Raw genomic sequence first — 288,358 nt, forward strand, 5'->3', positions numbered from 1 at the left:
GAATCATGCAGGGCCTGAGGTTCTGCTCGGCATCCTGTATTTATAGTCAGAGCCAAGCTTCGAACAAGGAGATGGATTACTCTGAACAAGTTAATGTCCATGAGTTCCTAAAACTGTAAATCTTTAAAGTAAACACAAGGTGCATTGCTTTAGGTCCTGTCAAGCTCATGCACCCTGAGGAGACGGCAGAGTGCGGATTTACCTAATGGCATGTTTGCTTACACACGCACACAAAGAGGGGAGGGAGAATGTATTTGGTTTCTTTTTAGTTACCACAAGTTGTATTCTTTGTGTGTGTGAGTGAGCATGTGTTATGTGTGTGAGTGACCATGTGTGCGAGTGAGCACATGTATGTGTGTATGAGTGAGCATTGTGTGAGTGAGCATGTGTTTGTGTGTGGTGTGTGAATGAGAATGTGTATGTTGTGAATGAGCATTGTATGTGTGTGTGTGAGAGCATGTCGTGTATGTGTGTGTGTGTGAGAGCATGTCGTGTATGTGTGTGTGTGAGCATGTGTATGTATGTGTGAGTGAGCACTGCGTGTGTATGTGAGAACAAGTATATGTGTGTGTGAGTGAGCATGTGTATGTGTGTGTGAGGAGTGTAGGTGTAAGTATGTGCATGAGTGTAAGTGAGCACGTGTATGTGTGTGAGCATTGTATGTGTGTGAGTATGTGTATTGTATGTAAGCATGTGTGTGTGAGTGAGCATGTGTATGTGTGTGTGAGTGAGCATTGTATGTATGTGTGAGTGAGCACGTGTATGTGTGTGAGAGTGTGAGCATGGTGTGGTGTATGTGTGTGGTGCATGTGAAGAGCCCAGAGGTAGGCACTGGGAATCCTCTACTCTCCACTTTATTCTTTTGAGGCTGGGTCTCTCCCTGCACTGCAGCCCATGGAGCTCAGGAGGATTTTGTTTCCTTGTTGAACAGGCTGCAGTCAGTAAAGTTCCAGTCATCCCTCTGCTTCCAGCAGTGCTGGGTTACAGGCACAGGTGAAACCACAGCCATCCATGACGAGTGCTAGGATCTGAACTCAGCTCCTCATGTTGATGCACCAAGCACTCTGCTTTTTTGTTTGTTTGTTCTTTTGAGACAGGATCTACATAGCCCAGGTTGGCTTTGAATTCACTGGCCCCAAATTCATAGAGGTTGTCCTGACTCAGCTTCCTGAGTGCGGGGATGATGAACGGAAGGCAACATGCCAGATTTCCCAAACTTCTCCCATTACTGAGCACACGAGCTCTATATACTGAGGGACACCCTTGGGTTCACATTGTGTTTTCTCCTTACGGAGAGTTAAATCTCAGCAGGTTAGCATATGTCTAGCACACACAAGCGCCAAAGTACAACTTCTAAGTCACTAAAAAGTCAGCTTCTCTCTCTCTCTCTCTGTATGTGTGTATAAAACTGAAACAATCCTTATTTGTGTTGTCTTCCTTGGATCCAACATAAAGCCAATCAGTCACACTTCATAGGTTCTTAAAATTAATAATGGCTTTTACTTTTATGAATGAATAAACTGGTTTAAAATTAAAAACAAGTATATAGGGCTAGTGCCAAGTCTTGGCTTTACTGACAGCTGCAAACACAGTGACATTCATTCACCGGACTCCCGCATCCACGCTGGTGTGAAGGCAGCATGAAGGCAGCTTTCCCAGCTCTGGAATTGCCCAGCTTCTTCCCCCACAAACATGCCTGCATCTGGAGGAGACACTCAAGCAAGCTCAGACAGGGTGGCACCCAGGATGCAGCTGATCCAACCAAACCCTGTCCTTGATGCTACATCACACTCCACTGACAAAATAAACTCAAGCCTCAGTAAGTGGCTTGCTCGGGGTCACATGGCTGGTCACAGGCAAGATCCAGTTTTTGTATCTGCCTGGAAATCCTTTACTCTCTCTTTAAGACCACGGTGGCCTCGGGGGCTGTGCTCTGCCGGTTGAGTGTCTTGGGAGTCACAACATCCATGTGTCACTTATTTTCCACTGCGAAAGATGCCTGGGGGCCTCCTGTGCCCCAGAAGGACACAACCAGCCCTGCCGGCACTGACAGCCTTTAGGTATCTTATCCTCGAGCCCAATCCTGTTTCAGTCAAATGTCTGGGGGCTAAGGGCTGCTCCTGTGCAGGCTCTGTCCTTTATCCCATTTCAGCAGCGCGTGTTCCTTGGTGAGACAGATCCTTCCTTCCGGCTTCCTCAGCCTTCTCTGAGGCACGGTGATGGTGTGCATGGCTGTGAGGAGTATTGCCCACACTGGCAGCCACAAAGTGAAGTCCTTCCTGAAGACTGGTGGAAAACTCAGCAGACCCCTACAGAGATCAATCTTTGACACTCTGAAAAGCTGACCCTCTGGAGTCTGAGTTCTTTGCCTTCCATCCATCCCATTTCCTCCCCTCTGGTCCTCTCTGATTCTTGTTTCTGCAGACAGGCAAATGATCAGAAGCCAAGCACTGTAGAATCACGCGGTGGGCACAAAAGACTTAATAATTTTCTTTCTTGTTTTGAGGTAGGGTCTTGCTATGTAGTCCAGGCCACCCTGCAACTTGTGATTTTCCTGTCTCTGCCTCCAGAGTGCTGGCACGGGCCACTGGGACGGAATAAGGCCTGGAAGTTTTGTGTCCTTTACGTGTACAGTGAAGTGATTTGACATTATCTTCTGTGACAAGAACTTCAAGGTCCTTGAAAGGACTGGGCTGAGACTTCAGAAAGGGAACAGATGCCAAGACACGCAAAAACACTTTAGAAATACAGGAAAACCCTTTCATTTCCCAACTACCAAAACCAAGGATAGGGGGTGGAGGGCTGGGATCCTCCTGAGTTAACCCCTGGGTCAGCACCTCAGTGGGGCCTAATACAGGTTCCCTTCCCTGGCTGAGTGCTTTTTCCATTATACCGGCTGCGCCTCAGTAACCCCACCTCCGAAAGTGCTAAGGCAGTTCCCTCCCAGTGCCCAGGCGGGGTGGGGCCCCTCCGTGGCATGGAACAAACCGGGAAAACCACATATTCCAACTCCCAGCACACAAAGGCTGGTTGGCCGTGGGGGCGGGGTGGGAGGACCGGTACTAAGTCTAGCTCACTACTTGGAGATCCTGGGATTCTGAGCAGGGCTCCGAAATTGCCTGTTCAAGGAGGCCACCCTACTTTGTCCTGTCCTGTGTCCCCTGGGCGGTGGCGGCAAGACCTCCCCCAAATAAATGGCCTGTTCTAGCTCCAGCGTCCCACCCCCTAGCTGCCTACGGAAATCTAGGAGGGACGGTCCTTTCCTTTCCGCTTTCCCATCCACCCCCGGAGCGTCGTCGCACAGCTGGGTTGACTTGGGTCGCCTCCCCCTCTCCACTTCTAGTCTATCTTTCTCCAGGCACTTTGCTTCCGTCCACAGCCCCCCACCTTGGAGGGAAGACACGCTCCAAAGCTAGCCCATTAAAAGTGCACGACTTCTGCCCGGTCAGCCGAAGGAGCTCCCGCAGCCCGGCATTCCTCGGATTCCAGCGCTGTGACGTCCCTGGGGACCGTGCGCCCGCAGCGGGGGAGCCCGGGATCCACTTTTCAGCGCTGGTGCGCGTCCCCGAGGCTGGCGCGCGCCCTCCCCTGCCGCCGCATTCCTAGCCCGCCCAGTGAGCACCCGGCGCTCTCCCCGCCTCCAGGCCCCCAGAGCAGCGGAGCCCAGCCCGGGGCGGGGGAGCGCGGCCAGCGGCGCCTGCTCGTCCCCTCCCACCCGGCCCCTTCCTCCGCCCTCCCGGCCGCTCGCGCTTCCTGGCACTCGGGTTCTCCCGGCGGCTCAAGTTCTGCACAACTTCTCCTGGCTGCCCAGTGTCGCGGCCGCGGGTCCGGGCCAGCTCGCTGCGCTCTGCGGCTCAGCCATCTCGTCCCCAGGGCAGGTCCTCGTGGAGCGTCTGGCGCCACTTGGCCGCTGGCGGTCCCTTTCGGCGCCCCACCTCTCTGATCGCCCCGGCCCCCTCGCGCGGGACGGCGGTGCTCAGGTTCTTGGCCCTTTCTCCCCCCCCCCCCCCGGTTCTCCCGGCGCGGCGGAACCCTCCCCGTGCCCTTCCTCTGCCAGCTCCTGGAAGCCAGTGGTGAGGACCTAGGCTCCCCGATGGTCACGGCGCGACACCCGGGGCACTCCTGGGCCATGTAAGCAGGTAAGTCAGCCGGGCGGGAGCAGATGCTGGGGCTGCGCCAACTTGGGCTCGAGGCTGGGGACGCCGAGGTGCGCGGTGGGGGCGCCAGGTGGCCAGCCGCCGGGCTTCTCTTCGAGTGTGGCGCTCGCTCGTCCGGGAGTGGGCTGGAAGGGGAGATCGGTCTTCGACTCTGGTTCAGCCAAGACATTGCCTCTAACTCGCGGTTCTTTTCTGTGTGTGGAGAGGGAGAGAGTCCCGGGAAGAGCAGGCAGAGGGCAGCTGGAGGTCTCCAGACCTCCCGGGCACTGGGGAGCGGACGTTGCTGTAGCGCTTTCGAGCAGGGGAACGTAGCGCAGCGCCCTAACCTTGCCTCTGTGCCTCCTGTGGGGACTGGGTTTGCGAGGGGGTCCTTGTGCTCTTTCCCCTTTCCCCAGCCGTGTTGCCAAACTCTCGAATCCCTTGGCTCCTGCTTGAGTCGGACAGACAGACGCGCCAGGAAAACTTGCGGCCCCATCACCGCAGACCAGATTTCCACCTCGAACTTTGCGGGTTCCGAGAGTAAATAGCTCATTTTCCCTCGTGACCTCACTCTAGTTTTCGATCTTTGCAAATGGGTTCCCTACTTTTTCTGGTGGAATCGATGAGGTGCGCTGTCACTACCTCCCTTTGCCTCAGTTCTTGCCCCTCAGATCTTGTCGCCCCATCCCCATCTACAACTAGGGGAGATTTGGGGGGCTTTGACTTTAGTAGGTCCAGGGATTGGCTGTAACAGGGTCCTGCTGGAGGCGAGTTATGCTCAAACCGCTGGATGAATGGATGGTCTGAAGTTTACAAAATACACTGATTTCTTGAAATGGATTCCCTCCCTCATTCATTCAACAAACTCTCAGTGTTGAGGCTTCCCCTCTGCTAGGAGATCACACTGCCAGAGTCTGCAACGCCCTGCAGGCAGCTCGTGGGCGGATGGGACCGTGTGCCGCGAGAGAAGAGTTCTGCTAGAGTCGGGGAAGGCCAGGACCTGGAGGAAAGCGGTTACCTGCATCGAGGGAATGATGCTCAACAGAGGAGTGGTTGGGGCACTGACTCCAGAAGGCGGAACAGCTTGGGCAAAGTGAGGGGCGCGGAAGGGGGGTGCAGAAAGTCTTGGATAAGGACCTGGTGGCTAGAGGGGCATGTATGGGCAAGTTGGTACAGTGTTGTTGGCATAGTTCGCCCCCACCCCAGCAGAAACGAAACCGGAAGTTTGTTCCCCACTTCCCGTGACCACAAGTAGCTTCCAGGGATCAAAAGCTTCCCCCTTGGACTTACTCCTTCTCCTTGATGTCTCCCCTAGGCGGTTCTGTGGGGTGACAGGTATGCTCGTTGTTAATTGACGCCCCCTGGATCTCAGTATCCCAATGAGGACCGTCCCACGCCACTACAGAACCTTGTCCAGAGAGAGCTTTGGGCGTGGGCAGAACAGCTTGGCTCTTAGAAGTGACAGCTTGCTTTGTTTCCTCTTTGGTGCTGGGAACCGAACCCAGGCAGGGCCTTATGCTCGCCAGGCAAGTGCTTCGCACATCCCTGCCCTCAGTCTCTTGAGCTGACCCTGGATAATATGATGTCCTCTTATCCGGTCTGGGTGCGTGGCTGGCACGCGTGTACGTGGCCGAATCCGTTCAAGGAAGTGGCTCTGTGTCTTTTTAAGTCATTGATTTTTTTCTTTCGTGGAGTTGCCTTTCCTTTTTCTGAACCCATGGAAACTGAAATCTTCCGTCGTTGTGAGCAGGTCCGGCACATCCTGCCTGCAAAAGCTCCTCACTGCAGGAGAGGCTGTCCACAATCACCTTTCTGTGGGACCTTTCCCTGGACTGAAGTGCTCTCCCAATTCCTAGGGACTGCTCCTGGCCAAGATGCCAGATCCCCAGCCTTCAGGTACTTCAGGCTGGTGCATGGGAATGGCTCCCTACAACTTGGGGGGTGTTTATCCAAGATCCTCTCCCAGCCTTTCTGTGATCAAGCAGTTCTTTGATGGAAAGTCTGGAAGCTGGAAGGTGGGGAGGAGGGTGGGCCTGAGGGAAGTGTGCACCAAGAGGCCCTACCCTGCCTGTCTCAGGGCTCTGTGCAAGTTCCCTTGGTTGGTATGCACATACTCATAGTACCGCAGTTATTCATGTTTGTGTGTGTTATGTTGCATGGTCCCCTGGGAGAGAAACACCAGTTAGGGAGACTGTCTTCATATTGGAACACAACGAAGAATTCAGAGTTTTCAGGGAAATTCTTCCTTGCCCGTGGACCAGCAGAAGTCTGGACCTGAGGAATTCCCTAGCACACATGCTTTCTACTGGATTAAACCCCAGCAGGGATGCAAGTATCAGACCCTTCCTAGCAAATTGAGCTCACCTGGGTTCCAGAGCCATGCATCGTGTCCGTTTTTGAAGAAGCATTTGGTCACATTCTTGCATTTGAACTACTCATTGCTTGGTTACCTAGTGCTGTGTGTGGTTTTCAAGTCCATCCTGGGCCTTGGAACACTGCTAGGCACTTGGTTGGAGGTAAGGCAGGAGAAAAGATAAGATGAAATACTTAATTAGCCAATTAAGGAAGGAGGGAAACAGACACCAACGCTTCAGTAGAGAGGAAGCGTGTCTGAGATGAGCTTTCTGATCTCTGAGACTGAGTAAATGGATTTAATTTGCCCTCCTCCTCCTCAGAAAGGCTGATTGAATGGTCCCAGGAATGGGCGGGGCCAATAGCTGCAACCGCTTGTGGAGTGTGTGTGTGTGTGTGTGTGTGTGTGTGATTGAAATACAGCTAGACTTGAATTCCAACTCTGCCATCTAAAATGTCCTTCACCTCTATTTACATTGCGTGTACGTGTGTGGGCATGCCTGTGGAAGTCTGGGTTGGGTCTTTTTTCACTGTTTGGGTCCCAGGGATCAAACTTTGTCAAGGTTGGCGGCCAGCATCCTCCCACTGAACCATCCCGCCAGCCAGCAAGGCTCTACTGTCAGCTTCTTCATCTGCAAGGGGCAGCTCGCTAGGGCATCTCTCCGACTTCCGTGTGATGCTGTATAGTGTACAGTCTGAAAGACCAAGGCAGGATGGTGTCTGTGTGTTGGCGGCCTCGTATGTGGCCGTGAATGTGTTCTTTGTTAACTCAGCAGCCTGAATTCACATGTGTGCCAACATACACATAAGCTTTGTTCTTGACTTTGCTTTAGACTATTGGCTCACAGCAAACATGCGGGCTGGCAGCTGCATGTAGTCCTTCACGCTGAAGGAGGTCCACAGTACCCCAGGCGGTAGGAAGTACCCCAGGAAGAAGGCAGGGAAAAGACCTCGTTTGTCTGCTCTTCTCCGTGACAAGGGCCTAGTGTGTTGAGCAGGGTCTTTGCATTTCGAATGCCGAGATCCGGTTAATTAAAGGATGTCAGGATCACTGCCTGTGTTTAGCAAGGGTGCAGAAACTAGCTGCTCACAAAGGCGTTCCTCGGCAGCCTTCAGCTCCGTCTTTGAAGCCCCAACACAGAGTCAGTTTATGCTAGAACAAGGCCGGCCACAGGTGGCTTGAATTTTGATGTTGCCTTTCATCCAAGAACCCTGAAGTATTTGGCAAACATGAACTCATTGATCTTCCTATCAACTTCCTGGGAGGAAGCCCGTGAAGAAAGGGACTCAGGCATCATCAGGAGGACAGGTGTGTCCTTAGTGCAGTATGGATTGTGACCACAAAGATCTGGGTAAATTCCTCACCTGCGGAATTGTGTGCAGGCTGGGAAGGGTCAGGAGGACAAAGCCCAGAAAAATGTTTCACCAAGATTTTTACGGTTGGGAGGAGAAAGGAAATTTATTCTTCTTAGACTTACAGTGCCTTTTTGCATGTACACATGAAAATATGTTATTCACAGTTCTGAATTAAAGGATGTTATGAGAAGCTTGTGTATGCATGGTGAGGTTGGCTGAGTCTGAGGTGGGTTATAAATGGGGTATTGATTTCGCAGCCCTGCCCTGCTCTTCCCTTCCCTTCTCTTCCCTTCCTTTCCCTTCCCTGCATTTCTTACTTTCCCTATCTGCCATGCGTTTGTTTGTGGTGGTCATTAGTACGTCAGCCTTACATATGAAGTTTGATATGTGATAGTTTAGGTTCATCCTCAGGCAGTTAAATTAGGCCCAGGTCAAGATTGCTTTCTGAGCCTAGTCCTTCAGCCTGACCCAGGGGACCTCTGTAGTCAGAGATCCTGTATTGTAGCTGGCCGCCCCACCAATGCTTGCTGTCTTCCAACAGGGAGAAAGGATGCTGGTGAGGAGGAAAGCAGAAAGGGGTAGTGCCTGTGGCACAGCCTCTTACAGTTAGTAAATTACCATTTTGGGTAGCTAGGGGGGTGGCTCAGTGGTTACCAACACTTGCCGCTCTTGCAGAAGACCTGGGTTTTTAGCACTCTGTGAATGTCAGCTTCCAGGGATAAGACACCCTCTTCTGACTTATGTGGCACGCCCATACAGATGAGCGTATACACACATGTACATAGAAGTAAAATAAATCTTAAAATACCTTCTTCACTTTTGTAACGTTTGCGCTCTTAGTGTGTAGCTGCAGTCCTGACTTCGAAAGCCTTTTCGGGGACCACTGCCTGTCTACTTTGCCTTACAGCAGATTCCACCTGTGGGTCTTGACCCCTTTGGGGATCAAATGACCTTTTCACAGGGGTCGCCTAAGACCATCAGAAAACACAGATATTTACATTACTATTCAAAAGAGTAGCAAAATTACAGTTATGAAGTAGCAATGAAATTAAATTTTGGTTGGTTGGGGGTCACCACCACATGAGGAATTGTGTTAAAGGGTCGTAGTATTGGGATGGCAGAGAAGCTCTGACTTATAGGGATTTTAGCTCAGAGAAATGTTATTCATTGTTGAAAATTATTGGGAGCTCCTCAGCTCTATGGTCTGTGTGAAGATGTTTTGCGTCTACACAGTATATTTTAACTTACGTATTCTAAATTTCCACTTTAGAAGTTCCTTTCTTTCTCTCTTTTTTTCCATACAACTTTCCTCCGTTAGCTGAGACAATAAATCTGAAACCCTAGAGGGTACTAATCAGCTGGGGGCTTCTGAAAACATGGAAATTCCTGCACCATCCCCCTTGCTCTCCTCGGCTTTGGGGTAAGCTTGAGAATTTCCTTTTCCGGGAGCTCCTGTGTGTTGCTGCTGCCTCCCGTTTCCTGAATAACTGCACTCTGAGAATGACTGAGCAAAGATCTAACCTGCCCTGGTCCTCAGGCTTGCTGTGGTAGTCTCTCACTTGTTCACTCGTGTGTGCGTGTGTGTGCGCGCGCTTGTGTATGTGTGTGTGCACACATATGTATACATACATATATGTATATATAATCTATATGTATGTAAAATATTATATATGTCATACTTTATGCTTGCTTGTCTCCTGACATGCCATTCTTAGCACTGAAATTAACCCTTTCCCTTTCCTGTTACAAGCCACAGTCACTAGTTGTGGCCTTCAAGCTGGCCTCTTTAGCGTATTTCCAGCTTGCTCTTCGCTTTGTCCCTACGCGGTAGTGTGTCCCAAGACTGTTAAGAGCTGTATCTCACATGTTCTCCAACTACTGTTTCAGGACTGGGGGAAGCATAATAAAAAGTTTTTATTTAGGTACTAAAGCCGTTGGCATCTCATTGCTCTTGTGGCTGGCAAAGCTTCTCTCTCAGGGCTGCCTTCCCACCTCATCCGCTGCTTTGCCCTCTTTCCACACTGGCACTCCCGCCCTCCTCTGCGCTGGGCTTACTTCCCATCCTTTCCCAGAGGGCCCTGTTCCCTGTCTGCCTGCCTAGCCTGTCGGCTAAGCCCACCTTCCCTGCTGCTGGTCCTCTCCTCTCTGGGGACCAGGCGTGTGGAGTAGGTATATCCCAGGTTGTAGCTCAGACTGACGGCAAACACACAGCCCTTGGGCCTCAGCCTCTCCAGTACTAGGGATGTTTTTCTTTGTGGGCCCCTAACACCTTGACTCTGTGCTCTGGCAAGTTCCATCCTATGTACACTCAGTTTACTTTTTTGTCAGCCCTCCCAGGCCTATCCCTCCTGGACCCTCTCAGAAGGGATTGATCTCTGTGTGGAGACTTCCGAGGAGCAGCTGGAGCAATGCTGCTGTTAGTGCCGGTTTGCAGACAAGGAATTAGATTAATTTCTAAAAAGGTATTATACACTTGGTGAATGAACGCCTTTTTGAGATGCAGACCTGAGGGTTAGAAGTACATTCTGCTTTGGAATTTATTGCTTATTCTCTAATGAGCAGTCATAGTCCTAGGACAAATACATCTTGTTAATGACTGTAGATGATTAGAATTTAATTTTTGAAAAGCTTATTTATATTATTTTATATGTCTCAGTGTTTTGACTGCATGTTTGTATGTATACCACATGCATGCCAGGTGCCCACGGAGATCAGAAGAGGGCATCAGATCCCCAGAAACTGGAGTTACTGATGGCCTTTAGCCACTATGTGGGTGCTGGGAATCGAACCCAGGTTCTCTACTAGAGCAATCATTGCTCTAAACCATTGAGCTATCTTTTTTTAACCCCCAATTTAAAAGATTAAGCATATCTGTGTTCCTATACACATTTTTGATGTGGGAGGGTCTTCTGTTTTGTGTTGATTTCATTGGTTAATAAAGAAACTGCCTTGGCCATTTGATAGGCCAGCCCTTAGGTGGGTGGAGTAGACAGAACAGAATGCTGGGAAGAAGGGAAGTTAGGCAGATGCCATGCCTCTCCTCTTCAGGGCAGATGTGATGGAGCCAGCCGCCAGGTCAAACATGCTGAATCTTTCCCTGTAAGCCACCACCTTGTGGTGCTACACAGATTATTAAAAATGGGTTAATCAAGATGTGAGAACTAGACAATAAGAGGCTAGAGATAATGGGCCAAACAGTGTTTAAATGAATACAATTTGTGTGTTGTTATTTTGGTGCATAAGCTAGCCAGGCGGCCGGGAGCTGGGTGGCAGGAAGCGGCCCGCTGCTCCTTCTACACATTTTATTTATTCATTTATGGAAATAAATCACACCTGTAAGATACCATCCAAAGTTGGTATCTTATATTATTTATATTATAATATTTTTTCTTTGCATGTTAGTGTGTATGTATTCTGTGTATGTGTATGTTTGTGTGTGTGTGTGCAGGGGCAGGTGTGTGTATGTTTCTGAGAGGCTCAACTTTATGTGGGAAGGTTTCCTCAATAGCATGGAAGCTGAAACATTCAGCTGAAACCAGAACTCAACAGTCTGCCAATCTAGCAAATCATCTTGCTCCAGGGATCCTTGTCTGTCTGTGGCATGCTGGGATTGGATGGGCTGACACGCCCACCGGGCATAGACTGGGTGCTAAAGATCTGAACTCAGGGCCTCAGACTTGCTGGATGATGCTTTATGCGCCTCCAGCCCTAAGGGTTGTGTCCTTAAGGTTCTACCTTGCCCAGATTCTTCAGAAGCATGACTGTGTTTGCTCTCCTTTTCAGCCCTTGCAGATGCGGTGACTGGGAATGCTGCAGACAAGTTACAGTTTAGGAGCGCTAGAGAATTGAGGCCAGCTAAGTGGTTTTTGCAGGTTATCTCTGAGAACTCTGTATCCCTCCTGTTCATTGTTGTTCTGCACCTCATGCAAGGAGGACAGGCCACTAGCATCCTTCAGCGCTCAGCTCTAGATTTCTGGTGTGTATGTGTGTGTGTGTGCGCGCGCGCGCATGCGCGCGCGCATACACACACACATGCAGAACTCAGAGGAACATCTGGACTTCCATCCTTTGGGCGCCTTCTGCACTTTGTTTGAGGCAGGGTTTCTTACTGGCCTGAAACTTGACCAAGTAGACTACCCTGGCCGTGAAGTTCTGTGGATCCTTTCATCTCCTCTTACCACCCCACCATCTATGGGACACACTTGGCTTTTTATGTAGGCTCAAGGGTTCAAATCTAGCTCCTCATGCTTTAGTGGCAAGTACTTACCAAGTGGTCTGTTTTCCCTACCTTAGCTATTAGTTTGATTTTACTTGCTTATTATTGAGACAGGCTCTCTCTATGTAGTGCTGGCTGGCCTGGAACTAGCCATATAGGCCAGGCTGACTTCAAATAACAGAGATCTGCTAGCCTCTGCCTATTGAGTGCTGGGCTCAGGTGTCTGCCACTGCATGGACTATTAGTTATTAGCTTTAATTAAAGGGTGACGGGCTTGCCTTCCTGCTTATGACCAAAGCAGCTTGCTTTCCTTACAGGACTGAGATAGGTGGTGACGACAGCTGGGCATGTCCCCAGGTCATAAGATCGGCTCTTGCCGTTATTTCTGTTCCCAGAAAGAAAGGGGTTAAAGGAAAGTCATGAGTCACCTATAGATGGTGTTTGCTCCTCTGAATCCAACCTCAGACAGACACCTCCCTCCAGTGCTTCAGATTTATAGCCCACTGGGCCTGGGCCTCTGTCAGGCAGCAGGTGTTTCCTGAACTGACTCAATATTTCCCACTGACGGCCATGCTGTTTCCTTGCTTCTGCATCCTAACCCATTCTGTGCCTGCCCAAGCGGTCTCCTGGGGCCCTCAAACACCACTTTCCCTGTGCCGGGTCAGGCCTCCCTGCCCTTGTGTTCTTGGCTGTGACTTTTACCCCCTGATGTTCGGGTCTCCCTTGTCAGGCTCTCCACCCCATCAGCCAGCTCTCAGCTGCATGGGAACTGTGCCTGCCTGTCCCTCACAGGATGGCCTTTCTCCTGCTGTTGACACCTGCAGCCAGCTGCTCACCAGACCTGCCTGTACCAGCCCTTGTGTTATTGTAGCCCTTCGGTGAGGGCGGCCATCAGAGCATCCTGTTGTGTCCGGGAAATTCTGCTGTGGCCGCTCATGATCTGCAGAGCCCTTCTAAGACAGTTCTGACCGTCCCACTCTCCCACTTAAACCTTTCTTGCTGGGTTGTGGGTCGTGGGCATCCAGATGTGGAGAAGGGTTTAAAGAGTCACACAAGGGTGAGCATCAGGCATGGACATCGGCACAGAAATGTGCTATTGTTTCCCAAGTAAATAGTTACTTTAAACATCCCAGGAGCTGAGGGGATGGCTCAATGAGTAAAAGGTTTGCAGCCCAAACATGCGTTTGAATCCTCAGCACCCACATAGAAAGCCAGACTTGATAGTGTGCACACTTGTAACTAATGCTGGGGCTGGAGCGTGGAGACAGGAGGATTACTCCGACTCTGAACAGCCAGTCTAGATTCCGACTAAACATAAGGTGGAAGAAGAGAAGGGATGCCAACCTCAGTCCTCCGCAGGCAAGGGTACATACATGTGTATGTACTTGGGTACCTGCGTGCACATGAACACACACACACACAGACATGTGCTTACACCATATGTTTACACACACACACACACACACCCATCAGTTGGCAGAATGATCCAAGCTGTCTAGCAATTGATCTTTCCCAGCTGGTTCGGCTGGCCTCAGCCTCCTGGCTCCCTGTCACCCTCCTCCAGATATTTCCCTTGGCTGAAAGGCTGTTGATTTGACTGATGATTTTACTGTGACTTTTCCTTTGAATCTCTTCTCATTCGTATATATCATATATATAGAGAGAATATATATGAATATATGAGTATATATGATATATATATATATTCACATTTTTTCCTTTTATCAGATCATGTAGTAAGTTACTTGGAAATAGGTGTTTTTCTAATGTTGACAATCTTCCTGGAATGAACTTAACTTTATACACACATACACACACACACGCACACAAGATTTGTTAGGGTGACATGTAGGCTTGGTCTAGCTAGTTGAACAATGACTGTCTACCAATGGGAGGTTCGAGAATCTACTAGTTCAGTCCACAAGGCTGGATGTCTCAGCAGGTCTTCAGTGTATGCTAGAAACCCAAAGAAGGAGGCTGAAATGCTGATGAGGACTGAGAGCAAGCCAGCAGAGAGCTTCCTCCACGTCTCTTATGTAGACTTCCAGCATAAGAGGTGGTCCAGATTTAAGGTAGATCTTCCCACCTCAGAAGACCTGGATTAAAAGTGAGCCTTCCCATTTCAGAGGATTTACCCAATAAAAACGTCCTCACAGGTGTATTCAGATGCTTGGGTTTTAGATAATTTTAGATGTAGTCAAGTTGACAACCAAGAATTGCATCACACCCATTAACCCAAGGGAATCTTAAGGAGATGGAATGGCTATTGTCCTTTTGCTTCCTTGCCTTGTCCCTTAATGCTGGGGAGTATATTCTGGTCTCTGTGGAAGGATCTGTGAGCGTGGAGTAGTACACCTGGTTGAGGAGCATCCTGAACTGCGCAGTGACTTCTGCCACCCATCTCTCTGCTCTGGGATGGAGAGGTGGGAGGTCCTTCACAGCAGTGACTTCTGCCACCTCTCTCTCTGCTCTGGGACGGAGAGGTGGGAGGTTCTTCACAGCACTTCTAGGCTTCAGTTTGCTTGGGTCCGATAGTCTCCCCAGGACTACTAGTAGTCAGAACGAAGGATGATGATGCAATAGGTTTATGAAGGGTGGACTTGCCTGACAGTGGGGTCAATGGGGACAGTTCAAGCAAAGAGATTTCACTGAAGACTCTGGGAGACAACATTGTCGCTGACATGGGAAGATGGGAATCCTTGGGGTATATTTGCCCTCAGTGTTCTCTTTGTAACGTCATGGAGGTCACATTCCTAGCAGCCCTGTCCTGCGTCGGAGCTTCAGAGGGTGAGGGGGGACAGATGCACAAATTGAAAGCGGGTGTAGATAACGACAAGCAGCCGGTCTGATGGCACTTGAGACACCCTGCAGAGCCACATGCAAGGACTCTCTAGCACTCTGAGTGGCTTGTTTCCCTGATCTTGACATTGCCCTGTGAACTAAGGATGTCACCGGGCTGTTACAGAACGACTCAGAGAGGCTAAGTGGCTTGTGGCAGAGGCTGCAAACACCATCCAAACACTGGTTCTGCACAACACCACTCGGCGCGGGGTGACTAGGTGGAGAGCTGGGTGGGAATCTGGGCATGAATCCAGAACTTGAGTTTGTAGACTCTGAGATGGCTCAGGTTTCTGAGTATCGTGTTACGGGGAATGATATCACAGTAGGTAGAGTTAGTCCTAGTGTAAAAGGTTAAGATTTTGGAAACACTAGGGTATGTATCGAATAGTGTAACAAGTAATGGTAGACGGACAGCTGCTTGGAAGGGTGTGGATGCTCAGGTACTAATAGGTATTGTGAGTGATAGCCTATGTTTAAAATGACTAAGGAAAGGAAAGGGAACAATTGTACCTAATGGCTCTTAAGGACCAAAGAGAAACACTACCTAGAACCATCCATCACAGCTGTTTCGGTCACTAAGGGACTGCCAGGGACTAGTGCTCTCGACAGCATGATTAGATTCCATCTTGGGTTAAGGGAAGGCAGTGTAGTAAGGAGCCATCATTTCCATCAGATTAGTTGTGCCGACTTGTAAGTGCTCCCTGAGGTTTGCCTGTTGATGTCCCCTCCAGGAGGGGTAGGAAGGGTCACTGGACCCTCAGCTGGGATTCCAGCTGCTCCCTCCGGCACCTCCCAGGCTGCTGTCTGCGGTTCTGCCCTAAGAGCATGTGGAAGTGGTAGAGTGTACAAATCTCTGGACCGTTACACTCGAGGAGGACTCCCATGTGTGCTGCCATGGAGACGTTGTTATCCACCCCAGGTAAGACTTTCCAGGCTGCAGTTGCTTTGGGGCTACCCATGCTCTGAAAGTAAGCCCAGGGCTCCCCAGATTGAATCCTAGTGGAGTTATTTTCGGGTTTCTCACTGGTGCCCCTTTGAAGGGAAAAGTAGACATTTATTTGAGTCTCCCCAGGAAACGAGTTCTTGGCATAGCCAGCAGGATTATGGCAAAGTCAAGGATGAGACTGACAACTGAAGCTGGATTGACGTGCGTGAATTCCAGTGTGTTCTCCTTCCCCACGTGGCATCATGGCGGTAGTTGTTTGCATCCTACCTGGGTCATGAGACGTGTAACTGAGGCTGAACCATTGGGATGTGGAGTGACTTAGAGGTGGATGGGAGATCCCAGGGTGGCCATTTTCTTCCCCCTGTATGGAGTGACATTCCTGCTCAATGATGGGGTTCACTGCATTAGGTGGAAACCCCTAAGAGTGGTTGATGGTTTAGAACAAATATTATGGTCCCTGAAAGCAGAACATAAGGATGAGAGTGTCGGCAAGCTGCCGTGGAGGCTGCCTGGCCGCTGCTAACGTGTAATGAGATGTGTAACTCAGCCAGAGATGGCTGCTGAGGGGCATTGCAACAATAAAGGGACATTCTGGACATGCGACTGGTGGCCTCCAACACAGCTTCCGACTTGAGAAGGAAAGGAGATAACAGGCAGATGAGATGGAGAAGTTGGCTTGCCCCTTCTTCCAGTTGGAGATGCCCCACTTTGTGCCTCTGAAAGAAGGGCCAGTGCAGATGCCAGAGGCTGTTCCGCTGCGGTAGACCTGGGTACCATGTTTCTTCAGTGTTGTCTCTGTTGCTGAGTTCCGAGGCCTGGGATCCTTGCTTGGAATGTGAGGGAACCGGCTTTGAGATCACTTTCTCAAGGTTGCTGTTACAGCTGCACTGCTTGTCGTGAGACGGTGGCCTGAGACCTTGTTATCTTGCTTGTCTTCTGTTTAAAAAGAATGTTTCACTAGATAGATGTATAATGCTACCTCTGAGCGTTTTACGGATTTGGAAGCCAGTTTGAGAGATGTACAGATGCATCTAAAGGAATGAGCATGGTTACGGAGCTGGGTGCAGCTGTGGAATTCTTGGCAGCATTGTGATTGGATAGAGCACAGATAATATTCCTCAAGGTGACTGGGAATATTCTGAAGTTGCATCTGGCTGTAAATGAGAACCCGGTACCCAGGAGAGGATTGCCGCCCTGTAAGGTGTTGGCCAGGGAGGCCATGAAAGACACTACAATGATGAAGGCTGTTGATGTCTTGGTTGTGTGCCAGGACTAGATGCTAAGACATAGCATGCTTTGGTCTGGCTACTGCTCACCCATGCTCCGTAAGCAAGCCCAGTATATTTATTGGTTCCCTGGTTTGTCTGGGTACTTGATTTGTCTCCTAGGTGATTTTTTTTAAGATCCTGTCACGTGGGTAATGATTGTCGACCATCACACTCATCCCTTAAAGCATGGCAGTGAGGACTGTTCACACATGTTTCCCTAGTTTGTTGTAGGAGGCCACTTGTTCGTTTCCTGACTGCCCAGACTGCCGGAATAACCACCCAGAAACTTTATTAATTACAAGACTACTTGGCCTATTAGCTTATGCATATTTCTAGCTCACTCTTATCTCTGAAATTAACCCATTTCTATTATTTTATATTTTACCACGAGGTTTCTGGCCTACCCGGCAAGGTTCCAGCTGATCTGTCCCCAGTGACTACATGGCATCTCCTAACTCTGCCTTCTTTTTTTTTTTTTTTTTTTTTTTTTTTGTTTTCGAGACAGGGTTTCTCTGTAGCTTTGGAGCCTATCCTGGAACTAGCTCTTGTAGCCTAGACTGGTGTCAAACTTACAGAGATCCATCTACATCTGCCTCCTTAGTGCTGGGATTAAAGGCATGTGCAACCACTGCCCGGCATGACTATGCCTTCTTTCTTCCAGCATTCAGTTTAGTTTTCCCGCCAAACTCTATTTCTGCTAAGTCACTGACCAAAACAGATTTATTCATTAACCAACAAAAGCATCACACAGACAGAAGGACTTCCCACATCACTAGTTCTTGTTGAATTATCTTTAGGGTAAATGTCCATGAGCAAGATTGGTTTGAGTGTCTAAGCGAGCCCTGAGTCTTACAGACGGAATGGGGTTCAGTCTCTGTCTGTGAAGATGAAGGTGCCTCCCACCGTTTGAGATCACTGATGATCTGTCTGGTTATTTTTTGATGACCCAACAGCACTTGATGATATAGACGTAGTCTGTCCCAGCCCGTAGTTCCTCTGACTCCTTGCTTTCACGTTTGCAGGTAGTGAGTGGGTTGTTTGCTCCTAGGGTGGGGTTTGAATGAAGAATGTTTCCGTGTGAGGGAAGCGCTCACCACTGAGCTTCAACTGCCTTTGTGGTCTGTTGCAGAACCCTCTGCCAGATACTCAAAGGCAGAATGGGTCATTCGCTAGCTTGACCTTTTCCCTAGCCTCGCCCTTTCCCTGTGCCCACCACTCTTTCCATCATTTGAAGCAGAAAAATCTGAGAACAGATTTTACTGTGTCGTCCATGCTGGTCTCAGACTCCTGGGCTGGAGCCGTTTTCTCACCTCAGCCTCCTCAGTATCCGGGAATAAGTTTATACTGCTACACCTAGAAATGTCTGTCCTATTTGTATAGTATATATGTAAAATTGCTAAAAAACATATTCACAGCCAGGCTGTGATGGCACACACCTTTAATCCCAGTGCTTGAGAGGCAGAGGCAGGAAGATCTCGGTGCGTTCAAGGCCAATCTGGTCTGTATATCGAGTTCCAGGACAGCCAGGACTGTAACACAGAGAAACCCTGTCTCAGAAAAACACAAAACAAAATAAAAACAAAAAACAAACAAACCCATATTTTCAAATGATGGTGTTCAGTGGGGATTAAAAGGTATATATATGCACACGTACATATATACACATGCACATACACACATACTGTATATGTGTATTGTATACATTTTGTTGATGGAAAAAAACGCATAAGACATCAAATCATACTCAATTTCTGGTGCCTGCTGACTCGCCGTACATAGATACCACTGATATTTTCTGATTTTTGTCTTTCTACAATTTCTTTTTCTATAAAAAAAAAAATACCGGCTAGTCTATAGCTTGACACATTTCAGTGACAAGTTACCGTCATCAAAACTGTTTTTGTTTGTTTGTTTGGTTTTGTTTTTTTTTTTGTCCTGGTAACAAAATGAGTTCCAGCATCTGGTGACTGACATTTATTTATTCTCTGTGCTCCGTGAGTGCTGTAGGTAGGCTGCAGCCCTGGACTTGGTGCTTAGCTCTGTAGAGAAGTTTTAAACAGAGCCATGTAGGACGGCACCTGCCTGGGCTGTATCTTTTCCTCGCCTCACCCACCCAACAGTGTGGTGTGAATCATGTCTTTTCTTTGTGTGTTCTGAGATGGATCTTGACTAGCCCAGGCTGGCCTCCTACTTGCTATGTCATAGATGACTTTGAACTTCTGATCTTCCTTCTTCCACCTCTGGCGGTCTGGGAGTGCAGGCCGGGTTTACACAGTACTGGGGATTGCACCTAGAGAGCTTCCTGCACGAGACAAAGCACTCTGGCAGCTGAGCCACCTCTCGGTCAGGAATCACGTGATTTGTGTAGAGCCGCTGTGCGGAGTGCAAGTGTCCTGCCCGCTCACATCTCATCAGGCAGACTATATCACATGCTAACATTCCAGATTATTGGCTGGAGGACCCATGCCGTCCCTTCGGTCTTTCCAGACAAGGCACAGGGAATGTAGGATGGGCAGGGTGGAAACAAGCATGGGTATCAGTGACTCTATCTTGTATTTTACTGTAATTGAACTATTCTCTCGGAGCCCAGTGTTGGGACTTGGTCGAGGTTCGACAGTTGTAAATAGGGTAGCTTGCAAACACCACGGAGCAAATGACATTTACTTTACTTGGAGTATGTTCTCCTAGGGTACGGCTTCCAAAGAAGACTCTGGGTCAGAGGACAAGCCTTGTGGATCTTGTTACATGGACAGACGGCTCCCTGGGGCTCTGCCAGCTTAAGGTGCCACTATTAATATTTGAACGTGTAGCCTTCCCAGTTCTTGTTGGCCCTGGGTTTTGCAATCACTAATTGCTTGTGAGATTTTTAGAAAGGTTGATATGTTTTTGTTAAGTTGAACAAAATGATGATTTAACTTTGCTTCCTGGTTTCTGAAAGTCTTTATAAACACTTCTCATTCTTTTTCTTTCTCTCCTTGGCGTCATACATTTTTCTCAGTAACTATTTTTTTTTTTTTTAGTAGTTAATTTTTCTGGGTCTTTGAGATAGTGTTTAATGTATCTCAGGCTGACAGAAACTTTATTTGTAGCCCAAGATGACCTTGAACTGTTGACCCGCCAGTGTCCACCTCTGGAGTGCTGGGATTACAAGAGCGCACCACACATCTGGCTTTGGTAACTGTTCCTTGAAACACATCTAGTTTTTGTTTGTTTGTTTTGTGTTTTGTTTTTTCAAGACAGGGTCTTTCTGCGTAGCCCTGACTGTCCTGGAACTCTCTTTGGAGAACAGGCTGAGCTCAAACTCACAGAAATCCACCAACCTTTGTTTCCCAAGTGCTGGGATTAAAGGCGCGCACCACCATTGCCCAGCCTAGTCCTTATTCATATATAAAAATAGAGCAGTGGAAAAACAAAACTGAGAGTTTTTTGACTGAGAAAGTTTTGTAATCTCACGGAACAGGGTAAAGGGCACACACACTTTCAGCGCTCGGAATGTGTTGCATGGTTGCATTCTGAGAGAGAAGGTTGGTTGCTCTCTGGGCTGGCGTTTGATTCCAGGGCTTCGGGATTTGCCTGTTGCTTTGTGGATTACACACGGCCAAAAATACTATGTACAAATCAAGAGTGGCCTTCCTACAGTGTTTGTCCAAACTGTAAGTGACCTCATTTTATTACCGACTGTGTCCTCTCTCTTGGTTTATTTTGCAAGTGTCACATTCCTGTCACTGTCCTTGTCTTTCACTTAGGAACAGTGGTGTCTAGACGAATCTGTAAATTCCAAGACTCTGCCAAGGAGGCAAGAACACTTTCAGGGCAGACCACGCCTTTGTGGTGATTGGCAGAACTGACTCTGTGTGTGCGCGTGTGAGTGTTCATCTGTCCATCCATCTCTACATGTGTGGGCATGTGCTTGCACATGCCTGTGTTCATGTGGAGGTGAGGTGAACATGGAGTCTGGAACTCATGCAGATCTTTCACCTATAACAGAACTACAAACATCTCCTGCCTCATTTCACAAAGGAATGCCAAACATCCTCAGAACTCAGGAATCCATTCTCTTTTGTGAGACGCGGCCTAGGGAAAGCTTGGAGCTGTGTTCCATCCCTGTGGGAAGTGACTTGGGTTTATTTGAGTGGTCGTCGTTGCTGCCTGTTGGATGGTAGCTGTGACCATCAAGAGTGTAAATGTTAGAACATGGATAAGGGCTGAAGAAAAGGTTCGGGTGTCTTGCTGTGAGACCTTTGGAGTTCAGTTTCTGCTGTGGGTTTTAATTTAATTTCATTTTGGGTAAGTCTTCCTGAGATTCCCGTTGTTTTGTGTTTTGTTTTTCATAACCTACAACATATCGACTGACACTGTTGTGTCTGGACGTGTGTGTGAGTGTGTGTGTGGAAGTGCACACTTGTGTGTTCCTGAAGATTATTAAACCCAATGCGTCACACACTGTACCACTGAGCTATATCCCCAGTCATAAAACATGTTGGAAGAATTTTCTTTGTCCTATTACCCCCTTCCCAATACCTTTGTTTGAATTAGATTTATAAGTTTTATTTTTGAGATGATAATAGAATTACATTCTCCCTTCTCTTTCCTCCTCCCAACCCTCTCATACACCCTTCTGTGTGTCTGTGTATGTTGTGTACTGAACCCAAGGTTTTCAGTCCCAAGCATGTGCTCTGTTAAATTAGGCTAAGATGAATCCAGCTAGTTTGGACATGTGCCTGCAGGAGCGGGTTGAGTTTTTGTGAGACCTAGCCATGCCCATTGTTGCCCCACAGTGTGGGAACGAGCTGTCTTCTGTCCCACAGAGCACAAGCCCTGCTCCTGACACCCAGAAGCTATTTTGTTTCAGCATATGATTGAGGTCGTGACTCAGTTTCCTTTGGCTGAGGTAGTTAATCTTGTAGAATGGGATTCCTGGCTGCGTATTTCTGTGAAAATTGACTTGAATTTCATTCTTGAAATTTGCGAACTCTGCAGTTGAATTAGTGGTCAGAGCAAAGGAGACACTTCTTGAATTTCTCTTAGAAAAAAAAAAGAAAACTGGTTCTTGGATTGTTTTTCTTTTTCTTTTTTTCTTGTTCGAGGAACAGTTCGAGCAGGAAACCTAAACAGGAGATTGAAATTTGGTTTTTGGACTGCTCTAGGTGGCACACGCCTTTGATCTCAGCACTTGGGAGGCAGAGGCATGTGGATCTCTATGAGTTTGAAGTCAGTCTGATATACAGAATGAGTTTCAGGACAGCCAGGGCTACACAGAGGAACCTTGTCTCAAAATCCATGTGAGTCCCCAAATTGTATTGTGTTAGTAGTTTCCTGTGACCTCTGACCCTTATGAAAAATGAGACTATCATAACGTTATACTTATGGCGGCATTAACACTGGGCAGGAGGCTCTGAAGTCAGTCCTCCACAGCACACGTGCTGAACATGGTGGCAGTCTCTGCCCTTGGGAGGCTGAAGCAGGAGGCTCAGAAGTTCAAGGTCCTCCTCCCTTATGAGCTGCTGTGGGACAATCTTTTGGTGCACTGTGAAGATGTGTCTTTGCCTTAGCTGTTGTCTGTTGATATAATAAAGAGCTGAACGGCCAATAGTTAGGCAGGAGAGAGTAGGTGGGACTTCCCGGGAAAGAGAGGAACTCTGGGAAGAAGAGAGGTGAGAGACCACAGTGAGACATGGAGAAATGGAAAAAAGGTAACAAGCCACGTGGTAAAACGTAGATTAATAGGAGCAGGTTAATTAAGTTGTAAGAGCCAGTTGGAAACAAGCCCAAGCTAAAGGCCAAGCTGTCGTAGTTAATAATAAGTCATTATTTGGGGGCTGCAGGCCAAGGACGTCTGACACAGTTAGCTACATGAATTCCTGTCCCCTCTGCCCCAGTAAACCCTGCAAATCTTGCGGGGGGGATTTTTAGTTTACCCTTGCTTTTTTAGTCTTGTAATGGGCAGCACCGATACTGTAGAGCTCAGTACGCATTCTTGGGCTGCACGCACGACCTCTGTGCCTCTCTGAAGGGTCCTTTGTCTCCTTGGGGAATTGCAATGTCTTCAGGGTTTTCGATTTCCTGACACCCACAGGGGCAGACTTCTTACAGTACACATCTTACATTAATTTGTTTTGAGAATTCCATAACTTACTTTGAAATAAGTTGAGGTGTGTGTGTGTGTGTGTTTATGTAGTTCTGGACTAGAGGTTTCCAGTGTGAAGACAGAGCCATTGACAGAGCAGAGAGAGCAAAGAAGGAAGAAGCTTGGGAGAGAAGTGAATGACTTCCCGGAGGAGCTTCCACTGAAATGGGGGTGTCTGTTGGCGGGACGTGTGTCTGGGAAGAGCAATTTCCCAAGACACCTGTTATCTGTCTTTTGACCCCAGGATAGAGGTAGTATATCCTTACCCAGAATGCTAGGTTCAGGAAGGGTTTCCAATTGGAGGGTTTCTTGATTGTGGAGTGCTTGCACAGACTATCAGTTGAACGTCCCTAATGTAAAAATCTAAATTAAAAAAAAAATATTCCAGTGGCTTTGCCTTTGGCAGCTCTATTCTTCCCATCATCATATCCTGAGGGCCAGGCTGGGGAGCTCTCTGCTTGTGTCCAGTGTTAGGAAGGCTGTGCGGCGATAGGACGTGCACCTCCGTTTTCAAGACGTCGTCCAGCTGAAGACGATGTCAGTTGCATTCAAAAGTCTGTCAAGCCAAGACTGAGAGGCCAAGGAAACAGCGGGAGGGATGCGGAAGCTGAGACAGCACTGGGATCTTTAGGAGACTAGATAGTGGCACGGATTGCACGCCAAGGATGTACGAAAAAGCATAAGATGAGAGAAGGGAGACCTCCAGATGCTGGTCCAAGGACCCGGCCTGTGACAGTTTCTTCTCTTTGTCCTCTTGACACAGCATTGTTGCCTGGAAAGGATTGTCTATGAGGGATTGTCTAGATCGGGTTGGCCTGTGGATGTGTCTGGGCAGGGGCAGGGTGGAGACCTCACCTTGATTTATTATGCTAGGTAATGTGGGCGTCACCATTCCCTAGGCTTTGGTCTCAATTTGTGTAAGTGCAGGAACTGAGCTGAGTGGCAGATCTCATGGATGCGTGGATTCTCTCCTGACCTTGGCTGTGGATGCAAATGCATCCAGGTCCACCAAGATGGAGCACACCCAAGAACCAAGAGCTAGTTAAGCCTTACTTCTCTGCTGGGACAGGCCTGTGTGTAGCAATGGCATTGTTGCCCAGATACAGCTTCTCAGGCTCCCGTCCTTGGGGTTCCTATCTCAGTCTGAAGTCAGTGCCTGGCCAGGGGTGCATTTTGCAGATCTCCTTTGCATCTACAGCTGCTGGCCCTCCTTGCCCCACCCAGTCTCAGCTTACTGGCCTTTGTAGGTGTAATTTCAGTGTGTTCAGCTCTAGGAGCTACCGAGAATGAGGTTGCAGGTTAGGTCATTAGAAATACCTTGGTGTTTATCTTCACACATGGTTGCTGTTGCTCACAGCAAAACTTTCACTGTTTTGCTTTCCGCTGCTTCTCCTCTCTCATCTTCAGTTTTCCCTGTCCAGTGTTTAAAATAGCTGAGAGCCCACTGCGTGCATCTAAGCAACCTTACCTTCCCACCCGCAGGCGCAGGCTCAAGGAATGTGGGCATTTATTTATTTATTTATTTATTTATTTATTTATTTAATGCTGGTTTAAGCTAAACGTAATTAGGAGGGCATTTGCTTCAAAACTTGTCGTAATGGACTACTTGGATATATGTCCCTTAGTCCTGACCTCCGAGCCTACATACGCGTCACTTTGAGAACACAGGTGCTTGCTTGAATTAGCAGTTTGTTAAATGAGCTGTTTTCCAGTATATTTTTGAAACACGAGCGCGGTGTAGATGCTTCTTACTGCAGATGAGACCTGTTTCAGATTTTGGATTTATAAATATGTACACAGACTGATTGTCAACAAAGCACCCCTAACCCAAGCATTCAAAATCCAGACTGAAACCAGCCCTGGTGTGCTGCAGGTTTCCAGAGTACTGGAACTACTTTTTGAATCTTTAGGGTAACAGATGAATGACAGGAAACAGTTTCCTCTTGTGAGGAGATGATCTAAGCATCTTGCAGGTTAAAGAGAAATAGAAAGCATGTCTTGCATCATGATTTTGTGTGGATTTAGTGAGCAATGGGCTTCTGCCGTGGCTGGTTCGACCCACTGCTGACCTGCCTGCCCGGTGCGGTGGGATGAGGAGGAAGCTTTTCTCACCCTTTAAAGCATTTACCGTGTGTATGTGTGTGTATATGTGTGTAGTCCTGTGGCCACTGTGGATTGATTTTATTTATAAAAAGCTATGAAGGGATTGGGGGGGGTGTAGTGGTGCGCACCTTTAATCCCAGCAGTCGGGAAGCAGAGGCAGGTGGATCTCTCTGAGTTTCTCCGAGTTTGAGGCCAGCTTGGTCTACAGAGCTATCAAAAAAAGAAAGAAAGAAAGAAAGAAAGAAAGAAAGAAAGAAAGAAAGAAAGAAAGAAAGAAAGAAAGAAAGAAAGAAAAAAGAAAACAGTAAAAGAAGCCAGTAAGTGGAGTGGTGGCATCGTAACGCTAGTATGGAGGGAGGTGGAGGGAGGTGGAGGTAGGAGAATCAGAAATTCAAGGTCATCCTTGACCTCAAAGTGAGTTTGGGGCCAGCCTGGGCTACATAACACCTTATTTAAAAAATAAAAGCAAGAAAGGTGTTCTGTCCTTTTAAAGAGACGCTGGACTGGGACTTTCTGCAGACTGTTTGTGACATTCTTGCTCTCAGCCTGTGTAACCTGCAGGCAGAGGGCAGACGCTGTGTCATTCCAGGGACCTGATGAAGTGTTCAGGGCGGCGTGCGAGGCATGCTCCACAGTCAAGTGTGGACCCAGAGAGCTGCAGACTCATGGCACCTGCCAGAAGCCTGCCGCGGAGTGCAGGTTGTCAGCCGTGGAGGTTGAGGTGGATTTGATGGAAAATGCCATGGAACCCATTCTGTTCTCGCCTGGGGTGGAACCTTTTGCACAGTGGTTCTCAGCCTTCCTAATGCTGCGACCCTTTAATAAGTCCCTCATGTTGTGGGGACCCCCAGCCATAAAGTGATTTCATCAGTATTTTATAACTATAATTTTATACTGTTATGAACTGTAATGTAGATATCTGATAAGCGATCCCTGAAGGAGTCATGACCCACAGGTTGAGAACCACTGCTTTTCCACTGAACTCTGTATTTTTTTAAAGTTAGTGTATAAAATGATGGGTTTCCTTGTGATGGTTCATATCTAGATAGCCGCATAGCTGTTCACGCTCACACTCCCATTCATGAGTCCCTTCCCTCTCTCCCTTTCTCCCCTCCCTCCCTCCCTCCCTCCCTCCCTCCCTCCCTCCCTCCCTCCCAATACTTTGTTTTCAACACACACACACACACACACATACACACACACACACACACACACGGTTAAATCTATGTTCTGCGCGTGAGATAAAGCGTGCAATGTTTCCTTTCTCTTCCCTTCCTCTTTCTGTCCAGGCCCTGTTCTCCGTTCATGTGTGGACTCAGAACTTCTTTCTGCCCTTAAGGTCTACGTAGCGTTTTCTGTTGTGCAGGAGCCGAGTTCATGAATTGCCACAGTCTGGAAAGCCACGGAAGACGTCTGAGACTTGTGTTGTTCGTTGCTATTGCATTTTTTTTTTATTGTTTTAGATGTAATTTCTAGAGAGTCAACAACAAAACAAACTGGTGTCTGTAGAAGGAAGTAGGTAGTCAGAGGTGTTCCTGAAGGCCTGTTCTAGCTCAGCTGGGGTCTGTGGAGCTCCCTATGGTGCTCTGTGGGGTGCTCCCTGTGGTACTCTGTGGAGTGCTCCCTGTGGAGGTCCCTGTGGTGCTCCCTGTCCGAGGTGTTCCCAGTGGTGCTCTCTGTGGTGCTCCATCCAGGCCTGGCTCCATTCAGCCTCTCACCCCCTCCCCAGGGGAGGGGCAGGCTGGTTTTCAGTCCTCCCTCATTTTCTTTTCTCCCAAGTGCTGGTGGTAGAACTCAAGGCTGTGCTAGGCGATTCTTCAGCTGCCGAGCTATCCCACAGGAGTTTTGTTCCTACTTGGTGACATAGCTTTTTAAAGTTATTTTTATCCTATCCGTGTGTGTGTGTGTGTGTGTGTCAGAAGTCAATGTCAGGTTTTTTCTGTCATCTTCTACTTATTCATCTATCTATCTATCTATCTATCTATCTATCTATCTATCTATCTATCTATCTATCTATCATCTGTCTGTCTGTCTGTCTATCTATTGAGGCAGGGTGTCTCTGAAAATTTGTTGTTTCAGCCAGGCTGGCCAATGAGCCCTGGATCTTCCTGCCTCTGCTTTCCCCACCCCCGTCCCTCTGCTGTCCACACTGGGGTCACAGAGGTCCAGACTCAGGTCTTCCTGCTTGCACAGCAAGCACCTCACCTGTGCTGAGCCATCTCCCCAGCTTCTTCTTGTTTTGTATTTTGAATGAAAGATTTCCTGGAGTAGGAGAGCTAAGACTCCTTGGGGACGTTCGCCGTCTGGGTAGATTTGAAGACTTCCATTTGCTATCAGACTAGGAGAGTTCGTACAAGTCACGGCCTCTGGAGCCGAGCGGATCCCTAGGCACGAAGAGCTGAGCGCATGAGCAGCGTGGTTATACAGAGCATGCCTGGGCAGGAGAGGTGAGGTCGCCCTGGCTTGTGCATTTCTTCCTCCAAGCCCTGTCTGGAATGTGTCTGTGTAAACGCGGGAGACTTCAGTGTGTTATCAGTTGTCCTGCATGACACACCACGCTGCAGGCATGGAATGGGGCTGGGGGGATGAAGAAGGCCTGCCTGGGTGGAGATGGGGGGGCTATGGCTGCAGGGTCAGATCCTTGGGGTGGGAGGGATGGGCAATGGGATAGTAGATGAGGTATTGCACATGCAGGTCTCTTTCTTCCTTCTTGAGGTAATTTTTGTTTTGTTTTGTTTGAAAAGAGAAAGAATCAAGGCCGACCCTAGCCATTTCCTTTGCTGTCTGAAGGGAATGCTTTATGCAGCCATTTCTTCATTTCGCCTTTCTAGTTCTGGTTCAGCTGAATGGAACTTTACTTTTTTTTTTTTTTTTTAAATCTAAAAGGTGGGTATGGTAGGGCAGGCTTCCCAGCGCTTGGGATTCAGGTGGGAGGATCGCTGAGTTCGAGGCCAGCCTGGACCGTGTCTTCAGAAGTTAAGCAGGAGAGCTACTGCAGCTGTCCTCGTCCCTGACTTTCCCAGCTGCCCCACACCATGCTAAATTTAGAATAGTGCTTCTATGCTGGAGTCATCCGTAGAAAACGATGCTTCCCATACCCCCCACTCAGACTCCCGGACAGTGACTTCCATAGTTTGGTTCTGAGGAAAGCATGCTGCTCCCCATGCATACCAGGCAAGCAGTCTACCTCCGGGGTACATTTCACCCCTGTGACTTCTTGCTTGGGAAGAGCCTTTCCAACTTGTATTTTCAGTTATAAAGACACACTAAGAGAGAAGATGAGGAAGAGGGGAGAGGGAAGACGGAGGAGAGGAGGAGGGAGGGGAAGAAGAAGAGGGGAGGGAAGAGAGAGAAGAGACAGTATCAGCCCACTCCTCTGCATGGGGAGGCTAGAGCTCTTTGTCCTCAGACTTATTTTTTGAGACCCTGGAGTTTGCCACTTGTCTTTCTTTGCCCGTTCCTGCCCAGCTCTGCCATTGTAGACACTTGCTGCCAGGCTCTGGTGGGTGCTGCGAATTGAGCTCAGTCCCTCATGCCAAAAGGATGACTCTCTGGAGAGGACTTGAAAGGTGTCTCCAGGAAGGGGAGGCTGTGGGAGCCAGAAACACAGGCAGAAGGCATGCCTTAAAGTTCGGGGCATGTTCTAGAAGATAAGGACAAACTAATGTGTCTGGTGCTTCGTGTGGGTGGAGTGGAGATAGGATGGGAATTCCCTTCCAGCTGAGATTTGAGGGCAACAAAAGAAACGTGTCGGACTCTGGAAATATGAGGATTTTCCTAGATGAGCCATCCAGTGCTTCCTGTCTTCCCAAGGTTTTTTCTTTGCCCCCCCCTTTCTTTTACCGAAGTTAATCCAGTGTTTTCAAAGATCAGTCATTTTTCTATCCCCTTGATTCTGTTCCCAAGGAAAGTAAATACTCACAGCTCTGGTGCTGAGGTGTGCACTTGGGCAAGCGCTCAGGAGTAGGCAGCTTCACACGCAGGTTAGCAAGCCGCAGGTTAGCAAGCCGCACTGGGTTTGCTCTGCTCCACTGCTGATCAGGCCAGAATGATTTCAGCAGGAAGGTCGGTATCTTAACCAACCATCTGGCCCAGGAATGCAGTGTCTGGCAGCTGGCAGCAGCCTGCTACCCACCCTCACCCGTGTTCCAGTGGGGAAAACAGTGCATTTTTGCTGCCCACTGCCTTCCTTGCAAAGGACTGTCTAAAGGGATTGGGTGCGTTCCCCTTTGTTTTCAGCCTCTTAACCGAAGGCCTTGGAGACAAAAGCCAAAGACCTGGTACAGCAAGCCCTATCCAGGTTGGCCTTGGGTTATAAAAGGGGGTGTGTGAAGAAATTAGGGAGCAAGTGATTTACTGCCGTGCTGGGCCTTGCCCACTGTGCACAGTGTGGGACAGGGGGCTTCCCATGAGCATCTGGGTGTGGTGGGTGGCTGCTGTGCCATTGTGCTTTGGAAAGGGTTCAGGAGAGCCTTTTTAAGGGACTTCGTGCTGAGCTCTTGGTGGGGGCCTCCGGTTTCACATTCTTCTCAGCTTAGCCAGGAAAAGTTGAGTTTTGGCAAATGTCATTCCTAGCCATAGTGAGATGTCACCGTGTCTCACGAGAGGAGGAGGAAAAGGCTTTTTATGAGGTTAGTGATGGACTGAACACAGTTTTAAACTTCAGTAACTCGTGTGGATGGTCTTACCCCTGAAGCAGCCTTGTACCACAGGAGGTGCTTGAGCAGTCAGAGGGTCCTTGAGGGACCAGCCTGGGTCATTAGGATGCGAAGAAGTTGCTTCCTCTTTATTCACTGCTGGAGATGCTGGAGGAGGTGGGCGACCTGCTGACTGGAGAGACCCAGGACCGGGCAGACTTTGGGGATGGGGTGACTTACCATACCACCTGTGCACACTCCTCAGGTACCTGAGTTAGGTAAGGCCAGTTTCAGGGCTCCCAGTGCCTGTGTCTTACTCTGTGTTTTCCTCAGTTGTGTTCTGACAAATACAGCAAAGCCCCTGGCGCCTTCAGTTATGTGGCTGTATAGAAATGAATTATGGGGTAAAGGCTTGGTCTAGTGATAGAGGACTTGGTACATATAGGTCTTATTTTCAGGTTTGTTTGGGGACCGTGAGTCAGACCCTAGCCCTGCCCCCAAAAGGCATCATAGACAAGGCTCCATGGGTTAGGGTGCAGCTCAGTTGGTGGGGTGCTTGCCAGCTCTTGTGAGGCTATATGGCTTCTGTCTTCAACATTACAAAAATTGGGACTTGTGCCTCACATCTGTAACCTCAGGACTTGGAAGGAGACAAGAATTCAAGGCCAGCCTACACCTCATGAAACCCTACCTCAAAAACACTAGTTACCCCTCTAAAATTAAATGTAAACTTATTTTGAGGGACCTCAGATTCACGGAATCAGATGCCATTAATATAGTCAGTCTTCAAATCTACATTTTATCAAGCACCCACCAAATTGTAAACACCAGAGATGACAACTCAGTCCATTTGGTATTGAAAGTCTTCCTCACATGATCCATCAGTGGGTTATTGGCCCAGGGTAGTTCCTGTGACCTACAGGGCTCCTTTATACTGTACCTTAAAATTAAGACCTCCAAGAGCTCGAGGGTGTAAAGTTCTCCAGTTTAGTGCCTTTGAAAAGGGGTGCGTTATCTGGATCAGACAACCTCAGGCTAGTTCTGCCCCCTGGGGCTGGAGACTGACTATTCTTTTTAAATTTTATTTATTTTTATTTTATATGCGTCGGTGTTTTTCCTGCATGTATGAGGATGTATGAGGATAGACAGTTGTGACCTGCCACGGGGGTGGTGGGAATTGAACCCAGGTCCTCTGGAAGAACAGCCAGCACTCTTAACCACTGAGCCATCTGAGACGGACTATTCTTGATACTCCAGAATTTTCAGCCTGGGAGTCTCAGGGCCCCCAGGGTCCCTTTTCTGAGTCACCCTGGGCTAAAGGAAGAGAAGGACAAACAAGGAGCGCTGGGGAGACGGCTCAAGGAGGAGACTTCCAAGGCTGGGTGACCGTGAAGATGATACTGGTGATAGTTAGTGGGATAACAACAATAACAGCAAAGCCAGCGAGCGACAAAGGAGCCCTGCTCTCGCCTGCTCTAAATATTTTGAACATGTTATAACAACCCTGTGAAATAAGTACTGCTGCTGTCACCCCCAGTTCACCAATGGGGAAACTGAGGCAGAGTGCCATTAGCTAAGGTCAAGATAGTGGTGGCAGATGGGGGATTCTGATGCTCAGATCCCGGTGGCACAGGCAAAGAGTTCAGGTTGACCGCTCAGATATCTGTACCCCTCCCTGCCCCCATCTCCACAAAAAAGATGGCAAAGCAGAGAGTGGGGCGGCTCTGCCACTCCTACCCCCACCCCGACATCACTTGGGCCCCAGCTAACTGTCGGGAGGCTGAAAGTCAGCTCAGTGCTGTGAGATTTAGTTTTATAGAACTAATAGGAATCAGTATTTGTGTGTGTGTGTGTGTGTGTGTGAAATAGTCTAAGTGGTGGGATGACGTTCAAACCTTAGTGTAAGATTTACTATTTTTATAAGAGTGTGTTTGCATGTGTGTCTGTTCACCATATGTGTGCCTGGTGCCCATGGATGCCAGAAGAGGGTATCAGACCCCCTGGACCTGGAGTCCTAGTTGTAAGCCTCTGGTAGGTGCTGGAAATTGAACCCAGGTCCTCTCTGAGAGCAGAGTGCTCTTAACTGCCGAGCTATCCCTCTCGCCCCAGGCCTTCAGCTTTTTAGGCGGAAATGGGCCAAGGGAATAAGTTGTGGGGCTTTTAATTCCGTTGGGTTTGCAGCTATTTGCATAGCATCTGGATCAGAGGTGGCGCTAAATGTGTGGTGAACAGAATCACGCCTGCCGTCTTGTGCTCCGGGCTGTGCTCTGTGCTGTGCTCCAGGCTGTGTTCTAGGAAGTGTTCTGGGCTGTGCTCCAGGCAGTGCTCCAGGCTCTGCTCTGGGCTGTGTTCTGAGCTGTGCTCCAGGCATTGCTTCATGCAGTGTTCTGGGTAGTGCTCCAAGCTGTACTCTGGACTGTGTTCCAGGCATTGTTTCAGGCAATGCTCCAGGCAGTGCTGTGGATTGTGCTCCAGGCTCTGCTCTGGGCTGTTCTGAGCTGTGCTCCAGGCATTGCTTCATGCAGTGTTCTGAGTAGTGCTCCTGGCTATGCTCTGGGCATCAGTTTAAAGCAGTTGCCTTCAACTACCCCTTAGCCTTTTCTGCTTTGCTGCCATTCAGCCAAGTATGGAGGTCAGATACACTTCAAAGCTTAAATTGCTTTAGTTTGTTTTGATGTTGACTAGGCCTCCGGTGGGGGTGTTTTTGCTTTTAGATGTTCTTTCTGTAGGAGTTTTAAAAGTTGAAGTTCAGAAAAACATACCCCATAAAATTTACTGTCTTCTGGGGCCTGGAGAGATAGTTCAGTGGTTAAGTGCATTTGCTGCTTTTTCAGAGGGCTGGAGCTTGGTTCTCAGAACCCACACCATACTGTTCTCAGCCACTTGTAACTTCAGTTCCTGATGATCCCACACCTTCTGTCTCCGGTAGGCACTGCCGCACAATGTGCTTGCTAACGTGGACATGCATGCCTGCATGCATGTGTATGCATACCACACATGCATACTCGTGTACTTGCACATACATTGTTCTTTAATGATACCACCTCTGCCTTGTGTATGTATGTATGTGCATGTTCATACATGTTCATATGTGTGCAGAGCAGTGCACATGGAGGCCAGAGGACAACCTCAGGTTCTGCCCACCTTGGTTTGAAGCAAGCTCATTTGCCAGTACCTGAGGCTTGTAGGTTAGGCAAGACTGACTGGCTGCTAAGCCCAGAGATCTGCCTTTCTCCACTCCTACAGGTCACGGCTCCCAGCCCAAGTTTTCGAGGCTTGTGAACTAGACATACTACTCTTACCTCTGTGCAGGAAGGGAATCACTCCAATTGATTCTTCTTCTCAGAGTTGGAAGAACCCACCCAACAAACCTCAACTCAAGAATCACTAACCCAAAGTGAGGCCAAAGCTGGGAACCCACATCTTTGGTCTCTGTGCTTGGAGAAATCTCTCGTGTTCCTTGAGCATGCTGGCCGTGGCATAGATCCACCCAATCCAGAAGGCCTCTAGCTGTTTATCCGGCCTGACAGAGGGGCTGCTCCGTGTCCTAGGGTATGTTCCCACGGCCTCGGAGAGAGCCTTTTGAGGTGAGGTTCTGAGGACAGGAGAAAGGAAGGAGCTAAAGGGTTCTGCTAGAGGCAGAGCCATCATGGGGGCTGACTTTAGTGTACCGAGGCTTACAGCTGCATAAGAACGGCAAGAAAACATTTCCAAAAGTTTTATTTATGTTTTATTACTATCTCCTATTGGTATTATGTGAACAAATATTGGTGAAACCTTGTAAAAAGCAGTAAGATCCCTAATATTCTCAAATGTCACTGAGGAGCTGAGGGTGTAGGCAGCGGTGTAGGGTTTGGCAGTCCTGTGTCAGGCCCTGGATCTGGTCCTCAGCAAACAAATTAACAAACAACACCTCCATTGCGGGAGGAGCGTTCATTTATACCTGGAGACGTGTCTCGAAGTTCAAAGGTAATGTACACATAGTTTTTAGGATTTAATAATCTAGACTAAATCTCTGGTGAATCAAGATGAATGAAACTCCTTAAAGTTTAGCACTGGCTGCCCTGCTGCCCCTGACTGGTAGAGGGCTGAGGTGGGGTTCGCCTTACCTGCAGCTTTATAGACTGATAGGGCTCTGAGGTGGGGTTCTTATCTGCAGCCTTAAACAGGTCACGTTCTTGCCTTCCCCGCTATGCAGTGTGGGGGGTTGGGAGGGCAGGGTAGGCATGCGGGGCATTGTTAGGCAGCTGGTTAATGGTTAACCCCTGCAGTATGCCACACACACACCTAATCTTCATTGAGACCTACGACTCAGAGTGAATAATGGCTAGCCCTTCCTCCTTTGACTGAGACTGTTTGACCTTGCATGGCTTATTCTGTGAAGGTTGTTTTTCTTCTTTTGCAAATAGAATTTACATAGCTCAGAGGTTTTTATGACTCACGCCTTGCAAAGAAACCAGGTGGTATCCATGAATAGTGTGCTGTCCTTTAGAGACCTGCAGGATGATTGCCACGGACTCCGTTAGTAAACACGAACACAGCAGCATAGTTAGAGACCAACATAAAGGGATCTTTTCCTCCTCAGTAGGAAACGTGAGAAAAGCACCGCTCTTGCTCGCAGACACAGCATGGAACTGTTTATGGGGACTCTGGAAGGGAGAGAGATAAAAAGGAGCAGGGGCTAGAGAGATGGCTCAGAAGTCAACAGCACTGGCAGCACTCAGGCTCAGTTTCTAGCACACTTATGATGACTCCTGACCATCTACAGTTGCTGATCTAGGCATCCGACCCCTTCTTCTGGCCTCACGGACTCATGTACATGGAGTGCACATAGATTCACTCGTGCACATGCATGCATGTGCACACGCATGTACGCACACACATCCGAAGGCACTGCAGCATGTGCTAGCCTTGGAGCGCTGCTTGCTGCATGTATCCTTGCTGAAAATGCTGGTTGGTCACTACCCTATCAGGAAGAAACAGTTTCAAGCTGACCATCGGTTGTCCCAACTAAAGCCTTTGCCCTGCTTAAACTACTGCAAAAACATTCTATAAACATGAACAATCTTAATAATAGACAAGCTTGGCCTAAAACCGATTCTTAACAGCTTAGTGATGGTGGCAGCGGAGGTGGTGGTGGCATGTGTGCAGTGCTCATGTGGAGGGCAATGGCCAGCGTTGTTCTTTGGAGCCATCTACCTGGTTTGGTTTGGTTTTCTCTCCCTAGCCTAGAACTCACTGAGTAGGCTGGTCTGGCTGGCCAGCGAGTCCCACAGAACCGTCTCGTTCTTTCTCCCCACCTCTGAGCTGACATGTGGGCTCTGGAGATCAAGCTAAAGCCCTTATTCTTGGATGGCAAGCACATCCACAGCTAGGCTGCGTTCCTCAGCTCCCTAGTTATGTGTTTTTAAGAGAGAGCCTTGATCTATAGCTCACATTGACCTGGAACTCAATATGGCCCAGGCTGGACTCAAACTCCACAGCAGTCTTTCCTAGCTCAGCCTCTTGAGTGCTGTGGAGTTTGAGTCCAACCTGGGCCTTGACACTCCACAGACCTCGCCCTTGTTGAGAGGGAGCAGCCATGCACCACCTGCAGAGGTGTGTGTGTCTCTGCCCTCATGAGTTTCCTTTGGAGTTTACCGTCAGCCGCGCTGCCTCTCCTTAAGCTCGGCCTTCCTGAGCCTTCTTGACATGGCTCCCGGTTCCCTGGGTGTTCCCAGTCACCATCTGTCTTAATCACTTCTCCCTGCTGTGGTAGCATTCTCTGAGGAAAGTGACTTAAGAGAGAAAGGCTTTACTTTGACTTCAAGTTCTACAAAGAAGGGTTTCAGTCCATCCTAGCGGGGAAGATAGGCTGGGAACAGAGAGCAGGAGACTGGCTGCTGTGTTGCATCCACGCTCAGGAAGCAGAGAGCAAGCAAAATACACTACTGCATGGCTGGGGTCCCAGCCAGGGAACGATGCCACCCACAGTGAGTGGGTCTTCCCACCTCAATTGAATATAATCAGGAGAATTGTCATAGGTGAGTCCAGAGGCCTGTCTCCCAGGAGATTGTAGATACTGTCAAGCCGTCACTGCCCTTTGAGTATTCCCCTGCTGCTGGTCCCCTGGTGAATACAGATGCTCTGAGTGTCTTCAGGTCCGTAACCACATCACCTGCAATTCTTCTCTTCTTAGGGTTCCCCGTTCTAAAAGCATCTTTTCACGTGATTGACTGCGTGTCTCATGACTTTTCCTGGAGAGACATCTATCTATTCACCGACAGATATAAGCTACCAGTGGTAAGGGAACTATTCTGTCTAAGTCCATCCTGGTGAACCCCTGAGCTAACTGGGGTTGTGTGTAGGAGCATAGGTGCTTCGGGAAGCTATGGTGTTGGAAAGCCCACATCGCTGGACCTGTCTGGACCACTTCAAGGGCTCCCCATAAAAGAGTTTTTTCCCCTTGAGATTGTTCACTGCTCACATGACCTGGGGATGGGGCCTGGCCTTGTGAGTCTTGTAAGTTTAGTGAGCTTACTGATTCTTTAGGTTTTTTGTGAGGTTCTTGAGCCTTTGCTCCCCACTCTCTGGGCTAGATAATGTTTCAGTGTGGAGGAGAGAACTGTACACAGTACAGTACACACATGCGTGTATAGTACACATGTGTAGTAAACTCAGGTCACAGTTAAACTATTGGCTTTTCCCTTTAAACATGGCCCTAGCTCTGTAAGGGTGTCACGTAGAATCCAACTTAAAAAAAAAGTTGTTTTTGTGTGTGTGTGTGTAAAGCGACAAGTCACTTCCTTTCTGCTAGACTAGGGCAGGTCCTTTATGCGAGGGCAGTTAGTCCAGTCCAGTCCTGCTTGATTTCCAGCTGAAATGTTCTCCAGACAGAGTTCCAGGCCCAGTCTTACCCCGGAGGTAGGCTCTCCCCTCGAGGGAGCCCTCCTGTGCTGTGTCTCATTCAACACAACTTCCCCAGGGCTGAGCTGGTGCTCTCTGAGCTGTCTCACGGAAGCATCCGAGCACATGTTTGTGGCCCTTAGAGGTGGGACCAGGATGCTATTCTGTCCTGAGACTCTTTCTCCTGCCTCCAGGTGTGGGAGGATGAATGGGGGGAGAGGACGGTTTGGGGACAGCTGGAAGACAGCCCTTCTGAGACTTTGCTGTACCATCTGGGTCTAGAAGCATCTGTTGGCCGTGGAGCTGGTTCTCAGGAATGTGTTTGGACAGTCAGGGCCAGGCCCAGGCCCAGGGCTCTGATGCAAACATGACCAAAATATTCCCCGTTAGCACAGAAGGTAATGGGTGATGGCCACCTTCCTGATATTCCTGCCTTCCTGAGTGTCACATAAAGGGACACTCTTTGCAGAGATAGGACTGAAGTGGGCAATGGCCATTCCTTTGTGTTCTGTGATGTGGCCCAGAAACCTTGACTTTTCCTCCTTTCCCAGACCACTGTTGGACGGACAGGGAAGTGGAGATGTCCCTGGCTGGGTCCTAGCAGCCATTTCACAATCTACAGGGCAGGAGCATTTGAGGAAGGTTCCAGGGTTTTAGGTTGTTTCTCACCGTCTTCCATAACAAGAAAGAGCCAAGTGGTGTGATACCGTAAACATTTCCGGTACCCTCATCTGCTCTGTGTTTGTCCTTGCCAAAGAGGCTCACACAGACAGACAGACGTATGCAAGCCCTCCTGAGATTGATGATGCGAGCTGCATTTTGAACACACGGGAGTTTTTTATATGTACGCAGAAAAGAGAGTCCCACACTTCTGGGGCGTCCAGTCTCCGCTCTTCCCTCTGCCGAGTTCGTCGTGTGCTCTGTTCCACTCTTGCTGGCTGCCGACTCACTGTAACCAGCTACGAGCCCCGGGGTGTCAATATGTCACAGCACATGCAAAGTGAGGCTGCTTTTGGCTTTTCTTTCTTTTCCGGTCTTAAAGCTTATTTTATTATAGATACACACGTTGGCAACAGTTGATGTTAGATGAATGCCCTGCCCCCATCCTGCATTTAATATGATCTTGGTCTTCTGATTACTCAGAATGATCTCTGACGTCATGCTGTAGTGGGATGGATCTTAAGTGTCGTCCAGAGGCCCATGTGTCACAGGCCATCTCCTCAGCCATTGGCGGTATTTCGCCACGGCTGTGTTTAATTTCCTCTGTAGCCAAGACCTGGATCCTATTGCTTCTGCCTTCCCCATGCTCTGATTACTAGGACGTGCCACCATGCCTAGTTTGTGAGGTACTGGGGACAACCCAGGGCTTGGTGCAGGGCAAGCGAGCAGTCTATCCACCTGGCTGTATTTCCAGCTCCACTTCAGATGTTCTTAAAGCCTTTTCTCCCATGCTCACCACCATCCTTCTGAATTATATTATATAGGATCCACAGACATGGAGTCCTTTCTCTGCCTGGGAAGGGGAAGAATTTCTCTGCTCAGAACAACATTTGGCTGAAGTCTGAGAGGCGATGCTCCAAGTCTGAGATGCTCCTTTGTACATTCGAGTTTATTGTCCCCTAATGTTTTCTTGGATTGATGCAGTGATATTTCTGTTTCTTCTGTCTTTATAAACAAAACCCTCTTTTAAAAAATGATTCTGGGGGCCGGGCGGTGGTGGCGCACGCCTTTAATCCCAGCACTCGGGAGGCAGAGGCAGGCGGATCTCTGTGAGTTCGAGACCAGCCTGGTCTACAGAGCTAGTTCCAGGACAGGCTCCAAAAAACCACAGAGAAACCCTGTCTCGAAAAACCAAAAAAAAAAAAAAAAAAAAAAAATGATTCTGGGGACTGGAGAGGTGGCTCAGAGGTTAAGAGCACTGACTCCTCTTGCAGACGTCCTGAGTTCAAGTCCCAGCACCCACATGGTGCCTCACAACCATCTGTAATGAGATCTGGTTCCCTCTTTTGGCATTCAGACATGCAGACAGAACACTGTGTACATAATAAATAAGTAAATATTTAAAAAATGTTTCTGAGCATCAAATATCTAGCAATGCTAGGTTTGCACACTGGTGTTGGGACATTTGTTTTTGGCTGTTGTTGAACACACCGTCAGCTCTGTCAGTAGGATTCTGTAAGTAGTTAAACATCCAGCTGCTTTCCCTTTCTGTGTCACGAGAAGCAACACCTGGGAGAATTTTGTTCTTAAGTGGTGCACCTCCTCCTCCCCAACTATGAATTCTACCCCAACGACTGGCACACATTGCAGACAGAGCCACCCATCAATGACTTAACACCCTCGTGTGATAGAGGCAAGGTTTTCCTGATCTTCCACTTTACTCCGTTCACCTTTGTTTTTGTGCCACTGTGTAAGTGTCAACAAGTGTGCCTCATTTTTAAAAAGGAGAGTCTGAGGCTGTAGCTCAGTTGGTAGAGAGCGCTTGCCCAGCACGCGTGACTCCCTGGTTCTATTCCTCGGCACACATGACCCCATGACTGCACATGGCAATGCTTGCTCGTGATCCCTGCAATCAGGAGGTGGAGGCAGGAGGACCAGGACACCCTCAGCTGCTCAGGGAGTTTGAGGCCAACCTGACTGATACGAGAATCCCTCTCAAGGAAAGAAAAGGGCTAGTTTGTAAGCCGTGAGACACACTGATGTTTGTGGAGATGGTGAAGGCTTGCTTGCTCTCCAGCTATGGTTCACATGGTCACACTTGAAAGGGTGAGTTTTGCAGGCGGCGTGGGAGCAGCTTCCCAGTCCTGCACAGTCCTGCGATGCTGGAGGCAGGCTGCAGCATCTGTAGGAAAGCTGTCCTTTAAGACCTTTGCCTTATCTTCTGTGAGGTGCAGCTCTTCACGTTGCCACTGACCCAGCCATCTGTACTGTCGGCATCTGCCTCCTCCCAAGGACCTCAGAAAGCTGCTCCTCCCAGTCAAGCTGCTGTTAGCTTCTGAGCCACTGCTCAACATGCCTCGTCTCCACAAAGTGCTTTCAAATTCTTGTCTTACTTTAGATGCCAACTCTAAGCCAACGAGGTTTTCCCTGTTGCTCTTCCACATGGCTCTTAGTCTTTAATTCATCTTCTCTAATGCCAGTCTGGAAGCTTTGGAGACCTGTCATAATATGATCCTCTTTTTCACTATTCTCTCCTCATCTTTCTTCCTCTCGTCCGTGAAGCCATATGTGAATGCCTCATGAATCAGTGTTGTAATGACTTACCTTGAAAAGCAGACAAAATTAATGGATTTTGCTGCAATACTGTAGTTGACTCATGGAGAACCGAGACAGTGAGCCTGTGGTCACTTCTGCATCTGTACACGAAGCTATGGAAGTTCATAGACTTAGTGGTACTATATTTTGGCGGTAGACAATGAGGTGGCCATCGCAGGCAGTCTCCTGTCTCCAAGTAGCTCATGTGCCCCCTCCTCTAAAAGTGGAGTGGGCCCACAACAAAGCATAGGAGCAAGAGATACTTGATGGCCCATTTGGGATTAACCACCTGAAACAGTGTCAAACAGCTTGAAACACTGCCATGCGGGATTTAAACGGACAGGTTTGGACTCTCAGTACAGCAGGATGCTAGCCAATGTGGTTCTGAGCAGTGGTGCAGCTCTCCGTGAGTGTTAAGGTTCATAAAAGCACCCCCTCACCCAGAGGGCTGTGGAGTGTCAACCAAGCGCAGTCCCTTGCAGAGCAAGCCTGCAGGTCACCGGCAGGTGTAGCAGGCCTTGAGGCTGGAAGGCAGCTGGGAATTAATTCTGGTTTGCAGCAGATGTGCAGATTCTTGGGCTGAGGCAGAGGAACAAATCTCCTCTGTCTACAGATTGAGTCCTGGAGGCTGGCCGAGAGAGCTCGCAGCCACAGATGCCTCCAGTGCAGGGAGATTCTTCCTTCAAGTCCTGTGGAGGACCTGAGGGCACTTCTTTCTAGTGATAATTTCATTGGGAGCCCAACACTGAAGTCTGTGTGTGTGCACATGTGTGTGCGCATACATATATGTGAGTTGTACATTCATGCATGCATGCATGTGTGCACGCTTGTGTGTGAGTGCACATGTGTGTGCGTATGTTTGAGTGTGTGTGTTTCTTTCAGACTGCTGCTGCTGCTAACAATGGTCAGCCTTCTGTTGCTTCTTTGTCTGTAGGGCTTGAGCCTGCTGACTTTCAGGTGGCTTCATATTAGGGGGACAGAACTCGCCCTAAAGTAGAATTGAAGAGGAAAAGATGCTATGGAGAATCTAAGCAAAGGGCAGAAGTTAGCGCGAACAGGAAGGAGCTCAGTGGACCCAGCGGATCAGCTGGGTCAGCATTTCACATAGATGGTGAGGTGCCAGGCTTAGAGCTTGGCATTCCAGCGTGTAAGCTCCTGGAACATGAACGTGTTTTGGTTTATTCTTCACCACGGAGTCTAAAGATTGACATGTGCTCACTGCTGGGGGAGAGGGAGGGTTCTGGAAGGTTTCAGTTGTGTGAAGAGGAGAGGAAGAATGCCAGTGAATGCCATGGGGTTGTGCCCAGGGAAATGCCAAGCACAAATGTTATGTAAGGGTGTGGATTATTTGTAGCCGCCACTGACTCTCGGCTCAGCTCTTTTTCTCCATCCTGCCCTGGGCCTCCGAGCTGTCTAGCAACTTGGATCCCGTTGTTCCGATCTTAGGACCTTTGAAGAGTCCGTTTCTCTGAAGTGGCAACTCATCTCATCCAACACTGCCCATGGGCCTCGCGCTCTCAGCTGAGCTGTGTTTTCATTGGCGGAGAAGCCAGCTTTCATGCTGGCTTTGTGCTGACATGCACTTTGTGATGGGTTTGTCACCTCTGAGCAAATCACTGTGCGATGTGAAGGAGAATGGCGGCCACACAGGTTCCTGCAGACAGCTGGAGCCCTGTCACTAGCTAGAGTGTTAGGTCAGGAAGGGCCTCAGACTCTTTGCCTGGCAGTGTGCTTGTCTGGGAAGTGAGGCTGCTGCTGTGACAGGGCTGAGGTATTAGAATAACAAGGGAAGAGTCTAGAGCTGGGGAAGGGTTGCAGAAAATTGTGACCGTGACCGCTGATAAAGTTAGGGTGTGACCCAAGCATTTGCTAATTATAACTTCCCTGTCCACCACTGTATGGACCACAATGGCACCTGTACCTAAGGAGTCTGTAGCCCAGGACTGGCCACTTACAAAGCATGGAAGACATCCGTCTTCAGCCTGGTGATCAACCCCGTTTGTGAGGCCTGCCTGTTTGCAGCTACACCAACCTTCACTGTGAACGTCTTCATGTTTGTGGGCATGCTCACTTTCTCTGTTATCTGTGATGAAAGTCGGGAGTGGAAAGCCTAAATCAGCTGCATTCTGGACTTCGCTCCTGGTCCGCTTCTCCCAGCTCAGTGCCCACTGGCTCATCTTTTCTTCACATAGCCTCTATGATTCCACGAAGAGTTTAACCCCTTTTCCCACGAGGCCTGGATGCTGCAGGTTACCCCAGATGTACTCAGCTAGAATATGACATCTTCATAGATTCCACGGGTGTTCAGTGCAGCAAAGGGACCTTTCTTGAGAAGCTGCCTGGCTGCTGAGTCTCCAGGGAAATGGCCTCCTGCCTCCCGTGAGCAAGAGAGTGAGATTCTCTCGGGCACTCAGACTAAAAGCATAGCACATGCTCAGCCCTCTTTCATAGATGTGGGGGCTGGAGGGATGTGTGTGCCTTTTCTCCTCCCTCCCATCATCCTTTAGGTTAGATCCACTGCTCTGCTCTGTTTGTGAGCGCACGGGTCCCGTTCACTCCTAAACCGCGTGGCGCTCAGACCGTGGTTTCCTTTTTGGACAGGCTTTTGCTTCTCTTTCCTTCTCACTTGCTTGATTGTTTTCCTTGAGCAGCACCATGCCCACCCATCTCCCCTTCAGCTCCTATGAGTGCCACGTGACTCTCCTCACCTTTGTTGGCCCTGAGCACTGCCCTTTTGGAGCCCCTGGCTTCCTGTTCCCGTCTGCACTGGGAGGGGTAACACTTCCCCATAAAGTTATCCAAACAATTTTCCTATTCTCAAGGCCTTCCCTGCCCACCACCTACTCACTTTCCCCCCCCAAACCAAACAATATCTGCCTGCCCAGCTCCGAAAGCCAAGCTTCCAGAAGGCCCATTCCTCTGAACTCTGTAGTGTGGGCCTGCTGACATGAAATTTATAGTGTTTGCGTCTTGTTCCTCTCCTCTGATTTGAAATGAATTTTCAAAGATTTAAAGGGTGGAATCATCTTCATTTTTGTTGCCTAAGCCTAGCCATCTCCCAGCTCCTAACTACTGACTTGAAGAAAGAGAATCGGGCGTGACCAGCCCTAGCTGGAAATCCTGCATGTTGGCTGTGTTTCCTTCAGCTAAGAAGGTTATGCAGGTAACTGGTCCCGTAGTCATAGGCAATCCAGGAGATACTTAAGACAGAAGATGCAGAGCCTAAAAAGAGAAATGAGCCAGGGAGCAGGGTGTTTCCATAGACCATATGGCTTTCACGTGAGACTCTTAGCTTATGAACGGCGTCAGCAGCGATAGCCTTCCAGGTTTGCCCTTTTTGTTTATTTCTGAATGTGTGAAGGCGGCGGTGCTTGTGTGCCTGAAGGGCAAAAGTCAACCTTGGGTCCCCTTCAGAAACCATCGCCCTTGCTAGGATTTGAGGCTCCCTGATAAGGCTTGCCGAGTTAGTGAGCTCCAGGGACCCTCCTGTCTCTGTTGCTTCCCGCTCTCCTCTCTCTCTCTCTCTCTCTCTCTCTCTCTCTCTCTCTCTCTCTCTCCCTCTCCCTCTCCCTCTCCCTCTCCCTCTCCCTCTTCCTCTCCCTCTCTCCCTTTCCTTCTCACATGCACGCACACATACACCAGAATCGAAGCCAGCTCTGTGCTCGTGTGGCAATCATTCTACTGCCTGAACAGACTCCCCCCCGCCCCCACTGGTTCCCCGGGTGCCTTTTGGAAATGAGAAACTTAGAGAACATACATGAACATGAGCGGCAGCAGATAGAGTGTAAGGACAGCAGTAGACAGCGCATACCTGTTTTACTAGGCATTTTAACACTGTGACGGTCGTCACAGGGACAGGCTGTCCAGCTGGGGTCACCTTGGATCCTTTTTCTTTGTGTCCAGCCCCCATCTAGCAAGCAGCTCTACGCTGGAGAGGCAAACTAAGGACTACTGTAGTTTCCGAATCGCTTCATTCACCTTGAGTGTGGAGGGGCAGGTAACAGGGTGACATCCGTGCCCCACACAGATGGTCTGCTTTAAATGCTGACTCAGAATCCTCTTTCCAACTCAAGATTATTGTACTCTAGGAACTTGATGACTCTGGCAAGTCCCCAGCGCTGCGCTAAATGGAGCAGTTTCTACAATCACTTGCAATAGTGGGGTAACAGATGCGCCCCATCTTTGTTCCTGTGCTGTACTGTTTGGGCCTGCCGTTGCTTCTGTGTCATGTGTGTTACCCTGATGGAGAAGTAAAAATAATTTTGGATATGGTCTTTTATTCAGACCTCTCCATACTGGAAACTTCATTTCCTTTGTGAGCCACCGTCTTCGTCATCTTTGTCTCCTTTTTACCTTGCCCCTTTGTAGTGTGTCTGAACTTCTTTGGTCTTTACTTAATCCTGAACTTCTTTGGTCTTTACTTAATCCTTGCCTCTGAGTGGGCCAAGCCCTTCCCTGCCAACCAATGGACCCACCCTGCCTCGCTTTTTCTCCTTCCTAGCACTTCATTCAACCCGCTAGGGAGAGGAAGATTGCTTTTCCTGTTCTTTGGCAAAGCCCAGGCTCCTAGGCCTCGTGCACAAATAGATTTTGAGGCAGTTCAGCCATGTGATGTTCCCGTGGGTATCAGTGTGGAGTCAGTGTCTAACCTTCTCAGAAGCTCCCTGGAGGGCTGGATGGCTCACCACACCTAGACTACAGCTCTGAAGTCACACTCGTGTTTATTCAAGTGTTTTTTGCACTTTGGAAGCTGTTTGTGACTATTACAGAGGGTGTGAAGACTTAGGTACCCTCCTCTCAGGGCTGAGAATTTACCTCATTGAAGCTTTCCTGATGTGCTACGGAGTCACACCTCAGCCTGGGATGAGAAAGAAAAGATCAGAATCTGAGCTGAGTTCTTTCAGCTCTGTGTTTTCCCTTCCTTTTCTGCTCACTCAAGTGCCTGAGAAACGTGATGGATCCTTCAGTCATTTTCACAGTGAAGAAATGGAAGCCATGGCATCTTTATGTTTGAAACGAGGTCTCATTTATCCAGGACCATTCTCGAATTCACTATGTAACTGAGGATGATCTTGGAATTCGGATCCTCCTGCCTCTGCTGTCGTTCCAGTGCTGGGACCACAGGCAGGCCGCACACTTTATACAGAGACCTGTGGGTCCATGGTCTGACATGTGTGTCTCTGCTAGGTGTGAACACACAGAACCAGAAGGCAAAGGTCAACAGCTTTGATTGTATCCAGGGCTGGTGAATGCTACACACGCAATCACGGGCAGTAGCAGATTCAGTATGAAAACAGCAGCAGTCAGACATGTCTGCTTTACAAAAAGTCTGACACAATGAAGATCCTCACAGGAACGAGCTGTCCAGCTGGGCTCACCTGAGCTGGAGTCTTTGCATTTGATAGATTTGGGGGCAGTTTAGGAATGTGTACTAAGGAGCTTGTGGACACCCACCTTTGACCTGATAAACTCTCAGAGAGCCAGGGAGGCGGGGTAGATAAAGAACAGAGAATGGAATTCCTCAAGCGCTAGTGGTTTTAATCAGCGCGGACTGTGAAAAGGAGCACGTGCTGGTTGGTTTCAACTATCAGCCGGACACAGTCCACAATCACCTAAGAAGAGTTTCACAGAGGATTGTCTAGATACTCCATTGGTGCGTTATCTGGGGCATTGTCTGTGTGTGTGCTGGGGATTGGACTCAGGTTCTCGAGTTTGTGCAGCAAGCCCCTTACTGAGTGGCCCGCCCCGCTCAGAAGTTTCCCCGTATCTAAGTGTTCAGGATTAAACAGCTCTACTTCAGAACTCAAGCAGTTGACCTTTGCCCTCTGGTTCTATGTGCCCACACCCAGCAATGACAGAGATGTCAGACCAGTGGGCCCACACAGCTTCTGCTCTGCAGTGGTCCAGGCGACTGAGCAGCCTCCCTTTCGAGGTCATCCATGGTACCAGAAGTGAGATGCTCACAGATACCCTGGTCCAGGTGACTGAGCATCTTCCTTTCGAGGTCATCCATGGTACCAGAAGTGAGATGCTCACAGATACACTGGTCCAGGCGACTGAGCATCTTCCTTCCGAGGTCATCCGTGGTACCAGAAGTGAGATGCTCATGGGTCCTTTACATCCTTTATGGCATTACAGCTTCCGCCCTAGAAGGCAGCAGTGCTGCAGCTAACAAAGGCATCACGTGACGCAGGTTGTCCCGTGTTCCTACTGCAGCAGTGAGGGGTGGGGAGAAAGGTGGGCAGTTGTGGCAGGGCCACAGTGTATGCATGCACAGCAGCTGTTTCGGACCTCTTTTTATCCTGTTATTGAGTGCCTGGCAGTGCTTCCATCAGTGGGCACTGCACAGCCCTCTTACAGGGGACACTGCTTCATACCCCCTGTGGCTCAGCCTCTTCCCTCTGGGGTGGGGACTGTGGGTAATATTTCAGAACTCACTTGATGCCTCATCCTGGCTCAGCCGAGTGATCCCAGATCTGAAACCCACCCTGTCACCACCACGGCTCCTCAGGCTCTGTATTTGTTGTTTTTGCTCCCTTCTGATAAATATGCTAGTGTAAGAACTGTTTCTGTTCTGTAATTGGTGGCTTGTCGAAGGTGCTTGGTTCTTCTGAGCAGTCTGTGTGCTTCCTGCTGTACTCAGTGAAATAATAACAATAACCATGGGTTATAGATGCCAGTCGTGTTTATGGTGTGCTGGGATAGGCAAGCTCGATGTTTCTAGTCTGAAATTGGGAGTGTCTCCAGTGTCCAAAACTTCCTAAGTTATATAATTAGTGGCAGTTCATACGTAAAACTTGGTTGCATGCACAGAATGTGTGTCCATTTTCACATGTGTGTGTGTATATGTATGTGTGTGTTCACATGACATCTAAGTGTGTGGGGGCCAGCAGGCTTCAGATGTCTTCCCTTGGGAGCCATCCACCTTGTTTTTGAGACAGGGTCTCTTACTGGGACCCAGGACCTGTCAGTTAGGCTGGCCAGTGAGCCCCAGGGATCCTCCTGTCCTTGCCACTCCGGTGCCAAGTACAGCATGTGAACACACCACCTAACTTTTGGGGGGGTTGTGGGAATCAGCTTCAGGTCTCCAGGCTACCCCAGTAATTCTTTACCTGCTAAACTGTTTCCTTAGCCTCTTGTGCACAGAATTATTAAATATTGTACTTTAGTTTTAGGCTATATGTGTAGAAGGTGTATTTGAAACACAAGTGAATTTTGTGTCTGGGCTTGGGTCCCATCCCACGATATTTAATTCTGTAAATGCAAATATTTTTTACAAATCTGGAGATCCATACTCTGAATAAGTAGTCCGTGGCCTGTGTTACTATGCTGTGATTGTGCTGAGAGTTCTGTGTGGCTGGTGCCAGCATCCCCTGTGAGGAATGGAGCGGGAGCTCCTAAGTAGCTTTTGTGTGCAAATGACTACTTTAAGTTCAGGCTCCCTGGCTGGGCTGCAGGAGCCAGTGAGCCAGGCGACGGTCCTGGGCACTCAGACCCAGAGAGAGAAAGCTGGTGAACTGCTCGGCCACCGATTGATGTTTGGATAGGAGGTAAGGACATCACTAGAATAAAATCGGTATCTTCTACCATTACTACCTACAGCATAATGAAAAGCTGGCTCTAACTTTGAAAAAGAGACAATGAAGGTCCTGAGATCAGAGTGAGATAACTTGATTGGCCATAAGGGAAGTTACAAGGAAAAAAGGAAAGGACAGCATCCACAAACCTAGGTACGATGCTTTGGAAATTTTTGTTTGGTTTGGTTTTTCGAGACAGGGATTCTCTGTAGCTTTGGAGCCTGTCCTAGAAGTAGCTCTTGTAGACCAGGCTGGTCTTAAACTCACAGAAATTGCTGCCTCTGCCTCCCAAGTGCTGGGATTAAAGATGTGTACCACCACTGCCTGGCTGGTGCAATCTTTTTTTAACTTTGTCAAAAATAAGCCCAACTGGAAAATGCTGAAACATCTTATGGATGCGTCCTCCTGTCTGTGAGCTCTAGGCCCTGGGGAGAGTTGAGCAGATGCGCTCAGGCCCAGGGCAGGAAGGAAACGGGAAAGGGAGGTGTGGAATACTGCTGAGGGAGGTCAGGGGCACCACCTCTCACCAAGAACCCGGCCACCCAGTTCTGTCTTTTTAGAGCCTGTCTCCAGAGTCTGGAGAGATGCGTCTGCCTTCAGTGAAGTTCTCTTGCTTTCTGGGTGGTGCCTGGGCTGCCAAACCTCTCCAGTTGCTTTTGTGATTGTGTTTTTGAAGTCACTTTGGAAGCAGTGCTAATGGCATGCTTGAATTCTCCCACACTCCAGCAGAGTGGTGCAGTGGACGGAAAGCCGTCCAGGTAAGATGCCACACTCGGGAAGGGACCCCATTCTCTCAGGTGTTCCTGATAGCATCCCAGGGCTATCCTGGGGCCCATCCCCAGGGCTCTCTCCACTGTGTCTCGTTAGCCTGCACTGTTTCCTGTGAATGAGCAAGACTAGGCTGTAGGTGGTGTCGTGGGTTCCCCTGGAATGTGGTTGCTTGCTCTTGTTACTACGTCATGTCCTAGATTCAGACCTTCCTCTAAAAAACCCATGGTGTAAGAACACAGGGCCAGATACAGCTCTGGGTCAGAGCTTGTGGGTACTGAGTCCCTGTGTGACTGCGGGGAGAAGCTTGTGCCTCTCTGTCGTCCTTGCTAAGTCTGTAAGTTGCACCCCTTTTATCTGCTTGGTAAATAGGTGCTCATTGTTGCCTTCTGAGCTTTCTGATACTTCTGGGGCTTGCCTCGTCTGGTTCCCAGCTGTGATTAGCTGGGACATCCCAGGACTCACACTGGAGTTGTTGGCACAGGCAGCAGTCAGGACTAGAGTGGGAGAATTGCAGATCCTCCTCTCTAAACAAGGATGCCAGGGTCTTAGGATGCGATATCTCGGCATGAATAGAGAGATGCATCTTCTGAGAGACGGAAGAGGATCCGGTGCCCTCACCACTGTGAAACCAACCGCATCCTCTACTTTATGGGCTGGTGACTGCCCTTTACCTTTTAAACATGCACCCCCTTACAGACTGTTTCCCCACTATAGTTTAGATTTTATTCTCCCTTGTGTAGGGGAGATGGGGAGGTCAGAGGACAGCTTGGTGGGAGTCAGGTCCTGTGGGTCTATGGGAACTCAGATCATCCATGGGGTTGTCAGCAAGCGTCTTGACCCACTTCACCTTCTTGTCATCCCTTGAAACTGGGTTTTAAAATGAAATTAAAAGCCAATGCTGTCAGTGTGACCTATCTAAATGCAGAGGTTGTTGCTGGCTTGATTTTTGAGACAAAGGCATTCATTGTGGTTCCGACTGGCCTTGAGCTCACAATCCTCCTGCCTCAGCCTCTGGAGTACTGGGATTACAAATGTGTGTCACCACCTAACTACCTGACTGACTTTTGGAGACAGGGTTTCACCATGCACCTTAGGCTGGTCTTGAACTCACACCCTTCTGTCTCAGCACAGGCTGGTCTTGAACTCACACCCTTCTGCCTCAGCACAGGGTGCTGGTGCAGGCATGTAAGACCTGGGTTTACCCTGTGATTTTGATTTTTTTAAACCAAATGTTAAACAACATACTTTATTCAGAGTGTACTTTGGATGCCCTAAGAATTTGGGTAAGGTAAGGAGTAAAGTTCCGTAGTCAGCCATCTGAAGGCAGAGTGTCAGAGAGGAGTCTTTTTATGGTTACCTGGAGGGCTTTGTAAACCATGCTCTCCCATGGGCCTCCCTTCTGCTGTCCTTCTGCCTCCTCCAAGTTAGAAAGTGCACTTTTCCAACATTTCCAGAGCTGCCTTTCTTCTAGATGTGAGAGGAATATAAAGCAGAGCCACCCCAAAAGGAAGAGGCTCTAGATAATGGGGGTTCTGCATCTTGGAGCCTTTGGATATTACTTTACACACTGAGGGTAGGACGTCTGTGAAACATGTTTGTTTCCTGCCTTCTCTCACAGTCTGTGCTGGATATCATAGTTGTTAGTGTTTTTGAGACAAGGTCTTCCTGTGTACCCCAAGCTGGCCTTGAACCTCTGGTCCCCATGCCTTGGCTAGCCCAGTGAGGAGGTCACAGTGTGTGCCACCCTGCCTGACCATGCTGGATGATGCTTGGTGGGGCAGTTTTGGAGGCCACTTTCTGCACCATAGAGTAGAGTGTTTCCACGATTGATCGATCACCTTCACCCAGGTTTGGATCCTTTTGGTGAATGTGTCTGTAATAGTTCGTGAGAAGCCACTGGAACCTTGCGGGGCAAGGTCGACAGCGGCTTGAGCTGTGTAAAGCTAGGAAGTGAAGCGAGGGCCGAGATTTATTTCCCTGGACTCAAGGGTTTTATGGTACATGTCTGTGCAGGAGGCCTTGTGACTCCCCGTCGTGGTCTCTGGCTTTATCTGTCTAAGGAAGCTGCTGTTTAGCCCACTCGTCACACAGGCGTCCCTCCACTGCGTCCCTCCCGCCATGATGTCCCCCGCAGCTGTGTCCCCCCTCCACTGCACCCCTTCTCTGCACCCCTCCCCTGAGGTGATGCACAGTACAGCATTTGCCTTTCATTTTAAACGTGGCTCAAGAAGAGTTTTGAAAGGTCATTTATGTGACTCTGTGCACAGGGAAGTTGGAAAATGTGTTTGCGGATAAATTTCATCTTCCCGCTGAGTGTTTGGAAGGGGTCGGTATTTGAAAATGTGCTTTTAAATGCTTTGAAGTCATGGGTGTTTTCTTCAGCAACTGAAGGACTTGAACTTTAGACCTTACAGAGAAGTTTTATGTTTTTAAAAGTGGCTTGGCCTGTGATTGTGATGCGAGTTCCGTGAAGCTCAAACATTTGTAATCCCAGCTCCTCAGGAACCCAAGGAAACATAACGAGACCTTGTCCCAAAACTATTAAAACAGACCGAAGAAATTAACAGTTACATTTTTATCAAACAAAGCCCACTTCCCTCCTGATGTTCTTTCAGGGGAGTTGAGAGAAAATAATTTAAATCTCCCTCTCAAGGCTCCATTCATTTCATATAGCATCTTCTTGGGGACACGACAGCCAATGCGTGAAAGTCAAACTGTGCCCCATGGTTTGTGCACAGGATGAACTAGTTCTGTCAGTTTGTCCGTCCTCACACCCAGATCGGGGTTGCATAGTTCTGTGAGGTGTGCTTGGGAGTCTAAGACTATGGAATGCTGGAGAAATTCCAGAGGCTATTGGTAAATACGGCGCTGGCGGTTAGCTTCTCTTAGCGATTTCAGAGCTCAGATTTAAGTGGGGGAAGTAAACACGCGTCACACAGTATGGGAAATAAAAAGAAGCTGCTCACGGGTAAGGCTTGGATTTTACTTTTCTTCTGCCCAAAGACTCTGCAGGTAATTCATCAAAGAGTAGCTGATTAGACTGTGTCTGGTTGACACTCTGGAACCCTCTCTACTTATGCCCTGTAAGAATTTATTTGATCAACCAAGTGTAGGATCAGAAACCTGGTTTTGTTGTGTGTTGTACACGGATTTTTCTTTGGGCCAGCAGCTCGCAAAGAAATGACATGGAGACTTAATAGTAGTCATGGGAGCTCAGCCTTAGCTTAGGCTTGTTCTTAACTAGTTCTTATAACTTAAATTAACCCGTACCTTTTAATCTATGCTCTTTCATGTGGCTCAGTTACTTTACTCTGTACTGCCTATCCTGCTTCCTCTCCATCTGTCTGGTGACTCCGCCTTCTTCTTCCCAGTGTTCCCTCTCTCTGCCCTGAAGTTCGCCTATCTCCCCTGCCTACCTATTGGCCATTTAGCTTTTTATTACACCAATCACAGCAATATATTTTGATAGTGTATAAGTATCCCACAACAGTGTGTGTGTGTGTGTGTGTCTGTAGCTCTGAAGGGCTTTTTGTTGACAGCTTTATTATTGTTAAAAACAAGACTATAACATACTAGAACCCATAGTTTACAGTTAGTGATCTTCGAGTTTTCAGGAGGGTAATAGGCCCCTGGGGGAGAGGACTGTGGAGTTAAGACTCTGAAGTTTCTGTTTTCCCTCTGTATCCTCTGCTCTAAAAGGCTTTAAAATGTGGTGTTTGCAGAACAACGCCCTGACATATTGTTGTGGGCCCACTAAAGTGCTCTAGCAAATCAGTTTGCAGCATCCTTGTGTGAGGGGTGCCATCTCTGTGAGGTCTTTACCCACAGTAGAAGGACCCCACAAAGGCTGGAGAAGAAGGCATGAGTGGTGGGGAGTTCCTTTTGGAAATAGGAATCCAATCTTTTTTGCCAAAGCACCAATGACCCAAGTAAGCCCTTTCTGCTCTTCACAACAGGGCCCTCTCTTACAGCCCAGAACCAGACCCATAAGGTTCCAAATCCTCCTGTGGGCAGGCCACAGAACCACAGTTGAGGCTCCTGGGTCTGAGTGTGCAATTCTCTGTGCCCTGGGTTCCTGCTGTGAGCAAAAGACCCCAACCCCAAATCCCACCCACAGCTTCTCCTTCAGGGACCTAAGGGTGGGGTGGAGTGAAGACTGCATTGTGTTGGGAGCTTAGAAGCTCAAAGTAATTGCTGATCGGAACCTCCTGGAATGTAAGGCCAACTGGAGACTCTAGATTCTGAGCAGTGCTCCTGACTAAGATAAGGGAATCCCAGGGTCATCTAACCCCTCCCCCATCCCCCCAGGATGGCTGTTAAAGCTATTTATGCTTCAGGTGTCAGAATCAGGGGTTAACCAGCTAGATGCTGGGCTGGGAGAGCCCAGGGCTCAACCGGATTTCCTGTTACACGTTAACACTTTCCATGTGAAAGGGCTTTCTCCACAGGGCTGATGAGGTAGTAAAGTGCTTGTTTGTAAACTCTTGCGGCTGTTTTATGCTGTTGCACAAGCCTAGCGTGCTGTGAGAAGAACCAAGAGGGAACTTGACTGGATGGGCATAGTGGAGAGGGTGTGACTTGACATTCATCCTTATCTCAGGCCTGAGGTCTGAGGCAAGCCTTGACTCAAGACTCAAGTCTGACCAGCAGTCTCTCACTCCAGCACCCACTGTGAACTGTCCTGTTCCTTTCTCCCTCCCCTTCCTTCTCTTTCTTCCTGGATTCTTTGAGATAAGACCTAGTTATTAGTCTGTGCTGGCTATGAACTCACTGTGTGCACCAGGCTGACCCCCAATTCTGTGATTCTTCTATCTCAGCCTCCCGAGTGTTGTGGTTGCAGGCTTTCAGCTCCACTGCAGGCTCAGCCTCCCAAGTGTTGACTTGCAGCTCCACTGCAGGCTCAGCCCGCAGTATCTTCACAGACGCACAGACACATTCCCACTTTGGTCAGGGCTGCCTTTTCTAGGATGCACCGAGGAATGGAAAAGGTTAGCAGCTGAATGAGACGACGTCAGTTTCTCTTGGAAGAAATTCGAGTCGGCCCCATTACTTGTACTGTTATTATTAAGTAAAAAAGTTGCCTTGAGGCCGGGCGATGGTGGCGCACGCCTTTAATCCCAGCACTCGGGAGGCAGAGGCAGGCGGATCTCTGTGAGTTCGAGATCAGCCTGGTCTACAAGAGCTAGTTCCAGGACAGGCTCCAAAACCATAGAGAAACCCTGTCTCAACCCCCCCCCCCAAAAAAAAGGTTGCCTTGACGTCATTGAGCAGGCCTCTGCAGCCTGCAGCAGGGTGCTAAATAATCTGAGAGCTAGCTAACTAAAGCGATATTTTTTTTTTTATCTTTCAGTTTTATTTTTAAAACGATTTGTTTTGCTTCAGTTTTAGTTTTAGGGTGTTGCTAGTTTTTCAAGACGGGATCTCACCGTGTAAGCCTGACTGGCCTGAACGTTGCTGTGCACACCAGGCCGACCCCAAACCTGCCACCTGCCTCTGCCTCCTGAACGCTGAGATCAAAGGCCCAGCCTATTTTACTAAGTATTGCATATGTGAATGGATTTGTGCCTCTGAGCACAGTGTGTGCCCATGGAGGGCAGGAGAAAGCATCGGATCCCCTGGAGACCAGTTACCATGAGCAGTTAGCTGCCTAGTGTGAGTGCTGGGAAATGAACTCTGGTCCTCTGCAAGAGCAGGGTGTCCTCTTAAGTGCTGAGCCATCTCACCAACACCCATGAAACTTCCATTTTTAAAAGGACTTTAATTTTTAGAATCATTTTTAGCTCACAGCAAAATGGAGCCAAAAGTGCAGCTCTCCTCCGGCATAGCCCCCGGCTCCCCGGCCCCACAGTGATGTCCCCCACCAGAGTGGCGCACGTTTTAATAACGGATGAGCTTGGCATTGACAGGTCATTATTCACTTGAACCCGTAGTTTACCTTGGGGTTCACTCTGATTTGTGTGCATGCGCACAGGTGTGATGTGTGTGTCCATGTACACTTGATGGTTTGCACATGCCACATGCCAGTGTGAAGAAGACAGCCTCAGCTATCGACTCTCCCCTGTCACCTCATCTGGGGACAAGGCCTCTTTGCTGTTCACCACAGCACATGCCAGCTGCCTGAGAGCATCTGGTGTGTTCTTGTCCCAACTTCTGTCTCAGCGAGAACCCTGACATGGCGGGTGTGCACGGCTGTGCCTGGCTTTACATGGGTTCTAGTGATCTGAACTCAGGTCCTCATGCCTGCGTGGAAACACTTTACCCATTGGGCTACCCACCCCCACTGTATTTTTTTTTTAAAATTGATTAATTAATTAAAAGGTTACTTTTAATGAGATAAAATTAGATAGCTCCTGTTTTAAAAATAAAAGCTTTAAAATAGAATGAAGACCATGGTCTAGCCTTGCTTTCTTAAGAACACATTTAAAAGTTACCGAGGTGGGCTCCATCAGTCCTTCTGCATGCGTGTGTTTGACGGTGTTCGAGCATCTTCTCTCCCCACTTCCATCGGCCTCCTTTATTCCCTCTGCGCAGCCACTTAGCAGCTGCTCCCACGTATCCTGTGAGTGCGTGGTTTTGCATGTCTGCAGAAAACCTAGCGCCCATGCTTATCTCCTGCTGTCTTCATCCCCCACAGTCTGGCTCTGTTCTTCTGCACAGCTGAAGGGAACCCACAGAGAAGATAAGTCGCCTTTACATTGTCCGTTTCTGCTGCTGGACACCCCGTTAGCTCCATAGGGGCTGCTCAGCGGTGTCTGTGATGTCCTCGGGGCAATGCCCAGGAGTGACAGATGTGGCTGGCTCATAGGCGAGCTTGATCCGCTCTTAGTTTCTCCGAGACACTTCCATAGTTACTTCTATAGTGTTTAAACTGTGTTTGTTCCCATTACCAGTGTATAAGGGTCCCTTCTGTTACACACACACACACACACACACACACACACACACCCGTCCCACTGCCCTTTCCTGTGTGTCTATGCTGTCAGCAAGTGCTCTTACACACTGAGCCATCTCTCCAGCCTCTTACTTGTTTTCCAATGATGCCATTTTTAGTATGGCGAGATGCAGCCTCAATGTAGGGTCTTCCTTCCCTTCCCGTCCCTTCCCTTCCCTTCCCTTCCCTTCCCTTCCCTTCCCTTCCCTTCCCTTCCCTTCCCTTCCCTTCCCTTCCCTTCCCTTTCCCTTCCCCTTCCCCTTCCCCTTCCCCTTCCTCTTCCTTCCTTTCTTCCCTTCCTTCCTTCCTTCTTTCCTTTTTTTCCTTCCTTAATTGAAAGTGTCACAAACACAGTCCTTTCTGTGTGGCTTTTAGTTAGTTCTGTTTTTTTTTGTTTTTGTTTTTGTTTTTTTTTTTTTTTTTGTTCTTTATGTGACAAAGCAATTGTGAAGAGAGCCCCCTGGGGAAGCCCAGCCCAGGAGCCTGGAGCCAGGCTCTAGACCAGAAGGGAGGTGACAGAAGTGGACCTGCTGTGGAGGACAAGCAGGTGCTGTGTGGCAATTGTGTGATGGTTAAAGGCAGAGCTTGGTGTGTGAGTGATCGTTTCCTCGGGAACTTAAGAACCGAGGCTCGTCCACTGGCCATGGCTCGTCCACTGGCCATGAAGTGGTCCACTGAGCAGTGTTCAAGCTCTCCCGTTGTGTCATAGTGTGGGGTGGCCTGGGATCATCTAGGTGTCACATTTGCCTTTGGTCAGGAAGCACAGCCCTGTGGCCCTCACTGCTGGGAGTGGGTGTTATGGACTTTTCATTAAGGTGAAGAATGTATGTGGAAGAGACAGGGAATGCGTTTCTAGCTTTTAGGTACGGGGTGACAAATCGTGCTGATATCTTAAACCCAGGTTAATTTGTTCAAATACACACCAATGATGTTGCCTGCTGAGCTCCTTCAGACCAAGCCTTACAGCCGTAGGTACCAGAGCATCGTCTATGTGGGTAGGCACTCCCCTTTAACTTTCTGTCTTGAAAGTATTTAGGAGGCTGGAGAAGCAGAGCAGTTTGACAGTGTCTGTATTCAACTGCTGTCAGTCGTGTGTGTGTGTGTGTACACCATGTGTTTGTGTGTATATACACGCATGCATGTATTCATACCATTTAAAAATTACAGGCATCATGGCATCTAACCATTTTTTTCTTTTTATTTTATACGTATGGGTGCTTTGCTTTCTTGTATGTCTGTGCACCACGTGTGTGCCCTTAGAGGCCAGAGGAGTGCGTCGGATCTGCCGGGACCAGAGTTGCAGATGGTTGTGAGTCACCATCTGGGTGCTGGGAATTGAACCTGTGTCCTCGGCAAGAGCTATCAGTGCTCTTAACCACTGAGCCCTCTCTCTAAGCCTCCATCCTGACTGTTTTACTCACAATAGAGCTGCTGATATCACCTAACTTCTCTCTCCTGCATAACTGCAACCCCACTATCAGAAATCGCAGAAAATGTCAGCTAGAGAGACAGCTCAGCAAAGGGCTTGCTTGCAGGTAGATGTACTTGAGTTTGATATCCAGACCCATGTAAAAAGGTCCGCCAGGTAGGGTCCACCCAGGAGGATCCCTGGCTTGCCAGCAAGCTGCCCTAGCCATTCATTCAGTAAGCTCCATGATCAGGGAAGAAACTTGTCTCAGATATAAAATGTGGTGGAGAATAGTTAAGGAAGACACTGCCCTTGCCCTCTGACCTCCATAATAAGTGTACATCTGTGCGTGCACACACCGGGATGCTGTACACACACAATAAAACCAAGAAAATTAGCAATGATCTAATTCTCTCTCTCTTAAATTTTAAGCGTGCCTTGCTGCTTCCTGACTTTCCGAATCCTGCCCTTCCCCTCAACTGAATTTAATCAGTATCAACAAACCCCCTTTTATTTTTTCCAATTTCTCCACTTTTTGCCTGGGAAGCAGCTTGCATGGGCTTCTACCCTCCCTTTGATATTTGTTTTTAGTTGTTTACTTGTTGACGGTCCAGACCAATTCTCTTGAATTTTTTTCTGTTGAGATTATCTTGCAAATCAAAGATTCAGAAAATCTTTTATTTTTATTTCTTAGCTGACATAGCTATTTTCTAGAGTCCATGATGCCAGGTTGTTTTTTGACGGTAGACACCTCTGAAGTCTATTTGGGAAGTCATTACCAAGACAGCTGACAGGTTTAGAAAGATGTGGAGTTCAGCCCCACAGCTCCAAACAGCCCGAGACAATAACCACCGAACTGACACTCTTCGCTGCGTGCACATTCTGGTCGTTTTCAGAACAGCAGTTATCTGGGGAGTTGCTATTTCACCATCCGTGTGTTGTGTCATGCTGAAGAGTTTGTGGAGAGATTGTTTCTGCTAGGCTAGCCAGGTACCAAGCCAGCCACATTCTTTCATAGGTGTTTAAGGGAGACACACCCAGACGTAAAGAGCCTGGCTCAGGTGGTGTCCACAGAGCAAACACTTCTCTCTGTTTAAGGCTTTCTTAACGTAGGCATCGACTCTTAGCTTGCCTGTCCTGTGCTTCAGTAAGTCGAGGGGAATTCACCAGTAAACACTTAAGATATTTGGCTTCCCCTCTTCTCCCCCCCCCCCCACTTTGGGTGGGTCCCTCCATATTTTCTGTCCCTATCAGGAGATCAGGTTGGCGTGGCTTGGAAGTAAACATGATACTCTGCCAACATAAAGTGGTTTAGAAATGATAATCTATTTTACCAAGCCAGCATTTCTAGCCATACGGATTTTAAGCTATCATAAAACATGTACCTGCCATGCTCAGGAATGTGCCGAGGGCGAATATCAAAGCCTGCCGAGGGAGGCTGGGAGTGTGTTTTGCTGTGTTGTAGGGTTATACCCTGACAACCTTCAGGAGGCCTGGGGTTCTGGCAGGGAGCGACTTATAAATATCGCAGACAGCTCCTTTATCCATCGACCGATTCCTGCAGGGACCAGTGGTTCCTATGTGTTCACTCAGGAGCAGTGCTGTGCCAGGATGGGTGAGGGGCTCAAGCTGCTTGCACCTGCCTGAGTTAGTTGTCAGCCCATTCAGCGATAACTCTCTGAGCCTAGCAGGAGCAGGCAGCCATATGGAAAAGCTCCCTGCTTGTTGCCGGCTTCTTTGAGAGAAGTTTTCTGGGCCTCCTGACCAGGACGTCACTGGTTCAGGGCGACGGTAAAGCCATTTTGCTTGGTATTTAATGCTTTCATTCTCCGCGTTTGTCATGTCTTTATTTTCATTTGCTGGGACGTCAGGTTCCTGTCAGTCTTGTCACTAGTGGGTTAAACAATCTGTAACTGGGGACAGGGCTTTTGTATCTGTAAAGGAACGGAGCTGTGTTTGGGTGTTCCACACATCTGTCTCATTATTTGTTGAACTAAAGGACACAGTAAGATTTTTAAGGACACTATTGAATCTTTATATTTCAGGGAGTAGGGATATAGCTCACAGGGAGAATATGGGCTTAGCAGGGAAGGCCCTGGATCTGCTTCTCAGCGTCAAAAGAAGGTGGCACTGAGAATCCTATGTTGTAAATTAAAGAGTAGAAATGATCTGTGTTAAATGTATGCTGTCAGCATTCACATCATGCATGGAGTAAATAGTTATTAAAATAAGTATTAAATCATTAAAAAATAAAAAGCTGTAGAAACTCAGCGTCGTAGGGTGGGAGAAAGATGAAATAATGTCCGGTTCCTCGAAGCTCCGGAGCCACCACCTGCGTCCTCACTGCACAATCATTTTCTGCTGCACCATTTCCTCATTGTAGATGTCTTCACGTGTGTGACAAGACACATGCGTGGAGCTCAGAGGACAGCTTGTGGGATTGACTCTCTCCTCTGCCATGTGTGCTTCGGGGGCTGAACTCGGCTTGTCAGACTTGGCGACCAGCACCTTTCTACTCCTCCTGCAGAGAGGGGCCCAGAAAGGATGGCGGTGTAAAGGGGAGTGTGGGGTGCCCTGGGGTCTGGAGGGGCTGTGCACCTGGGATGTATTTCTTTCTGCTAAGCCTCTTCTTCCTGGGTCTTCTCGCGCTTCATCCTGACGAGAGTCGCGCTTCATCCTGACGAGAGTGGGTAAGACATGCGGTCTCTCACAAGTCACTCAGAGCTGCCGCGCTCACAGGCGCTTGAGTCTGAGCCTTCACCTGCCTGAGTGCTCATGTGCACACATGTATGCTGTGTTGTGCACCACCGACAGCTTCCCTTCCAATCCAGTGAGTAATCACATTGTCTCTCTTTCCTCTACAGCTGTCCTGCAGAGTGTCTGACAGACATGGACACCCTTCCCCTACCTTAGTGTGACCGTTCCAACACAGACCTACTAAGGCCGTCTAAGGGGTGCCTGTGCCAGGAGAGGAGAGAGGCGTCCCCCTGCCTCAGAGCCATGCCTTTCGGCCTGAAGCTTCGTAGGACTCGGCGCTACAATGTCCTGAGCAAGAACTGCTTTGTTACGCGGATCCGCCTGCTGGACAGCACTGTCATTGAGTGCACCCTGTCTGTGGAGAGCACCGGGCAGGAGTGTCTGGAGGCCGTGGCCCAGAGGCTGGAGCTGCGGGAGGTGAGTTGGGCGCGTGTCCCTGTACAGGGACAGGAGGCGGGGGTCCTGAAAAGAGCCAGCTATCTGTTAACATGTCAGCACCTGCCGTGTTTTTAGCCTAAGCATGTGTTTAGAAGAAACTGCTGTTCTTAGTGGGCATGAACTGACGGAGCTCCAGTGGCTCAGGCGACCAGTGCTGACGTCAGAGGGAAGGGCCCTCAGCTGGTACGGGGAAGTGGGTTTCCTTCTGTTTCCCTCGTGAGATTTTTACGGGGAGGTAAGAATGAGAGACTTTTCCCACCAAAGCCATTTTTTTTTCTCTTTAAAGCAGCTGAGTGGGTAGTTGGCATTTTGGTTTGATGGCTGTGTCACAAGGAGAAGCCACCCACGTTTGGGTGGCTGCAGCTGCCTTTTGTTTGTTTCCCTATTTCCCCTTACAAAGAAAAGGAGCAAATAGCATTGAAGTGAGAGTGACCCACAGACATGGGGAAGCATTTTTATTTTGTTTTTCGAAACAGGGTTTCTCTGTGTAGCTCCGGCTGTCCTGGAACTCATTCTGTAGACCAGGCTGATCTTGAACTCACAGAGACCCATCTGCCTCTGCCTCCTGAGTGCTGGGATTAAAGACATGCACCACCACCACCCAGATGAAAAAGCATTTTTTAAGAATTAAAAAAAGAGGCCGGGCGGTGGTGGCGCACGCCTTTAATCCCAGCACTCGGGAGGCAGAGACAGGCGGATCTCTGTGAGTTCAAGGCCAGCCTGGTCTACAAGAGCTAGTTCCAGGACAGGAACCAAAAAGCTACAGAGAAACCCTGTCTCGAAAAATCCAAAAAAAAAAAAAAAAAAAAAAAAAAAAAAAAAAAGAATTAAAAAAAGATTAAAATGCACATGCATGCGTTTGTGTGTGTGTGTGTGTGTAGGCTAGATGACAACCTTGGGTATCCTCCGCAGGAGTGTTGTCCTGTCTTTTGAGACAGAGTCACTTAGCCTGGAGCTCACTGAATTGTCTAGACTACAGGGATCCTCCTGTCTCTGTCCCCACCCTCCCAAACCCTGGGACTCCAAGCCTGCCATACCCCGGATGTTTGTGTGGGTTCTGGGAATTGAACTCAACATTCCTGTGTTTGGATGTTACGTACTTTACTGCGGAGCTGTCTTTCCATCCCCAGGGAGAGCGGTAAAACAGGTATTCGTTTCTTTGAGGTCCATGCAAGCCATTCTTCTTCGTGGTTTGTTCGGGTTTCTGAGTCAGGGTCTCACTTTGTTACCAGTCAGGCCTCCGACGTGTGATCCTCTTGCCCCAGACTGCCAGCTGGGGTCACAGCCATGCACACCACACTGGCAGGTCTCCAGTGTGTGGCTGCTGTGGCAAAGTGGCCTCCTTGTTTTCATCTCCCAGGCATCCAGGATGAGACTCTTGTAAGGAGTCCACGCTTGTGCATTTTGAGTCCTGATGGCCACATGACACGTTGGCTGGTTGGCCGCCTGTGGGCAGAGAGTAGCCTACACTGAGTGACCCAGGAATCCTGAGCCTCAGGAAGCTCCGAGACACCTGGGATCTCACTGGGGTTCAGGGGACAGAGGAGGCTGATGGTCCATGTGCCACACCTGAGGTCCAACCCTCCTCCTTGCAGCTTCTTCTGCAGGGTGACCGTAGTTCTGTGGGAGGCTTTTGTCCCTGAACTACACACACACACACACACACACACACACACACACACACACGGCCTCCGTGCTTTGAATCTGGACCTGAAGCCTACGTTAGGCGTTCAGGTAGGAAAGATGAAATGTCCTCCTCAGCAAAGAGAGCTGGATCTTCAGGGAGGAGGAAATCAAGAGCAACCGCCTGCACTGAGGAGGAGGGCGAGGGGATGAGTGAGGGTGCGGTAGGGGTGGGGGCTGGCAGGGTGTGTGTGTGTGTGTCGGGGGAGTGGTACAAAGGCATCTCTCCTGTCTACCAGCAGAGCTCTGGGGAGCAGTGAGAGGTGAGGGATGTTGGGGCACGTGTGCAGTACTGGTTCCTCTCTGCCAACCCTGGCTTCCCTCTGAGAGGTCAAAGGGCAACCCCAGATGATCCTACAACTACCTCGTCAGCTAGGATGAAGGGAGCAGTTCAGAGGCTCCTGACACGTGTGCATTGTTGCGTGATTGGCAGCTCAGTGTTGAGGTGTGGTTCAGCTTTCACGCTGGCTTTGTGCTGGCGGCCCTCAATGGGTTTGTCACCTCTGAGCAAATCGCTTTCTCCTTGGCTCTTCACTTTCATCCTGTGACAGGGAACATTGGAGCTGTGACCCTTCCTGGTCAATCGTAGCTCTCTAGGAGTTCAAGGAACAGGCTCTGTACATCTAACAGGAATGTCTTCCATCCAAAATTAGAAGAGGAAGGGGCTAAACACAGGACTGCCCCCTCCCCACCAATGGGGACTGTTGCCCATTTTAACCTCTTTTCCTTGTACAGATTTGCATTTTATTCAAAGCTATCAGCTGTAGCATTCATCTTCCACGCTTGGCTACTCTCATGTGTAAAGATTTCAGAGACACAGGGACTCAGTATGCATTTCCCATCAAAGAAAGGTGAGTGCACATTGTAGAGGGGTGTGTGGCTTGACTGAGGTTAGTCTAGTGGCGCTTGGTAACAGCTCTGATTGTCTGATGTAGGGACGGACTATTTGATTGACAAGAAAACCTCATTCCCTAACCTGTGGGATCTGCCTCAGTTCTGTAACCTCTTTAACCACAGCTGGGGTTTAAAATGATCAAAATGATCAGCACGGGGTCCGATGAGAATGTGTTGCTCTGCTTTCTGTTGCTGTGATAAAAACACTGAAGGCATCTTGGGGGAAGAGAGGGTATGTTTTATCTTAGACGGTACCGTCCATCATCTAGGGTAGCCTGTTAGGAGCTCAAGGCAGAGACCTGGAGGTAGGAACCGAAGCAGAGGCCATGGAGGGCTGCTGCTTACCGGCTCGCTCTCCTGGGCCCACTCAGTCTGCTGTCTTATACCGCCCAGAACCACCAGTCCAGGGATGGCACTGCCCGCAGTGGGCTAATCATTAACTAAGAAAAATGCCCCACAGATGTGCCCAGAGGCCAACCTGGTGTAAGCAGTTCCTCAGTTAGGATCCCAGGTATGTCTAGGTTTGTGTCAAGTTGAAACAAAACTAAAGTAGTTGGCTCCCTGGGTAAAGGTAGATGCCACCAAGCTTGACTAATGGCCTGAGTTTGATCCCAGAGAGAACTGGTGCTTACGAATTGTCCTTGACTTTCGCGTGTACACATGGCACATACACACCACAGCATGTGTGTGTGCACACACACACAAACACAGACAATCCTGAGTAAGAGGCTGCTCAGAGCAGGTTGTGAGGGGGAAATTTAGGGCCTTTGAATTTTGTGTTGGTTTCTTGTCTCGTGAATATTCTAATTGGAAATCTTAGCTGGCCTCTGTTGTCGTGGTAATACCTTCATTTCAGTAGAAACAGAGGTGGTTATTTCTCAGCCTTCACTCTTAAGTCTTTCTCATTGGGTGTGTTCTGAGGGAGTCTGGTTGCCGCAGGAGAATGCTTGCATGGGATCATGACTGGCTTTATGGTTCACTGTTACGCTGTGGCTTGTTTTCCTGTATTTTCATGGAGACATTGACTATAAGAATGAGGAGAGTCCCCTTGTTAGGTATAGATACGTTCTAGAATCCCCAGACCTATGCAGTATCGAGCCTGGGTGCATACAAGGTGGTCTTCCAGTTTTCCAGCTGTGGAGGACATTGATTTATCTTCCAGAATCACTGGAACATGGCAGGGAGAGCCGCTTTGCTGCATCTGAGGTATTTCTCATTCCTGAGAGAAGCTTCAGTGCTTGCACGGAACTCCTTTCTTCCTCTCAGGCGGAGCCGTACCAGCCCCGCTTCTTGATTGACAGCTGAAATGCTGGGCGAGCTGGGCAGCCTGTTGGAGCTTAATGTGAGATCTTCTAAACTTCTGCTTCTGGCTGGGTGCCTCTTCAGAATGCCTGCATTAAGATCAAGGCTTTAATCCCTCGTAATTGCCAGGACGGCATGTGTAACCCTCACAGATGGCATTAAAGCCATGCCATGGGTCACAAAACTGGTGCAACCAAACCCTCCACAATCTTCTGCCGTGAATTGTTAGTGTGTGCGGTTACATCATGCCATTATAAATGAAGGATGAAGGGTGGAGACGCAGCTCAGGCGTAGGGTGCTTGTCTGCTGTGTGCGAGGGCTGGGATTTGATCCCCAGCACGACAATACAGGGGAATCATGTCAACAACACTGTGAACTATTAATACTTGTTGCCTTTGAGCATGTGAGGTCCGCAGCAGAATGAGAAGGGGCAGGATTCCCTACAGACCCCGCTCTGTCTCCTGCTTTTCTTGCTGCCGACCAGTGTCTGGAAGAGCAACTCAAGAAAGGACTTGCTTGGGCTCGTACTTGGAGGATAGACTGCATTATGGCGGAGTGGGGGAGAAAGGCATGCTAGCAGGAGTGAGCTGGTCACATTGCCTCCACAGCCAAGCAGAGAGCAAACAGTCAGGGAGTGGGGCGGGCCAATAAAACTTCTAGGCTCACCCCCCAGTGATCCATTTCCTCCATCTATCTTCACCTCCTAAATAGTCCACAACTTTCTCGAAGACAGCGCCACAGGCTGGGGATCCAGTGTTCAAACACCAAGCTTATGGGGACATTTCACACTCAGGCAACAGAACTACCTGTCCAGCACTCTGCAGAAAGGTCTTCATCCTCTGGGATCGTTCCACGGTCATTACCATGAACTCTGGCATTGTGGCAAATCTGTCTGTCACTGCAGACATTAGCTGGCATTTTAGTACATATAGACATTTATACTTCTGCTAAAATGCAAAATTTCACTTAAACCCTGGGCGTGCTCACGTGAAAACGCCATCCTCCTGTGACTCTCCCGAGGCTGTTCCATCTCAGCTGGTTCTTAGTCGTTGTTCCTCTTCCTGGGAACTGGTTTTTATGGCCTCCTTTCTTCGTCACTATAGAACTCAAGGCGCCAGAGCCTCAGGCTTAAAACTAAACTACAACGTGGGATTTATGCCCAGAGGTATCCAGAGGGTCAGCTAGGTCGGTACCTTGGACAGAAAGCTGACCTTCTGGGCCTTTGTCAGGGGTATCGGGTTCCTTCAATAGTGGGAGAGGGGGCTTCATCAGCCACATTTCACACAACCATGTGCCAGTGTTTAGTGGTGGAGCCTGGGGAACCAAACTGGGCTGAACTTGAAGCAGTGTGTGCACAGCTGCGCTTGGTGTGGGAGACAGCGCCTTGGACCAGGCATGGGCGGGGGGGGGGGGGTTGCTTGGTACATAGCTAGATGGATTGAGACTGTCAGGGTCTGATTATATTTCCTGTGATGCAACTTGTGGCCAGATGTGGCCAGATAAACCCGTGCTGTACCGTAACCTGAGCAAAAGCCGTGTGAGAAGCTGGGCAGGCTTTCCACTCCTGTGTGGAAACAGCCAGAGGAGGGTGAGAGAAGTAGAGGGCGTGGAGGAGGCTCACGAATGTGCATTCCTTCCTGCAGGATAACTGGGCCCAACATTCTAAGACAGCACGGGACAGAGGTGTGCTGCAGACACCTGCAAGGGCAGTTTGTCTTGAACTAGGAGCTCCCTGCCCCTAAACCTTTTTGAAAAACTTTAACATATATACAAGGTGCCAGGCTTTGTGGTGACATTCTTAGGTATTTTATTATGTGCTTCACCTGTGTTTGCTCTCACTCACTCCTCCTGTCCCCTGCCAGCCCTCCGCTTGTCCACTGGAAATGCTGGGATTGTGAGAATGAGCCACCACACCCGGCTTGTCATGGTGGTGGGACTGAGCCTAGGGCCTTGCGCATGGCAGGCAAGCCCTCAACCAACTGACCTACAACCTTAGCTCCTACATATCTCAGTATAGCTCTACACAATACACACACGCATATATACACACATACATACACATACACACATACACACACATATATACACACATACATACACATATATACACATTTATACATACACACACATATATATGCATATACACACATACCCAAATATATATACACATACATATATGCACATATATACACACATGCATATATACACACATACACACATATAAATACACATACATATACACACACATACACTCAGTTAAACTTCATGGTTTACATACATCACATCACATTTTATTGACCCCTTCACTGGTGTGTCCATTAAGTGACACCAGACTGATTCCACAACGTGGCTACGGTGACACGCACCATTGTCGTCACGAGTGAGCAGGCATCTCCGTGGAGTGCTGACTTAAGTCCCTTTGGTGTATTCCCAGGTCACGTGGTAGTGCCTCGGTCCTGATTTCCATAGAGGCCACACTAGTACATCCACACCCCCAGTGTGTCTGTCCCCACCCTCGCTAGCGTTTGTCATTGTTTCCCCGAGAGTCATTTCAACAGGGGTGCTGTGGAACTCCAGGGAAGTTTTGATTTGCATTTTTGTGGTAACAAGAGGGTGTTGGCTATTTGCCCATGACCTCTGGATGTCTGAGCTTCATCTGTTCATAAACACCTGTTCATTTCATTTGCCTCCTTACTGTAGGGCCTCATTTCTCGAGTAGTCTTTTAACTCTTTCAAAGGATACTTGCACAGCGAACCACTGGGGACGGCTCTGTTCCCTTTGGAAAAGGGTATATTTCAGCAGCAGCAACAAACTCTTACATTACAAATTCAGTTTTCATTAGGGGTGGTTTATTTTGTTATTTAGAACTCTTTGAGACAGGGTTTCTCTGTGTAGTACTGGCTGTCCTGGAACTCACTCTGTAAACTAGGCTGGCCTCAAACTCATAGAGTAAACTCACTCTGTACATCAGAGTGGCCTCGAACTCACCTGCCTCGGCCTCCCGAATACTGGGATTAAAGGCATGAGTCACCATGCCCAGCTAATTTAGAACTCTTTACTGTTTACTGTGGTTCAAGATTAGTACTTAGGGTCTCAGAACTTGTTGTTCTCTGTCTATCTGTGTGTGCATGTGTGCATGCTTGTATGCGTGTATGCGTGTGTGTGTTGTGCAGGAATATGTACTCTGTTCAGTGGTCCTTCTTTGTGTGTGTATGTTTGTGTTTGTTTACTTTTTCCTGGTGTAGTAATCTTGGTGGGTGGGAAGGAAAAGACAGAAATTTAAAAGAATACCCTACAAGGAAGGGCAATACTGACTGTTCCTGCAGAAGACCTGGGTCCAGTTCCAAGCACCCGCATGGTGGTTCACAACCAAACATTGTAACTTTGGTCCCAGAAGATCTGATGCCCACTTCTGTCCTCAGTGGCTACCAGGCACACATAGACATATGCATGCAAAACAATTAAACATATTACATAGATAAATCTTAACAAATTAAAAATTCCTCCCAAAATGGATCAATGAGTTGTTCCTGCCTTCCCTTCATAGTTTGAGTAATATAAATTTGAATGAATATTATGGTTAGGATGAAGTATGGAGCATAAACATACGGCACACATGTCAACACTACTTCTAGAGGAAGCAGAGGTTAGTCTGCTCGGCAGGTGTGTGCTCCCTTCTTCCGCCAGAGGGTTCTCTCCAAAGGGTTCTCTCATAACTCTGGAAATTACTACGCAGCACGTCACAGCTTAAGGATGTCTCAGCTTTTACTTGTAAACATTCCATCACCCCAAGTGCAAGGAGGGACCCCTGTGTGCTGCTGTCTTCGGTGGAGGAATCCGTGCAATGAGGTCGTGCCTGGGACCCTTTCCAGGCAGGTGCTGAACTAAGCATCAAGGCTCCCTCGCTTTGGGCCTGAGCTCAGCCAGTCTCTCACATCCCTGACTCCCGGTGGCCGCGCCAGCATCACACAGCTATCCCGATGTCCCAGAAGTGTCTGCAACAGGACTTTCAGATGGTCTCATGGTTATCTTTCTTGTCTGTCTAAGACCTGTTATCTGTCGTTAGTCCAGCTTCCTTCAGCCTTTTCACAGGTTGCCAATACAACCGATTCCCTTTCCTTTCTGGTTTGTTTTGGTGTGTGGTTTTCACGTTGTTGCTTGTTTTGGAGACAGAATCTCTTGTAGCCTTGGCTGGCCTCGGATGCCTTATGTAACTGAGAACGATACTGAACTGACCCTCCCGCGCCCACCTCTCCAGGGCGGGGGTTGTAGGCCTGTGCCGTCAGACCTGGTTCCTTCTGCCGTTTGCTGTTTTGAGGCAGGGTCTTGGCTCTGTAGCCTAGGTCGACCTCAAATTCATGATCTTCTTTCCTCTGTGTCCCAAGTGCTAGGGTTATGGGTGTGAGCCACTAGTCTGTTTTCTTTGTTTCTGTGTATATTTGTGTTGTGTTGTGTGTGTGTGTGTGTTGTGAGTGTGGACATGTGTGTGTCTGCATATGTAGCCCAGAGGTTGGTATCATGTCTTCTCCTCATTTTCTCCCACGTTGTTATTTATTTATTTAAAGGACCTCTTAATAACTGGCAGTCTGCCAGTTTGTCTAGGCGGGCTGGCTTTCCACTGATTAGGACTGTGTGTATGTGCTGCTGTGCCCGGCTTTTGTGTGGGTGTTAGGGAATCCACACTGAGGTCCTCACCCTGACTTGGCAAGCCCTTTACCAGCTAAGCCATCTCCCCACCCCCCACCCCTACCTGGCATTGCTTGCTCTCTATGGCTCATAGCTGTATGTGTCTGCTTTCTGTCACTGTCTGTGATAACCCGAGGTGACCATCTTCTGGAGAGGGAAGGTTGATTTAGAGTATGGTTTCAGGTTGTCATCTGTTGGTGCTTTTGCTTTGTGCTGGTGATGAGACCGCACACGCTTCCGGAAGTGCACAGAGGAGTAAATCAGGCATGTCACAGTTGCTGGAAGGCAAGAGGGGACAAGAAGGGCTCAGAGTCCTGTGGTCCCCTTCCATGGTAGGATGCATCCTCAACAGGCCTGGGAATCCTGGTACCAGTCTGGGGGCGGGGCGGATCTAGATCTAAACCATGACCTATATTGATGCTAAAAAGAGCTGGTTAAAAGAGTCATCTGATCTGTTGATGAAGTGCTTGCTACGGTCCATAGACGTGGTGGCAGGAATTAGGTACAGTCGTCCCTGCAGCCTGTGGGTAAGACTTGCAGTCACCTCGTCTTAAGGACAAAGCTCTAGGAGTTCGGGGGTTCCTTTGTATGTAGAATCTCACATACACGCGCGCGCGCGTGCACACACACACACACACACACACACACACACACACGGAGAGGGAGAGAGAGAGGAACAGCTGGAAGTAGATGAGCCACAGAGCTCTTCTGTGAGGTGACCTGTGGACCTCGACTGCGTCATGGCTCGTGGTGGAAACACAGGTGGGCTCACAGAACCTGGAACACAAACAGCGGAGTGAGAACGGACCCAGTCGGCTTTGTGTGATTCGACAGAGAAACCCATTGCCTCAACACCAAGGATTGCATTTTGTTGCTTGAGAAGGTAGAGGGAACCCTTTCACCAATGTGAGACACGTACCCCAGCTGGCCTGTGGTGCTCCGGCTTCCACCGGCCAGGGCACAGCTGGTGTGCTAAGAAAGCGGGACCACGGCATCCCTGGGGACTTGGTAGGGATGGCTCTGGTGAGTGGAGGGACAGCCTGCTGCGGTGAGGACAGAAAGAATGCCTTTGGAAATTAAACTTGGTAATGAAAACATTCTTCCGAGGGCAGAGCCCCAGGTGCACTGTAAACCAGCCGAGGTCATAATCAAAACACAAAGGCATCTTCAGAAGTAGCGAACTGGTTCTTTTTTTCGCACTAATCCTGAAACCCTAGCACACGTTCATATAAAGACAGGATTGGGTGCATGAAGGTACCTGTTTCCATCAGTCAGCGAGCTCTTCGTAGCCAAGCTGGTTGAGGCTTCAAGTTTTAGGGTGGTGATCACACTTTCATCTAGCAAATGCCACCCTAATCTGCCAAGAGCCCCTGGTGGCTTTGGAGTCAGCTGAGGAGAGGAGAACCTTCTGGTCTCAAAACTTGGTAGGGGGGAGAAATTTTATCATAATTCACATGTAATAAAGCAGTACAGGGCACTGCTTTCAAAATACTCGTTGAAGTCCCAACAGAGCACGCGGCTTTTGGGTTCAAATCTGAAATGTTGTGCATTGCTAGAGCTCTTAGCTGGCAGGGTTTGTCTTCAGAGTTGAGTAAGAAATTACTCTATGATCGATGCAGGAATTATCCTGGCCTTTCACACAGGGACTCGTCCTTCTGGACTCAGCAAAGAAGTCAGTCCTGGGGCTGGGGAAACTTCAACTCCCACTTAAAAATCCAGTCTTGGTCGGCATAGTTGTAATCCCAGCCCTGGGAGAGTGGAGACAGGAGGCTTTTCGAAATTCACTAACCAGCCAGTCTGTGTTACCAGTGAATCCCAGGTACCAGAAAGAGATCTTTCCTAAAAAGCCAAGGTGGCTGGCTCCTGAGGTAGGGCATCCAGGGCTGACCTCTGGTCTCTGTGCCCAGGAGCTGATATACTCCTGTACATATACCTGCTCATAGTCAGCCCTGTCCCCATCCCTTCACCTGGCACAAGTGGACCCGTATGCAGTTAGGAGAGCTTCACCTGATGCTTCACATAGGTGACTGTATCAGGTGGGGAAGAACCTTGGATCCTTGTAGGTTGGCCCCACATCTCAGAGTTCCGGTGTTGCTGGGGTGGGAGACCTGTATGGTCTTGGACACACAACTGATGCGATTTTACCCTTTATCTAGACACACTACTTCGGCCTTTGGTTTCTCAGCAAGAGCCAGCAGGCGAGATGGGTGGAGCTGGAGAAGCCGCTGAAGAAGCATCTGGATAAATTCGCTAACGAGCCTCTGCTTTTCTTCGGAGTCATGTTCTATGTGCCAAATGTGTCATGGCTTCAGCAGGAGGCCACAAGGTAGGTGTGATCTCCCTCAAGTTCCCCGTAAGGGTGTGGATCACCGAAAGGCTTCCGGTGAAGTGGGGGCATCCTGGCTGCTTTAGTCATATGTGGAGGCAGAGAGGGTGAAGGGCTAGAGGTTGCCTGCCAGTTACCATATGGTTTGACCCATGTGGCTAGTGCCAGCCCTGGTACGACAGGTAGAATTTTGTGTATAACAGCACAGAAGTATTTGCTGGGGATGGTAAGTCAAATAAGTAGGCTAGAATTTAATAAAAGCCAACCATCTAATTCTGTTTTCTCCACCCCATTCATCTCGCCAAACACCACTGGGCTTTGTACTTGAGACCTAGGATGGTTCTAAAAATGGAAATCAAGTTGAGGAGAAAAATGTCGCGAGGGCAAGAGTTTTGGTTATGTGATGTTACATAAACGGGTAGGAAGTCAACAGCATAGCGGAACCGCGGGGTGGCCATGCTATCTTATGTCCTTGTCGGAACTGCAGGTGTTAAAGTTCAGGCAAGACAAGACCATGTTGTTGGTGCTAGGATGACGTACATGGGGCTGTCTGTGTGCACAATGTGCATAGAGACGTCTGTGCCTTGGAATCACTCGCCAGGTGACATTTCTGGAGGGAGCCAGAAGCCCAGGAATGCTTTCTGTTTTTGTTTCTAAAATCTGTTGCTCCGATTTGGGCGTTGGGAATCCTGGAGAAGCTAAAGCCAGTGACAAGCTTGGAGGATGGCAGAGTGCTCCAGTGTCTCTCTGTGGGTTTCAGGACTGTGAGTTTCTCAAATGACAACACGGTTGAAGTTTCCATGTTTCCTGCTCCTCCGCCTCCCCTTCTCCCTCCTGCCCCTCCTCTTCATGAAAAGCTGTTGCTGGTAGTGGCTCGGTGGGTAAACGCCTGCCGTCCAGACACAGAGATCTCAGTCGGCAACCCCAGATCCTGTGTAAAACATGGGTGTGGCTCGGTGGGTAAACGCTTGCCGTCCAGACACGGAGACCTCAGTCGGCAACCCCAGATCCTGTGTAAAACGTGGGGGTAGCACATGGACCTCTAGCTCCAGGGCAGAGAGAAGGGTCAGACAAGGGCGTCTTTTGGAGGTTAATTTGAGATTGACCCATCTCACCCACTGGAGCAATTCTCTTCATGATGGGCGACGCCTGACAAGAGACTGGAGACACTGGAGAAACAAATGGACGAGTCAGGCCCAAGGGTAAGGGGACAACTGAGTGAAGACATAAAGGTATCCAAAGGAGGGGGCTGTGAGGTGGCTCTGGTTCCACAGAAGCACGAGTACCGGTGTTTGGCTGGCAGCAGTGGTTCCTCGTGCTGGAGAGGGGAAGACAGAAGAGGCCCTGGGGTTTGCTGCTCAGCCAGCCTAGCTGGGTTTGTGCGGTCCAGGGCCTGTGAGAGATCCTGTCTGAGACATAAGGCAGAGATCGGCTGAGCAGAGATACCCAACGTCTACACACACACACACACACACACACACACACACACACACACACACAGTATATCAAAAGGAGAATACATGGAGGTACAAAATCAAAGGAGAGAAGAAGAAATGACCTGATGCAATTCTAGACACAAGCTGGCAACAGCTAGGCCCCTCCTAGACAGATGGGGATGAGTCATGAAAGCATAGGAGCTAAAGAGATTAAGGAGCACGGAGCTCTCAGCCGCATTCCCAGCTGGAAGCTGTGTTCCTGAGCCTTGAGAATGTTCACTCCTCCGTGGGTAGATGTGACTCCTGCGTGGACTACCACGGTTCTTTACTTCTCTCCCATCTTGGCCGGGTTCCCCCCAGCAGGGGCTCCTACCCGCCAGGCATTTTCCCCTTCTTATATCCTCCTAAATCAAAGGGAAAATATTTTGCAGCATGCTTTCATAGCAACGGATTCACTGTAAACACATGGTTTTCATACTTTGCTGGGCTCGGAAGGTGAGAAGATGGTTTCTAAGTGAGCAGAGAAGCCCTTTAATTGGCTACTTAATGACTGCAAGGGACGGCTGCAGAGCTGCTGGCTTCTCACACCCTGTGGCAAGCGTGGAATTGATGTCCAGGCCTTTTCCAAATCTTCAATTCAGGAAGGCCCTCTTTAGGACTTCAGTCCTAAGAACACTCTTAAAGGAAAAGGATTAGGGGGTTAGGGAGCTCAGTTGGCAGAGTTCCTCTACACAAGCGTGAGGACCTAAGTTCAATTCCTAGCATCTATGTAAAATGCAGGACAAGGCATGTGCTACATTCATCCCCAGGGTTAGGGGTGGGGAGGCTGGTAGGTCCTTGGAGCTCTCTGGCCTGCCAGCCTAGCTGAAGTGGCAAGCACCAGGTCCCAGAGAGGACCCCCTTTCAAAAGACAAAGATTAGTTCTGAGGAACCACACCCAAGATACACAGACAGACAGACAGACAGACCCAGGAACACTAAACCAAGGATAAATAATTTTTGAAGAGTGAATCTAAGACTCACGGTGCATGCCTGATTTCTTAAATGCATAATTAATTGTCAGATTTTCCTTTTCCCTGGGATACGTGTGTCTTGTATTGCTCACTGATGTGTGGGGGTGCTGGGCTAGTCAAAGGAACTCCTATTCACCCCAGTGAGGTCAGGCGGCACAGCCTCCCTTGCCAGGATGCTATGGTAGCTGACCTTCTGGGGTGGGGCTGTCGGATCTTGGTGGTCAACGCGCTATAGAGTTTACATAGTGTTACTACAGTTGTAGCCAGGCTAGTCCCTCTCCTGCCAAAGACAGTCTTAGGACCCTGTGGGAGCGGTGAGGAGACGTAGGGCCGTGGGAGCGGTTCCAGGTCCCTCCATCTTTGGGTGCTGCTGCTGTGCCCCAGAGTACCCTCTCCTTAAAATCACATCCCCTCTGCCCACCTCCTTTAAGTTCTAACTGGGAGGCTGTGCCCTTGTCTCCAGGTAACACTGCCCAGCAACTAGGAGCAGGATTTTTGATATGCTTACTCTCTACATGGACTTTCTTCATTGGAAGTCCTTCCTGTTTGGGAACAATAAGTTATCTCTCAACCAAGTAGAAATGAGTGCCCACATTTAGGACCTGTGGTCTTTATGTGCCACAAAGAGACCTTTTTTTTCTTTCTTTTTTTTTTTTTTTTTTTTTTTTTGGTTTTTTGAGACAGGGTTTCTCTGTAGCTTTGGAACCTGTCCTGGAACTAGCTCTTGTAGACAAGGCTGGCCTCAAACTCACAAAGATCCGCCTGCCTCTGCCTCCTGAGTGCTGGGATTAAAGGCGTGCGCCACCACCGCCCAGCCCTTTTTCTTTCTGTATGTGTAACAAAGAAATCAGGTTGTTACATTTCTAGACTACGCTGTGGCCCTTTCCTTCCAGTGTTACCTTCAGATCTAGCGCATATTGAGGGGAAAGCCAGATCAGACCAAATCCTGTGTCTTCTCATGAGACAAGATGGTGCCTTTAGATGTATCTATGAGTGTTCGTGGGTGCTCAGTGTATCAGGTCTGTGCCGTCTTCTGAGATAGTCAAGATAGCATGGGTGCCATTTCTTAGTTCCATCTACCTTTTATTTCCTCATGTATATGTGTGTGTATGTATGTATGTATGTATGTATGTGTGGGTATGCATGTGTGGGGTGCACATGCATATGCACATATATGTGTGTGTACATGCCTATGAAAGCTCAAAGTTGATGTAATACATTTGCCTCTGTTGCTCCCTACTTTATCCGTTGAAGCTGGGTTCTCTCAGCTGAACCCTGAGGTCAATGATTTGTCTCGTCAGCCTAGCTAGCTTGCTCTACTCTATGGTATGTCTAGTTAGCCTAGCTAGCTTGCTGCACTCTATGGTCTGTCTAGTTGGCCTAGCTAGCTTGCTGCACTCTATGATGTGCCTAGCCAGCCTAGCTAGCTTGCTGCACTCTATGATATGTCTAGTCGACCTAGCTAGCTTGCTGCACTCTATGGTCTGTCTAGTTGGCCTAGCTAGCTTGCTGCACTCTATGATATGTCTACTCCATCTATCCGGCTTGCTGCACTCTATGATGTGCCTCGCAGGCCTAGGTAGGCTGCTCCATACACACACTTGGCATTTGTATGTGTGCAGGGATCGAGCTTTGGTCCTCACCTATAGCAAGCACATTTACTACTGAGCACTCTCCCTAGCGCCCAATGTTCTTTTTATTTTGAAACAGGGTTTTATTGACCTAGAATTTAACAATTAGCCCCAGGAGTCGGCCTCTTTGGTAGCGTGTGCCCTTGCGCCTGCATTGTTTCCGTGGACTCTGAGGACTGAATTTAGGCCTCTTGCTTTTACCAGCTTCTTCCTTCCTTGGTTGGAAACACTTGTGCTCTCCCCTTAAATTTTGCAGTCTCTTGTGTGTGCACTGTGCGAGTCTACAGCCTGAGTGTTCAGAGTGTCTCTTCTAGAAGCTTCATTAAGGCTATGATTCCATGTTCCTTTACACTTTGCTTTTGTTCCCCAGTTCTTTTGCTTTTTTGTACAATGTCATCTGATGAAAACTTTTAAAAAGACTTATGTTTAATTATGTGTATTAGTGTGGATATGTATGCAGGTGCCCACAGAGGCCACAAGAGGTGTCTCGCCTCCTGGAGCTGGAGTTCACAGGTGGATGTGAGCCCCCAGCCTGGGTGCTGGGAACAGAACTCAGGTACTTGGAAGAGTAGCAAGTGCTCCTAGTTGCTGAGCCATCTCTCCGGTCCTGCTGGGGTTTTAAAGTTTGTCATTGGCTTGGAAGTAGACTCCCTCAAGGAGGACATGCGTTCTTTGGCACATCCCCTGTCCTCCCCCACTGTGGATCATGGACACGTCTCTCTGGTTCTTGAGCACAGCATTGTTTCTGCCAGACACTTTCAAGAAGTAGCTGATGCTAGAGCCCAGTCTCTCACACTGTGCAGTCTGTCTTGAGACCAGGGAAGAAGATGGCTTTCTTTAAGAAGTAGTGACCTGGGGACGGGGTTGCTTGCCGAGAAAGTTGGACTCTTCATCATATGGTGGTTGCCGATTACATCCCATTCGTGTATGTGTGTATGTATGTATGTGTGTGTATGTATGTGTATATGTATGTGTGTATGTATGTATGTGTGTATGTATGTATATGCGTATGTGTGTATGTATGTGTGTATGTATGTATGTGTGTATGTATGTACATGCGTATGTGTATGTATGTATGTGTGTATGTATGTGTGTGTATGTATGTGTGCATGTATGTGTGTATGTATGTGTCTATGTATGTGTATGTATGTATATGCGTGTGTATGCATGTATGTGTGTATGTATGTGTGTATGTATGTGTGTGTATGTATGCGTGCATGTATGTGTGTATGTATGTGTGTATGTAGTGTGTATGTATGTGTGTATGTATGTATATGCGTGTGTATGTATGTATGTGTGTGTATGTATGTGTGTATGTATATGTGTGTATGTATATGTGTGTATGTGTGTATATATGTATATGTGTATGTATGTATGTATGTATGTATGTATGTGTATGTATGTGTGTGTATGTATGTATGTGTGTATGTATGAATTGTGGTACCAGGGTTTGAACACGGGGTCTTGGACATACTGAGCAGACGTGCTCCCACAGAACCACATCCCCTGCCTACATTCCTTTTCAAGTTTGTTTTCTTTCAGTACCTGTTCCATGTTAATCTTCCTGCTAAGCAGCTGGAATGTAGGAATGGGCAGATCTCCGTGCCTTACCACCAAAGAGCTGTAACTCCAAGCAGTTTTTATTTCATATTTTTGATGGATTAAAGGTTGATTTGCATTTTTTTTAAGTTTGTGTTGCTCCCATCTCTACTTCCTGGAGAATGTTCTGTCATTGGTCTGGCATCCAGGGTGCTTGGCAGGCGCACTCATAAACAAGGCTGGCATCTCGGTTCTGCCGCCTGTGCAGCCAGGGTCACATGACCTGATGCTCAGCAAGACCCTGAACTTGTAAGTTCTGTGTTGCCATCTTGAAATCTTTAATGTACTCTTTAGAGGTCTGACGTTTTCACGTTGCTCCAAACTGCAAGGAAGGAGCCCCAGCACAGCCCTGTTTTCTTCCCTTGCTCTCTTCCTGTTGTTGCTGGGGCCTTTTAGGATGGGTGGATCTGAGTCTGCCCTTAGGAGTGTGATCAAAGTGCCCGAGACAGAAAGCTTTTGTGCAAATGGAAGTGTGCCTCTGCCACCATCTCTGCTCCTGGCTCTGGGCCTGGTTGGAGGAGGTCGAGATGGGCTAAAGCTAATGAGTGTGTCTCATTTTCAACTCTTAATTTCCTTGTGTTCAACTGAAGAATGCTGAAGTTCACACCCTCAGCACAGTCAGGTGTGTGCCTAGGCCACAGGGTCACAGGTAGCAAGCTGCTGCTGACTTTCTCTTCTTCCAGATAACAGACTCAGTTTTCGGGGTGTGTGGGTGGGCAGGTGGCTGTCTAGGGAGCCTGTTGCGACCGGAATCCAGAGGAAGAGTTACACTCCCTGGCATTCATGTTGACCCTGAAGTGGCAGTTTCTGGGAATTTTTTGTGTATGGAAGACAGACCAAACACTCAAATAGTCTTTAGGAATAACTAATTTGGTACAATTTATTTTTTATTGAAAGGGAAAAAAAATGAATGCTTTAAAAGCAAATAAATCAGAAACCTCATTCCTATTTCAAAGGCGTCTTCCCATTCAATGTTTGGTTTGATTTCTTTTTATTTCCCTCATGTGTGTGAATGTGTACATGGGTTTGCATGTGCATGAGTTCACATGTATATGCAGGTACATGTGTATGTTTTGTGCATGCATGTGGTGGCCTGAGCATCTCCACTGAGCCCGTAGTGGGTCAGCCTGACCACTCTGACAACTCTCCTGCCTCCATCTTCCAAGTACTGGAAGTATATAGTCCTGCCACTGTGCCCACTGCCATCTCTGTATGTCCGGGGATCTAACCCCCCGCCATGCTGGCAATGCTGCAGACACCTTAAGCACTGAGCTGTCAACCTAGCCCCTGATCTGTGCTCTTTTAGCCGTGGGTGCTTACTGTGTGTTTTACCCATTAGTAAAGCAGTTTACGAAATCAGGTGTGCTAGCCCTCAAATCTTTTCCTTTAACAAAGTAAGAATTTGATCACAGCACATTAAATCCTGGGTTATTATGCCTTTAGTGGCTTGTCATCTGAAACATCTTTAAAATCTGTCAAAAACAATGTGTGTTTTGGAGAGCTATCTTGAAATTCAGCCGAAAAAAATCCTCAAGCAAAACTGTTTTATTTTTCTGAATTCATTGGTTTTCAAAGTTGTGTCTGTTCGTTCATCGACTCCAAAGGCCGTTATTCTAACACTGCCAGGCGAGAAGGACTCAGCGTCTAGCCAGGGAAGTGCCGAGGCTTTGCTGCGGAGAGTTGCTTAGCAATTGCACATACTATACTTGTTTCGAAAGCGGAGTGGAAGGCAATGATCCACCAGCTCAGCGTTTACCTTTAGCGAAGGGGCGGAGAGGACAGAAGCAAAGAGGAGCCGTGGGAAGAAATGTTCCGTCGTGCCCAAGCTTGCCTGCTACGCTTTATGAGGGGTTTAAAGGCTCCCATTTCTCATAAAGAATTCTTTGGATTTGTAGAGGAGTCATTATAATGGGTGGGATTGGGCATGACCCGTTGATTGCAAAATGGGTTTTCCAAATACATACATACACACACACACACACACACACACACACACACACACACACACACACACATATATAAAATCTCGGGATGGCAGTGGCGCAGGGAGTCAGTGCCCTAGGGACCTTTGCTCTCTCCTTGTCCTAGAAGGGCAGAGGACTAGGATATTGAGTTGCAGTAGGGAAGGAGGAGAGCGGAGGGGAGGGGACAGGTCCACTGTATCCACACAGTAAAGGTCCAGTACCAGAGTGACAGCAGAAATGCAAAGAAGGTGTAGACCTCAAGACTGTGAGACCCCCGCCCTAGGCTGTAAGCCCCACAGTGGCTGGTCCAGCCTGACACCAGTACCCATGATGCTCTCAAATTCACATGCAGTGTGCTGTGTGCTAAGTGTCACAGGTGAGTGGGCCTGGTGAGGTGAATGTGGCTTTAGTCCCTGAACTGATAGGGATTGTGTACACTGAGCTATTACACCTAAGAAATGGGTATTCAGATCATTACACCAAGGGCATCTTTTATGTTACTTTGAATGTGATTTAAAAGAATATTGTGTGTACGGTGTGCCTGTGAGATGGATGGAGCTCACTAGGGGACAGCTTTGTGGATTAGTTCCCCCGTTTACATGGGTTCTAAGAGCGGAGCTCAGTTTTCCGGGCCTGCATGGCCAGCACCTTTACCCCCGGGCCATCCTGCCAGCCCTCTTTCCTTCCCATTTGCCAGAGCAGAACACATTTCTCCTCCAAGATGTTTGACTGACCTTAGGAGATTCTGACAAACAGGATCAGTTCTAAAAGATGAAAGCAGTATGTAAGCAGGTAGATGCCATCTTTGCTAGCCTTCTTTCCCGGTCCCCACAGTTACACTGGCAGAGTTATTTCTTGCCATGCCCTCTCTGGCCCTGTAGGCATTTAGGTTGTGACCTAATGGGAAAGTCATATCAACCCATATCTCCTCGGTGACCGGTTGCTGTCCTCCAGTTAAACATCCATCTGTTTTAACACTTTAGCTGAGTGTGCAAGTGTTTCCCTACAAACCTCCTTCAAAGACCTTGTTTGTGTAAAAAGCATCACTTTTGGGGCCAGACTCTAGGTCCTTGTGCTGTCGGGAGAACCAAGGTTCAAGTATTCCAGAATTCTTACGGATTGGTTTTGGTTTCTGATGACCCATGAAGTTTATTCCTGACAAGGACACTATATTATTTTTAATAATATTGAAGCAACTTAAGTGGGCGGGGAGGTTTTGTTCTGCCTCACAGTTTGAGGGAACACAGTCCCTTGTGATGAGGAAGGGATGTCCATGGGCAGCTTTGTGGAGGTGAGAATGTGAGGCGTCTTCCCACCCTCCTCACAGAAGCAGGAAGTGTGTGTGTGTGTGTGTGTGTGTGTGTGTGTGTAGTCAGAATATAATCCTCCAGACTCTGTCCCCCAGTGAGCTACTTCCTTCAGTTAGATCCTACCTCCCAAAGGATCCACAATCCCCAGAAACAACATCACTAGCTGGAGACTAAGTGATCAAGCCCGTGACCCTGTGGGACCATGTCCCATCAAATGGTAATGGGTACTAATTGTTTTATGTCTGTCTTCCCCACCCGCCACCTTCCAAATCCTGAGCTGCCATAGCCTGTCTGAGAAGGAGTCTATCAAGACACAGTTCTTCCAGAATCATAGTTTTATAGCTAAACACAGTGCCACCTAGGTGGCAATTTGCTTTATTTTCAGACACAGAGTGACAAAGGGACGCTGCTCAGTCAAACCGCAGCTTAGGACAGAGGGCCGGCCCTGGAATGGTTTTTAGGTGAAACAGGCTTGTTGACATAGGATCTGTTTGCACTCCCTGTGAGTCTTTGCCAGCTCTCCTGTCCTGCGACTGCTTAGATATGCCACATGACTGCTGGCCTCGGAGGGCTGAGTTTTGTTAAAGAGAAGGAAGTAGCGTAGACAGAGCTAGGGGGAGCAGGCACATCTGTGAATGAGCCTTTCACATCGTGAGCGTTGTGCACCAGTGGGAACCAGGATGGGCTTTGGTTTGAATTCATCTGTCATCTCCAGCCTTGAGCACACAGTGCCAGGCTTTCAGACGACACCGAGGCCTGGAGAAGAGCGGGAAAGGACGGCACTGGAAATAAGCCATGGAGAAGACGCCTGCCCCTGTCAGTTACCAGGTGTGGCCGTGAAAACATAAGAGGCCAGGCCGAGGCATCAGAGGGACATGCTACCCCACAGCCACTCACGCCCCCAGCTCATCCTGTCCGTCATGCTTGCAGCCGGAGGGGACAGGGGATGGTTGGCCTGCTGCTTCCCACCAGCACCGAGATGATTTAGGGCTGCTTAGAGCAATGTGTAAAAATTTTGGCGTAAAATTCGTCAAAACCAAGCAGACACTGGACGCTTTGCAGGGAAACTGAGGGGATGGAGTGATGTTAGAAAAAAGTGCTTTTGAGGAGCAAACATGTGTGGAAGACAGCAGAAACAATGTTTCATATACAGAAGTATATGTTGTCTAAGTTAAACTTGAAGATTTCCCTGCTGATGTCACTGAAATAGAGGACTCGCTGTGAGAACATGGAGGCCGTTGGTACAATTCTGGTGGACACTGATGTAAGTTACTTATTCTAGAATCCTCATGTCTGTTTCCAGTGATACCTGGAGTCAGCAAAGAACTGTTTTGGTTTAACATTCAAGGAAAATGAAATACACCACAGGACCAGAACTGCAGTAGAAGCCCTGGGTGCTGGGAGCCGGGAGGCCTCAGTCCTGGGTACTTGTTTCTGAGTCAGGCCAACACACTACTCAGTGTGGCGTCCGTGCTGTAGTCAACCGGGAGATTATACAGATGTTCTGATTGCCCTGTGTGAGGAACGCAGAAGGGGCCCAGGCAGGTGGCTCAGTGGGTACGAGCACTTGCTGCCTGACCATGGGGACTTGTGTTTGGAAACCCAGCAATGGGGGAATAGAAGTAGGCGGGTCCTGTGAGCACTCACTGGTCTGCTGACCTAGCCAAAAAGCAAACTTCCTGGCTCAAAGCAGTAACTGGAATAACAATAAAGGGAGTCTCCTGATGTCTGTATGTGCTTGCGTGGGTTCACATATGCGCACATTCACATACGAACACTACACATGCAAATATATACTACACACACTAGCAAATAAGAAACGCAGATAGGCGTACTTATATCTTTCCACAATATCAGAATGTATTGACTATCAAATTCATATGCTCTGTCTACGCCTTGCAATGATCTGACTTCCCTTGATAACCGGCCTTCAGTAGTCACAGGCTCTTTTATTCCAATCTTAATTACTAACATTATCAGATAACACATTCCATTATACACACACACCACCACCAGCAGCAGCTGTGCAGCATACCCTGTCAGTGTGTGTGTGTGTGTGTCTGTCTGTCCATGTCCGTCCATGTCCCTGTTTGTCCCTATCCTTCTGTCTGTCCATCTGTCTGTCGTGTGTGTGTGTGTACTTGTCCATGTCCATCTATGTCCCTGTCTGTCCCAATCTGTCCGTACATCTGTCCGTGTGTATGTGTGTGTGTCCATCCATGTCCATTCATGTCCCTGTCTGTCCCTATCCTTCTGTCTGTCCATCTGTCTGTCGGTTGTGTGTGTTTGTGTGTGTGTGCTTGTCCATGCCCATCTATGTCCCTGTCTGTCCCAATCTGTCCGTCCATCTGTCCGTGTGTATGTGTGTATGTGTGTGTCCATCCATGTCCATTCATGTCCCTGTCTGTCCTTATTCATCCTTTCGTCTGTCTGTCAGTCGTCCATCTTTATGAGTCTGTGTGCTCATATCCTGAAAGCAGACATCAACCTCAGGTATCTTTTCTCAGGAGTTTCCTGTCTTGTTTCTGAGCAGAGTCCCTTACTGTCTCACTTCAGCTGGCCTGGCTAAACAGCATTCCTGACGTGGGATCCCCCTCTGTATGCTGTGAATGTGTTTTATTACTACTGGTCAATAAAGGAGCTGCTTTAGCTTATGGAAGGGCAGAAAAACGCCAGGCAGGAAATCCAAATAGAGATATATATATAGAGAGAGTAGGCAGAGTCAGAGAGACACCATGTAGCTGCTGAAGGAGAAAGACGCCAGAACCTTACCAGTAAGTCGCAGCCTCGTGGCAATACACAGATTAACAGAAATGGGTTAATTTAAGATATAAGAGCTAGCTAGGAATAAGCCTAAGCCGTTGGCCAAGCAGTGTTGTACTTAATCTAGTTTCTACGTGATTATTAGGGTCTGGGCAGCCAGGAAGCGAAGGCTCGGTCACAGTCTACACATCCCTGTCCCCACGTCCCCAGTGCTGAGATGCAGTGTATTGACAGTAAATACCTGACAGAGTCCATCTGTGAAGAGGAAGGGTTGATTTCTGACCCCCACATCTGTAGGGGTCAGTTCATGACTGGTCGGCCCTCTTAGTCTTCAGTGGTGGCTCATTGCGATGGGAGCCCATGATAGCCAAGCTGTGCCTCTTTGTCTGAGGGAAGGTTAGGAAGAGGAAGGGCTGGCTGGGTCCATGGGCCTCGAGCCCCTCCCCCATGACTTGAATCACATCCACCATTCCCCACATATAAAGGTCCTGCCACGCCCCTAAAGAGCCATCCTAGCGATCTTGGGCCTCTGGGGACATTCCCTGTTGAAGCTTCATGGCACTGCCCCTGAGTTTTTAGTTTAAGGAGGACATATTTCATCTGCTTCCTTTCTGATTTCTAATGGGTGGTTTTCAGTTCTTGGTCCTAGACTGAGGAGGAGGAGGAACATGTTTATAGCTATCCCCTCATGGAATAGAAGATGAGAATTATTTCCCTGCCTGACAACTCCCCACCGCTGCCTGCATCTTCAGCGAAAGTTTGCTGCCTCCTTGTTTGTAGTCAAGCCTATGAAGCATCAAAATCTAGTCAACTCTTTTTCTACAAATGACCTTTGTGTTCAGAATTATAAGAACTTTTGGTGCCTTAGGAGATGGCTTAGTCATTAAACAACCTGCTGTGACCCTGAGTCCAGATCCCCAGAACGGTGGCTGTCTGTATCTTGACTCAGAAGACAGAGGATCCCTGGAGCAACCAGGCTGACAAGACTAGCCATATTTGTGAGCTCTGGGCTCAGTTAAGAGACACCATCTCAAAGAATAAGGTGGGGACTAATGGAGGAAAATTCAAAACAACACTTTTTGGGGCCCCCCACATGTATACGAGTGTGCCCCACACACATGAGCAAGCACGCCCACACACTTGTGCAAGAGAAAAATTTTAAAAAGATTTTGTTGGTACTGAGACAGTTAGAAAAGTAGATCTCTAAGGATGAAAGAACACTTACAATTACTCAAGAGCCTGAGAGGGATTTGAAAAACAGGATTACAGGGAGACATTCCCATGCTGAAAAAAACAAACTGGGCACAGTTCTGCCAGAAACCACAGCATGGAAGATACTAGATTCTTGGGCAGTGACATGTTTGCCGGTCTGGTATTTTATCTTTGGCAGTCGTTGATTCTTCAGCCACATTTGAAGATTCTATACGGGAAACTATTCATATCCAGCACTGGCAACTTCATCAGTGGCCAGTGCATTCATGTAGTGTGGCTCAGACTTTGGGTAGGTTTTTTTTTTCTCTTCTTTCCATTTTCCCTTTGAGGTCTGTACTTCTGGACAACAGGAGACATAGACGTACCTATTCACCAGGCAGGCACGACACTGGACATGGGCCTGGCAGGTGCACAAGATGACGTGAAGACACACGAGACACAGGGAGAGCACTCTGCTCCTGTAGAGCCTGGAGTGTCCAGATCCCAAGCGGACTGCAGACAGAGTAGGGGAGACTTCTCTCCATCATTCTGAACAGAAAAAGTACATTCAAGCTGAAGCCCCCATAGTGGCAGGGATCCCAGGGTCTGGCGTGGCACTTGCCTTTTGGCCAGGGAGGAAGCTTATTCTACACTACAGCGTGTGTTTGAGGGTTAGAGATCCAGGATGATGCATTTACAAAAGCCGAAAAGGCTTGGTTCTGGGGCTTTTCCTGCAGGAGGCAGGGTGGAAAGGAGCAGAAGCCTGGTACCTGGTGGTCTTCTCCACCTGCATCCGAAGGCTAAAGCTCACTGGTACCCAATTGTGTTCTCCACCTCCATCTGAAGGCTCAGGGGTCACTTGAGTGTCAAGAGTCCAGCTGCAATAATTTAGAATGGGCTGGAAGATTTGTACTTTTCTCTCTTTTTACCATGGTTCCTGGGGACTATATAAGTAATGAATTCTTTTGCCCCATTCCTCATTCAAACATCTATTTAGTCTGTAGTCTGTATTTCCTCCTCGCTTTGGGTGTATGACATCACTGATGGGAGACAGACCCCTTTGGCAGTGATGCTGCCTTTAGTTAAGGATTCTGAGGAAGAGCTGAGGCCTGTCCCCTGAGTGTCTGTTATCATTCTTCTTCATACTCGGTATGTTGCTACCGGTCCCACGATGCCCCTGACTGCTGGCTACATTTTCAGGCATTTCTGCTGACTTCTTGGCAGAAACCTGGCTTGTCACCGGAAAGACGGTTCCTTGGGCAGTTGACTCATGCTTCTGAGGGTGACTTAAGCTCCTTTTCCCACAGCTGTGGGAGGTCGTATCGTGGACACATGCTTTTCAGGGCAGGAAGGTGTGTGTTTCAGACAGATGAGCTGAGCGTAAGAGGGATGAATACGGTCCTGAAGCTCTAGTTCAGAGGTGTGGCCAGAGCTGGCTCATGAGCACACTGCCTGTCCTGATTTATCTCCTTCTGTGAGGCTGTTGGTTCCCGATGTGGCAGCATCAGAGCTGCCTCCTCTGGTTGGCAGCTCTAATTCACACTCTACCGTACAGGCATGTTTATTCTGTGTGCATGAAAGACTGAAGTTTACCCTCCCTCGCTGTTCGCTGTCAGACCAACCAGCACTCCCCCCCCATCACCACCACCACCTCCACCCCCACCCCCATGTCCCTCATCACCCCCACCACCACCTCCACCCCCACCCCCATGTCCCTCATCACCCCCACCACCACCTCTACCCCCACTCCCATGTCGTCCCCCCCACCTCCTCCTCCACCACCACCACCACACACCTACACACTTTGTGTCGGCGAGATCTGAATCCAAGTGTGAATACATGCTAATATTGAGCCATATCCCCAGTGCCAAAGTGTCCCCTTCCCCTCCTCCTCCCTTTCTTCCCTCTCCTCCTTGCCCTTCATTTGTGTATGTATGTGGGGGTACATGGAGAGGGTATGTTCTCTCCACCACGTGAATCTTAGGGATTGAACTCTGGTTGTCAGGCCTGATGGCAAGTTCCTTTACCCACTAAGCTATTTTGCTGGCAAGCAAAGTTTAAGCCTTTTATACTTGATGTGCAATCGGCTGTGTTTATGAAATTTATTTTAAAATTTACTGTGTGTGCATGCGCGCGCGCGAGCACACACGCGCTCGGAGGATGGGTTTTCAGGAGCTGCTTCTCACCGTCCATCCCATTGAGCGTACTCTGCAGCATACTCCGGGCTAGCTGACCCACCAGCTTCCAGTCAGTTCTCCTGCTCTGCCTCCCTCCCCGCACCCCAGTGTGGCTGGGGGCGGGACCGTGGCTTTTTACATGGATTCCAGGGATCCAGCTGAAGTCGGCATGTTTATATGGCAGTGCTTTTACACAGCGATCCTCTGGCCAACCCAAACTGTTTCTGAGCTGGATTTCTCCATGTTCCCCCATGGTCTTAAACTCCTGTTCTCGGGTGATGCTCCTGCCTCAGGCTTCTGAGCAAGAAGACCAAAGTTACATATCACCCCAGGCCATTTCTGAAACTCCTGCATTCCCTGGACACAGCATCTAACAACCTTAGTGGGAAGTGACTCATTCCCTTCTCCCTCCTGTGTCAGGGCTCATGGAGCCTCCAAGTGCTGATAGGAAAGTCCCCAAGGAGACAGTGTGGGAGCCTGGGCTGTGCAGTACTGGACCGAGGAGGACTGCGGGACCACTGAGAGCTGGGGGCGCTGTGGGGTGCTGTGGACTGGGGGTGGTCACTGGAGGCTGAAGAAAGAACTGTGAGGCTGTGAACGACCTCTGGTGCCTTTTATATGTGTGCCGGGCGGGGGTGGCATGGGGAGAAGAGAACAGCTGACCCGAGCCCAGAGGGTAGCCTGTTCATCACAGGTCGGGGCATGGTGGGAAAAGCCCAGCCAGCAGGAAACAGTGCGAGGCTGGGCTCTGGAGGCCGGAGACAGAAACAGGCAGTTCGATGCACTGCTGTGCTCCCGGCCCTAAGAACTTTACCTCCTTAGGAATCCTGGGTGTTTATTCACCTGCTTTTTTCCCTTTAAGATGAAACTCATAAAGTGTAAGATCCGCCTTGTTAATTATTTAAGCACATGCCAGTCTCTGTTTTGAGTTCATCCACAGAGCTGGACAGTCGTCTCCACTGTCTAATGTTAGAACGTCTGCAGACATTTTTTCCTTCTCCTCTTCCCCACCTTCTGGTGTCTGCCCGTCAGTGGAATCACATAAGATACAGTCTGTGTCTGGCACCTCTGCTAGGTCTGCTGTCTCAAAGTTTGCCTACAGCATAGCTCATGCCAATACCCCATTCTTACTCTTTCTCAGGACAAGGCTCTCTGGTAGCCTAGGCCACCCCAGCTTCCCCACGGATGCGGATGAGATTGTAAGCCTGTCCCACCATATCCAGCAACTCCATCCTTTCCTGTGCCTTTTCACCTTGATTTACAGTCAGCGTTGGCACTTTCTCTCCTTGGTGACTGTAGGTTATGAGGTTATGCATGCTATTCATTCTCAAGGTTTGTTTTGGATGTTTGGGTTTTCCTTCTGAGACAGGATCCCACTCCATAGCCTTGGCCAGCTTGGAGCCCAGGCTTGAACTCAGAGATCCACCTGCATCTGCTTCTTGAGTGCTGGGATGAAAGGTGTGAGCCACTATACCTGGCTCATATCCAGTGGTTTTAAAGTTTTCCTGTTACATCTCTTTGTATGCATGCATGTACACATGTGTGCACGTCACAGCATCTATATGGAAATCACAGGACAAGGAGTCTGTCCTCACCTTTTTCCATGTACATCCCAGGGAGCAAAATGAGGTCATTGATCTCCCTAGCAAGCACCTTTACTTGCTGGGACAGCTCCTCATGTACAAATTTTTATGTGACTTTAAATCCCTTATTTTCTTGACCTCACCTGGAGGCATAATTGTGGGGGCAGTCATGAATATTTCTGTCTAACTTTCTTAGAAATTATGAAACTGCTTTCAGAGTTATGAGAGATTTTAAGGTAGGTTAAAACAAGCTCAAATTGGATATTGACGCCAATCCCACTGTATTTTTCAGGCTCCTGCGATCATGGTTCTCTAGCCACGGCAGGCCTCTGTGGTCCTTTCTAGTCCTGCAGACAGGACCAATGTGAAGGGTCTGTGCCCATTGACACAGGACAGGGAAGTGGAGTCAGGACATTCCCTCCTGGCCTGCGACGTGTTGTGGAAACCGAATTCCTCTTTCACACAGAACCTTGGTTCAATGTAGGCCGCTATTAGGGAGTTTATGGTCTCTCTATGCCATACTTGGAGCCCCTGTAATTTGTTATAATTAACTCAAGAGTTCAGAGCAGAGAGGGTGGGTCACGTCGGGGCTTGCCTTGCTTCTTACGCAACATTGCTGCCATCGGTCTTTCCCCGCTACCGCTCGAGGCCTGTGTGTTTGTGTGCATTTAAACAAACATTGTTCTTTTAAGGAAAAATTGCAGGCCTTTGAGTCACAGAAACTTAGAGTCTTCTTGAGAAGTTATGTGTCTCTGGTGAGAGAAGGTGCGGTGGGAACCATGGGGAGGAGAACACGTGCCAGGGAAATCCTGCCTGTGTGTGTTTGGAAACTGTGTGTGTGTTTGTTTTCATGAGCATACGTCGGTTAGCTTGTGCTTGTGAGTAAAGCCCAAAGACAGGCTTTCCCATTTAAGGCCATCGTTGTCACTTGTGGGACTGGCTCTTTTGCTTCTGTTGGGTTTTCTTTGTGGTCATCTTGTTTCCCATGGTTGTTCCAGTGCTTGCTTTGTTCTGCTGCTGGAGCAGTTTTAATTGACCGTCAACTTCGGACATTCATTAAACATAAAAGCGTTTAGATAGTGCGTAGACCAGGTACCAGACACATTATTATTTATGTCAGGAGTCCTGAAATGAAATTCTTCCCAAGGGTTTTGAGGGCTCAGGGCCAGGGAAGGAGATGGCCAGATAGGTCTCGTTTTATTCCTGTCTAGTTGTAGGGACGTAGAGGGAAAAACCAGTAAGGGCCATCCTGCCCACTATTTCCAGCTGGAGCTGAGAGCAGTCTTCGGAATGCAGGAATGAGCTTCTCCTCCCCTGCTTCTACCCAGCCCCAGCCCAGTCCATCTAGCAGCTCGGCTTGCTCCATCCTACTCCAGAATCCTAGGAGGGCATGTCTTGATTTTGTTCCTCTTACCTTTCCTTCTTATTTGTACAGCAAACCATCAAACAGAAAGCAATGCTTTCTGAGGTGTTCGCCAGGCAAGGAAACGGTGCCAGTACATTCTGGCAAAAAGGCTTTCTGATACTGCTAGTTGTGAACAGAGGTTTCTAGCCAGGATTTGGCAAACTTTACCCTGCTCTTAGTAATCAAGGCAGTAATGACCTTCCCCCACTCCTACCATCCATCCTCTGTGAAGGCTTCAGAGACAGAATGTCAAGATGTCCTTCTACAAATTGTGACATCTGGATTGGCTCTTCAGATGAGAAGTTGACTGAAGTGGATTTTGGCCGTGAAGGAGGGAACGAGCCATAGAACACGTGACGACATTGGGGAAATAGGCAGGCAGTCATAGCTCAGAGTGCCTGCCTCAGGCCACCTAGCTGCAGGCAGCATAAAACAGACCTGGAGACCCTGCAGTGCGTATGTAGGGTAGCCCCAGGCTGAGGCGCACACAGGCCTCTGGGGGAAGGGCCAGCCTTCTCGTGCCTTCCTCAGAAGCATAGGGAGTGGCCCGTTCAATTTTGTTTTCATTTGGGGATTTCAGGGCATTGGGGGAGGGGTTCACCAGAAATACTGAGAATCAGATCCCACCCTCCTCATGTCTGTGGTTGGCTCTGCTTGGGATGCCATCTGGCTTTGGCTTTAAGAAGTGATGTCTCCTTGGACAAAGTCCTCTCCGAGCAGTTTCCTGCTGTCCACATCGGAAGGGCTGGGCATGGTTTTTAAAATCTCTCCCAACGCACTTGCTTAGGATCAACTATCCGCCATCAGTACATGGCTCCGAGTCTCTATGGTATCCATAATCAGAGGACTGTCTCCTGCATGCTTCATCTCTCCACCTGAGGCTGAAGCTCCTCACAGTGTCCTCTTCATCCAGGAGAAAGGAGCAGCAGGAAGACAGAGGAAAGCAGAAATCTCACAGGCTCGGAAGATGTCTGCTGGAGGGTGGCAACCACTTGTACTCACACTCCGCTGGTGCAACACTATAATCAGGAAATGAGGTCAGCCAGCGTTGTGTGGGGGTGGGGAGGGGTTGTCCAGGCAGGCATCCCCAGCGCCATGACAGCCCACCACTCCTGCTTCCATCCTCTCTGGTCACCGTGAGGACACCAGTCAGGGCAAATCCGGGTCTGAAGGCTCTGCTATTGTGATGAACTCTTTCCAGGCTGGAGTACCTCTGCAGCCCCAGGGACAGAGGGATTCAGCGGGGGAGGGGTGGGAAACACATTCTCAAAGCTATGTTCAGCCTTTGAGTTCCTGGCGCCTTGCTCGTGGTTCTGCGGTAGGACAGGCCCTGCTTTGTAGGCTACCACAAGGCGTTTCTCAACCAGAAGAGACAAACGTGAAAGTATAACCCAGACGGAATGTGCAGATTCCTCACACGTGAATTCAAGTGGAGACAAGGGGTCCCAGCCACACGTCTTGAAACACAGAGGCTAACGTTAGGTGGTGGAGGTTTTTAGGGAGTTCTCAATACCTCTTTCAGAATACTCAGCGCTCTGTTAACTTGGCTAAGTTTAGCATTTAAAAATAAACACAGACTTGCAGTTCAGAGACTTAGAGGAGGAAGGAAGTTGGAAACATCGTTCGTGCCATGGAACGGGACGTTCAGGATGGATGACCCTCCAGAGCCAAGCTCGTAGCATCTTTCAGCTCCCAGTCATTAGGTTTAGCAGCAAGGCTCGCTGCTACCCTTGTCTGCATTCACCCGGAGAGACTAGTATTTACTCAATAAATGGATTGTTGCTTTAGATTAAAATCAAAACAAACAAAAGAAATGAAAAGAGAAAATGTGCCTTTATCCCACATGTAGGATTATATCCCGATTCTTACAGGGAGCACTGACGACTTGTAACCTAAAACCAGCCTCTGGGCCTCTGCAGCCTGATGGGGCGTTTCAGGGGCTTTGAATATGAGGGATGTTTTAACATTTCCTGCGAGCTTAGATCCGAAGAGAACCTCTTTGGAAACTTGGCTGTGCTCTGTTTCCTGGCATGAGGATTGGCTGGCTGGATTTTTCCCTTCTACCCACAGTGCTGACAGGGTGGAGTATACTTCCATGAAATTGTATGTTTCCAAAATAGGACCCACGGTTTTACATGCTGCAGTTAGAGGAATGTACCTCTAACCAAAACAGAGAGGGACCCAGCGATTCTAAAAACAGAACGCCAGCCCTGCTCTCAAATCCTACGGGACGCCATTTTTACATTTTACAAAGGGAGCTTTCAGTGGGAAAGTAAACCGAACAAATGATTTCCAGATTAGCCCGAATTTTCTTCTTATGTTTTTCAGTCTTACTAGTAACCGCCACAGTCTCATGCGGTGACAGCACACATCTCTCCGGCTTCCCAGAGGCCTTTGTGGTCTGGATGGCATCCAGGCTGGAGCATACGGCTCTTGCGTTCTGTGTCCAAGCACAACCCTGCACCAACCTGCGTGTGAGGAACATTCCAGTGTTCCTTGCTGTCTGCCTGGAGTCATTGTTTCCGGTCACAAGACGATCTAAATACTACCTGCCACATATGTGGGCTGGGCATTTGGCCCAGTGGGTAGAGTGCGTCCCTAGCATGAAGCAGCCGTGGGCTTGATCCCTGACATTGCATACCAGGCCTGGTGGCTCGTGCCTCTGATTCCAGGACTTGGAGGGTATAGACAGGAGGAACAGGAGTTCAAGGTCATCCTTGGTGACGCAGGGATTTGGGAGCCAGCCTGGGCCATGGATGGACGCCTGAGTGTGAGGCTCAGGCGGAGCATAGCTACTGTTTTGTGGACTTAGTAGCTTCCTTGGTCATTGATCTTGTCCCCAAAAGAGTCTCCTCCAGCATCGTGGCTGGTCATTGTCACTTCCAGGAGTGACATGGGAAACAGTTTCAGCTCTGGCACACAGCATGAGGACGTCCTTACAAACATTTCCCCCAGGGGCTGAAAGATGCCCCATCGGAGAGCGCAGAACGAGCTGGCCTGGCCAGGCCAACCGCCAGCTGTAGTCCCCAGCTGAGGCCTGAGGCCTGGTCCTCCCCCAGGTGGCAGCATATTTTGCATCCATGGTCCCAGCAAGTGCTTCCTAAAACTGTGTTAACACCCGGATGCTCCCAGCAAGTGCTTCCTAAAACTGTGTTAACACCCGGATGCCCCCTGACTTATAAGTGTGTGAAAATAAGTGGAAAGCACACACGACCGAGGGGACGGGCTGTCCCGGAGAGGTTCCAACGTTGTGCTAGTAGGAGGACGAGGTGAGCTTTTACCTCCCTTCCCAGTTGAGGTCCCCCCTCCACCCACTTTGGTCAGTTTTCAGAATACCATTGTAGCTTTCCTTAATAAACCTGACGCTGGGCGCCCTCTGGCCCGAGAGCCCGCTCTTGGGTTCTTAGCGGGTCTTACCATTTGGTTTTCATGCCCTTTAACATGACTGGAGAGGCATGTGGGGTGCAGAGCACAAAGCTGACGCCCTTCCTCTCTCTCCTCGCCCCTCTGTCTGCTCTCATCCTCTCTTTTTGGAAAGTAGGATCTTCAGACTCGAAGTGGCTCGTCTTCAAAGCTGTATCTGCTTCCACAGTGAACTCTGGGCACTTAAAAGGGGTTTGCTAACTTAGGGACCCTCTTCCCGGCTCCGTCTAGTCCCTCTAAGAACTGCTGGGTTGCGGAGATGAAAGCCCTTCCACAAAAGACTCGCAGGGTCTCTTGAAGAGAAGATTACCTGGAGGTAGTGAGGCGCTGTTCCCAGGAGAACTGGCCCAGGGACACAGTGAGCAAGAAGACAGAGGGCACAGAACACAGAACCCTGAAGGGTGGGTGTAGAGCTCAGGGGCCGTACGTCCAGTGCTCCCAGATGAGAAGCATCCCTCCGGAGCCACGGGACTCACTCTCACTGAGCTTCCTCCCAGGAGGTACTCCGTGTTGTCAGTTAGCTGTTGTGGCGTTTTGTTTTAAGACAGGGCCCAGATCTCACTGTATCACCTAGGCTGGCCTTGAATTTGTGATCCTCTTGTCGGAGTCCCTGGAGTGCCGGGATTACAGGTTGATGGAGACACACCTGGTGTTGGTTTTTAAGAACCAGCATTTCATATATTTAAATAAGGCTGTGCGAGCTTTGCCTATAGTTGAGAGGGTGTGTGTTCCTTCATGCGAAGGGCTTAGTGGTGGGCTCCTGGTGGCGTTCCTGGAATGTGGAACATAGGAACTGCGTTTATGATTATAGCCTTGGCTCAGAGGGGAGACAGCCAAGCACTTGGTGAGGACCATTAATCTCTTTGAAAGAAACATGAAAATTGGGAACCATGGACTGGGGAATTGAAGCTCTGCACAGAGGAAATCAGAATGCCAGAGGATATGACTGTGACCTTTCAGGGTTCTTAGTGTTGGATACTTTGATTTACTCTTGTTAGGACTCTAAGTTCATAGAAAGTTATGCTTCGATGTTATTTGTGCAGATTCTCACAAAGGAGCAAATCATTAGGCTTCCTTTTCTCACTGCCAAGTGCTGGCTCTAAACTCCCTAAGACTCAATTTCTTTCTCTCTTTCTCTCCACCCAACCACACATAAACACACACACACAATGCACACACACGCACACGTGCATGCACACACAGAGACACACACAAACACACATATATGCATGCACACACAGAGACACACACGTGCATGCATACAGACACACGTACACATATGCATGCACACACAGATGCACACACAGAGACACACGCACACACACACAAACACAGTGTCCTTGAGTTCACTGGGTTTTGCACTGATCCTGACATTTCCTCCTGTTAGTCTGAGCGCTTTCGGGGTAGACAAAAGTGGCTTTTCATAGCCAGCAGATGACTTTGGCCGTGAGTTCTTGTGTCTAGATCCTTTCCTGTGTGCTGGAACTTGGGGATAAGAGGAATCAGAACTGTGGTGACAATTAAGGGCAAGTTAAGGACAGAGCGTTGTCCACTGAGGGGTGGTCTTCCATGGACAAGGGGACAAAAGCTCTTCTGCTGGTTGGCCCCCAGAGCTGGATGGAGATCTTCCTTGATTCAGCCAAATGTTATGGGCAAGAGGAAAATTCCTGCCTGCATGGTGACTTCTGCAAAACGGTTATGAATTTATCAGGTAAAATTTTAGGTGGGCATAAAAACAAAAGTTAGTTTTCTTTTGTACTTTAAGTTTGATTTAAAAGGATTTACTCCCAGTGTTTGTTCTTCAGGGACAGTCTGGGTGAGAGATGGCAGTGAGACCCCCTCTCAGCAGGAGCCGTGGCCTGGGAGCAAACACCCGGGTCCAGGTTTCTGAAGGTCTGCATCGTTCTGAGAGAGTGGTTTTGGAAGCAGGAGGAACATGCAGTGTTGCCGCTTCTGCCCAGACCTGATCCGCAGCTGCACAGGCAGACTATCTGCATTTTGCTTTCTGAAAAAGCATCCAAGTTAGAAAGTTCAAATCAGCTACCTTTTCATGTGTCTCAAACATGTGAGGTGAGGCCTGGCTCTGAAAAAGACTTCAGGAGAATTCCACTTTATTTCACCAACTAGTGATCTATCTGGTCTACCAGACTTCTGCATCTGTAAATTTTCACGTTTTAACATTAATTTTTAAAATTTTATTCCTACCTCAATTAGGTAATCAAGATAGTCTCTCCACAAGCATGTCAGGTGTTTCTAGATTTTGTCAAATTGACAGTTAAGCCATTGAAAGCAGGTACTGTTAAGTGTTTCTGGGACATTCCCGGTCTCACTTCATCCTGAGGACTCACAAACAAGCCGTCTGATGAGAATGTTCTCACCGTGAACTGGCTTCAGCACCTGTTATATCAGACAGAGGGACACAGGGGCAGAGGTTACTGTCCATCTTTTGTAGCCATGAGGTCACCAGCGTCACCTGCACATCCTGCTGTGAACACCCGGCATGTGTGTTTACGACTGTCCTCTTTTCCCCAAACAGATACCAGTATTACCTGCAAGCCAAAAAGGATGTGCTTGAAGGGCGGTTACGGTGCACACTGGAGCAAGTGATCCGGCTGGCTGGCTTAGCTGTGCAAGGTAAGGCATCTCTGGAATTCCAACTTCTGCTTCCTTACGCTCTTTCAGCGTGAGCAGTTAGATTTGGTGACGTGACCTCTGGCTGAGGCTCTGTGTTCATTTCAAGTTGTGCATTGAGATGAGCGGTGACTTTTGGAGGGGGGTGGCAGGAGGCTGGATTTCTCCAAGCCGCCCCTGACTCAGTCATGCTTGTTTGACTGTGGTTCCATTAGGGATCTAACTGAAGAGATAGTTTTTAAATTGCCTGCAATTGAGGCTGCCTTTGAGAGTGTGGGAGACGTTTTCTCAGGATTATTCCACTGTATGGTGTGGTCATAGTCTGTGCCCTGATGATAGGAACAATAATCTCAAACCCATATTAATATTAATTTTAGTTAATCAATATTAATTAATGAATTGTAGTACAGTCGCTTTAACCAATATCCTGTACTTTACTGTCATAGAATTGAAAAGAGAAACTTAGATTGATGATGGCCATGTGACAAGGAGCATGAATCAGAGTGAGCTTGTCCTGCAACCTGTGCAGCTGTTTCAACCTTCTCTGCATTGTAGAATGTGTTATTTTCTATGTGTCTATGTGTGCTTTCTATTTTTTTTTTTTTTTTGGATTTTTTGAGACAGGGTTTCTCCATAGCTTTTGGTTCCTGTCCTGGAACTAGCTCTTGTAGACCAGGCTGGCCTCGAACTCACAGAGATCTGCCTGTCTCTGCCTCCCGAGTGCTGGGATTAAAGGCGTGTGCCACCACCGCCCGGCTTGGGCCTTTCTTCTTTAAAAGACTTCCCTTTCCGTTCCCTGTGTGTAATGCTCCCCTCACTGTTCATTCATTTGGTATATTCCGGGCAGCCTGGGTGTTGTAAGATTCTTCAGGAAGTTGGTGGACTCAGTCTGGATTCCCTTTCTATTGGCTCCTTGAAGTGAACTATTTTGCCTGGCTGATGAAGCTTGCTTTAGCTCTAGAATGTTTGAAATAGCATTCTCCTAGTCTGGGGAGATAATTCATAGGTAAAGGGCCCTGTGCAAGGATGAGGACCTGAATTCGGATCCCAAGAACCATGTAAAGTCGGGCACATGTGTGCGTGCATTGAAGGCATAGACAGGAGGATCCTAGGGCTTGCTGGACAGAACAGTGGACTTGAGAGTCGGTGGGAGACCTGTCTCTTAAGTACAGTTGCAGAAGCAAGTGAGAAAGATACCGGACATTGGCCTCTTGTCTTCATGAGCCCACGTGGAAGAGTGCACACACGCATGCACACATGTCATTCAACTCTTTCCCTCCCTCCCTCTCTCCCTCTCTCTCTCCAATCCGTATTGGGCCATTAGAAAGTCATGCCCACAGAAATAAAAGAAGTGATTGGAGATATAGCATGTCTGGACTTGAACACAGTCTTAGTGGGTCGTCTTTGCTGTTCTGGGGTCCTCATCCAAGAGACAGTTGTACTTCATTTTGGGGGGAATCGTCACTGTCTTTGTGACTCCGTGGGGCTGGCATTTCTGTGTGCAGAGGCAGCCAAAGGCAAGGCATTTGCGTGGATTTCGTCTACACGTGCCCCAGCATTCCACTGTGAGATGGTAGCTGGGAAGAACAGAATTCCTGGCATCTTGTGACACGTCAGTGTGTTCAGGGGGTGTGAAGATTTTCCAGGTTGCCAAGGGTGATTTACAGTGGGGATTTCCAGCGGCAATGCATTTCCAGCTATGTCCCTCCATCTTAACCTTGACTTAGAAAGTCCCTTTGGCAGACAGACATAGGATACCAACCTGCTACCCAAACAAACAGACACAGGTTGGTTTTCAGGTCTTTAAATAGCCATTTGGGCTTGCTTTCCTAAAAATCAGCTAGTGGGGCTCACATGCCAGCACTGATAGTTGCTAGGTACAAGTGGGGACAACAGGTCCAGCTTGGCATCAGTCTTCCTCAGCGGGGCTCCGGCGAGAATGCAGTAGACGGGTATGTGTGGGCACACGTTTGCCGTGTTTTATTCTGTCCCTGTCTTCATGTAACAATTGCTGATGTTTCCCTGGCTTTTCTTCTCAGCGGATTTTGGAGACTATAACCAATTTGATTCCCAAGAATTCCTCCGAGAATATGTCCTCTTCCCTATGGTGAGTTCATTTCTTTTTTTCCCCTTGGTTTTTTACTTTCCTTGGCTATTTTATTCTTTATTTTGAAATTCTCTGTGCTTCCTGGGGAGGAGGTCTGAGTCCTTTAATATAGGTACAAGTTTTACGAAGCACCAAGAGTGTAAGGGGGCATCTTCCCACGTCAAGACACTTCTGGTGTTTTCCTACCTGCTAGAACCTTGGTAGCAGAGAGAACTAGCACCAAGTCTTGTGGGTTGATTTTCAATCTATCAGTTCTAATAGTGTTTTTTCCCTTTTGATGGAATCTGTACTTTTTGTGGACACAGTCATGTAATCTGCAAATCTGGACTGTGTTGCCTCTCTTTCCTGTGCAGATCTTCATTATTGCCCTAATTATTTTAACTGGGCTGCTAGGCCCATTTGAATGGAGTGGTGGACGTGGGCAGGGAAGGCGGCTCGGCTGTAGAGTGCTTGCTGACTTTGCGTAGCCGTGGGTTCAATCCTCAGAGCCACGAAAGAGGACACGAGATGGGGGGAGATTGCTGAAAGTATACAGAAACCAGTTTAATTTATAAGACATATAAAACATAGGAATAAATGCACCCAAGGAGCTGGAGGGCTCATGCACTGACAACCATAGAACGCTGATGAGAAAATCAAGATTACACAGATGTTCTGGCGCCGTGGCTTGGAAGAATTGGTGTTAAAATGCCCATGGAAGCCAGAGTAACCTACAAATTTAATGCAACCCCCATCAAAATCACAAAGCCGTTCTTCACAGAAATAGGAAAACCAAACTTAAAGTTTACGTGTAGCCACAAAAGATGCCAAGTAGCTGAAACAGTGTTGAGCCAGAGGAAACCAGAGCCATGGACATTGTGCTTCCTGACCCTGAGGTCATTATCATATGTGCTGGGTAATTTAGCTTGACTTAGGCTAGAGTCATTTGGGAGGAGAGAGCTCCAACTGAGAAAACACCAGAACAATGCCTCCATAAGATCGGGCTGTAGGCAAGCTTGTAGGGCATTTTCTTAGTTAGTGATTGATGGGGGAGGGCCCAACCCATTGTGGGTGATGTCACCTCTGGGCTGGAGGTCCTGGGTTCTATAAGAAAGCCGACTGAGCAAACCAGCAAGCAGCTCCCCTCCATGGCCTCTGCGTCGGCTCCTGCCTCCAGGCTCCTGCCCCATTTGAGTTCCTGTCCTGATTTCCTTCAGTCCTGGACTGTGGATGCAGAAGCCACACAAAGCCTTTCCTCTCCAGCATGTTTTTGGTCATGGTGCTTCTTCATAGCAGTAGTGACCCAAAGGAAGACTATGCAATGGCTGGAGACCGACAGCAGCGTGGCGCTGACTTATAGCAGACACATTGACCATCGGCTTGGAATAGAGCCCAGAAATAAGTCCACACATGAACAACCAGATGCTTTTTGATGAAGAGGTCAAGGACAAGCAAGGGGAATGGCAGTATCTACAGTACGTTGTGTTGGGAGAGCTTGGCGTCCACATGAAATGGGATGGAATTGGGGCCTTATGTCACCCAGTGTCTATGAGTCAGTTCCAAGTGGATTAAGATGCAGGTCTAAGCCCTGAGACTGAACCGTTAGAGGAAGACAGAGGAGCTCAAGACCTTGGTCTGGGCAATGGTTTCCGGCATATGACCCCAAGGCACAAATAAGTAAAGAGCAACAGGGTCACATCCTAAAGAAGTTCTGTCCGGCAAAGGACGTCGTTTACAGAGTGAAGCTCACACATGGGAGAAAATATTTGCAAATCATACTTTGGACAAGGGGCTTGTAGCCACATCTGCGGAACTCAAACACGATGCTAAGAAAACACATGACCCTGCTACAAAATGGACACGAGACCTTAATAGACATTTCTCAAAAGAAGATTTTTTAAAAATCCAGGAGATACATGGAAAACACTCAGCATCACCGATTATAAGGGAGTCAGTTTAGACTACGATAGAATACCACTTCATTCCTGCTGGGTTAAGTGTTGTCCAAGAACAGTAGCGAGGGTGTGGGGAGCGAACCTGTGGCTGTACTCGGTTGCTAGGATATATGTTAGCAATGTCCAGGGCAGGCGTGGAAGAGACAAGGTCTCCTCGTAAGTGTATATGGTTATCATCTGTTGTGAAGACCCTTGTCTCCTGGGTCCTCACCAGTCCCTCTTCGTTCAGAACAGTCCTGCTCCTCCAAGCATACGGAACTACCCCAGGCCTTGGTAGTTGGGTGTCATCTCCTGGCAAGCGCCCTGCCAGATCTGTGAGGTCAGTGTTCCCCTGCCTGCTCCTCAGGAAGGCCTTACTGCCTGCCCGTCCATGGGCAGAGGCCATCAGCCATGTCCTGGTCATGAACTTGCACCTACCTGGGTGAGCGTTTCCCAACCCCTTCCTTCCATGTTTGAACTTGCCCATTCTTGTCATGACAGTCAGAATGCCAGGCGTGGGGCCCCCAAAGCAGAGACGTGGTGGCCCACTGTTGTCTGGCACATAGGGTGTGCTCATACGTGTTTCTGGAATGAACCACTGAAGTAAAACTGACTGTTCCGAAGCTGATTGGAGGATAGATGAGGTGTCATCTGGAAAATTCTGCTGCCTGGTTGGTGGCTTCCCTGAGAGGGGTTTTAGTGAACATAACTGAACTCACCGAGAAGGCAACTCGTCAAAGAGCTGAGCTGCAAGCAGCCCCGTGTGCTGTGTGCTGGCTCTGCTTGTAGAGACGGCCACTCACCACATTTTCCCTGTAGCTTTTTGTTCAGTTTGTTGTTGTTGTTCAGTTGTTTGGTCCCAAATGCTGCCCTGGGTCATAGACACCTGGGGATGAAATTGTACAAGAACCACGGCATGCATGCTCCCAGGGTGAGATTTGCCAAATTGGGTTGCAATTTTATAGATCAGGAATTATAATCAGGACCTGGGGAGGTACCACATGGACCTCGGGGGTTAGGAAAGGCTCAGAGACAGCTGGGGAGCCATCTGTATCATGGGGAAGGGGTAGAGCGGAGGGGACAAGGCATGATCAGGACAGGGAGGAAAGAAGAGGTTCTTGGGGAGAGTCAGCTGTCACTTGGCTATAACCTGTCCCTTGGGAGGGGAATCACTGTGGCTGGGACCCAAGGCTTCTGAGAAGTTAGGGTTCTTGGATCCTCATGGTGGCAATTGCTGCAGTGAACAGAGACCGTCCGGGGTGTGGATTGGAGTCTAAAGGACAGATGCTGCGGTTCCCAAGTTCTCTTTACAACAGATTGCCCCGAGACACATGGATAGTTACAGGAAAGGAGACAGTTGATTAGGGGAGGCACAGAAGTACTCCGTATTCCAACTGGGCTCTGGTCCCAAGAGGGGCTCAGCCCGTCTGATGTGATCTTCTGTAGTCGTTTATATAATACCCGTCCCCAAAGAGCTTGCAACACAGGTTTCTCAGAGCACGCTTCCTTGTCCAGATGAAGCTCAGGTGGACTGAGGGCTGCCAGTCTTTCCACCGCTGCCTCCTACCATGTGCCAATCTCTGGAACCTTCTCCTCCATAGCTGTCCTTCCCCTCCCTGAAGGCTTTTGTAGGTGGGTACCACTGGAAAGGAAGCGCAGCATAGGTGTCAACAGAGACATTAAAACATTTAAGCAGACCCAAGGAGATGGTTGAATTGGAAAGCTGCTTGCCCTACCAGCACAAGGACCAGAGTTTGATTCACAGAGCCCACATCCAAAGCTGGGTGCTGTGGCATGCGCCTGGATCCCAGCAGCAGCTCAGTGGGAAGCAGAGAAAGGCAGATCCCTGAAGCTTGCTGGCCTGGTAGCCTGGCCTGGTAGCCTAGCCTGCTTAGCGGAGCTCTAGGGCAGTGAGAGAGCCTGTCTTGGGCAAAGGGTAGAAGGCACCTGAGGACCCCCACATGCATAGCATGTACACATGCACCCCCAACCCCACATGCTCCCCACACCTCTCTTCAGGATAAAGGATTCATCTGGGCCAAACACGTGCCAGACAGGTTCCTATGATGAAGGTATATTCCCGGCCCTTTTTGTAATTTTTATCTTGAAGCAAGGTCTCAAGATAACTCTGAAGTCACTATGTAGCCTAGGTTGGCCTTGAACTTGTGATCCTCCTGCCTCAGCTATCCTGATTCCCAAACTACTGAGATTATTGTTCTTAGATTTATGCTCGCTCTCTTCAAAGTGGTTTGCCGTTAGCCCCAAGTGGAAGTTCATAATCAAATTTAAAGTTAAATAAGTTAGAGGTTGAGTTTGTGGTTGCATTGGCCATACCCTAACTGCTCAGTAGCCACGTGTGTCTAGGGCAAAGATCAGGCATATTTTGATCTCCCTCATCTCCCTGAGCAGCGCTGGAGATGAAGCTGATGGCTGCCCGTGCTCACTGCTGAATTGGGTACGTTCCAAGCGTGGTCTGTAACCCTCATCAATTTTTTCTGAGTATACATCCTGAGTTCGCCATGTCGTGACCTGTCCTGGGTGGTCTGTGGTCTGAAACTTTACCACATAGTCGCTGAGTGGTGCTTAGGCTACACGGGGCTAGCACCCTTACTGGCTACACAACCTCAAACAAGTTAGCTGATGGTTCGAAGCCACTGTCTTCACATCCGAAGTTAGAAGAAACCCGTTCCCACTTTGAAGATCAAGGAGGAGATCCGTATGAGGGACCTACCTTGGTCCAGGGTAAATTTTCAATAACCAGTTATTTGGATGTGTTACTATTACAGTGACTCTGTCTGTGATATGCAAATATGAGCTGATTAATTAATGTCGCTATCTGCATTTTGAAATGCAAACTCAGAAGATAAGCAGAGGGATAAGCTACTGTTATCCAGTTTTGTATATTCTCTATAATAATAGGGAAATTATATGCCATACATCGAGTTCAGTTCAGTCAGTATTTATTTATAACTCACTTTGTGTTATGAACTTGGAAGGGTCATTGTGGAAAAGCCCCATGACTGACCTCTTACAGGATGGAAAGAACTGCTGTCCTTGAGGGACCCAGATTTTAGCAGGTGACGGGAGACAAGGAATAAAATAGAATGGTGTATAGACGGTGTATGTGTGTAACCACAGAAGAAACACTGTAGACAGAACATGTAGAAGGGTTGTGGAGGCCCCCACAGCAGAGGAGCTATGGCCAGGGGAGAGTGGAGACAGGGTGTTTCCTGTTGTTTGGTGGGACTGTGTGGGCAGGAGTCTAAATGGAGACAGTGAAAGCTGTGTTGAGAACAGAAGCCTGCCCGAGGCTCCGAACTCTGAGGGGAGGAGATTTGAAGGAATGGCTGGGTCCCACTAAAGAACGGTCCAGATGCCAGGCCCAGGTGTGGACCTAATTGTGCAAGCAGTGGGGAGCCGTGGCAAGTTCTCAACTTTCTGCTGGAGCTCGCAAAGGGAAGCAAGCATTCCTCCACCGAGGGAGGGAAGGTGGATGAATGGCCCTGTTTGATCTTCCCTACTCCCCGAGCTGTCAGGTGGCATCTCCTCAGCAGAGAAAAGAACAAAGTTAAGTACACAGGCGTTCCACAGGTGTGTGGCCGTGGCACACACCCTGCCATTTGTCATTCAACCCCTGCCACGCTCACACATCTCTGGGGTGTACATACCTCTGCCGCCACCCCCCCCCCCCCACACACACAGGTGGAGGCATTGAGTTGAATATAATAGCAGAAGGGTGCCTTTGGGCATTTTCAGAGTTGGAACTTAGGGTTTAACGGAGCCTTTTGATCTTCACCTCAGCTTGTTCTGTCCCCATATGCCTTTTAGAATCCGCACCTGGTGTGGCTGAGGTGCTTGCAGCTTGTGTCGCAGGCACACAATACACTTGCGGTCTCACTACTGGAAGCTTGCTTATTTCCCAGGGTTCAGTTGGGAGATAACTAAACAGTAAAGCTTGCAAAGACATGAGTTTGGTCCCCAGAACCCACGTGGAAGCAAAGCTGGCTTGCAGTCCCAGTGCTGCCGAGGCAGAACCCAGTGAGTCCCCGGAGCCTTCTGGTTAACTGGCCTGACCTCCCTGGTGAGTTCCAGGCTAGCGAGAGACCTTGTGTTTAAAATCAAACAATGGGGAAAGACAACTAACCCACTAAGGTGGCTACAACAAGAGGCAAGAGCTGAGGTCATTTTACGCCATCTACACATTCATGTGCACACACAAATGCGCACGCGCACACACACACACACACACACTACACAAACACATACCAAGCAATTTAATAGAAGTGCGTCTGGGAGGCAGATGGTCAGTAAAGAAAAAAAAAGCTGCCCAGGTCCCACCGGCTGGGGTAGGAGCTGTGTTGTCTGGGTCCCACCACCTGTGGTAGGTGCTGTCCCTTCTGGGTCCCACCAGCTATGCTAGGAGCTGTGCGCAGGAGAGAGAAAGGGAATGTGTCACTGGGGACGCCTGACCAGGGAGGCACTGACAGTGACCCGAGTGCTCCTGTTCTTCCAGGATTTGGCCCTGGAGGAGGCTGTTCTGGAGGAGCTGACGCAGAAGGTGGCCCAGGAGCACAAAGCCCACAGGTAAGATGGGTAGAGATTGAGACTTTATCCAGCCAGCATAAAACACTGTCCGTGGGGTGGGTCTTCATAGCTCTGCCCACCCCTGGCCTGGGTCACATGATTTCCTAGCTTCTACCTATGTGGCTGGGCTCTGGGTTCTAAGTGGAGCTTGGGGGTTGGAGGGTCTGTGCTTCCCTGCTTCCTCACATCCCCTTCCCTCCTCCCTCTTTAAAATATTTTCATTTTAAAATTGTAGAAATTTTCTAGCCGGGCAGTGATGGCTCATGACTTTAATCCCAGCACTTGGGGGGGGGGCAGGGAGGCAGGGCAGATGGCTGTGAGTTCAAGGCCAGCCTGGTCTACAAGAGCTAGTTCCACCCGGGCGGTGGTGGCGCACGCCTTTAATCCCAGCACTCGGGAGGCAGAGGCAGACGGATCTCTGTGAGTTCGAGACCAGCCTGGTCTACAGGAGCTAGTTCCAGGACAGGCTCCAAAGCCACAGAGAAACCCTGTCTCGAAAAACAAAACAAAACAAAACAAAACAAAAAAAGAGCTAGTTCCAGGACAGGCTCCAAAACTACAAAGAAACCCTGTCTCAAAAAACACACACACAAAAAATTGTGATCCACATAGTGTCTTTTTAAAGCAGACAGCATTATTCACAGGGATGTATCGAATAATTAGTGCTTTAAAGGCTGTGTCTCTTAGTTGGATAATTTACCTTCCCTTTCTTATTCCTTTTTGAGTAAAAGGCCGCTGATCATTAATACCACCTTACCAGGTGCTACCCTCCCTGGTGGAAATGAATGCCATCCCCGGAGACCAGGGCCGGCACACAGCTCGGGGATTTGTGTTAGGATGTTGGTGTTTGCCGCTGGCTTTGGACTGCTACCCATTTCCTCCTCTGGTGCTGTTTTGATTGTAGTGGGATCCCGCCTGCAGAAGCTGAGCTGATGTACATCAATGAAGTAGAACGTTTGGATGGATTTGGACAGGAGACCTTCCCGGTGAAGGTGACACACCTTTCCCGCCCCTGCACATTTCAAAGTTAGCGTGGGTGGCCCTGGGTCAGAATGGCTTCCCTTCTCCATGTCATGTGACATTGGTTGATGTCTTTCTTACCTTTTCCTCCCTGTGACAAAAAGAGATCGGACAAGAGGCAGCTTATAGGGGGGAAGGTTTGCTTTAGCTCACAGTTCAGGGGGTACAGCCCTTGGTGTTGGAAAAGGAATTGAGACAGCCGGTCATGTGGTGTAAGCAACCAGAAAGTAGAGTCAACAGGAAGTAGAACTGGGCGGTAAAACCCCAAGACTCGTCCCCAGTGGCCCACTTCCCCCAGGCGGGTTCCATAACCTCCCCAAACAGTGTGAACAGCTGGGATGAAGTTTTCAGACACGAGTTTATCGGGGACATTTCTCGTTCCGACCGTGGCAGTTAAGAACTCCCTTCAGGTAAAGCTAACGCTTTTTTTGAGCTCAGAGAGTTTGGGATTGAGCTTCAGCAGATCATGCTCGTCTGCTTGGACAGTTGTCTGCGATTAGAGCCCACACAGTAGTGTGTTCCTCCCCTTCAGCTGCCAAGGACAGCTGTCGTCCCGTGGATGCGCACAGCAAGGCTAGCTAGCAGCTTTCTTCCTTTGTGTCTTCTCCTCACTTATCTTTGGATGTGGGGATGATCACTGGTGAGCCAGATTGAAGTGTCTCCAATAGCAATCGTGTTTTGTTTCTGCAGCTCTGCAGAGCTGTGTGTGGTGGGTGTTTTGTGGAAGCCGTGCCTAGCAAATCGTTAGAGTGCATCCTTTGTAACTGCCCCACCTACTGGAGTGTGTGTGACTGGGAGAATCATGAGCCCACCATCCAAACTCAGTCTCGCCTCTCTGCTGACCAACAACTCTTCAAAAGATGGCGTTCTAGCAGAAACCTAATGCAGTTGGCACACCCCGGCGAGCTGGGAGGTGCCTGTGATTTCTGCACACATATTCTTCACTCTGGCTGCTTTAACACATGCTCTGCTCCCTCTCTGGCTTGCTTACCATTTGCGCTAATGACAACTGCCTGCGAGCGGTTGAACAGAATCAAGCGAAGGTGGCCGCATCCCATGAAAGGGGCTAAATGGCTCTCTTTTTGATTTGTTTAATTTTCTTTTGCTTCTCTAATGACCGCCCTTGGTAGGACTGTCATCCATTTGCCTTGCAGAAATGCCTGGCGAGACCATCTGCAGCCCACTTACAGCAGCCCACAAATAGTCACAATATTTTGGGTCACTGAAAAAAAAAATCAGTAAACTTTTCTCAATTTCTACCGAGCCAGCTTTTCTGCCTAGAAGTTGGGGGTTTTGCTCTGGCCATTGTTTGCTTATTTTTAGTGTCTGAGCCGTAGGAAGGGAGGGCACTCAAGCTAGAGGCGAAGTCTACTTGTAGAGCTTGGATATCTTTCCATCTTAAGTGGATTCGTCTAGTCGGTTCTCCAGGGAATTAGTCGCCTACCCTGGAGTGGGAGGACCAGCAGTGCTGATCTCTTTGGGGAACTTGGCTGAACTGCCCGGTTCCCCCAATATATCTGTCCCTGGTGGAGGTAACCATCTACAGACGCTGTGATGCTGGATGACCCAGGATCCTAGGTGGGAGGGGGTGGGGAGTGACCTGCCTTGAAGAAGTTTGCACAAGCAGAGAGCTGAGTGTGCAGGGATAGACGGTGAGATGGATAACAGGGCCCCTGTGTGCACTTCTGTTTAGAGCCACCGGCTTTCCCATAAATGGTTCCCCAAAATGTCCCCAGCCCTCCTTGGGTACCACCTGTCTTTCCTAAAACCTCACATACACTCACATAGCTGCTGACTGAGCTGCCTCTACTAATGGAGCTTATGAGCTCACAGAAGGTTGCTCAGATGTGGCTCAACCCAGGACTATAACTCAAGAACTCTCCTAAGTAGGATGCCCAGCATTTAAGTTTGGTCCAGTGCGATGCCCGTAGCATCCAGTGTAGCACAGCTGCCTCAGGCATCCTTCTGTGCATTCTTACATCATCCTGCTCCGGGAATGGCTCTTCCTGGGTCACTTTTACCCTTGACTCTAGTGTGAACCTATAGGCGAAGCATCTGGGGTATTCGTGTAGGGGCTCCTTTCCCTCCTTTCTCATGGCCCCCACCTTATTTTTCCATGTGTATCTTTCTGTGGTATAACTTATCTTTCAGCTTTTCTTTGGTTTGCAAACCATGTTGTTTCTTCTCCCCCAGTTTCTGGCTCACCCCTCAGCTCATGGAGTAACTCACCCTAGCATTGAGACATAACTTCCTTGCCGCTGCTTTCTGCATGCTGGGGTTACTGGGGTGCATCACCGCGCCTGACCTGTTCTCTCTTTGTATCCTTCCTGGGTTGACCACCAGGCTGTCTTACCTTAACCCTGCTCCCCCAGAAGTCTTGTACTGGCAACTTTGAAGGGGAGGGTTCCAGCTTGGTGCTGTCTCTTGCCTTATAACTATCTCTATCTTTAAAATGACAAATTAAATGGTATGTATTTATTATGTATAGTGTCTTCTGAAACCTGTATGTATGTAGGATGGGGAATCAGGCCAACTCACGTAAGTGTTATCTCACAATCTTAGCATTTTTGTGGGGTGAACAGAAAATCTGTTCTCAGTGGATTTTTGAGAATACAGCATGTCGCTGCTAATTGCAGCCAGCACAGTGCACAGTAGATCCTGGAATTTGTCCCTCTAGTTTAGTTAGAGTTTGTATTGACTCGCATCTCCTCACCCCTGCAGCCTTGCTGCCCCATGCTGCTCTGATGAGATCCACTCCATCTCAGTGAACACAGAATTTGTCTTCTGTGCCTTTCTTGTTTCACTTATAATAATGGCACTAGTTTCAAATGCCAGAGTATCCTGTTTAAAGCCTACACAGTATTCCACTGTGTGGTGTACACGCAGACCATACCATACCTCACTATGTGATGTACACACACACCCTATCACACTGCACTATGGTGTACACACACATTGTACCACACCACACTATGGTATACACACACTATGGTGTGCACACACACCATACCACACCACACTATGGTGTACATGCACACTGTACCACACTTCATTATGGTGTACACACACACACACGTACCACTCACTCCCTATTATGTGGGGTACATGCACACTGTACCACACCCCACCGTGTGGTGTACACACACACCGCACCACTCCCTACTATGTGGGGTACACACACACCCTACTTCCCCCCACGTCTTTCTCCACTGGTCTCTTGGCAGACACTGCGGCTGTTTGACCTTGGCTGTTGTGAAGGCTCAGCAAGGTCACGGTGGTAACAAACGCCTTCTGTTGATCCTCTGCAGGACAATCATGGCAACAGCACACACCTCGGCATTTTCTTTATGGGAATTTTCGTGAGGAACAGAATCGGAAGACAGGCGGTAATATACAGGTAACGTGTTCCTCCCTTGAGAGACTGTGGGCAGGGCCATGGATTGTGGTTATGTAATGAGTTAAGAGCCACACTGGACCGGAGTGAACTCTATTTTCTCAGTTCAGATAAAATTGGCCGTCTTCAGGATTGATGGGGCCAGGGGAAAATTGATACTGCTTTTTCCAGAGGTTTAATTCCTTCCTCTCTGGCTACAGGAAACACGCATTTCAAGTCTACTGAGTCAGTGGTGCAGACCTTGAGAGCAGGAAGAGCGGGCTCTGTAGTCGGTCCTGCTGATTGCTTTTGTTAGGACTGTCTCTGGATGTTTCGATCCAAACCAGATTCTTCCCACAGCCCTGTGCTCTCTGTCTGACCACATGTGTTAGCTAAGGACAAAGTCATCTTTATACTAACAAAAGGGGACTGATTGTCTATAAAAGTGTATTTCAGGGGCAGTTAGTCTGCGATAACAGATGAAACGACTGAGTGCTTTATTTTTATTATTATTATTACTTGGACCCTTTAACCTTCTTTTCCGTTTAGCACAAGCAAACCCTGTCGAGCGGTGTGGTCAGTGTCCACTAGCTGGCTCATTGCATGGTTGCCCATAGCTTCCATGATGACAGCCTGCTCGCCTCTGTGTACCTGGGCAGTCTGGCCCTGTGCTGATGCCCCTACAGGCAAAGCGCGAGCTCTCGGGATCAGTCAGGGCTGCCTTTCCAGACAGTTTCCAACCCAGATCACTGCTCTGCCATCGTTTCTGTGATTTTCCCTCTTTGATTTTTGAAGCTACAACATGTATGGAGACCTTTAGGATAAACGTTTAAGGGCTAGGGAACTGTATCTCAGTTGGTAAAGTCTTGCAAGGACCTGAGTTCTGTTCCCGGGACTCACATAAAAGATGCTGGATAGGGTGACACAGGCCTGAATCCCAGAGCTGGGAGGCAGGCGTAGGTGGAGTCTTGGGATTTGCTGGCTAGTCAAACTAACTTGCTTGGCAAGTTCCAGCCTGGAAAGAGACTGTCTCAAAATCCAAAGTGTATGGTGACTGGGGACTGATACCCAGAGTAGTCCCCTGGATTCCACATGCACATGAACCTGTAGACACACGAGCACTCCTACACACCTGTGTTGCTGAACTCCAGACAGACTGCAGATGTCAGAACCAGTAACCTCTGGCAGGGGTTGTTCCCTCCCCTCAGGAGCTGTTCCCAGGAGGGCGCAGCTGAGGAGCTCCTGTAGAGTTTGGGCAGTTGCTTTGAAGGAATTCAACTGGCAGGGAGAAGCCTCCTGTCTTGAGATCCTGGAAGCAGCAGGTGTCTCTGTCAGGGAGCATTTGAAAAGGGAGAGGACTCAGCGGGCATGTGTGGGGAACAAAGCTCTTCTGGAATGGGCAGGTGATTGGGAGTAAATTTGAAAACTCCAGGTAAGAATTCATCGGTCAGCCTCGGGGAGTGGATTCACTGACTCTGGTTCTCACCAGTGTCTACATCGAATCTTCTCTAAGAAGGAGCAAATCACCCACTTTTTCCTGCTTTAGATAGGATGTGGGACTTGAACTCTGTACAAGAGGCTGGCTCCGTGCATGGATTACAGACATGGAGATGTGGAATCCCTACTGAGTGAGGAACCAGTGGTCTTCCGGGGGTCTCTTGAGAGATCTAACCACAGAATGAAAATCTTACATCACAGTGTGGTGGGGAGCAGGCACTCCAGAAGATTCTTTTTCTGGGAGAGTGGTAGGGAATGTGGAAGGGCTGGGGATGGAGTCCAGATAGTGCACTGTTTGCCCAGCATGCAAGAAACCTTGCACTCAGTCCCCAGCACCATATAAATGTAAGTGTATTGGCCGAAACAGGAGGATTAGAAGTCCAAGGTCACCCTCGACTAGGAGATAAGTTTGCGATTAGCCTGGAGTATTTGAAACTGGAAACTGTCGAAGGAAGTAAGGCAGGAGGAAAGGAAAACCAGACTCAACAGAGATTGGGGTAGCTTCCGTGAGCATGGTGGATGGAAAAGGGACCGGTGGGGAGCCGGAGCTCGGACATCATCTGAAGCCTGAGCCTTAAATGAATGTCTAGGAACCAAATAGAATGGGAGGTAGCCACTTATCTCCTGCTGTCTGGCGCCTGCTTCTGGGATTAGAGTCCTCACAAGACCCTGGCGACCACAGGCCCCACATGTAGGTGGATTCCCTGTGTCCTCCTGCCTGTATCCATGCATTGAGTGAGTCCCCTTGCACATCACGTCTCCGAGAGCTGCCAAGGAAAGTGTGCACATGTGTGTCCTTCCATGACTGGTGCATAGATACAGAAACTACCGTTGGGCATTATCCCCGAAGATGGCACAGTGAATCCAGAGTGCACGCTGCAACAACTTCAGCTATGCTTTGGGGTCATTAAACCATGCAGGGATCACGGGAAGCGCCTCACCCGTGAAAAACTTGGGAGGATGGTAACAAGACCTTTGCAGATTTTTCTCATAGCTACCCATAAAGAAAACTGCATCTCATGAATGAGTGTCAGTGTGTAGATTTTAGATTGAATTATTATCTGTGTGAGTTCGTGTGCATTGATTTCTTTCCATTTTCTCCTTTGAGTGGAACATTTCAGCTAGTCAAATATTTAAAATAGTTAAATCATAATTGTAAGATGAGACATTTCTCATGATGGACACACGGACCATCTTCGAGTAAACCTAGTCACATTTCTTTGGCCCAGGTGGAATGACATTGGGAGTGTCACCCACAGCAAATCAGCCATCCTTCTAGAACTGATTGACAAGGAGGAGACAGCACTCTTCCACACAGTGAGTCCAGGGGTCTGCACAGCTTGAGGAGGGATTCTTTTCTTTAAGCTAACAATGCCTTGCCTCATTCTCCATGTCCTGATACTTGCATGTCCTAATACTTCCAATGTTGGGGCACTATTGTCATCTATGAAGTCTACACTCAAGGACTGCACAGTTAAGTTGCGCGCACACACACACACACACACACACACCTCCTAATAATATTTTAAATATGTTTACAGTGCTAAACTGCCTTCCTAGGTGTCCGGGGGCCCATGCAGCTCATGGCTGAATATTGGGCACAACTCTACTCCGTAAGGGACTCAGTGCTATTGAAGGAGTTCTTTCTAATACTTGCCTGGTCCTGTATGACCTCTTGCAAGCGATGCATATTCTCACTGGGTTTGTCCAGCATGCCATGCCACTCCGGTCACAGCTTTCCTCAGGTGACTCCTAGTTAAGTCACATTGCATTTTCTGTTGCTGACTGACCTGGGTTCTCCATTCCCCTCATGACTCTGGATTTGGGTCCCTTCTCAGGAGCCAACATTGTTCCCCTCGTCATCCTGTCTCTGGTTGAATGACATTGGTGTTAATTGTAGGCCCTGCCTTGATTCAAGAATTGGTTTTGAAAGTTGAGATGAGAACCTGGCAGTTCCTCACTGCAGACCAGAACCTCTGGAGAATGCATTGACAGATGGTCATTTCTGCCATCTTTGTCAAGTTGTGGTAGCTTGGGCTCCATTGACATCACAAAGATTGGTTTGCTTCCTGGCCCAGCGTGTTATTCTGTACTTCGGATGGAAGGAGAGGTCTACTTAGAGAAATCTATGTGAAGTACATATCTAGTCTAATGAATGCTTATTTCTTTCCCATCTCTTCTTTTTCAAGGATGATATTGAAAATGCCAAGTATATTTCCCGGTTATTTACAACACGGCACAAGTTTTACAAACAGAACAAGATCTGCACTGAGTGAGTAAATGTTTAGTTCACCGTCTCTCTGGACGGCTTGGTCCTATTAAATCGGGGCTTCTGAGAAGTCCCGGTCCCGTTTCCAGTCATTCTTTCCCCTTGATCTTTATAGAAGCCATAGGAGGAGTCTAAAGCCAGTGAGCAGCGAGAGATGTTTAAGTGCCGTCTACTGCAGTTCGTGTGCCTAGAGAGACAATCATTTTCAAATTGACTATAAATGCTTCGCTTCCTGGATGGGTGGGCCGCATCAGTGCCGTGCCGGCGCTCGGCTCTGAGTTCGGAAGAGCCCAGCTGTTCCCAATTTGCCCAGGTGCCCCTCCGTGTTAGATGTGGAGTATATTCAGAAGTGGGGAGCGGAGTGATGAGCCAACTTAAAAGAGGATGCTGCCGCTGGATCGGCCTGTTTCCGCTCACAGTTGGCTAGCCCTGCGTGTGCTCCTGGGTCGTGCCATCTGACTGCAAATGAGAGGCCAGGGTAATTAGAGGGGGATTTGGAAGGCACTCCGAGATGGCACGCATCTGTGTGTCTTTTTAATTTAGTTCGGAAATAAAAATGATAAATCTGAGCCTGATTGAGGGCACTTCCTCGTGGCCTGACCTCGGAGACGGCGTGCCGGGGGCCCACTCTGTCAGCGCCTTTACATAGGTTGCTTTCAAAAGGCGTTCCTCAGCGGAGCGCATTTGCCGCTTGGGCCCCCAAGGTGTTTAATTTTGGTTCAAAGAGCATCAGGGATGTAAATGCAAGCGAGGGGCTGTCTTTACGCTCCCACAGTGGGCACATCCAAGCAGGGTGGCATATTGCAGGACGGCAGGTGCCACTGCAGAAGGCAGCGGCTCAGAACTGGAGCCCCAGGTCATGGCAGACTTTTTCCCTCCATGTAGCCCAGGCCCTTTCAAACCAGACATTGCAATTGCTTGCTGCTAGGGTCTAAAAGTACATCTGATAGTCTAGGCCTACCCGCCAAGTTAATAGATGGGTTAGAAGGGCCAAGCAAGGACATAACCATGGCTTCTGCAGACACACTCATCACATGCATATGGTTCCGTTCTGCTCTTGCCTTTGAATTTGTGTGGTGGCCTTGACACCATCAAGAATTTTATAGCTGACTTCTGTGTGGTGGATATGAATCCCTTTGAGAGTTGCCATCTTCTTCTCTAACTGTTTCTCAGCACAAAGCTTCATTGCTGTGTTCAACATTCATGTTTCTTCTGTGGCCTTTTTTAATATCCGTGAACACCGCATGTAACATTGAAAATCAAGAATTCCGTTCTGGGGTACCCTTGCCTTCTTCCTTGGCGAGGCATCCGAAGCAGTTAACCTCATCCTTCCCACATACACATGGAGCTCCATAATCTCAAGTCAAGGGCATTCCTGTCGAGTTCCAGAACGGGAATTGTCTCCGTAACCTCCTCCTCCATCTAGGTCTGTCCACTCATGAGCTGCCCAGGCTCGTCAGGCGGCATCTGCCCCTGCACAGCTGGTCCTTGCCATCTGGATCCTACACCCCAGGGCAGGCAGCACTGGAGAACCATGTTTAACCTGGGAGTGATACCTCTGAATTTGACCAGCTGCTAGAAAGCCACATTACTGCCTTATCCCTGTGGCTTCACCAGAGCAAAGATATTTATCAACAGGCAGGTAGACAGTCAAAATCTCCAAATCAGGGAAGTCTTTATTTGAAGAAGTTTAGCCCGAGGAAAAGTCTGTATCTTGTATTTCCTTTTGTTTTTAAATACTGTGTGATATTGGAACCTCATGATAACCACTCTCAGGAATGGATATGTTCTGGCTTGCACACCTCTCTGTTGTTGTCGTTGAATCAATGCTGAAGTGTTCTCTTTGTGAAAGATTTGCTGGGTTGGGGACATACCTCAGCTATGGAATATTTGCCTACTGTTTGCTGGCTTTGACCCCGAGCGTCAGAACAGAGTTAAAACAAACAGAAAAGGCATCTGGCCTGATAAACATTTGCAGAATGTATTATCTTTATGGGCTCAAACTGAAAAATATTTTCTCTATTTTGGAATCTTATTTAAACTGGAAGCATTTTGAAAATATTTTCATTATGTACCTCCACAGGTTTACACAGGACACTGTTTTAAAAGTTCACATGATGTGAGGTTTTCCGGTCTTTATTTCTCCCATAATATTTCTTTAGAAGTAAGCCTCGTTTTTCTAGTAACAATGAGCAAAGCTCTATAAAAATGTGTGTTCCAAACATTTTGAGCATGAAAGAGAACAAAGGCAGAGCTGTGTTCTTAGTGTTGGTGTGCGGTCATGAGCTGTGTGTGCTGTGTGTTCTTAGTGTTGGTGTGCAGTCATGAGTTGTGTGTGCTGTGTGTTCTTAGTGTTGGCGTGCGGTCATGAGCCGTGTGTGCTGTGTGTTCTACGTGTGTTATGAGGTAGGCTTCGCTGGTTTGGCCTGGCCCCCTTCCCAGCTTCCCTTGTCTGTCTGACCTTTTGAACTTTGGTCAACAATAATGATGGTTTTCATTTTTTTTTAATTTTTTTAAATTATTTTTTTTTATGGTTTTCATTTTTAATCTTTCATATAGACAGTCAAATTCTCCACCCCCAATCAGACGCCAGCCCACCTGGAGCCGGTCCTCACTGGTATGTACAGTCCTCAGTCTCAGTCCGTGGTCTGGCTGCTGGGATAAGGGTTCTATTACGCATTTGAGGGGAGGTGACTAAGGGTACTGTGACCAGAGGAGAATTGCTGGAAGCATAGCAGGTCGTGATTCACTTGCAGGAGGTGTGGCAAACATCCACCGTGTCCCACTTACCCATGAGCACCTCCCTCCATGTGGTTTGAGGTTCTCCCCAGTCTTACTCCAGACCAGAATGATCATACACCTTCAGACCATTGACCATTTGCTCGTCTGTTCTGGTAACGTGCCCCAGAGTCCAAGGAATTCACTGCCATACATAGAGCTGAGCAAACTAGCCAGAAAATGCTTTTTAAATGAGCCGCAACCAAAGGAGTCTAGTTAACGGTCTTTGTCTATTGAACGAATGGAACATTTTCTAATTTCCAGACTTTAGTCAATAAAGCACCTAGCCTTTAGCTGATTTTTGCTTTTTAAAAGCTGTTCTTTTTCCTGGTGCTGTGACCAGGAAGCACAGCTGTATGTGAGTCCCACTGCAGACTCTTTGTGTTTTCAGGGTGACGCAGGGGTGCTGTGGCAGAGCTGCCCTGTTTGTTTTCTACTGGTCTTGTAGCTCTTTAAGGCGTGTGGCTTTCCCACTCGGCTAGATGTGCAGTTCCCTGGTGTAGAAGGAGGTGCGGGCAGGCCTGTTTTTCATCCCACCCGGCTCCCACATGGTTAGCTTTACACTCAAAATACCAACACACAAATTGTATTCTTTTAAACACTGCCTGGCCCATTATATCTAGCCTCTTCTTGGCTAACTCTCATATCTTGACTAACCCATTTCTAATAATCTGTGTAGCACCATGAAGTGGTGTCTTACCAGGAAGGATTCAGCATGTCTGACCTGGCGGCTGGCTCCATTGCGTCTGCCCTCACTTCCCTTCTTCCCAGCATTCTGTTCTGTCTACTCCACCCACCTATGTTCTGACCTATCAGGCCAAGCAGTTTCTTTATTAATTAACCAATGAAAGCAACAGATAGACATATGACCTTCCCACATCACCCTGGAGTCCAAAGACTCAAGCACCAAAGAGTTTGCTCTGCAGCCAATGTGTGTCTAGCCTGTCTTCAACTTCTCCTTTAGAAAGTTTGGAGGACATTTTCCTTCCTTCCTTCCTTCCTTCCTTCCTTCCTTCCTTCCTTCCTTCCTTCCTTCCTTCCTTCCTTCCTTCCTTGTTGTGTGGATGGTGGCTGGAGAGACAGCCGTGGGTGTTGGGAACCGAACTCTTATATTTTTGGTTGTGAGCCTAGCCTTTAACGGCTGAGCCATCTCTCCAGCCTGGGTGCCACTCTGTTGTAATATGGAGCAGCGGGGCTGCGTCCCCGGCACCCGGCCGCCTGCATGGCTTTACCCAAAATAATTACATGGAAACTGTATTCTTTTGAACACTGCCTGGCCCATTAGTTCCAGCCTCTTATTGGCTAGCTCTTACATATTGATCTAACCCATTTCTAATATTCTGTGTGGCACCGCGCGCTGGCTTACCAGTGAAGATCTTAACCTGCGTGTGTCTGGAGTGGGAGAATCATGGCGACTCCTCAACTAGGCTTCTTTCTCCCAGCATTTTGTTCTGTCTACTCCGCCTACCTAATTTTCTGTCCTATTAAAGGGCTAAGGCAGTTTCTTTATTTAACCAATGAAATTAACTCCTCCATCACTTCCTTCCTTCCTTCCTTCCTTCCTTCCTTCCTTCCTTCCTTCCTTCCTTCCTTCCTTCTTTCCTTCCTTCCTTCCTTCCTTCCTTCCTTCCTTCCTTCCTTCCTTCCTTCCATTCCTCCCTCCCTCCCTCCCTTCCCTCCCACCCTCCCTCCCTCCTTCCTTCCTGGTAAGAGCATGGCACAGACTCCTAGAATTCTAGACTTGAGCCACATGGGAATTCCTAAGCTCACATGGCTGTCTCTGACCTCGGTGTGCCTCAGTCTCTGCCCTGTGGGCCTCCTCTGAAAGGACCCTGTCCTCCCCTGGAGCATGGCAGGTTTGCTCACGCGCTCATTCCTTCAATCTCCTCTGTTAGTGCTGTTTTCCGTTACCTTCTTCATCTCATGTGTTTGTTAGTGAGATCAAGTGTCATTTGTACCTGGGCACTGTGATGGCAGAACACTCTTCTCAGGCACTTGTGGGATTCAGAGAGCCTCTCTTTCTTACTTTGGTGAGGTGCTCTACAGGGCTCTAGATTCTGAGGTCTCTTGTCACCTTGTCCTGTAGGTCTGAGCTATTTCTCTGAGTGAGACAGCAGATGTCAGTGTCTTAATGGCCCTTGCTGTTATAAATCTTAACTTCCTTACCAGTTTCTGTCTTTCTCTCTCTTTTGTGATGCCTGTTCTCATAAGTTTTTGTTTGTTTTCTTGTTTTTGACAAGTTTACGCAAACCTCTAGTTATTCCTGGTCTACGGAGTCTTAGCTTAGAAACTGCAACTCTAAAGTCATCTGCCAGGGCTTCTGCGATTATTTAGAAGTCTGAGCAGCGCCTTTTCCTTCTCAGTTCATTTCAATGTTTTTCCTCTCGGATTCATGTTGATTCTGGATCTTTTGTTTTCATAACCTTCCTTGTTCCCCATCTGGTGCCTTGAAACTCCCTAAGTGGACCAGGCTCCCCTCGAAGGCATGGAGATCCTCCTGCCTCTGCCTCCCAAGTGCTGGGATTAAAGGCATGCGCCCCACTTCTGAGTCAGTTGTCTTGAGATGATAGCTCTAAAGCTGGAAAAGATAGGAGACAGACAACCCCTCAGTCCCCCAACATCAAGGCTGCCCTCTTCTGCAGCAGGAGTGGTTTAGAATGGTTTAAATGCCTCATTCAGGAGGAATCTTGCCCAGGAGGGCGTCCTTTCTGAACTAGAGTGTCTCTCTGGCCCATGCCACGTGTGATTCTCAGTGGCCTTGAGACAACATGCATCATATTATTTTATTGGACCCCTATGTAAATTCACTGTGGGGCCCAGTCTAACACAGTCCTGACCCTACACCAGCCTCCTGTGGATCTGTGAACTGGAGCCATGGCCCCTGCTGCCTTGTAGGGAGCCAGTCTTGGATGTAGCAAAGCACGTTTCTTGGACGGGTACGTCCCTTTTGACTCCACCTGCTCCAAAGGCCCCGAGAACCTGGCCAGTGTCCGACATCCTAGCGAACAACCGCACCCAAACATGTGATGCTGGCGTTTTTCCCTCTCTGACCTTGAACCGGTTTCTGCTGTACACAGTGTCACTATGAACTGGGAGCTTAGATCAGTAGAAGAGGGTAGGTCAGAGGGGTGGCCAGCAGAGCAGCTTGCAATGTGCTCCCCTGGGTCAGGGCTGGTTTTCTGACGTCTCCCAGATGCCTTTGCGGCATCCGCAGCTCTGTTTTCTCTGTTTCAGCCAAGGCAGCAGCCGTACATCCTGCCTCCAATGCACGTGCAATGCAGTGAACACTACTCGGAGACCCACACTTCCCAAGGTAACTGTCTCTCGTTCTTCTGCCGTCGTAAGACACAAGGCTGGGTCCCAGGGCACCGCAAAGACACTTGCTGGAAAATGTCAATAACGGTTGGATTTTAACTTTGTCATTGTTTAATTACGGTGGCCAGCAGATTCAATTTGTGAAATTAAGCATAAAAAAACAAAAAACAAAAAACATAGTAGCTGCCTAGGAAGGAAAGTACCCAAGATCTGGCTAACTAGGAAGACGTGTGGCTGGGCCAAGCTAGAGGATGCGTTCTTGTTTCCTTGCCTCCCATTTTTAGTTGGCCAAGGGTGGAGATTGACAGCCCAGCCCTCCCCGGTGTACTTACTTCACCCTCGGGGCCAATGTCAGGAGCTTGGAGCAGCCACATGGTTCCGGGGTGCCTGAGCGAACGAACCTCTCACCCTCATCATTCAGTGGTTTTTCTTACTCTCCTCCCTTCAGGCCCTTTTCTCTGGGTGCTGGGACAAGAATGAACATGGACCAGTGGTTGTGAGGTGTCAGGTGCTAGGCGAGGAACTTGTTGTGTATTGTCTCATTTAATCCTGCAGTAAGCCTGTGGTGCTATTGTTTCTGTACAGAAATAGGGAGACAGAGGTTAAATATAAGAACCGTGTGGGTGCCCCTGCGTGCGTGCATGCATGTGTGTGTGTGCGTGTGTGTAAAACCCTGCATATCCAGAATGTGTGTTTATGTGTGTGACATTGTATATCCAGAGTGTGTGTATATTTGTGTGTGTGTGCATGCATGCGTGATGTGTGTGTGTGTGGGGGGGGCCCTGCATATCCAGAATGGACCTGACTTAGAAACTGGCTTTTGTGGCTCGTGGGTTGGGGAGGTGACTCAGTGGTTGTCTTAGTCGGGGTTTCTATTACTGTGGCAAAACACCACGACCAAAAACAATGTGGGGAAGAAAGTTTATTTCAGTTTACACCTTTCAGGTCACACTCCGTCACTGAAGGAAGTCAGGGCAGGAGCCCACAGCAGGAACAATGCAGAAGGCCTCAGAGAAACACCACTTTTCCTGGCTTGTTTCTCATGGCTTGCACAAAGACCATTTGCACAGGGTGGCAACAGCCACAGTAAGCTGGGCTCTCCCACACAAACCCTTCAAAAAAAAAAAAAACAGAAAAAATGCTCCCATAGACCTACCAACCGTGTGGAGGCATTTTCTTGATTCTTCTTCTTTTCCATATATAAAGTTGGCACAGACACCAGCACAGCAATGCTGTGCAGGAGTGAGCTCCGGAGTGTGGATGCTCAGAATTCACTCGAATGCCAGGTGAGGGTAGCGACCCACCTGAAGTTCCAGCTCCACAAAACTGAGGTGGGATCCCCAAGCAAGATGGCTACTGAGACTCGGCAGCAGCAAGCTCAAAGTGGAGCTGAGAGCCCCTGCCTGAGTGGATCACACAGAAAAGTGAGCAAGGATGACTGCTAGCACAAACATTGGTCGTCCATGCAAGTGCTTACACACGCCCTCATGGGCACACATGCCCCCACATACACACATACCCCCACGTGCACACATGCCCCCACATACACACATACCCCCACGTGCACACTGCCCCCACGTGCACTCATGCCCCCACGTGCACTCATGCCCCCACGTGCGCTCATGCCCCCCCATGTGCACACATGCCCACACGTGCACACATGCCCCCACATACACACATACCCCCACGTGCACACTGCCCCCACGTGCACTCATGCCCCCACGTGCACTCATGCCCCCACGTGCGCTCATGCCCCCCCATGTGCACACATGCCCCCACGTGCACACATGCCCCCACATACACACATACCCCCACGTGCACACTGCCCCCACGTGCACTCATGCCCCCACGTGCACACATGTCCCCACGTGCGCTCATGCCCCCCCACGTGCGCTCATGCCCCCCCCGTGCACACATGCCCCCACGTGCGCTCATGTCCCCCCACGTGCACACATGCCCCCATGTGTGCTCATGCCCCCCCACGTGCACACATGCCCCCACGTGCACACATGCCCCCACATACACACATACCCCCACGTGCACACTGCCCCCACGTGCGCTCATGCCCCCACGTGCGCTCATGCCCCGACGTGCGCTCATGCCCCCCCACATGCACACATGCCCCCACGTGCACACACGCCCTCACGTGCACACATGCCACAGATACGCATGAAAACTGCTTTTGTGGCTCTTTAGGTTCCTTTAGCCACTGTTACTTTTTACTGGAATTAGCTAGAGGGAGGCTTCAGAAACACCTCAGAAACTCTTGATTCTGACCTTTTTTGTCCACTGGCTGCTTGCTGTTCAGAGACCATGGCCATGTTGGCCACGCCGTCAGCCTCGCTTCTCTCTGAATGTTCGTCAGTCCCTTAGGTTAAGAGCCCTTTTCTGATATAGTCAGAGAGAGTAGTTCTGAGGGTGGGGCAGTTTAAGTCTATTACTCTATTAAAACTCTTAACTTTTCTGACCCAAATATCCGGTTCTGCCCTGAAGCTGTGTACAAGAGGCCAGGTCTCTCCAACAAGTGGCTCATTGTCTCCATCTAATTATAGCAATTTGAGACGGTGCCCATGCGATGCCCACGCTGTGCACTTCCTTTGTAGTGCGCTCTGACGTGTTCTGTACATGGACACTTTATCCGAGATAGCAGTTCTTGGTGACATATGCGGGGGAGGGTCAGGGATTTTGCCTTTATATAACCTATTTCAGTCATCCACTCCAGGGACTTAGGGAGGAGGTCTCTTGAAACAGTGTGTTGTGATGGTTCACGTTCCTGTGTTTGACTTTTTGCAGACAGCATTTTCCCTGGGAACGAGGAAGCCTTGTATTGCAAATCTCACAACAGCCTGGACTTAAACTACTTAAATGGCACCGTCACCAACGGCAGCGTGTGCAGTGTTCACAGTGTTAACTCCCTCAGCTGCTCCCAAAGCTTCATCCAGGCCTCTCCGGTGTCCTCCAACCTCAGCATTCCTGGAAGTGACATCATGAGGGCGGACTACATCCCCAGCCACCGGCATAGCACCATCATCGTGCCTTCTTACAGGCCCACCCCTGACTACGAGACGGTGATGCGGCAGATGAAGAGGGGGCTGGTGCACGCAGACAGCCAGAGCCGGTCTCTGCGGAACCTCAACATCATCAACACCCATGCCTACAACCAGCCTGAGGAACTGGTGTACAGCCAGCCAGAGATGCGGGAGAGGCATCCCTACACTGTCCCGTACGCGCCCCAGGGGGGCTACGGTCACAGACTTGTTAGTCCACCTGACCAGATGAACCCCCAAAATAGTGCAGTGCGTAGCAAGCCAGGGGCCAGCTCCATCTCGCACACGGTGAGCACTCCAGAACTGGCCAACATGCAGCTTCAAGGAACACAAAACTACAGTACAGCCCACATGCTCAAGAACTATCTCTTTAGGCCCCCACCCCCTTACCCTCGGCCTCGGCCTGCCACCAGCACCCCAGACCTCGCCAGCCACCGCCACAAGTATGTCAGTGGCAGCAGCCCTGATCTGGTGACTCGGAAAGTCCAGCTTTCTGTAAAGACCTTCCAGGAGGACAGCTCTCCCGTGGTCCATCAGTCTTTGCAGGAGGTGAGCGAGCCCCTTACAGCCACCAAGCATCACGGCACGGTGAATAAACGCCATAGCCTAGAGGTGATGAACAGTATGGTACGCGGCATGGAGGCTATGACACTGAAGTCACTCAATATCCCCATGGCTCGCCGTAACACGCTTCGGGAGCAGGGCCCCTCTGAGGACGCGGGTGGCCACGACGTGCACGGGCTTCCCCAGTACCGCCACAAGAAGACATTCTCGGATGCCACCATGCTAATCCACAGCAGTGAGAGTGAGGAGGAGGAGGAGGCCCCTGAGACGGTGCCTCAGATTCCGGTCCTTCGGGAGAAGGTGGAATACAGTGCCCAGCTGCAGGCCGCCCTGGCCCGCATTCCCAACAGGCCCCCGCCGGAATACCCAGGGCCAAGAAAAAGTGTCAGTAACGGGGCACTACGGCAGGACCAGGGGACCATCCTTCCTGCCATGGCCAGAGCCCGGGTGCTGAGACACGGGCCAGCCAAGGCCCTTAGTGTCTCTCGGGCCGAGCAGCTGGCTGTCAATGGGGCCTCTCTGGGCCCCTCCATCTCTGAGCCTGACCTCACCAGCGTGAAGGAGCGGGTCAAGAAGGAGCCTGTGAAGGAGAGGCCCGTGTCAGAGATGTTCTCCCTGGAGGACAGCATTATAGAGAGAGAGATGATGACTAGGGTGAGTGTCCCCACTCCCAGGTCACTAATGGAGGCCTAGAGGAGGGAGGCTTCAGGGAGCATGCTGGGCCCTAAAGGCCTATGGGCATTTCAGCCTTGATGTCCCCAGATGTGGGTTTGCTTTGTCAAGGAACATCTGCCATCCCATTTCCATTCGTGGCTACGGCTGGTATGTAGTACAGAACATTTTAGTGACTAGGCGCGTTCCAGAGGAAGTTACCACTGAGCCCAGGTCCGTCCCTGAGGGGGTTACCACTGCGCCCCAGTCCGTATCAGGGTTGCTCTATGAGAATCTCACACGTGTGTATGTGCGTGCACATGCATCGTACATGCTTACACACCGCATTTGAAGACACGCCGCAGTGTTGCTGTTACACATGACCCTTCACGGGGATGCACACAGCTCCGAAAGCTAGTTCTGCTGTCGGGGCGAGACCACACGGGGGCAGATGTGTGTAAGCAAGAAAATAAATACCTCTTACAATGAGAACATTGTTGGATTGTAGCTGCTGCTGCTGCTGGAAAAGAAAAACCCTCCACTGCTGCTTTTCCTGGAAACCCTGACCTCCCTAAAAAGCCTTTCAATTATGTAACTAATTGAGCCAGTTGACGGCTTTCCGTTGGATACAGCTGTCAGGTAGTCGGCTTTGTCGGAGGTCATTAGGCTCATTACCGAGTCTTCCGAACTCATCCTTGGGAATCAACCCAGACAGAGGAAGTAAAGGCCAAAGTTTTACAGAAGCCACACTGCTGGGTTGAGAGGTCGAATCCAACCTTACTACTTTAGAACAGCCTGAAGGCATCTCAGCCCCGAGATTCTGGTGATCAACAGGGTGGCAACAAGGGTCAGCCTGGATGGACCGCATGCTTCTTGCTTTGCAAATGGGGAGGGAAATTTTGAAGCCTCTGCTTCTGGGGGTAAACACACACACACACACACCTTTGGCTGGGGATGGAGTGAAATGCGGGGGTGGGTACCATGAAGAGACAGCTTTCCCAGCTTGGAAAAGAGTAATTCATTGGTGTAAAGTGATGTCTCAACACTTCTTGGCTCCAGGCCTCTTAAAAGCTGCCTTGGCTTCAGGAATCCATCACCGTAAGCACTGAGCTTCGAAGTTGGCCCTGACAAGTTGAGACTTAACGATGTCCACAAGGTGTTGTAACCTCATCTTCGCTATCCTCATCCTCTCCTGTTGCCCAGATTAAACAAATAGCCCGCAGCCGGGGCCCTGATCCCGGGTCCCCTGCTTGGAAGCATGGTACAGACACCGAAGAAGAGTGAAGGGCTCCCTGCTGTCTCCTCCCCCAGTTCTGTTTTCTTCCAGGATGGTGGATCACACCGACTGGCAGATCCCACCATTAGCTTTTCGCTCGGGAACTGCATTCCTGTAGCTGTTAGACCCCCTCAGCTCACACAGCCTCACACAACCGGGAGTTCACAGACTGCTATCCTTGAGGTCAATGTCCCAACCTCAGAGAAGCACCGGGGGGGTCATGCAAGGCCACCTGTGCCGGTGACTCCACCACTCAAGACGAATGTTCATCATGAAGTCTGTATTTGTACCGGCCTAGGCAGCACCCACACAGCTTCCCCACTCCTCTATGTTTGGAGAGTAGGAAAGAAGGCTGCGGCAGCCATACCAGCCCCTCTCACTGAGAGAACAGAGGGAAGCCTCAAGCCTGTGTGGAGAATTGGGTGCAGTGAGCTCCCTGTTCGCAGTTGCTTTTCCTGTAATGGAGAGCTCGGCTTAGGACCCATGCTTCAATTCTGCTGCCTCCTCGAAGACATTTCCCACCTTCCAGCCCCGAGCCTGGAGTCGTGTTCAGAGAGCAAAGAAAGCCAGTTCAGTTCAGAAAGGTCCAGAAAGACCCTTCTACTTTGATTTATTTCATTCATTTTTCTGTTGTCCCCACTGCAAAGCTAATGGGATAAATGACAGCGGCACTGAAGAGGCCTGGTTCAGTTATCACCGTATCCAGTTCTCCCGGGGTAGGTAGTGAGCTTTTCCCAAGAACAGCAATCCCTAAGCTCTGGAGGCAGAAGCAGGAGGATTGCTTGCAAGTTTGAGGAGCAGCCAGGGCTGCCTAGTAAGACCCTGTCTCAAAAATCAAACAAAAACAAAACCTTTGAAGCGTTTCAAAACTGAATGAAAGGAGGGGATAGAAAAGAGTTATCTTTCACAAAACTGAGCTAATCAGGGGGTGAATCCAGACGTATCCCAGAGGCCTGCTTGGCACGGAGGTGCCAAGGCTGTTCACTCCTCAGCCACCCATCACATCTCACTGTGCCCTCCTCTCCGATGCCCCCTTGGTTGTTCGTGGGTCAGGATGTCCTGTTGGTAGCGACTCTCACAAAGGCTTCTCACCGATTGTAGGAGCACATTGATGACAGTGAAGCCCATGCCAGCCAAGTCCCCGCCGCCCCGCCCCCACCTTACTCAGCGCCATGTCTCCAACAACATGGCGCCATCAAGATACCTCCTCCAGGAGTAAATTGATTAGCAGTGCAATAAGAAAACAAATCCTTGACGATCCCAGGCTGCCACCTGGTCTATAGCAGTCACAGGCATGTACAAACTGGCATGACATCATTGTGCATCATAACGTCCCCTTGCACACTCTTCCCCGAACATCTAAGACATAATTATTTTCAAGAGCTGTGCAAAGTAGGCTGCCGGCAGTAAATAGGATTTCCGTCCCCCTGCTGATGCCAGGGACGTGAGGATGCTCAAGGGTAGTTCCACACCCGGTTCAGCCCAGAGATGAGGGGGAGATAAGATTGGCTAAGCCACACTCCTGTCCCGCCCTTCCAGCGAGGGGCGGTAGTCAGTACCCTTTGTCTACCCTGAATGGAGCTTGAAGGCTGAAGGCCTGGTGGTTCATGGTCTGGGGCTGGCAAAGCAGGTGTCTCAGGGACTGGCAGTAAGTGTAAGATTCAGGTCTTCATCCTGAGCCCCTCAGAATAGAAACCCCATTTCTTCCTTTGCTGGTGTGTAGAATCTATTCATCAACACGGTGGCTGGTGGGTTTTACGCCCTTAGTGCAAAAGGCCTGTCCTTGTGATGGACTCGGTCCGGGTCATCCTTTGTTTTCTTCCTTCTGTCTTCAGCCCATGTTTTTCTAAAGCATATTGTATGCGCTCCCTTTGTATGTTCTCCTGTAAATCCCGCGGCTAGGTATGTTTGCTGGGGCGTCTATCTTTAGCTTTCTAGCGCATGAGTTAATTAAGAATAAAGGCCCTAGGGTCCTGTAAGAACCGGCCTCCCTGGGCATGGTGGGAATAATGGGAAGCCTGTGTTCGATTTGCCCTGCTAATGGTGAATGTCTGCATTCCTTGGCTGGGGAGTCACAGATTTGGGGAGATTAAAACACATTCCAACCTTCCCCTGGAATTATAAACAATGAGAACGTGTCTTTTCTTGCCGGAAGAATCTCGAGAAGCAGAAGATGGCAGGCCTGGACCCACAGAGGAGGCCACTTATGCTGGCAGCGCTGAACGGGCTCTCGGTGGCCCGTGTCCCGGGGCGGGAAGACAGTCAACACGATGCCACCCGAGTCCCCATAGATGAGAGGGTGAGTGCTGGGCATGTCGGGTGTGACCCCTTCTCTGTGCCTTCAGATTCCAGAAGTCCAGCTTTGCCCAGACCCGTCAGCGCCGCCTCCCTCATGGGTTAATGCTTTCACACTGGAGACGGCGTGGTCCAAGTGTACTGTGTGAAAGCCAACTTTTCAACACCTCCTCTTTCTTCACTCCGGTCTCCACACTTATCAAGTTAGTGTATTGATGCTTTATTAAAAAGTCTAGCCCCAGGGCTGGTGAGATGGCTCAGTGGGCGTAGAAGCTTGCTGCCAAGTCTGACGACCTGAGTTCAGTCCCTGGTACTCACATTGCGCAAAGAGAGAACCGACTTTCTCAAGGTTTGCTCTTACCTCTACACAGCTTGCTCCTCTCCCCAAAATAAACAATTAAACAAAAGAGCAACCTCTAGCAAGCTGTGTGACCTTGGCCTACTCACTTAGTTCTTAACTTTTTAATTGTAAGTGGGGAATATAATTAGAGTTGTTTATCTATTTTTATGTGATTTTAGGACTTAAGGGAAAAATGCACATTTGCATTCTGATGTGATTGACATCCTTGTTTCCCTCACACAATTGAATCTAAAGATGCACTAATTTGAAACACGCTGAGGGATGGTGGGGAAAATATTAAAAATGTTCATTTCCTGCGATGGAACCATTATGTTTCTCTAGGTGTGGAGAACTCTTTTTGTAAGATGAGAAAGTTAATTTTTCCAACTGTCACGTTCAGTGACTTTTGTCAACGATTGCTGTTTCCTAGGAAACAATCATCCAAGGTTTTAGTGTCCCTGTGGTTCCCCCTCAAGGGCTGTAAGGTGATGTGACGGATAGTTCCTTGGTTAGGTACTGGTTCTGTGTTCCTGAAGGGTTAAAGAGGGTCCCCGAAGCTGCCGGCCTGGCTTACCAGAAGCTCTGGAAACTGACTAACATGTTAAGGTGTAGATTTCTGTCTGCAGACACTTGGGATTAGAATGTTTTCTGGATCAGAAGGGACATTGCCCCAATGAATACCATGTAATCCAAATTAGTAATTCAACCAAGGAAGGAATCAGGCAAGTCATGCTGTGTGTGGAGTTTGCTCCTCAGCGCTCTGCCAGTGATGGATCCGTTCAGTAAAAACTGCTCTGAGGGTAAAGGGTGCTTCCCAGTTAAGACTGACGCTGTTCCTGTCAGCAGAGGTCATAGGCGGCACAAGGAGTTTGGATTTCAACGGAAACCTGTCTTTGCAGATTGCAGCTTACGGCTGGGTGAGAAGGGAGTTGGTGGTCAGGGCAGAGACGAGCGCTGTGGGGGCTAGTGCGTGAGGGCGGTAGCCAAGTGGGAGTGCCGAGAACCCGGTTGCCCTGCTGGAACTAGGGGAGCTGATGCCCCGCTTCTCTTGCAGCTCCGAGCCCTGAAGAAGAAGCTGGAAGAGGGAATGGTGTTCACAGAGTATGAGCAGATCCCACACAAAAAGGCCAACGGCATCTTCAGCACCGCCACTCTGCCAGAAAACGCCGAGCGTAGCCGGATCCGAGAAGTCGTCCCCTATGAGGAGAACCGGGTGGAGCTCATCCCGACCAAGGAGAACAACACAGGCTACATCAACGCCTCCCACATCAAGGTGAGGGGTGTCAGAGGCGTCCGACAGGCTATTTCTGCAGGCTGCCTTCATCCTTGCGGAGGTGCGCTAACCCTCCCTACGCCGTGGCGAGCCGGACTGGTTTGTTACTCACAGATGATGGACATGGGAACTCATATCTCTCATTGGCAGGGGTTCTGTTGTTTCTTCCTTATAATACCACAGACAGTTCACTTCAGAGTCAAACCCTAACTTTCAGTGCTCTGTAAGAGCGGGGTGGTTTGTACACAAACCGCAACTGATGGCAGCAGATCCTCAGTCAATGAATGGGGTGTGCGGGTGCAAGATCCCCCCCCCCCAGATTTCATTTGTTTTTATTTTATGGGTATGTTTGCCTGCGTGTATGTATGCATACCATGTGTGTGTGTGATGGCTGTAGAGGTGGGCAGAGAGCATCGGATCCTGTGGAAATGGCGTTACAAGGAGTTGTGGGCCTCCGTGTGGGTGCTAGGAACTGAACCCGAGTTCTCAGCAAGAGTAACAAGTGTTCTTTAATCCCTCAGCCATCTCTCCAGCCCACAGTTTGTGGGATTTCCATTCATATCTCAAATATTTCATGTCTCAGTGTGTCATAGCTTAGCTGGACCCCAGTCAGAATTCAGAGCTGTAAACATGTGGGCACCTAGAGTGAGTGATTTCCGAAACAGCTTACCCTCCCCAATTTTCCTACTGACTGGGTGTGCTTCTTTAGAACCTGGCTCTGAACTCAGGAATGGGAGAGTGTTTCAAAGGCTCCAGCTTAGTCGTTGGCTACAGGACGATTTTATGCAATGTGGTTCACCTGAATGATCTATATGATCAGTAGCTTTGAACTCTCAATCTTCTTGGACTTTCCAACTCTGGTGGAATTGCTAGAAGGTTGCTTTGACCCCCACCCCCACCCAAGATGCAGTTAGATGTCTGGTTTGAGTATCACGCATAGCCAGTTTTCATATGAGACTTGAAAAGTGTGACATGATTGGGTATGATGTTTTTATGCACAAGACATAGATAGTGCTATGCATATACATTTATAGCACACAGGCTTTTTGATTTTTGAGAGCAAGAACAAAACCAATAAAATAATGAATGCCAGGGAACTCTCAAGCAAACCGAAGCTGAGGACGCGCAGCTGCCTCCGATGAAGTGCCTCTGGATTCCGTACAGAGGGATGTGCTCCTGGCCTCTTCCCTTGGCCCAGTCTCTTCCCCATTTTCCATCTGCTCTTCGGAAGCAGCTGCCACTCCCCATAAGCAGTACCCTCTGGGTATTGGTACCCGAGATGGCTCCCTTCCGCGGTATTCTCCGAGGCCCACATTTCATCTTACAGATCCAGGGTAGAGGGCGGAGCAGCTCACGGGCCCAGAGAACTTGCAGAAACTCGCCCTCGGCTTCTGGAACCGAGCTGTGTGCTTCGCCACTGTTTTCTCCCCTGGGTTCCAAGTAGCCGTTAACCCAGAAGGAGACTGAGCTCCTCCAGGGGTGGGGTTAACATCTGCGACTCTCCGGCTGATTTTACTGCCCTCCTGTCAGTACTGGAGGAGGCAGCATTCTCTGCGAGTGGTTATGGTCCCTACACGTTGGGTGCCAGGACAGATAGTGTTTAAGATCCCGGTTCCACAGACACCCCCACCCCACCCCCAGTGAGCCTGTGGATGTTTTCTCCCACCATACGTGGAGAGTGGGTTTTGTTGTGCACCTTGACCTGAACATGTCTGTGTGACAAGACGAGAGCTGATGTTATTTTTGTCAGAATCAAGTTAGTATGTAAATACTAAAATAAAATACATAAAATAAATGAGGAGAAACGTCCCGAACAGTGATGCGCCCATTGCTTCTGGAACCCCCTGGAGATCTTCATTGCATGGATGTGTATAGGGGCTTGTGTCTGTCCTGTCTAGGCACAGGTAAGAAAGAGCCAGACCAGAGATGTTCACCTTGAGAGTGCGACCCCAGTTCCCTAGGTCTGTTTTTGCCAGTGGGATGTTTTTGTAGACTATGTTTTTATTTAAAGTCTATCAGAGAGCTCTATTCCTCATTGTCCAGAATTACAGCCCTTTGGTGGCTGTGGAACTAATTTAATGGTTGTAATCATGCATATACTTAAAAAAAATATAGACTGGGGGCTGGAGAGATGGCTCAGTGGTTAAGGGCATTGACTGTTCTTCCAGAGGACCTGAGTTCAATTCCCAGCAACCACATGGTGGCTCACAACCATCTATAATGAGATCTGGCACCCTCTTCTGGTGTGCAGGCATACATGGAGGCAGAATGTTGTATACATAATAAATAAATAAACATTTAAAAAAAATAAAAAAATATAGACTAAAGAATAGAATCTGTAAGAATGCATTGTACACACTAAGCATAGATGTTGTTTTTATAACATAAATTCTGTTCATTTATGCTTAGGTGTTTGCATATCCTCTTGTGTACATTTATGTGACTGCATGTATATATTTTTATGTGTGGTATGTGTGTGTGTGTGCACATGTATTGTGCACTCCCCCATGTATGCACAAATGAAGGCCAAAGGTAAACATCATTTATCTTCTACATCACTCTTAAGTTTATTATTACATTTTATTTTGTGTGTCTATGTCTTTCTGTGTGTGTGCCCGTCTGTGTGTCTGGTATGTGTGTGTGTGTACGTCAGAGGACAGCTGGCAGGAGTTGGTTCTCTCCTTCCATGACGTGGATCCTGGGGGTCATGCTTAGGGTATCAGAGTTAACGTCAGGCACCCTCACCACCGACCGACTCACCCAGCCCCTCCACCTTATTTTTGAGGCAGGCCTTTGACTGAGCCTGGACTCACTGTTTCCACAGTGTGGCCAGTGAGCCCCGGAGACCCTTGCTCTTTAACCGCCCATCCTTGGGATAACAGGCACACACCACCTAGCGTGTATGTGGGTGCTGGGGATCTTTACTCGGGTCCTCACGCTTGTGCAGAAGGCACTTTGCCTACTGAGCATCTCCTCGGCCCACGTGTACGCTTTTAATCCACTCTAGTTTGCAAGTACTGCTTGTTGTGTGCGAAAAAAGATCAGGAAAGTCTGACTTGCTAGGCTTGCTTTAGCCATTTTGATAGAAAAGTGTGTCATCTACTGTGTATGGCTTCCAGGTCTTTAGGATCGCACCAGTCCACTTGGTCCAGAAGAATTAGAATCGAGCGTGGTTCCACCATCCTGGCTTACTTATCCTTCCCTTTCCTTGCAGGTGGTGGTTGGTGGGGCAGAATGGCACTACATCGCCACCCAGGGACCCCTGCCACATACCTGCCATGACTTCTGGCAGATGGTGTGGGAGCAGGGGGTCAATGTGATCGCCATGGTCACCGCAGAGGAGGTAAGGGTGGCTTGCTGAACGTCCTTGTCCTGGGGAAGGGGTGGCCAGAAGGTGGGCCTGGTACCCATGACTTCGTGTGTCTGCAGATTCATTTTCCACTGGCGTGCCCCCTCTTAGTCTGTGTGTGCCTCCTTCCCCAGTGATGGCTGACAGTGGATTCTTTCTCTTCTCGTTTTCCTTTGGCTCCTAACTCTTTTCTTTGTGACCGTACTTCACTACAACGGAAACTAAACACATAATCAAAACGACCAAACTTGAGTTCATCCAGCGGGCGGCGTGTACCCCACAGAATGGTTCAGGCTGTGCTGGGTAAACACACGGGGCCTCCCAACCCTGGCGCTGCCAGCCCTGCGTGCCATGGTGCTTATCAGCCGAAAGGAGACCAGAGTCACTGCTGGAGGAAAGGGCTGTATTCTTCAGGGAGCAGGAAAAGAAAATGCCTTTTCTTCCTGTGCCAAGGCAAACACAGGTTCTCTGTTGTAGCTGAGGAGTCGCGCTGCACAGACTGGCAGGCCCTCCCCCGCGCGGTGCCGCCTGCTCAGAGCACACCGACCCTGGGGAAAGAGGGTTGGATTTCCTCTCTGTCACACTCTCAAAACATTTTGCTCCATTCCCTTTAATCCTCTTATGAGTTTCCAAGTTACATTTTCAAATTCATTTAGGGAACTAGCTTCATGCATTTGACCAAGACCCTTGGTATTATGAGGCCCCATTCCTACCTGTTATCCAGGGCCAGGAGCAGAGACCTGGGGCACAAAATGAGTCATGGCTGTCCACCATCACCACCAATGGGTACGGGGCACTTGCTTTCTAGAGCGGTTTATGGAGAAATTTGATGAGGCCACATTGCATTCTCAAAGGTCAAATACACTTCTGCACACTCTCTGTCTGACCTTCCACTAAGAAAGTAAATCCTAGGACTGGTGAGATGGCTCACCACCGGTAAAGAGCCTCCCATGGAAGCAGCCACCAGCAGAGCGCCTGCATTTGGATGTTCAGCAGCCACATGTAATCTCAGCACTGGGGAGGTGAAGGCAGGAAGATTCCCCAGCTGGACACTCAGTGTTGACCTTTGGCCTCCACAGGCACACATGCCCAGACCCACATGAATACATACCACATATATACAAACACCCAGAAAGTACATTTTCAAAACTCCTGACACCATTAAACTAAATTAAGGATCCTAATAGATCATGTCGTGGGAAGACTGTTATTTTATTAACCTTTACTTACTTATTTTGTCTCTGTGATGTGGTCTCATAGCCCAGGCTGGCCTTGAACTCATTCATGTAACTCCGTCCATCTGTGTAGACTGTAGGGTGGATGTGGATGCAGCAGGAACTGCCCTTGTCCCCACGGTGTTTACCTCCAGCCGGGGACACCGAAAAGTGAACCAGTAGCACACATGGGGGCGGGCAGCTGTGGCTCTGCAGAGGAGCTGGTGTTCCAGCCGAGGCATCGGTGACAAGCAGATCTGCCGTGCCTAAACAAAGCAGAATCTAGTGATCCGCGGGATAGTCAGGAATGGATCATTTTGTAAAATCCAGAACTGACTCAGGCACTGAGCCAAGTGTGAGTTTGAGGTCTCACATTAACCCACCTTTGTAGGATCGGTATATGAAAGAACAATTAACCCACCTTTTGCAGGATCGGTGTATAAAAGAACAAAGTGCTGCAGACCTAGGGAGGAGACTCAGTCCAACCCTCTGGGACCAGACAGGATGACTAGTGCCCCCCAAGGGACACTAAGCAAGCCAACTGATAGTTCCTTTTTTTTTTCCCCCAAGATAGGGTTTCTCTGTAGCTTTGGAGCCTGTCCTGGAACTCCCTTTGTAGACCAGGCTGGCCTCGAACTCACAGAGATCCACCTGCCTCTGCCTCCCGAGTGCTGGGATTAAAGGCGTGCGCCACCACCGCCTGGCTGATAGTTCCTTTGCTTAGTTAATTATTTAGTGATCCGCCTTGAGACAAGGTCTCACATAGCCCAGGCTGGCCTCAAACTTGCTGTGTAACCAAGGCTAACCTTGACCTTTTGACCCTCCTGTCTCCACCTCCCGCCACACCTGGTTCATGTCGTACTGTGGGTTGGACCAGACTTCATGCATGTTGTCTCTGCATTCTGACCACTGAGCATGTCCCAATCGATCCTCGTGTGTCCCGCCATAGCTCCCTGCTCCTCGTGTCTTCTTCCTGCCTCCCAGCCTCTGCCCTCTATCTGCCCTCAGCCAGCAGCCCCTCCATGCTTCCCACCCACACCAGTGATTGCTGACCCGCACAAAACCGGACACTAAGACTTTGTAGATGGTGCATGGTCTCAGGACAGAAGACAAAATCTGGGAAGAAAGAATGGCACACATGTGGCTGATCTCTGCCTTGGCTGTATGAGCTGGAATAAGCCAGCCAGGCTGAACGAAAGTGGCAGCGTCGGTCAGAGAGTGGTACCCGTAGAGAGCCCTGGGTTAGCAGCAACGTGAGAAGCAGGGTGTGGGCCGGCCACCAGGATCTGCTGCTTACCAGCCTGAAGCCTTCGGTGGCGTTCTGTTCTCCATGGGCTCCCTGTAGGCACCACACAGAGCTCTGGGGAGATGTGATTTAGAAACTGCCGCCTGCTCTCCTGTTCTCGGACCCTAAGGCCAGGAGCAGAGTTCATCCTTGTTTTCACCTGTGCTTTTGTGTGTATTTCAGGAGGGCGGACGGACCAAAAGTCATCGATACTGGCCCAAACTGGGGTCCAAGCACAGCTCAGCCACCTATGGCAAGTTCAAGGTCACCACGAAGTTCCGCACAGACTCTGGTTGCTATGCAACCACAGGGTTAAAGGTCAAGCACTTGCTGTCTGGCCAGGAGCGGACGGTGTGGCACTTGCAGTACACTGACTGGCCCCACCACGGCTGCCCAGAAGACGTCCAAGGATTTCTGTGTAAGTTTTTCCCGGACCGGGTTTCGCTGAGTGCATCAGTAGTCGGTCAGATGGAGAAGAGAGGCAGGGGGACCACGGTAATACCAAAGCCCTGATCTCCCCGCCTCTGCACAGGGTAGAGAGGAGTGATAGATGCCTCTTGTGTTCACTTAACCTTTTATGCATGTCCACAAGACCGTGATAAGCTGATGCTGCATTTATTCAGACTGTTAGTGTCTCAGTAATCATCACCATGTAACATATGCTATGATAGATAAACACCGGCAGCACACCAAGTCAAAGGTGGCAGACAAGGGATAAGAACCGTAGGATTCTGCCCTGCGTCAAGCACCCGCATCAGGCAAATCTATTACATGTATTGTCTTTTCAGGGCACGGATATTATAAGTACTGATTCATGAGAATATGTGGGTGCCCTGAGTGCCGGGCAGTGGCTCAGGGCAGGTAACCAACAGCTATTGTGCAAACTGTGGCCACCACAGAAGCCCTACTGTGTACACATTGGACCACATCAGAACCTTGTTTTATTCTTGATGTGTTTAGAATTGGCATTAGAATGGGCTGAGATGCAAGAACAGACAGACTAAGTTGTCAAGACCTAGAAAACCACTTCACCGGCTCTGTTGGACTCTGTGATGAGTCGACAGAGGACGACGTTTGCCGCTGAAATGGGGACAGGCCTCAATGGGCACAGTGAACACAAAACGCAGGACAGTGGTGAGCAAAGGACCCAGAGAGGTTAGGGTTAGCCTGAGGTCAAGTGACCAGCTATCTAACACAGGGGGGATATAACCGCTCCCTCCCGCCTAACAGAGCTCTTTTTATCCAGTTTGGGGAATCTTCTGCGAGTGGACTGGTTAAAGTTGTCTCCAAGAAGAAGACCCTGGAAACAATACAAGTAGATTGGTTTGATGATTGATAGCCCTACTGAAGTGTGGGACCCGTGAGAAGGTCTAAAGTGTAGTCGAATTTTTAAAACCAGCCAGTTTAAGGAATGCCAGTCTAAGCTACCGAAGGGTACAGGGCCTCCCTTCAGGGAACATGTGTTGCCTAAGAACTGTTTTTGTGAGGCTCTTGATGCAGTGGGGTTGTATAGCACGGTGGAAACACTGGCTGTTGGATTGTCTGAGGATCCTGTTTTCCCCTTTACGTGGCAATAGGGAGACACATTAAGGATTATGTGGCCGCTTTTCTTTTGTACCCACTGGGGCTGTGAACAAACCTTTGAACAGCCCTGCTGGCCTGGGCAGCTGCTGAGAGTGACGAGAGCTGTTCTCGAATCCTCCACCCACAGGCTCGTTGCTCCAGAAGTGGGGCTCATCTTGAATGTTCACGTAACCTGGTGGAAGTGGATTCCCCAAAGCCCGTTTTTTTTTTTTTGTTTTTTTTTTTGTTTTGTTTTGTTTTTTTACATCTGACAGTGAAATCAAGCCTTGGTTGACACTCACTGCTTTGATGAAGGGGTAGGGGGAAGGCAGGGGCAGGTGGCTGCTCCTTGCCCAACAGGAGAAGGCTCTGACTGGCAGGCATTTCTAGGGGACTTAGCGGCTGCTCTGATCCCAGTCTGTTAATAGTATGAAGTGCGGTGAGTAATGTCTAGAATCATCTGCTTGGGGGACTTGGGGATTTGCAGAAGGGAAAACAGAATTTAATTTTTAAAAAAGAACTATTTAAAGAACAAATTCTCCAGTGGACTAATTGACTCCCAGCTGGTCTCTTCTGGATCCAGGAGGTTACAGCAGGTACCAGCCGAATGATTAATGTCTTATAAGAATTGCAAATTATTATGATTGCAAACAAAAGATTTACCCTCATTCCTGGCGCCTCTCCCCCAATCTCCCTGGGTAAAGTTATGTGACACACGTGAGTGACGAGACTCACGTTGTGTCCCGCAGCCTACTTGGAAGAAATCCAGTCAGTCAGGCGTCACACCAACAGTGTCCTGGAAGGCATCAAGACCAGGCACCCGCCCATTGTGGTCCACTGCAGTGCAGGGGTGGGGAGGACCGGTGTCGTCATCCTTTCCGAGCTCATGATCTACTGCCTGGAGCATAATGAGGTGAGTTGTCCGTTTGCCTCTCTCTCTCTCTCTCTCTCTCTCTCTCTCTCTCTCTCTCTCTCTCTCTCTCTCTCTCTCTCTCTCTCTCTCTCTCTCTCTCTCTCTCTCCTTTCCTTCAGGCACCATCACCCTGAGTTTTGAGTCATTGCCTGGAGCTTACCGAGCAGGGTGGGCTGGCTGGCCAGTGAGCCCCAGGGGCCCTCCTGTCTCCACCTCCCCGGTGCTGGGATTTGTGCATAGCATCCTGCACAGTTGTTATTGTTTACATGGTCTGGGGGAAATGAAGTCTGGTCCTCTAAGCCATTTATGCACTGGGTCATGCATGGTCCCAACCTCGACTTCTGAGTGCTTGCTGTACCTCGGTCCCAGCTCTGCACGAGACCCGCTCTCCTGTTTTGGGGTTGGTTCCTCTCCACTGACCTGAGTTTTCTAGATCCCTGGTTCTCTAGCTGGACTCCAGCATGTGCAATCTTCCTTGTCCCTGATCCCGCTGCTCTGTTTAGGCTCCTAACTGGGAGCAGAAGTCAGAACACAGCTGCTACTCTGTACAGCGCGGCTTTATTTGGGGGCATTTGCCCTCGTCTGGCTCGGCAGTGTGTTGTGTAGCGCCGAGGGCGGGAATGCGGGCACCAGCACCAGCCGCTCTTTGCCATCCTCTCACAGGGTATGTGTTATCCCACAGGGAGTTATACTGAGAGTCTTCATTCACAAAAACCTGTGCTAGGGTTGAGGGCAGTGGTTTAGATTCTGCTAGTCTCTGTGTGTGTGTTTGTGCGAGTTCTGGGCATCTAACCCGGGACTTGGCACGCATTAGACTAGTGCTCTCCACTGAGCTACACACCGAGCCTGTTGAGGGTGTGTGTCTGTGCTTTTTAGATGGGTCTTGTTAAGTAACCATTACACTAGGCCCCCAGCCCTAGGCTGCTGGGAGGTTAATAAAGGGGCACCATCCCCTCTGCCTCATGAATAGAATAGCCAGGCACAGGTGAGGAAATCCAGGCGCAGAAGCAGTCACGTGATATACCTGGTGCTGGGTGTCTTTAAGCAGCTGTTTGATGGCAGGAGGCAAGGGCTCTTTCTCTGAGGTCACTTCCTGTCTTCTCACCGTTTCCACCAAGTTTTTGGTCTGTTCTTGTTCCGTGTGATGGATACATCAGTGAGTTAATGGGTACTAAGAGACTCACAGATCTGAGACTAGCTTAAGTGCCACCCTGTCTTGCTGGCTGTGAAAGGCTGGTCTCTGAGCTCTTTGGAGACCAATTAGCCACGTTTGTGAAGCAGTAACTGGAGCTCACGTTGCTCATCACGCTACTGTATGCGTCAACACCAGCCTGGTGCGGAATGGGTGTGGAACGGGGGATCCGGCCAACAGGGCATCCCATGGGCTCCCTGCAGCTCAGAGCGGCTCCATTCCTTGTGGTGTGTCCAAGCACAGTGGACTTCCTCAGTGCCCAGCCGCATGCCAGGACATTCCTGGCTGGTGTGTGGCCGTCCTAAAGGACTTCTGCTCACAATGATAGTCGGAGATGACGAGATGACTCATACCATGGGTTTCCTCTCCCCGGTCTTATCTCTCCCATTTCCCATGGTTGCTGTTGACCAAGGAAAACGGTCCTCTCTGCTCCGTGTTCTTGAGGCCCAGCTCCTCCTGCTCTTGTCTCTGTATCAGGAGATGGGCAAACATGTTTGTACTTTAAACAAAGATGTTTGACAAATAAATACGAAATTGCTATGACCTATTTTTTCTCCCACTCCAAAGTAACCTCCTTTTCCAACAGCTGAGGTTGCCCGTGTGTTGTAATTCAAGCAGTTTTCGTTTTGTCAATGAACTGGCTTTTTCTTTCCCTACACTTTCCCCTGTTTGTCTCATTTTAAACAATAATTGTTTTAACTCTGTGAGTCTGGAAGAGCAGCAGGTGCCCTCACCTCCTGGGCCATCTCTTTAGCCTCGTCGTCTGATATGTAATACAGAGTATTTGAACTTGGGCATGGGGGCGGTGCGGATTCCTGCAGTGAGATTGGTAGCTGTGAGGTAGAGATCAGTAGTTGCAACTCTCCCAGGCTGCTTGGCGGTGCCAGCGCCTCTCTATAGACATCTCTGCTGGTCTTTGAGGATCGGTGACAAAGTCTGCCAAGATTCTGCATATGCCAGGGGCAACTGTGTCCCAATGGTAGTGGTGGAGGTGGTAGTGGGGATGGTAGGGGTGGTGATGGTGATGGTGGTGGCGGTGATGGTGGTGGAGGTGGGGGTGATGGGGGGGTGTAGTGGGGGGTGGTAGGGATGGTAGTGGGAATGATGGGGGGGTGATGGGGGAATGATGATGGAGTGAAGGGGGGGTAATAAGGGTGGAAGAGACCACGAGAGACATGGAAGTGGTAGTGGGGAAGAGTGGGGCGGCAGGGAGGGTGGCAGAGTTGGAGGTGGTTACAAAAAGAGAGAATAGTTGCCTTCAGGGCTAAGGAGATGGCTCAGCAGCCATGAGCGCTCACTTGTGAAGCAGAGCCCCAGCATCCATGAAACGCTGGGTGTGGACAAGCACACTGGTCCAGAGAAGACACGAGACACACATGACACTGATGATAACACCAGATGGAGCAACAGGACACTAGACTGCTAAGGCTCCAGGCTAGCCAGCCTAGCGGTGGTGCACGCCTTTAATCCCAGCACTCTGGAGACTGAGGCAGATGAACATCTGAGGTCAAAGCCAGCCTGGTCTACAGAGCAAGCTCCAAGACGGCCAAGGCTACACAAAGAAACTCATAAAACAAAGAAAGAAAGAAAGAAAGAAAGAAAGAAAGAAAGAAAGAAAGAGAAAGAGAGAGAGGGAGGGAGGGAGGGAGGGAGGGAGGAGGGAGGGAGGGAGGGAGGGGGAGAGGGAGGGAGAGAGAGAGAGAGAGAGAGAGAGAGAGAGAGAGAGAGAGAGAGAGAAAGAAAGAAAGAAAGAAAGAAAGAAAGAAAGAAAGAAAGAAAGAAAGAAAGGGCAGTCTGGCAAGCTCCAGTTCAAGAAGAGACTGTCTGGATAGAATAGCATTCGATGTCCACCTCTGAGTGTGCACGCCATACAGTACGGTGTGCCCACACGAAGGGAATATCTGGGCCAACAAGATGGTCCAGAGGGTAAAGGCGCTAACCACCAAACTTCACAACCTGAGCTTGACCCCCAGAACACACACAAATACATGTAAAAGAACCTTAAAAAAAGGAAAAGAAGAAGAAATAGCTAACTTGAGGAGGTTGAGGCAGGAGGATCATCATGTGTTTGAAGACAGCCTAGACTACAGAATGAGCTTCCCCAAATTTGTCTCAACCTAAATATAAAGGGAAAGGATGGGGAGGGAGGAAGAGTGTTTGGTATTTGTCACTCCTCACTGCTCCGAGAGCCTTGCGGTGTTCGAGTTCGACAGCTCTCAGATCACCCACAGGAGTAAGCTTAAACAAACACAAATTGAATGATACCCACCAGTGACCAGGTTCTCCAACCCTGGCATAGAGTCGATTCCTATGGCCTTGAAGGGGCAAGTCCCTTCCTGGTCCCAGGCAGTGGGCAGAGGCTTCCCAAGGTGGGAGGAGCCCAAGAGAGGCCTCCTGTCTCAGGCTGTGTGTCCTTTCTTTCCCTTGCAGAAGGTGGACGTGCCCACGATGCTGAGGTTTCTCAGGGAGCAGAGGATGTTCATGATCCAGACCATCGCGCAGTACAAGTTCGTCTACCAAGTCCTCGTCCAGTTCCTGCAGAACTCCAGGCTCATTTGAGTTCCCAGCTGCAGCTTCTGGAGGAGGGAGCCAGCTCCATCCTGCAGGGGGCGCCACTTCTGGACAACATCTGCCTCAGTTGGAGGCGGATGGCTGGCATCAGGCAAGAGCCAGAGTTACTTACAAACATCATGTATTATTTTATATGAGATAATTTATTTTTCCGTCTTTGGAATAAGTTTTGTTGAGTTATTATAATGCATTTTTTTCACAATAATATAGTGCTTCTCATTTGAACCACATGTTGACTGATCTGCATATAAGCCCCCCGGGAGGGAAGGTGGTGACCCCATGGGACATTGTAGGCACGGAGTCATAAGGGAACACATCCCTAGTGAAGGTGCAGACAAATTACTAATGCCTCCAGTCAAAAGTGGCAAGAGAAAGAATTCACTCCCAGCTGGAAGGAAGAGAGCCGAGGAAGGCCCTTGCAAGTGTCCCCTTAAACACTGGATCCGCGCGGCTCGCTGGATAGCTGCTTCCCGCTGCTCCTTTGCTGCCCTCATCCCCATGATCTCTCAGTCCCTAAACCTGGGGTGAAAGGTTTAAGGCTGTCCGTGCTGTCTTTGCTGCTAGCTCTGCTGCTCGCTCAGCCCTTGTTCTGGTCCGGAGCTCTGATGCGGTGATGGAGCCCATCTTGTATGCTCCCAGCACCCTCATCTGGTGGCCCTGGGCCAGGCCATCTGCCCTGCTCGGCCCTTTGCCTGACTGAGAGAAGATAATAGAGGAGGGTGGGAACAGCATCGGGTGGGGCCTCGGTGTGGATTCTTAACTAAATAATGTTGCGTGTGGCGGATGGGGACTTAAGAGGGTGAGGTTTGGGTCTGTTCCATCTTCCTATCCATGGCTAAGTTGTTAAAAGGGTCTTAAGGGTAATGACTTAGGAAACTCACATCTGGGAGCCGCCTGGTACTCGGCACAGGGCCCTGGCCAGGAGGCTCACCCCTGACAGGCATGCACCCTGCCTACCTCACTGCATGCCGATTGATTCTAGGCTCTGGCTAACAAGGACTGAGTTGATTCCACCTAGGGCTTCTTTGTTGATGTCTTGAGGCTGGGCCCCAGGCTGACCTTGGACTTGGTGTGTAGCAAGAGGATGGCTCCCAATCTCCCGTCTGTACCTCCCAATCGCTGAGATTTCGGGTGTGAATACCACACACAGGCCATACTCGCCCCTCATGATGAATACTGAGACTGTCTTTTGTAAAATCCTCCACCGCCTACCTTTCCTTGCATAGCCCAGTCTCTGGTCAGTGATGGTATCAACTACCCTCACACTGAAGCCCAGCTTCCTTCCATGTCTTTTCTGAGTATAATTTTCTAATTGTGTTTGTGGAACTGATCGTGTCATGTCTTCCTCCGTAGTTATATTTTCCTTTTCTCGCCCCCCTGAGCTGAAAAGACCAACCAGAAAGAGCATGCCTTTGTGGCTTCTATCCACTCCACACACACACACACACACACACACACACACACATACACACACACCGCCCAGCACACTAGTAGATGCCTATGAAAGCAGATTCCCCATGAGCATCTCTGGAAGATGAGCAGAGCTGCCTTCCCTCTGGGCCAGCGTGGTGCTGATACTGGTATTCCTACAGCATCTGTGAGTTCAGAATCTGAAGGCGGGGCACTTCCACCTTCCCTTCCACTGTGCAGAATGACTCAAGGGGCGTAAGTGATCATGACCCTTGTAGACCTGGCACACTGACATAGGTATTTGGGGGGAAATGGAAAAGCCCGTGGAGGGCTGTCCTTTGAAGACAGTTCCCTCTTTCAGGTGCCACTAACAGTCGGTGCCACTAACAGTTTCATTCTGGGATGAAGAACGTTGATATGCACCTGGCGTCTCTAAGCCTTGTTGTGTTAGAATGTCTCACGTGAGCAGCGAGGAGAAACGATGCCCCCTGAACTCATCACTGGGGCTGTTTCTGTCTTATGCTAACGGAACAAGGGACAGGGAGGACGTAGTTTTCGTACCCATCTTCCTAGCCAACACACTATGGAACCCCAAAGGACAACATCTAAGTGTCCTGCGCTGTGTTTCCTCCTTAGACACTGCTGCCTCTGGTTCTCTAGCACATTCCGGATTCCCTCTCCCACCTCAGGAAGCCCCCATAGATCTCCGATTAAATCAGCAGCAGGCATTTCAAGTCCTCTCAGTGGCATCCGCATAACAATCGCCAAGGGCCCGCTCTACCTGGGAAGCTAGCCAAGGAGTAAGCCTTGAAGCTAAGTGTATTAAATTAGTTATCTAGTCAGGGTTTTGGATCGGTTTCCTGACAATGTGTTGGGAGTGAAGTTGGAGCTGTCAGAGCCCATGGCTGCAGTTTGGATTTGAAGGGGAAGAAAAATTAAAACGGGAGCCAGTAAGACGTCTCACAACAGAGCACTGGGCCATTCCTCCACTTCTGGTTTGAGGTTTTCATGTTGTGCAGTTGGTTCTGTCCTCCGCTCACGCCCATTTGCATATGCCCACCTTTGTCCCTGTTCAGGGTCCCCGCATCCTGGCTCAGATGCTCTGTGGCGAAGGCCAGGAGTGCCTGGCTGGTCTAGTGGGGCTCTAAGGTAATTCCCGGTGGAGTAGGAGGACCGCACATCTGAACGCACTCCCTCCTCAATGCTCCCCCCTCAGGATAGAGGTGAGAGCAGGGTTAGGCAGCATGCTGGTTGCTTTACTGAGGTGAAGACAATGGGTCCCTCTACTCACTTGGAGGGGCTGCAGATTCTAGGGGAGGTGCGAGGGCATCTCGCGTGGACTGTGAAGCAAGCTTTGGTTTAATGTGCTTACTTTGGGGGACTTTTCTGCTATGAGAACAGGCCGACCCACTCACTGTTCTTCAGTTAGAAGTTACTGCCTGCCTCCTTCGTTCCCTCCCTCCCTCCGTCCTTCCTTCTTTTGCCTGTGTTTTGGGCTCTCTCAGCCACCTCCACTAACCTGGACAGAGGGTCTTTGTGGGACGCAGCCACTCCGAAGCAAGCTACACCCTTGCCCACTGTCAGCTTCAGCTCCCAACTACCACCCCCTGTGTGCAGAGGAGGTCAGCATTTTCCTGTTTTTTTCTAGTTTAATGTAGATTGACTCGCGCTGAGTTCCCGGAAATGGAGGGCGCTTTCTGGACTGACTGAAGCCCTGTCATTTGTTTCTTCCCAGCTCATTGAAGGTTTAATACCACACGGCTTTTCTTCAGCTAAGAGCTGGTGGACACAGGACTGGTTCTTTGTGATGTGGCTACCTAGAGTGGTGGCCTTGCATCTCCTAGGGCTGGGAGCTGCCCCTGCACACCGACCGACATGTGATAGACTGCTGTGGGGTCTTCAGTTGCTTCTTGAAGCACTAGCTTAGCACTCTGTATCCTCTGACCTCAGGCCCGACATTATCAACGGGTCTCAAACATGACCTCAGGCAACCAGCACCCTGTGTCTTCCAATCTGCCCCCTATTTCCAGCGCATGACTAACGGGGAGGGCAAATTTAGTTATTGATTTCTGTCTGGGGGAGATGTGCCGATTACCTGAGGCGAGAGGGCGAGACTACAGGAAACTTAGGATAAACTCAGGGACATGATTAGCCCTGACTCCTGTTGGCGAGCATTTCCCGTTCCTTCTCAGCATTAGGAGCAACTCTGCCCACAGAGTGCCAAGTCTCTGCCGCTGGGCTCTCAGCTTCCCTGTGTCACCAAAGATTCTTCTGCTGCCGTTCCCTGCTGGTGCCCCAGTCAGGCTGCCTTGAGGCTTTCATTTGGTGTTTTCTCTTCACGAGTGGGCTTCCAGCTCAGTCAGTTTCTAATAGAGAAATTTAGGTCTTCCACGGGAACTGTGCACTCCCTGGTGGCCTACAACTTGATGAGCGACAGACTCGCTGTCTCTAGAGGGTAGAATAAGTCACCGTTAGCCCTGTCGGATTGCGCTCTGAGCGAAGCAGTAGAATGGTGCTGGCCTTCACCTCAGCTTCTGCGTCCTTGGGCAGCAAACCACCTATCTTAATACATCTGTGGAACATAGCAGCCACACATCTGGGTAAATGGGCGGGTGTGTGCAGCCACATGCTGCCAACCCAAATGGCTTGTCCAAATGTCAGTTACTCTAGGGGAGCTGGGACACTGGTCTTCCAGCCTGTCCAGTGTTCGGCCTTTCTGCCCTGCTCTCAGCTTTTGCATCCCCATCACAAACTCGGGAAGTGGGCATCTTTATCTAGACCACCCTGCTCAGCCTCTGCAGCCTAATGCAGTGCATGTCTTTCTCAAACTCTCGCTGCTGCGTTCTCCGTTAGCCTGTCCATGACTGGCGTTAGGGAGCTGGCATCCTTCAGTCTTATAGATGGATAATACAGTGCTGCTTAGAAATCACTGCTTGCTGTCCAGATCTCCAATCAGCCTCCTCATTTTAGAGAGAATTAAAGGCCATTGAGTCATCCGGCAAGGGCTGGAGCAAATGCCAACCTAGATGTGGTTAGTAGGAAAGCGTCATGAGAGCTATTCTTCTGCTCTAGCCGTGCCATCAGGGGCATCATTTATCAAAAGTTCCCTGAGCCTGTCCAAAGACATGGTGGGGAGAGCTTAGGTCAGCCCCGAGTTTCCTACCCAAAATTCATTGGGTATACAATTTTTTGAACCCTGACGTGAACTATAGTTGGAAACAATGATGGAACACCTCAGGAAAGGCCGTGCTCTAGTGTTGAGATATACTTCTCCCGGGCTCCTTGGCTGCTGCCTCTAACCAACTGTGACATGTGACCTCTGTGCCTAGATGGCTGCTCCAGAGACTCTGCCTGACACTGCATAGCCTCCTTCCCCCGTGGCTTCTGAGCAGAGTTCTGCCCATGCAAGTCACATGAATTCAAAGTACAGGCATGGCTGTGCAGTGGCTGTGAGTGTTCCCATGGTATGGGGACGAGGTGGCACCCTTTATAATGTCACTGACTTCGTCCCCAGAGCTGTTTTGTCCACTCGGAATACTACCAGCTTTTCGTGCTCACTCAGCTGCTTCCCAGATCAGCAGTCTGAAGCTCACTTTGAATTTTAACCTACCTGCCCATAGAGCCCCCCACCCCCCTACGTTAAATCTGGCAACCATGGTCTTAAACCCCTCTAAAATATCCACATAGGAAATCTTAATTTAACAAAAAATGGCTCCATGGCCTCAAGAAATGTAACCTGGGAAGGGAGTGGCCAAAGTGAAGGTGGCAGGAGGCCAGGCCATCCTCCATCATGTCCCTCTTGGTGACACAGTTGCTCAGCAACAGAAGAAGAAAGAAAAAAAATGTTACTAATATTATTAAAAATAAGGGTAGCAGCAGGGTTCCCTGTTTATTCTGAGGCGCCCTTCACAGGCTTTTCCATGACAGCATTGCTTGGTAACCTGCAGTCTAACCTGCTTCTAGCTTGCTGGACTGTGCACTTCCTTGGCCTCCCTGCTTACTGTCACCTGGTGGGGGGACAGGACAGGTGCACCTCAGGGCTAGCCAGGAGCCCCATGGGCTGTGCTGGGATTGATAGTTAGTCCAACCCCTCTACCTTGTTTGTTCTTCCCCAACCTCCTCCTCCAGGGACCGACTTGGGGGTGGAGACTGAGGAGGAAAAAGCCGAGCATCTTAGGTTGGGATTTTCCGTGCCTGGGGGTGGGACCTCTTGCTCAGGCCTCCGGAATGCTGCTTCAAGTTTAGCCAGGTGCTCTGGTCAGGCACCTGGAGTTCTTGACATTTCTCCAGGGGCCTCCTGCCTCCCCCAACGACAGTGTTAGCTAATAAATACCTTCAGCATTGAACTGAAAACTGTCCTTTGCAGCCGTTTTATTCAGACTCAGACGCTGTAAGAGTTTTTAACTGTAATTTTCTCTGAAGTTCCTTGCCACTGCGGGCAGTCCTAAACGTTTTTAGCCATGTCTTTTCCAATATAAGCTCACTCTTCACCAGAGATGGTTTCCACGTGTGCCCTCCATCCCTCTGCGGTGAGCTGACCTGGCTGAGGGTCCTCTGGGAGGAGGGGCTTACATATGCAGATGACTATTAAAGTGTAACCTGTGACCTGTCACATACACCGCAGGCTAGTTTGTTCACTCGAGTCGCGCCTTCATTCAGTATTTTCATGCTTCCTTTTGCTCTGTGTTCTGTCAAACGTGAATTTGTTTCCTTCAAAATAATGGACATTTATAGATTTTATTTTGAAATGGTGTATAGACACCGCCACCCCCGGCTTAGAAGCCAGCGTGCTTTACAGTTCTTGGTTCAGCCACAGAAGCCTCGTGACTCTCACCAAGGATGGAAGGCAGCGCTAAGTCACGTGTGGTTGGCTTTCAAGGGCTGGCACCCACCATGGTGTACACTGTAGAAAACGCATTCCAGATTGGGACTCAGCACCCTGTCCATAGCAGCCGCTTGCCCCTCGGCAGAGATGGTGGCCAAGCCTCTCTCCTAGCAAACTGCAGCTGAGGGCGGGAATGACAGAGAAGACAAGAGGACATTCCTTCCCAAGTCCCCGATGACCATGCTGACTGTCCCGGCAGAGTTCCCTGCCAAGTGACGCATGCTGTTCGTATCAGGTAATAAGCTCCTGCTTGCCAGCTTCTCACACAGCGCTGAGGTGTAGGGAGCTGACTTTTGACAGTATTTTTTTGCACTGTTTCTTACGAAGTCTTATTTAGCTATTGGTCCTAGAGGATGTCCTTGTCATTGCTATAAAATGTTTCTCCTATGTGCCTTTACAATGTGAGGTCTTCATCCTAACCTGTTTTTGTAAAAGATATCTATTGATTTCTACATGCAATAAACCTTGTTTTGATTGTTGTCAGAGAAAGCACTTAAGTCTTTCATTAACACATCTGCACTACTTGAGTACACTGGTCTCCCTTTCTTTGTATGTTTGTGCATGTGTGGGTGCACGCATGTATGCGTGTGCATTCGCATGTGCCATCCATGCCCACAGAGACCAGAGGCCAGCCTTGGCTGTCACTCCTCAGGAGCTTTACCTTACTCCTGGTCTCTCACTGGCCTGGGGCTGCTGATTCCAGCAAGCCCGGGGGTATCTTGTCTCTGCCACTGGGATTACATATATGTGCCACCAAGCCCCGCTTTGTGTCATGGGTTCTGGGGACTGCACTCAGTTCTTCATATCCACATGGTCAACACTTTCCTGACTGAGCCATCACCCCAGCCCTATGGTCTCTCCTACTTCAAGATCAGTTTGGGGTTGTATAGTGGTGGTGGTGCATGCTTTTAATCCAGAGGCAGGTGGATATCTGAGTTCGAGGCCAGCCTGGTCTACAGAGCGAGTTCTAGGATAGCCAGGGCTACACAGAGAAACCCTGTCTCGAAAAACCATACACACACAATAAGCAGTTTTGTAGGCAAAGACTTCTGGGAAACTGCCTTCTGTGTTCCTTCTGACGTATTTATTTTGTTTGCGATTTCTGATGTCTTCACCGTGGAAGAAACACACAAGGAGCAAATATTGAGAAAGTAGTGGAAACAGCCTAGAAATGGGTCTCTCTCGAGCATTCAGAGAGAACCCTCATGAAGCACGAAGCCCTCCCCCTCCCCACTGTCCTTCACCCAGATACTCTGTTGATACGGAAGGCAGGGTGCTTGCTGTAGGAAACCCACCACCCACGTTCTTGGTTTTGTCCTTCAGCTTTGTAAAAGCTCAGTTCATCCCTAGGTTTAAAGCTGCTTCCCTTCCTGGTCCCTTCAGCCATAGTGTGCAAGCACCCTCCTTGTGCCTCTGGAGAGGTGAGGAGGCTGTGTGCCCTTGGTGAGCAGGGGACAGTGTGGACAACTTCCAACAGTGGAGGGTTCCTTCTCAGTCAGGGTTCTATTACCATGAGGAAACAGCCCTTATAAAGGAAAACATTTGCTTGTGGCTCACATATGATTAAGAGGTTCAGTCCATTATCATGGTGGGAAGCAAGGCAGTATGCAGGCAGACATGGTGCTGGGGTAGGGAGCTGAGAGTCTACATCTTGACTCACAGACAACAGGAAGTGGTCTGAGACACTGGGTGTGGCTTGAGCATATAGGAGACCTCAAAGTCCACCCCCACAATGACACACTTCCTTCAACAAAGCCACACCTAATAGTGCCCACTCCTTATGAACTTATAGGGTCCAGTGACATTCAAAAAAACATAAACAATAAGTCCTTCACAACCCGACTTGTCTTCCTTGTGAGTAGGAATACTGAAAGTCTCTCTGGGGAAAAGAGGGTGTTCATTTCAGCAAACATGGAAATTTTCAGTATTTACTCGAGAAATCAAGCCATCAGCATGGGAGCTGGAGAGATGGCTCAGTGGTTAAAAGCACTGTCTGGCAGCTCACAACAGTCTGTCATTATAGTTCCAGGGGATCCAATGACCTCTTCTGGCCTCCTTGGGCAGTTCATACATGTACTGCACACACATACATACTTGAACAAAACTCGTATGCATAAAAATTTTAAAATGTTAACGCCATCAGCACATGCATATCTGTTAGTCTCCAAAGAAAATATTAACAGAGACGAAATCAGCCTTTTAAAATATTTATGTGTACTTGTGTGTCTGAGGGTACATGCACATGAGTGCAGTGCCTGTTGAGGCCAGAAGGGGGAGTCAGATCCCCTAGAACTGGAGCTGAAGGTGGCTGTGAGCCACCCAAGAGGGTGCTGGAACCACACCAGGTCCCCTGCAGGAGCAGCAGGAGGCACTCTTAACCACTGAGCCCTCTCTGCAGCTTGAGAAAAACAAAAAATCCCTTAAACCAAAGAAACATATTCAAAAAATGTTCACAAGTGCTCCAAGCATGCATCAGAGTGAAGGGGAGCAGGGATCTCAACAGACTGCTGTTTTGTGAGCTTACGTTTTACTTTCCTTAGGTGTAAAAAATACAAAATCCAAGCATTGAGAAGACTGGGTAGGTCTGTGTAAACAACTAAACCCTTTTTTTGAGGCAAACATCTAGACAAATGGATGAGCTTCTCAATCTGTGAACAGGAGCCGTCAGGACGTCCAGTGTGTCACTGGTTGGGATGTAGAAAAGCCCCCAGCAGCTCCCGGGTGGGAGGGAGGAGAGAACCAGTTCTAAAGATTCCAGAGTTATTGGGGGTGGGCTCTAGAGAGAAGGCTCAAGAGTTCTCCACCTTTCCAAGGACCTGATCCTGGATCCCAGCATCCATAGTAGGCAGCTCACCACACTCCAGCTCTAGGGGATCTGACAGCCCTTTCTGCCCTCTGAGAACATCTGTATGTTCATGCAATAACAGTTCTTTAAAAAATTTGATTTAAAATATAAAGTTGGAAACCTTATGAGATGCTGTCCCTCCTAGGCTTGCAGTCCTGGCTCTCAGTTGGTGGTACCATTGTGAGGTTGCGGACCTTTAGGAGGTCAAGCCTTGCTGTCTCTGGGGTTGGCCTCAGGTGCTGTTCTCTGCCGCGTGTCCAGCCAGCCTTCTGCTCGGCCATCATGCATTCCCTACCTACTGCCACATCCTCCCCTCCACAATGGACTCCATCCCTCAGAACTCAAAGCCAAAATGAACCCTTTTCCCCTAAAAGTTGCTTTTGTCCGGGTATTTTATCACAGCGAGAGAGAAACTAAACAATACATCCAACAATCACCGGTAGACCACAGGCATAGGCTAAAATGTTGTTTTCTCCACCTAAAAATAGGAAACAATTTGCCTCCGCCCATTTAGCATCTTAAGCTCAGCACTGGGGAGGCAGAGGCAGGTAGACCTCTGTGAGGTCGAGGCCAGCTTGGGCTACATAGAGAGTTCCAAGAGAGCCAGAGATACATAAAGAAACCCTGTCAGGGGGGGGACGGGGGGGCAGAGAGAGAGAGAGAGCGAAACACATACCCATGAATGCGAGCGTCCCGAGGCAATCAGGACATCTGCACTTATACTCTAAGGTTGAGAACAATTTGCTAAGTGCAGGAAAAGGTGCCCACTGTTAGGCAGCTTGGGTTTGCCTCTGTATCTGGGGAAGGTGGACAGACCTGACCAGTGGTGTCTCCTCCAGGCTGGGGCACGCTTTTCTAATTTCCTGAGAAACTGAAACCTTTCTACCATAAAGATGGTATCCCAAGTTTACATGAGGCTCAGCCACGGCCATGCACTAAATGAGCACTCTTAGAACGCCGAGCCTCGACAGGAAGAACAGGGCCGTCTCTGCCGTCATGCGCTGGAGGGGTAACCGTGCTCTGCATCCAGGAGAGGGTCACTGGATGACTCCGCAGACAGACTGCATTCCACCAGCTCAATCCCACTGTGTGGTGACTGAGAGCCCACCACATGGAGATGAAGGGGAGGGGGACACACTGGTGCTGGCCAGTCACTCAAGCCATTTCCCCAAGGCGACTGTGACAGACAACCAGAGGCCACCTCCATTAAGTTCTACTTGTCATCCAGTGGGGAACTGGCACTCTGTGGGGTGCAGAGACTTTTCTGTGAGCATCATCCCTGCCCTCAGCTTAGGGACTGCTAAGAGGCCCAGGCTGTTGTGGTCCTGGTGGCCAGGCTGGGAGGAGCTGGACTCCTGCTGGCGTGGGGGTAGAGACCAGTGTTTGCTCACAACACACGGTTGGTAAGGAATTAGTTCTTCCTCCTCAAGTTTACTCTGGAGTCTTTCCAGAACAGGAGAGGAATGCACAGGGGCTAGTCCATGGAACAAGAGGGGAAATGGCAGGAAGATGCAGCCTCCATTGCTCAGTATCTCCAGAAGGTGCCAAAGAGAAGCCGGGAAGAGGCCAAGTCCTCCTTCCAGGGAGGGCTCCTAGGCCAGTTGGCTGCTCCTAGTGCCTTCCCTCCTGCCCCTCTCCCTCCAGAGTCTAATGTGAAAGGAACTGCAGACCAAAGAAAATGAACCCCACTCGCGGGCAGAGAACTGGACTCAAGGACTGAAGGAGAAGAAGCCTCCCCCAGCACACATGCGTGCATGTATGCGCACACACATGTACACATGCATGCATGTACGCACAAACATGCACACATGCATGCGCACACGAGCGCATCCTCACAGATGTGAGAAAACAAACACTTTCAAGGCCTGGCTCTTTTATTCTTTTCTCATTCAACTCTATGCAGAACATTCCAACAGGCACGGAGGAAAAATAATTGCGATTTTAAAGCTCAGTCTGCCCCAAATCTGTATTTCATGAAGTCATGCCATGACCTTAAAAAAAAAAGGAACGCTGAACATGAACCTGAAAACTGAAAACGCGGCACAGGCAAGGCTTTGTGGAAGGCTGGGGTGACCCGTGAGGCTGCAAATATTCAAGTCCTATGAGGTTCCTGAAGAAAAGCTGGGGTGCAGTCAGTGGCTCTCGATTTCCTGCTTGATCTCGGAGATGTATGGATGGTCCTTGCCGTGAGCTACTTCCATGATGGCAATGGCCTGGGAGAGGGCAAGACATGGGGCAGATCACCTCCTCCACCTCCACCTCACAGCCTCCTCCTCATCTCCTCTTCACCTCCACCCCTACCTCCACTTCCTCCACCTCCTCCCCCTCCACCCCTAACTCACAGCCTCCTCCTCCACCTCCTCCTCACCTCCCCCTCCACCCCTAACTCACAGCCTCCTCCTCCACCTCCTCCTCACCTCCCCCTCCACCCCTAACTCACAGCCTCCTCCTCACCTCCCCCTCCACCCCTACCTCCACTTCCTCCTTACCACTTCCTCACCTCCTCCACCTCCTCCTCACCTCCCCCTCAACTTGCAGATAACCCAAGAGAAGAAAGGCCTGGAGGGCCTCACCTCAGGACATGCTTCTAACCCACCATTTTAGACATTTTCGACTCACTGATGTTTTCCAGTGGTGACCTAACTAGGTACTATTTCCTGGCGTCACTGAGACAATGGACAGGACATCAACAGAAAAATCACACAACTCACATTCCATCCTAGCCAGACCCTGGTTCTTTATCTGGGATGTAGGGTGTGACCCCCGCTTTCCCAAATTCTCCACAGACGCTTTGGGAAATGTGAGGGGAGGGGGATGGTGTGGGGGGAGGGCTGGCCTATACCATGGATGCAGAATTTATACAGTCTCCCAAAGGATCCACAGACTAACTCTGAAGTCACACTGTACTGCCGACATCCACATAAAACAGAGATTCTACTTCTCGGGAGGGTGACCCGGCTCCCGTGTGGGATCTCAATACGGACAGCAGGCCTGGGTGATGGCTCAGAAACTAAAGCGCTGTCTCAAGCACAGACAGACCTGAGGCCTGGGCCCAGACCCACGTGAGGAAGCTGAGCATGGTGGCACAAGCTTATAAAATAACCCTGGCACTGGGGGTGATGGGTGATCTTTGGGACTCAACGGCAGAGCAGCTTGCCCAAATCTGTGACCTCTGAGCCACCAAGAGACTGCCAGCAATGTGGACTGAGGAACTACACCGGGAGGCTGCCTTCTGCCTCTGTATTTATAAGTACACCTGTACATATGCACATGCACGCCTACACACGTGTACACACACACCTGGGGGCCCTGTGCCTTTTAAAGCTTCCAGCTTCCAGGCTCCTACTTGAAGGGCCACTGAGCACCTGGACTCATCTGAGCCCTCCACGTCAGGAAACTACCTCATTGCTGGAAGAGGAACCCATGTGTGATGGGCTTCCACAAATGGAGATCAGGTAAGTTCATTTCAGAATTTGCCCAGGCAACATCCCAACACGGAATAACTCTCTAGATCCAGCCCCTGATTCAGACCAGGCATCGGATTCTCAATCCTAAAATGCAGGCAAGTGGAGAACGCGTCCCCCAGCTCACCCAGTTCAGCCCCCTTGCTGTATGCGCTCCTATCCTGAAGGGCCTGGGTCAGAAAAAGAGCAGGCTTAGCAGCGGATCCCATCTCCATCTGCAGAAAGCACCCCGGAATGCCACGGCCAGAGGGTGGCCTAGAGCTGCTCCCCTCCACTCCTGCGGTCACCAGCCTCCCCTGGCACAAGGGCACTCAGCAGACTTCACTGCTGGGACGCTCCAGCCCCCCCGCCCCATGTACCTTCTTCAGAGCCTTCTCCCCAGCAGCCTTGTTCTCCAGGCCCAGGTACAGTCTTCCCAGCTTTAGCCACATGGAGGCCACATTGAGGGAGTACACAGGGTAGTGCTTACTGGAACGGGAGGAAAACAGGTCACTCTACAGTAGCCGGGCTTCCCCAGAGTCCACGAGTGTGGGGTGAGCGTGTACACACCGTCAGACACTGTACATGCTTTGTGGTGTGTGTTCTGGTAAAGCTCCATCAGAACTGCTGGGGAAATCTCACCATGATGTGTGCATAAACACACCAGCCCACTGTTCTATTTCAGCTACGCTCAGACCAAGACACTGGGGAAACTGTCAAGCAAATACTGCTTCCAGATGGGCAACAACCAGGCCTCCTCCCTCTCATCAGACAGACAGGCCACACAGACACACGCACACTCACACGCGTGCATGCTCACACCTGCACACGTTCACAGTCTCTGAACAGCCCGGCTGTCCGCTATACCCTAAGCCCGTAGAAGCCAGAACACCCGATTCATCTCTCTCTGCCCTCTAGCAGAGGACCGAGTATCCGGGTCAGGTTTTCTCTCTGCTGTGAGCTCAGGCCTGTTTGATGGGGTTTGCTAAGAAAGAGCCGTTTCCTTGGGAACGCAGTCCAGGATATAGCTGTAGGTGAGCGTGGAAGATGTGTTCATTACAGGTCCATTCTGTCCGCGCTGATCCTCTGTCTGAATTACCAGGCAGAAGGCAAGCTGCCAAGAGAAGCCTTGGGTCTGCAGCTCCTCCAACCCCCGAAGCTTAGAAAGGGGCCAATGGCTACTGCTGTCTGCTTGTGTCCCTCTCTCCGAGGAAGGTTAGAGACCAGTGAACTTCCTCATCACTCCAGGAACAGCCGAAAGGTCAGAGGTCCCCAGTTTAGCTCATTCCAGGAGCAAGTTTGCAGAGCTGGCTTCCTCGTTGGCTCCCCCTGCTGGCCATCCAGGGCACAGTGGGTAAGTGGATGGCAGAGATTAGAGGGAAAGGTCTCTCTCTCCTTCCAGTCCCCAGTTTTAAAGCCTGGGCTTCTCAAGCTCACCAGGATTACCTGGCATACTCTGAGGGAAGGGGACTTCCAGTCTAACGCTCACACTGTTCCGTAGCCTATCCCCCAAATGTCTACTGTACAGGCTTTGGGGAGGCTCTGCCATGATGAGGCCTCCTCAGCCTTGGAGTGGTTGGCCAGAGACCAATGACAAAGCTATGACTTCCTGTCTCCCACATTAATGTCTGGTGACCCTCTAGGGTGGGCCATTTCTCTAAGTCATTACCACTACAGGTTGGAATCCCATCTTGTTTTATTCAACTCTGAGGAGGAGACCCCAGTAACCACAGCTGGCCACTGATCCTAGAGGTCAGTGAGACGCCACTGGCCGCTCAGTGTGAAAAGGCAGAAGGGGGCCGCGTGCATGAGTCGTGGGGGGAAAGGAGGCCTCTGGGATACCCCACTCCCACTTCCACTCACCAGATCACAAGTGCTATTTAACATAGGAGAGGGGTAGGCACCTACTCTAGGTAGGCAAGACTCCTCCCACACGGGGCGGGACAAGGGGCGGATGGGCGACGCTGCTGCCATGCTCATGCCGAGCCACCCAGTTCCACTCAGTGCTCACCTGTAGGGCTTGATAATCTTCTGCCCGTACCTCAGGGCTCCTTCCCAGTCCTGCATGTACAGGCAGACGCCCATGGCCTGGTACATCATGTGCAGCATGTACACATTGCTATCCTCGAACACAGAGCTCATCTTCTCCTGGCTAAGCTCGCAGATCTCCAGCAGCTCACTAGGGGGTGCTGAAGGTCAAGGAAACAATGCATCCCAGGCGGGGCGGGGCATCCCAAGTTGGGGGCAGGGCATCTCAGATGGAGAGTCTCCCCTCACTCTGGGAAGAGTGAAGTCCAGAATGGATAACAGAATTAAAGGGAACTGTAGTTTTCCTTTCAGAAACCAGGAAAAACCCCAGACCTTACTTGCTAAGCAATGAACAGCACAGACCCGCAGTGAGGACAGAGCCTACCATCTTCAGTGAAGCCCCAATGTCACCCAGGCTCTGAGCCTGAGCACCACAGTGTTTCCCCAGGAGCATTTTAGGGAGCTGTGCCCTGTGAAAGCTTCCCAAGCACAGGGTACAACTGCAACCCTGCCTCTCAAGAGCAAACAATATGCCACACGGGCCTGGTGGTGGCTGTTCAGGAGGCCAAGTTGATGTGCAGGTTCAAAGCCTGCCTGGGTTATGGTAGGCCTTCATTATCAGCCTAGATCACATCATAAAAACAGGTCTCAAAACTTAAAAAGAGACCGTGGGCAACACTTGAGTTACTGCCCAGCCCACCATCTCACCATCTTCCCTGTGGATCTCAAGAAACCACTTAAAGGGTGGGGTGGGCACTGGTGACACACACCTTTAATCCCAGCATTTGGGAGTCAGAGTTTGAAGTCAGCCTGGTCTACAAGAGCTGGTTCCATGACAGGATCCAAAGCTACAGAGAAACTCTGTCCCCAAAAAACTAACTAACTAAATAAATAAAAATAAAAAATAAAAGGGTTGGAGACACAGTTCAGAGGCAGAGCATATGCAAGTCTTTAGGTTCAATCCCTAATTCCCAGGTAAGAAAGAAAGGGAGGGAGGGAGGTAGCGGGGGCGGGGGGGAGGAATAAAGGGAAGGTTTTAAATTCTGTCCTCTGGGATGCAAACCCCAAGAACACACTGTGCTACTGTGTGAGACCATGGATTTGGGCGATCAAAACCCCAGACCTGCTACCGCCAAGTGTCCCTGATGTCCACAAAGCTCTCTCCCCATCTCTAGGTGGCAATGGCTGCTCGTCAGTATCCTGTGACCTGAGAGAAGCAAGGTTCTTAGCCCTGTGCCTACCTGTACTAAAACATCAGCACACGGCTCCTCCAGGGGGTAGCTTTCTCCACGTGGCACCCCAGCCACTGTAGTCAGTGAGGACAGCCCTGGGCTGCTGGCATCTGTCTTCCCACAGGAGACCTCCTTCTTTCCGTATTCAAAACCTTACTCCCACCCCCTCCTTCTCCCTTCCTCTAGCTTCCCACCACCCCCTGCCAGTGAGAGACGGCAGTACAACAGACGTCCAGATGGGACACATGGAAAGGTTATATTTGTAGTGCTTGGCCCTTCGGAATTCCTCAATGACGTTGCGCGCGTATCTGACCATGTCTCGGACGGCTTCTGCCTGTGGTGGACTGCTGAGCTTCCGGATTTCCACCTTGGCCTTGTCCTGAAGGGGATGGCCACAGTGTGAGGTGCCCCCTCCAGGGCAAACTGCTCAAATCATCCCTGTGTTCTCGCAGAGGTCGAGGCTCGGGCTGGGTCTATAAGGAACCCTACTCTGTTCACTTTTTACAAAACCATAAACAGGAGCTTTCTGGTCAGTCTCCTGAGGCAGGATCCCAAGAGTGTTTTCTATGGGCGGAGGTCTGCGTTTGCCCGTCTAGACATCAGGAGAGACCAGTGACCAGGGCTGTCCTTGAAAACTCATAATGCTGGCCGTGTATGACCTGGACACAAGTTCACTGAGCCTGACTGTGTGCGGCTATCCACGTGGAGGTCAGCTTCGGACGTCATTCTTCAGGTAGTTTCACCTTGTTTTGCTGAGCAGGAAGTGTGTGTGTGTGTGTGTGTGTGTGCGCGCGTGCGCACGCGTGCCTGGGCACAAGGGTACAGAGGAGGATCTCATGTACCCTCCTCTCTCTCTACCTTATTCCCTTTAGCAAGGGTCTTTCTCTGTACCTGAAGCGAGGCTGCCAAGCCACAAGCCCCACCAATCCCACCTCTGTGTTCCCTATACACATACACCCTCCAGCGCTGGGGTTCCAGCCACACATAGTAACACATGCCCTTTTATATGTTCTAGGGATTTGAACGTGGGTCCTCATGTTTACCCTGAGGTAATCGCACCAGCCCCACTTTGCTTTCTGCGGCTCATCAAGCAAGCTAGGCCAGGCTCTGGTGATCCGCCTGTCCTGCCTCCACCCCCACCCCAGCGCTGAGACTGTAAGTCCACTTCCTTGTGTTTGAGGGCAGCACTCTGCTGAGGGCCATCTTCACAGCCTGGGCCATCACTTCTTTCTAAAGAACAGAAACCCGGTAGAGTCTTCTCCCACCTGCACTGCAGACTGGGGATGTTTCTCCGGCTGAGCAGAGCCTCATCTACCTGGATCCCTCCTGCCTATCCTTGACACATGGGTTAAAAGGGTCAAGATGCCCTGTGTGTGGGGAGAGGCTGGAGTGGGCTCACAGCAGGGACCCAGTACCCTTGTGCACCCTTCTCCTCCGCCCCATCAGCGAACTGACCTTGTCCTTGGTGGTACACTCCCGGCACTCGCAGGTGAAGAAATAGGAGTCTCTTAGCCGGTCGTTCCTGTCTTCTGTTGGATACAGCAGGTCAATATAGCTGGTGAACACCTAGGGCACAAAAGGCCGGACGTCTGCAAGAGGAAACGCAATTCCTACCACTCTGTGGCTTTGCAAACCTCTGACGTGGATGATAGGGAGAGAAAGCAGGCAGGGCGGCCACTGAGGGTCACATGGCTTCCTTCAACCCTGGATCTCTTCAAAGACTGTGGAACTGTGTCCATCTCCCTGTGGTGGCGAGATAGTCTATAGCCTCAGTCCCTAAACCGGGAACTAAGAGATGGGAAGACCTTTCACCTTCTCTCTCCAAAAATCAGGCCTAGGACCTGTCCTGGGCTCAGGGACAGGAGCAAGGACCTCAGGACTCTGCTGGCCCTATTTACTTCTTTATATCCTAGCCTGCAATGGCTCCAGGCCCTCACTGCTGTTTCTGCTAGGTGTGTGCAGGGGAGAACGAGGCCTTACATACCCAGGTCTGTTCACCTGTCCTCCTGACTTCATGCAATAGAGCAGGGGGGCGGCGGGGGCTCTGAGTAGCCTAGGGGGCAGTGCAGTAAACATGGCTTCCAGGATACAAGTGGCTGAGGCCTCACTCAGCAAGAGCTGCGATCCTGACGCCAGGGAACACGGAAGGGTTCCTTCATTCTCCTGGCCTTGCCTGTTACAGAATGGTCTGGAATGAAGACCTGAAGCCTACAGAGAGAAGGTCAGCCCTGGTGGGTGTGCCAGACCTTTTGACTTTGCAACATGATATTATTATATAGCTCATGCCTGAGAATCATGTAATCAAGTTTAAAAAAAAATCACAAAGATTTGATATTTTAAATATGTTTATGAATCTGTGCTGGGGGCCTTTCACAGCTATCCTCAGCCACACGCGGCCTGCTGGGTAGTGCCCATCACCTATTCATAGGGACGGCAATGCCTACATCCCACGTACCTGGGCACTGTCCAAACGTCATCAGTGTGGCAGGGTCCACGGGCCACACTGTCATTCAGTCGGGGACAACAGCACCGGGTGGCAACCAGTCCCTCACTGGTGCCTCCCTGGCTCAAGAGGCAAGCCTCAGGCTTATCTTGGTTCCATCTAATACCTGGAACCCAGAGGAACTGGCTCCTTTCCGTCTGCAAGCAAATAACCCCACAAGTACTGACTTCCCTAAACTGAAGTCACCACAGGAACAATCCACAACTGTACGCCAACAAAGAAAGAGAAACACCAGCCAGCCAGGCCCTGCGACACAGGTGTGGCAAGGAAGGGAGCCTGACTCCTTGCCATGATGGGCAGACAGTGCAACAGAGGGACGCGTCCAGAAGATGGCGACAAAGGCCACTCCAGGGGCACCGTCCAAGGCTCACACAGCCTATCCAGGAGGACAGGCCATTTGTCTCTCTGGTCAGTCTAATGGAAGCCAGGGTTGGGCATTTCACTCTGCTTTGGTTTCAAAGGGGCCCGAGGCTCTTCTCCACACACCACTCAGGAACCTCAGTATCCAGGCTCCAGACTGGACACCCACCTCATGTGGGGCTTAGCAAAGAGAAGGAAGGGGCGTGAATGTTAGCTGTGGACCCCTGAAGAATGGAAATCAAAGCTTTGTCACTTAGCACGGACATGTCCCTCAAAACAGCAGTATCGGTTCAACCAAAACTGAACCTAGAAAGTGTAATCACACAAGGTGGGCACGTGACCACAGCATCAGAAAGAGAAGCAGTCCAGGGAACAGGTGATGAAGTATGTCTCTCTCTATACCCCACATTAAGGAAGGGAGCTGGAGCCTCCTGTCCCCAAAATGCCTCTACCTCCCTGAGCTGGGCATGCACCTGGCCATGGTCCCTTTCTAAGAAGAGAACCTCAAAGACATGCCACTTGGAGCCAAGCATCACCAGGTCTTGCTGGGCTATCTCCTTAACAATGTGCTGTTTAACACTGCCAACTGGACAGGGCTGTACCCACAAAACCAGAACCTTCCTTCATTTAGCTGCTTTTGTTGAACATTCTACTACCACAAGAAAAGTAGCAAGTCCAGACAACGATGTTTAGTTTTGTTGAAGAATAACTCACCAGCCAACTGTCTCACATCGGGGATACACAGACTATAAATCCTGGCTAAGAACTTAACTGAAGGGGGTTGGAGAGATGGCTCAATGGTCAAGAGAATTTGTTCTTACAGAGGACCGAGGTTCAAGCCCCAGCACCTACATGGTACTGTAAACCACAGGCATGCACATGATATGCATACATACATGTATACATACATGCATGCATGGATACATACATATATACAAGGCATTCAGATACACAAAGTAAAAATGAATAAATTTGGGGGGAAAGGGGGTTTAATTCAAATTTATTTCTTGTTTCTGTCTGGCCTAAGGAAATGGTGAGCATCAAGGGACATCAAACCAAGTCCCAAACCTGACAGCCCAGGGAAGGCCCAGGGCCCATACAGTTTGGCTGCATGGGTCACTATGGCGATTCCACGTAGATTGGGCCGCTCTGCCTGTCACAACAGCCTGAGTCCAGTGCCTGACCACCATGTCTTCCATCTCACCTCATCTCCTGGATGGATCTCCTGTACAGCTCTGACTTCTGCCACGGTCCCTTTGTAGGTCACAATAACATTAGGGCAGCAGCTGTGGTTCATCAACGCGACACTGTCAATCAAAAGAGGAAACCCGGTTGTCTGAAGGCTACGGGCAGACTGCTGAACTGACTCACGGCTTACCTGTCTGATGGCTGAGAGCGACGGAGTCTCCGTAAGACGGTTGAAAGTACACAGACAATTATAAGAGAATGTTCTCTGCGCATTCAGAATAATACCTGGCCTTTCTGGGTTTTGTTGTCTTATTTTGTTTTGTTTTTTAAGACAAGGTCTCATGTAGCCCAGGGCGACCAAGAATTCAGCGCGTAGCCAGGGGCGACCTTGACGCCTTGACCCCTCGTGCCACCACGCCCAGTTTCTGTAGTGCTGGAGTCCAAACCCAGGGCTTCATGCATGCCAGGCAAGCACGGTACCAAGTGAGCCACACCCTCAGCCTAACACGTTACTCTTTCAACATATTCAGATAGGAAATCCTCATATGAAACATGATCTCTAAGCGATATGTGAAAAGTAGCATCTACCGGAGTATTCCTTCTGGACAGGCTCAAACAACAATGCTGGCAGCTGGCTGCCCCCAGGTACACACGAGCGTGAGACAAAGGGGCTACTTTCTGTCTAAGTGGATCATTTCTCAAATGTTCCCTTCAGATGTCGAGAAATGCCAGCTGCTTGCGGGGGGGGGGGGGCTGTGATCCCCGCCCCAGGACCCAGAGAAGCACCTCAATCTCCAAATCTGGGAAATTGGGACATGGCCTCTCCCGCTGCTCACTGTCTGCTTTTTAGGGACAGTGACAGAGACTCGCCTAGGCGAGGTGCTTTGAGCTTTCTGATTATATCAAGGTCAAAGTTCTAAGAACAGAAACTTCTAAACTACAGGGGAAGGTGCTTGATCTCACAAATGCTGCCTTTGAAATCACACACTCATGTGATTTCAGCCCCAAAGGATTTTTTCCCCAATTAAAAACGCCCAGCAACTGGGGCTTACGCTCTTGTGGGCACACCTGTCCATGTGAACAGCCACTCAGAGCACCAGCACAGCCTGACCCCAGGAGACCAGACAGAACCCTTCTCTGGCTTGCCCCAGGATGCAAAAAAGGGAAGGGATCTCAGAACCATTGCAGGTGGACTGCCCCAGAGTGCCTGTTGTGGGGGTGGGGTGTGACCCTAGCCTCTCTCCTGCCTACTAGAGTTCTAAGGAGAGTGGGTGACTGGCTTTACATATGGGGTGGACAGGCAGCCAGTTCTTGTTTACATCTGGGGTGGACAGGCAGCCAGCTCTTGGTCTTGTTGCCAGGGAGGTACATCTCCACCTTGTACTACAGCCTGCTTAGATTCCTGACCAGGGATACTGGGATGGCATCAGGCCCCAGGGTGTCTGCTAAGCAAAGTTTCCAAAGGGCATGTTAAGAGCCAAGCAGAGCAGGCTTCTAGAACCATCCTGGAATCTTGGATAAGGGTTAGCCCTCTCTCTCTGTCCCTCTCTGTCTCTGTCTCTCTCTTTCAAACAGTTGAACATGGTGGAGAGGGCACAAAGAAAGTTAGCCAGGCAATGCCGTATCCAGGATTGCCACTTCTGGCCACTATGGGAGACAATGAGGCGGCAAATTCAGACCCCTCAGACATTCATAAGCAGAGGCCAACGTGCAGAGCTCAGCTCAGCACCGAGGTTGTCCAGGTTGTCCTCACAGAATCCATGCCTGTTCTTTTCTCTGTTCTTGTCCCAGCTACAGAAGCCTAAGAGTCCCTGCTGAAAGGCATGCTGGTCCTCAGCAAGCTTCTGCCTGAACTGACCACACCTCGGCTTCAGGGCCAATGCCAGTAGCTCTCTCTCCTGTGAGAGCTGCAGGAACCAGGGTCTGCTCACTCAGGTCCCTTCCTTCTGACTCCCCCGATGCCTGCAGCTGGCAGCAGATAAACACACCAGGAACCGGTGCATGGCAGGCGAGGAGCAGATGGCATCCTTGGCACAGTGTGGATCAACTCAGGGCATACAGAGGCTCCCCTGGCCACCTGTGAAGTAGGGACCAATCACTCTGAATTTCCATGAACAACAGAGCCATGAAGACCTCCACATTAGCTAGCTTTTCAGGGGCATCCAGATATCCCTGAAGTCACAGGGAAAACCACTTGGTAACACTGAAACTTTTCTCCAGTCACTCAGCGTCCCTCTGGCTCAGCATCCCTCCAGCTCAGCGCCCTTCCGGCTCAGCGCCCCTCCAGCTCAGCGCCCCTCCAGCTCAGCGCCCCTCTGGCTCAGCGCCCTTCCGGCTCAGCGCCCCTCCAGCTCAGCGTCCCTCCAGGTGGTGCCACTTTCCACTGGCATTTTCCAAAACGGGCAGCTGGGCAAGAGCTGACATATTCTCTCCCCAAACCATGACTAACTCTTGTATCGGAATTAATGTCTCACTTTGAGCATAAGAAACAAGATTTCCAGAGCCACGGGCCTGCAGAGAGTGCGCTTTCCAGCAGGCCACAGGGTGTTCCTCTCTGCACTGATACTCCTTAACAACAGCCTGGGCCCGGCGGCGGGATGTCACCGCCATTGCTCTGCTACCTGCCACCCTCGGATCCTCAAGTGTAGGGGAAGTATTTTGAAATCTGGCAGACTAAAAAGCTGTCTTAATTTACTTGGCGTTTCATGCCTGCCACACGCAGCTGGGTGGGTTATGTAAAAACCAAATTAGCGCTAAATAAGTACAAAGGGGAAGGAACGAAGTCCGACTCAACCTACTCAGGGAATATCGCCGATCCCAAATGAGAGAGCTCTTCGTCTTCAATGGTGAAGCCATTACAGTTCACCTGCAGCGAGACGGGGAGAAAGAGAGAAACCTCCGGTTACAGCTCCCCCACTGCAGCCGCACAGCACCTCTTCAGCCCGCGCCAAATCAGCCAAGACGTTCTGGCTTGGGGCGTGGAAGCTGCCCTTGCAGCATGGCATCCTCTGTCCAGTAAAATCTACCCAACGGCTCTGAGTGTCAACAGATGGAAGCAGACGTACTGCTGTCAGAGCTCCTCTCTGCATGGCTGCCGGCAGAGCTGCAGTGGAGGGCACTGTGGGAACATGCGATGGGGCTTCTGGGAGGGAAGTCTTGTTCCTATGCTTGGGTAGTGCAGACTGCTTCGGGTCAGGAGCTCCAGTGAGACCACGGTATGTGTGTATACGTGTGTGTGTGTGCGCGCGCGCATGCATGCATGCATGCACACACATGACTTAGATCCCATCCTCAAATCATTTTTCTTAGAAAGGAATCTGGTGACCCAATGTCTACCTCAGAAGGTGAGGTGCTAAGTTCAAACCCTTCACTCATCTATGGAAGTGTGGGCCCTTCCTCTGAGAGGTGAAGAAACCAAGAACCCGAGGCAATGATGTTACAGACAAATCAGTCTCTGGTCCCTCTCTCGTCTTTGAGAAGAATGGCTGCATTTAGAACACTGAGGACATAAGGTTAGAATCAGGCTGGGGAGATGGCTCAGTCAGAGCCCCTCAAGCATGAAGACCTGAGTTTGAACCCCAGAAGTCATGTAAAAAGAACGCTGGGCATACAGTGTAATCCCAGCCCCAGGGAGGTGGAGACAGACCCCTAGACTCCTAGGCTGTCTGCCTGGCCTAACCAGAGAGCCCCAGAACCCAGTGACAGGCCCATCTCAAAACAAAAAGGACAGCTCTCGAGAAAGAACATAAAGGTTGGTCTCTGGCTTCCTCATGTGCATGGGTGTGCCCATGCACGAGCACATGCACACGTATGTGAACACACACTCCCTCCAATGGCAGCTCTCACCACACTGGAGGTCTAGCTCAAGGTGAACAGGCTAAAAGAATGACTATAAGTACCAATTCTGCACATTTCTCTTTCCACAGATAGTAACAAGCATAGCCTGCTGGGTGCTTTACACGAAAGGATGATCAGGGCAACTTTCAGAGGTTAGGAGAGAATCCCACAGGTGTTCCTTGTAAGGACTGAAAAGCTCAGGGATGGACGACTCGGTGTCCTCTCTAAGAGGATGAGAAAGGAGCCAGCACTACAGTCACAAAGCTCAGGGATGGACGACGTGGTGTCCTCTCTAAGAGGATGAGAAAGGAGCCAACACTATAGTCACAAAGCCCATCAGTGATGAGCGCCGAGGTGGCTGGGACTCACGAGACTGCGAGCTGTGAGCAAACCGACTTACTTCCTCCCGCTCCTAGGTTTCTTCCAAAGAGCACTGCCGAACACCACGCTGGGTGCCCCCGGCCCCCCACCTCACAAGCCCTCAGTATCGTGCTAGCATGAATGCTGCAGTCCACCGTACAAATAACCAGGGCTCCCGGGACCCACGGCGGAGTGAGCGGTTCAAGGATGTGTGAGATGTGATGGCATAAAGGGAGTCACGGCTCACCCAGGACGTTCTGACAAAGCCCGGCGTCTGCACACCAGACTACGCTTGCAAATCCTTTTAAAAAACTCTGTGTGAGAACTGGGTTGGGAGTGCTGTGTGGGAGGTTCAAGGACAGCCTCTGCCATTGGAGCTCACCTACCACCTTATTTTACACAGGGTCTCTCGTTTGCTGCAGCACAAGCCAGGCCTGCTGCCGTGCAAGCCTCTGGGGGCTCTCCTTTTCTCCTGCTGCCGTGCAAGCCTCTGGGGGCTCTCCTTTTCTCCATCTCATACTGCCTGAGGACCACAGCTGGGGTGACTGGTGCTCAGGACTGCATCTGCTGGGGTCTGAACTTGGGTCCTCACACTTGCCTGGCCAGGGCTTCCCTCACTCAGCCATCATCCCAGGTGTGCCATTTCTCATGATAAGCTGTGTCTATTAACTGGGAATGTGACAGTTTTGCATAAAATTAAAAGATTACTGGAAAATCTTAGGAACCTTGGGTGCATACCGTAGTAAAGACTATGATAATTTTACTTGCACTACTGAGGTCAAGAAAGAAGAGGAAGAAAAAGAAAGAAGAGGAGGAAGGAGGGAAGAGGAGGGGAGGAGGGGAGCACTGTGAGTTCATAAAATGTCCCAAAGGTCTGACATCCCTAAGTAGAAGCCTGCACTCTGTCTTTTCATCCACCCTGACCAAGTTCATCCCCGGACCTTTAACCACGAGCTGCCAGCCCACATTTGATAGGATGAACTGGGATTTTTCTTTCGTTCAACAAAATTTCTTTAGCATGAACTCCATTCCTAGGTGTTTCTGGCTAGGTACCAGGCAATAACTTTCTCCTGCTGGACTCAGGGCTCACGGTACCCACAACGGCTGGCAAATGCTTGCTAAATGAAAGAGAGATTCCTGGGGTTCATGATGTGAAATTCCTAAACAATCAATAAAAATATGAAAAAAAAACAGAGATAAAACAGATGGAGGGACAGCCAGTTCCCCAGCCTTCTATGATCTGTAGCCCCTTTTTACCCCTTTCTATCCCTCCCCTTATGCTGTGGGAGTGTGCACACATGTTCTCCTATGGACATGCTGTGGGAGTGTGCACACATGTTATCCTACGGATATGCTGTGGGAGTGTGCATGCGTGTTCTCCTATGGACATACTGTGGGAGTGTGCACGCGTGTTCTCCTATGGACATGCTGTGGGAGTGTGCACGCATGTTCTCCTATGGACATGCTGTGGGAGTGTGCACGCGTGTTCTCCTACAGACATGCTGTGGGAGTGTGCACGCATGTTCTCCTATGGACATGCTGTGGCAGTGTCACGCATGTTCTCTTATGGATATGCTATGAGAGTGTGCACGCATGTTCTCCTACGGACATGCTGTGGGAGTGTGCACGCATGTTCTCCTATGGACATGCTGTGGCAGCGTGCACGCATGTTCTCCTATGGACATGCTATGAGAGTGTGCACGTATGTTCTCCTACAGACATGCTGTGGGAGTGTGCACGCATGTTCTCCTACAGACATGCTGTGGGGGTGTGCATGCATGTTCTCCTACAGACATGCTGTGGGGGTGTGCACGCATGTTTTCCTACAGACATGCTGTGGGGGTGTGCACGCGTGTTCTCCTACGGACATGCTGTGGGAGTGTGCACGCGTGTTTTCCTACAGACATGCGTGGGAGTGTGCACGCATGTTTTCCTACAGACATGCTGTGGGAGTGTGCACGCATGTTCTCCTATGGACATGCTGTGGCAGTGTGCACGCATGTTCTCCTACGGACATGCTGTGGGAGTGTGCACGCATGTTCTCATATGGACATGCTGTGGCAGTGTGCACGCATGTTCTCCTACGGACATGCTATGAGAGTGTGCACGCATGTTCTCCTACAGACATGCTGTGGGAGTGTGCATGCACATTCTCCTACAGACCTAAGTGTAATCTCGCTTCCTCCTGGAGAGGCAGTGGTGGTATTTGAGCCAAACTACATAGCAATTTTCCTGCCAGCCTCCCCTCCCTTCTGAGATGTCCCTAGAGAAGAAAAGTGAACTTGTACATTAGAAAAGATGCATGGGCTATGGTTCTTTTTTCCCCGAGACAAACCAGGCATAAGCGCCTTGTTAAAGCTATCTCATAATTAGCATTTAAACTAGATGCAGGCTGCACATCCAATACTCTCTCAGCCGTGCACAGGTTTGCAGTGATTAAAGCAGCTCAGAGGGCTGCAGTCACCTTCAGCTGCCAGCTGCCGCTGCATTACCTGACAAGAGCCTCCTCAGCTGGGTGAAAGGCTCAGGGCAGAACAACAAACACCAGCTGGAGCCGAGGCAAGGCCAGAGGGCAAGGTGGGCACGAGCCACATTTCCTTTGAGCTCTAGCATTTTCTCCGGGGGCACTGGATTCCCCCTAAAACTCACACAAGGACTTTGTGGTGTGTGGGGCTTTGGATGCAGCTCAGTTGGTGGAGTGTTGGCCCAGATCACGGGAAACCCTGGGTGTGGTGGTGCATACCTGTAATCCCTGCACTTGGGAAGCTTGGTGTTATTCCTGGATACACAGTGAGTCTGAGACTAGCCTGTGCTACATGAGAGCTATTAAAAGGAAAACTGAGATGAAGCCGGCACGTGGCACACAAACAGCTTTGAATGGATACTAAGATTTAATCAATGTAAAGGTCATAAGGAATAAATTCCTAGTTGTATGCAGGCATGCACACACCTGCGTGGGTTCCCTCAGGCACACACACACACATGCACACACACATACTAATTTCATTTTCCCACACGTACACGTGACCTTTGATGTGAACATGGGGTGTGATCTGAGCCAAGTACATCAGCACACGGAAGGCCTACCGGCATGCATTGCACTGTTAAAGGAAAGGTCTTTTTGGCCATCGCCTGTGACAAACTTCACTTGGCTGTTCTACCTTCATACAACCATGTCTGAGCGAGAAGAAACTCCTGTATGTACAGTTTCAGAAACTCGGTCCCCACACCTGCCTCTAACATCTTCGGGTGTTGTGATGGTTAATATTGGCTGTCGACCTGCCAGGATTTAGGTTTGCTACAGATACATGCCTCTAGGCATGTCTGAGGGGGACCAGGTCAATCCACGTGGGAAGATCTGAACTGGACATGGGCTGGGGTACGGACTGAACGTAAAGTGTCCTGCACAGTAGCACCGGTCTCTCTAGCCCAGCCACCCGCCTTCCCACCATGGACCGCACCCTCAAATCATGAACCCAGATAGACTACCCCTTCCTGGAGCTGCTTTTGTTGGGTGTCTCTCCACAGCCGTGGCACAGATGCTGAGGAGGGTGCAAACCAGGTGTGGAAATGAGCATGACCATGGACTTCCATCTTAACTCTCCTTACTGGAACCCATGATTCCTTCTGCAGGGAGTACCTGGTCATCGTCACATGGGTGAAATACTCTGCATAAACACTAGGTCTGCGGCTAATCCACGGAACCATTAGCAGTATTGCTCACTGGGGTCGAAGTGGGGAAAGACTCGCTTCTCCCTTCCCTCTGTCATAATGCTTAGTGCACGGTTACTGTTTTCATTCATTTTTAGTATGTGGGGAGAGTGTGTGTGTTTGTGTGTGTATGAATGTGTGTCTGTGCATGTATGAGTGTGTACAGTGTGTGTGTATAAATGTGTGTAGTGTGTATCTGTGCTTATGCGTGTATGAGTGTGTGTGTATGTATGTGTATATGTGTGGGTCTGTGCTTGTGCATGTATGTGTCTCTGCATATGTATACATGTGTGTGTCTCTGTGTGTATGCATGTATGTGTGTGTGTATGACTGTGGGGGATATGAAGGTCAGAAGACAACCTTGGGTGTTGTTTCTCAGACAATGTCCACCTTGTTTTATTGTATTTTATTTTTACTTTATGTGTATGAATGTGTTGCCTGTATGTATGTATAATGCACGCCCTGTACCCATGGAGGTCAGAAGAGGTCATAGGATCTCCTAGAACTGGAGTTACAGATAGTTCTGAGCCACCATGTGGGTGCTGGGAACCGAACCAAGTCCTCAGTAAGAGCAGCAAATGCTCTTAACCTCTGAGCTGTCTCTCTATCCCAGCCCACCTGTTTCTTAAGAAAAGGTCTCTCATTGGCCTGGAACTCGATAAGGGAGCTAGGTGGCCTGTGCCACTGAGTCCCAGGTTTGCACCTGTTTCACAGGGCCCAGGACCTTGTCAGGTAGATACTGTCAGCATTTCCACGTGTCTCCATGAGTACCCTCACCTGGGCAAAGAGCACCACGAGGCTGCTGTGGTCGGGGAACTCCAGGTGTCTGGAGTAGAACTGATGGAGAGCAGCGATGTCGCTCTGGATCAGGTCCTTCTTCTCATTGTCCAGCTTGTCCAGATCTGTGAGAAACGATCTGTTACCACAGAAACCCTGGGTCCCTCCTGCTACAAACAGCAGGGTGGTCACCGTCGAGCCCTGGAGAACACATTCCCCATGACGTGGTCTAAATGAAGAACTGTCTCTTCCTCTATCAGTCAAAGGTCATGCAGGCACGAAATTCCACCTGACCATGAGTAGTGAGGTCAGACAGAAGCAACTGTAGATGACATCCAACCTCACTGTCCCTTACTGGGCCCTGGGATCTGGGTCACCGTCAAACAGCTGGACAGCCCTGATTTAATGCCTTTAGGTAAAGCCATCACCAGGGAACTGAGGAAACAGTCCAGTTGGTAAACTGTGTCCCCCAAGGCTGTCTTCTGGCTTCCACATAAACCTGTATATGTGTGCATGAACACCTGCATACGTGCACAGCACATGTGTGCACACACAGACATCAGTTTTTCCAGACTGCAGAGTAGCTAATACCCAAAACACCCAGCATGCCAGGAGCAGAGAGGACCACTGTGTGAGCCCCGACACCCCACGGGCCAGGAGCAGAGAGGACCACTGTGTGAGCCCCGACACCCCGCGGGCCAGGAGCAGGGAGGACCACTGTGTGAGCCCTGACACCCAGCATGACAGGAGCAGGGAGGACCACTGTGTGAGCCCTGACACCCAGCATGACAGGAGCAGGGAGGACCACTGTGTGAGCACTGACACCCAGCATGACAGGAGCAGGGAGGACCACTGTGTGAGCACTGACACCCCACGGGCCAGAAGCAGAGAGAGCCACTGTGTGAGCCCCGACACCCCACGGGCCAGGAGCAGGGAGGACCACTGTGTGAGCCCCGACACCCAGCATGCCAGGAGCAGAGAGAGCCACTGTGTGAGCACTGACACCCCACGGGCCAGGAGCAGGGAAGACCACTGTGTGAGCCCTGACACCCAGCATGACAGGAGCAGGGAGGACCACTGTGTGAGCCCCGACACCCCGCGGGCCAGGAGCAGGGAGGACCACTGTGTGAGCCCTGACACCCAGCATGACAGGAGCAGGGAGGACCACTGTGTGAGCCCTGACACCCAGCATGACAGGAGCAGGGAGGACCACTGTGTGAGCCCTGACACCCAGCATGACAGGAGCAGGGAGGACCACTGTGTGAGCACTGACACCCCACGGGCCAGAAGCAGAGAGAGCCACTGTGTGAGCCCCGACACCCCACGGGCCAGGAGCAGGGAGGACCACTGTGTGAGCCCCGACACCCAGCATGCCAGGAGCAGAGAGAGCCACTGTGTGAGCACTGACACCCCACGGGCCAGGAGCAGGGAAGACCACTGTGTGAGCCCTGACACCCAGCATGACAGGAGCAGGGAGGACCACTGTGTGAGCACTGACACCCCGCGGGCCAGGAGCAGAAAGGACCACTGTGTGAGCCCTGACCTCCCCTGATCAATTCCTAGTCATCTTGTAAACTCAGGGGAGAAACAATGCTAGGAACATATTTCGAAATAAAACACAAGTCAAAATACAACTAACAGTTTTAGAAATCACCATCCTTACTAAGAGAATGAGTTATTTCTGCCTTCAATCCACCTGATGCAAATTCAATCTGCATCTAAAAGAAGAGAGCGTCCAGTAGAGAAACACTTACGGGATTCAAACTCCTTCACGGCCAACAGTTTCTCTGAAGGCGTCCTCTCCGGGTGGATTTTCTAGAAATTGGTGACAAAATCACAGAGAAACATTAGTGCCCGGGCTCAAATGTACCCTTGTTCTGTCCAAGTGAAGACAACACAACCATGTTCAAGGAAGAAGGCCACTCAAGAGTCCACACTAGGCTCTGAGTCTGCCCGACCTCCAGATCCAAAGGGCTTGTTTTAAAAGCATTTAAAAGGGTCCACAGTATCCCTAACGCCCTAATACCCTGCACACACAGTAGGCTCGGAAATGCTCATTACGGAGAAGAACGGGGCCAGAAAACAAGTTTTTAGGGCCCTGACTTAAAAGGACCACGTCTACAGACAAACCATCCTATTTATTACTTCTCCTTCTAAAAAAGAACAAAATGAAAACCCCCATCCATTTCCCACTTTCTTTAAGCATAGGCTAAAATGATCTCAAATCCCGTATTTCAAAAGGAACACGTTGGGTTGTATCTGCAAGCCCAGCCACACTTGAAACGCCTGCTGCCTTTGTTCTAGACGCCCTAAGAGGAGCTAACAATAGCGAAGCCACGAGGCTTTGAGAACATGAATAAACTTGGTGTTGACAGGAGTTCAAAGGCAGAGCTCAGGAGCTGGCCCGAGGCCTGGGCTTTGTAATCTGGCCATTCAATTTGGGGATACAGGTGGTTGGTCTAGCAGGGCGCTCTCACCTCCCTAGTTAACATGTTAAGCTTCCCCTAGGTAGTTGGTCGTCTGTCTCCCCTAATCCTTTGCGAGTTCCTAGAATACAAATGGTCTGTTTTTTTTTTTAATCACCTATTCCTATGGAGATGAAAAGACGGCCAGGTAACTTTCCATTTAATAGTCGATTAGTGGTAATTATAACAAAAATAAAAGGGAACCTCTAAACTCATCCCGGCACGCGGACAGAGCGGACGGGTATAGGGCACACTTCTGTGAGAAGTCATCCTGCCTTGGGGGGTGGGGCACCTCACTCAGGAAAGCATACAGCTCCTTCTGGGTCCTTAAGATGGCACTGACAGAAACCGTGGGAAGGAGTGGGGAAGGCAGGGCTTGATGTGAAGGACTGATTACCCAGACCTCACATTCACAGCCTCCCCCTGTTCCTTTCTTCCACAGACCATTAGTTCACGGAGAACTGACATTTAAGAAGGGGCCGGTGGCCTTCCCAGAAGAAAACCACCCTCATCTCTGAGCCTCACTCTGCAGACAACTCCTGTTCCACTTACTCCAGTCACCTGACCCCAGCTGAGTGCAGTGGAAAGATGACCTCAGAGTTCTAGAATGTTCTACTTCTGTTTACACACCCAGGATCCTAAATTTGATCTGGGGACAAGCACATGCTAACCATTACAATCATATTCATTTTAGGTTAAAATGACAACAGAGAAGCTGGAAGGCGCTGGTAGGGATAAGAAAGTTGGAGGGGGATGAAGTTTAAGCCTTAAAACAAATCTACAGCTCAGAGATCCACACAGACGCAGACAGCCAAACCTCTATCTGCCACAGGCAGGCTGCCTCCCGAGCTCCTCTATGTTTTGGAGAATCACAGAGACAAGCTCCTTATGTCTTCCCACTGACTTCAAAACCTGAACCTTGACAGACAAGGCAGGCAGTTCTCCAGGGCTTGGGAAGGACTGACCACACTCCGACAAACAGTCGGCGGTGATCAAAAGGACACACAAGAAATGGGACAGGACAGCTCCACACGGCACCAGGATTCTCTGGCCCGCCCAGCTCACATGGAGCTCTAGGAATTCCTGGCCGGGTCTGTTCTTCCACGCTACACAGTCATGACCGTGCTTTTCCATGTAAATAAACCCCCCAAGAAGCTCTGAATTGAACGGGTACAGCTATATTCCTCTTCTGGGGGGGGGGGGGGGGCAATGTCCTACGTGCCCGGGGGAAACAGCCAAGATTGCACCTGAGTGTCCTCCCATTACACCCGGATGGGACTGAAGCGGAACTCCAAGGATACTGAGCCACATGCTCAGCCTGGCTCAGCACCCATCTTTCTGACCTTTAACAAATGAATGCAGCTGAACGTTATCACATTTCCCCACCTGTTTGGCCAGGATCCGGGCTGTGAGCCGCACCGTCTCCGAAGGATTCCAGCTCTCCCCAAAAACAACCATGGATGAGCACTCCAGCTTGTGCAGAGGCCAGTCTTCCTTCTGCGCAGGGGCCAAAAAACAAAGCTGTCAGTGTATGGACACATCCTCACACGGAGACGGAGACACACACACACACACACACGATATAGACAAAGGAACACAGTCACACACAGATGGACAGGCACACAGACACAGACATACAGACATAGGCACACAGTCACACAGAGATGGACAGGCACATAGACACAGACACATAGACACACAGACACACAGACATGCACACAGATACAGACACAGGCACACAGTCACACAGAGATGGGCAGACACACAGAGATACATAGACATAGACACACAAGCATATACACATACACAGATACAGACACAGGCACACAGTCACACAGAGATGGGCAGACACACAGAGATACATAGACACAGACACACAAGCATACACACACACACAGATACAGACATAGGCACACAGTCACACAGAGATGGACTGGCACAGACACAGATACACAAACACACACACAGATACAGACATAGGCACACAGTCACACATGGACAGACACACACACATACAGACTAAAGTATGAAGAGAATGCAATAAGATCCTTAGTCTAGGTCACGTAGAACACGCTTCCTTTTGGAAAGCTAGGGAATGTTCACAAACTAGACTCAATAATATATTTTAAAGACAGATACAATCCTTTGACTTTAATTCTAGCTCAGTCAAGGTGTCTTTTGTTGTTGTCTGGGGGATGTTTTTAAGGGTTTCATGCTCAGGCTGACCTGGAATTCACTATGTAGTCTCTGACACTTCCTGCCTCAGCCTCCTGAGTGCTGGGATGACAAGCGGGAGCCATCATGCGTGACAGTTTCCTATTTTCTTCTTTAGCTGGAAGTCTGTGTGGGCTGAGACTGACGGAGGGCAGGGCCCTGGGTGACGGGTCTGTCTGTACTGCTGCTGTATTCCCAGCTCTGGTCTCAAGCAAAGACAAACCGCTGGCAACTCTCTTGGCCATTTTGTACAACTCAGAGTCTGCCATGCACCCAGGGCCCAGCAAAAACATCTACTGGGAATCTAGCGATACAGGTCCTTCAGATTCTCCTATTAGAGCAGCTATATCCCTTCGTATCTTGCCCTGAAGTCTTTCTGCCCCTGGTAGAGGGGTGAAGCCTGCAGTCAACAGTGGAGGAGTGAGAACCCAGCTGCGGAGACGAGAGGGTGGCAGAGGACACAGTGGCGCTTTGAAAATCAAAAAGGAAGTACTTTGGGTGAGAGCAAATGATAGCACAGGAGCTGGTGACAGGCACCAGGGAAGGCCGCTGGAAACTCACCTGTCACCCCAATGTCACTACAGACTGATTTCAAAAGGAAAACAAAAACAACAGCCAGTTTTGTGGAGCTGGTGTGGCAGCTTCTCACAGAACAATCAGAGTCAAGAAAAGCAGCCGTCTTGGTTAGCTTTCATTGTAAACTCGACACATCGGAGTTGGAAACTTTAAATAAAGAATTGCCTTGACCAGACTGATCTGTGACCACATCTGTAAGAGAGTGTCTTGATTGATTATGATGTGGGAGGGCCCAGCCTACTGTGGGAGGCACCATCCCTAGGCAGGTGGGCCTGGGCTATACCTGACCGTGCCAGCAGGCAGCTTTCCTCCAAGGTTTCTGTCTCAGCGCATGCTGTGAGGCCCGCACTGACTGCTGTCCAGGATGTATGACCTTGGAGGACAAGTCAAATCAGTCCTTTCCTCTCCGGGTTCCTTTTTGTCTCGGTTCCTTTCTGACCACAGCAACAGAGAGGGAAGGAACCTCAGCAGTGGCAGAAATAGCTGAGATCTCAGGAGCTGGGGCTGGAGGACAGTGGACTACTGTTGGATGCTTGTGGACTTCTGCGAGCCCAGAACACTCTCCTGCGCACACTGGTCTGTGCCGCTCTGCCCTCTGCTTTTCTCAGCTCAGCAAATATCAAGTCCATTCCTTCAGAAGCCTACAACAAACACCTGAAGTCACCCTGGAACCAACAGGACCTGAGTTTGAGCCCCCAGACCCTTATAAAAAAGCTGAGTGAGGTAGGGTGCTTGTAATTTCAGTACCGGGGAGGCAGAGACAGGAGGATCCCTGGGGACTCATTGGCCGGACTGCCCCGCCTAACCGCCTAGCCCCAGGCCACTGAGACCTTACCTCAGAAACCCATGGTGGGCAACTTCTCAAGAATTGCACCCAAAGGTGACTCTGAGTCCACCACACACACACACACACACACACACACACACACACACACACACACACACACCTCCAGACATGGGGAGCAGGGTGCAGACTCATCTCTCTGCCACCAGGGCCAGTCAGCCAGTCAGCTGTACCAAGATTACTACCACATTCCTTTAGCTGCAGGCTTCCTTTTTCCCTTTGCCTCCGGAACACTGAGTGTGGGAGAAGGGCACCCTTAAATAGAACCGGGGTCTCAGCTCAGAACCCTTGAGGTCTTCTCAGCTTGCACAAAAGGCCAACTCCTCAGCACAACATGCAAGGCCGTGAGGACAGGAGTTGTCCCGGCCTGGCTGGCACACTCTCGGTTGCCATAGCATCATCCTTCTCGTTCCCTCTCAAGGCCCGGGCCCCTGCAGCATTTGCTGTCTAGCTCTAGCTCCCAGACTGTCACATGGCTCCCTGGCTGTCCCTGGTCTCCACACCTCTGTTCCTCCATGGTCGCCTTCTCAAGCCACCTGCCCCAAACAGTCCTTTCCTCTCTCTCCCACCCCTCGAGTTCTGCTTCTCAGTTCTCATGACTCCCTGCATATGGCATGATTACCCCCGTTAGAGTAAAGGAATCTTCTCTGCTTTGTTCACAAGTGGGACCCCAGGTCCTATACCCAAGTCCGGTATTCATAAGGCATTCAGGAGGTGATTGCCCCCCACCTCCGGTCCCTCTCCTCCACCAAACCCCAAAGGAAAGACACGAAATCCATCCCCATGATTTACTGCAGCACCTGACACATCCTCGGGGCTCAAGTTCTGTGCCAAGATGCTCGGTGGAGTTAAGTAACACCGTGCCCAATATAACTGAGAACGGGGAGAAGAAAAGATAAGATATGCCCTCGGGAGCACAGGAGCTGTTTTTAGCTGGAGTCTAAACCACAGGGTACAAGGATGAGGCAGACGAGGGAATGGGTCCAGCAGACTCCTCCCTAGCCTGGGCAGCCACAGGGTAGAGAGGAAGGGACGAGGAAGGACAAGCAACACCAGCAGGTAGGACCGAGGGACAAAGGCCCCCTGGAACTCCAGGAACTTGAAAAAGAGCCTGGCTTAAGACAGGATCTCCAGCCAGGCCTTGTGGTATTTAATGCCAGCACTAGGGAGGTAGAGGCAGGTGGTCTCTGAGTTCCAGGCCAGCCTGGTCTACACAGCAAAAGCCTGTCTTGAAAATCCCAGGGTCTCTACACTTGGTTTCCTCGAGTGTGAGCAGGGTTTGGTGTCCCCCAGGCATAAACTCCCATGAGAAAGAAGAGAAACACTGTTTATCAAAATTATTCAATTGTATCGATACAGCATATTTCTTCAAATAATTCATTTAAAATTAATGTTCATGTAAATAATATCTCACACTGACTTTTATGATGGGTCTCTCCCAAGAGGTCCTGGAGCAGGATGGCCACCGGTCTGGACTCCAGAGACCCCCATTCGGACTGTGCTCTGTAGCAGCTCTGGAGGTCACGCAGCTCTTGATCCCTGAGCCCCTGTCCGGGAGGCTGTGAATAACATGATCCTCCCTTACTTAGCAGGTCTGCAGCTCTGCGTCTGTGATTTCACACCTTCCAACGGTGGTGATTGACGAGGCTCGGAGCCTGGGGTGCACGGAGGCCCTTCAAACTGGACAGTCAGCATTCACTTACACAGACCAGGAACTTCATAGGTGATCCTGGGCTCCAGCATATGAGAAGCAAGAGACCTGGCCTGTGGCCACTCTTAATTAGTGTTAGTAATTAAGCCAGCCTTGCTGCTGACACCAGAAGCAGGGGAGGGGACAGAGTGTTTGACTTCAAGTAGTTTGTGACCATGTTAGAACAGGAAGTACAATCGAGGAGACAGGAAATGCAGAAGTCACAACAATGATGTACTTTAGAATCAAGTTTGGTTCATTTGAGATTCTTTCTGGAAGGTGATGCAGGAGACGCGGATTAAGGGAAGATGACAGGTATGTACTCCAATGGCACTGTTCATTTTTAATTGAAAAATTAGGGCCTGAAGAGATGGGTAGGTGTTAAAAATACAGACTGCTCTTCCAAAGGTCCTGGGTTCAGTTCCTAGCACCCACATGGAGGCTCGCTCAGTGTGTAACCAGTTTTGGAGGATCTGACACCCACTTCTGACCTTCATGGATGCCAGGCACTAACATGGGACACAGACATACTCGCGGGCAAAATACCCATACACATCTGAAAAGTTAAAAATTTTGAAAAGGAGAACTCGAATCTGGTAGACGTATCAGCTAGTTTTGAGCATTTTGTTTGCTTCCCGTTTTTATTTTAAGAAACGGAGTCTCATGTAGCCCAGGTTGGTCTAAAACTCCTACAATGCCAAGGCTGGCCTTGAACTCTCGCCTCCCCTCCCAAGTGCTAAGAGAACAGGTGAATGACTGTTCAATCAACTCAACTCGATTCTCATGGTGCTGGGGATCAAACCCAGACCCTTGTGCGTGTGCAGCAAGAACCCTGCCAACTGAGCTACATCCCCATAAGCTCTGCTTGCAGCCTTTACTGAGAGCACTCTCTTCTATCAGAGGTATCTGATTGTGAGTGCGGAACTGTGTCGCGGGGCACACGCACTGTGAGTGAGGGAAAAGGAGAGGTGATTATGACATTGAGTGTTCTGTTGAGCAAATGAGTCTGTCTTCTTGGATAAGGTATCCAGATTTTTGCCGCGAAGCACCCTTTTCTTTCTCTGACGCATAGGGTTTCCACTATTCCAATAGTCTGCTCAAAATGCATGCAGTCTATCTGCCTCATGCAGATGAGACTTAACAGGCAAAACAGCCAGAACATGCCATAGGGCTCAGAACATGCCACAGGGCTTTTGCTCTGCCCCCATGACTGCCAGGAGGAAGAGTGGGAAGAATCAGAGGAACCGTGGCAGCACTGAGCAACTACGACAGAGGGTCATGGGGCGGATTCTGCACTCCCCACCGAGAAGAGATGTACTGAACTCCCATCCACAGGCCATTCTTCCTAGTGGTGATGGTGGACGGAAAGCAGAGTGCTGACCACAGCACATGCGGCTCAGGGCTGGGTAGGAGACCACAGTGAGCTCACAGCACTGTACCCAGGACGCTGGGCCATGCATGGCCTCCCCAACAAAGGCAGGGTCCTATCAGCACAGGGTCAGACACTTCCTGAGCTTCAGCCCGGCACTGCCCTCTGTGCCTAGGCACCTATTCCCCCTAACTCCTCCGGCCATTCTGGTACAATACACTGCTCTGTAGTCATTTAGTTCTTCATTACCAGAGCCTGAAAACCCTCTGTGGCCATGAGCCTGTTTCTTCAGGAAACAGACAAAAAAAGAAAGGAAAAAAAAAAACAGAAAGAAAAAGAAACTTCGGTTAAATCTAGCCTGCCACCTTTAGAAATAAGAGGCTCCAGGAGCCACATCGCAGGTGCCACCTACAAGGATACTTGGTCACGTGACACCTAGTTGAAACACAGAAATCGCAGCTGCAGAGGCTGTCCCCAAGCACCTTGTCCTCAGACTGAGGGACCAGGAGGCTCCACTGGGGCTATCAGAGCTTAGCACCTCTGAACAGTCTTAGGGCTCTTTCCCCCACGCACCAGGGCTCCTCCCCACCACCGCACTATGACACAGCCACCCTCCAGCTGGCCATCGGGGACTGAGCAAACTCTCAGGGAGAGCAATCATTCTGGCACAGATGTTAATCAGTGTGAGACCGCCACAACCGAGCTGCAAACCAGGAAGACCAGAGCATCAGGCACCACAGGGACACCTCAAAACCCCAACACGGGTCAGGATGGTTTGGTGAGATACTGCCACCTTCTGAGACCTATGCAAATACACTTTTGTCGGTGTGCCCAAGGGTTGTGGGGGCAAAGCAGCATGCCACACATTCTGAGATTCTCTACTGCTGAACTGTGCTCAATGTCTCAGGAGTGTGACTCCCCTTATACTGACCAGACGGCAGCCATATTCCTAGGCTAGAAAGATGAGCCTCTTGCTTTAGCCTCTACACAGCCAAGCTTCTATCCCATTGGAATTACCGAAAATCTGCCTTGCCGTGGAGTCTGGTATCATTTATAACAATGCACACACTTGCCCAGGGCATCGTGTGCTCTCCTTCCTGCTCTCCACTGCAGGCACTGTGACCTCACTTGAAGAAAGTGTCACTCGGGGACGTCCTGTGACGAGCCAGGCTCCGAGAGCTTATTACTGGGAACTTCGGACCTGCCGCTTGGCCATGCCTTCTTTCTTGCTCTTTCATCTGGACTATAAACCACTCCTAGGCTTGAGCTACTTTCTCTAGACATGTCTGTCTCACATGTAAACACACAGTCCCTTGAGTGTCCACACGCCACAGCAATCTAAGCACCGTGCCCACAAGAGGTCAGAGCATCTAGAGATAATGCTGGCCCCCCAAACTGGACCAAAGCTCACTTATATGTTTGCTGTCACTCAGGCTGGCCTCACCTTCCGGGTCCCCAATCCAGGCTGCTTTAAAGGCACGAGGGCACGAGCTCTGTTGCGCAGTCATGACCCTCTCTGCTCTGCCGCGCTTGCGGCTGACCCTGGCTGCCATTAGGCTGGGTCCTAACAGCCCACGTGTGAGGAGTCCCGCTGCTATATGAATCCTAAAATCAGAGACCCAGGACAACCAGAGCGCAGGCCACGAAGGCAGCTTCCTACTTCTCAGTTCTCCACATCTCCCAAAATTAGCTGATGACGTCCTTGGTGTGAACTGTCACCCTTGGTGTGATCCCCAGCTAACCCGGCAGTCTCCTGGTGTCTTTCCCACCTCTTCCACGTCACACTTCTGCCTGACACAGGGCTGGTCACTTCTGGGAGGTGCATGCACACACTCCGCATGAGTGGGGAGCTGTGGGGCAGGATGCTAATGACGAAGAGGACACCCAAGTCCCAACCTCTGGAGAAGAGGCCTCCCTCCAGCTAAGCCCACACCTACCTGACATTCTGCATCACAATAAAACGCCTGCTTGCAACGTCCGCATTTCGACAGTCCTTCTTTCCTGGAAAACAGAAAAGGGCATCATAGCAGTGAGAGGAGAGACACAGAGGACACATGGTCATACAGTCACAGGCGCCATCTGTTGCAGCCAAGGCTCACCTTTCCCAAGAAGGTTCACACCACGATTAGCCCGAGGAACAGTAGTGAAGAGAACACATACCAACGCTCACCAAGGCGGCCAAAGAGATCAAGGACACACACTCCAGGTCAGTGACTACAGCCCAGGCCCTAACCCCAGCATCGCCTGTACCATTGCAATCAGTAGGCTGCGGATGCCAGACTCTCACTGGTCCTGGTTTTCTGGTGTTTACTAAGCATCTTCAGAAATCAATGAACTCGCATTGTTACAGCCCGTGAAGGGGTGATAGCGGTCATAGCCTATGAAGGGTTATGGGGACACAGTGCAGAGTTGGCAGCACCTGGTGAGAAACACTTTGCTTAGAGCACAGGGAACACAGGAGCAGAACACAAAGATAAGCCCAAAGCTACGCACAAAAAGTAATGCATGCAGCAAACTGGGATCCGTTCTTGAATGTGGTGTCACGGCATGCGGCTGGCTGGTACGCACATGCACCATGCACAGGTAGCATTCACGGCCCTGCTGTCTCTTCTATATTCTGTCCATGTGGCCTGTTCATTGCACGTGATTTTCCTGTTTCTGTCACAGGATAAGGATGTGCTACTCTGTGTGTGTGTGTGTGTGTGTGTGTATCTATATGTGAGGAGCTATTCTGTGTGTGTATGTGTGTATGTGTAGCTATGTGTGAGGCACTACTGTGCGTGTGTGTGTATCTATATGTGAGGAGCTATTCTCTCTGTGTGTGTGTGTGTGTGTGTGTAGCTATGTGTGAGGCACTACTGTGCATATGCATGCATGTGTGGGTTGAACAGCCTCTGCCTACAAAATGAGTCAGAACAAAAATTGTACAAACCATTGCCAAACTGTCACCAGGGAGAGGCTGATGCAAGGGCATTCCTGCTGCTAGGGGGTGGGTATCTACTGTTGCAGTGTCTGCCATCCCTCCTGCTGGGATCCATTACTGCAGTGGCTGCCATCCCTCTTGCTGGGGTCACTGCTGCAGTGTCTGTCATCCCTCCTGCTGGGGTCATTACTGCAGTGGCTGGCATTCCTCCTGCTGGGGTCACTACTGCAGTGTCTGCCATCCCTCCTGCTGGGGTCACTACTGCAGTGTCTGCCATCCCTCCTGCTGGGGTCCATTACTGCAGTGTCTTCCATCCCTCCTGCTGGGGTCATTACTGCAGTGGCTGGCATCCCTGCTGCTGGGGTCATTACTGCAGTGGCTGGCATCCCTGCTGCTGGGGTCATTACTGCAGTGGCTGGCATCCCTCCTGCTGGGGTCACTGCTGCAGTGGCTGGCATCCCTGCTGCTGGGGTCACTGCTGCAGTGGCTGGCATCCCTCCTCCAATCATCTCCCACCCCAGAAGAGCTGGCACCGGCAGAGAGGCTTACAGTTCCTCAGAGAGATTGCTCATCTTAATGCTGAAACATCTCCCTGCGTCTCGCTGGTCCAGGCACCATATCCCCCTGATGGAGAAGGTGACCCAGGAACATCGCAGAGAACTAAGCTTGACTACTACAGTTTGCAAGGCCGTGCTGACTCCAGGGACCCACTGGAAGTCACGCAGGAGGAAAACATTCTTGACGCTGGGTCAACACAAACACACCAAGTTCACAAGCTTCAGTGCTTCAGAAAGGAACTCACTGAATCAGAGGAGTGAATTCTCTGGCTTGAACCACACACGGGCCCCTCTGAAGGCCCCAGACTCGGACTCCATGTTTGGTGACAGAGAAGAGTGGACAAGCCCTGCCCTAGGTCGATTCTCTGCTGCTGGGATTTGTGAGAACGTAGGGTTTGTCTGGCCAGGGCAGGAACTCAAGGTCAAGGACTAGATGCAGGATTTGAAGCAGAGACCACGGACACTGCCTATGGTTCCCTTTCGTGCCATACTCCAGGACCACCGGCCCGGGGATGGCACTGCCTGGTGGGCTGCACCCTCCATCAGTGAAGGATATGTCCCCGCAGACTGCCTACAGTACAATCTGATGGAGGCAGTTCCTGTATTGAGATTCCCTTTCCTCAGGCATGTCTAGGTTGGTGTCCAGTTGACAAAAACAAACTTTGACACACATGGAAGAACAAACAGTCATGGCTGAGCCTGAACCCAAAACTGAGTTAGAACCTGCACCATGGTGGCAGGTGCAGGTGCATGGGAGAAACAGACAGACCAGAGGTGAGCCTGTGAGGTCCTGAGGATGACTGACAGGAGTCTTCGCAGGGACTCTCTTCTCCACAGGAGCAGGCAAACATTGACATAAGACTCATCTGAAGAGCACACAGAGCTAAAACTTGACTTGCAAAGTAACCTGTTCTGAAAAACCCAGAGGCGCAGGGGAAGATGTGCCAAATGAAAACCAGAAAGTCTGAATGTCCTCAGCAAAGGAGGCCAGCTCTATGCGCGGTCATTAATTACCTCTCAAGGCCCTCAGCCCTGGCCCTGACTGCAGGGGACGCACCAGTTCTGTGACTGTCTGTGCGGGGTGAATTTTATAAATACTTTCCTAGGGGAGGCAGACACCTGCCACAGCCGTACGTGTGGAGGTCAAAGGACAACTCACAGGCGCTGGCTCTCCTTCCACTGTGCGGGTCCCAAAGAGAGATCTCAGGTCATGAGATCTGGCAGTAAGTTTTTACCTGCTGAGCCACCTCCATCTCCTTTTTTAAAGATAGGATCTCACAGAGCCAGACTGGCCTCCAACTGGCAAGGAACTGAGGATGACCTTGAACTTCTGACCCTCCCACCTCTACCTCTCAAGTACTGGGATTACAAGTTCAGCCCCAGTTTATCCAGCACTGAAGATTGGACCCACGGCTTCAGGCACAGTAGGCTCATTCTTCACCTGCAGCACCAACCTGAGTTCACACAGCCGACTGAGGGGCTCACTGGTTCGGAGTCTGTTGGAATGGCACTGAAAAGAACTCTGTGACCTGTGCAGCGTTTCTTAGGGATAAACAGCACCCACGGCGGAACAGAGATCAGGCGTTTACCTGTCCGGTTGACAAACGTTGGCCCTGTGTTTTCCAACTACAACAGAAAGAACTCTAGAAGCTGGTGAAGCTTCCAGAAAGAAAATCTGAGCCTTCTTCCCAGGCTCTGCTTCTCTAATGCATGGGGGATGAGTCCAAGCCTTTCTTTCCCCACTCAGTTGCAGTCCCTTGTCTTCTCTCGGGGCCTGGCAGGCTGAGGGATGGCGGCTGTAGATCATAAGCAGTTAATACTTCCTGAATTTAGTTTCCGCCACTATAACACACTCATATATAGTTCGTACCTCAAAAGTTCACTATGAAAATTAAACGTGCAAAGTTTTTAGTACCCTGTTTAGAACATGGTAAATATTCAATAAATGCTGAGCATTGTGTTATTAGCCTAGTTTGTGCTTTTATGTATTTTTTTATAGTAATATCAACTACAGTAATACCTTCAGCACACCCACTCAGACTCACAGTTATAGGACCGATGTTTTTGAAGCCTTTGTTTTACGGGCAAACAGATAACTTGCTGTGAACAGGAAGGCCCTTTGAACTTAAAGAAGAAATGACTATCTACATAGGGGAAACGAAATGCCATAGGAAATGCAAGTATTTGATTATGAGCGATGGGAACAGAGCGCGGAAGACTCCTGTCGTTGTCTACGGGAGGAGACACACAGTGGTTTTCTCCTGCTTTTAAAAGTCAAGAGCCACGGAGATCAACAAGTTAGGCATGCGATTAATGAGCCCGGCTAGTTAGCCGGTGGCCGTAGGTGCTGTTGGTCCACATGAAAAGGATCCGATTCCAGCCACTATCGACTTTCTGTGCTAAAACGGATGCTTACCGGGTTTGACCATGAAAGGGATTGACAGTGGCGTACAGAGGGCTTGCAATAACAATTACTTTTAACTAACGGTGACAAGTCTGCTCCGCCTAACCGAGGCAGCCCGGACAAATGAAAAAGAGAAAAGGCAAAAGCCCAGCAGTGAGGCCCAACTTCCCCAGAGGCTGAAATAAGACAATCAGAACCAAAGTTAGCTTCCCTCCCGGCGAGGGTGCTCAACTAGCAAGGCCTGTGGTCGGGTTGGCGAGGAACAAAGATGGGAGGACGGTGGCACTGCCCTATTATAACCCTGGTCAGGGGACCAGGACAGCACTCAGGCTGCAGGTTTTTGTGCGACAGTGAAAGATATTCTCCACATCACATATTAACGCGAGGCACAGGTGAATCAGGACCCACGCACAGTGGGGGGCTTCTTCCCAGAGAGGATGAGCCTTCCCCTCGCTCCAGCTTTGTTCTGAGGCTTGTTAAAAGTCTGGCCGCTCCACTGGGGGAGCCAGAAAAAATTTAGGGCACAAGGCACCAACTATTATCCTAAGTTTTCCAAACTGCTGGAACGGAAGCGTGCTGTGCCGGGTGGAAGGCAGGCTGCCCCCAGGAGCCTTAAGAGTTCCTTAGGCTTTCCGGAACCTCAACTCGGGCCAAATCAGGGCTCACGGCTACCATGCTGAGAAGAATTTGAGGATTATCCAGTTCACGATGTAGAATTGGAGATTTCATTAAAGTTATTTAGATCTGGGCTTAAGCATGAGGAATAAGAGAAAGGTGTTCAGAAGAGAGCGAGACAGACACAGCTCAGAGTGGGAGTAGAAGCGTCTTAAAGAAGTGTGCCAAAGGCTGGATGTCCCCAAGTGTGGGTACGGGGCGCCTCATGCAGAAGACAGGATGTCCCTAAGTGTAGGTACGGGGCGCCTCGTGCAGAAGACAGGATGTCCCTAAGTGTGGGTACGGGGCGCCTCGTGCAGAAGGCAGGATGTCCCTAAGTGTGGGTACGGGTATCTCGAGGGAGAACGAGCAGCTAGCTGTCTTAGCTTTTGCCACACACAACATCTGGGCCCTCAAGTTACAACCCCAAAGGCTGCTTAGAGCCCATCTCTCTCCTTTTACCCCTTTTGTAATGAGATAAACGACGCACTCTGGGGATACCTTGGGTGGAAGCATAGTCTGATATTATGAGAAGGTGAAGCTAACAGGACTCTAGGGTTGCACAAGGAGTCCTTTCTCTGTAAACAGATTTCTCCTGGGAGGCCCAGAAAATTGCAGGTTTACCGCTGAGAAGGTAGAGAGGTCTTCTGTGATCATCCGGCTGGAAAGGACCCACTCCCACAAGCTGTCCTCTGACTCACAATCTCTGTCTCTCTACAAATTAAAAAAAATCCTCTAGAAAGAACTGTACTGTCTTTTATATCCTTTGAGGCGAGGGTTTGTGGGGGCCAGCCATGTCAATCTAAGTCTGGGCAGGTCACCCAAAGGAAGTTCTTTACTTCCAACCATTATCATCTGAGACTCTGGCCATAGATGAATTTAAATATGAGGCCCAAGACTCAGTAGTTTACCCTGAAGCAATACCTGGTAGCAGGAAAACACCACAAGCTGAGATTACTCGACCCCCCCCACCCAAAAGCAGACCTATCAAAGGAAATGCCTGCCATTCCAACCGCTGTAGATAGGACCACCTGCCAGTGCACCTCACAGGACAGCCCTAGAAAAATGTCAGCCAATCAGAGGTCCTGAACCTCAGAGACCCCCTCACCGCCACCTTTACTACTATAAAGACCCAATTCTAATTGAGCTTGGGGCTCTCTGGTTATGCCAATACGCTGGACATGCAGAGACTGAGTTTGCAAACTTGATTAAAATAAAAGCTCTTTGCTTTTACATATGGGACTCGGTCTCCTTTGTTGGCTTCTGTGAGAACCCTGTGGATTTGGGCATAACAGGTTGTGCTGTGTATTGACACCATAGCAGATATTACTGGAATACAAGGGATCTGGGGTTCTTTCCGGTCTTTTCTAGGGATGTAAAACCCAGCGAGTGCTTTGGAGACACAAATTCTTTAACAGATGGTAAAAAAGAGTTATAGTTTACACTCTCCAGAATGCAGGGGCTCATAACTGAAGTCCCTGGCCTCTGAGGCTGGAAGGACAGCTGAGGCTGTCACTGCAAACAGCAGCAACCACGCCCTGCAGATTGGTGAAGCGACAGGCAAGGCTGTCCAGGCTCGCAGGAAGGACTCCTACAGGAATGTCACCACAGGAGCTAGCAGCAGAGTAGGAGCCAGAGCCCACATCTGTGAAAGGTTCTTTACAGCCACAAGTGCATCGGGTGTTGTGTGTGTGCATGTGTGCATACGTGTGTGCTTGGACGCGCACAAGCGTGAGGGTGCCCAAAGAGGCCAGAAGGCGTCAGATTCCTGGAGCTGGAGTTACAGGCAGTTGTGAGTTACCTAACGTGGGTGCTGGGATCTGAACTCGAGTCTTCTGGAAGAGCCAAAAGCACTCTTAACCACTGAGGCATCCCTCCAGCTCCAGAACTTTCCATGTTTGTCACAGATTTTAACAACTTCTGCCAAGTGCTAGGGTATAAAATCCTTTTCACTTGTACCTTGGGACTGGCTTGTATGCCTTGGTGTGAGATGCAGTTCTCCTGAGAGCATCCCTCCCTCTCCTTGACAGCTACTCCTGCCCTCTGGGTACCAATGAAGGGAATCAGAACCTACTAGCTAACACTCAAGAGCCCTTGTTATTACCGTAAGCCCTCAATTTGGTCTGGAGATACTGTGAACTTGCCCCAGATAAGCCCTTAGGATTTTCAGATGCACTGTGCTGCAGAAGTGCTCACCCAGCAAGCTTGAGCAGCAAAAGCAAGCTGCCCTTCGCCCCGGAGAGTCACCGGGTTTCTGCTCATACACTGGCCCGAGGACTGGAGCACTATTTTTAAATTTCTGATTGAAGATTCGAGGAGACACAGCTGTATCCTCAGCACAAGTGTGCTTTGGAACGTTCCTAGAACCTTCAAGCCGCCCCTCACCCCCCGTATTATTTTCCTGCTAAAATGCATATTCCATATTACGGTTCAGAGCAGTCTCCAAGAGATGGGGTTTCTTTCTGTTCTATTGTGTCCCGGTAAACGCCTTTGCAATTGAATAGGCGGCCTCTGAGGGTGGCAGGCAGGGAGCCAGCAGAAGTGACCCAAAGTGAGGTGAGGGGCTTTGTGACAACTCAGAGACTAATGAGGCCAGGGTCGGGGGTTCAATCCTGAAAAGGCAGGTACTTCAGTCAATTCCCCTGCCTGAGAACTGCACCCCTAAACTAGTGCGGCAGGTTTTCTCAGAATCCACAGATGTGAGGGCTGCAGATGTGGGTGGGAAAGGCACCTGTGCAATGCTTCCCAAGACAAGCTTATGTGAGGGAACAGGGACCTGGGCATGGTGGCCTCCCACCAGCCCCAGACCTCAGGCCTGGCTGGCTCCCCCAGGAAAGTGACGGCAAAATTCAGCCAGGCACAAGCTGGGTGCCCGGTTCCAGGTCTGGTTAGTTCAGGGGACGATCAGGACACACACACCAGTTCAAAGAGCTGGCCAGAGCCAGAGGGGGCTGGCTTTACAAAGCAGGGAATGGGCTTTTAAAACCCTGGAGCGGCCTTGTGCCTCAGATGAAAGAGACCTGGACCAGGGCTGTGGTCACCTCCATGCAGAATCCATCCTAGGTGCTTGGGGAGGCAGGAAGAAAGTCGGTCCAAAAGAGTGATTATTTCTCCTTTTAATAGTAACAGGAGGCCGGGCGATGGTGGTGCACGCCTTTAATCCCAGCACTCGGGAGGCAGAGGCAGGAGGATCTCTGTGAGTTCGAGACCAGCCTGGTCTATAGAGCTAGTTCCAGGACAGGCTCCAAAGCCACAGAGAAACCCTGTCTCGAAAAACCAAAAAAAAAAAAAAAAAAAAAAAAAAAAATAGTAACAGGAAGGGATGATTAGCCCCAGCACAAAGGAGAGATTCTAAAATGCTGAAACATAGTAGACACTTTCTTGGGCATTTGCCCCCTACTTTGAGCCCTAAAACAGAGTTAGTTCTCACCAATCCTGAGTTTTTCTGAAGGCCAGATTTAAGCTGCAGCCCTGACTCTAAGAGCAATTTCTAGAAGAATCACGGTGGAGAGAGGAAATGGGAGTCCTGATGGCCTGATTAGGTGGAAGATTCTGTTTTCTCTCATTCCTCTTAAATATTGGCTTAATCTCATGCTAAAAGAATAAGGTGTCTGAGCACTCTGGAGCTGTAAGCTACTTTCTGAAGGAGCCCTGTCTATGTGGGTGTAGTGCTGACAACACTGGGTTTGGAGGAAACAGTGAAAACTCGCCCCAGAGACCATGATCACTCCGAGTACTCAGGAGAAAGGTTGGTTTTAGTTCTAGAACAGTGAACAGAATTCGTACCACATCCCAGGGTCCCTCTAACGTTGCAAAGCGCATCCCTTGCATTATCTTATAATGTAATGCATGACAGTCAAGGGACTCGGAAACCTTGAGCGGCCCAGCTCCTCGCACAACAAAACCAGGTCCTCAGTCTGCCGGGTAGTGGGTACCTGACTGTCACTGTCACCTTCCACTAGGTCAGCAGGACAGGTATTTAAAGGCTAAGTTTACAGGCAGAAGAACACAGTGGCTCAGATAAGCACCCCCTGCCCACAGACAGCAGCCAGGGAAGAGAGACAGCCAGAATTCAAACCCATTCTCTCTAGAGTCAAGACCCTGCTTGGCTAGCTCTAAAAACAAGGGCAGTGGTGAGCGAGAACTCCTCACCTGACAAACAGATGGACAACTCCTGACCCCACCCCGTGCTGGGGCTCTGCACATACATACAAGCCCTGAGCAGTCCCCACGGGGCTGAATTCTCAGCCTTCTTCCTGCTAGCCTTGAGCTTGCTTGTAACTGACATTCTTCTGCCTTGGCCTCCCAAGCAGCTGGGATCCCAGGCCCGGGTCACACACCATCCATCTGTATTCCTGAGTGTCACTTTTAGAGGACATCTTTTGTCAGTGTGTTTTCCTCTGACTACTTATTCAATAAACACGGACTTCACAGACGAGGTCAAATCCTCATTAGTGAATACGCGCAATTTCCCATCTAGAAACCGTGATGACTTTAGACCGTCTAAAGTCACACTTCCTCATGTTCTCAGAATGTTTTGCATAGACAGCGTCAGAACAGCATGGGGCACCATACCATCCTCCAATGCCACAGTTCGAGGCAGGATCCAGTTCAGAGAACAGCACCAGGGTTTCACAGTTTCACAATAAAATCAAATCTACTAAAGCCTGTTCTGCCAGGTTAGGCAATGGTAGAAGGAAGATGGACACTGCCAGGAAAAAAACCTGGGACCAGGAGGGCAAAAGTAACTACTCAGGACAGGACATTTTCATCACCTCAGTTCTTGAAGTAGGCCATCTTTGTGAGTCAGATGAAGTATGTGCAACTCTACAGCAAGGGCCAAGAGGGCCTTCGGGCTCTCCCACAGGCTCAGAACAGACACCGTCCTTGTCACATGGTGTCCCAGGAGCAAGAGAACAAAGATCAAGAGAGAGACCTCTGTCTCCAGAGACCAAATGAATATTCTAGTATATCCTAGTACATATAGGTAGTCAACACCTGACTGCAGCTGCGCCTTTCCTTCTGAAGTCAATTAAATCAAGAGTCAGAAGGTACATACATACACGTGTGTATGCATGTCTCCTTTAAGAGCCTGGTGGAAAGTTAACTAGTGACCAAAGCACGTACACAAACACAGAGCTGTGTGCATGCATGTGTGTGTGTGTATGTGTGCATGCGTGAGTGCATGTGTGTGCATGCATGAGTGCATGCGTGCGTGCATGTGTGTGCATGTGTGTAAGAGGGATGGCTTTCGCCTGGAAGTTTTTATGTTTTTAGGAGTTGCCTCCCAGAAGCTGAGGCAAGATCTGGTTCTTCCTAATGTCACCTACCAAGCTGAGAAAACAGCGATACTAATTTAAAACTCTCAAGAGAAAAAAAAATCCCCCCCCACCATACTAAGAATCCAATTTTGTAGAGAGCAAAAAGAAAAACAAATATGACTATTTCTTGGTCATACTCACTCCTGAAGAAATGATGCTTTTCCTGCAAGTGAGCTCAATTCTACGGTCGAGGTGGCTCACTGAACTGCAGCAACTAGACTCCAGCTCAAGGACGGGGGTGGGGTGGGGGTGGCGTGGGGGCAGTGGCTCTCCTCTGAGTGTGGCACATGGACCTCCACGCTCCCCCATTTGGGGACTGCTCCTACTCCTGAGACTCCACAGAGGCGTGTATGGGTCTAATAATATAAACAGGTGAGGCCTTAGTCATATACCAACAGGAGACCAAATTATGTACTCTGTAAGAACTATCGGGCAAAACTAATCCGATTTAATAGCAATCATCGGATGAACTACAGAGATTTCTCGAGATGCAAGGGTCTCCTGAGTTTTATCTCTTGTGTAAAATTGTAGTTGACTTCCAAGGACTCTGGCTGCTGACAGATATTTACATAAGCAAAACAGAAGAGGTTGTGGAAGGGGTGTCTGCCTGGGGGAGGGAACTGAGTGACATTAACAAATGTCAATCAGAAAAATAAAGCAAAGAGAGCACAAACTTCCACAAACAGCAGGACTCGGGAGGCACTCTCAGAGGCGGGTGTGCCTGTGTGCACAATCAGGACACTCCCAGCAGAGGAGAGGCAGTCTCAGCTGTCAGTGCAGGTATTTCATTTCAGGAGAGAACTGGCAGGCACCATGTGTCCCTACTACGCACTCGGCAAGGGCCACACCATCTCACTGCGCACCGTGGCTTCCAGCGAGCACCAGGACCCCTAAAGAAGGCCCCTTCTGCGCAAGGTGACCCGCTTTGCTCCCGTACTGCAGACACCCACACTGCAGCAGACTCCCAGCCACAGCGAGGCTCAGAAGATCAAGGGACCAGTCGCAGCAGCCGTTTTAACTTTGGGAAAACCCAATGCTCACTTCACTCAAACGTCGCAAAGTGGTGCCATGACCCTTTAGCTCTTGGCTCACCAATTCAAAGAGGCACATCACATACAGCCCTTCTGCTGGCCACGGCTCGGTTCTGCGTCTAGTTCCTTTCCAGGTCCCCCCAAGCGGAAGACAGTTCTGGCAGGGAGTCCGGGCCGATATTACTCTAATATTCTGCCTCTGCCCATTCTTTTGTTGTCATACTGTAGAATGAGGCACACGGGTCTGGAAGGCTGAAGGCTGTGTGGAGGGCTGGACTCAGACCAGCCCTCAAGTGGTCCCAGCAGAACCTCAGGTTAGCTTAACCTAACCCAGCATCTCCATTTCAAAGATGAATAAAGACATTGACCTTCAAAGCAAGTAAGGCAGGGTCCCTTCCCCAGGCTTCCCTGGAGGGTCCGGGACAGGCTGAACTCCAAAGCCAGACCTCCTACCTCGGCAAAAATCAGTGAGCACAGGAAGTGGGTGGAAGTGGTAGCCCTGTACCAGGCCAGGTTTCAGCCCCTAATTAGTGCCTGGTGTATACACAGCCACCCTTCTTCTCTGGGCTTTAGTTTCCCAACTGTAAAATGATCTCTTTAAGATAAAGAATGTTTTGTAAAATGAAGGGACAGAGCGGGATGGGGGATCCCCACGCACCTTTCTGCGTCAAAGCCACCTCAAGGCATAGCATACGGATATGGCTACAGCTTCTACACACACAGGTCACATATGATGAACTACAATCAAATATCCTCCCAGTAACCGTGTCCCCCTCACCCGTACCCAAGGAGCGCAGTCTCATGAGAGAGTCCCACACCTTCCCTCCTAAACAGTGACAGACCGGACCGGAAGGGTCTCTGGCTGATTGAGTCATCACTCCTCGGGGGTGGGGCAACCGCCCATCTCGGGACGGCCTGGCCCACACAGGAAGCCTGAGTCAAAGCAGACACGCGTGGGGGCGGGGGGCAGGCCGTGGCTGTGCGGAGCACGGCGCACGTGGCCCCGCGTGGCCCCTCCCTCCCGCACGATCCCCGCACGGTCGCCGCGACGTACCTGGCGAAGCAGCACTCGCAGTGGTGGCCCCGCTCGCCCACAGTGAGCACGCAGGCGTAGGCCGGGCAGGAGAAGAGGAGGTCGCCCACGTGGAAGGGTCGCAGCGCGCGGAGCCCCCGGCCCTTGCCCGCGCTGCAGAAGCGCTCCAGGCCGCCGCGGGCCTCGGCGCGCATGCTGCCGGCGCTGCGGCTGCGCGCTGCGGGGCACGCGCGTCACCGAGGGAGGGAGGGAGTGAGGGCGGCTCTGCGGCCACCGCCGGCCTTCAAGGAACTTGGGCGCCTGGCTCGCACGGGGCGGGTGCTGAGCCCTGGCCGCGCCCCGGAGCCGCAGGCGGGAGGGAGGGCTGGGCGTGGGTGCGCAGGGTGCGCGCCGGCGGGAATCCGCGTGCACCCACCAGGCTGAACCCAGGCGACTGCTCGGTGGGGAAGACACGAGTCCGACGCCGTCCAGGCCACCACCCGCTGTGCCAGCCGCCTGTGTTCGCCGCTTTAAGAAACAGGCTGCTTCAGCAGGGCAGCAGGGGGTGAATAACTGTGGTTTGCAGTTTTTGAGCTGTTCGTGCAAAGAGCACAGATCTCACTTCCCAAGGGACTAGAGTTTATTCTGGAGCCAGTATTAGGAACTGTGTCCAGGTTTGGGTTACCCCAAATTCCGGCTTCCAAGGTTGTAACAGTTTGTTAAAATGTCCATAATAACACAACAAGGAAAGTCATAAATCAAGACCAAAATTACATCCGTGGAACCATCAGGTAGGCTGGCTACAGAAGAGAGGCAACCTCACTCACTGAAGGCCTCGGAAGAAGCCTGACTGAATTCTTAGCCTTTGGGTTGGTGACTGTTATAAAGGTTTTACCTGTTACTCACGAAGATTTTGGGTTAGACACGGGGTAGAGGCAAGGAGTGGCTTTCAAAGGAACTGAAGAGAGCCCAGGTAAAACTGCCATTAAGCTCCAGCCCTGCGACATTCCAGCCTCCCCACAACAGGTTCATCAACTTTACAGAGATGCAGCGCGAGCTCACAGGGTAAATCATAAATTCGGGAATTCGTGGCACCTAAATAAAATTCCTTTAATGATAAAATGAATAAACCTTCCTCCGGGGGCAGGACAGCGCAGGGTTATTTGTTCATTTTATTTTTTACTATTATGTTATAATTTGTTTCTTATGTGTGTGAGCATGTGCCTATGTCATGTATGCTGTGTATGTGTGTGGAGGTCAGAGGGCAATTTGCAGGAGTAGTTTCCTGCTTTCCACCGCATGGGGCCTGGGATTCAAACTCGTATTGTCTGCCAGGCTTGGTGGCCTTCATACTCTGAACCATCTTGCTGGGCCCCTTCATCCAGATTCATAAGCATGGACTAAGTGGGTGTCACTGGACTATAAACTTGGGCAGAGCATAGCCCTGGGTCATTGCATCCCACCTATTTGAGCTCAGTAATAATTACTCTTAGTTACTGGATACAACGGTCCAACCATAGAACCAATCTAACACATCTTACCTTAAAACAGGTATAAGAGCGAGAAACATTTTACATGTACCACTCGCATGTAATGAACGGCATTTTCAGAGTGACGGGTGTGTGACTACAGCAATACTCCTTTGACACAGCCGCCGCCACCTGCTCGGAAAGAATGCTTGTCCCCACATCTTTGCCTGTTCTGTGTTGCTGTCACAAAGTAGCAGAGGCTGAAAGATTGATGAAGAGAGGTTCCCTTAGCTCCCAGCTCTGGATGGCAAAGCGTTTTCTCAAACCTTGGAACTCACTGAACATACCCACCTATGCAGACCTTCGATGTGTGTTTGGGTTCTCATTTCATTTTGCTTTTGAGCCCTCTGGTTTTGGCTGGGGGAGGTGGGGGTCTTGCCAGTAATAAAAAGACTCACACAGAAATAAACAAACAACATGCTTGTAAAACAGTACACAATTGACTGTCTCAAGAGCTCCATGTGCAGAGAGATTGAGTAATGAGCTCCCCCCCCCACACACACACACACGTCCTTTCTCCCTCTCTGTGTTTTCAGTCAGGCTGGCCTCATGACCTTGAACCTTGGATCCTCCTGCTTCTGTCTCCCTGGTGCCAACGCTACAGGTGCATACCACCACACCCAGTTTCTTGGGGCAGTGGGGACTAAATCCAGGTCATCTCGGGGCAGAGGGGACCGTCACAGGAGACACGGGAAAACAAGCGGCTTCATTTCAGAAAAATCCGTATGAACTTGAGTGACTCTGGATGGGGAAATGGGCAGTGAAGCAATAGCCATAAGGTTAGGAGCCTCCATTACGATAAAACCCGTGCTTAAAATAAATAGCCAAGGCTTGGCTCCCAGCCTGCCGGGACAGACCGATGACAGCACCCTCCATGCAGGTCATGCTTGTCACTCTGCCACTCAGCGGTCTCACATTCCATGAGGAAGCTGCAGGGCTGCCAAGGCCAGTCTGCCGGCTCCTCTCCTGTTGGCCCCATGATTTGGGAAAACCAGTGTTGGAAATGAGGTTTTGGAGCTGCCCTGCCTCATGCTGAAATGCAGACATGGCACGGGATGAAGGCCCTCTTTTTCTCGACTGCCCAAGCCTAGAAGATCATCTAATCCATTTGTAAAGCATCCTTCCAGCTGCAGATTAACACGTGGAAGAAACAGCTCTGGGCTAGGAAGTCAATCCCTAGCAGAGAGGACCAGAAGGGAACCAGACCGGGACCACGGCCCGCTGTTGTTCCTCTGGATGGACTTTCTTTGTTGTGCGTGTGCAGGGGAGATCCAGCATGTCGGGGTTGCTACAGCCACAGACAGCTGCCATCTAATCAGGTGTTCGTGCTGTTGTGAGAAGGCACGAGACATTTTTGACGGACCGGGTAACAACATACTGAGGTATTACTAGGGCCGCATACCTAGAGCATGTAAACATTATCTTGTATGGTTAAGAGGGAGACGTACAAATGTGTTGAAAACCAGAGCTCGTGAGAGCCTCCCCAGTTCCATCCCAAGGCCCCTTTAGAGCTGGCAGAAGTCAAGTTGACATGGCCCAGAAAGGACATGGAGTGAAGTGACATGGCCCTACAGTGGTGTCTGGCAGCGAAGAAGTCTGTCTTCCCTCTGAGTCCCTGAAGGGAGCATGACCTGTGACATCCTGAGTTCAGCTCAGGCGTGCCATGTTCAGATGTCTGGACCACAGAGCCATTAGAGGTACATTTTTGCTTTTGCTTTTAAAACGGTCGCGTCCGTGGTTACTTGTCTCAGCAACCGCAGGAAAGCGGTAAATACAAAGTTCCACTGAAATCTCCCAGCAAGAACCAGAAGACTGATGGAGTGAGGAGGGTCTAAGACGACACTGACTGAAAATTCTGTAGGTAGGAGAGCGCTGGACATGCAGGGATAATTGTATTTAACAAATGTTTCCAGAGCTCTGACTGTGTGCTAGGCACCAGTGTAAAACAGTCTCATTTGGAGGACCAGAGACAGGACTCGGTGGCCAAGAACAGTAGCTGCTCTTGCAGCAGACTAGGAATGGATCCCAAGCACCACATGGCGGCTCACAACCATCTCCAATGTCACTCTCAAGGGATACAATGTCCTCTTCTGGCCAGCTAGGGCTCTACAGGCTTGTGATCCACAAACACATAGGCAAACCCTCACTCCCCAACACACACATAAAATTCTTAAACTCCTTTAATCCGTCTACTGGTACGTTATAGGTGAAGGCCTGAACTTAGAGTTGTTTGTGCAAGGCTGGGGCTGTAACCCAGGGGTACAGTGTCTACTTGACATTGTACAAGGCCCTGAATTTGGCTTGATCACTGCAAAATTTACAAATGACTTGTCTAATCAAAGCCAGTGTACTTAGCAAGGAGTCCATGCCCTGGACCACTTCACTGTGATATTTCCCAATGAACCAGAGCCCCAGCCCTAGGCCAGGGACATCTCCGTAAAGGTGGCAGGGTAGAGCATGACTTGCCTGTGCGCAGGAACCAGACTGCACTGTGCTGTGTGGGCCCTGCAGTGCCAGGAAGAATGTGGGCTAGAAGGATCAGATGCTTGGTTCAGAACGGTTGTTTTCATGATTTAGTAGACAATGACTTAGGTGGGGTCAGGGAGGAGACAAAAGTACCATGCAGTAAATGATCCAGAGGAGAGAATGCTGTGTTCACAAAGGGTTCAGGAAGTAGGGTGGGACAATTGTCTATATTCTGTCAATTGTATTTTAAATAAATGCGGATTGGTCAGTAGCCAGGTAGGAAGTATAGGCGGGACAACCAGACAGGAAGTAGAGGCGTGTCAATGAGATCAGGAGAATTCTGGGAAGAGGGAAGCTCCCTCTGCAGTCCTATCCAGACATAGAAGAAGCAAGATGTGACTACACCGCTGAAAAAGGAACTGAGCCATGTGGCTAACACAGATAAGAATAATGGGCTAATGTAAGTTATAAGAGTTAATAGGAAGTCTGAGCTAATGGGCCAATTAGTTTTATGATTAATGTAGACCTCTGTGTGATTTCTTTGGGACTTAACTACTGTGGGAACCAGGCAGGACAGAAACCCCAACAACAAGGAAGGATAGGTTTGAAGACCTTTCCCTTGGCAGGAACTAGTGAGTTAGGACAGGTGATGGGAAGGAACAAGGGGAGGCAGAAGCCATAGAAACTACATCAGAGGAGAAGGAACATTTACTCCACCCAAACGCTCAGCTCCACTTCTCACAGTCAGCCCTGTGTTGATTGCACAGGGGAGAGCTTGGCTCTTGAAGCTTTGCGTCTAGATCAGTGCGACAGCCTCCTCAATAATATGGTGGGCTATTGATAGAGATGCCAGCCAGAGACCATACAACTCTGCGCCTCCCTCATCCCTTATCTCCTGTTCAGCAGCCTTGACTTGCAGAGGCAATAAGATTGCAGAGTAAGCATGAGGGGTTGCTTGGGCTTCAGTAGCCTACAGTGTGGGATTGCAGAAACATCGAGGTCCCAGATCTTCATCATTGAAAAGTCGTGTTGAGGCAGGAACAAGGAAGAAGACCACTCAGAAAAGACTCCCCAGGCCTTTGGTAAGGCAGGATTGGAAGCAAAACCAGGGGCCATGAACTGTGGTCTCCTTCCAGGGCAATCTGGAGGAGTGGAGGACACAGCCACAGCTCTGTCAGCTTGAGGTGTCTTAAGGCAGTAACCTTCCACACCTTAGTCTCACGCAGACTCCAGAATTCCCTAAGTAACAGAAATGGCACCAATCCTCAAGTGTTTCCACAGGAATCAGGAAAATGACTTCCTAGACATCCAATGATCTGAAAAGGCTTCCTCTGTCTCCAGTTTGCACAGTTGAAATTCTGGTGAGAAGTGCAGTCTTTGAGAGAAACCCTGAGAAAAGCACAGAGAGGTTATCTGCCCCTTGTACCATGTTCTGTGTCAGGAAGGAAACACTGTGTTTGAGGAAGGGGACCTACCTGAACTTTATTATTGGACATTTTGGCCTCCAGAACTACCACTGTCACCGTGGTATTTTGTTAGAGCCGCTAGAACACACCGAGACTCCCCATAGCATAGCTGGGGAGTGAGAACAAGGGATGGCCCAAGCTACCAAACACTCCTTGGCTCATGGAGCCACCCACATGTTAGTGGAATAAAGCCTGACTGAGGTGACATTTCTCATCAGGAGAACTTGCACAGTTTCTTAAACACCCCACCTATGGATAAGTTTCTCTTGCCCTGTCTCTCCCCATTCCACATGACTGGGTTACTGCTGTCACTCACATCGACTGCGGATTTCTGACTCAGTACAGTGCTGGAGAAAGAGCAGTCAGCCTTTCTTGTCTCTCTCATCAGCACGGTGCCTGTCTCTCTAGAAAGAAGGCTCAGTAGTTAAGAGTGATTGCCACTCTCCCACAGGGCCTGAGTTCAGGTCCCTGCACCCAAATCAGGCTGTTCACAATGGCCTATAATTCCACCTCCAGGGCTTGGATGGCTTCTCTGACCTCTGGATGCCTGCACTCATCTGGCAGACAGACAGACAGGCAGCTAAATAAATCTTAAAAGATCAGACAAAAAGCTGGGCATAGTAGCACACATTTAATCTCAATCCTCAGGAGGTAAAGCCGGTGGATTGCTGTGATTTCGAGGCTAGCCTGGTCTACATTGTAAGCTCCAGGTCACCCAGGGATACACAGAGAAACACTAAAACACCAAAAATCCAAAAGCTCCGCAGTTTTGAGGAGCAGGTGATAACATCCCTCCTGTGGCTTCATTTCCTTTTGGGATCGCCAGCACACAAATAACAACACAGAGACCTCTTATTAATTATGAAAGCTTGGCCTTGGCTTAGGCTTGTCCCCAGCAAGCTCTTATAATCTAATTAGCCCATATTTTTCAATCTACGTTTCTGTCACCTTTTTTTCTTTTCCTTCATTCTGTGTGTCTGACTTGGTCCAAGTCTTGCTGGCATCTCCCTGCCTCTCTTCTTTCCAGAGTTCTCTCTCTTCCTAGAAATCCTGCCTATTTTCTCCTGCCTAGCTATGGGCATTCAACCAATATTAAATTATTAAACAATCACAATTATTGAACCAATTATTAAGTTATTAAAAAATTATTAAACCAATCACAATGACACTACTTCACACAGTGTAAACAAATATTCGGAAACACCTTCCACTTCAAGCTCTCTGCTTAAGGTAAATCTTTCCTGAGCTGTGTTGTCAGACAACCATCAGATTATACTATATATGTATATACAAATATATGATCTTTCTCCATATATATTATATTATAATATATATAGAAATATATAATCTCTCTTTATATTTATATATAATGTTATATATATATAACAGAGATCACTCACTCTCTCTATAATAATAATATATTTTAATATTTCTATATATATTATTATATATATATATAGAGATCAGACCTCATGCTGTACTGCCTCATTGTTTTCTCATTGGTGAGCCTAGACACATGTCGTGTGTTAGATTCTGCAGTGTTCACTGAGTGACTGAAGCATTCAAAGGACTAATAAAAGTTTGAACATTGGCGACACTGATCTCACAAGCATTCTTCACCAGTGGTGTTTTTTAATTAGTTCTTAGATTTTATTATAGCATAACCAAACAATAAATGCTTCTAATTAGGCAAATCTAGGAAGAATGCAAAGAGATCAATATCACTATTGATCAGAATATTTAAGGCAGCCGCCCGTCGTTACAAAGAAAGTTTCCGTGAGTGGAAAGAAGTGTGTAAGTGTGTTTTCTTGGTCCCAGAACTATAGATGTAGCTGTCAACTTGGAATGTCAGTGGATTCTGAGGGCCAAAGCCCCCTCCCACGCTCCTGCCCTGTGCTGTTGTTATCTTGCTGGCAAGCAAAGACGCAGGCACGAACAGAAATAGCCCTTGCGTGTGAGCTCAACTGCAGTGAGAGCTGAGTTCCCGCATGCATAATTCACAGTGTGACACCTGAGCCCAGCTGCAGGGCAGCGTTTCTGCCAGGCACGGTCACCCCAGAAGAAGCTGTTCATATGGAAGGGGCTAAAAGCCACAGCAATAGCGCATACTTAACTATCTGATTCTTTTGCTTCTTAAATTTCTTTCCTTTTTTCTCTCTTTTGTGCATGTCTGTGTATATGTGTGTGTGTGTGCGTGCGTGTGTGCAAATGCACGAATCATGGCATGTGTGGAGGTCAGAGGACAACCTTCAGAAGCCTGTTTTCTCCTTCCACTGTGTGGGTCTTGGAGATAAAACTTGGGATTTGAAGTCTTGGCAGCAAGGGCTTTTAGCGCCGAGCTGTCTTGCCAGCCCCTAACTCTGTTTCTTGAGTGAGCTGCTGTGTTCAGCTCGCCTATGGGGCTTAAGCTGACTTTGCTGTCATGATTCAGGTATTATAATACTTTTTTTTTTTTTTTGGTTTTTCGAGACAGGGTTTCTCTGTGGCTTTGGAGCCTGTCCTGGAACTAGCTCTGTAGACCAGGCTGGTCTCGAACTCACAGAGATCCACCTGCCTATTATAATACTTTTGAACAGATACTTAATACTGAATAAAAAGGCCACACAGATCCAAGCAAAGACCCTGCTACTGAAATGGTTGGTCCGGAACAAGATTCACGGGCTTTAATTTTTTTTCCCCTTGGAAATCTCACTACTTTCTTATCCATTTAAGAAGAAGAATAAAACCATCATCAACAACAACGTGCAGAATGCAGCAGAGTTCCGAGCTCTGTGACAGTCTCTGCTGCAGGATGGACCACTTTGTTATTTTTGGGGCGGCAGTGTCATCTAGTGGCCGCAGGAGGGGGCTGGATCAGGACCTGACTTTGTTCCCAGAGGCCAGGCACCACCAAGAGCTTCTCTTCCCTCCAGGAAATCGTCATGGATTTTCCGTGAGAGCCGAGAACCCCACAAAGAAGAGGCAGTTGTGAGCCAAGGAAACTTCCGAGTCTCAGAGTGCCGACTCAATCTTTACAGAATGTTTAATACAATTGTTTATTTCTTTTGTGTGGGGGAAGAAAGCAACAGGAACAAAGTACTAATTGCTGTGAGCAGAAGAATGCACTCGGAGGCTGGGCGGGGCAGAATGTCAGCAGCCTTCCCAGAGCGGATGCTCAGGCATGGTCCTGACAGACCGAGAAATGTTTGGAAAGCCTGTCTGTGGCACAGCTCTTCATAGCTAAGAAAGGCTAAGCATAAATACTTGTTACTTGGCAAATTGTTAAGATAAAAGCGAACACATAAGTTTTTTTCTCTAAGCTGGAAAAGAGCATTTCTCGTTTACCTGTTGACACACGATCTTGTGTATTAAATACAGCTTAGACCTAAATGATTATTTGAATCTTTGTCAAAAAGTAAGCACTTTTGTCTCACACACTGTAAGGACTATATTTTACGAAATCTAAGGAGAAATGACTCAGAAAGGTGCCTGCTGACAAGCTGGACGGACCGGGTTCCATCCCTGGAACCCACACGGTAGAATGAGAGAACCAGTTCTGACCTCCACTTGCATGCTATGGTGCACATGTGCTTGTGCATGCGTACACACACACGCATACACACACACACACACACACACACACACACACCTAGATGCAATAAGATATTTTCAAGAAGGAAGTCTAAAGGAACGAAGCATCCTTTCATTTGTATTTCAAAGCATGGTCCTTAGAAAGCACCGTCTGAGCCTCCACTTTCATTTCTGGCTGTGATTGGTTCTCTTCTGCATCACCACCTGAATTGTCTCCTCAACACTTTGTACACTGAAATCAGAGAAATTGAAAACCGAGAGGAGAAAAATAAATTAAGTGGGAAAAATTAAGGAGAGTTCGGAGCAGGTTTTAGAGTCAAAAGTGTCTACACTGGAGCAGTTGTGGGAAGGACAAACACACCCAAGTTGCATGACCTTCATTGTCTCCTGACTTGTCAGTGCCAAATGCCTCTTTTGGATGCTGGAGAGGCTTGGAAATGAGGTTAAAGACAGATCCTGTTCTCTAGGAGTTTAGAATCTAGAAGGGGAAACATATAATTCAAAAACTATAAAAACCACTAGACATTCAGCCTCAGACTCTCAGGGGTGTCAGTCTTGATTGCTGCCATCACCCCAGACAATGCCAGACAGAATGTAGGTGCTCAACAAACACTACCCGAAGGAGGGGCCAATGCAACAGAGGGCGTTCAGCCGTGTGGGATTATAAACAAGCACTCAGGGTCACAGAGGCAGGCGGCTTTCCAGCACACAGAAACTCTTCTAACAGGAAGATGAACTCAGCCCATCGACACACTCTCCCGGATATGCTGTTGTTTCTCTAGTCCATCAACTCCTCTGCCATCTTCTTTAGGCAGAGATTATAAACACAATTCTTAACACCCTGGGCCTCAGGAAAATGAGCAACTCACACGAGAAGAGCACTTGTAGAGAGAGGACAAACATGGGGACTCTTTTAGGCCATTGCTTTGAGGAAGAAAGTATGGCAGGGGAGGCATTCTGGGCGGTGGCAGCAAGAGCCTCAGGCAACATCAGAGACTTTGGATTGTATCTAGTCTTGAGTCATAGATGCGCATAACCTACTTACTGGCAACCCCAGACCACACCTCCTAAGGTTCCTCAACTTCCCAACACAGTGACAGCAGATGGGGACCCAGTGTTCAAACCCAAGAGTCTAATGGGGGCATTTCAAGCCTTTGCAGTATGAACAACTTGTCCTCTGAGCCCCTCGAACCAGACTTCAGAAAGCTTCCTGCATTTGAAGGGCTCTTCAAGGGAAAATGTTAAATACACACTACTAGAGACTTCGGCAAATTTGAGAAAACTTGAATGGCAAGTTGGGGAAATGTGGAAAGGAAGCTCATTAAAGTCATTTTAGTTTTAATGTTTTCTTATTTAAAGTGACTGCAACAACCAACAATTGCTTTTACTTCAGGGAAATAATTAAGCCCATTATCTTTTACTGTTTAGCAACAACTTTTGCGGTTCTTAACCAATCGCACATGATTTCTGCTTCTGATGGGGCATGCTGCTAGAGGGATCCCTTCTCTCCTAGCCGTGGTGTTTAAAAATGGTGCCTCTGTGTGTGTGTGTGTGTGTGTGCGCGCGCACACGTGTGTTCAATATATTCAGAGCATATAGTATACACGTATGAAAATGTCATAAGAAAAACTATTGTATTGCATGATTAGTACATGCTAATAAAAATAAAAATGCTATGTGCCCCCCAAGAAAAAGAAGAGAAAGTAAAGAAAAGGTTCCAGTGCTGGCTAGGTTTTCAGCAGTCTGCTGGAAAAAAAAAATCACAAAACGTAAATCAGTGTATTGCTTATCTTTATAACAATATAAAACTGATTCGTTTTGCAGTGTGGGGCATAGGGGCCTAAATCTGCAGTCTCAGTACTGGGTATGGCCTAGGCAGGGTGGCTATGAATGAGTTCTAGGCTTCCATGACTCAGCAGTGCCCTAATCTTAAAGAAAAAGGAATCTGAAGTCAGGACATTTTCAGATCAGAGTGCCTTTTAAATAAGTTTTTATTGTTTTTAATTACGTGTATGCGTGTGTGTCTGTATGTGGGTGTTTGCACATGAGTGCAGTGCCCACCGAGGTCAAAGGCATTGGATCCTTTGGGGTTGGAGCTGCAGCGGTGAGCTGCCTGCTGGCTGCTGGGAACTGGACTTGGGTCCTCCGTAAGGCCTCACTCTTAACTACTGAGCCATCTCCCAGCCTCCTCATGACTTTTCTGATGGGTTCAGAAAGCAGTACTAAATGCTCTAGGGGAAACAATTGTCAGTCTTCTGCGGACCCCATCACTGTTTCCAAACCATTGCGTTAGTCTTCGGAAGTCAGAGGCGTGGACAACACAAATGGTGTCAACGTGTCCTTTCCACTTTTTGGAACTGTTATCCAAAGGTTGCCGAGTCTTTAAACAAGCTTGTGCTAATTGCTCAGAATTAAAGACTTTGGTTTTTTTCTGGCTTTGGTCATGGACATGGATGTGTATCCCATGGTAACTAACACACCAGATTATTGTAGGTCAGGAAACATGAAGCCACATGTGATTGAATGTTTTTTGGATATTATTATGTTTTTATTCCTTTGTGTGTGTGTGTTCAGATATTTTTATCTATTTACAGAGTATCACTATATAACATGTGCTGATCTTCAACTCACAATCCTCCTGCCTCAGTCTCTTGAGTGCTGGGATTATAGGTGTCACCACACCTGCCTACTTAAACTTGGCTGGCCTACAACTTTTGTTGTAGCCCAGGCTGGCTTCTAACTCAGAGAGATCTGTTGGAACGCGGTCCAAGGATAAGGTCATGTGAGGGGAAGTTCTGAGTGCTTGTGAGACAACGCCAAGGAAACCAAGAAACGTCTTGTGACCTCAGTTTCTCCAGATCGCGGACCGGCTCTTGGAAGGCTCCTCCCAGGTGGCGCAGCTAGGGGGCGCTCACCGCAGCTGTTGCTAATCATAGGCCTCTGTGGGAAACATGTGTCCGTCACGTGTGACTTGTCCTTGTGCTTGAACACCTTACACATGATTCTTCTTCACCCTCAATGTATACATTGCCTGAGGCTCTGGATGAAGTTGGCTGCCGCAGGAGGCTTTAGTCTGCCTCGTTTTTTAGGCTCCATTCTCCCAGGTTCCACCACCAATTAGTGTGGTCAACAGAGATCCGCCTGCCTCTGCCTCCTGGGTGCTGGGAATAAAGGTGTGACACTCTCCAACTGGCTAACATTTGAAATTAAAAACTAAGCTAATTCAAACAATGCCATGATGATCTTTTAAAGGGGTCACATTCCATCTGGGAGAGGCAGACAGTGCTTCTGGAGACTCACGTCCCCGTCATAGAACAGGAGTATGACACCTACTCAGAGGGCGCATGCTAGGATGGATATTTTAAATTTCGACAGAAAATTTGCCTAATTTAATGTTTTCCAACTTTTGTTGAGTCCTGGCAATGCCCCATTTATAAAAGAACAGCTGTTGCCATTTCACCGATCTAGAAGAGGATGGGCAAAACGGCATAAACGGTGAGCTGCTGCTTTTCCAGGCACCCCAGAAAAACCTTGAGAATTATTCAGAGGAAAGATGTGTTTTAGATGGTAATATGTCTGTGATATACATTGCCATGTTAGATTCCAGGGAATGTGCGCTAAGGTTTGGATGGTTTTGGCGGGAACACTGAAGGGTTTTCAATGTTTCTTTTAAATGATATTTATCTCAGGCCGAAGACACGGTTCAGCGGGCAAAGGTGTTCGCTGACGAGCCTGGTGACCTGAGTTAGGTATCTGGACCCACCTGGCAAGGAGGGAATTGACTCCGTGTGGTCCTCCAACATCTGGCAGAACACCATGGCACATACCTGCACAGATAATACATATATGTAATTGAGAAAAAAATCCCATACTCGTGTCTTAGAACAAAAGGGCTACCCGAGTGAACAGAGAAAGGGAAGCTAGGCTCCGGTTCTGGACTCTGATGGATTTGGGGGAAGAGGGCAGAGTACTGAATGCCCATAGGGAAAGACAATGGACCGAGGAGGTGAGTCAGGGGGGAGCAGAAATTAAGACAAATTAGAGGGTTATAAATACAGGAAATAATTAAGGGGAAGTACTTGGCAGAATAGAGAAAGATTCAAAAATTCTATTCAGGATACATAAAAACCAACCTGAAAAAATTAGAAGAAAAATACAATAAAATAATACTGTTTGAGTTGGGATCTCTCTTTTTTTCTGCCTCTCTTCTCTAATTGTCGTTTTCATTTTTATTTTTAAAATACGGACTAGAAAAGAACAGAAATACTAAAGGATCAGACAAAATTAGAAGAAGAGGGGCTTATGGAGGAGGAGGAAGACAGTGGCAGAGACGAACAAAGGCGGCAGACAGATGAAAGGGGGCGAGGGAGCGGGGAGAATGTTCAGTCCGGCCTGGAGGAGATCATTACGGGCTTAAGTGCTGGGAAGTGGACAAAAGCCAGTCTGCAGTGGGGTCAGATGAGAGAACCGGGGAAGAATCAATTTTTTAGCACCTAGGATCACAATAATTCACTCACAGATTCCCCCAGACACTATCACTTTAGTTCTGGTCCTAGCATGTTGAGATTCTGCCTATATTAGTTTTTTTTTTTTTTTTTTTTTGGATCTGATAAATGAAAACCAAAAAAAAAAAAAAGCCCATGTGTAACTTTCTTTGCCCTTATTTTTTTTTTTTTGAACTGAAAAATAAAGAAACGGTAAATTCTCTCTCTGAGCCGACCTACTCACTAGGAATGCCACCACGTAGAAATCTTAATAATACATTCAGTACATGCCGTTTAAAAACAGAAGAACTTGGTTGGCCAAGGTCACATCAGCTGCCTTTCCCGCTCAGTGATTTTGTGTATATTTTATCCATAAAAGACAAATTACTATGAAAGGCTGGCAATATAGGCTTAAGAAAGGCAGAGAACAAAGTGTGTTCTTTGCTCTTTGAATTTCTTAAAATTAAGTTCTTAGGACGCCTGCTGCCCACCTTCAAACCAGCCACCTTGAAACTCCTCTGTGAAACCGGGTGAAAGGATGAACCAAAGAGTTTCACTTATTTAAAAAAAAAATAAAGAAGAAGAAGAAGAAGCTGCCCACGGGAGAGAGAACATTCAAGTCTCCCAGTAGCCATACTTATTAGCTAAATTGAATGCCTGTGGTGGGTCTCATGGGGGCACATGGCACCAGGCTCTTTGTATTACAACTCAGCCAGAGCCTTCATTCCCTTGTAATTAAGGGCAAGGGGCCAGCCAGTGATGTGACGGGAAGCAATTACACGGATGAGGCTGCGCCATCAATACTTTTCCAGAGTCTGTGTGCCTGCACTTGTGTTTGTCCGACTCTCCTGTGGAGCCCCCTGGCTTGGCCTTGGTGCTACGGGTCCAGCCTCCAACTATAACCATACTTAGTCCTGACTAAGTGCTTACTATGTGGGCAGCATTGCTCCAGATTTTGTAGATGTGTGGCCATAATCCATCCTCTCAATCTCTTTCACAGTTAAAGGTTCAGTCCCGGGTCTCCAGAAGCAGACACTGAGATGTGGTGGCCCCAGGATGGACCAGTGGTGCCATACATAGCAGGGAGTAGATGGGGAAGGGGAGGCAGCCAATCAAGAGTATATTTCAAGTCAAGTACTTAGGAGACAGCTTTGTCCTGGTCTTGTAGGTTGGCTCTGATGCAGGCCTGGAAAGAAGGTGTGTCTTCCCATGTGATTGACAGCCTCCAAGAGCAGGGAGGAAGGTGTGCTCTCATGATCTGTAAGAGGAGAGATAGGTACACAGGAATGGGGGACAGAAATATCCCACATCGTCTCCTACAAGGCAGGAGGTGTTGGTATCTCTGCTCCTCTCTAAGGCAGGTCTGGTCTCAATGGCTCACCTCTGAGTCTAAGCTGCTATTCCTCTGTCTTCTGAGTCTCCAATGATTGCCATTTATCAAGAGGAGATGAGGCAGAAACACCACACTTCCCAAACCAGAAACCTGAGCCACCCCAGGGCCTGTGTACCTGGGGAGATGGAAAGCTACCTTACATTTCTCCCACTCCAGCTCAGCCATCTGATAGAAATGGTTGTTTACAACTTAGTAGTTGTAGAGAAAGCTAACACTCACAGAGCACCGGCCACGTACCAGGTACTCTTATATGCTTTACTCATGTGACTTTGTTTGTGCAATTGCTCTGTGGGGGGGGGGGGGGAGGAGAGCCAGGGAACAGCCAGGCATTTCTCACAGCTCATGAGCTGTATGGCTTGACTTGACCTCACATAGGTCTGGCTGGCTGCATAAGCCGGGCTTAGGTCATGTCATGGTACTGTATCTTTATAGGCACAAAGTCATGCATTAAAACTTTAGTTTTTGCCAGTCGGCGATGGCACACGCCTTTAATCCCAGCACTCAGGAGGCAGAGGCAGGTGGATCTCTGTGTGTTCGAGGCAGAGCTACTTCCAGGACAGACTCCAAAGGTACAGAGAAACCCTGTCTTGAAATATCAAAACACACTCACACACTTTAGTTTTCAAGGAGACATTTTGCAAAATTCTTTAATTTGGTGGTGAAGAAATTGACTCAGATATGTAAAACATGTCAGTGATTTTATAAACAAGGAGGGAGAAGATGAGAACAAGAAAAAGAAGAGAGAGGAAGAGAATGATTATATAGAATATGTTCCACTGCCCACGGATACAGCCTTGAGATACAAAAGAGACTTGGGAATTTGAGGAAATTGCTTTTGAATTATATACTTGTTAATATGAATACTCACTTCCTTAAGTGTGGTCTTTGCTTTGTGGTGGGACAGGAGAATGTCTTTATTCTCATCACCATTCAGCAGAGTGTTTAAGATAAAATCATGGTGACAATCTCTAAACTATTATCAAACAGTCTAAGAAAAATATTTATGGGTGTATTGGTGTGTTGCTTACATTTAAGTTTGTATGTCCTGGATTTAGAGTTATGAACCACTGTGAGACTCTAGGTGTGTGCTGGAATCGAACCCAGGTCATCTACAAAAACAAGTGCTCTTTACCACTGAGCCATCTCTACGGCTCCTGGGGAAAAATATTTATTTTTTAGAAAAGAGAAAGTAAATGAGAAATAACCCCTCAAAATTGTTCTCTGACCTCCACATGCCTGCCGTAACAAGCATACACCTGTACATACACAATACAAGAGGAAAGCAAGAATTGTGAAGGGAAAGGAGAAAACTGATCATCCAAGTTGGGGTTTGAACTCTACAGTTCTAAACAGGATCCGTGTGTGTGTGTGTGTGTGTGTGTGTGCGTTTTTCCGTTTAGTGGCCTCCAAAGGAAGTGTCACTAATGGGAGGTGTGGCCTTGTTGGAGTCAATGTGGTCTTATTGGAGAAAGTGTGTCTGTGGAGGCCGGTTTTGAGATCTTATATATGCTCAAGCTACTCCCAGTGATTCAGACCACTTCCTGCTGCCTGTGGGTTAAGATGTACAACTCTCAGCTCCTTCTCCAGCACCAGGATTGCCTGCATACTGCCTTGCTTCCTACCATGATGATAATGGATTAAACCACTAAACTGTAGGTGAGACACCACAATTAAATGTTTTCCTTGTAAGAGTTGCTATAGTCATGGTGTCTCTTCACAGCAATAGAAACCATAAGACACCAGGGGAGGCTCTGTTTAATATGATTTCCTGGTACTGACCTGGTACCGAGGAACTTGAGAGAGATGGGTGGAGAAAGCTCAGAGGGTTCGGTGTGGAGTGACTTGAAACAGGGAGAAAAGAGGACGACCTCACAGAGGTTGCTGCAAAAGTTTTGGGTTAAATAAGTGCTGGAAAGACAACTCAGTAGCCAAGAGCACTTACTGCTCCTGCAGAGGACTGCCATGACCTAGAGAGCTGGGCTTGGAAACCTGACTGGGGGGTGATGGGAGATTAAAAAAGACAGGTGCCAACAACACAAAGCTGGGATTGGGTAAGAAGTACACTCAGCAGCAGCCCAGATTCTCAGTGGGTTTATTCTACACAGCATGAACAAGGAAGAGGGTTAGCTAATCTAGGTAGGGGGTCTCTATAGGGAATCATCTGGGGGGGGGGGCTGTAATCATGCACTTATCTGGCACACTCTGCACGATCTGTTTCAAAAATCAACAGTTTCTCAAGATCCATATTCCAACCTGGGAAGCCCTTGCCATTCCCATGAGTCTACTGTACTGGTCTCCTTGACGTGGTCATGTTCATGTCAACAATACACACTAACTCAGGGCTTCATCTGCTTCTCACAGAGAACCCAGGTTTGATTACCAGCACCCACATGGTGGTTCACAACTGCCTGTAATTCTAGTTCTCTCTGGAAGTGGTTCTCAACCTTCCTAATGATGTGGCCCTTTAGCACAGTTCCTCATGTTGTGGTGACCCCCCAACCACTATTTTGTTACCACTTCATAACTGTAATTTTGCTACTGTTATGAATCGTAATGTAAATATCTGATATTCAGGATGTCTGATATGTGGCCCCCAAAGGGCTCAAGACCCACAGACGATCAGGGAGCGGGGTCTCCCACTTGAGATGGCTGCAACAACCCAAGGAGGTGGCAATGATGTTGCTGTGAGTGCTCGTGCTGGGAGGACAGACCCAGCAAGAGATGGAGAGCTGAGTCCAGGCTGGCTCCACACTTTGTCCTGAATACCCAGGAAGACAGAGCTGCCGTCCAGTGAGAACAGAATAGACCCGAGGGAGATGAGCAGAGCTGTCTCTTAAACTAGCATAGTTTGAGCTGTCTGTCAGCCATCCGGAGATGTCTCTTAAACTAGCTTAGTTTGAGCTGTCTGTGGGCCGTCCAGAGATGTCTCTTAAACTAGAGAGAAGTCCCATGCCTCTGTTAGGAGCCACAACCGCAGAGAGATGACCAAGGCAGTGAGTGTGGATGGCGGAGAGGAGCCGGTAAAGGCTTGCTCTGTGCACATGTTCTGTCCTGTGTGCTCATCCGTGCACTGTTTTTCATTTTGCTTAGGAAAGCATTGCCCTGTCTAAAGTAGAAAATTGATGATTATCCAAAGTACTCTAGACGGCCAAGCAATAACTGCATTTGCAGGGTGTGTTGATTTTCCTCAAGAAACTAGTCTACTTTTTTACAAATGTCTGCCTTACTCAGTACTGGGATGGCTACATTTGGAGTTGCGTTATTATTCTGTTGCTAATCAATAATACATTAATCTTTGGAACTGCAAAGGGCGAGGCTGTGATTAAGGACTCTCTGCAGGGAGTGATCCTTATCTGTGTTGGTTTTCTGAAACAGAAATCAAATTTGTCGTAAAATGACAGTTCTTGCCTCTTTTCTAAGGTTTCTGACTTGATGGATCTCTTTGGTGACAGAGTAAGTGTCTTTTAAGGTGGGGGCATGGGACTAAAGAGACAGACCCAGCAGTTAGGAGCACTTACTGCTCTTGCAGAGGACTGGAGTTCAGTTCTCATCGCCCACATCAGGCAGCTCCCAGCTGCCTGTGACTCCAGTTCCAGTGTCGCAAGCTCATTTCTGGCCTCCTTGGGCAACTGCGTGCATGCAGGCATATATGTGTGTGTCTGTATATGCTTGTATGTGTGTATACATGTGTGATTGTGTGTATATGTATATATGTGTTTATCTGTATATATGTGTGTATATATATGTATATGTATATACACATACACGCATTTTTAAAAAGTATCATTTTAGAAGTTGTACCCAAGCAGAGTTTCTGTTAATGAAGAATTAGAAAAGAAAAAGTGTTCTCCTCTGGTGAAGACACACCGCACATCCCCTGTCGTGTTCAAGAGCAACAGCTGAGCCACCCGGCCCTGGAGCTGTAGCACGAGGATTCTCATAAAATCAAAGCCAGCATTGGCTACATAATGACTACCAGAATAGCCAGGGCTATCATGTGATATTCTATAACAGAAAACAAAATGGGGCCAGTGAAATGGCTCGGTGAGTAAATGTGCTTGCTGGGAGTTGAAAGTCCTCTCAACTGGAAATAAGTCCACACTGAATGCATTCTGTCAGTAATGTTTGAATTTTCTGCCAGGCTATTTCAATGCTCGCATTATTGCTAACTGAGGAGCTGAGCAAACTCGGGGGAGTTTTTCTACCCCTAAAGTGGATTGTAGAACAGTGGTATACAATCTGCCCAGGATAGACATGCGCTGAGGTCATCAGTAGAGAAAACCGTGTTAAATCCACCTTTTAGAAAAAGAAATTGGGTCAGGAAGGTGGCTCAGTGCATAAATGAACCACCCATGCCACCTGTTGACCAGAGTCCAGTCCCTGAAACCCACATAGGAAGCTGGATTTGGCAGCACTCATCGGTAATCCCTGTCAGAGGCACAGACGGGGAGTCTGCTAGAAACTCCCAAGCCCGGTGACCTGAAGGACACAGCAGAAGGGGCTCCCTACTTCACCTAGGGTGAAGGAGAGACCGACTCCTGAAAGATGACCTCTGACCTCCCCAAGTACATGTGTGTTACACACACACACACACACACACACACTTTAGAAATGATTTATAAGCCAGATGTGCTAGCACACGCTTTTAATTCCAGTACTTGGAAAGCAGAGGCAGGTGGATCTCTGAGTTCAAGGTCATACTGGTCTACAGAGTGAATACCAGGACTGCTGGGGCTACACAGAGAAACCCTGCCTCAAAACAGCAGCAAAAACAGACAGAACAAAACAAAAACTATTTAAAAAAAGAAAGAGAAGGAAAAGAAGGAATTTACATCAAAGGGGCTGACTGTCTCATTTAAGATGCAGGGGTTGCCCCAGCTTCTGGGCTTGTTGGTGGTCAAGGCTCCATGCTGCCTGCTGGCTCCTCCTGTCTCTCAGTCCTATTGTGCACACTGCCGTCTTCGACTCAAAACTGGCTGTCTTTGCAGGCTACAGGTATCTTCTAGAGGAACCAGTGGCTGGATTGTTGGCTTTCTTGGAGATACCCAGAAGGCAATCCTTCGGCTGTGTTCAGTCTCACAGTCCGTATACAGTGTCACTCTTTGTGGCCAGAAGGATGCTGTGTGGACAATCTTGTGGCTCCAGACCCCTGATCCCTGTTATTTCCTTACATGCTTACATCTTTAAAGATGTCATGGGTGATCCAGGCAGTGGTGGTTCATCCCTTTAATACCAGCACTCAGGAGGCAGAAGCAGGTGGATCTCTGAGTCTGAGGCCAGCCTGGTCTATAGAGCAAGTTCTAGGCCAGTCAGGACTACACAGAGATGTCCATTCTAAAAAATGAAATAAAACAAAACAACAACAAAAGCCAAAAAGATGTCATGGGAATAGTGCCGGTGGCTAAATTCATGGTTCTGAGCCTATACTTTCCATTGGTGCTCGACAGAGCCTGAATCACTCTGAAGATCCAAACTCTATATACATCCCACTAAGACTTATTCTTAATTTATTTGTTTATTTATGGTGTGTGTGCGTCCATGTTTATGTGTGTGAGCCTGGCCATGAATGGATGCCGAGCAAAAGACAACAACTGGCGTGGGTCTTCACCCCCACCTTGTTGGAGACAGGGTCTCTTGCTGCTCATCACTGGATACTCCAGATCAGCTGGCCTGTAAGCCTCTGGGGATTCTGCCTCCATTTCCGTCTTCCCATAGGACTTCTGGGACTACAGATTCTGACTACCACCTCTGGTTTACATGAGTTGTGGGGATCTGAACTTAGGTCCTCATACTTGCAAGGCAAGCACTTTCCCCACCAAGCCATCCCTCTAGGCCTCCACTGGGGTATATTGTTAAATGGTAGCCTCTTTATGTGTTTTTAAAAAAAACATTATTATTGTCTCAGATGCTCACTCTATTCAGTAGCGACAGAAAACCAAAAGAGCTAATAACAAAAAAAGAGGTGATCAAAAACTCGGGAGACAAAAGGAGAAAACCTTCGTTTCTCCTAAGCTGTTATCTAGTGTAAACAGGAAACGACTTACTTCTATAGATGTTTGTCCTTTCTGTTCTCAGATCAAATGCCTGAAAACATATACCTGGATACCATTTTTTACTAGGACACCTCTGTTATGTATTTAATGGTTGATTCTGTAAGGCGATGCGAACCACGGGTGTATCATGACATGAAGGAGGTGGAGCTAGTGGGGCTGGGGACAGTGGTTGACAAGATGTCCCTATTCCCCAGCAACTCCATGCTACACAGTGGTCACCCTCCCCTTTCTATCCCTCCAGTTCACACGTGAGAGCAGAGGTTTGTGCTCTGTGGGGTGAACCAGAGGATTCGGGGTTGGGTTATTTGCATTGCTGGAAAGAATTATGTCTTGAAATCAGGACAGTTAGTGAGAGCCTCCACAGTGAAAGAGAACACTCCCAGACTTTCTCCCTCACTAGGCTTCCCAGAGTCCAGAAGTCAGGGCAGACCGGAAACCCTTTTTCTGGTTAGCCCAAGAGCACAGATCTCCAAGTGCAGACAGCCAAGAATCCAGTAGAGAGATGACTGAGCTAAACTGCCTCAGAAGAGAGACCATTGCTTCTGAAGTGTCACTTGCTCAAGTTTAATTAGCCCTTTAGTTCCCTATTTAAAAACATAAGATTACTATATATTTGAGGAAAGCTTGTCACAGGGAAGACAAAGACTAAACAACAGAAAAAGAACTCTGAAGGAAACAGAGACCACGAATAGACACAAAACTTGTGTGGTAAAAAGCTGACTCAGAAATATTTTTAAAATTATACCTACAAAACAAGAACAAAACACTATTTAAAAAAGAAAATTCTGAGATTATGGAACCACTTTTGAAAGTTGATTGTGGGTCTGGGAGGCCACTCAGGTGGTGAAGCGATTATGAAGACATGAGTTGGAACCCCTAGAAGCACGCAGTTAGGTGTGGTGACATGTGTCTCTAATATCACCTCACTTGTGGTGGCTAGAAGGCAGAGAAGAGAAGCCATGGGGGCTCACAGGCTAGATTTGCTCATGTGAGCAATGGTGAGATAGACCCTATCTCACAGGTACAATGCAGAGACTGGCCCCTGAGGCAGTTCTTTAGCGTCAAAACTGTGCTAGGCACATGCCCCTCCACCGCCACAATCCATCGACATAGCCGTGTATACATACACACGATCCATGCGCAAACATACAAATATAAGATTGCATAAAAGAAAAAAATGAAGGAAGAGGATAAAGTTCTGAAAAATTCTAATACAGTGGTATAACTGGATAAATAGAGAAAACAGAAAAGATATTTTTGAAAAAAATTTAGAAGATGAGGCTGGAGACATGGCTCAGCAGTTAAGAGCTTTTATTGCTCTTACAGAGGACCTAAGTTTGGTTTCCAGCACCCACATGATGGCTGACAACTAATTGCAACTCTAGCTCCAGAGGATCTGATCCCCCCCTTCTGACCTCCTCTGGTGCCAGCACGCATGCATGCACACACACAAACACACACACACACACACAACACAGACACACACACAGTGGGTGATGGCTAGTCTTGGTTGTCAACTTGACTACATCTGGAATGAGTTAAAACCCAAGCAGCTGCCGGGCGATGGTGGCGCACGCCTTTAATCCCAGCACTTGGGAGGCAGAGGTAGGCGGATCTCTGTGAGTTTGAGACCAGCCTGGTCTACAAGAGCTAGTTCCAGGACAGGCTCCAAAGCCACAGAGAAACCCTGTCTCGAAAAACCAAAAAAAGAAAACAAACAAACAAACAAACAAAAAAAAAACCCAAGCAGCTAGGTAAGCTTGTGAGGGAATTTTCTTTATTGACTCATTTGAAGTTGGAAGACCCACTCTAAATCTAGATCTTTTGAGGTGGGAAGACCTGCCTTAAGTCTGGGCCTCACTGGTGGCAGTCTACATGAAGGACATGGGAGAAGGAAGTGCTTACTCTTTGCCCTCACTCCTGCTAGCAAGTTTCTGCCTTCACTGGCATCACAACCTCCTTCTTTGGGATCCTGACCAGCTGAGATATCCAGCTTCATAAAATGAACAGCTACTGTACTGGACTAATGGACTTTCTCCATCAGCATTGTTGACTAGCTGGGCCACAACCTGCCAGTCACTCTAGTAAGTCATCTATCTATCTATCTATCTATCTATCTATCTATCTATCTATCTATCTATCTATCATCTATCTATCTAATATGATGTAATATATACATATATGTGTGTTGTTTATGTATGTATATGTATATAAAAGATGTAGATATAGATAGATGTATAGATTTAGATCCATTCTACCTGTTCTGTTCCTCCAGAGAATCCTGACTAATATATATAATATTATATATACATACACAGATCTATACATATATTTATATGAATATGCATATATACATATTGTAAGCTAGTCGAATAAATCTCATATATTTATTCTATCAGTTCTATTCCTCTAGAGAATCCTGATTAATATACATACATGTATATACACATATACACACACATAAACATATACACACATCCATATACATGTGTGCCATATCACATATATATACTCATATACATATACAACATTCACAAATATATGCATATATATAATGGTGGTGATTGCAAGAAATATATAATTTGTACACATAACATACATAAAAGTCTACATATATATGATAGTGGTTATCACATAGGTGATAAACAGAAGTTAAATCCTTAACTTTTGAGGTGAGATGGCAGTCATTGATGAACATGTTATTGAAAGATGACAATAACTAAGAAGTGAAGACAGTGTGTCTTTTTAGAGATGTTCTAGGGTCAAGTACTCTTTCTCTTATTTTTAAATAAGCCTTTGAAGGTTCTGAAATTTTAATTCGTACACATATGACTGCTATGCAGAATTTAAGTTTGAACAAGTCAGCAGAAACACATGGTTGCTAACATTTTCGGTTCTTGGTAAAACTGCTTTAAAGTCTCACTCCTTGCCAGGCGGTGGTGGCACATGCCTTTAATCCCAGCACTCAGGAAGTCAAGGCAGGCAAATGTCTGTGAGTTCAAGGCCAGCCTGGTCTACAAGAGCTAGTTCCTGGATAGGATTCAAAGCTACAGAGAAACCCTGTCTATAAAAAAAAAAATAAAGTCCTACTCTTTGTATTTGATATTCAAAGAGCCTCGGTGATTCTGGATTCTGTTAGGGTAGATTTGCCCGGCAAATGCCATGTCACATAGGGGAACTAGGTGACACCACTAATTTCTTCCTGTTACTAAAAAAAGAATAACTGAGGGCCAGTGAGCTGACTCCATGGGTAAAGGCACTCACTGCCAAGCCTGATGACCTGAGTTCGATCCCTGGGACCCACACAGTGGATGGAGAGACATGACTCCCACAGGTTGTCCTCTGACCTCCTGGTGCATGCGCACACACTGAATAAACTACTCTAATAAAAAAATGTATTATGGGATCTCTGTTCACCAAATTTCATGTGGTTGACTGCATAAGGCCTGTAAACTCTATGCAGGCCAAGTCACTGTATAAATAGATTTTAGCTTCTAGTATACATTAGAATTCTCTGAAGAGTTAATTATTTTTCAAACTCATGTATCTGGACCCAATCTCTTTATATTTTGATCAATCTGTTCCAACCTATATTTTTTTGAGAACTACATCAAATTCCAGCTCAAATATCAAACCATGATTGAGGGAGATTATTCTGTATGTCAAGTAGACCCTTCAGTGAGATACTTCTGGGAGAATCTATCCTAAAACCTGCCTGACTGGGAGCTCACTGCTTCATCAGTCCTCTGGGAAGCTAATGCCAGAGATACTGGCTCACCTTGACAGCCTACTTCTTGTGGCAAGATTTCATTGTTTCAAGGGATATTAATTATCAACTTTCCTCCCCTTTAAGGGGATTTAACTAGATAATTTATCCTATACTTCTCAAGGTGTGGTGAACAGGGATGACTGGGAGTCTGAGGTTTGACATATATAAAATTGGTAGAACCTTTTCCCCCCACTTTTCGGCTCCTGCTTTCTTCTTTGGCTTGCCCCATTTGGCTAAATCCCACACCATGAGATCATTTCCTACAGTGTCGGATTCACACCCTCGCATCTTTGGTTGGTTTTCCTCTTCCTACATCTCCTCAATACCCTCCCCACTTGGCTCTCGTCTGGGGCTGTAGGTACAAAGGAAACACAGGTCACACATGGAACGCTCCTTTAGGTTCGATTTCATTCTGTTTTCTGTTAGTCTTGGCCAAAGATGACAGGATTGTTAGGAGATGGGAGAGAGGACAAAGGAGCAAAAACTGGGAAACTCACGTACCTGATTCTGTAGGAAAATGGTTTTTCTTAACAACACTTCCTCATGCTGTTGACATGGATGGGAAGCTTTGAGATGTCATGGGTTCCCCAAGCAACAAGGAAGGGCAAGGGGGCTTCACAGTGTGGCTCAAATGACTTGATTGCCCTCATGGTGGTCTACACAGCAGGATTCTTGACTGCCTTCTCCTGGACAACCTGAGGGTCCTCTTCAGTGGTTGCTTTTGAACGTAGACAAAGCCGTAGAGTCCCAGGTCCAAAAACACCTTCCCCAGGCTTTAGAAACCAAAGTCTTTCTTGGGCCAGATCACCCCCCACCTTTTCCTAGATATATTCTTTAATTCGAACACACATGCACCTTCGTTCCTTTCCAACGAACATGATGAAGGGGAGCTAAAGAAAGGTGAAGGCTCCAAGAGAACAGACAGATCCTGCCTTTCATCTCAAGTCCCTTTGCTTCTATGGTTCATGGGACTTTGGTTTTGGAGTCTCAGCCCAATTTTAACATTCGAGCTGCCTATTACTGGTGGAAAAGGGGGGCAAAAAAAGAGCCGCTTCCCTGTCTCTTTGCCTTCATCTGCCGTTCACGTGGAAGTGTGTGCGGCTGACCCAAACCTCGCTGACATGTCAGCGTGCAGCCGCAGGACGAGGGGTGTTTGATTTATAAACGGGGATGTATAATAGGCACGGAGCCTTCTGAGCGAACGTTCATGGAAAATCGCATGCCGCTCACATGAGGGACCAAGATCTTTTTTTATTATTTTAATGAATTGGAGTTTTTTCAGTGCACCAGGGAGATTAGAAGGTACCTGCCAATAACCCTCTGATTGTGTCCTCGGCCAATTGGTGGGCTTCAACATGGGTACTCCTCTCCGCAATGGAGTTTGTGTGTTAAGTCAAGGTTTAACTTTGGGTTTGAAACGTTTGCTCAAACAAAGCCTCAGACGTTCCGACAGTGGAAGCCATCACAATTCTCTTCTTTGTTTCTTTAAAGAGCACGGGGTTGGTGGGAGAAAAATCCATTTTGGGAAGACTCGGTCTGAAGATAATGATAGTGAAGATGAGAAAAGCCAGCAGGCTGTAAGTTATGGTCTAAGTTGGGAAAGAGGAAGGGGGGAGGGGGGTTGAAAGGCGATAAATGACAGCAAGGCCAACAGATCAACCAACACGAGCAAACCAACAGGTAACAAGGGCCCTCTGGAACTTCTGAGGGACCGAGATCAGTAGGAAAGCATTTTGAATGAGAAATAAAATGTCCCTTCCTGTAAAAGAGGAAGGGAGGTGCGCAGTGCTTGAGAAACGGGAAAATGCAATTAAAACCCAGATCTAAATAAGGATTAGGTGAGACAGGATGTCACCCTGTGGCCTCTGGAGCTATGTCTCTGTGGCCTCCAAACATTTACTTGTTTCCTGGAACAAAGGAATAATGTTGAGGAGAGGTGGGTGCCGGATCTTTTAGAAAAATAGGACATAGAGGAACGGATAAAGGAGACAAAGACACCTGGGTGGTGGGCAGGGAAGTGAAGGGAACTGAGGCCCCAGACAAAAGGTACAGATCCCGAGCCAGCAAGATGACTGAACCCGGACAGGAAGGAGGGAAAGATGACTCACAGCGACATTTGAAAGACACGGACTTGAATATTTATTAGCATGGTGCTCACTGCTTGGCCTTAGGGGACCACCTTTGTCCAGTGAGTCATATCCAGATTTAGGGCAAAAAACAGGAAAAGACCTTGAAAGATGGCCACTGATGCTTGAGTTTGAGAGGAGGCCTGAGGTGAGACTTGGGCTTGGAGAGAGTGACAGGTTGGAGGCTTTGTGGCAGGAAGGGTCATCTCCCCCTGTGCCCACTCCCAGAGGAGATGGGCCCTTATGAGTCAAGAGCTTCCTCTACTTTCAGGTTAGATGTCATTTCATTTCCGTGCAACTCAGGCCAGACACAGGTAAAAACAAAGAAGCAAGCAACCGAACGATGACTGAACACTCCCTGTCAATCCACAGGGCAGTCTTCTGGGACAAGTGTGAGCCTCTATTTGTAGCCATGTTCTTTCCTAAAAATGAGCAGCTCAGGGGTCGCTTTCTGTGAGCTATGGAGTCCATCTTGGGATTCTTTCCAGAAAACAGAGTGGAAAAGCATTCCGTGTTAGAGAATGGGGATCACTCTTTCAGACATTTTCTCAAATTGTTAGTGATTCGTTCTAAAATATAATAGCCCCCCCCCCCCCATTATAGCTCTGACCATAGGGGCTTTCCCATTTGTTTTAAACAAAAAAAATTTTTTTTTTCCTGAGCCAGTCAAAGACCAACTTACATAACTCATGCTGGTGTTTATTCTGGCATCGAAAACTCACTCATATTTGTGGAGTTGCTGTTTGAGCATTTATTAGTAAAACTCCACTCAAAATGGGAAACAAGAGACTCTGGATATAAATGATATGGGGGGGAGCCCTCAAAGTTTAGCTTCCTACAGAATGGAAACTCTATGCCAAATGGCACACTAAAAAGATACCAGAACTGAAAACTAAACTTGGAAAACCGAATTGTCTGAGGTATCAGCCAGCCCTAGAGTCGCCTCTCGGTGTTCGTGTGCAGTTAGCGGAAAATGAATTGCCTCACTCTTCCAGTCTGGGGACTCCATTAGGGACCGGCACAGCAGCTCTAGCTGTAGGGATGGCAGAGGAACTCAGGTCCTGTCCAGCTGGGTCCTCGGAGTAGCACAGCTTTCCAATGTGGGCTACAGAGTGGCACCCAGGTCATCAGCAGAGGGAGGGTCAGGAGAAGTGGCAGCCAGGAGAGGAGAGCAGTCACACAGAGATCAAAACGCGGGCTTCGAAGCCTGGCACTCACAGAGGGATTGTTGTGTTGCCTTCTGCAGAAGGCTCTGAAAGAGCTGACGCACACTTTAAATCAGCCCCTTCCCTCACATGAATGAGCACAAATATCCAAATGGGTCAGCGGAGACAGAGGTAGGATAGAGGCTGGCCTGCTAGCTCAGCGGATACATAGGTGCTGTCTGCTAGTCTCCCCCAAGTCACTGATGTGGAGTCATTAGGTCACGTCCTTCTCATGGCAAAGTCACTTCTGTTTCTCAAACAAACAACAAACAAACAAAACAAAACAACAAAACAAAAAATCTCCCAGTGCAGGGGGTTTTGCTTCTGGTAGAACTCAAGGGTTTAGATATAAAAATGTGATAATTATATGTTGTCCCTGTGGGACATTTTATAGTTTACAAGAGAATCTGATTTGTCGTCACTTGAGGGCTGGGAAGGTGAATTAGAGGTTAAGAGCACTTGTTGTTCTTGCAGAGACCCAGGTTTCATTTCCCATGCATCTGTATGGTGGCTCACAGCCATCTGTCACCCCAGGCCCAGAAGATCCAACAGGCACCTGGTGCACATGCCTGCACACAGGCAAAACACTCGTGCACAGAAAGTAAAAGAGGTAAATATAATTTCTAAAAGATGCAATCACCTATTTACTCTTTGCTTTGCTTAGATAAGATGTGCAAGGCAAGGTCTCATTTGTCTTCGCGCCGTCATTGCCTCCTACGTAGCAGAACACGCAAGAGCTGTGTGATTAGCTCTCGTTATATAATTAAATACTTTTTCCCAAAGGGATTCGAGTAATTCTTTAATAATTCACTCAGTCCCTGGTCTCTAGCTTCTCATGTACAAACAAGATGTTTGGACAGGACTAGTCAGTGTTGGCTGCATAGCAGAGAAATCCTGGGGCTTTGATGTGGACCCATGCCCAATTCTTTCCTTGTCTATGAAGCAAGATCTCGAGTTATGAGTCTAACCAAGCTAAGTCAGAGGTTCCATATACCGCTGAGCTCCGAAATCCCTTCCATCTTTAAGGTTCTCTGAAAGGAGAAGGTTCTAGCATGTCTTTCTTTGCATGTTTATCATTAATGCCTTGCAGGCAGCTAAATGCGTGGGTAGAAATTCAGATCTCTGTCTATGAGCAGGAAAGACACGGCATCTTTAAAATGATCCCACTAAGAGGAAAAGAGTGAGAAAGCAAGAAAGAGAAACAACATCTGGCTGCTGGTGCTTTCTACACTTTCCAGTAGAAAGCTAAGCCTTTTGCTGTTGTGGCTTGTATGCGTGGAGTGTGTTGGCAATGCCTGCGGCCCATTGTCTTCTGGGGCTTCTCCTAGGTGTCTCCAATGTGGTGTGCTTCTTCTGGGACTCCATGCAGGAGGGGAGGATGGAGTGTAGAACTCAGAGTCACAGGAGGAAGCAGGCTGTACCCTCTGGTCATCCTGGGGCTTTTGTCTCGTCATCTAGCTAACTGAGGCTCAGAAGGCTCCACTTTCTTCTCCCCTGATGACTTTTCCAGTCTTACTGTAGTAGTTAAGGAAATGGTGACATCTGCCTTCTTATATAAGTAAATTTGAACTCACATTGTTTGTGTCACTCCGTGGGTAAGGCTGGACTTCTGGGCAGTGTGACATCTTTAAGGTGAGATTTAAGCCATCAAGCTGTAAGTCTCCTGGCCAAGCTACACGGAGGAAGGTGGGAGACTGGAAGTAACTCTTCCTGAAGGTCAACAAAAGCTGAGAAGGGAGGTGCCTCTTGGTTAGTCTTTCTTTTCCTCTTCAAGTCATAATGTAGACAATCTTGAATCTGATCTCATGTTAAATATAAAAATAAAGACTAGAAAGGTGGAGCCAAGAAGACAGACGCTGACATTTTTGTTAAGGTCAGGTTTGCTGGGCTCTCATTCCGAGAAGCAATCAATTGGACTTTGTCTTTGTCACCAGTGGTGTGTGTGTGTGTGTGTGTGTGTGTGTGTGTGTGTGTGTGTGTGAAGTGAGGGATGAGAGGAGAGCCAAGGAGAAAACTGATCAAAATTTCTCAGTTTCAGCCACTTATAGAAAGAAGACGATAGCTACAGAATCATGAAGTTTGTCCAAGTGGCCAACCATAGCCAGCAAGCCAAAGCTTTCTCTTTCATTCTCTGGAGCTGTGATTTTAGCTAACAAGCCTTCTGATATCACCAGACATCAGCTAGGCGGCTCGAGCCTTCCAGAGCAGCGCAAGGTCCTGGGAGGGGCAGCCATTGATGAGCAAGCAAATCAGAAGGCCCCTACAGACCATACAGAAGGGTTTTGGAGAAGAGATTTAGTCTCCCTTGATGCATATAAGGACAATATGAAAACATCTATGATTGTACCATTAGTGACAAGGAGAAGATTTAAAATAATCATAAGAGATTCCAATTTCTCTTTTTTGGCGAAAACATTTAAAAAATAACTCAGATACATGGGATCACCTTTCCTGGGTAAGTGTCCCTATCGCCCCTCACAAAAAAAAGCCTCTCTCCACAGTATGTGGAGACCATCACAGGAACCTATAACTTCACACAATGCAGACATCAACAGATCATGGGGAGTCCAGCTCCAATGGATGCTTCTCCACCACAACTCCTTCAGCTATGGCTCAAGAAACACTGAGGAAGAGGGGTCGATAGATTGTAAGACTCACAGTACCAGAAAGTCTGTTACGAAACAATGTCTCCTAGAAATGGCTGCGTGAACAATACAAGAACAATGGTGATAGTGGTGGACACATTCACCGAAAGGGGGATATTTTCACAGGGTCCCACTCCTAGAACTACAGGCAACTAATGACAGATGGGAGAAGGAGAATTTGTGTCTCCCAGGGATGAGCTGCTTTGTTGGTTATCCAATGTAGAGTTTCAGCTCTGAAACTGTATGCAAACTTACAATAAAAATGGACTCAGCATTATATACATTTGTACATACATGCATACATACATATATAAAGATAATAAAGAAAAAGAGGCTATCGGCTTAGGGGAGGACTAGGGAGGAGTTCAAGGGAGGGTATCTTGGAGTTGATTGGAGGATGAAAGGAAGGAGGAAATGATGTAATTCCCTATCAATTAAAAACATATTTTAAAGGCTTAGTTTGTAATGAAAGAATAATGTAGTTTTAACATACTATAACTCATATTAGAACAGTGTAGTATTAGAGTTAATTTTAGAGTTAATTCAATAAATCCTGACTGGGAACCTGGATACTCTGGGAACTTTTCTGGCAGGGAGGTAGTGATGGGAAGGCCACCTCACTCTCATTATGCTGAACTTTCAGCCTGAACCAAAACGGCCTAAAAGAATGAGGCTCCAAGGTGAAGCAACCTGCTAGTCTGCAGCCCCCTTCTCACTCTCCTCTTGAAAGGTATAAATACGCTGGATCTGGAGGAAGTGAAGGGATGCCAATAGATTGCCTCTCTCTCTCTCTCTCTCTCTCTCTCTCTCTCTCTCTCTCTCTCTCTCTCTCTCTCTCTCTTCTTTTCAAAATCCTCTCAGAATAGCTGTCTTTTTGAGGGCATATTGACTTGTTAATCTATCATTAAATAGAATGACAGTGGTACTCAGACTTTAATATCAAAATTGCGTGTAGGGAACTCATACTGTTTCTCTCATACATGTAGCTACTGCTTTGAAGTACATTTTTCATCTAATATTACAAGGGCAGGCAAAACCAGTCATGACACAATTATATGGAATTCAAATAGAAGGAATTCTGAATGATTTATTTTCTGCATCTATCTATTTACTATCTATTGTCTATTTATCTATCTAGGTATCTACTATGTATCAGTCTTCTATCTATCACCTATCTATATGTCTGTCTATCTATCTATCTATCTATCTATCTATCTATCATCTATCTATCTATCATATATCTATTTATCTATCACCTATCTCTTTACTTCTATCTACTATCTAGTTAGCTATCATCTATATCTATCTGTCATCTATTAATCTATTAGTAATTTATTTGTACATCTATTATATATTAATCTTCTATCTACATCTATTTCTTGAAATTGACTTATTATTTATGATTTCATGTCTTTAGTAAAGACTTTTACTTCTAATAATTAAATTTTCTAGACCTGAAAAGACTAAAATGTGGCAAATATTATGATATGACATTAAAACTGCAGAGCAGTGTATTGTGTCACATGTCTGACATGCCTGTAATCACAGCATTAGGGAGGCTCGAGGCCCCAGAACACACACAGACACACAGACACACAGACACACAGACACACAGACACACACACACACACACACACACACACACACGTCCGTCGGTTTATCGGCATATTTCCCTGAGTGGAAAGACGAGTGTCCTGGAAGGTTAGTTGAAGTGTGGATTTCTTAACTCCAGACCTGAGAAGCAAGAGCTGCGGAAATGGGATTGTGTAATGCGGGAGTTCAGAACAATCTCTTCTAACAAGCAGCTTGGGTGATTCTGATGTGTGCTGCACGCTCTGCCCTTGACCTTCCCGCTGGCTGCGGAGCACTCTGGTGCCAGTTTCCAGAGAAAGCACAGGACCCTGCACAGCTTCTCAGCCAAGGGCCATTTCACCCTCTGGGGCTGTCTTCAAGGCCAGCCATTGAGGTCAGGGTGACTAGTCTTCGGAGACCTGCAGCTAGGGTGGTTTGGGAAGTGCTACCTCTACGGGGCTTGGCACTGCCGTAAGGTCAGAAGGATCCATGAATCTGCAGAGTGAATAAGAACTAGGCCATGCTGCCTTTGAGTCTGTATACAGTGATTTGTCCATCCTGTGGCTTCGGTCACCTAGGAGTTGGCCACATAGACTGCTCCTAACTGAATGGACCTTTTAGGTTTGTGACTTCACTTGTGTTTTCTTAGTTTAACTTCCACTTAAAATAACTCAGTGGCACACAGAGGAGACTGTCACAGGTCTTAAAATAAGATTTGTAAAGAAGTGGTGTTATAATTATTACCCCAAAGAATTCTCATTTCAAGGAAATCAACAGGCTGTGTGTTTGGGCAGTGAAGGAAGCCGGGAGAGCTTGTCTTTGTGCCTTCCATGCCCCCACCTCCAGACACTACCACCCAGGAGCCAGCCAGAGCTCCGCCGGGGGCTCCAACTCCTTGTATCTCTCTTCTTGCTCTTCTCATAATGCAATCATGGGATTCCCATGTTCACACAGACGGCATCCTGATGTGTGAAGGCTTTCTCACTTCATTGTTATTTATTTATTTGCATCTTTACCTCTTTTCTTACTTTCTTTTCATGCTCCAGGTTTCTACCAACAACCATAGTAAATTTAGGGCTACTTCAAAAACCTCAGGGACAGTGTTCTCCACAACCTTCTCTCCCTATCACCTTGCAGAGCAGAGAAATCCGATGAGGTGTGATGAACTCAGATCCCCTTAGAAATATCCACCCAGGGAGAACTTGGGCTCCCTGTGATGTTTGATTGATAAGAATGTGGTGGCAAATGGATTTATCCCACGGTGCCTGACTAATGCAATAAGTGTCCCTTGTGATGTCATAGATGAGTTGTCTTTTGTAATGCCATAGATAAGGTTCAGCCCTTTAGGACTGGCAGTTTGCTGTGCAGAAGGGCAGGGATCAGTCAGTGATGGCTAGTCTCCCAACCCAGGAAAGAGGGGGTGAGAGAGAGAGAGAGAGAGAGACTATCCATTCAAGATAGTGTAGTCCTCACTAGTTCTGTGTTTACATTGGAGCTGTAGGCAGCTACAGCTCATGCATATGAATACATGTGCTCTATGTAGTGTATATTGTGTATATGTATACTCTTTAGCAGATATATTTTAATATATGTCTTATTTCCCCTGACCTTTTTATACAGAATCACAGCTGGACTAAGATATACCAAATGACGATCATAAATGAAGCAATATAAATCCATTATGTAGAGGGAAAACCCAGATGACTTATGATTTGTGGAATTGAGTAAGTCAATGGAAGTACCATAAAGCAGGAAGTGCTCTATCAATATTTGGTGATCAACTTAAAAGTTTATTCTTGTTTACTTAATTAAAATGGTGTGGTGGCTGATCTTTGCTATCAACTTGACATACCTAAGAAAAGGGAACCTCAGTTTAAAAATTGCCTCCATCATGGGCCTGGAAAGATGGCTTAGCTGTTAAGAGCACTTATTGCGCGTGCAGGGTTTGTTCCCAGCACATACATGGTGTGTGCACGTACATCCAGCACATACATCCAGAACTCTAGTTCCATGGGCATCCAACCCCCTTGCCTGATCTCAGACACCAGGCATGTGCACAGACACGTGTGCAATCAGTATTCTCATACACACAAATCTTTAAAAGATTGCCTCCATCGCATTGGCCCATGGCAATGTCTGCGGGGCATTCTCTTGATTGCTGACTGATGTAGGTGGGCCCAGCCCACGATAGGTGGTATTATTCCTAGGCAGGTGAGCCTGGGTTGTGTTAAAAGCAAGCTGAGCATGAGCCAGTAAGCAGCCTTCCTCCATGGTCTCTGCTTGAGTTCCTGCCTTAGCTTCCCCTAATGATGGACACCATGTAAGCTGAAATAAACCCTTTCCTCTTCAAGTTGCTTTGGGCCTGGTGTTTATCACAGCAACAGAAAGCAAATCAGGACCAGGGAAAAGCAGAGTTAAAATTGTATTGCTTTCCATGTAGAAAAGCTGTGGTTCCCAATAGTTCATGTGCTTCAAGTATGTTCACGTGTTACCAGCTACCCACAAAGACTCCAGGGATTGTTGCCATTAACCAGGATTTCCAGGAAATCAAGATTTGATTTAAATTGAGAGATGTAAGATTTTATGAGTCCAAAGATTTAAAAGTCATTACAATAAATGCTGACAAATCCCTTAGGTAAATCAGCCTAGGATTAGATTATGTTTCTAGGATAAGTCAGAAATGCTCAAGAAAATTGGAGAAAATACCACGCATATATTAAAATCTTCATTTTACTTAGGGAATAGAAATAACGCTGTATTTGTGTTGGTATTTTTTTTTATTACTTTTTACTCCCTGCTGCAAAATTTACTGCTTGGTTTAAAGGCATAACGCACGAGAGAGCCCACTGGGTAGTTCATTGCTTTTCAAGAAGGAACCACCACTTACATTGTAGAGGGACGCAACACATGCACAGACACACAGACACATGCACAACAGAAATACACGCACAAACACACACACATACACCAAGAAATAAATGGTTTTTAAAAAGGAAGAAATTATTGAGAATTCCAAGGAACCCTTGATCATGTTGAGTTCTATGAATATTTACCCTGATAGAAATACAGACAGATACATTTTCTAAATACAAAATAGCTTCAGAAAAATTCAGCTATATACAGTCATTCTTAATTATAAAAAGGAAAATTAAAAAAAATAAGTGGATGTTTAGTTTATAAAAATAGTTTTGGCCTCAGACGTATGAATGCCACAAAGAGAACCAAGGCCATGGGCCTAGTCCTGCCCCTGTCACTCGCTAGCCAGGCAGATCGCTTAAGGACTTGGCTTTCTTGTCTTAAAACCTGAACCTCTACATAGTGGGCTGGGGGTTAGATCAGTGGTAGAACTCCAGCTTAGCATGAACAGGGGCCCCTAGCACTGCAAAGACCAAAGAAGAAATGAAGATCGACATCTGTCCTGTGCACTTGGCCAGTGTTCGGTGAAACTGACATGGGCAGTATGGCGTGGCTCCAGGAGGAGCCAACAACCAGAGGCTTTGATTTTCAGGATTTCACATACTGCAGGCTGACCTCAAACTTGCTACATAGTCAAGCATGGACTTGGTTCTGATGGTCCTGCCTCCACCTCCAGAGTTCTGAGATTAGACATAGCCACAGCACTCATTTTATATAAGATCGAGTTGAGGGCTTTGTGCATGCTAGGCAAGCACTCTCCTGGCAGAGCCACATGCCCACAGGGTTTAAGGTGGGCTGTGCGTCAGACTGACAAGTCCACTCTGAGGTTATAATTAGGTTGGGAAGTAATAATTATCTGGGTGCTGTTTCATCACTTCAGTGGTACCAACCAAACCTATTCTTCCATCACCATGGCTTCTTCCCATTTCTACAGAAGCTATACTTTTAAAAAAGCCAGCTTCTAAAGTGAATGGGACTGAGGGAGAGAGAAGAAATAACAATAGCTATTTAATACTTTATAATGTTTGGATATTTAGATGAATTAAAGAAAAACCAAGGGTTAAATACAGTGATGCTCACCTGTAATTTCAGCACTGGTGAACAGGAGGCTAGCCTCAGCTACATAGCAAGATACGTATACACACACACACATATATATGTATATATATTCTCATATATATATATATATATATATATATATATGAGGATAAAATTGGGCTGGGGAGATGGCTCGCTCACTAAAGTGCTGGCCTTTAAAACCTGAGGGTCTGAGTCCAGATCTGCAGAATCCACATAAAATACTAGGCATGGTAATATATATCTTAAATATTTATCTTAATCCCAGCTGTGGCGAAATGGGAGGTAGACACAGGTGAGTCCCGGGAAGCTCAGGGACAGCTGGCCCAGCATATGCGTCAAAGTTCCAAGTCAATAAGAGAGCCTACCTCAAACAAGATGGAACGTGCTTGAGGACTCGCACACGCTGTTCTCTGCTGTCCACACACGTGTGCTATGTGTGAGCACACCCACAGACACATACATACACAGCACCCAGGCAGAGCAAAGTGAGAGACGATGTCATTCACATTGTTTGGTTTTGGATTTAAAATTCTGTTTTCAAAGAATGACTTACTGGACCAGGGAAAAATGGGTCAGAGAAGAATGCCTGAGAAATGACACCCGAAGATGATCTCTGGCCTATATATGCCCATGCACACATGTTCATGGACACATGCGTTTGCGCGTGCGCACACACACACATACACACACACACACACACAACACACACAACATGGCATGATAGTGGCCTGAAGCTGAAGGAAGGGGGAAAGAAAGAACAGAGTTGCTAATCAATCAGTGAGGTTTCATAAAGTCCAGGGAGCGAGATCCAGAGACTTCTTTTGTGGCAGTTTATCCATAGTTGACAACACTGCACTGTATTCTAGAAATTGACTGAGAAACTGCCTCCCGTACCCTTCCTAAAATTAAAGGCCGTTTTAAGGTTTGCCCTATGCTTTCTCTAGACATTCCAGACGACTGCACTTGGCTTGGAAGTGAAAGGCAAACAAGCCTGGTAAGAACCGGTCAAGGGTGTTGTCTTAGAGAAGTGATCAGGCAGAAGTGACAAGGGCAGACAGACAGCTTCCCACCATCGGTCTGCATCTAAGTGCTGGGTCAGCTTGAGGCGTCAGCACATAAAAACCTCAACAGGTCGTGAATCACTGAATGAGGTCTGCACGTCCGAGAGGGCGTCTTGGGCCTCTTTGGAGCACATGGCAGTGCTTGCTCCCATCTGGCTTGTTTTCAGAGAGACCTGCAAGCGTCAGGAAACACCAGATCGAAAGCCAGCAGGGAAGAGGAATCGAACACCAGCCACTTTGGGCGAAGGGCCTGAAGCCGACCTTGCCAGGGCCTCCAGATGTTTCCTCTCACTTCACCTCATCTCTTCAGTTTTATCTGCGCTGCACCCATGCCAGCTTCTTCTCCTCAGCCAATGGCCCCACAGATGTCTTTAGATGAGCCAGAGGAAGGATGTGTTGACAGCGGCCGTCACCACATCCAAGTTGAGTCTGCTTACCCACCAGGGAGAGACAGGGCCTTATCTGTCCTCGCCTCACTTAGTGATAACTTCCAGGCCATCTCTAGAAGGTGTTGGTGTGCTCACGACAATGACCTTTCTCAAGCCATGGTGTGCAAAAATAATTTTCCCAGAGGACAGAAGATTTCTATGCTGGCACCAACCAGATGTTTTGTAGATACCAGGTTGTCCTGTTGGCCCGTGATGAGCGGAAGTCGGTTTCTTCTGTGTCGCAAAGGCGCACAATGTTCTCGTGGCCCCGAGGCCAGTTCTGATTGTTATTTTTATTACACTTCAAATGACACATTTTCTGGCATAAAGACTTATCTTGACTTATCTCAGGCCTCAGCATGGCCGTATTCACAGAGCCGCAGCTAAGATGATGGATTTATTTTGACGGGGACCCTTTGACTAGTGTGCTTTAGATGAAGAACACTTGGAAAACCCCAAACATTGTTCCCCAGAACTTGCATCTTCACTAAAACTGCAGCAGCAAACGTGACACTGAAGAATTAAATTTTTTTCACTATGGCGTGACAGGTAGGTTTTCTCATCCATCGTGCAGATAGTTTAAAAAAATAGATGACACATTTAGAAACACATTATAAACACATGTCAGTTGTGTTTCTCCCTTACGCAGAAATTGCATGCATGTGCATGCATGTATAGGAGCACGGATGCACATGTCACATGTGTGGAAGCCAGAGGAAGAGCTTGGGACCAGTCCCCTCTTCTCACCTTGTTTGAAGCAGGGTCTCTGGCTTGCTGATTTCAGGATGGGATCCTAGGGACCTTCCCATCTCTGCCTCCTGCTTCCTGATAGCAGTGCTGAGATTGCTAAGACCCACAATGGTTCTGGGGATTTGAACTCAGGGCCTTGTGTTTGCATGGCAAGTGCTTTTAACCTCTGAGCCACCTCTGCAGGCCCTCTTTATGCGGCTCTAGTTTTAAAGCACTTCCCCTTACGGGGGACCCAGTGGAGGCTCCACCCCTTTGAGAGTGATAGCGGTTTCACTCTTGGCTCCAGGGAAGCCTAGAGAGGTCAGTTTGCTGGAGGCATCTGTGTTGGAATGTTAGAGCACTCATGATGGGGCATGACAACTGGCTGATTGAAACAGGGGAAATCTGTGTTCTCACAGTTCTGCAACCGGAAGTGCAGCACCAAGACGCTGGAAGGACGGTTTTCTGTGGGGCTTCCTTCTCCTTTGGCGTGTAGACTCACTGTCTCTCTGGGCCTCATATCTTCTCTTCTGTGTGTATACAGTTAGGGCCTCACCATCTTTTAAAAAATAATTTATTTTTATTTTATGTGCCTTGGAGTTTTGCCAGTATGCATGAATGTGTGAGGGTGTCAGATCTTAGAGTTATAGACAGTTGTAAGTTGCCATGTGGGTGCTGGGAATTGAACCCTGGTCCACTGGAAGTGCAGTCAGTGCTCTTAACCACTGAGCCATCTCTCTAGCACTGCCTCTCCCTCCTCTGAGGTCATTAACTTTGTTGGACCAGGGCCTGTCCTTCTGAAATCTCTGAATCTCAACCAACATTTTAAGGACCCTATCTCTCCACACAGTATGTGAATTTGGGGTAGAACCTGAGTTAATCTACGACAAGGTGTCTGATGGCAACTTATCTTGATACGAAAAGGAAAATGTGCTTCTGGAGTTCTGACAGCAGTGGAGGGAGAGGGAGGGGCAACTCTTGTTACAGGTGACTGCGAGCAGGCAGTTGTTGGGAATTTTACACACGGGACACAGGAGTTAAGGGATAGCTCTGCTCCCTCTGTCAGAAGCTGTGGAGAGGCCCCGGGTCTGCTTGACTGCAGAATCTGGGGCCTGAAGTGAGGGAAAGAGCAGAAGATACTGTGCTTTCCCCTTGGGAGCTGAGAACCTGGATTGAGCCTCCCTGTAGGACTCGGTGATCTCGGTGCTCAGAGGGACCTACCAATCTATTTATAGGCACTGGAGCATAACATAGAAATACTTTAGATGTTATTATTTTCATCTGGTTACCTGCACAAAAGCATAGCTATGCCAAAGTCTCTCCCCCTGCCCTCCGCTGTCTGTCTGTCTGTCTGCCCACATATACACCACAGTGGCACACTTTGGGTGGTCCAAGGACAGCCTAAGGGCATGGGTTCTCTCTTTCAGCACACAAGTCCAGGAGACCAGGCTTGGGTTGTCGGGCATGGATGTGAGTATTTTACCACTCATCCGTTTCTCCAGTTCCAATGATCTCTTTGAAATAAAAGTAGATTAATTCATAGTTTGGGATCAGTTTGATGGGACTAAACTAAAGATGTTTGTTCTTTCTTCTATACACTGCAGGCGTGTGCTGTTTTGAGCACCATAGAAGCAAAATTTCAAACTCTCTGAATAGCCCAGATGGAGGCGCAGGGCTAAAGTCCTCGCCCCAGAAGATCAAAACCACTGGGAAGCTAACAACTTACCTACGGACCCACATCTGGAGAGTGCAGGGACTTTGAAATCCAGGTCATAGCTGTCACTCTGAGGGGAAGGTTTTATATGAGCAGCTACTGTGGCCATTTGTCTCCAGAAATTGCTCCTCCTAGAGTTTCTTTGGCCATTTCTGTCAAGGAGCCCAGAACTGACCTTTTGCTGAAAGTTGCGCTGTGGAATCACGTGGGAAAACAGGTTCCCACAGTGAAACTAGGAAAAGCTGCTGACACTGAGCATCTGCTCCCGCTGTTAATGGGTGAAGACTTCTTCGTTCTTCTCTGCAGGGAAAGAATTCAGTTAGAAGACAGTGTGAGCAGAAGGCTAGTTAGCAAAGAAGAAAAAAGAACTAAGAGGGAGGTTGGGGAAGGCTAGCCCCTGAAGTCAGGAATAGCCCCCATTGGTTTCTACATTGTGCTAGTTAAACAAATATCCTATGAATATTTATGAGGTGGTTGGCATTAATGTGGGGGATAAGGTAACCCTTTTCCCTTCCAAATCCTGGTAGACCAGATCTCCCTTTCCGTATATTTCTTCCCAGGAGCCTCTTAAAAGGCCCACAAGTGTGGTCAGAGCCATGGTGTGAAGGATTTTACACCTGCACCGTAGAAGTGAAGGAAGCCACCAAAGCCAGCACCTGTGGTCTGTACATTGCCGGTGTCATTGAGTTACCTGTCAACCTGTATATCTCATGCTTTCCCCCAGGGAATCCTTTCTGCATTTAATTCAGTTTCCTCTTGATATGCATGCTTGCTAAAAGGAAGACACGTATAAAAATTGGGTCACATACCCCATTCAGCTTGCCTGATATAATCAAAGAAAGTTATAGGATTTGAAAGGATTTCATTAAGTCTGCATTCTGCTGGGAACCAAACCTGGGTCATCTGTAACAGCAATAGATGCTCTTAATCACTGAGACATTTATCCAGTCTGTCCCCCATTTTTTGACACAAGTCCTCACTAACTATCCCAGACTGGCCTCTAGCTTATTATGTACCCGTGGCTGACTTCAAACTCAACATGTAGGCCAGACTGGTTTTGAACTCACAGTGCTCTTGCCTTGTCTTCCAGAGTGTTGAGATTACAGGTATGAGCCATCACATCCAACTATTTTCCTTTAATTAAGATTTTTGCATGAACTACGGACTTTCCTGTTCCCCAGACTCTGAAGTGAAGAGGTTCTGTTTTAAATTATCCAGATTCACACGGCCACCTTAAAGCAAGAATGTAGAAGCAACTGGGTCTTGCAGATGGTTGGCTTTTCAGAGAACAGTCTGCCTCCTTAGCTTCTGTGGATCCCCCTGATGCTCTGTGCTTAGCACTGGACAGGTGTCCTGGGAACACCCTTGGCTGTGAAGTCAAGTGCTAATATACCCAAGCTATTTGTCCTCGTTGATCTGTGCTGGGAGCCACCCCTGCCAAAAAGGCCAGCAATGTTAAGGTCCTACAATTAGACCTCCACATTACACCAGGCACTCTGTGTCCCCATGATGATGTGCTAACAGCCAGTCCCCCTGGGGCCTGCACTCAGCTGATGAGGATGCTAATTTCACTCTATTTTTATTACTGGCAGAGGAAAATCCAGCATCATTGAAGCCAGTTTCGGAGAGTTGTCGTTTTGTAAACTCAAGAAAGACATCCATCCCTCTTCCCCTTATTTCGTAAGTAGTGTTTTGGAGGTTAAATACTAAAATTGAAAAGTCTGCTTGTAAATTGCAAATGCAGTCTGAGTAGTCGGAAAGGGGAGTGTAGTCTCCTCTCACAGGTGGAGAGCTTCTGACGGCAGGAATGACTGTGTCTAAAATGTCTTCCACTTCAATCATCACACAATGGCAAAGATTATTATATTATATTATTATATTATCTCTCATTTTAGAAGGGCAGCCAGGATTCTTAACCACTGAGCTATCTCTCGAGCGCTATTATCTCTCATTTTAAAGATGAGAGAGTTAAGTTCATAGAGGGAACCTCGCTTGCCCAGCATCCTAAACATGGCGTTCTTTAATGGACCTACAGAGGCTATTCACTGGAGCTAAACTCATGTCCTGTGAACCAAACCCAGACAGAGCGGCTTGTGAAGCAGGAGGGAGAGAGATGGATGTTGAGACTGAATGATGAAAGGACAAGGCAACAAATCAAACCGGTCAGTCTTGCTGTAGCATAGGAAAGTGACTTTGAATGACTGGTGAGGGTCTTCCAGTCTGTGTGTGACTCAGTCACCTCCCTTGTCACTGCAGTGCAGAACTGTGTGTGCAGCTGGCATTGCTGTGCCTTTGGGGTATACCATCATCTCTCTGGCTATGCTTCTGCTATATAGATAAAACCTGAGGAGTCTTCTAGAAAATGCAGATTGTTCTGTCTCCAGAATCTCTCTGACAACTATACAGACTCCATTCTTTCCCCCAAGAGCTTTCATCTTTCTTGGCTATTTCTTTTTTGTAAGGTTTATTTTATAATCCGTGTGTGACAGAATTTCCCCTCCTTGGGCCCCAGCCTTCGTTGACAGGTAGAAAAAGCAAGAAGGTTAGCAGGGCAAAGTTGAAGAGAGGTGAGGAAGGCCCAGGCAGCATCTCTCCACCAGTTGTGTGGCTTCTAATGGAGAAGGGGGAGGAAGAGAGCGTAGAGGAGGAACGTGAGGAGGCAGGAGGCAAGACAATGAAGAAGTGAGAGGAAGGAGCGTGAGGAGGAGAAGGTGAGAGGAGAAGGGAGAGGACGGAGGAAGAGGAGGCTTCACCGGGTGGGCCTTGGGTGGATTCCTTCTTTGATCTGTCTGTGCCCTCTATCTGGGATGAATAATTTTTTTTCCTCCACAGTAAAGTCATGTGACACATATTCACCCAAGAGACACTTCTGACTAAGTCCATTTATTTCACCTTCCTGAATTATAGACATTCACATTTAGCCCTTTATTGTTCAGGTCTGAGGACATGCTGCCCATCTTCCATGAGACCCCTCCACTGGGCATTGCACGGTTTGGGCACATCATTTTCTTGGTATTTGTCATAGATCATCAGACTTGCATGCACACCATTCAAGGTCTCCCTCTACTTCCTGTCAGTGAAGAAAGCTTCTTCTCTGTTAGCCAGGTGTTTCAGTTCTTTATGTGATAGGGGTTGAAGTACGGATGTCCACTGACTCAGCATGTGCTGTTGTTTGTACACAGGGCCCTTAGGAGGTAGTCAAGTTTAGATGAAGCCAAAGGGTGATGTCTAATCCTACTTGACCGATGCCACTATAAGAAAAGGAAGTCTGGGCGTAGAAACCCAGGAAGTCCTTCCGGGAACCGTGTGGCCACAGTGAGAAGGCAGCCAGTTGTAGGCCAATGAGAGAGGCCTCAAAAAAAGCAGCCCAGTAATATGTTGGTCTCTAAATTCAACTTTGGGTAGAATCCTTTAGGTGATTTGAATCCTTAAACATTTCCAGAGGATGTGTGCCTTCCATCTACTTGGGTGACATGAACACTAATTCTACTGAGAGCTCCCCAGTATCAGGGGTTCGTTCCCCTGACTCTCTCTCTTTCCCAACACACTCATTCAGTGGCAGCTGATACAGGGTGCCCTCTCAGATCTGGGCTCGCTTTGTGGGGCAATGAATGTGCCTTTGTGGGGAGCAAGGACAGTGTTATCTTTATAACATTAGATAAGATGGTTGTTATCCTCACTATTCTAACATCACAGATGAGGAAATTACGGCTGAGGGATGTTAGATTCCTTTCTTAAGGTCCTAGTTAGTAGCCAGCCAGTCCAGAATCCAAACGCAGCAATGTTTGACTCAGGGTTGCGGTTTTTGGTGCTATTACATAGTCTTTATGAAATCATAACAGTATTCCTGGTTCAAGAAAAATAAGGAAATTCTCTGAGTGATAGTAAGTCAGGTATATACATATATGATAGATACCTTTGATTAAAGAAATTTAACGTATATACACACAACAGCAACTAAATCTGACTTCTATGTAGGGACCAAGTGGCTTGTTTTCAGAGTCTTATTTTAAAAAATCAATACTGTGATATTTAGTCTTTAACAGTTAAGTTGAAACAGTGTAGAATCACCTGGAAGAGACTCTTACCTGAGGAACTGTCTAGAGAGTGTGGGCCTGTTGTCATGTCTGTGAGGGATTCTGCTGATTGTTAGTTGATGTGGAGAGACCTGGCCCATATGGGTGGCAGCATTCCCTAGAGCGTCCTAAACTGTAAGAAAGGAAAAAGCAAACACTCAAGCATGTCTCCACGCATTTCTTTCTCTCTGTTCTTGACTGTGGATATAACATGATTTGAGCTCCTGCCATTGTGAATTGTATGCTACCATGGACTATAACAAAGATTTAAAGACCAAGCAAATCCCCTTTTCCCTGGATATTTTATCTTAGAAACAGAAAGGAAACTAGGAAAAATGCTTTTCCCTCTTCTATCTTCACTAGTATAAAAAACCCCAGCTCTTTGTCCTGTGTTCAATAGTTTTTCAGTTTTAAGCATTAGCCAGTGAATTCTTATCATGGAAGTCAAAGAGTTCTCTGTCGTTTGCTATTTACCTCCACCAAATATATACCGCTTTCTGCTCACCCATCTCTCCTCCCAGTGTTGCTGAACCCCATACTCAGCATAATATTTAATATATAATATAATTTTTATTTGTAATGTCTAATTAAAACTCAGTGTAATGTATAATTTATAACAGTATAACTCTGTGACTACAGTTCGTACGTCCGTCATGTGTACCCCCAGAATTCTCTTCTCTTGGGCAACCTTCTGTCTTCCTGGAGTTGATAGCTGCCTCGTGTCTTTCTTGACTCTCTGTGCACTCGTCACCCTTTCATCCCGTACCCTGTCCCAGTTGTCTAGCTTTCCCTCACCATGTCCAGTCTGGACTGGAGCAGACTGTTCAAGAATGTTCCAGAATGTTCTAAGATCATGACTTTTAAAGCCAGACCTCTTCTTTTCTTTGATCCACGTTTCCTTTGTCTAACAGAGAATCTTCTTAAGAAAAGTGCATGGAAGAAAAATGTTGAAACCCTGAATGTCCAATAAAGTTTTTCTTCTCAGGTCTGTTTGGTAGTTTCTCTGGGTAGAGAATTCATGTTGGAAATACGTTTTCTTCAAAATTTTTATTCATTGAAGCTACACTCTCCTGTAACATTAAGCTGATTTTTGGTCCTTTAAAAGAAACTGGTTTTAATATTTGAATTATTAACAAGTTTGGGTTTCTCTTAGTTCTCATGAATTTACTGGCATGTGTCTTGGTTTCATTTATGCCTGTGGCCTGTTTATCAAGTTTGGGAAACATTTTTAGATTGTTTTCTTGGTGATTATTTTTCAGATGCAGACTCTTGCAACAGTAGGCTCGGGTTTCTTGATTCTCAGAGTACAAGCAATTTTTAAAAATTTATCTTGGGTTAAGGAGATGGCTCAGTGGATAAAGAACTTGCTATGCAAGCATGAGGACCCAAGTTTGGATCCCAACATCCACCCAAAGCCAGTTACACACACACACACACATACATACATACACACACACACACAAACACATGTACACATAGACACACAACACACTCACAATTACCCTTCCATCGCTTTAACAGTATCACTGGCCCTATGTAATGTTTAATAATCACTGTGAATCTCAGCAGAACTGAGATAGCTTCCTGCAAATATAAACTTTGGGGTTCAAGTTTACAGCCAGACTTGTCATATTCCTCAGGGAAAGCACAAGATTCTCAGAGAGCTGCGTGGCTTTCTCTGCTAGTGACCCTCTTCCAGACAAAGATTCAGTCCTGCTGGCTTTCAGAGTGACATCCTGTTAATATGAATTCTCTCCAGACTCCCATGGCTTTCCCTTTAATGACTCATCCGTAGCAAACTCAGCTTTCTCACTCACCGTAACAAGGCTGAATTTTCCATTATGTGGGGTAGTGGTGGCCAAGGAAGGAGGTGAGCAATGGCCAGGGAAGGAGGTGAGCGGTGTGTCCATCCAGATTCCTGCTGAGCTGATGGAGGCTTTTCCTGTTTGACCTCCCTTGGGAAGAATGCCTGCAGAGGGGCATACTGATGACTGGGGAGATGGGGCTGAGAGGATGGTGGGAAAGGATACACAGGCATGTGGGGGAAACCCAGAGGATGAAGGTCAAGTGTGGCCAGGGCTGAATTTATGTGAGAATTCTTTGGAATGTTGTTTAGGGGTTGCTTACCTTAACGTAAGAGTTACCATTGAAAGGTTTATAGTTGTAGACCAGATGGACATTCGGGCATCTTGTTCACTGAAAACAAAGGTGGATAGAATTTAATCAATCTCACCCCAAAACCTGTCCACTTAATTTTAAAATTGGTAAGAAGTCAGACATCTGAGTGGAACTGTGTGGCATATCTCTGGAAAGTTCCAGAGCAGGTTATCTTTCCTACAGATGAGCACCTGAAGCTGTTGTGAAATTATTCTTTAATGATGACAGGTGACTCTCCCTCCATTCCCTGCTGGTTGCCGTCACCAGCCACCAACACCCAGGGGCTTTGGTGCGGAGTGATGGTGGAGTTGGCTCATTTCTAAGATTAAAAAAAAAAAAAAAAAACAGCAAATGAAGAACAAGTCCAATCTTTCCCCAAAAGATGGCGTAACCAAAGGCCTCCTCATATGGAATCAATGGGTCTATGTTAGTTCCAAGCGATCAGCACTGGTGAACCAGAGTTTTCCTGTGTTCTCTTGAGTCCGGGCCTCAAGGTCTCAGCTGGCTGCAGTCCAGCTCTGAGCCCTTCTCTTGACAAACATGGTGCATCAGCCTTGCTCCAGCACTTCCACCCAGCAGGGGAGGGTTCTACTGTTCCTATAGGTCAAGAGCGTCAGCCTGATGCTCTGTAGCCTTTTCACTCATTTTGTCCTTAATATGTACAGAGAGTTTGGGGATTATCAACCCTGTAAGTCACTGGATTGCCATCCGTGCCCCATGAATGGAGGGTAAAGGTGACTGGAAGCTGGGTAAGGGGACACGTGTGTCATGCCAGCGCTTGAGAGGTAGGAGCAGGAGAATGAGAAGTTTGAGATTAGCCTGGGCTACATGAAACTCTGTCTCAAAACAAATTGATCAGCTAGGTGAATAACAGATTGTGTGTATGTCTCTCTCTCTGTGGTGTGTGTGTGTGTGTGTTCCTCTATTGCTGTCTATCTTAGCTGCCTTGACACAGAGGAGACAGAGTCTCCCATTGAACTGCAAGCTCTCCATTTTGCTAGACTGGTCAGTCAGTGAGCCGCCTGTCTCCATTCCACAATGCTAGGGTTACAGGCACACCCGGCAATGCCCGGCTTTTTGCGTATGTGCCAAGGATCAAACTGAGGTTATCATGCTTGCAGAATAAACTGTCTTACCCACTGAGCCACCTCCCCAGCCCTGACTGGGAGATTTCAAAGAAATTATTCTAAAATGATGAGACAGGGAACTGACTCAACAAACCCGTGTTGGCGGATTGTCACAAATGTTTGATTTTGGATATGGATTAAGGTCTTGCAAGGTGGTGAGAGGCCTCCGAGCTTGGAGCCAGGAAGCTGCTAGCAGTTACACCCCAGGCTGCCTCCCTACACTCATGCTTTCTCCGTAGCTTGGGCTTCAGGTCCCTCTTAGCAGAGATGATATCACAGGAGGGCTGGTAGAAGCTTGACTCTGGGTGTGGATGGGTGTGAGGACTTGCCTGTTGTGCGTGTAGGGATCTTGTACTTGGTTCCAGTTGGCATGGTATGTGTGGACTTTTCTTCCTCTCTTCTGGTCTCCGTCCATGCTGCATGATGGATGTTAAAAAGCCTACCAGTAGGACAGTATATTATTTCACTGGTGTTACCTTTCTGGAAGGCTGCTATCTGTGGACAACCCTCATATTATTTTATTGCTCAAGAAAGGTTCTAGCTAAGTTTTTAAACTCCAGTAATTGCCATATTTCCATTATTTTATATGTTTAATTATATAAAATACACACACACACACACACACACACACACACACCTCTAACAGGCACCTAGACTCTTGGGCTCCTAGGGTAACAACAAGCAGGCTGAAAGTCTGGCCTCTCTGTCTTCAATCTGTGCCTGTTTCCTATATCCCGAGTCAGACTCCTGCTTGACCCTGCACAGGTGTGTTAATTACTAAGGAATATCTGTCAACTTAGCCTACTTTGGTCCCCTTCAAGACTGAAGATTCAAAACCAAGTCATTCTCCTAATCCTGCCGTCAGCTTGGATACCAGGAACAGCAAAGTCTGGCAGGACATACCTGTAGGCGCACTTTTCTTTCCTGCCTGTTAGTTCCCAAATAACCAACATGGAGACTTAATGCTACTTAGAAATGTGTGACCAATAACTCAGGATTGTTGCCAGCTAACCCTTACATTTTAATTCACCCATAATTTTTATCTGTCCTCTGCCACATGACAGTACCTTCTTTCAACAAGGACATTCATCTCGTTTTTCTGAGTTTCTCTCACCTCTCCTGAATCTGCCCTCCTTCTTCCCAGTTTGGTTGTCTTACCTATACTTCCTGCCTGGCTACCAGTCAATTTTTATTAAACCAACTCAAGTGACAAATGTTTACAGTGCACAAAAGGGTTATTTGGCAGCACACACCAACCACATGCAGAGAATCTTCCCCAATGGTGAGTGGCACACTGGACAGGAGGAACCATCCCCCAGGGACCACATTATCTCCAAGTGATAATTGCAACAAGGACTTTTCCAAGCCCTTTGGAGAAGCAGAGCTGAATCAGGCCACATCTTCATCAGGACTGCTCAGTCATACATGCTTCTTGTCCCTTGCTCCAGTTCTTCCTTGATTTAAGCCTAAATCCATGTCAGTACCATGAAGACCGCTGGGATCACTGATCTTTTCATCTGTTCCTCCTCTCACTGAGGGTTGATTAGATTCCATTCTCTACACCCATCATACTCGTGTTTTTAATTGGTGTACTGGGAGACGTTTCTGAGACTGGCCTATTGGGGACAATGAGGTCATACTCTTACTTTCAAACTCTGGTTAGTTGCCCAAAGGGCTACACAGCAGGAAGCCCTGGCTAACCCCAGAGATACCAAATACTCAGGGAGGGAATTCTCCTGAGGGCAGAGAGGGATCAACATGATCTTGTTACATCCCATGCCTGGCCCTAGAATCTGGCACATAGTTGGTACTCAATAAATGTTTCTCAGTGAAGGAGAGTATATAGCAAATGTTATTTAATAACACCCCAGTTCTCAATTATGATTCTTTCTGTGTTGGATTCTGACACATCTGGCATTTCACGGGGGCTCTGCTCTTCGCGTGAGTGAATCCAGTCAACACTCACTGTCATCTTGTGGTGTTGTTTGCAAAATCAAGTCCGAAGATTAGAATTTTCTCAGCAGACAGAGGTGTGTGTGTGTCAGCTGTCCCACACTGGATCAGTGTCAGGCTTCCTGGTGAACACTCCAGGTAGCGTGGAGTTAAGTTCCTCATGATCTGATCTTTTGGGCCTCATCACATTTCCCTGTGGCAGCCCAAACATGGAACATCCCTGATAGGCAAGAACCCCCCGGCTTCTCTGGTTCCCTGATGCCTATCTTCTTTCAAAGTTAAAAAAGACAAAAATAAGTTGGTGCAGCTTGAATCTAAAGTGTCCCCCAAAGGCCCTTGTCTTAAAGGCCTTGTCCTCAGTGTGATGTTACTCGGAGGCAGTGGAACATTTAAGAGGTGGCCCCTAGTGCACAAGTCATTGGGGAAACCCTTGAAGGGGACTGGGGACTCAGTCCCTTCCTGTCATTATTTCCTGGCTGATAGGAGGTAAGCAGCTTTCTCTGTCACATGGGACTCTAAGGTGCAGAATTGTCACAGGCCCATAAGTAATGGGGCCAACTGACCTGGGACTGGAACCTTCAAAACTGTGAGCCCGCAGGAGATGCTGTGGTACGCCTATAGTCCTAGCTGTGGGAAGCTGGGACAATAGGATGGCCACAAGTTCAAGGCCAGCTTGAGTTTTGTAGTGATTTCCCAGGGGCAAGGAATGGCCTTGAAATTAGGGTGAGAACTTGTCTCAAATAAATAAGTAAAATTAATAATAATAATAATATTAATATTAAAACTTAACAAAACCCCAAAAGAAAACAAAGGCCAATCATAGCAATAGCAATAGCACCCAGACAGCAAACAAACAAAACTGAATACGCAGGTGGCTAGTTTTTGTAAAGCTGACATGAGTTAGATTTACTAGAAGAGGGCCCTTAACTGAGGGATTCCCAGCTGCGGAGCGTTTCTTTATTGGTGGTTGATGTGGCTGGCTCAGCCCACTATGAGTGGCACCACTCCTAGGCAGCAGAACTGGGACTGGGATGTGCAAGAAAGCAAGAGGAGCAAGCCAAGGAGAGCAAGCCAGTGAGCAGCATGCTCCATGAGTCCTGTCTCTGCTTGAGTTTCTGCCCTGACTTCTGCCAATGACGGACTGGCCTGGAGCTGTGCAAGCCAAAGAAATCCTTTCCTTTCCAGATTGCCTTTGGTCACGGCATTTATCACAGCCAACGAAAGCAAATTATGGCAGAAACGGGCGCTAAGATGGGCTTATTGCTGTGACAGTTCTGATCACGTTATTTCGGGGAGGATTGTGGAAGGGTTTGGAATTTGGTCTGGAAAATCTGTTGTGCCATCAAGGCTGTTATAATGGGCTATTTCTGTGGACGCTTGGGAGACAAGAGAGAGTTGAGAGGAATGCAGATGGTGGAGGCTTGGCTCGTGATGTTTCAGACGTAAGTTTGAGAGTCCCATAAAACTGCTAGCTAGGCCGTTCATGCAGTACTTGAGAACCTGTGGTTTCTGGTTAGCAGGCGTTGGTTAGTGTTTAAGTCACTTTGACACCATCTAGAGTCTCCTGGGAAGTGGGGCTTCAAGGGAAGAATCGTGTGCATTGGATTGGCCTGTGGATGCATCTAGTCTATGGGACGTTTGCTTGATTGCTAATTGAAGGACCAAGCCCACTGTGGGAGGTACCATCCCTAGGCAGCTGGGCCTGAGCTGTGTAAGAAAGGTAACTTAAAGTGAGTAGCTAGGTAAACCAGGAGTGTTCTCTGCTACAGTTCTTGACTCCAGGTTCCTGCCTGACTTTCCCTCAGAAGGACTATGACCAGGAAGTGTAAAATTAAATAAAACCCTTTCTCCCCAAGTTGTTTTTAGTCATGATGTTTATTTAAGTAACAGACAGCTGATCAGAACAACAGGGCTCCATTGCTCTCCGGGGACCCTCAGCTTGAGCAGGGGGTGCACTTAATGCCCCTTCCTAGGGAGAGTTATCCAGGAGAATTTTTGTTGTTGTTGGTCTAAATCGACAGGGACTGACCTCTTTATACACTACTACATCCTTTGCTGAAGTCATTAACTGTGAACCTCCAAGTTCCCCTCAGCTGAAACCATCTGGCGAAGGAGGAGAGGTCTGGTCAGAGCAGCCAGAGGTAGAGCTCGGTGGAGCAGGGAGGATGCCTGGTCTCCTGGTGTGGTACGGAAGTGGTGCCAAAGAATTTAAAGCCGAGCGGTCTCTGCCTAGTGGAGAGTGACTTTAAACAAACAGTACTGAGGTAAACGCAATTTCTAGTTGCTCTTGAGAACTGCAGGATGGAGGGGCAGGGCAGTGACTGTGGCTCCCTCCTTCCCTTGTCCCCCTCTGCCATCTGCCGGCCACAGCGTGAAGTGCTCCCGAATGGCTTCAGGCGGTTCCTATGAGTTCGGTTTGATTTTGTGGGTACAGGATCTCCCATGTGGTCCAGGGTGGTTTGGGGAAGCCTCATCTTCTTCCTCATCTGGTAGGGAGGATTATAGGAGTGAGCCATCGTAGCCAGCTCGGGAAGGAAGTTTTATTACTGTATACTTTCTGAACTTGCAATGTGGCTTCCGAGAAAAGTTGTGTCACAAGTCTCCAGAATCCAAACTTTATATCCCTGAAACCATGGGAGAGCAACTCTCCTGGGAGAGTTAAAGATCTGAAGGATCAACTTGTCAGTTTTTTCCTGTACTGGAGAGGTAACATGTAAACTCTGAACACCGTGTTTAAACTCCGACTCTTTAATCTCTCAATTTTATTTTAGCAGTTGTGTGTGTGTGTGTGTTCATGAGCGCATGCGCATGCACACAGGTGAAGACTGGAGAATGCCTCTCCAGAGTTGGTTCTCTCTCTCTACCCTGTGGGACAGAACTCACTCAGGTGTCAGGCTTGGTGGCATGTGACTTTACCTGCTGAGCCATCTCACCGGCTCTCTATAACTTACTGATGGTGCTGGCCAGGAAATGTCACCTCCTGGTCCTCTGTCTCCTCGTCTGTGGCAGTGAGCTTGAGAGACACTAGGTCTTGCTTCTCTAGTGAGTTTGATGCAGATGATGAGAGCTTACAGATGTGCACCTTGTCATAGCTCACACCCCACCTGCTCTCAGTAAGTTCCATGCACCCTGCTCTCGGATCTACCTAAGAGCTTAGGCAGCCATTAGAATAGGGAACACAGAGCATTCTGGGAGTTCCTTATGCATATATGCATGCACCATGTTTGTGTCACATGGCTTCCATTTTAATACAGTCAATGCAAGCACTATGAGTCCATGTTCCTGAATCTTTCTTTTATAGCCTCCTGCTAGAGAATTCACATTCCTTCTGATCACCTACAATACTCTATCTGGGCTGAGACTGCTCATTTCTGTCTGGGAATATCAGCCTGGATTGCCTGGGTCCCTAATGGTCAGGACCAGTCTATTGGGTCATAGTGTCTCGCACTGTGTCATTTAGCAACTATTCAATAAATACTTGTTGAAGGGATCTCATGGATTCCCCCAGGAATCCTGGGTCGAGTGGAGCAGATATAAACTGTGATCATTCTGTGAAGGAGGCATGGAGCCTTGACAGTGATAGAATTGGGAGTGGGAGTCAAGGCAGGGATGTTAACGTGCCACAAATATACATGGAGAAGAGAGAGAGAGAACACAGAGAACAAGGCTCGCCTTTAACCCACACAGCCACACGATGGGGACTGGTTTTGGTGACACTCAGGGAAGGGTCCTCCTTTGCAGCTGGTCCTCTCTACCTCATCCTGCTCCACAGAAGTATGTTTTCCCTGCTGAGGCCGCACTGGTCACATTTGCTGTCCTGTTTCTGATAGTCCCAGTAGCCCTGAAATGATCGATGCATCAGATAGTGATGTCAAGATATTTATTCCCCAAATTAACTTGTGATTCTTTTTTTTTTTAAAGACGTCTAAGGTTTAGTTGATTTTTAATTTATGTATTTAGGTGTTTTGTCTGCCCACCATGCCCACCGCTGGTACATGCAGGGTCTAGAATGAAGCAGATCTCTTGAGACTGGAGTTAGAGGTGGTTGTGAGCCCCCATGCTGGTGTTGAGAATCCAACCAGGGTCCTCTGGAAGAGTAGCCAGTGATCTTAACCACTGAGTCATCTCTCTGGGACAAAACTTTATTTATTTACTTACCTTTGGTTTTTGTTTATTTGTTTTTGTTTTTGAGGCAGGGTTTCTCTGTGTGGCCCTGGCTGTCTGTACTCATTCTATAGAACAGGCTGGCCTCAAACTCAGAGATCTACCTGCTTCTGCCTCCCAAGTAGTGGGACCAAAGGTGTATACCACCACTGCCTGGCTCAAAATTTACTTTTATTTATATGTCTGTCTATGTGTGTATATGTACACATACGTATGGTGCCTGAGGTGGCCAGAAGAGGGTTTTGAATCTCCAGGAGACTGAGTTATAGGCAATTGTGAGCTACCTGTTGTAGGTGCTGGGAAGTGAACTCTGGTCTTGTGCAAGAGTAGCAAGTGTTTTTATTTGCTGGGCCTTCTCTCTAGTCCCCAGTTTTGAATTCTTGACAGGCCATAGAATCCAATAAGACCAGCCCCTGTTACCTTTCATTACGTACAGAGTAGGCGAGTCAATTCTATCATTACCCAGTCCTTCTTTATACTTTATTTCAAAGACCTCCATCTTTCCTGATGATGTTCAATACCTATCAATAAAGGCTTATTGATCATGGACCTAGCCCCATGATCCTAGGACCCTCATCTAAATTTGGGGACCTACAAAGCTGTGAGATGTTTGAGAATAGGAAATGTATTTTACCCCATTTTTTTTTTTTTTTAGCATGCTGGGTTTTTGTGAGTGCTAGGCCAGGTTCCACCACGGAACTACAACCCATCCCATCTATCTAATCCATTCTCTAATTCCATATGCGAAACACAGAACTGGTCGTGGTTGTCGTGGTGATGACAATGGCAAAGACGACATTAAGTGTCGTGTATGGAGCCCTCACAATGTGGCAGAATCATTGCTATTAATTCATTTATTCCTCTCAATGACCTCGGAGGCATGAGCCATTAACGTCACCTGGAGGAATACACTGTCACATCAGAGGTTTTACGTCATTTCTAAAAGCCACACCTCTGGGGGATGGTAGAGATGGGATTTAAACCCAGATCTTTCTGGCTCCAGGAGCTGAGTGATGGTGATAGCATAGTCTGGTCCGTGGTCGGTGCTTAGTGTATGCATGCAGAGCCAAACGGGGAAGATGGAATAGAACTTGGCACGGAGCTTCCCTTCCTGTTTTCCACTCCTAACTGACTTGCAAAAGCATTATTTGTTACAGAACATTATTTTATCATTAGTTTCAATGCTCCAGCGTAGACCGCCAGTCCCTTGAGACAGCCAACTTTCGCAATTCATGCCTCACATGCATTTTTCAACCCCCGTGATAATTTTGAAAGGAATATGTGATTAGCCTCATTTTTCAGACGAGGGGAAAGTGACTCGCCGGCTGCTGCAAAGCGTGTGGTGGCAACCGAAATGTGTTTGTCCACCTCTGACATCCCCACTTCGCTCTGGCCTTTTCCAGGTCACAAACGACTTGGCCCAGAGCCTCCGAGTTTCTGTCTCCCTTGTTTTCCCTCTCTTCTTGCTAACCTGGCAAAAATCACAGAAGTCTCATAAAATGACTGATCGGGCTGGGCTGGCTGGTCTAATCTGCTTCTCCATCTGCTCCTTTCTACCAGGACAGCTACAGAAAATCAACAGTGGATGTCAGAGGCAATGGAAGCCAGAGTCTGTCCGCAGAGAGGGCTGGACGCAGCCCTCTACTGCCTCTGCCTCATCGTCTTTCTTCCCTGTGACTGGCAAAGATGAGCTGGCCAGGAAGAATATAATTTTTCTAGAAAAGAAAAAGATTTCCCTTGGGAAATCTGCAGTGTTGTAAGCCAGAGGAGGGCTCTGGCTCTCACCTCAATTGCACCTACTTGGGGAATGAGCTTCGTCAGAGCTCCTCAAGAAGCTGGAGATGAGATTTGCCTCTCCACTAGACCTGTTTGCCTGGGATTGAAGCTCACATTACTGCTATCACACATAGGGACCAACGTGTGGACCAATTCACTGTGTCCTTTTCTGTGCAGTTATGCCAAGCTGTGGTTCATAGGATCCAGAGGACTGTAAAGTTCTATAAAACAAAATAGACAGCGTGCATACACACAAGAGTCATCACGTAGGAAGGGGCACCTTCAGCACTGAAACAACCTAAGAATTGTAGAAGTGTCTCAGCAGGGTGCTTCTTGCTCCGAGCTCAGGGGAACTTCTGCTCTGGGATCTTTTCTTTTCTTTTCTTTTCTTTTCTTTTCTTTTCTTTTCTTTTCTTTTCTTTTCTTTTTCTTTCTTTTCTTCTTTCTTTCTTCTTTCTTTCTTTCTTTCTTTCTTTCTTTCTTTCTTTCTTTCTTTCTTTCTTTCTTTCTTTCTTTCTTTCTTTCTTTCTTGAGGAGGGCCTGGAAACCAGGGCTCCTGCTGAGCTCCTGGAATCTGAGAATGTGTAGTCTCAGTGCAACTCCACTTAGAAGAGGCTAGTGTTCCCTCTGTGTGCCCACGCACAACAATTAGGCCATGGTGAGAGGGAGGGAGGGAGGGAGGGAGGGAGGGAGGGACCGACGGACTGAGGGGGACCGAGGGACCGAGGGAGGGTGTGTCCGTTGTTCGCTTTCCACCTTGTTTGTTTGTTTTGAGAGAAGGTCTCTCACTAAATCTCACTAAATAGCTCCTCCATTTAGCTAGCTACCTGACCAGCAAGTCCTGGCTGTCGCCACCCAGCCCGTGCTGGGATTACATGTCACCAGGCCTGGTTTTGTTACCTGGCCACTGGGGATCAAACTCAGGTCTTCATGCTTGCATGGGATGTATTTTACTGACAGAACCATTCCATAGGCCTGCTCCAGCTCATTTTAAGATTTCCTTTGCACTGGGTATCTAGTCCGATCAGGAGAAGGGTGCCCTAAGCAGTGACATGTCCCTATAGGCTACATGGAGTTCTTATGAGTGGTTGTTCAAGTCTGTCCCCAAACTATCTATGACAAATTGTCATTTGCTGAAGGGACATCTGTGTATCTCTTTGGATGGAAACTGCTGTCTCCTTGGCTAGTTTGCAGACACCCCTCTGCCTTCCTGACTGTGACTTCTGGTATAGGGAAAGCTGCTATCTGGCGAGTAAACATGTGTGTGTTCATAGAGATGGGCTAGGAGGAGTGTTCCAAATGGAGAAACATCTTTGTCCACCTCTGGCTCTAAGACAGGGACTGTTTTCTTCAGCCAGGGAGAGGGCAGTCAAGGGGGCCAAGCCGATTCATAGGTTTCCTGGTCCAACCCCACTTCACAGGGGTGCCATAAGAGTGTCTGTGACCTCTGCCAGCTGATGCTCTGCCAGGAAGGTAAAGTGCCAGCGGTTTTAGCTTTCCCTTGGGATGAAGCAGACAGCCCCAGTGCCATTTCCACCCGATTGCTCTAGAGAAAGGGGCTTGTTCTCTTGAGCTCACATGTAGGTGGGAAGAAGTGATTTAAACCCAAGACCGCGGTACCCAAGTTCATCTCCTGCTCCCAGTCATGCCCATCCCAAGCTTTGTAAAGCAAGAGGTGCCAGGTCCAGGGGACTTCATCAGCAACTGGTTTGCACGTAAGCTCAGCTCATTCCAACTGTGCTGACTTGATGGGATTCCCAGGAAGTAAGAGCCACAGAGACAAGGAGGCAGCGCTAGGAGAACAACAACCTGTTACACTTGAACTTTACACACACACACACACACACACACACACACACAGCTTTGGTCATTATTTAGTTCAGAGCTTTAACAGAAGGAAGAACTGAAAGCAAAGAACAAGGCAGAGAAGGTTTCTGTCCCCTGTGTGCTTTCAGGGTTGACACTCTCCACACTGCACGGAGAAGCAGTGACATGATTCACCCATGAGCATGAGAAGTGAGCCGGGAATCCTGCCCTTCAGACTGTGAGCCAATGTGCCTGTCATGTATGTTAGTGTGTGTTCCTCTACACCCCTCATGCTAGCTAGTCCTGTGAGCCTTACTGACACTTCACTGGAACAGAAGACACGGCTAACGAGTGTTATTTCCACGTAAAGGCCCAGGTGGTCTGCATGATTACATGTGTAATTTCCGTGGCCTGTGTACTGATTTGTGACTCACCCCGAGGTGTTCAGCATGGTGGTCACCAAGTTTCAAGAGAAATAGGTATGCTTCTCTTCATGGGTTTGGATAAAGAGTCCCTTGCAAGGGCTAACTTCAGAATGACCCATTGTTCTGAGCCAAACAGATTCAGGTTTTCACAGGTCGAATCCAGTCACCACCAGCCTTGCATGGGTCACTGGCCTTGAAAGGATTCTGTAGACCGGTCAATGTAGGATTAGTGCCTTGGAGGCAAGGTCATGGTCTGAATGGCTATTTAAAGCGTGAGTGGCCTTTAACTGCGCCCCTCATTCTTTCAAGCCCCTCTGAGGACTCTCAGTTCATCTCCTGCTCATTAGAAGTGACACTTCCCAGGTCGGAGGGATGACCAGGGTGGATCAGCAAGATGAACTCTTTACCACAAAGAACAGGAGATAGCTTGGGGCTAGCTGTGGGGAAGAGGACCACTACAGCAAGTGGGGCTTGGAGCTTCCAGCTGTGTCTTCCTTGTAGCGTGAGGTACCTCGGAGATGCTGTGGCACAGAAGCAGAATGAGCTCCCAGGTCCTCTTCTGAGGCACAGTAAAGTCACTTCCAGCACCCAGGTGTTCACACTTGGGTCCTCTCCTAACTTCCCAGACAAGCACACGCTTTGTCCCGGAAACCGCTTTAACCTTCCCTGTCTTCATTCTGTTCACTCTGAGAAGCATAGAGATTGCTTTCATAGACACAGTGGCCCTAGAGTTCACTTCGATCAATTTCTGATAGTAAAATATTTCAAACGCATTCTGAATGCTTTGGGAAGTTGAGGGGATGCAGCTGGAGCACTCAGGGCAAGGACACCTATCCCGGGTGCCAACCCTCATACTGCAGCACAGTAACAAGGAGGATGGTTGCCTCTATCCCCATCTCCAGGTGAAGAGTCAGGAACTCCTCTGATACTGAGTTCAACCACATGAGGGTGAAAACTCCCATTCTGCTGTGTGAAGAATCAAATCACCCCCATCCCACAACCTCCTCCTCTGCTCTCCCACCTCCTCCTATTCCAGGTTTCCCTACATCCTAACGAGGCAGACATTGGCAGCAGGGAAGATAGAAGCATTGGGTCTTCAAGAGTCCACTTTCCAAGAAGGCATTTGGAGTTATCTTGTGTGACCCTTGGTTATCAACTGTGTTTGCTCTTGTTTTTAAAGCATGCTATTAAGTGTGTGAGAGACACTTCCTGGTTGGAGGTCAGAGGACTGAGTCACCCCCCTCATCTTCTGTATGGATCCTGAAGGTCGCACTCTGGGCTTCAGCCTTGGCTTGGCAGCTGGCGCCTTCACCCTCTGAGCCACCTTGCCAGGTATTGGCTCTTTGCTATTGTTATTATGTAAGTTATGTGTAGACGTGTGTTTATGTGTAGATATGTGTCCTTGAGTGTGGTGCTCATGGAAGTCAGGAGAGGCTATCAGGTGCCCTGGAACTGGGGCTGTAAGTGGTTATGAGCTGTGGCATGTGGGTGCTTGGGACCAAACTTGGGTGCTGGTCAAGAGCAGCCCAGGCTCCTAACTGCAGAACCATTTCTCCACCATTCAGTTTTCCTTTCTTAAGATGAGTATAAGCCCAGTTCTCCTCAAACCTTCTGTGCATAACTTGCTGGCATGGGTCCTCCCCTTCGCTCACTTAGCGGTCTCTTATATGAGTTACCAGGAAAACATGGTCTATTCCAGACAGGGTTTTGCCATATTGATTAGCATACATTTACTGTTCTCTGTGATCTGGTTCTTCCTGTGACCCAGGGCCTGACAGAAATCAATGTATGCAGACTTTGACTTGGTCATCGTGTGTTGATGTGTTGATGCAGGGAATGAACAGGGTACGTTCAGTCACTGTAGCACATGCCCGTGTCACGCACCAGGTGCTGTAGGTACAGGCTGCTGCTTTGAGGAGTCTGCACGAACCCGCCATTCTTCTTGTGTTTGTTATTAGCAAGCAGCCCTTCCATCCTGCTGTGATATGAGCAAGCCTTTGATGTCAGGCATCTCTGTATTTGTTTCATTTCCTCCAGAGAGCCGGGCACTTACTTATTTTCCCAGAGTCTGTTTGGGGGATGTACCTACTTAGCCAGAGAACATTTTCAATAACCTCTCCTGCTTTTATTGCCATTCTATTAGCCGTATTCTTTTGTTGTACTAGGTCACCTGGGCCCCATCAAAGCAGGAAGGAGACTCCTACGTCCAGAATCCGGTAAGGTAGATGAGATGCAGGGTGGTGGAGGTAAAGCTAGGAACCCAAGGTAGGGACAGTCCGGAAGGCTGGGAAATCATGGCGAGATGAAATGAGTGTGGGCGGTGGTGGTAGAGAGGTGTGGGTGAGGGTGGATGCAAGCTCTTAAAGAGCAAGGATGAGAGAGCCTGGAGAGACAGCTAGTGACCAAAGTGCTTCCTGTACAGGCACGAGGACTTGGGTTTGAACACCGGCACCTATGTAAAAGCTGGGGACGGCAGCTTGCGTTTGTAATGCCAGCACTGGGGAGTAGAGACAGGGAGCTCTGAGTTCATCTATCTCTCGGGGAAGCATTTCTGCATCCCTAACAGTGATGGTCTACAGAGGTGTTTTTAGTGTTGACAATCTGGGGTGTGTATAGCAAGGGTCTACTGTGTGTCTTCAATATAGGTTAAAATACATGGAAAATGTTGCAGAAATGAGTCTTTTTGGACTGAACTGGTGAGTCCTATTCTTGGTTTGTATTGATTGTGTCCATGTGTGCACACACACTTGCATTGATCTTTGTTTGCACACATAGGTTTGAAGGAAGCGGTGGGTAGAGGTTTGGCTTTCAGGTTGCAGAGTGGTCTACCTTGGCTCTGAATATTTACAACACCTGCTTGGCTTTGGGCAAGGTCTGAGCTATGGCGATCCCTTCCTGTATAATTGGTCCTGATGCTAGTATGCATCTTGTAAGATGGCAGTTGCAGTAAATGGTGCAATGTGATACTTGAATGTGCTCAGAATATGCACTGCACTAGAAACTGTAATGCAGCTTGACATTATTGTCATTGTCGGTGTATAATTAGTGACTTTTTCATGGTTGTCATAAAAGACTGAACAGAAGCAACCTAAGGGAGAAAGGTTTTATTTTGGTAGGTTGTTTCAAGAAGATCTTTCCCATCATGATGGGCAAAGCGGAAGGAGTACTTTGGTCCCCGGTGAGGAGTGATGCCATGGTGGTTCTTTGTGTCCACAGGAAGCAGAGAACTAGATGGGAAGTAGAGGCAAATAAGACCTTTAGGTTCCTGCTCCTAGTGGCCTATGTCTGTCAACTAGACACCACATTCCCTGAGTGCCACATCCTTCCAACGCAGTTCCACCAGCCGGGGACCAGGTGTTCAAAACACACCAGGTTACTAGAGACAGATATTTCACTTTCAAACCATGACAGTATTCTGACTTGCAAAGTTCTTTTGTCTGTGAAAATCTTGGGGCTGCTTGTGGATGAAAAACTTCGCATAGGGACCGCTTTTCTCTCTTCTTGTTTCCTAACTCCATCTTAAGCATCAAGTAAATCTTGATGGGTTCTATATTCCTTAATTCTTGGAACTGGAAGGTGACATTGAGTCCGAGAACTCACAGTGCCTCCCAGTGTTCCCCCAACACATTCCAGACAGTAAACGTGTGAAGGTAAATGATTGTTCTGAGCCCAGAAGAACCCCATATTTGGTGAGAAAGGCCAGTGGCCTCTGGAACTTTCTGAGATAGTCATAAGAAATATTTATAGCTATAGGCAGCTCTTCTTCAACAAAAAGCATTAAAAGTATATATGTGTGTATATGTGTCTTCCACACTCTAACCAGGTCCGTGTTTGAAGGTTGCTAAAATCCAGCACAGGTGATGGATGTGATTTTTTTTTTCTTGTTTCAGTTATAAGATTTGAATTTAAATTCTGCCTTTCTTCTAAGTTGGACCCTGCTATTTTCTTGTTGGTACAATGTTAGCTTGGGACTATTAAATGCAACTTCTCAGAGCTGGCATGAGGAGGAGGAAGGGGAGCAGAGGGCCTAGCAAGGTTGTGGTATTGGAAAAATACCTTCATCTCCTTTCAAACATTTGGAATGAGCGAGACCCCACATATGTGTTATTAATAAATACCTCCTTCCCTGAGAAGAGAAACCGAATCCTCGGAGCCTGATTCTTTTACACTGGACTCATCAGAATCTCCGTTTGCAAGGGCAACTTGAGAGCTAGGACATCTCAGAGTCTTTGTTCTTCGACTAAAAGGTCACATTTTCGCCAGCACTCACTGCAACTTGAACCGGGAGAAACTCCAGTTCAAATCTGGAACCCACAACCTTGAGGAGTTAAAGTGAGACCTACACTGTATGAAAACTCAGCCATATCAAACGCTTGTGATAGACAGGACAATGTCCTAGGAGAACACATCTTCTAGGGATGGGAAGTAAAGTGCTTGATTTGTGAGCATTCGGCTCGCATGGGCTCAATCCCTAGAATACAAAAATAGAGAAATCAGGTGTGGCAATGTGTGTTTGCATGCACTGGGCAGGCAGGCGTGTTTGCAACCCCAGCACTGGGCAGGCGGAGGCAGGCGGAGACAGGCAGATCCCTTAGGCTCTCTGGCCAGCCAGACTAGCCTATTGAACAAACTCCAGGCCAGTGAGAAAAAGAGACTGAAGAATGTTGTATGAAGTTTTTTTGGCTTCCAAGTGCATGTACACCTATATGCATACACTCCTACCACATGCTACACACATAATGAATATGCTCTCTCTCTCTCTCTCTCTCTCTCTCTCTCTCTCTCTCTCTCTCTCTCTCTCACACACACACACACACACACACACACATAGGAGGAGGAGGAGAGGGGAAGGAGGGAGAAAGACACACAGGTTGTAGGGAACAAAAGACCCGTTCAACAAGGCAGGTTTCTGGCAGAGGTCAGCTCCTTTCTTTCCTTCTGGGAAAACTAAGGAGTGGACTAGCAGGTGCAGAACCCTAGCCTGAGGAGGAAGACATTACCATCGCATGCAGGACGAGTGGGGGCTGTGGTCAGAATGGAAATGTTCCTCTGGCTCACGGGCTTGACTGTTTGGTTCTTAGTCGGTTCTGTTTGGGGAGGTTGAGGAAAGAGTGGATCTAGGGGAGTCGGGTTGGGGACTTGAGGACTGTAGCCCAGCCTGCTTCCTGTGTTCTCACCCAGACCTGAGCAGGCAGCTTCACAGTCATTGTGCAGGCCACAGTCCTGAGCTACTCTTGCCTCTTGCTTTTCCTCCCACAATACACCATGGACCAGAATACACTTCTCTTCCCTTAAATCACTTCTTGTTATGTATTTGATACTGCATACATACATGCATGACACACACATTACATACACACATACTACACACATGCACACACACACATACATGTACACGCACAAGCACACACCCACACATACACTGATACAGTGGATTTGTAGACCAAGCTCCCAGTGAGACTCACACAGTGGACCCACACTGTGACCACTGACACTTTACACAAATTCCGCTGAGCGGATGCTATGAGCGAATGTAGAATCTTTGCTCTGGTTACTTCTCCTCCACGCTTTCTCTGCCATAAGAGAAGTCAACCCTGGGGCTCTGGTTTCTTGATCTGGGTGCAGCAGCCTTCAGGGAGGTGTCCCTAGTGCTGCGAGGATCAGAACATGTAAAGCCCATGCTAGCGTTCACTGATTTGGAAAGCATGTATGTGGCCATGATTCTCATTGTCAACTTGATGTGATTTAGAAGCACTTAGGCATGCCTGAGGATTTCCACGAGGGGTTATGTCAATGGGAAGGCTCATCCTGACCGTGTGGGACCATTCCCTGGGTGGTACCATGATCCTGATCTAGAGAAGTTGAGGTGAGCACAATCGTTTGCTCTCTGCTTCTGGAGAACAGACACAATGTGGCAGATGTGAGCAGTCTGCCACTCTGCCTCCCTGCCTGCTGCCTTGTCTTCATAAAGGACTATGCCCCTCTGAAACTGTAAGCCAAGACAAACCCTTTTCCCTTGGGCTGCTTTTTCCTTATTACTTTTTCCCCCTTCGCAACAGCAGAACAGAAACTAAAATGCCGACCCTGTAGTGCACAGAGCCTGGATTAGACACACTCTCCCAACTCCTTCGCTTAGAGCAAAGGCTGAGACTTGAGTCTACGCTGAGAGTGGATGGAAGGAGCCCTCAAGATGTTGTTGTCCCTCTGGTCCCTCTCTTCCAGTGTGAACACCTGTGCTGTATCCCTCCAGGAGAAGCCTCGGCAGCTTGGGGAGGGTGGTGTAGCAACACTTGCTGAAGAAGCCCTAAGCCATGAAAATCCCGGGCCTGCTTTCCCTTTGGATTAAAATACATGTTAAGTGCAAAGCCGAGGACCTTCCTTTATTGGTGAAATAACTTGAATGACCCCTTTTTTTTAGGCAGCCATTGTGGATTCTACTGAACAAACCCTACCGACTTCCACTGGCCCAGAGAAACGCCTCAGGACCACACTGGAAGAAGCAAATTATAGACAAATGATGAAACTGGCCTTGCCAGTGATGATCAAGAGAGAAACCCTGTCTTGAAAAACATATATATATATTGAAATAAGTAACCAAAACTACTTCTTAGGAGGAAAAAAAAAAAGCAAATGCCAACCATTTTAATGTAGTTGTTTCTGGTCTATAAAAACATTATGCAGACTCCTTTCAAAGAGTACATTGCCCAGGCTCTGTTTACTCCTTTTAGAAGTTAACCATGATGGAACAAACAGAACGTGAAAGTTATGGTCTTAACTGCTTAGAAGTATTCAGTGCTGTGGAATATGTCCACATTACAGGGCAATTCTTTCCATAAGAAATATGCACAGAGATGCATAGACACCTGTGGTGTCTGAATGAAAATGGCCCCAGGGACTCATAAGGACTGTTGCTATTTGAAAGGATTAGGGCATGTGGCCTTGTTGGAGGAAGTGTGTCACTGGGGGTGGGCTTTGGGGTCTCAAATGCTTAAGCAAGTGCCAGCGTCTCTTTCCTTCTTTTTATTCCTGTTTCCTGTGGATCCGGATGTAGAGCTGTCAAGTCACTTCTCCCGCTCTCTGTCTGCCTGCATGAAGCCATGCTGCCCACTATGGCAATAATGGGCTAAACCTCTGCACTTTAAGTCAGCTCCAATTAATTTTTTCCTTTATAAGAGTTGCCGCGGTCATGGTGTCTCTTCACAGTGACAACATCTGTTCATTCTTATTGATTTAAGATTTATTGTTGTTATTTTGTATATGTATGTGTGTGTGTTTGTGTGTGCACACCTGTGTGGGGTGCCCTTGGAGGCCAGAATGGGGCATCAGATCCCCTGGAGCTGGAGTTATAGGTAGTTGTGGGCTGCCGTGTGGGTGCTGAAACCAAACTCCAATCATCTGCAAGAGCAAGGTCTGCTCTTACCTGCTGAGCCATCTTACCGGCCCTTAAGTGGCTTTTTCTTGCATTTATTTATTTATATTTGTATGTAGGTGTGCGTGTGTGTGTGTGCGCGCGTGCATGTGTGTGTGTAACCATCACAGAGTACATGTGCAGGTCAGAGGACAACTGGAAAGAGTCATTTCTCTCCTTCCACCTTGTGAGTCCGGGGATGGAGAACTGGGCTGTCAGGCTTTGCAGTAAGGGCCTTTAGCTGCTGAGTCATCTTGCTGGCCCTGAAATGATTTAAAAAAATATTGTCCTATAAATCATGTCTGAGGTTAAATCTTCATACGCAGTATTTTGTAAGCCTAGCTTTCTATTTTTATTTCCAGCTCACAGCGTAGTCACTGTCCAGGAAAAGGCCGGAAGGGCTGAAAGGACTGGAAGCCGAAGGGAAGAAAAGAGGAGATGTAATTTATGAGGACGGAGTTTTCTAGAGCCGGTCTGAGCCTGTTGTCCTGGCTGTCACCCTCCTGTCAGTCTCCAAGGCCCTTGAGAAGGCGGCCATGTTTGCTCTCTCACGAGGCTCAGGGCAGGGGGGTTTTCATCATATGGAGAACAGTGGGCACACTCACTGGTGTGCCAGGCTTCCTGCCTGGTGCATGTTGGCTAGAGAGGCACTCATTAGCTAGAATACCATACTTACAGACACTGATCTGAGCACTGAAGGCGAGAGAGGGCAATACCGAAAGGCAACTAAGCAATTAGAAAGATATTCCCTGGCTGGGCAGACAGTTCACAGGTAAGGCACTTGTTCCCCAAGTCGAGGACCCAAGTTCAAATCTCCAGAGCCCACACTAGGCAGCACTTGCTGTCGGATGTCTGCAATCCCAGAGTTCCCGTGGCAAGATGAGAAGTGGAGACAGGAGAATTTCCAGAAGCTCCAGAGCCGGGTAGCCTGCTGTATCAATTGGTGTCACTAACCACACGCACTGCAGACAAGCTGAGACCAGCTGGTGGCTCATGTATTGTGGGAAACACAAACTTCCCCACCCGCTCAGTTTAACTGGGCTTTCCTGCTTCCTGCTAAGTGGCCGGGATGGGCTTGGTCTTTCCTTTGCCTGGGATGCCTTGGCCCAATCCTCTCTATCTCAGTCACCAGGTTTTTGGACTTTAACAGAGAAGAAAACACTTACAAATAAAATTAAAGGATGTTATTAGCTAAGAGCTTTTATTAGTCAATGATCCAGTGAAACTGTTTGGAAAATGTATTAAGATGCCTGGAGAGACAGATGACCAGGGAGAGGGCTAAACCATAAAGTACCACCATGAGTGTGTGAGGGTCTGAGTTCAACCCTCAGAACCCCCACAAAAAAAAAAACATAGAAGCTAGCCATGTATCCCATGCTTGTAATCTCGGGGCTGAGGAGGCAGAGACAGGAGAATTCCTGGCTCCCTGGCCAGACAGCCCAGCCTAATGGATGAACTCCAAGCCCACAAGAGACCTTGAGACCTTGTCTTAAACAAACAAACAAAAACAAAAACCCAAGGTGGGCATCACTCAAGGAATGACACCCGAAGTTGACCTCTGACCTCCACACATGCACAAATGCATGTGTATGCATATTGGCACAGGCGTGCACACACACACACACACAAATGGACTGAGAGCACAGAATTTGTTCTTCATGTGAACTAAAGTAGTTGACTATTGTGTTTCTTAGTATGTAGAAAAAAGGTAGTTATTCTCAATGGGACTTGATTTCAGCTTTTCGGGGTCATGTTCGAATTGGCACTAAGGTGTCTGGCTGCTGCCTGGAACAGGATCTCTCGTTAGTGACGACAGCCGTCTGTAGTGATGCGGGCATGTCTGACATGGAGTAGCAACTGTGCTGAATGCATGGCTGGAGAGTGAATGAGTGAACGCAGGTACGACCAAGGGTTTCCGGGAGGTTGCGGACAGCTGTTAGAGAAAGAACTGTTAACCAGCTGACACGAACCCATTCAGCAAAAATGGTTGTGTGCCAAGCACATGTGGACACGCAGCACAAATGAATACATAGTGCATTGTCTGAGTTTATCAGAAAGACTAACAATCCCCGGCAAACCAGAAAAGAATGGGACTTCTCACTTTACCGTTGACGGGAGCCGCTGAGTGAGTCCATTGGAGGACACAGAATACTGTCTGGCTTCCCCTGGCGGAGGAATACAAGGCTGGGGACTCTGGTTTAGACTGGAGTCCAGGGCCGGATACATGCACAGAACTGACGGAGGCTGCAAATTCTGGATTTATTACTTGAGTTCCAGAGAACTGGTGTGTGTGTGTGTGTGTGTGTGTGTGTGTGTGTGTGTGTCTTGGGGGCTAGGATAGGCGGATAGGAATGGGATGAGGAAGGGATAGGGGAATGGAGATCTATAGAGCCACTCAGCTAATTCAGACACAGAACAGCACCCATAGCCTGTGTCCTGACTCCTAGGTAACTGGCAAAGACCAGACCAGGAGACCAGTCCATCTGCCAAAGTGCGTGTCAAAAGTAAAGACCCCAAAGTGGGAGGTGAGTGTGATGAACGTCAATATGGGTTCCTCCAAATCCCTCTCAGCGTGGAGCTTATTCTACATACAAGACCCAGATAACAGCCTCCGCTGAAGAACTCCGTTCCAGGGAAGGCCTGGCGCCACCCACTGCTGCTCCAACTGGAGAATATGGACCCGTGCCTCAGGGTAGCTGGTAAAGCCCCTGAGGGGCATCCATGGTTCAGAACTCCAAGCAGGGTGGGCTTGGGGTTGGCATTGAGTCTTCCACATGTCTTGGCTTCTCCCTTACTCCCACCGCCTTAAGGTGCTGCTCCTAAGAGCAGTCCCTGATAAACACCACAAGGGCAAGGGACTCTGTGGCCCAGACACTCTCCGGTTGGCAGTCAGCTGATGGCAGGAGTCTCTGGTTACAATAGTTTGGCGGTGTGGTATGGAGATACAGCTAAATCAGAAGAGACCGGGACCAGGCCAGGCCCTGATGCATGCATGCTGTTGTTCTCCAATACTGTCCTGCTTTAGAGTATTTCTTTGACCTAGTTTGGAAACCGAGACTGACAAGGGCTGGCGACATGAAGAGGAAGCATGAACTTGCAAGTGGATTCTGCTAAACATGACCTGAAGGTTTATAAAATAAATTGGAATGGGGCTGTTATTAAAAACAAAACAAACAAACCAACAAAACAAAACAAAAAAAAAACACAAGAAGAAGGAGGACGTCACAGGCAGGGAGGGTCAGGGCCACCATGGGAATCTACTGGGGCTAGCTAACAGGACAGGGGTGTGGGCCACAGCCGGTCCTGGATCCTGGGAGTTGGTGGCCACCAGAATTAAGGAGTTGTTGACCATTTTACTCTCTCTGCAAGGATGGTAAAAACTGAACATTTTGGGATCGTACCTCTGAGCTCCTACTAGACAGCATTTCAGTTTCTGATCTGAGGGTCCCCCCCACAGTCTAAGCACTCATATGTCTACAGTACAGATTGGGGGCGTATGCCTGTCATGGAGGCACTTAGGAGGCTGAGGCAGGAGGATCACTAGTTCCCAGGTCAGCCTGGGCTACTACTGAATTTAAGCCTACCCTGGGCTGCAGGGTGGGGACCCCCCCCTCTTAAAAATAATAAAGAAAAAATAATAAAAATATTAATCCTGTTACTATTTCTTGATGAAGTGCCCTTTATCCCTTCTAATTGTACAAGGGGCACCTATGTCTCAGGTTGTGGGTGGGCATAGTCTCGTATTTCAAGTGCATGCAAACTTTGCTGGACTGTTTTTAGGATGTGTGGCCCTTGGATCTGTCTGGCAAGCTTCAGGTTCGCAGACTTTCACATTGGCCGTCTGGTGCAGTTCTTTCCAAGGGACAGACCAGGGCCAGGAGCGTAGTTGTGAGCTTCGTGCCAGCTGGGCTCATCCTCTGTAGTGCATGGTACGGTGTGAGAACGAGCCCCGGGGTGTCTGTGACCCTCCAGGCCACTGCAGGGAGCCCCCTGGTCGCCCATTCCCGGTAGGCAATTAGCAGATTGCAGCCTGGTGAGCCCTGAGCTTGGCGGCTCCCCTCTGCCCATCTCTCCCGCAAGCAGAGTTTGATAGTTCCCCTGGTTACTCTGAAAAACAGCCACAGCACTTGCAGAACGCATTTCTCAAATAGCGGCATCCAGGGACCACAGAAACACAGCAACAAACGGTATGAGGCAATATTTCTAAATAGACATGCTGAAAAAAAAAAAAACACCAAATAGGACCATTAAATAATAATCCTTATTAAGCCCAAACCAAACACAATTGTTCTTAAAAGTGTTTGAAAAGGAAAGGGAATCAGAACTCTGAATGTTTTAGAGAAGATTAATAATTTACTTATTAATTTGATTGGATAATTGCATGTCATTTTTTTTTCTGGAATGGTGCATTTAAATATTATTATTAAAAATCTTGTTTAGGTCTCTCCCACACTGTGGCTGTCAGAACACAGGCTGTTTTCTAAGTATGCAAAAATAAAGCCCAATATTTTACAATGTGTTGGTCCCCACCCCCAGCCCCCAAGGAGGTAGCTTTTCCCTAACACATCAATCTGTGGTTTAAAAAAAAAATAGACATCGCTAATTTACAGGAAATTAGACAAGGAGTCTACCCGGCAAACACCCCTGCTAAGGCTTCATTAGTGTGTATTTTCACATAATTCAATTAGCCAAAACACATACGAATGCTAGCCTAGCCGGCTGTTGCTGCACTGGGAGTGTCGGGAGGCTTTAAGCAGATCTGAAACCAAATTGCATAGATGACTGGCGAGGCTCTGTGCATACAAAGATACCTTTAGGCTCTAATAAATTCGCGAAACTTTTTAAAGTCTGATTTCCTAGCAGGCAATCACTTTTAATTAACGGGTTCACCTACAGCAACACATGTCCTTCAAAAACTTACATTATTTTTTCTTTTTGAATTTCAAAGTTTCTGTAGTAAAAGTTGAATAGCTGAGTAGCTTAACCTCAAAAGGATTCCAGGCTTTTATGACAGTATAAATCACTGTGGTGCCTTCCCTATAAAGAAGAAAAGATTCTTAACACAACAGAGGGAGAGGGAAGGACCTCTTTTTAGTCATGGCTAGAAGCAAGCATTTTCTCCAAAGGTCAAAAAAAAAAAAAAAAAAAACTTTTCCTCAGTTAAAGAATAATTTTAAGGACATTGGTGTTACTTACAGAAGTAATCACTTATAATTTACTCTATGAATTAAACATTCAATTTCCAGTCTTGAGGTCTCATATGAAGTGGACTCCCCGCTTCTCAAGCTGGCCTTGTAGAGTTTCTTCCTGTTGCATTTTTTTTATTTTTTTTAGTAAACAGGGACCGCGATTGAACGAGGAGGTCTCAGGCTTAATGAGCCCCTCTCCTTGAGGAAACCCAGCATTTAAATGTTCACTGAGAGAAGAGTTGGCGTTCCTCCTGCCATTTCCTTTCCAGACCTTTGTTTGAGAAACAGGGCTTGCTCACCGGCTCTGGGCTGTCTGAGGCTAACCGTCAGGTTGCACAAACCTGAGAGAGAGACAGATCTGTCTGAGATGAGGCAAGAGTCAAGGTGGAGAAGAAGCCTGTCTGTCTCTCCTGTCGCTGTCCTCAAGCACCCTGGAGCTACCTCAGGTTCAACCAGCAAGGGCCCCACAGCCTGGGGGAGGTGCCCCCCCCCCCCCCGCCCCGTGCCCTCCCAGCCACGCCTTCGCATCGCCAGTGTCTATCTCAACCGCAGGAGACTGCCTTTGTTTTCTGATTACCTTTCTCTCTGCCAGTACTCATTCAGGCAGACACTTGGGGACTTGTGATGGAATGAGAGCAAAGCAAATCAAGGGAGAAAGGGTTTACTGTGGCTGGCGGTTCAAGGCTGCCGCGTGTCACCGTGCAGATGGTCATGGTCAAGGCAGCAGGAGTTTGTAGACAGTGTTCGCAGACCGTTCCCAGTTAGGAAGCACGGAGTAAGGATGCACACTCTTGTTCAGCCCCCTTCTCCATTTACACAGTCCAGGATCCTAGTCAGGGGACAGGGCCACCCGTGGTGGGCAGCTCTTTCAGTTAAGGCTATGGAGACAATCCACCGCAGGCGTGTCCAGCAGCCCATCTTCCCGCCAATTCTATATTCTGTCACACAGCTAACACTGTCATCACAGGGAATGTCATTAGGAAGGTGATTTCTGCCCTTTTAAAAACTGCATCTACCTGCAGGGCAGGGATGGCAGTTCCGTATGATGGGCTGAGCCATGGGGGACATTCAAGCTCCTCTTTTCACCCAGGGCCCTTCCTGAAGCCACTAGAGTCATTGCCAGGTGACAGCCCCCACACCCTTGCTGGCCTCCCTGTCTCAGATTCACAGTCTGCATCAGGGTCATTCAGCAGTGTTTGGAGAGATTAACCTGCCCACAGACAGAATAGTTTTCAAAATCCCAATCTGGTTCATTCCAAGTTTAATTCTTTCAGTGGTTTCCTATTGCCCTGAAGACAAAACTGAAAATGGTGCCGGCAAGATAGCTCATCAGGCCCACTTGACAGGAAGCCTGAGAGACTGAGTTCAAGTCCCTGGACCCGTGTAATGGAAGGAAAAATCACAGGTCCTGCCAGCTGCCCCTGACCTATGCATACATGGTCGCTCTCTCTCTCTCTCTCTCTCTCTCTCTCTCTCTCTCTCTCTCTCTCTCTCTCATACACTTACTCACACATACACTCATACACTCATACACACACACACACACACACACACACACACACACACACACACACACAGAAGTTAAATAAAGGCAAATATGTTATCAAAAGTGGATGTCCCAAGCCAGGTCTAGCCACCTATCCTCAATAAGCCAGTTAAAAGAGCCAAGTTAAAAGGGGAAAGCAGAAAAAGGAGATTTATTTAATGTGGGAAGAGGGACATAGGGATCCAGAGAACCCCCCAAGTCATTCTTTGGGGTCCTGCAGTGAAACCAGAGTTTACACAAAGGCCTAGGATATGGCCTCTAAGCAGTCCTGATAGAGGTGTGGCCCCGTCCACCACTGACCCATCCTCCTCTGAGCTTCCATCTCCTCCTGGAAGGTGAATTGACAAGTGAGACTGGTGTGGAATCACTTCCAGGGAGACAAGAGCCTCCCCTGGCTGCCACCTTCTTACAGATTCCTGAGGAAAGTCCTGTTTATTGGGGGTCATTGTTTCAACGGTCTGCTAGGTTGAAAGACACCAGGGTCTCCTTAGAATATCTTCATTTCTGCCAGACTGGTTAAAAACAAACAAACAAAACAAAAAGAAAAACCCATTTCATTAATTAATTACTTTTTTTGGGACAGGGTCTCACGATGTAGCCCTGGCTGTCCTGGAACTCACATTGTAGATCAGGCTGGCCTCAAACTCACAGAGATTTACCTGGCTCTGCATCCCAAGTGCTGGGATTAAAGGTGTGTCCCACTATTCCTCAAATACAAAGACATTTTTAAAAGATGAAATGGAAAGGTCAGATTCAGCATATGGCTCCTGCATGCTCTCATCTGCTCATCTTCTGAAAGTTAACTTTCAAAATTAACTTTTATGTCACAGATTCTGCCCCTGCAATATTGGCTACTGGACTGCACCTTTCTATTCAAGGCCAATTTCTTTTGCTATTTTTAATTAATTATTTTACTGTGACTTTTTCTTCTACTCTCTGAGAGGTCATTTTTTTCTGTCTTTCTGCTGGGTCAGTGCAAAGTGAGCACTAACTGGTTATTCAGGCTTCTCCAACCTCCAACCAACCCCTCCCCATCCTTTGGGAAGCCTGCTCCACACACCCAGGCTGCTGGTTCTCTCAATGGTTCCATATATGTTTTGGTGGCTTTTATTGTGTGTCTGGTACTGCTCTTCAAACAGAACGATGAAGAGAGACTTCATACATATATGCTTTATACATTAGTGGTGGGAAAGAAATGCCATATGTAAATAAGTGATAACAATACAGGGCGGCCGCGGGAAGGCCTGGTGGCTGTCAGGTGGCTGTGGAACTCAGTTCTCTGCTGAGCTGATGAACGAATAGTGAGAAGCAGCCCGCCAGGGAGCACTGATGAGAGCCCTTCCCTGTGCAAAGCCGTGCTTGATATGCTCGAGACGGAAGGCCGGCACCTGGCGTGTGCCTGGCGTGTGAGACTCTGTGACCCATCTCAACCTGGCTCTCTAGCTGAGCAGTGGACTATGAGTCTTTGTCATTCATAAATTATGAACCTTGCATTGTTGAACATCTGGATGGTTTGTGATCCTTGGCTTCGCACAGACTTCTGGGAGCTACATCAGTTGAAGTCTCACTTGGTTTCTTTTTACATCATTTTGAACCTTACAGGGCAGGGCTGCAGGAAGGTCTGACCCACTTAGGTCTACACTAAGTGCTGTCTCTTCCCAGTGAACTGTCTCCATGCATGTCTGTTTAGAATTTGAATTTCCAGGAGATGCTGGATTATCAGGAGTGCTCGCTGCTCTTCCAGAGGACCAGAGTTTCATTCAAACACCCACATACGGCAGATACCAGTCCTCCCAGGACTCCAGCTGCTGGGGATCGGGTGCTTTCTTCAGACCTTTGTGGGCGCCCTCACCCATGTGCACTGGAAGTTAACTGTGGCCGTAGGATGAAATAAGCCCTCTTTCCCCAGGGGGCTTTGGGTCTGTGTTTTCTCACAGCAACAGAGATGCAGATTAAAGCAGTGCACTTTAGTTTTCAGTGCCAATAAACAATGGCACTCGTCATCAAGGTGGCAGGTTACAGAGACAATGTTTCCCCTAGCACGGGGAACAATGCTGCCGGGAACAATGCTACCGGGTGACTAACTATGGCATCTAGCCACTCAAGGAATCAGCAGCCTTATTTCTTTGTGAGTATTTCTTTGGTTTCTTCTCTAGACTGACTGACCAAAACAATAAAAATTGAAACAAGTCAGACACCCTTGACTGGAAAATTCTAAAAATAGCAAGAACACCTGTGCTCAAGTCTGCTTGTCTTCTGTTGGCAAGTGATTCTTGGCGGATAGAAGAACTCGTTCTCTTAATTAGATGTACCAACCTCAAATGATGCTTATCTATTCATTGAAGCCATTACTAAATGACTTCTATTTGAATTTTTCCTTTAGAACCACTTAAGAAAGTAAATTTGTTGAAAATTTTCTTACACAAAGACTTGTTGCTGGGCCACGTTGGCCCTGCCTGTCTATATTTAGAGACCTGTGCAGCTTGTTTGGACCCAGGTAATAACACAGCATGTCTCAAAATGATGTCACCTCCCAGACAGATTTTTTCCCCCTGTTGGAAAGAGTTGGCTTCCTGAAAACTACCATAGACATTCAGGATTTTGTTTAATTGGCTGTTTCTGAAAATCCCACATGAATAGAGTCTGAGAACTTCCACTCTGATGTAGCTCAGGCTCTGCCTATCTCACAGCCATGCACAGCTATGAAAGGGGTCTTATAGTGTAGTTCATATGATTGAAAGCCGGGAGCTCCAACGACAGACACCTTCAGGACGGGGAGGTGGAGAACTTAGCAGCTGCTTACTCCAAGAAGCTGCAGAAGCCGCTGGACAAGAGACACCAAGAAGAGAGCCCAGCTGAGCATGGTGGTGCTCATCTGAGGTCCCAGCACTCAGAGGCAGAGGCAGAGCCAGCTCTGTGAGTTTGAGGCCAGCCCCAGCTGGAGGCTGCAGGCCTGGGATTCCCCGGAGAGTTGCTGGAATGATCTTCGGGAAGCTGACGACACTGCCTGACAACTGAGGACCACAAAGCCTGGCAGGAGCAACAACATTTTTTTTTGTAATGTGTGAGTGTGCTTGTGTGTGTTCACACCTGGATGCGGATGCGTGTGTGGGTGTGTGCCAGAGATCAGATTTACATAGTGTTCCTCAGGTACTGTCCACTCGGCTCCTAGAGATAGGATCTCCCACTGGAGCAGAACTTGCCGACTAGACTGGATTAACTGTCCAGCCAAGCTTCAGATGTGAGCCTGTCTCTGTCTCCTCGGTGCCAGGATTCTTAGGTGCCACCACTGCCTGGCTCCCACCAGCTTCTTCATGTGGGTTCTGGGGTGGCTGGTCCTCACACTTGTGTGATAAGCATTTTCCTGACAAGCTGCCCCTGCCAGTCCCCGGTACACACTGTTGTTCTAGAAGAATGGAGACTCCCGGACGCTCTCTTCTTCCATGTTTATCCCTCCTGGACCCCAGCCTACTGCATGGCACAGCTCATGTTTCAGGCTGCTCTCTCCTTTGTTCCACACGTCAACACTCTTGGGAGAACTCATTCACTGATGACTTTGCTCCCCCAGACAGATCTCAACTCAGTGAGGTTGACGAGCAAGGTTGACCTCCCACTTCTGGCCTGTCACGGCCTTCATCCGATGTCATAGGCACCTAGTAGGAGTCACCTGCTGTGTCAGGTGGTGACTTTGCTGTCACGAGTTTGAAGTGCTCCGAGCCAGAGCAATTTATCTGACTTTCCAAACTCCCAGACAAAGGTACCAAGTCTCAAGGCCACTTGAGAGACGTGGCCAAGACAGCAGAAAGAAGGCCAGTGGCGATGCTGATGTTTGAGTGTTTTTAACTGAAGAGATCACCCGATGGAATACTTTCCTAAATGTACCTGCTGTGCTCAAGGTCACATGACATGCATGTCTGTTACCTTAGAGCCTTGACCCTAAAAGGGTCATCAAGACATGAAGTTGAACGTGAAGCTTTTGTACACAGTGAGCTGTTACCTACCACAGGATAACCAATTTTCTATCGCTGTGTAACAAACCCTTTAAAAGAGTATATTAAAATTTAAAATTGAAAATTATTTTTCAATTGATTTGCTACATATTTTACATCCTTAAGGCATTTTCAAACAGTTTTAGTTTTGTCGGTCCTCTTCTACACCTTCCCACTGCCTACCTCCCCACACCTCCCCACTTCCATCCTTCTCCCCCACTTTTATATTCCACGTGATCTATACACTCACTGTGGTGACCCCTCTTGGTTGTTGACTTGAACTGTGATCAGCTGAAACCAAGCGGCTGGGCACACCTGTGAGGGATTTTCCTGACTGGGTCGTCAAGGTGAGAAGATGCCTTCCCCATAAGGTAAATGGGTGAAAGAAGATGGGTCCCTGGGGACAGGAGGAGAAGAGGAGAATGACCGGTGTGCCCAGAGGCCCAGAGAGCACAGCTGGGCTTAGTCAAGGAGCCCTGTGCTGTCTACTCCGGAAGTTTGGGCAGGCGCTTCCCAGTCTCCTCTTTCCAGACAGAAGTGATAGTTGTTCTATCTTGATACTGATTTTTCTATTGTAGGCCCAATGTGTACATGGGGATGGGAGAGGGAGGGGCTATTTGTCTCTTAGATTAGCAGGTCTCTGGATCAAGAGGAGCTTCTGCTGGAGTTGATGGAAACCAAATGATAAAGGGCTTCAGCGCTGGTGACTGATTAGGTGGTCATGGTTGGTGGTAGCCATCAACTTGACAGAATCTAAAATTGCTTGGGAGACTATCCTATGGTAGTTTGATTGAGAAATGTCCTTCATAGACTCATATCCCCCAGTTTGTGAAGGTTTAGAGTTTCTATGGCTATGAAGAGACAACATGACCTTGGCAACTATTCTAAAGGAAAACATTTAATGTGATGGCTAGCTTACAGTTCAGAGATTCAGCCCATTCTCATCATGGTAGGACATGGTGATGTATAGACAGACATGGTGCTAGAGAGGTGGCTGAGAGTTCTCCATCTTGTAGGCAACAGAAAGAGAACCATCCCACTGGGCATGGCTTGAGCCTATATGAGACCTCAAAGCCCACCTCCACAGTGACACACTTCTTCCAGTAAGACCACACCTGCTCCCACAAGGTCACACCATCACATTAGTGACACTCCCTTTGGGGGCATTTTCCTTCAAACCCCCCAGGAGGTTATGGAACCTTGCTGGAGGAGCTACGTCAGAGTGGAAATGAGGGTCAATATCTTTTTATTTTTTTATTTATTTTTTTTATTCTTTTTTAATTAATATTTCCACCTGCTCCCCGTTTCCCATTTCCCTCCCCTCCTCCCAAATATTGCCCCCTCCCCCCACTCCCCTCCCCCTATCCCCACTCCTCTTCTCCACCCCCCACACCATTCCCCCTCCCTCTCGATACTGAAAAGCAGTCCAAATTCTCTGCCCTGCGGGAAGACGAAGGTCTTCTATCTACGTCCAGGAAGGTGAGCGACTAAACAGGCTAAGCTCCCACAAAGCCAGTTCATGTATTAGGATCGAAACCTAGTGCCATTGTCCTTGGCTTCTCATCAGCCTTCATTGTCCGCCATGCTCAGAGAGTCCAGTTTCAACCCATGCTTATTCAGTCCCAGACGAGCTGGCCTTGGTGGGCTCCCAATAAATCAGATCCACTGTCACAGTGGGTGGGTGCATCCCTCGTGGTCCTGATTTCCTTGCTCATGTTCTCCCTCCTTCTGCTCCTCATTTGGACCTTAAGAGCTCAGACCGTTGCTCCAAATTGAGTCTCTGTCTCTACCTTGATCCATCGCCAGATGAAGGTTCTAAGGTGATATGTAAGATATTCATCAGTATAGGATAGGGTCATTTCAGGTTCCCTCTCCTCAGTTGCCCAAGGTACCAGCTGGGGACATCTCCCTGGATACCTGCGAACCCCTCTAGAGTCAAGTCTCTTGCCAACCCTAAGATGGCTCCCTTAGTTAGGATATATACTTCGCTGCTCCCGTATCCACCCTTCCTATATCCCAACCATCCCAATCCCCCGAGCTCCTCCCATCCTCCCCTTCTCATGTTTCTCATCCCATTTCCCCTTTGCCCCATGCCACCTCACCCACAAGTTCCCAGTTTTTGCCCTGCAATCTTGTCTACTTCCCCTCTCCAGGCGGATGACTATACGATTTTCTTTGGGTTCACTTTCTTATTTAACTTCTCTAGGATCACAAATTATATGCTCAATGTCCTTTATTTATGGCTAGAAACCGATTATGAGTGAGTACATCCCATGTTCCTCCTTTTGGGTCTGGGATACCTCACTCAGGATAGTGTTTTCTATTTCCATCCATTTGCACGCAAAATTCGAGAAGTCATTGTTTTTTACCGCTGAGTAGTACTCTAATATGTATATATTCCACACTTTCTTCATCCATTCCTCCATTGAAGGGCATCTAGGTTGTTTCCAGGTTTTGGCTATTACAAACAATGCTGCTATGAACATAGTTGAACAGATACTTTTGTCATTTGATGGGGCATCTCTTGGGTATATTCCCAATAGTGGTATTACTGGATCTTGGGGTAGGCTGATCCCAAATTTCCTGAGAAATCGCCACACTGATTTCCAAAGTGGTTGCACAAGTTTGCATTCCCACCAGCAATGAATGAGTGTGCCCCTTTCTCCACAACCTCTCCAGCAAAGGCTATCATTGGTGTTTTTGATTTTAGCCATTCTGACAGGTGTAAGATGGTATCTCAAAGTTGTTTTAATTTGCATTTCCCTTATCGCTAAGGAGGTTGAGCATGACCTTAAGTGTCTTTTGGCCATTTGAATTTCTTCTGTTAAGAATTCTCTGTTCAGTTCAGTGTCCCATTTTTTTATTGGGTTCATTAGCATTTTAAAGTCTAGTTTCTTGAGTTCTTTATATATTTTGGAGATCAGACCTTTGTCTGTTGCAGGGTTGGTGAAGATCTTCTCCCAGTCAGTGGGTTGCCTTTTTGTCTTAGTGACAGTGTCCTTTGCTTTACAGAAGCTACTCAGTTTCAGGAGGTCCCATTTATTCAACGTTGTCCTTAATGTCTGTGCTGCTGGGGATAAACGTAGGAAGTGATCTCCTGTACCCATATGTTGTAGAGTACTTCCCACTTTTTCTTCTATCAGGTTTAGTGTGTTCAGACTAATATTGAGGTCTTTAATCCATTCGGACTTGAGTTTTGTGCATGGTGATAGATATGGATCTATTTTCATTCTTCTACAGGTTGACAACCAGTTCTGCCAGCACCATTTGTTGAAGATGCTCTCTTTTTTCCATTGAATACTTTTAGCTCCTTTATCAAAAATTAGGTGTTCATATGTTTGTGGGTTAAAATCAGGGTCTTCTACTCGGTTCCATTGATCGACTTCTCTGTTTTTATGCCAATACCAAGCTGTTTTCAATACTGAGGCTCTGTAATAGAGTTTGAGGTCAGGGATGGTAATGCCTCCAGACGATCCTTTATTATATAAGATTGTTTTGGCTATCCTGGGTTTTTTGTTTCTCCATATAAAGTTGATCATTGTCCTCTCAAGATCTGTGAAGAATTTTGATGGGATTTTAATGGGGATTGCATTGAATCTATAAATTGCCCTTGGTAGAATTGCCATTTTTACTATGTTGATCCTCCCAATCCAAGAGCAAGGGAGATCCTTCCATTTTCTGGTATCCTCCTCAATTTCTTTCTTCATAGACTTAAAGTTCTTGTCAAATAGATCCTTCACTTCCTTGGTTAGAGTTACCCCAAGATATTTTATGCTATTTGTGGCTATCGTGAAGGGTGATGCTTCTCTGATTTCCATCTCTGCTTCCTTATCCTTTGTGTATAGGAGGGCAACTGATATTTTGGAATTGATCTTGTATCCTGCAACGCTACTAAAGGTGTTTATCAGCTGAAGGAGTTCTTTGCTGGAGTTTTTGGGGTCGTTATGTCAATATCTTACTTCTGTCCTCCCTCCCTGCTTCCTGTGTGCAGAGGAAATGTGGCCAGCTTCTGCTCCTGCTGCCATGGCATGCCTTCACTGCCATTATGGGCTCTCCCTCTGAACCATAGGCTAAGATAAGCTTATTTCTAGGTTGCTTTTAGTCAAGGATTTATCACAGCAATAGAAAGGTAAACTAATACATGCCTGTAGGGGGCATTGTCTTGAGTACCTGAGTGCATTGATGTTAAATGACTCAGCAGAGGACCCTGGGCTGTATAAAATGGGGAAAGTTCAGTGGGCAGTAAGAAGTATTCATTTGTCTCCTTCTTGAATGGGATCTGATTGGCTGTTTCAAGTTACTGTTGCCATGACTTCCGCAGTGGACTGTAAGTCTGAATTTCCCCCCTTAAATTGCCTTTGTCAGGGATCCTTATCCCAGCACCAGGAGAAGAAATGAAGGAAGATGACTCCTTTGCTCTTAGGGAGAGGGTGGTCCTTGCGGACAGAGCTGTGGGTTTGTCACCATGCTCTCTCTGTTTCTGTGTTGATTCATCTACTCGGAATATTCTTTTCTGCTCTAGTGATTCTGGCTTGGCTGTGTGGTTTTCTTGGGGGGAATGTGAGTGGATGTTTTCATGATCATCCAAGGAGAAGCATTCATCGAGCTGTGTGGACTGGGTGTGTCTACCAAACCTTGGTCTTCTGCCCCTTCTATGAGAATCATATGCCTGGAATCTAGAATGTGAGGAAGTGTCCATGACACAAAGCCCAAAAGATGACCATAGACAGGCCCACTATGATCACAAGTCCTTCTCCGACCTCAGAGAGCAAAAGGTAAACGTTTATTCCTGTGAGACACTAAGGTTGGGGGTTGTTTGTTACTGCAACCAGTGCTAGCTCTTACAAAGTATACAAGGCAAGAGAGAAGGAGTCACACATGAAACAGAAGCAGGAATATTTTATGCAGGTCAACTAGGTTACACACCAGGACTGGCTTGCGTTTAACTCTACTGTTTGCTGCATATAACACTGGAATTGTTTAAGGAAGAAGGTGGAGGGGTTTAGAGTGAGAATTCTACTGTTTTTGTACCTGAAATACAGGTTAATATTTTAAAAATCGAAGAAAACATTTTCAGAGTTAGTCACTGAGTTAAAAGCCAAGAGCACACTTATCATGATGGAGTTGACATGATTGGTCAGAGGAAGGTATATTGCCAGTGTTTCTGGAAGCCAGACGTGTCTTCATGCGTGTTCCATGCAGAATTTCCATTTTTAACTAAGAGACATGACATCAAGCGGCAGTGCTGACATTCTTTGGGTACTTCAAAGATGAAGTGCCGTGTTTTCCAGATCTGACTATAGACGAAACATTTCAATGAAAAATATAAAATTTGACCTCAGATCTACTGTAAGATGCATAACGGACTGCTGGCCAAACGCTGCTAAAGTAATTAGGTTTAACTGCTCAAGGTAGCAGACTCACTAGATGAGTTAAGCTGAACAATGGAAAATTAAAAATCAGCTGGAAATGCTGGTAGAAAATGAAATTAACTGTGAATGTGCCGTGTGGTTATTTGATACAAACTCTTAGTTGCTATTAGTGCCATAAAAACAGAAGAAACAACAGCAACAAAACAAATCTCTTCACTAGATCTCAGCCTGGGTGCTCATTGTTTTTAAACGAATAAAATATTTTTTAAGATCTAGAGAAAATATTTTTTCTGTATTAAGATCTACTATATGGAATATGCATTAAGATGACATTCTGATAAAAAATAAATAAATAAAAACTCAGTCAGGGGCTGAAGAGATGGTTCAGCCGTAGAGAACACTTACTGCTTTTGTAGGGGACCTGTGTTCTGTGGCTAGCAGCTACGTGGTGACTGATAAATGTCTCTCTTCTTCCTGGGGACCTTGTATCCTTCCTGTGGTCACCAGGCATGCATGAGGTTACCACACATACATGCAGGCAAGCGTGAATACCTTTAGAATAGAAATAAGTAAATCTTTTTTTAAAAGGAGATCAGCCAGGTGTGGTGGTGCATACCTGTGATCCTAGAGCTCAGGAGGTTGAGGTAGAAGGTTTATGACTTTTAATTAAAAAATTAAAACAGTAAAAAGAAAATGTCTGCAGGGCTATGGAGAAGCACCAGAAGTCACTTCAGCTGAAGTAAACAGTTAAGTAAACTGAGCGGTATGTGATAACCTTCATTTTTTGTGCGTGTGCTACATGCACACATGTGTGCACTGGGGATTTGAACACCAGTCTTCATGCTTGCATAGCAACCACTCTTATTCTCTGAGCCACCATCCTAGCCTTGAATGTTTTTCTGTAATATCTAAACATGAAAACATTACCAGGGTGTAGGGGATAGTTTGTCCTCTTGGATGCTGCCCACGAAAGTGATGACATCGCATTGCAAGGATGGTGTGATGAGTACCAAATCCTTCTCGGTGTAAAGAAAATGAGTTTCTTACTGACCTCCATATTCTATACAAGCTTTGGAAAATTTGTGGTTCATTTCTGGGTCGAAGAATTGCTTTCTTGCTGATGGTTCCACTCGCTACAGCCCAGCTGTTCCAAATTGAAACGGGGAAGGAGGGGCCAAGGGAGGAGACAAAAACAAGAAAGAAACAAAATACACAGAATAATTATTCAAGAACGACAGTGGTTCAGCCAGACCTGGTAGTGTACTCCTTGCAATCCCAGTGACCCCAGAGACGGAGGCAGGATGACTGTAAGTTCAAGGCCTGTCTGAGCTACAGGGTGAGTTCAAGACCAGCCCAGTTAATTTAGTGAGACCCTGCTTTAAAATGAAAAGCAGGGTCCAGGGATGAAGCTCGGCAATAGAATGCTTGCCTGGCTTGTACAAATCTCAGAGTTCAGGAGTCTGAGGGTCGAGTTCTTGCCTCCCACCTTCATAGTGCTTATTTTCTTGCTGGGAGACAAGGTGTCAGCAGAAAATTGAGCTTGAAACCTTGCTGTCATTGCTACTCTGTGCGGACCATTAGAAGTCTTGACTGGACAGCAGTGGAAAGAATCTGTCACAGCCAACATCACAGTCCTGTGGTTTATTGTCGAAGCTCATTTAATGTGTTCCTGGCTCTTCGAGTTACTTCAGCTCTACTGAATTTGTTTGGTTTATAAAAGAAATAGAAAAATTACAGGCTAGGAGATGAACCAATCTCGAGTAAACAGGTCAACAAACTGTGGCGGACAGCGCGTCAGCCACTTTTCTTGTCCCAGTGAATGAACACCTGGTGGGAAACTTTAAGAGGCAGGGGTTATTCTGGGATGTAGCCATCATGCCGAGGAAGGATTAGCACGGGGCACTGCTGGCTGTGGCAGCAAGCATGTGAGTTTGCTTGCTCACATCTAGGTGGATCAGAAAGCAGAGAAAGGGAGACCAAGGCTGGCATTCAGTCCACTACTCCTTTTTTTTTTCCCAGCAGGATGTTACCTACAGTCAAGGACCTTTAAGAAACAACCCATAAGAGCAAATACAGCACAGGTTTCTGTTTGTTTTTGTTTGTTAATGCTGTAGATAACGGAAACATTTAAGACAGCCTGTGATCTCAGTGATTTTACAAGTGGTCAAGGTCTGTGTAAAGCTATTTCTTTCAGATTTATTTATTTATTTTTAATTAACTATTTTATTTATTTATTTATTTATTTATTTATTTATTTATTTATTTATTTTTGATACAGGGTTTCTCTGTAGCTTTGGAGCCTGTCCTGGAACTAGCTCTTGTAGGCCAGGCTGGCCTTGAACTCACAGAGATCCGCCTGGCTCTGCCTTCCAAGTGCTGGAATTAAAGTCGCATGCCACCACTGCCTGGCTCAGATTTATTTTTATCTAGATGTGTATGTGTCTGCCTTGTGAGTGTAGGCCGTACATGTGTGAGAACCCGCAGAGGCAGGAAGAGAACATCAGCTGCTCTGGGACTGGAGTTACTGAAACTCTGAGCCCCCGACACAGGCGTTAGGAACCAAACTCAGGTCCTCTGGAAGAACAGCAAACATTCTTACCCCCGAGCCAACTCTTCAGGTGTAAAACATGCATGCCTGATGCCTGAGGAGGCCAGAGAGAGTGTAGGTGACCCTGGAACTGGAGTTACGGGTGGCTATGAGCCACCATGTAGGTGCTGGGAACTGAACCTGGGTCTTCCGCAAGAGCAGCAGGCACCTTTAACCCCCAAGCTATGTCCTCAGCTGCCAAAGTTATTTTTAAAACTCTACTTTGCATCGTATGGTTAATAATCATATCATATAATAGTGGTTCCGGGTCTAACTACATTTCAGTCTGAAAAGTTTTAAGTATTTCTGCAGAACTTTTGCTCGCAGAAAAGAGAAGAATCAGCTTCAGAGACCCGGGATGCTGAGTGCTGCTCTGAACTCACGCTCACGAGCGGAATGTGGTAAATTTTTAATCTAGAGAAGATGAAGCCCCTCTGTGACGATGCAATGCCAATGTGCTGCCCCACACAGCAAAAGGAAGATAGGCACAGGTTCTTGGTTGGTCAGCATTCAAGCCAGAATGAAGCCTTTAGATGAAACCAGCTCCCGAGTAGTCGTCTTTGGGCTGCTTTCCTCTGTTGTAATGAAATAAGGCGATGAATTTGTAAAGGGAAAATGTTTGTTTTGCCATTTTAGTCCATGATGGGGCAGACCCACTGCTTTGTGTGGCAGGACCAATTATTTACCTTGTGGCTAGGAAGCAAAAGATGAGGAAAGTCTAAGGTCCCATAATCCCTTTCAGGGTACAGCCCCAACGACTTATCACTGGCCCCCGTTTCCTAAAGGCTCCACTCTCTCTGTACGGAGCACATAGTGGACCAAGTCTTTACACATGGGTGTGCCTTTGGCATGCATCGAGATCCATACTGTGGGGCCTGGGCAGATGGCTCGGCAGTTAGAGTGCTCAGGGCTCTTTCCGAGGACCGGGGTTCAGCTCTCAGTGTCCACGTTGTGGCTGACAGCTTCAGGGGATCCAGTGTGTGAACCCACACAGTCATACACACATATACATAGATCAAAATAACACATCTTTAAAGAGACAACCACTACAGTATGATGCCTGTTCTAGGCTGTCAACTTCACCGGGTGGATCTGGCATCAGCTAAGAGATAAGGTGCCAAGCATACTTGGGAGAGACTTTGGAGCAGGTTATTTGAAGTGGGAAGACCCACCCCAAATGGGAGTGGTACCTCCTGCGGCAACACAGATGGGAAGACTGGGGGGACTTTGGCTTTTTGCCTTTTTGTCCTTCAACAACTACACAACTACTCGCTGTGTCCTTGCGGCTGCAAGGGCTGCCGCATTCCCTTACTGAACTCGGAACCCAGCCTCTTCCGGCTTCCCATGGAAAGCAGAGCTATTGGCTTTCTAGGAATCTTCCAGGCCTTGGGTACCAAGTAAAGGCTTCTGAGATGCCTAGCCTCGTGAACTGAGACGTTATGGGGCTCTCAGCCCCTCCAGGATGCAGCCATTGTTGGACCACTTGGACATTACTGTATAATCCAAAGACTAACAACTCTCTTTATTTATTGATTTATCTATCTATTTATTTATTTTGATTTTCGAGACAGGGTTTTTCCGTAGCTTTTGGTTCCTGTCCTGGAACTAGCTCTTGTAGACCAGGCTGGCCTCGAACTCACAGAGATCCGCCTGCCTCTGCCTCCCGAGTGCTGGGATTAAAGGCGTGCGCCACCACCGCCTGGCACAACTCTCTTTTTTAATACATACTGATTCCATTTGACCATGCTTCTCGCCCACATTCGTCCCTTTCATTGGCTTATCAGGATGGGTGGCCCAGGGTAGCAACTGTAGGAGCCTGGACTTCCGTCCTAAAACTTTCGTTACTGCAATGTTCAGTATTGTCCATGTGTTCTGTGGTCTGGATCTCCTGGAAGGGTGACGCAGTGTACAGAGAACGTACGGCAGCAGTTCTCAACCTGTGGGCCGCGACCCCTTCGGCAAACCTCTGTCTCCAAAAAAATTTACATTACGATTCATAACAGTAGTAAAATTACAGTTGTGAAGTAGCAATGAAGATAATTTCCTGGCTGGGGGTCACCACAACGTGAAGAACTATATCAAAGGGTTGCAGCATTAGGAAGGTTGGGAACCCTGGGTCTAGGTGGTGAGTGTTCTGTAGGACATTTTAAGGAGGAGCTCACATCTCTTTCCAAGCAGCATTTTCCAGAGGACTGGATGGTCAGGTACTGAAGGAGCGTCCCATTGAAGCTGGTCACTTTCAGGCGGCCTCTGAATGAGAAAGAGTGGAGTTAATACCTCCCAGGCCGCACCTGTCTGTCTGTCTTCCCCTGGGGAACAGAGAGGCCCCACCACCCTCTTTTCTTTCCCCAGGAACAGGAAGCAGTGCACTTGGAGGGAACAAACAAATCTGCTTGTGCGACGCCCGGGCCGGCCAGCGCTGTGCTCTAAGGTTTCCGCCTGAATTAAAGGCGAGTCCACCGACGAGGAAATAAAAGGATGTGCCAGGAGATCAAATGAAGCATTTGTATAGACCCTTATTCAAAATGGACACAAATGCATCGGCTCTTCAGAATTATGGGTGAATCAAAGGAAAATTACATCCAAGAAGATGAAGCAGAGCCTGCAGTCTGACCACGCTTGGAGCAGAGACACAACTTTGAAGCTTCCGGCCGGGTGTGCCAAAGAGCCAGCTGTGGCAGGTGGAATTGTAGCAACCCAGCATCTGGAGAGGATAAATCTGTCCCACAGAAACTCGGAGCTGCACAAGGAGGTGGTGAGAACGGCTGGTTGAAAATGCAGTTTTGAAAGAAAAATCGCTTTGAAGAACGTACGACATCCTTTAAAAAAAAAAGTAGGTCTAGGTTCAGTTGCTGTTTTTATTGGGGCTGGTGTGAAGGGATCTGATACAGTGGTTCTTCAAGTTCTGAGGATTTCCATCCCAAACACTATCAGTGAGAAAGAGGGGTTGTGTCTGTTAGAACCCAGATCAGTGGCTGCTCAGGTCAGGTCCATCTCTGCAGGGCCTTCCCCATTCCTCCCAGGTCCTTCTGGATACAGCAGCTCCCCACACCCACCTCTCCTCACCCTACATCCCCTGCAGTGTCTCTGGCTTCCAGACTCCAAGTCAGGAGGGGCTACTGGCGGCACACCCAGGGGGTGGGCTTTAAATGGCTGAACGGCCTCTTCCACCTCCTCCACATCCTCAAGGTCATGTGTTCCTTTCTTCAGACCCAGGACCCCTTCTGCCTGCCCCTGGGGATCAGAGGGCCTGACTGCGAGTTATTCTATGAACTTGTAGTATGGAATCCCCTCTTCCACTGAAGCCTATAAGAGCCCCACCCCGCTCTGCCAAGTACTCCTAACTCTCCTTGAAGCTCCCGCCGTGTCCTCTTGCTGTGGCATTAAGGCCTCTTCTAAAAACTTTCTTATCCAAAGGCAGCCCAGCCCATCTCAGTGTCCTCCTGGAATTCCACAGCCAGGGACCTCCAGCACTTCTGAAGGACGGGACAGAAGATGAGTGTCCTCAGATATGTGGGTATATATGGTGTATGCTGAATTCATACGGGGAGAGAGATACTCCCTCAAGCCTGCAACAGGAGCCCGATTTAGTCACCCTCCAGGACGGACAGAAGCTTTTTGTGTGGCTTTGTTCCCTAGGCTGTCGGAGAGGAATGAAGGGGCAGAGAAAGAGCTGCTCCATCCTTTGCACCAGAGGTTTACTAGGGCAGATAACATGGACATGACAGGCGTCTGATGCAGAGTTTCAGGCTCCAGGGACAAAACAAGATGTCTTCTTTGGAAGGTTTCTGAGGGAAGAGAGGTCTCACAAGGTGAGGAAGCAGGCTTAGTTAATCTGTGCCCTATGCTATATGACTGAGGTAGGGGAACAGGGCATGAGTGACTTGGACTATGTGAGGGAGGCCCCTCTTCCCTTGGGTAGGGGAGTGGGGCTTGGTTAGAGTGTGACCCTTGTAGTGTGTCTTTGGCCCCAAGATGGCAAAGGGCTGGGTATATTCTTGTCCTTCTTGCAGCCCTCTCTGTTAGAGTCTAGAGGGTCTGGATCCTCCGCCAGACTGAGAATCATCATTACTGTTTATATTAGCACAAAGCCATGCTGGCCCCAGAACAGGGGCCATAGACATGAGAGACCTCATCCCAATGTGGGGCAGCTCTATCCACATCACCAATACACATTTGTGTGTGTCTCTGTCTTCTGGTTTGAAGGAACCTTGGAGATGATCGAGCTAAACTTATCACACTGTGGTCTGAATCTGAGAAACAGCGAGGAGACTTGTGTGGTGAGAGGGTGGCCCAGTTAGGACGCGTTTGGGTGGGGTCACAGGTCCCTGTCCCTCGCGGGCTCATGCTCTTGCCTGTGCTTGGCTTAACACAAAGATCCCATGATGCTTTGCTCTTCACAGCTGCCACCTCCAGGGGGAGGTGCTATGAAGATTAGCACATTGTGACTTTAGCTCTGAGATGATCTCTTACGGTCTGTACTGAGGGCACAGGCTTTCCATCCAGGTTGATCAGATGAAGGCAGAACTTGAGGCCTGACGCTGGGAGAGGGGCTCCCTCAGGAAATCTCTGGGATGTGAGAGGGAGCATTTGGAGTCCTTAGGGAGATGCTGAGGGCAGAGTTAAGCAGGCAGGCAGGCACGCAGGCATTCATGCAGGCATGCACGCAGGCATGGCATGTCAAGCCTGTCCTGCCAGGTGAGCGCTCACTGCCGACTAGCTATGACCTACAATCATCTGAAAAGAGGAAGTATTTAGATCAGAAAGGCCCACTGGTGTCTCTGTGAGGAAGTGTTTTGATTATTAATTGATGTAGAAAGGCCTAGTCCACTGAGGCGGCCCCATTCCCCAGGCAGATGGTCCTGAACGGTATAAGAAAGCTAGTTAAGTGTAAGCCACCCAGCAAACCTCCTCCTCCTCCTCCTCCATGGTTCCTGTCGCACTCTTGGATGTGAAGTGAATTCCTGGGTCAGAGGTAATGCTATGTGGAAGAGCGAACGGGGCTACCTTCAAATTTCTACAACAGTTCCTGCCTTGATTTCCCAGAAATGAGGGACTGTAACCTGGAATTGAAAGTCAAATAAGCCCTTTCCTCCCCTGCGTTGTTTTTTATTAGGATATTTTAATCACAGCAGGAATGACACTAGAACAAAGTCCCATTCCTTGTGTGGATTAAAGCTAACCAGGAGAAGAGCCCCACAGCGGTGCGTGCGGGTCCCAGATGGTAAGGACTGCTGACTGCTCTCTGTGAGGCCCTAGTTCCCTTGTACTCCTCCAGCTCTGATCTCACCGGGTGGCTGCTGTGCAGGCCCAAAAATGTGAGCCTATTTCTACCTTGACCAAAGGTCAGAGAGTTGGAACTTATCTCTAGTCCTTCAAGGTTATTGTGTTTCTACCTCAAACAAAGGTCCCACCTAGAATTAGGCCAGAGAGTTCTGCTCTCTCAAGGCTATTGTCAACAGGTGTAGCTAATAGCCAGACCTTGTCTTTCAAGAACAGAGACGTTCCTGAAGATACATTTCTACCTCAAACAAAATTCTAAGGATCCAACTAAGTTCCAGTTCCCTTAAGGAGATAACATTGAATTCCACTCAGGGCCTGGTTTGCCTACAGAATGTTTTGGTCTAGCATGACTTGTTTCCCTCTAGCAACAGAATGTTTAACTGTGGATGTAACCTGCGACCTTCATCTGGTCTGTTCATTTCCTTGTATCATGTTAATGCAGTTTTGCTTTTTAATCTTACTCCTACCTCTTGGGATCAGGGTATTTTAAGCAATTGGAAATTAAATGCAAGTGATTTCAGCACTCACTGGAACTCCCTCCTGGTACTGGTCTGTGGTTTCTGTCTTATTATTTTCGCGTCTTTGCACTCTTTGCTTATATTTCTGATCCCCATGCCCCTACTCTGGCAAGTGGTACTTTTGTCGAGGCTGGTCCCTGACAGGCTACCACTCTTCTGCTCTGCAGACCATAAGACAGAGCTTTTGGGAGTTTAAGATGACTTGCTCCCAGGCAGGATGTAAACCTCATTACCCGCCATCCCTAGTTACCCACCATCCAGGTTCATGTTGGTGCCTCCCTTAGCTTCTGGGGGTGATGAGGTCATTAGGATGGTGTCTTCTGACAAGGAAGATCTGGACACAGGTGGTGAGGTTGGTAACCTGATCCTGCCTCTGAAGGTCAACTCAGATTAAAGGGACGATGGATGTGGGGGTGATAATGGCCATAATGTGCCCACAGAGTGAGGCTGTCATAGATGTCACGGACAAGGGTGACTGCTGTCAAGTGGCAGTGTAACAGACATGGTGAAGTGGGAGGAAGATGATATTCTCGGGTATCAGCAGCAATGCCCTCACACATTAACATCCTTCCTGAGCCTGATCTTGGGGTTCCCAGAGGCTGCCTGTCACTGTGACCGAGATGAAGGTCCTCCCTGCTGGACAGAGGCCGGCTCATGTCACAGCACCAATAAAGGAGCAAGTCAGACTTCTCCCAGCACAGACACACTATGTGTTTGGGCAAAGCCTGCTCAGGTATAACATACATTTAGCTCTGGGGAAGGAGACAATTCCTACCACACGTGCAGGAAGAGAGGCTCGCAGGCTGGTGACTCAAACTCCTGTCTCTTTTTCCTCCAGGGACAGCCTTGACTGCCCGTTCTGTACACCCAAGGAGCTGGTTGTGTGCTCACTTCCCAAGCAGCCAGGGCCGTACGGTTGGGTCAAATATTACTAACTAGTAGGTGGACTCGGGTTACCTTGGTATTATCTTATGGGGTAGGGGCTATCAGGTCTTTAAATCTAGGGAGACATTGTTCCAGTTCCATTGTGTAACTTCTTCCACTACCCCGGAGCAAAGATGTTTGTGAGACCATAACCCTTGCTCACTACTAGTCCATGTTCTGAGGTGGATGTTCAGTGGGCTCTTGCCCTTGGTTAAGTGTGTCTACAGGCATCATCTTGGGAGCTAATTTAAAGGAGACAGATTCCTGGCTTTATTGACTTTCAAGCGTTAGAACTGTGGTACTGGTTGACTCTGGGCATCCGCATTTTGGAAACGTCCTGGGGAATTTGAGCTCTGACTAGGAACCCTGCAAAATTATTTTGGATGCTTCCTATTGCTTATGAGGAACTCAGCCTATTAGTGCCTTAATTATGTGTGGATAATTGCTACCCACTAAAGCACATTCTGTACTGAGAAATGACCTAGTCTTTTTGTGTTCTGCAGTCATTGATGCTTTTAAAAATCTTTGTTTATGCTGGGCAGTGGTGGCACAGGCCTTTAGTCCCAGCACTTGGGAGGCAGAGGTAGGTGGATCTCTTTGAGTTCAAGGCAAACCTGGTTTACAAGAGCTAGTTCCAGGATACTTAGGGCTGTTACACAGAGAAACCCTGTCTCACAAAACACACACTCAAAAAAAAAAAATCTTTGTGTATTTATTTATATTCCATTGTATTCTGACAAGGCTTTGGAATATTTTTGTGAGACAACTTCTCTGCACATGATTTGCTGGCTTCAAATGAAGCATTACATCTTATTAACTTGAATTAAGAAAGTGTTTTTTTGAGTGTTAGCGATCTGCTCAGGTACATTCTTCTGGATCAACGTCCCATCTTCCTTTGATTCTCCGCTAGGGACAGCTGTGGCCTAGGCTGTGAGTTGTAACAGGAGCCTGCCGACTGAGGAAAGAGGCTGCCTCAGAGTCTTTCAGGAGAATCTGACTAAGCAGCAGCCAGAGAGTCAGTCAGGAGCAGCCATGAGGAGTGTGAATGAGCTCACTGTCCTGTCAACGTCCCTCACACACAACGGCTGGGATGTGCGTTTCTTCTCGGTGATAGGACAGGTTGCCACAGAGAACCAGTCTTCCAGAATCCCATCTGACTTTGTTTCCTGGAATACCACTTTTAAGAGGAGAAGGGAAATTACCATGTATGGTTAAGGACTTTGGAGGGGGTGTATTTTAGTTTAAGTTCTTGTCTAAACATGAAAGAACAGTTTAAGAGGGAAAGCTGTGGGGTGGGGGACCAAGTTAAGGTTACAGCAGGGAACATGAACACCCTGAGGAGTCAGCAGAAAGTGACCTCATCGATTCCCTGGCACACAGGTGACATCCCTCTGCCTTAGACTCAACGACCACAATGGATAGCATAGGCGGCCTTCTGAACGCAGCTGGTTAATTGCCAAGGCTGTCAGTTTATAGAGGGCTGAAAGTTCCTATGCGCTTCATTGAATCTGAATTCTGTCGCTGTTTTTACCTCCTGGCCCAGCTCACATAGACAGGTTGCGACTTTCAGCGTCTCCTCCTGGCTTCGGATGACTGATTTCTCAGAGGCACTGGTAAAGACAGAGTTACAAGAACACAAGGATGATTTGGCAATTGTGATTATTATGATTATATGAGCTTCCTGATCGTTTGTGTTCCCCCCCTCCCTTAAGTGTGGGGAAGGAAGTTCACCGTCACGCCAGAGAAGTCACAGTGGCAGGCGTGTGAGCAGCTGGTCACATGGTATCCACAGTCAGGAAGCAGAGAGAGGTGAACGCTGGTGCTCAGCTCACTGTCTCCTTTCTTTCAGCTCAGGACAGTCATAGAATATGTCTCAGGGTTTCCATTGCTGTGACGAGACACCATGACTACAGCAACTCCGACGAGGGAGGGGGACTTGATTGGGGGAGGGGGAGGGAAATGGGAGGTGGTGGCGGGGAGGAGGCAGAAATCTTTAATAAATAAATAAATAAATAAATAAATTAATTAATTAAAAAAAAAGAAAACATTTAAGTGGAGTGGCTCGCTTACAGGTCCAGTCCATTGTGACAGGGAGCATGGCTGTGTGCAGGCAGAGGTGCTGCTGGAGCTGAGAGTCTTACAGGCAACACGAAGTCAACCGAAAGTCACACTGAGGGAAGCTGGAACAAAAGAGACCCTCAAGCCCACCCCAGCGGTGACACACTTTCTCCAGCAGGCTACGCCTTCTAATAGTGCCACTCCTTTTGGGGGCCGTTTTCTTGCAAGTCACCACAAAATAGTACATCCCATATTTAGGGTGTGTCTTCCTGCCTTTATTAACCCAGTCTAGAACCTCTCTCACAGATGTGCCCAGAGGTTTGTCTCCTAGGTAGGTCCAGGTTCCATCTAGCCGACAGTCAATAGTAACTGCCACAACCCCCAAAATACCAAAAGCTGAAAAACATATCTAATGACTGAACTCAGCTTGAGTGTGGGCTACCTGCCAGTCATCCCAAGAAGCTTTTGTCGAACACAAGAGTCTGAGGACATAGTTTGAAGCCGCAGGCTGTGGCCCTATTCAGGGGTTAAGAGGCCAGTCTGGTAGGAAGCCATAAGTGCATGTGGGAAGGGATGGAAGGAAGGAAAGAGGATTGTGCTTTGTCTCTCAGAAAGCAATGGTCCTGGATAAAAGATTCCCTCCCCAGCGGCATCTCTGAGTTCATGCAGGAAAACCCATCTCGGGCTCAGAGAGTCTTTGTCTAGTGTCCCATCCATAATTAGGCCACAGGGTCATTGTTCCAGGTGTCATGGGCTGCATAATGTAACTTTACCAAGCCAGTTTGCCAGGAGAATTTCAAAACATGGTTAAAGTAGCATGCTATTCTAGCTAGTTTTACTTTGTAATTAAAGTTGCACATCCTTAAAGAGTTGTGTCTCAAGTGCCCCTCCATATGTGTCACCTGTAATTCCTTGTTTCTGATATATTGTCACTTTCAACTGTGTGTGTGGGGGCATGTGTGTGTGTGGGCATGTGGCACATTTGGGAGTGCGGGTCAAGGCCAGATGTCAACATCCGTTGTCTTTTTCTGTCATTCCTCACCTTTCATTTTCAGACAGGGTCTCCCATTAAACTGGGGTTTACGAGTCGGCAAGCCTGGCCGGCCAGTGAGCCCCAAGAGCTGTGTGTCTCAGTGCACGGTCGCTCCAGCTCTGAAGATGTGCGCTGCAGTTTCTGGCTTTTATGTGGGTGCTGGCAAACTGCACACAGGTCTTCACGACTGCACCTTTACCCACCGAACTCACTCTCCAGTCCATGGTTTTAGTTCTTGGAGCTGAGTGGGGTATTTTCCTCACAAATCATAGAACACATCTTCAACTCTTGATGCTTCCATTGCCTGCGCTCTCTGGAGCATGACCATTGCCCCTCGGCCCTCACTCCCTCACCTCACCGCTACTTCTGATCCGCGGACTCTCAGTCCCTGCCTTCTTTTCTCGTTGGAGCAGGGCACACGCAGTTGTGCCGTGTGGCTTCCCTCTTCAGAGGCTCCTGGTCTGTATCATAGGCAGTTGGTTATCTGTCATCATCGTGACCATTCCCTCCATCTCCTGCAGCACTGGACACGCTGTTTTCAGAATCTAGTCTTTTTGACTTTTTAAAAGATTTACTTAAAGTTGGGTGGCGGTAGCACACACCTTTAATCCCAGCACTTGGGAGGCAGAGGCGGCAGATCTCTGTGTGTTTGAGACCAGTGTGGTCCACAAGAGCTAGTTCCAGACAGGCTCCAAAGCTACAGAGAAACCCTGTCTCGAAAAACAAAACAAAACAAAACAAAACAAAAAAAAAAAAAAAAGAAAAGAAAAGAAAAGAAAAGAAATAATTGTGTATAGAAGTGTTTTGGGGCAGGGCATGTGCTCATATGAGTACAGGTACCCAGAAAGGGTGTCAGATGCCCTGATGCCCTGGAGCTGGAGCTACACGTGGTTGTGAGCTGCCTGGTGTGTGTGTGAGGAGAATCTCACTCGCGTCCTCTGCATTCAGCCCCAGAGCTGTCCCTCTGGCCCCTGTAAGTCCAGTCTTCCTTTTCCTTTAGACTCTTTCACTCTGGAGCATTCTTCAGTAATTACCTGGGTGGGGTGTAGGTGGAATCAATTCACGATACCCTGCCTGCTTGAAGGAGTCTTCTCTTTCCTTTGATGCCTGACTTACAGTTTCATTTGGACATCTGAGTCTAGGTTGGAAATCATTTTCCTTTATCACGTGAAGATAATGTCTCTGTTGTCTCCCAGCCTCCAGGGTAGCTGGGTCTCACACACAGGCTTGGTGCCCTCTGGGATCCCTGGTGTTCTCTGTAGAAGGGTTCATTGTTGTGGTGTTTCACCGGCTGCATCCTGTGTCTCTTACCCTTTTCTGGAGGTGCTCATAAATCTGGGACATCACTGTCGTTGTCTCTGGGAGACTACATTTATTTCACTAATTGTCTTCTTGTCTCTCTTTATCTTTGGAACCCAATTATAGTAATTTGGCTTCATATTCTGGTCTTCTAACTTAATATTTAATCTGGTTTTTACCTTTCTTTGTGATTTTTTTTTTCTGAGCTGTTATCTCAGGTTCCTCCTCCACCAGATATCAATATCATCCCCCTTTCTCTCTGTCTCCCCATCCCCGCCGTGTGTGTGTGTGTGTGTGTGTGAGAGAGAGAGAGAGAGAGAGGAGAGAGAGACAGAGAGAGAGAGAAAGAGAGAGAGACAGAGAGAGAGGAGAGAGAGAGACAGAGACAGAGAGAGAGAGGAGAGAGAGAGAGAGACAGAGAGAGAGAGAGAGGAGAGAGAGAGAGAGACAGAGACAGAGAGAGAGAGGAGAGAGAGAGAGACAGAGAGAGAGAGAGAGGAGAGAGAGAGAGAGACAGAGAGAGACAGAGAGAGAGAGAGAGAGAGAGAGGGAATCATGCCATAGTGCGCATGTGAGGTGACAGGACAAGATCAAGTGTAGCCCTCACCTTCCAGCTTGTTTGGGACAGAATCTCTTGCCTTCTCTGCATGTGCCAGGTAGCTGGCCTGGGGCTTCCCAAGAGTCTCCTGTTTCTACTTCCTGTCTTGGCACAGGAGTGCTGGGACTGCGGAAGAGAGCACGGCCATGACTGTGTAGCTTTCTTTACTTCAGATTGTGAGGACCTTTGCACACTGACAGAGTGTGTCCGGAAAAATGACATCACCTTCTAATCCCTGCATAGCCGTTCTCTCTAGCCTGGCATGGCAATAAGGGGCAGGGTGGGTTTGAAAAGATGTTTGAGGTTTGGTGTCTGGAAAACATGACAGAGGTGGTCAGCTTCCACCTGACTTCATTGAAGGGCTGTTCACATTTGGACCCTGTTCCTGCCCTGGACGTTAGGATGCTACTGTTTTCTCGGAAGGAATAGGGCCTCTCTGAGCATGGCTTTGATACCTCCCAGGTACCCAGATAGAGGTGATCACTGGATCCTTATGACAGCTTACTCATTCCCTTCCTCATCACTGTGAGCAAACGCCTGCAGGAAGGAATGCTAGGGAGGGACGGTTTATTCTGGCTCACAGTTTGAGGGTCACCATCCATCCCTGTGGAGGGGGAGCCATGGTGGCAGGCAGCTTTCTCCTTTGTATTTAGTAATCTAGTTCACGGAATGGAGACCCATTCACCGTGGGTCCTCCTTTCTCAGCTAAACCTTTCTGGAGGCGTGGTAATAGATATCCAAACCCACAGGTGTGTTTCCATGGTGATTATAAATCTATTCAGACTGACAGTGGAGACTAACCATCTCAGGCTCTAAGGTAAAACATGGCAAGCTAGAGAAATAATACCAAGTAGTATGGGGTTGAGGGATCAAGAAGAAAAAAAGGAAACTAAATAAAATAAATAAATAGATAAAAGAGTAATTGAGCTCACGGCTCAACTCCATCTTGTCTGCTAGAAACTCAGTTCTAGAAGAAATGCCTCCAGTCAGAGAGGCAGGGAAGGGGCGCAGGATGAATCATTCATGTCATTGCCCATCAGGACCCGTTTGGGTAGCACAATCAATAAAAACCCAGAGTCAGATATTGGGGTTCAACCTGAAGGTCAGAAAAGCAAAACAGCCAGCCACTGGCTCTACCTCAGTCCAAAATGGTGATCCTGCCTCCAGGAATCTCAGAATGAAACTGTGCCTGAGAGCTGTCTCCTCCCATCTTATATTCCTCTCTAGGGCTGGGATTAAAGGCATGCACCGCCCAATTTCTATGGCAACGAGTGTGGCTACTGGGATTAAAGGTGTGTGTCACCACTGCCTGGTCTGTGAGGCTGACCGGTGGGGCTGTTTTACTCTCTGTACTTCAGGAAAGCTTTATTTATTAAAATACAACCGAAATACCACTACGCAGCTGCTCTTCTCTATCGCACAGAATAAAATGGTGTGCGGAGCCCCAGTGAGTGAAACCATCCTGTCCCCAGTTACCACCAGCAAATAGTCCCCCTCCCCCAAAATAAACTCCCAAGCCTCCAGACATTGGAGTGAGTTAATTTTAGCAGAGACATAACAAGAGAGGCCACAGGAACAGCAGGAAAAGGGGCAGTAGATTTTTATCACCCAAGCAGGGCAGAAGCAGCAATTAAATTATGCCAGAAGACAGAAACTTCCTGATGGAGTGTGAGCACGCGTCTACATACAAACTCCAGTGCGCTGACTGTGCCCAGATGTACGTATCTGCCATGGGCAGCTGCAGAGACTGTCACGGAACACATCAGTCAGGCTGTAAGACTACACCATGGGCAGAAGTCCTGACTGGAGAATCC

General features: G+C 48.4%; 2 protein-coding genes across 2 annotated transcripts; one reads left to right on the forward strand and one right to left on the reverse strand.

Moving 5' to 3' along the window:
* The first annotated feature begins 3,801 nt into the window (after positions 1-3,801).
* Positions 3,802-140,123, forward strand: Ptpn14 (protein tyrosine phosphatase non-receptor type 14). Its single transcript, XM_057769737.1, has 19 exons — positions 3,802-4,139; positions 59,674-59,983; positions 70,727-70,896; positions 94,928-95,025; positions 97,062-97,129; positions 103,556-103,626; positions 104,531-104,618; positions 107,955-108,043; positions 110,746-110,833; positions 111,706-111,788; positions 114,345-114,402; positions 117,798-117,876; positions 120,672-122,143; positions 125,572-125,715; positions 127,106-127,324; positions 130,539-130,667; positions 133,356-133,590; positions 135,485-135,648; positions 139,271-140,123. Exons 2-19 carry the CDS (start codon positions 59,810-59,812, stop codon positions 139,397-139,399), a joined length of 3,558 nt encoding a protein of 1,185 aa, XP_057625720.1. The 5' UTR covers positions 3,802-4,139; positions 59,674-59,809; the 3' UTR covers positions 139,400-140,123.
* Positions 140,124-147,759: 7,636 nt separating this feature from the next.
* Positions 147,760-191,341, reverse strand: Smyd2 (SET and MYND domain containing 2). Its single transcript, XM_057770232.1, has 12 exons — positions 191,093-191,341; positions 179,086-179,149; positions 171,842-171,952; positions 169,745-169,805; positions 167,991-168,115; positions 162,104-162,171; positions 159,322-159,424; positions 156,710-156,820; positions 155,513-155,633; positions 154,006-154,180; positions 152,375-152,483; positions 147,760-150,764 (listed from the first exon to the last, which is right to left on the reverse strand). Exons 1-12 carry the CDS (start codon positions 191,263-191,265, stop codon positions 150,684-150,686), a joined length of 1,302 nt encoding a protein of 433 aa, XP_057626215.1. The 5' UTR covers positions 191,266-191,341; the 3' UTR covers positions 147,760-150,683.
* Between the last annotated feature and the right edge of the window lie 97,017 nt (positions 191,342-288,358).

The sequence above is a fragment of the Chionomys nivalis genome, chromosome 5 (genome assembly GCF_950005125.1).
Source record: "Chionomys nivalis chromosome 5, mChiNiv1.1, whole genome shotgun sequence".
NCBI lineage: Eukaryota > Metazoa > Chordata > Mammalia > Rodentia > Cricetidae > Chionomys > Chionomys nivalis.

Coding starts and splice junctions, on each gene's coding strand:
- Ptpn14 (XM_057769737.1), top strand. CDS start 59,810: ATGCCTTTCGGCCTGAAGCTTCGTAGGACTCGGCGCTACAATGTCCTG. Junction 97,130..103,555: donor AATATGTCCTCTTCCCTATG/GTGAGTTCATTT, acceptor CTGTTCTTCCAG/GATTTGGCCCTGGAGGAGGC. Junction 122,144..125,571: donor AGAGAGAGATGATGACTAGG/GTGAGTGTCCCC, acceptor TCTTGCCGGAAG/AATCTCGAGAAGCAGAAGAT.
- Smyd2 (XM_057770232.1), bottom strand. CDS start 191,265: ATGCGCGCCGAGGCCCGCGGCGGCCTGGAGCGCTTCTGCAGCGCGGGC. Junction 168,116..169,744: donor CGTGAAGGAGTTTGAATCCC/GTAAGTGTTTCT, acceptor CGTTTCTCACAG/ATCTGGACAAGCTGGACAAT. Junction 152,484..154,005: donor AAGATTATCAAGCCCTACAG/GTGAGCACTGAG, acceptor CTCCCGTTCCAG/TAAGCACTACCCTGTGTACT.